Source organism: Myotis daubentonii, chromosome 16, assembly GCF_963259705.1.
Source record: "Myotis daubentonii chromosome 16, mMyoDau2.1, whole genome shotgun sequence".
NCBI classification, from domain to species: Eukaryota; Metazoa; Chordata; class Mammalia; order Chiroptera; family Vespertilionidae; genus Myotis; species Myotis daubentonii.
The window spans coordinates 41354461-41570266 of NC_081855.1; the positions used below are offsets into that span (position 1 = coordinate 41354461).

The 215806-nt window shown below is 51.6% G+C and overlaps 9 protein-coding genes, 1 non-coding gene and 1 pseudogene across 20 annotated transcripts; 4 read left to right on the top strand and 7 right to left on the bottom strand.

The window, feature by feature from the left end:
- Positions 1 to 7175: 7175 nt before the first annotated feature.
- Positions 7176 to 7286, bottom strand: LOC132219421 (U6 spliceosomal RNA). Its single transcript, XR_009449435.1, has one exon. It is a non-coding gene; the product is annotated as a U6 spliceosomal RNA (small nuclear RNA).
- A 4626-nt stretch (positions 7287 to 11912) lies between these two features.
- Positions 11913 to 63320, bottom strand: LOC132218626 (uncharacterized). The gene is made up of 6 exons (XM_059670123.1): positions 59330 to 63320; positions 32160 to 32379; positions 24687 to 24883; positions 17083 to 17213; positions 14283 to 14429; positions 11913 to 12423 (listed from the first exon to the last, which is right to left on the bottom strand). The coding sequence occupies exons 2-6, from the start codon at positions 32213 to 32215 to the stop codon at positions 12190 to 12192; spliced, it is 765 nt and encodes a 254-aa protein (XP_059526106.1). The 5' UTR covers positions 32216 to 32379; positions 59330 to 63320; the 3' UTR covers positions 11913 to 12189.
- A 2521-nt stretch (positions 63321 to 65841) lies between these two features.
- Positions 65842 to 86347, bottom strand: JUP (junction plakoglobin). 4 transcript variants are annotated; one of them, XM_059670125.1, is made up of 15 exons: positions 86190 to 86347; positions 76387 to 76602; positions 74319 to 74578; positions 73866 to 74104; positions 72980 to 73181; positions 72010 to 72154; positions 71780 to 71883; positions 70268 to 70606; positions 69288 to 69443; positions 68962 to 69081; positions 68361 to 68511; positions 68140 to 68261; positions 67313 to 67352; positions 66880 to 67044; positions 65842 to 66617 (listed from the first exon to the last, which is right to left on the bottom strand). In XM_059670125.1, the coding sequence occupies exons 2-14, from the start codon at positions 76592 to 76594 to the stop codon at positions 66893 to 66895; spliced, it is 2238 nt and encodes a 745-aa protein (XP_059526108.1). In that variant the 5' UTR covers positions 76595 to 76602; positions 86190 to 86347; the 3' UTR covers positions 65842 to 66617; positions 66880 to 66892. The 4 variants fall into 4 exon arrangements, with proteins under 4 accessions (XP_059526108.1, XP_059526111.1, XP_059526107.1 ...); XM_059670128.1 differs by having other exon boundaries at positions 76387 to 76599; positions 86190 to 86329; XM_059670124.1 differs by having other exon boundaries at positions 86171 to 86329.
- A 10451-nt stretch (positions 86348 to 96798) lies between these two features.
- Positions 96799 to 103836, bottom strand: P3H4 (prolyl 3-hydroxylase family member 4 (inactive)). Its single transcript, XM_059670130.1, has 8 exons — positions 103285 to 103836; positions 102935 to 103087; positions 102646 to 102817; positions 101831 to 101959; positions 99815 to 99960; positions 99098 to 99181; positions 97516 to 97660; positions 96799 to 97205 (listed from the first exon to the last, which is right to left on the bottom strand). The coding sequence occupies exons 1-8, from the start codon at positions 103762 to 103764 to the stop codon at positions 97183 to 97185; spliced, it is 1332 nt and encodes a 443-aa protein (XP_059526113.1). The 5' UTR covers positions 103765 to 103836; the 3' UTR covers positions 96799 to 97182.
- An 846-nt stretch (positions 103837 to 104682) lies between these two features.
- On the top strand, positions 104683 to 111978 carry FKBP10 (FKBP prolyl isomerase 10). The gene is made up of 10 exons (XM_059670129.1): positions 104683 to 105107; positions 107501 to 107646; positions 107982 to 108171; positions 108281 to 108426; positions 108783 to 108972; positions 109105 to 109250; positions 109750 to 109942; positions 110247 to 110389; positions 110571 to 110734; positions 110979 to 111978. The coding sequence occupies exons 1-10, from the start codon at positions 104860 to 104862 to the stop codon at positions 111162 to 111164; spliced, it is 1752 nt and encodes a 583-aa protein (XP_059526112.1). The 5' UTR covers positions 104683 to 104859; the 3' UTR covers positions 111165 to 111978.
- A 1828-nt stretch (positions 111979 to 113806) lies between these two features.
- Positions 113807 to 123978, bottom strand: NT5C3B (5'-nucleotidase, cytosolic IIIB). Of its 2 annotated transcripts, none has more exons than XM_059670132.1 (9): positions 123901 to 123978; positions 123623 to 123721; positions 122939 to 123008; positions 122806 to 122852; positions 118725 to 118810; positions 117678 to 117767; positions 116490 to 116652; positions 115202 to 115402; positions 113807 to 114399 (listed from the first exon to the last, which is right to left on the bottom strand). In XM_059670132.1, exons 1-9 carry the CDS (start codon positions 123910 to 123912, stop codon positions 114037 to 114039), a joined length of 1131 nt encoding a protein of 376 aa, XP_059526115.1. In that variant the 5' UTR covers positions 123913 to 123978; the 3' UTR covers positions 113807 to 114036. The 2 variants fall into 2 exon arrangements, with proteins under 2 accessions (XP_059526115.1, XP_059526116.1); XM_059670133.1 differs by having other exon boundaries at positions 114051 to 114328; positions 123901 to 123973.
- Positions 123979 to 125067: 1089 nt separating this feature from the next.
- KLHL10 (kelch like family member 10) lies at positions 125068 to 130765 on the top strand. The gene is made up of 5 exons (XM_059670134.1): positions 125068 to 125261; positions 127214 to 127703; positions 128826 to 129443; positions 130039 to 130188; positions 130391 to 130765. Exons 1-5 carry the CDS (start codon positions 125068 to 125070, stop codon positions 130763 to 130765), a joined length of 1827 nt encoding a protein of 608 aa, XP_059526117.1.
- Positions 130766 to 130977: 212 nt separating this feature from the next.
- On the bottom strand, positions 130978 to 142760 carry KLHL11 (kelch like family member 11). The gene is made up of 2 exons (XM_059670131.1): positions 142154 to 142760; positions 130978 to 136464 (listed from the first exon to the last, which is right to left on the bottom strand). The coding sequence occupies exons 1-2, from the start codon at positions 142696 to 142698 to the stop codon at positions 134883 to 134885; spliced, it is 2127 nt and encodes a 708-aa protein (XP_059526114.1). The 5' UTR covers positions 142699 to 142760; the 3' UTR covers positions 130978 to 134882.
- Positions 142761 to 144019: 1259 nt separating this feature from the next.
- ACLY (ATP citrate lyase) lies at positions 144020 to 192588 on the bottom strand. 7 transcript variants are annotated; one of them, XM_059670137.1, is made up of 29 exons: positions 192454 to 192588; positions 179236 to 179417; positions 177446 to 177568; positions 175462 to 175524; positions 174804 to 174994; positions 174298 to 174377; positions 173063 to 173193; positions 172141 to 172259; positions 171250 to 171386; positions 170494 to 170555; positions 169070 to 169187; positions 166959 to 167113; positions 166376 to 166466; positions 165278 to 165307; positions 162419 to 162563; positions 161963 to 162131; positions 159952 to 160056; positions 158473 to 158669; positions 156566 to 156647; positions 155661 to 155771; positions 152481 to 152608; positions 151822 to 151915; positions 148898 to 149052; positions 147643 to 147793; positions 147321 to 147464; positions 146402 to 146515; positions 145948 to 146030; positions 145367 to 145443; positions 144020 to 144991 (listed from the first exon to the last, which is right to left on the bottom strand). In XM_059670137.1, exons 2-29 carry the CDS (start codon positions 179392 to 179394, stop codon positions 144897 to 144899), a joined length of 3309 nt encoding a protein of 1102 aa, XP_059526120.1. In that variant the 5' UTR covers positions 179395 to 179417; positions 192454 to 192588; the 3' UTR covers positions 144020 to 144896. The 7 variants fall into 7 exon arrangements, with proteins under 7 accessions (XP_059526120.1, XP_059526122.1, XP_059526119.1 ...); XM_059670139.1 differs by lacking the exon at positions 192454 to 192588 and adding an exon at positions 183476 to 183626 and having other exon boundaries at positions 162419 to 162560; XM_059670136.1 differs by lacking the exon at positions 192454 to 192588 and adding an exon at positions 183476 to 183626.
- On the top strand, positions 187378 to 188124 carry LOC132218635 (eukaryotic translation initiation factor 4E-like; annotated as a pseudogene).
- A 292-nt stretch (positions 192589 to 192880) lies between the features above and the next one.
- ODAD4 (outer dynein arm docking complex subunit 4) lies at positions 192881 to 214281 on the top strand. The gene is made up of 12 exons (XM_059670144.1): positions 192881 to 193050; positions 194279 to 194410; positions 194911 to 195061; positions 195749 to 195810; positions 196110 to 196275; positions 197815 to 198039; positions 198210 to 198417; positions 203445 to 203531; positions 205559 to 205755; positions 208001 to 208101; positions 210949 to 211033; positions 213597 to 214281. The coding sequence occupies exons 1-12, from the start codon at positions 192937 to 192939 to the stop codon at positions 214127 to 214129; spliced, it is 2061 nt and encodes a 686-aa protein (XP_059526127.1). The 5' UTR covers positions 192881 to 192936; the 3' UTR covers positions 214130 to 214281.
- Positions 214282 to 215806: the final 1525 nt, after the last annotated feature.

The following is a 215806-nucleotide window of genomic DNA, read 5'->3' on the forward strand; positions in this document are numbered from 1 at the left end:
ATTCCGGTCAAGGGCATGTACCTTGGTTGCGGGCACATCCCCAGTAGGGGGTGTACAGGAGGCAGCTGATTGATGTTTCTCGCTCATTGATGTTTCTAACTCTCTATCCCTCTCCCTTCCTCTCTGTAAAAAATCAATAAAATATATTTTAAAACAAAACAAAAAAACTAGGCCTTTGCTCATCCTGTAAGGCTAGTCCCTGATTTCTAAGTAAGATGACAATTGGGCCACCAGAGAGCTGTGAGAACAAAACTTCAGGGCAGCAAATGATTCTGGGGCTGCTTTCTAGTGTCATAATGAGATGCTGCAAGTAACTCCTGAGTCCTCTTACTCCAAAAGCCACTTTGACATTAACTTCTATGCCTTGCTGAGAAACAAGCTGAAGGTATCCTGCTAACAAACTAACCGGCAAAGAAAAAAAAAGAAAAGAAAGGAAAAAGGAAAGAGCACCAGATTGTAAACAACTCCGTCTTGCGTTCCTTCAGAATAAATGGGGGTTGCTCATTACGCGCCCCCCTCCCCCACTTCTCTCTCTTCTAAAGGCATTTCCAGAAGAAAGACTTCAATGCGAACGTCAGTCAGTTGCCATGGAAGCTGACCCAGAATGAACCGTTGCTTCTTTTCACCATCTCATCTGGAAATTATTGAGAGATAGATGGCAGAGAGCAAAGTTAGAGAGGATGCCAGGAGTTTGTTTACGCCAATCTGGTTCCTTAGAGATGCAAGTGGGTAAAGGAATGATGAGCATGATGGATGGCATCGTACTATCTGAACCTGCCGTCTCTACCTCAAGCCTACTTGGGTCTCGGAAAAAAAAGGGGAGGGGAGGACAAATGGGTGTTCTGTTTGTCAAGAGATTTCTAGAACTTTCACTTCTTATAACTCAAGTCCAGACTGGACAAATTAGTTCATTTATAAAGGATTCGACTTCTCAATGCCAATGTATATGCATAAAGGCGCCCTGTCTCGGAACAGACAGACACCCAGATGCACTCTCGTAAGGGTGTGGCTGTTGACGTCCTGGCTGAGAGATGGCTGTTGTATTTAAAACTGCATCCCAGGCTTAGGCAGGAAGACGGTGGAAGGGCAACAGGCAGACAGTCAAGCCAGTGGAGTCTGTCCTTCAAAAGAGCCCTCAGAGTCCCTTCCTCATCCTTGCTCAGCTCCAGTGACAGGAGAGCTGGGGACAATGAACGTTGCAATTGGGCACATGCCTGCCTCCAACAAAACTAAGACTGTTGGTAACTGAAAGGGGAGAACGAAGACTGATACAGGCATGCCTCGTTTTACCACACTTTGCATTGTTGCTCTTTGCAAATATTGCTTTTATTTATTTATTTTTTTTACAAGTTGAAGGTTTGTGGCAACCCTGCGTTGAGCAAGTCTGTTGTTGCCCAAAGACATGACAACTCCCTGCAGGCTCTGATGATGGTTAGTATATTTTAGGAATAAAATATTTTTAAATTAAGGTATGTACATTGCTTTTTTTTTAAGGTGGAACACAATTGCACACTTAATAGACCACACTAGAGAGGAAACATAACTTTCCCATGCCCTGAAAACCAAAAATTTGTGTGACTCGCTTTATGGCGATGTTCGCTTTACTGCGGCGGTCTGCAACGGAACCCGCAACATCTCCGAGGTATGCAGGTAATTAGACAGCAGTGCCTGTCTTGGTGCACCTCCAGAATGTTTCCCAAAGCTACCCACCTTCCTCCATCTCCAGCCCCAGCATCCGTGGCATACCACAATCCACTCTCACCTGGCTCTCCTCCTACTGGTCTCCTTGCACAGCGAATGGGTATCTCTTTAAAAGGGTGTAGCTTTATGTTGCTCTGCCGCTTAAAACTTTTAATATTACCTATTTGAGTTAGAATACAACCCACGCATTTTCCTATGATCCACACAGTTGGATATCCCCCCGTGAATTTTGCCTTTTCTCCCTCCTGACTTGTAACAGTCCAGGCCCATTGGCCTCCCTGTAGTAACTCAAGCGAGACTATATACTTGTTTTTCCTTCTGCTTGGCCTCGCCCGCCCCCCCAACCCCGCCCTCTCTTTCTCTCACAAGTTTTTGTTTACATTGTTTGGACCATCCCACCCAGAGCACTTTGATGTGTCCAGTTAGCTGGGCTTCTGTCTCTACTTCTGGAATCAAACGCTAACCTGGGCTGTTGCTGGGAAAGTATTTCATAAACGTGATAAAAGCTTATAATCAGTTGATTGGAAGACAGGGAGATTCTCCTAAATAACCCAAAAAATAAAGCCTGACTCATCAGCGGGAAGGGCTTCGGAACGGAGCTGAGCCATGAAAAGAAACCCTGCCTGTGGGCAGCGGCCTCAGCCCTTGCCCAGCGTCCAGCCTGCCCGCCTGGCCGCTCCTAGCCGGGCCCCGCCATGGTGGAAGCCCAGTCCCTGCATTGACCTTCCTAAGGTGGATCTGCCCCTGTCCTGCTCCTCCAGGTGACTCTGGCTCATACACCACCCCCACCTGCCTGCTGCTCTTTATCACCAACCCCATGGATTTCCCCGAAAGCACCGAGTCCCATCCAAACTTTGAAAATGGGACATACACACTGGGGAATAGGGGAGGCTAGGGGACTGTCTAGGGCGGGGGGATAAAATGGACACATATGTAATACCCTTTGTAATACTTTAAGCAATAAAAAAAAAAAGAAAGAAAATGGGACATACAGAGATATTAATAAAGGCTCATTAACCACCCCATCTTTGGACTGATTCTTATTCCCCAAATTATAAACACAGTTCCTGTTTAATTAATTTGTAAGCTGATGGGCCAAATGGCTAGTAAACTGCATTTAAAAATTATTAGTAGCCCGGCTGGCGTGGCTTAGTGGTTGAGTGTCGACCTATGAACCAGGAGGTCACAGTTCGATTTCACGTCAGGGCACATGCCCAGGTTGTAGGCTCGATCCCCAGTAGGGGACATGCAGGAGGTAGCGGATCGATGATTGTCTCTCATCATTGATGTTTCTATCTCTCTCTCCCTCTCTGAAATCAACAAAAAGATATTTTAAAAAAATTATTAGTTGCCAAACCGGTTTGGCTCAGTGGATAGAGCATTGGCCTGTGGACTGAAAGGTCCCAGGTTCGATTCCGGTCAAGGGCATGTACCTTGGTTGCGGGCACATCCCCAGTAGGAGGTGTGCAGGAGGCAGCTGGTCGATATTTCTCTCTCATCATTGTTTCTAACTCTCTATCCCTCTCCCTTCCTCTCTGTAAAAAAATCAATAAAATATATTTTTAAAAAATTATTAGTAAATATTGATGCCTCTCTTATTGGTAAAACAAAATACTCACTATTCCATGTCGTATTGTTATTATTCCAAAAAATCAATCTGTCTGTTGTGGGTATTGAAAATTCTGTGAATGACCATGGCCATTATTATGCTATTATTTTAACTTTTATACTTATTAGTAATTTTAAATATTCATATGTTACGTGACAATATTATCTACATTTTTTAAAAGTCACTAGTGCTAAGCCCGATACAAAGACACATGTGCCTTAAAGATCAGTCACTTTGGAATGAAGTTAAATGTGGAGAAAAGCTCTGAAGGTTGCGATAGCCAGTGATTGGGGGTTAGGAGACTGCTCTCTGCCAAGCACTGGAGCTCACGTGGAGCAAAAAGCAACACAGCGCATAGCGCTTTGCAGTGGGTGCCCAAGCTGAGGTTCACACAAAAGTGTCTGTAACTGCGCACAAGGATGGGCGCAATGAAAAACTGGTGCCTACACAGCTGGAAGAACAAAGTTGCCCGTAGCTTTCTGTGTTTGGAGAACATATCTGCCCAACTTTCTACATGTTGCTACAGGGAAATAGTCCTACGATGTAGGAATTGAAGAAACTCTTTCCTTGCATCAACAGGGGACCACGTGTGGCTGGGAAGGGCCACCTGAGGGGGGCGGACTAGAGGCAGGAAGCTGGGCTGGTGAGACAGTGCGTGGTCTCCTGTGGAGGGAGCACAGAGGACGGGGAGCTGAGGCTGGGAGGGGATTTGGGGAGCATCCACGGAGAGTCTCCAGTTCCCAGGGGAAGCACCGATGCTTAGTGTAGGAGGCAGTCGGGGAACCACTGGGCGCTTTTTGAGCAGGGCGGTGATGCTGTCCCTGAGACGGTAGGTTCGTTGAAGCTCAGTGTTAAGTGAATGACCGATCATCCATCCTGTAGGGAGTCACCACTCCCCCTCCAGGCAGGTGGACCCAGGCCCTGAGACCCAGCGGCGGCGCACTCGTGATTTCCTCTTCTGCCAACAGAAAGTGTGTGGAACCCCAGCCCTCACACCTGCTCCCACGGAACCAGCAGTGACAGGGACTTGCTCTTGATTCCTGGAATCTCAGAATTCTGGGAAAGCAGGAAAAGCTGCTCTGAAATACATTTGGTCCATATACATGATGACTCTTTTTTTTTTTTTTCCTAATAAGGGTTTGTTGCTGGCAGAACACAGCTGTTTCCTAAATCCAAGACCGAGCTTTTAGATTAATTTTTCTGGGTGGCATAGGGATAATTGCTTCTGTAAACATCTGTTCTATAATTAGAAAACAAAGACTTCTTTGCCCCAATGGAGCGTGATTACTTTTGGGCACCAGTGGGAAAGCTTTAGGGTCATCATCAAAATCCAGTGAGGATTGTCTGCGGGGGGGATGTTTCTGTCTCTTTCTAAAGCCGCCAGGAGACCGTAAGATCTGTGTTTATTAGCATTTTATGGGCTGCAATAGAATAAAGCGAAACTCCAGAATCTGTGTGTGCTTGTTAACACAGATGACTCCAGTGAATTAAATTTCATCAGTTCAAAGGACTTTCATTTTGAAAGGAAGGGAGGGCATATCAGAGTTAGGGGACTCTCCAGGCAAGTCCATAAATAGTTATAATTCCAGAGCTACCTACCCCCTGAAGTTTAAGGTCTGCATTAGGGGAAAAGGACTATTATGGATGCCCTGGCCTGCTCTGATTTGCTCTTCACGAGCATGTACTGTGACTATAAGCTTGGTAGGATTCCATAACTCTTAATAGAATGACACCATGACATTTGTCAGCCCTGTCCTCCACGTCTGTGTGTCCTTCCATTGTACTTGCCACTGCTCACCTCCGTATCCTGATTTCGCGGGTATTTCTATAGTTCTTCCCACATCGCACCCAGACCCTGATCTTATAGTATTTGTTGATTTTCTTGAGCTTCCCCATCTCAACCCTACCCTGATTTCATCAGTTTCCTGCATCCATCCCCATCAAATTTCCCACTTCCACCTCTAACCAGGAATACTGGTCTTCTTCATCGCTCTGTCCTACACCCTCTTTTCTCACCTACAACTCTTTCCCAGGTGACCCCATCCTTCCCCTTTGGTTACCATCTATTTCTCGTTAACTGTAGTCCACGTCAGTCCAGATTGGTCTCCGGAGCTCCAGATCCCTGGAGCCAACCACTGATGTCTCCTCTTCCCTGATGCGTTAGTTCCTTGGGGCTTCCGTAATGAATTCCTGCAGGCCGGGTGGCTGAAACAGCAGCCATTGCTAGGTCACATGAGGATGTTAGAATGACTTTCATTGGTGCAGATAATCGTTTTCCATCGAGCATGGTATTCAGGTTTTGTGTTTGGCTAAAACATTTTGGAGACACCTCCTCCATTTCATGACCAGGGTATGAAAAGCTTGCGAGGTGTAGCCCGGGCTCTTCAAGCCGGCCCCTGAGGCTGGGCTGGTGACTAATCCTGTGTTCAGCCTCTAACTTGGGAACATGTGGTCGCCTGGATCCAACTGAGAGTAACTGAATCCTGCATCTGGAACGTCACTGTGTTTGTCTTGACGTAGCCTTTCCAATGAAGGTGGTGTTCAGAGCTTCTAAAAGGCAGCGAACTGGGACTTGGTTTGAATCTACAGAAGCAGTCCCTGCACTGTTTGTGTCTGCTTGCCATTAAATGTTTGTTGAATAAATGTGTGTGCAAGAGGAAGAGTTCGGTCTGAGATTTTCTTTCCTGATAACCTGCCAAGAAGGTTAGGAGAGAATAGCTGAACTTTCCCTGCTCTAAACTGTCCCAGCAGCTACCATTTACTGTCAAAAAGAACGTACATGGTGTGCACGACCCTCAGGCCAGTTCACAACGTAACTATGTAGAAATAACAGCCCCATTCATTCGTCAATTTATACATTGAACGTTAGACTTTGGATGCACAAGCACAAAGACCTTTATCTGGACAATTTCATATATATATATATATTTTTTTTTTAATTTATTTCAGAGAGGAAGGGAGAGTGAGAGAGAGAGAGAAACATCAATGATGAGAGGGAGTTATTGATTGGCTGCCTCCTGCATGCCTCCTACTGGGGATCGAGCCCAAATCCCAAACCCAGGCCAACACTCTATCCATGGAGCCAAACCAGCTAGGGCTGGACAATTTCAATTCGTTATCCTAAAGGAAAACTTCTTTTAACCCTCAGGAAATACCTAGTGGAAGGTGGAAGAAGAGAAACTCAAAGATTAGGTTCTGAGAGGGCAAGGACCCAGATGCCCCATCTGGGGAGGAATCTGGGGCAGAGCCTGGCGAGGTACAGTCCCCTTGAACCCAGTGGCCATGAGGAAGGGACTCTGGTTAGGAAAAACATGTCCCATTGCAATTATCTTTGCCCATAAGGATTTGTGTCTTATTTCCTACTCTTAAATCAAGACCAGACCAGGCCCAAATGCCAGCGAGTTCATAACAGCAGTGACCTACCAATTAGTAGGACGTGGAATTAAGGACAGACCCATCCGGCCTAAGGAAACAGTAGTTACGGTTCAAGGCCTGCCTGTCATTGTCTTCCCTTCAGCATTTCCTTTGGTTGGAGATACGAGGTCAGCATCTAGGGGGCCAAAGGGCAAGCAGCAAGGCACTCCCCAGAGGAGGTTTTGTTTGGGGGTGAACATAACCTTGAGTAACCAAATATTTATGTGTATTTTTAAAATATATTTTTATTGATTTCAGAGAGGAAGGGAGAGGGAAAGAGAGATAGAAACATCAATGATGAGAGAGAATCATTAATCGGCTGCCTCCTGCACGCCCCTATTGGGGATCGAGCCTGCAACCTGGGCATGTGCCCTTGAACCTGCAACCGACAGGCCAACTCTCTATCCACTGAGCCAAACCAGCTAGGGCCCAAATATTTTCTTTTTTTCTTCAAAATGTGGAACGCGTCACAGGATTTGCTGGACAGCCTTACGCAGGGGCCATGCAAATCTCTCTTCTCTGTATCGTTCCAATTTAGAATATGTGCTGCCAAAGCCAACACAAGGGCCCAAATATTTATGTGTATTTTAATCTCTGGACAGGAGAGTGGTAAGAATAGGAGATGGATAAATGAGAGAAGACTATGCCCTCCACTCACCCGTCCCTACTTCTGTGTTTTTAAATGTTACGAAACCATCTCACCTCGACTTCCCTTTACTCCAAGGCAAACTCCACTACTTCTTATACAACCTTTAGGACATACTGATCTGTGACACACTTCTGCTGGGACTTCCTCTCAGGCATTTCTCCAGTCTGCCTGTTAGTGTCCGATGGTGATGTGATTGTTCCGTGAAGAATAGACAGGCAGATCCAAGCAGACAGACACAGTCAGGTGCCCTGGCCACGAGAAAACGGAAAAGAACCAAGCAGAGTGCTTCCGACGGGGCGAGGGGAGCTCAGGGCAAGCGGGGACAAGGCCCAGCTGAGCTGGTGAATGCCAGACTCGTCAAATTACATCTCTTGGACTAAGATCCTCATTAAGGGCCTGCACCTCAGAGACATCTTGGCCTCCCAGGGTGCATCATCATGGAAGACTGGCCATGATAACAGTAATTTAAAGAAAGTTAAGGGAACAGTCTAAATTAGAACAGGTACTCACGCTTCCACTTCTCTCGAGGAGTCTCAGTGGAATAAAGAAAACTCGCGGGAGGACTCACGGGCAGCATAAACTTTGGAAGGTGGACGTGAGCAGCCTGTGAGCGAGGCTCAGAAACAAGGAGCGCATCCCATGGTCTTAAGGGCTCTATTGTTTTCTTCCAAGTCATTTCACTACAGAACAAGTTCCAGCAGCAGCTCGGTCCACCCGGTGACTCAGTCACGTTCTGTTAGGGCTTTCCATCACATGCTGCCTTGTCCCTACCAGCGTGGCCATTGCCACAGAGCTACATGGCTTCGAGTTAGGGAGAGTTTCAACACGACCCGCCTGAGGAATCCTGGGTGGAGGGTGGGACACTGTTTCCTGCCCCTGCCCCTCGCTGAGCCCCCGCAACCTTTCACACACTCCATACCCAGCAGGGTGACAGTTAGATAGCTCCCTGGGACGAAGCGGGGAGGGGAGCATCATTCTCTCACTGGACTTAACAACAACACCCAACAGGAAATGCACAGCACAGGTGTGGGAGTTTGGCTGACTCGTGGCAAAAAATAAACACGGTTTCCTGTTTGCCTCTTATTTTCAGTCCTAAGTGGTAAGGAGTTGCTGGGAGGGGCTTCCTGCCAGGACTAGCACTTTATGCAGGCGAAGAAGGTGTCATCTGGGGGCCAAAACATGCCGATACCTGCGACCTTCCAAAAACTCTCACCTCTCATTCATTGGTATCACGCCTTAAAGTAATAGTGAGTGTTTTAAGTTGGGCTAAATCATTGTGCTACTTGGAGTGTTGAAAGATTGGCACCTTGAAGCATTATAATTTTTTTCACGTATCTGATTAGATGAAAGCAATTACAAGTTGAGAGAATATTTAGTTTTCTGTCTGTTCATCCATCCAATTCATCTATCTATCCATCCATCCATATTCATCCACCCATCTATCATATCCATCTACCCATCCATCCATCCATCCATCCATTCCCTAGGTGCCTTTTTACTCCCAGCTAATTTTTTAATGTATTTATTGGAGAGAGAGAGAGAGAGAGAGAGAGAGAGAGAGAGAGAGAGAGAGAGACCAATTTTTTATTCCACTTATTTATGCATTCATTGGTTGATTCTTGTATGTGCCCTGACCTGGCATCAAACCCACAACCTTGGTGTATCATGACAACGGTCTAACCAACTGAGCTACCCAGCCAGGGCTCCAGCTAATTTCTTATAATGGATCTTATAATTTCTTAACATGGATCTCATATGGCCTTGTGACTTCTAACAAGTCCATGTGTATATAGCAGCTTTTCCAGTGAGACTGCAACCTCCTGAGTGGAGAGAGAACATCAAATACTTAAAATAAAATTTCATGAGCGTGTAGAGCAAAAAGCCAAGCACGCAGTAGGTGTGCACTATATTCCTGTTACGATAGAATGCGGCCTGGGAAATGATCCGCCCAGCCTGGCAGGGGACGGTCCCAAGCAAAGCCCTCCCCGGTTCATTCCCTGCTGCAACATGGCCGTTCTCACACTGTGATTTACAAGGTGGGCAGAGCTGCCTCAATTACACAACACACACGGCACTGCCTAAGGGAAGTCCTGCTGACGGCCGGGAGTCTGCGGCATTCCTTTTGGGTTCTTGGAGCTTTCAGGCATCCCACTTGCCCTGGGTCACAGGCACACTCACCTCTGAGTCACCTTGTGCTCCCTCGTTAGCATCTTTAGTAACAGCTGTCACATTAGTGCAAAACCACACTCCATCTTCCAAGGCCTGGCTGCCAAGCAGTTTTTCCCCCGCATCCACTTCTTTGCCAGACATTTAATGGGTAGCCATTAAGTGCCAGGCATTGGACTGGGCATGGGGGAATACAGTGGTGAATAATGCATATAATTACTGCTCTTCAGGGAAGCAGGGCCCTCGAGACAGACAACAGACAACCACAACTCATTGCGATGAACATTATAACAGTGGAGCCAAATAGAGGGCACTAACCCTGCCTGGGGCGTGGGGGGTTGGCTTCACAGAGAAGGTGCCTTTCCAGTTGACTCCTGGGGGTACGTAGGAGTCCCCCAGGAAGTGAGGAGAGGAAGGACAGCCACAGCAGGGGGAATACTGGATGCAGAGGTAAGAGTGTAAGAATCCGGCCGAAACCAGTTTGGCTCAGTGGATAGAGCATCGGCCTGCGGACTGAAAGGTCCCAGGTTCGATTCCGGTCAAGGGCATGTACCTGGGTTGCGGGCACATCCCCAGTGGGGAGTGTGCAGGAGGCAGCTGATAGATGTTTCTCTCTCATGGATGTTTCTAACTCTCTATCTCTCTCCCTTCCTCCCTGTAAAAAATCAATAAAAATATATTTTTTAAAAAAAGAGTGTAAGAATCCGGGACAGCCGGTGGTGAAGAGGGGAAGAGCATGGATGTGAGGCTGGGGAGTTGGAAGAGGGTGCATGGGAGGAACAGGGGATGAGGCTGCTACAGGTGAAGCAGGGCCCTGTGCGACGGCTAAGGACTTGGGCTCTTACAGGGACAACGGGGAGCCATTCAAGGTGTGGAGAGACAATCATGTTTGTGCTTCGGAAAAATCTCTCTGACCAGGAGAATGGTTCTGAGGCTATTGTAAACGTAGAGAAGAGCGAGTGAAGGCTAAGGCTAATCGCGGAGGGCGGGTGGAGAGGACGGACATAATTAATATGAAAGCTGCTTAGAAGGTAGGGGCAATGGGTGGGACACACACAGAAGGAAGGAGAGAGAGGGATGTGAAGATAGATCCCAAGATGTCCAGTTCCAGCCCAATGGGCATGGTTTGGTGGTTGAGCATTGACCTATGAACCAGGAGGTCATGGTTTGATTCCGGTCAGGGCACAGGCCCGGGTTTCAGGCTCGATCCCCAGTGTGGGGCATACAGGAGGCAACCTATCAATGATTCTCTCATCATTGGTGTTTCTATCTCTCTCTCCCTCTCCCTTCCTCTCTGAAATCAATAAAAATATATTTGAAAACACCAGACCAGCCTGGGAAATGCTGCCAAGCTGGGGGCAGGATCCACTCGGCTTACCGAGGCCCCTGTCCTCACCTTCATTACTCCTGGAGGAAGGACACCGGGGCCCAAGACTCCACGCGAGCCCTCCCTTTCCTGGCATTTCCAGAAAAAATATTGGGAAATACCCCAAAGCTTACTGTCCACACAGCAGCCCTCAGCGATTACGGCAATTGCTCAATTATATGGTTCTTCATGAGGGACAGATTACAGGGTTCCTTAGCTGAAGACTCTGTGCCCTGACCAGATAAAACTAAATTAAAAAACAACAACATGCCAACACTGGGCATTTTCGGAGCGTATGGCAACATTTAGTTCTAGTCGGCAAGAAACAGGAACAAGGCACAATAAACCGGGGGGGGGGCGGGGGGGGGGGTTCTGTTTGGTTTTGCTTCGTAAGGATATGGAAGGTCTGAGACCCAGCTGTGCTTCTAGAAAGAACAAGCCTCGTTTGAAAATACCTGATGTCAAACAGATGATAAAAGTGCAGGCTGTTTGCAAGTTCTCCATGAGCCCAGTTCCAGTAGTTTGTTGCCAGGTCTGTGTCTTGCAACTTGGAGTGGAGGTTTGCATAGAGATGGTGGTATGTACGCCTCCAGCCCAGCCCGGAAGAAGAATCCTAGTCCAGCAAACCACACGACCATCCACCCAGTGTCCCACTGTGGCAGATCTGAATTACTCTCCCACCAGCCATGGTCCTACTTTCCTTTCCTGGTGCTAGAACTTGCCTCCCTGTAAATACCCAATATTTACCTTCCCAGCTTCCTTTGGCGTTATGGCCTGGGCAAGCCTTACCATCCTGGCCAAGGAGCACTGCCAAGAAATCTGTTGAGTGGTTCTTGGAAGAGGTTCTCCATCTGTGTGTGTGTGTGTGTGTGTGTGTGTGTGTGTGTGTACGCTCACATGTGAGGATGTGGTGTTTGGCACAGTGGCAGCCATTTTGTGGCCTTGAGGAACAAATCCTGAGGTTATCATCCAACACTCTGGGGATGGTAGACCAGAAAGATGGAAAAAGTGGGATCCTTGACTTATTGAACTGTAACCATCCCCTCCCCCTACCTTTAGACTTTTGAGAAAAGTGTACTTACCGAAGACTCCATTCTAGGTGAGTATTACAGCTCCTAATTGTTCTACCCTCCTCCAAATGTCCACACAGAGGCATGCTGGTGGAACTCTTCAACTTATCCACATGTCAGGTGTGCGAATGTTTTAGCATTCCCAAACCCCTGGGATTTAAGCGTTTTAATGCAAAACCTTGCAGCAAAGGGCCGGAAAGGAGTTATGTAATTTTTATTTTTTCACGTTTTTAAATCTTGCCGCTTTAACTATTGGGGGGAAAAAAGGTGTTCTAACATGGCTCGCTGGTTTCTCTTTCTCATGGGTGTTGTCATCCATTCCCAAGCCCAGCTCTGTGGAAGACAAAGGTAAGTCTCGGAGAGTCCTTTCGTCGGTGCACGAAATGCCCATATTGTGCATGTGCAGACTCATGGGCAGGTGTTGGGGAAATACCAGCCTTCGCATCTCCTACGAGGCAGAGAATAACGGCAATGAGATAGCGCGTGGAGGTCGGGAGCACCTGTTCCAGCACAGCAGGCTCATCCTGGCTCCGCCACTGGCTGGCAAGTTACTTAACACGCCTCATCTTTTGCTTCCTCATTGATAAAATGATGTTAATGGGGTAGAGGTCCCAAGAATCAAGGCCTGGGAAGTCTTTAGCACTATACCTGGCACATAGTAAGAACTCTATACATGGGGACAATTGCTCCCAATACCTGGCCGATCTGCTCTTCCCGGGTGGCACTGTGAGTCAAGAGGGTGTCCCTATGTGCAGGCTTTGCTCTTCATCATGACCTTGGGGGTTGGATTTAGCAGAAAGCAGCTCATATTTGGAGACCCCTCGTCTCCTTCTGGGTCTATCCATTTATGGAGCTGTTCTTATTACTGTGGCATCATACTTGTGTCTGCAGCATGGGTTTGGCTCATGACTCGGTATCCCTAGTAGACTAGAAGCTCCTTGGGGGTAGGACTGAGATTTTCATTGCTGGGTCCTCCAAAGTTCTCAGCTCCGGGCTGTGTACATGCCTAAGGAATGTTGGTTAGTGAATGGATAGATGGGCAGCAACTGTGACATGAGGAATTGGGGCTAATTTCTAGAATGTTCAGAGAGCAGTCCTTTGAAACTTGGCTATGCATTAAAATCATGCCTGGATAGAGTGACTCACCGTCTGGTTTGTACAAATTCCAAGGACTTGAGACTTTCAGTTTTAAAACAAAAATTGAGGGGTTTCCTGGGACTCAGGACTTTTAGTGGCAAAAGATGGGAAATTCCGAGAAAAGTGTGAGAGTCAGTCCTGGGAAAACTGGGCGGGTTGGTCATCGAATCAAGAGTCTTTAAAACATGCTGATGCCTGGGACCTGCCCCCAGATTTTCTGATCTGATTGGCTTGGGGGTGAAGATTAACTGCCTGGGTTCCTGTGCACACTGGAGCTGTGAGTGGGTTACAGGCGGCCTGGACAATGGCCCCTTCAGACTTCGGGGTGCTGATGGCGTGAACAGGGTTGGGAAGCACCGACTGAGTCATGTTCCATAAAGGTGGTGACGAGAGACTATGTTAAAAAAGAAAATTCCAAGGCATCACCCAAGACCCTCGAAACTGGGGCCCTACATTGGGACCAAGCTTCCCCAGTGATTCATTTGCACACCCAGATTTTAGAATCCCAAGAATGTACAGCTAGAACATATGTACAGCTAGAGTACATGTATAGCTAGAACATATGCACAGCTAGAACATATGCACAGCTAGAACATATATACAGCTAGAACATATGCACAGCTAGAACATATGCACAACTGGAACATATGCACAGCTAGAACAATACTTCCAAGGAAATGCCTTTGGGAATGGTCCCACTTGAATTGACTTGGGCCCAGAAGGTAACAGATGAGATAAAGGGATGGGAATGGAACGATCTTTCATCATCACAGAATCATCTCCTTTCCCCAGACTTTTTCCTCCCCTTGAAATGGGTATTTCTGAACATCACATCTGCCTTCAGACCTCCCTCCACCTCAGGCCACCGACCTTCAGGCGGCTGGAGTTAGCCTCTTGTGGCCAATGAGGTTATTGTTCCTGATTCCCTGCTCCCTCCTGCCCTGGGAGCTCGCAGTAAACAGAAGCGGATGAGCTATTTCTCTGCAGAAGAGCGAGTGAGAAGCACAGATGCCTGGGAGGGCAAGCCGCTGAGTTTGGGGGAGGTTGGTTGTGCAGCATTTGCGTGGCCGGAACGGACTCATCCATCCCACAAAAGGGGAAAGAGTTGACATTTGTCACCGGTCTCACCAAAGGACTTCGAAACCCTTCCCAGAAGAAAAGCGAGCTTACCATGGTGGCGAGGGCCCGGAAAGGGGTGAAGACCTGCCCGAGCTGGTAGTATTTGTGCATGTTGATGTCCCCGTAGCGACTGCGACGCTCCTTCCAGCCGGCCAGTCTCTTCTCCGTCTTCATGTCCAGGAGGTCCCGGAAAGGGCCCTGCTGGGGGGGACGGGCCACGGCCACCTGCGGTGAGGAGCCCAGAGAGCGCGTCCCACCAGCTCCCACAAGTCAGGGTGTACTGCTTAAAACAGGCACTTCTTCGCGCCTCTCCTGCACTAGGCGGACCGCCATTTGCCTTTCTTAATGGTCTACAGCCTTGGGAGGTAGAGAAAAGGGCCGTCCGCTCCATGAGCTGCTGGTCTGCACAGCAGATTGGGGGTCAGGGCACCGAGTTCTATTCTGACTGTGCCACTCACTGTAGGACCTCGACTCACCACCCACCTCTATGGTGGTTCGGTGGCTGAGGCCGTTTCCAGCCTCGAAATGGCATGGTGCGTGGGACCCTGGCTGCCAAGAACGCCATCAATCGACAGCCATCCCTGCTGAAGGCCGCAGGCAGGCTCCGACGCGTGATTGTGTGATGTAGGGTCCCCTCTTGGGATTCTAATCTCACTTCTATTAGAAACTGAGGAGCAAAGGAGCCCCGTTTGCATTCCACTTGGAGAGACACTACACAGGGTGCCCAGTGGACCGCCCAAGCCAGAGAGCTTCCTTGCCCAGCACCGTCCCTGCTCTCTACCGAAGGCACCTCCTGCTGGGTGCCCACGGCTGCTCTGATGCTTGTTCTCAACTGGTTTCCCCGGTCCCCGGCCACCTCGCCCTCACCTGCCCTCTCTCCTCTGGCCTCGCCTCTCTGGACTAACAACTGAGTCCTGCAAACTGCCCATCAGCTTCTCGAGAAGAGCTGGGGCCTTCTTGCTCTGTGTGTGTGGCCAGAGGGTGAGTGAGGTCCAGCCTGATTCTTGGCCACAGGGCCCACCCCGGACATGCTCGGCTCCCCCTTGGGTGCAGAGGAGGCGCAGCAAATGCTGCCTCTCTCTACGTATTGATTCTTTTTTTTTTTTTTCAATCCTCACCCAAGGATATTTTTTCCATTGATCTTTAGAAAGTGAGTGGGACGGAGGAGGGTGAGAGAGAGAGAGAGAAACATTGATGTGTGAGACACATGGACTGGTTGCCTCCTGCACGTGCCCTGACCGACCCCGGGGACGAACTAACAAACAAGATACATGCCCTTAACTAGGACCCGGACCCTCAAACCTTCGGTCCTCGGGCCAATGCTCTAACCACTGAACGACCTCCCAGGGCTACGTATTGATTCGTTTATGCCCCACAGAGGCAGGGAAATGGTTGGCAAGGTGGTGGTGGTAGATGCAGCCTGGCCTCTGATGGCCGGGTGCACCCGCCTTTCTCGCTGAGACACCTGGGGAGTGGGGGGGTGCTGAGGAGTGGGCGGCTGGACACACCACAGGAACCTCATCCCAATTAGGGGGTTGGACCATTTCCTGCCTCCCACACAGCAGGAAACGAATGTGTTGGTTTATTTCTTCCAGCACTGCCCAGGCGGGCACTGCGATGGCAGCTCTGGAGGCAGTGGGGACAGGAGCTGACATCGGAGGCCCCTAGGGACATTAGGGGTCAACATCCCACATCCCAAACGGAAACAGTGAGACCCAGCAGGTGAGAGGACTTCCCGCGGCCTCTGTCACCTTCTCTTGCCTCCAGTTTAAATTCACATGCGTGGCTTCAGGGGGTGACTCTGTTCCAAGGAAGGTGGCCCCAGAGTCCACCTTGAGGACGGACAGACAGGTGCCAGTGGACCTTAACGGGCCAGACCAGCCCCATCACTCTGGATAGGCTTGGAGCCGACTGAGAGCAGAGCTGTATCCCGTGAAAGATGAGAGAGTCCTCCACCCCTGGACCTTCCTGCCTGCTCCTTCCCCGACCTGTCATGGCGCCTCTGTTAGGAAGGCCCTCCTCACCATCATGACCACCAGGACATTCTCCAGAGGAGCCAAAACCTGCACGCACCTCCTTTCCTGCCAGATCAGCCCCCTCTGCTCCTCTCCTGCCTCCCCTACTCCCCTTTCAGAATTCTGATGTTGGCTTCCAAGGAAGTGTCTGGCCCCAGTCTGAGCTAGCTCCTCCTCTGGGCTTCCGCACCATCTCCCCCGAGAGTCTGTGTCCCCCACCTGACTTCCTGCGAGGTCTCTCTACCCAGTTATGTCCCAACTACACCCCGGGGTCCTCAGAAACAGAGCCTGCGTTTTACCACCTTGGATGGATGACATGTCACGTGCTAAATGCTCAACAGAGGTTTGTCACGTGAGGAGCAATTGAAGGCCATTTCTGGATGGTACGACAGGAGGGAGAGAGGATTAGATTACCACCGAGCTTTCCAAAAACGCCTCTTTCACACAAAACAAAATGAGCCTGTGAACCGGAGGGTGAGGCAGGGGGTGAAGACTCGCCTCTCACTCAGTGGAAATGTAGCAGCAATTGAGGGAGAACAGAGGTACCTGTGGGGGAAGAGACCATTCGGGGCCTCAGAAAACTGTCCGATTTTGAGGACTTTTCTTCTTTCGGGGAACCCTGATGAGATCCACAACGCAGTATGACCTGTGCTCAGGGCTTCATCTCTCTCTCTCGGCACCGGCCTCATGTGGAGGCAGGAGGCGATGGGGCTGGGATGGGGTCAACGGTCAAAAGACACCATCGGCACCTCGTTTGCTCAGCTCGCCCGTGTGGGGCACAGTCTCACCTCCAGCCTGCAGGGCCGAGGGAGGAGAGGGGCCCTTGGGAGACTTACGTCGTGTATTTGGAAGCTCTTTGCCGCGGGAGGAGACAGTTGCCAGCTTCGTCCCACAGCTTTGGAGCTCGGACTCGAGAGGAACGGTGGATACACAGGTCCCAGGGGGGTCGGCAGCTTCAAGTCTGTTCCTGGAAACAGGAGAGAAACGCCGCATTGCAGACTCCCACGCCCAGTGCTTGTGTCTTCCCCGCCTGGACCGGGGTTGACGTCTCTGGGGTGGACCCCAAAGCATAACAAGCCAGAGGCTTGTGCAGAAGGGAGCAGCCCCTCAACTCAGGGCCAGGAAAGCTCTTACTGGGACACAGATGGAGGCCACAGGACGTTCTGACCTGCTCTCTCTGGAAGCTGAGGACGTGGTGGGCAGGCGGGGCCTCGCTCTCCGCAGGGGAAGGATGGGCAAGTGGCCTTGCCAAGGCCACAGGAGTGGAGTTGATTCTGACTCTGAGGGGTTAACTGAAGAGAAGATAACTAAGGGCGCCACATGGCTATTTAGGTCAACTGAAGAAGGAAGCGTGCTACCCTCTCATTTTTCTGCATTTGTGCAGAATTATTCTTTCACTTTGTGTAGAGGTCAGCAAACTCTCTCTGTCGAGGGCCAGGTAGTAAATATTTTAGGCTTTGTGGGCCATGAGGACTCTGTTGCAACTATACAACATGGCAGCTATGCAACACGGCTGTGGCAGCACAAAAGTAGCCATCGAGAACATGCAAATGAGTGGGTGCGGCTATGTTTCAATAAAGCTTTATTTATGGGCACTAAAAAGTGTCATATAGTTTTGGTTTCCTTTTCAGTCATTTAAAAATAGTAAGTCCGTTCCTACTTTGCAAGCCAAGAACAGGTCGCAGGACGCGTTTGGCCCGTGGGAGAGAGAGGAGGAGAGGGAGGGAGGACTGAAGGAAATAAAGAAAAAAAGGAACCCAAAAGTGAAGTCTCTGCTGTCCCTTCGTCATTCATTTCCGTGCTGGCCAGCGCCCAGGGGTGCGATGCAGTTCCGCCTCAGCTCAGGGCCATCTAACTTCCCGTCGCTGCCAGACAGTTCTCTCCCACACGCATGCAGTGAAGAGCTAGGTAACGGCAAGCCTGCATCTCTGTTTCCTTTGACGTCTTCCTCTCCCAGCCACGACCTTGGGTGGTGCTCATTTCCTTCCCCCGCCTTTCAGGAGCTGATGCGGAGAGCCAGGTGGGAACCTGGGTGCTCTCTCGGGAAGCTCCCAAGGCCCGAAGTGAAGCACTGCTCTTCTCGCGGAATTTAAACAGAGTGCGTGAGCCCGGCTGAGCGGTCTCCCCAGGGTGTCACAGGAGGTAAAAAACACAACTCAGAATGACTGTGTCCCCAGCCGGCGTGGCTCAGTGGCTGAGCGACAACCTACGAACAAGGAGGTCAGGTTCGATTCCCAGTCACATGCCAGGGTGGTAGGCTCCATCCCCAGAGTGAGGCATGGAGGAGGCAGCCAATCAATGATTCTCTCTCATCATTAACGTTTCTCTCTCTCTCTCCCTCTCCTTCCCTCTCTGAAATCCATAAAAATATATGTTAAAAAATGACTTTGTGGGGTCAGCCCAAACACACACTCTTTGAGGTCGTCGTGGACTGCTGACATTGTAAAAGCCTCCCCTGGTGGGAGGGGTGGCGGCGGCTAGCACAGCCTCGCACGATGTCCTGAACGTGGCAGACTCTCGGTCAATGCGTGTGACACAGAGGAGAGGGGGCGGGGGTGCTGGAGAAGATTTTGTCTGAACAGGAGCTTTGGTTTCCTTCCAGCTGAGCTGTCTCGGGTTGTGTCCTGGGGCTTTGGAGGAGCCTGTGATGATCTGGGGGCAGAGTTCCCCTTCAGCCCGGAGGGGAACCACGTCCGGTCTTCATGTGACCACAGCGGACCGCCCATGGCCTTCTGTCTCGCACAGCTGCCGCCGGCTCAGTGCTACCTTCCCCGAGGAACGCAGCTTCCGTGGCTCTGCCGGAGCCTCCCGTCCACCGCGTCTGCTTAATGCTGCACTGGCCACCGCTCCTCCAGGACCAGCCGGCCGGAGGGGCCCGCGTCCACCCAGCTCAGGAGGTGTGCCCCTGGGTACCCGAGAAGGACCTGGAGGTTACAGGGGTGGGGGAGGATGAGGCTGCCGCTTCCTGTTGCTCCTTTTCCTTGTGAAATCATGAGAGCATTTGGGCCATTTTTCAGTTCTTATCTTTGGTAGTAATTTTTCTTTGGGAGGGAAGCAGGAAGGGATGTTGGAAAGAGGCTGCGTTCTGGATGCGATTAAACCCTGAAGGGAAATCCACAGGGTCAGAAAAGACTGAGGACGTTTTGAAAATGAGCGTTCGTAACCTAACAACGAGCTCCATGCTCCCCATCCTGAGGGCGCGTCTTCGGCGTGGGATGCCGAGGTCTGGGAGGCAGAGTTTGGGTCCTACAGATCTTTGAATCCCCGCACCCAGCTGACGGAGTACGCATTGCATGAGCAAGCAGACAGCAAGCCGGCACCAGCAGCTTTCTGGGCAAGGTGGGCATTTTAAGCTTTTCCCAACGCTATCCCAGCTAGTAGGTGAGCTGTCTGCCAGAGGGGCCCTAGCGGTTTGGCTCAGTGGATAGAGCGTCGGCCTGTGGAGTGAAGGGTCCTGGGTTCGATTCTGGTCAAGGGCATATGCCCAAGTTGCAGGATTGATCCCCAGTGTGGGGCGTGCAAGAGGCAGCCAATCAATGATTCTCTCTCATCTTTGATGTTTCTCCCTCTCCCTCTCTGAAATCAGTAAAATATATTTATATTTAATAGCTGAGTGGCTTGAAAAGGTGTGATGTGTGGTAAATCTCAATATCTTTGCTGGGAGCCAATGAAAAAATGCTTTATTGCCGCTCATGTCTCTTTGGCATGTCATGTTCTCAGCAGTTTCTCTTTAAGGCAGGGATTCTCAACCTGTGGGTCGCGACCCCTTTGGGATCGAACGACCCTTTCACAGGGGTCGCCTAAGACCATCGGAAAACACATATGTAATTACATATTGTTTTTGTGATGAATCACTATGCTTTAATTCTGTTCAATTTGTAACAATGAAATTGGGGGTCACCACAACATGAGGAACTGTATTAAAGGGTCGCGGCGTTAGGAAGGTTGAGAACCACTGCTTTAAGGGGAATTTAGCTTCCAGACCATTCACGCTTCAGCCCCAGCAGCAGCTCTCATCCCCGGTGGAGTGTTGGCAACTCCTGGGGTGAGGGGCTTAAAAACAATTCCAATGCAAGGACACGCCCCAGGCCATAGGTATGCGAGCTGTGGCAGATGGGAGCTGCCAAACCCTGCGGGTGACTCAAATGTGTGCAGCCGCGGCTAAGAACCACCGGGCGAGAGTTCCAGTCCATCTGCGCAGTCAGCGGTCAAAGCCGGCGGCTCTTGAGGGTGGAAATGATAATCCCGTGGATGACAGTATTTGATTGAAGTCAGCACTTTTTCTTTCTGACCGTGGCTTTCACAGGCCGAGAAAACTCTGAGCCTTTGTAATAAGGCAATGTCGGCGTTATTATATTCCGAATCCCCAGCTCCTACGATGGGGCCTGCCATGGAGCAGATGCTCAAAAATGCTAAAATAATTATAGCAGCTGCTGCCGGCTGGTCACGTACTGTTACAGTCACTATCTCATTAGTCTTCAGAGCAACCATATGAGATGGGTCCCCTCAGTATCTCCAGGACAGGGTGTGGTAGGCAGCATTCTAAGGTGACCCCAAGATTCCTCCCCAATTATGCCTTTTCTGTATTATCTTCTCTGCTTGAGTGTGGGTAGGACCTATGAATATGGATATGACTCCTGATTATGTTACATTATGGCAAAGATGAAGGAATTCTGCAAGTGTAATTAAGGTCTCTAATCAGTTGACTTTAGATTAATAAAAAGGGAACTTATCTTGGGTGGGCCTGACTTCATTAGGTGAGCCCTTTAAAAGAGGGTTGAGAAGTTATACTCAAGTCTTGCTGGCCTGGCTTTTTTTTTTTTTTAATCCTCACCTGAGAATATATTTTTGTTAATTTTAGAGAGAGGAAGGGAGAGAGAAAGAGAGACAGAAACATCAATGTGAGAGAGAAACATCAATCGGTTGTCCTTCTCTCCCCCCGCCACCATGTACCTTACTGGGGATTGAACCCACAACCTAGGTATGTGCCCTGACCGGGAATCAAACCCACAACCTTGCAGTGTACGGGATGATGCTCCAACCCACTGGGCCACCCAGGCGGAGAAAGCCACTGTCAGCTCTACTGCTGCAAGTAAACAGATCCTGTCAATGACCCTGAGCCTCGGATAAGACCCTGAGCAGAGGACCCAGCTAAGCTGTGCCCAGACCCCTAACCTACAGAAAATGAGAGAAAAGCAGGTGTTGTTTTAAGCTGCTAAGTTTGTGATCACTGGACACATGGCAATAGCACACCCGTGAGGGCGTCCTGGTACAGAGAAGCTGAAGGACTTGGCCAGGGGTCCACAGTAGGGGTGGGGGGCAGGTTTGGACCACCAATAGGCGGTCCATCCCGGGTGATATTTACACGTGATTGAACTACCGTTTGCAGGAATGTTGCACAGGGCTGCCAGCATACATTCCCAGGCTGCTTCCTTCTCTCAATGACTTCATCATTGGTGAACTCAAAGCATTATTTAGCACCTACTATGTGTCAGACTGCAGTGGCCAGACTACAGCCTTTAAGATCTCTCCTAATGTGTGATTCTTCGATGCTCTGAGTCAGATGAGCTCCATCTTGCAAAAGGAAAACAAAACAAAACAAAAAAACCAAGGCACTAAGATCTGGGATGAGATGCACAGAGCCACACCGCATTCTTCCTGAGCCTTTGCTCTATCGACTCTCCTTCCTTTTTCAGTCATTTGTTCTTTTCAGAAGAAACAAAAACACAAAGTCATGCAGGGCTCACCCATCCAGTCGCGGCGACCATGGGTAGGCAGGATGCTCAGTTCTCATATTGGTCTCAGTGATGTGTTTTCCTGCCTCTGACAAATTGGAGCAAACGCTCCCTTTGATCTGCAATCTCCCAAGTCTCCCCAGGTACCCTGGAGCAGAAGCGGGTTATAGGCAAGGGCTGTGGTTCACATTTCGTGCAACACATGGCTTTCTGGTTGGGGAGTGGCAGGAGGTTCTTCAAATACAGTCCCCCCGCTATTCTCTGCACAGAGATTCCAAAAATTGCTGTGGTAGCCCATTTCTTTTTGAATATTTCTAAAAATATCTCTCTCTCTCTCTCTCTCTCTCTCTCTCTCTCTCTCTCTCTCACACACACACACACACACACACACACACACACACACACACACACACCACTCCACTGCCAATCTTTACATCTTATGTGCATGGATTTTTCCTGCCAGGATCTCTTGCCCAGCACAAGCTCTGTGGGTTCAGGGGTCTCCTTGGGCACTGAGGGCCAACCGCCTAGGGCAGCTGGGCATTCCACAAGCAAGCAGGCCACCCACTCAGGCCGCCTATGACGTCGTAATGTGCCAGGCCTACAAGATGTAGCGAGAGCAACTTGGCAGCTGTCTAGGACCGTCTGACGCTGGTCAAAGCATCTGTTGGAAACTTGCTTTGTAATTTCCTGAGCCTTTTGGGGTCAGAAGTGGGTAGGAACCCCCCAGCTGGAAGAAAATGCTAATCATTTTCAAGTGGGAGGAAAATAAGAACCAGATGAGCTCACGTGGGTGCAGACTGTGGATTCAGAGCTGCAGGCTCCCACAGCCCTGCCCTCTCGGGGAGCCAGCACGGACATCCCGAGGTATTTATGTAGCCCAGACTGGACCATAAGTGTGTGTGGGGGGGAGGGGGGGGCGGTGCTCCAGCTCACCCTCCCCCAGCATGGCGCTCTGAGGCTGGAGACCAGTTGGGGAATGGAGGAGCTCCAGTGGCGCAATCGGTTAGCGCGCGGTACTTATACAGTTGGGGAATGGAATGGGCCCCTGAATGCATTCCCTGTGTGAGTCTCTTTGATCTTCTTCATCAATGTCATCCACCGAGGCATTTTCAGCACCTGGAACAGTGCCTGGCACAGAGTGGGTGCTCAACAAAATCATGGAATGAACAGACGACTCCATTTCTGTGTCCTCGCACTCTCTGCAGTTCTTGTCACTTAGCTGCCTTCGTGTAAATGGTTGCTTCAGGAAACAAAGGTAACTAAGCTGGGGGGGGGGGGTTGATTTCTAAACAGAAGTGGAGAGGACTATACATTGGGAAGTCTGGGAGAGTGAGGGGGGATCCATATACCTGTGTGAGGGTGTCTGCAACAGCTGTCAGTCATGGGCAGAGCCTCAGAAAGTGTCTGAGCTGGGAGGCAGTTTCTCCCAAGTTGACGCTCATTCTGAACTCCATGTGCAACGAAGACTTTGCACTGGCTTCACTAAGATAAAGGGTCTCTCCGTACCCCCCCCCTCCTACTTTTGCTGCATCCTTTCTTACCCTGCAATTCTCCGTAATTACTGGTTTCCTGGGGAGTAAGACCAGGCTTTGCAAAAGACCCATTTTCCAACCTCGGTCTTACCTGGTTTACATCATCACAGCTTTCATTGGTCTGAACGTGACTAAAACCAAGACGACTATGAGGGAATTGAAACTGATTTTCAAAAAAGTGAGCGGCGTCGATGTAACTAGACACCCTTTCTGATTCTGTGAATGGGACTCCAAAGGTAATTAGGAGAATTGAGGTATCCCCTTTGGCAACTGCAATTCGTCACTGCGTTTAACACTTGGAGTGATAGGTCTATGCTAATGACAAGAAAGAGCTGCATCTGCCGGTTAACAAATGAGGCTTAAAGATACCTTTTCACCTAAGAAACACTTTCTGGCTTTTCCCTCCTCGATCAGCAAGGCACACTTCGCAGAAACGTAGATGTATTTGCCGAAGGTTTGATTTTTTGAGGCACAGATGGAAAGGCAAGGATGTGCTGCCTCTGCACCTCTCCCAGCTCCCTGGGCGCAAACAGTTCAGGCTACTCCCTACGTCCAACCCACGGTTGGTAAATGAGAGCTGTGGGAGCCACCGGCAAGGGTGCGATTTGTCCCTCCTACTTGAGATACCTCATTGGCTGGTGGCTGGTCCCTGCCTTCAAGGGATGTGCCCGGGGCTCAGGTGTGTGCTTTGCTGAGCTTAGAGACTGAGGCCAACATGGAAGGGCCGTCTCTACACAAATAAAGGCAATGGATGGGGTAGGGCTTTGTGGGCCCTTGGCCAGAGGCAAGCCATCCCCTTGGAGATGGAGCGCTCGCTGTTCCTTCCAAGAGTCAGATTCATGGAAAAGACGAGGCTGACCCTCCGGGACCCAGGCCCTAGTATGCGGCTATTCCGCTCATTGACAGGCACAGCCTTTGGCTTCATTGGGAGCGGTTCTCTTTGGCCCAAAACCAGATAATACTTAAATCTGGAAATGAGAGCTTTTGAGCCAGGAGTTGCCATAAACAGCAGTAGCTCTGCAGAGCTGCGGTTTACAACTTTAATTGTTTCCTCTCACATCCGCTCTGCCCCCGGCCCAGGAGGCTCCGACTCCAGGACCCCGTTTCATAAAACCGGAGGATGCCAGCAGGTGCACCAGGACTGGGTCCCTAGCCCTGGGCTGGCCCTACCTTTGGCATCTTTTCGTGCTTCTGTTTTGCTGAGAGGAGAGCCTTCCTCAGTAGACTGGTCACTTCCTGTGTCCTCTGTTTTGTCCTCAGGGATGTGGACACCCTCGCCCTTCTCCAGCAGCTGACCATGAAGCTGGGCCGGGCCTTCAGGCGGCTCTTCATGCTTCTTGTTCTCTTTCTTCCTCTCATGGGGAACTCTAGACATAAAACAATAAAATTAAAAAACCACACCATCAGGTGTGATGTGTTGAGTGATACAGCAGCCCCATGGGAGTGGCCCCACCAGTGGTCAGAAGAGGAAGGAGCTGAAGTGGGACCCCCAACTTAATGAACATGTATTTAATCTGGAAGGAAGAGAAATGGATGCTTTCAGCTTATTTTTGCTTATTTGCATACTAGAGGCCGGTGCACAGATTCGTGCACTGATGGGGTCCCTCGGCCTGGCCTGCACCCTCTTGCAATCCAGGACCCCTCGGGGGATATCAGAGAGCCAGTTTGGGCCCGATCCCTGCAGGCCAGGCCAAGGGACCCCACTAGTACACAAATCTGTGCACCAAGCCTCTGGTATGCAAATAAGATCTTTGGTTAATCTCTTCCCGCCCTCTCCCCTCCCCACTTCCCTCTGAGATTCATCAGTCTGTTCCATGTTTCCATGACTGTGCATTGAGCGTCTGCCCCCTGGTGATCATTGCACATCATAGCTACCAGACGGTCAGACAGTCGGATGGTCAGGCAGTCAGACGGTAGCTTAAGCATTTCTATATATAGATAGTCATAATGACAAAGGGTGGGAATGTCTCCCAAGCAGCAGGACACATGAAGAACAGGTGTTCTACATATAATGCTTCCAGTGATAACACCAAAGAATTAAACACGTGTGTGCATGCATGCACACACACACACGCACACACAGACATACACATATATATTAGAAAGAAGACAGTTCTCATAGGGATGAAACACTGCAGGTCAGGAAATATCTAAAAACTAGTATATCGTCTTTATGGGATAGGATTAATGTACTGCAGGTCAAATGGTGTTTTCTGTTCCTTTTTTCCCATTTCCCATCATAACAATTATGTGTTTATTATACATTTGGGGGAAGCATTAAAGAGTTCTCTGCTCTCAAAAATCCAAGTCATCCCACTTGGTGAGACCCAGAAGGTTCTTCCTGATCTGACTTGCTCACTCCTCCATTCTCTCTTCCTCACCTCCCCTAGTGCTGTTTCACCAGCAGAACCATCCCAGTGCTTGGGACATGCTGTGGGCTCTCAGGCCTCCGTGACTCGGCTTGTGTTTGTCCTTCCACCTGGAATGTACCACTTTCCTCTGCACCCCTCTCCTCCTGGCGAACTCCTATGTGATACTTTGTGGTGCTGTCCACCATACCCCTCAACTCTCACTCTTAGATGTAGACCTGCCCTCCCACCAGCCTCTATCACCTTTAACATACAGTATCTCTATCTAGTAATGAACAATTGTGCAATAAACAGTCCATCTTCATGCCTATATCCACTATCAGATTTTATGTTCCATGAGGTCATAGACATGATCTTGTTCACCAGTGTATCCCTAGTATTCAGGACTGTGTCTGGTTCAATTCATATTGAATGGATGGATGGATGACAAGGTATTAGGTGAAGGTAGAGGGAAACAAAAGACAGTAGATTCCAAATATTAACCTTGTGGAAGGGAGAGTTGGAATTGGGGGACATGTTTACTCAGCCCAGATCTACAGTGATGAGCAGACTCAGGAGCAGACACTCAAGGGGTGATTCTGTACCCATGAAGGTTGCATCTGGGGTTCATTAAAAATATTCTGCTACAGTAAGGGCTCAGAGAGCAGGAGATGATTTTGTTTTGGCATCAGTCAGCCCATCTGCAGAAACACCAAGTTGTAACATCTAGTGAGGGTTTATTTTCCCGCCCTGAAAGCCAAAGAAACTTAATCTGAAAACCAGCATCCTAAAGGTGAGAATTAGAAAAGAATAATTATTTAGAAATAACAGTGTCCCTACTTGCTCTTCTCAAAAGATCCATCTTAAGCATTCTGTGTGCTGGGTAGTTTTTTAGAAAAACAAAACTCTTCGGCTGATTGGATTAGGGTTAGGGTTGCTTGTGTATAAAGTTGTAGCTAAGAATAATCATGTACCGGACCCAGACAGATATGCAAATGAGTGTGGGCCCAAAGACTCATTTGCTCAGGTAAGCTTTGTCTTGTCAAGATGAATAGGGTCTTCAAGTGACTGCTGGGGAGCTGGGGTGACCACCACCGGAGCCCATTCTGGCCCATAAAAATTATACTCAGAAGACGTCAAAGAGACAAGAATGCTTTCAAAGGGCCCCAAGTCAAGCAACCAGTGGGGAACTGACCAGATTGCCACCTGTTTCAAATTAAATGTGTTTATTATCTTTGCATGTCGCTCCCCAGCTCAGCATAATGAGTTAGAAAATATCTTCTGTGATTTTAACGGAAAGCATGTTTTTGTAAGTTTAACTAGCTGTTTGCTTTCACAATCAGGCAGTGACATTTCCCTCGCTTGGACTCTGCTGTGTGCTTTATTGGAACTGTAGGATGGTGTCTGTGGGCTCTACTCATTCAACACTCATTTTCTGTTCTGTGATGCCTCAGGCTCTCTGTTGGGTGCTAGAGTGGGAACAACATAGTTAGTAAATATATAAGTGAAGCAATTGTAGTTTATGAAGGGAAATAAACAAGGGAGACAGAGTGAGTATCTATCAAGGATGGGGTAGTCAGAAAAGTTCTTGGCCAAAAGAATTAGGAGCTAAGACCTGAAGGATAAGAAGAAACCATTCAAATAGAATCTGGAAGATGAGTATTCCAGGCAGAGGAAACAGCAATTGTAAAGGCTTTGAGACACTCAAGGGCTTGTAATAAATAAGGAGAAAACAAGCCAGAGTGGTGAGAGGGGAGAGGAGAGAGAGAGACATGGGAGGAGGCTGGAGAGAGATCAGAGTCAGGTCAGGCACAGCCTCATAAGAAATGTTCAGGATTTCAGATTTTTATTCTCAAAGCAATGGGAAGCCAGGGGGAAACGCCAGGATTGGATTTGCATTTTCTGAGGATTAGGCTGGTTAATCTATGAAAAACAGACTGGAGAGTGAGGAGGGAGGAGCAGGGAGGGGGCGGGGGAGTGGTTGCTTTCATACAGGTGAGAGGTGATGGTCGCCTGCCCAGGGATAGCATCACTGGAGATGGAGAGAAGAGGGGGGTGGGGTGCGGGGGGGGTGGGGTAGGCTGGACAAGACTTGCTGATGTGTTGGTTAGAGGGGACAAGGGAAAGGAAGACTCAAGAGACCTGCTGGTGTTCTGACCTGAACAAGAGGGTGGAGGAGGGTGCTGCTCAGAGTGATGGCGGCTTTGGGAGAGGAACAGCTGTTGTGTGGGAAGGTGGGGGATGAGAGTCCATTTCGAACTTGTTAATTAGGGACGCCCGCTGCTTCCATGTAGAAACAAAGAAGTCCCTTGGCAATAAGCCTCTTGAAAAGGCTCACTTCTATTTATTTATTATTTTTCATTTAAATTCTTTATTGTTTAAAGTATTACATGAGTCTCCTTTTCCCCCCATTGACCTCTCCCCGGCCGCTCCCACCCCCCAACACATGCCCTCATCCCCTACTGTCTGTGTCCATTGGTTATGCTCCTATGCAGGCATACAAGTCCTTTGATCTCTGACCACCATCCCCCTCCCCTGCCTTCCCTCATCGGTTGGACAGTCTGTTCGATGCTTCTATGTCTCTGGTTCTATTTTTGTTCATCAGTTTATGTTGTTCAGAAAAGACTCACTTTGAATTTATTGTTTTAAGTGTAGAAGTCATGATAGAAACAGCTGGAAGAACATGAGATGGAGCTAGGCACAAGCTGAGAATTAGAGATGATTTAAGGGCTGGCAATAAATCTAGTGACTGACAGAGCCTATGGGAATACGTAAGCATGGGTTCTTTCCTTTGCAGCATCCTGTCCGACCGGACTTTATTCCTGCATCGGAATAAAATTGCTCGATGAGATATGGGTGCCGGGAGTCTGAGCACTGTGTGTGCTGAGAGGGATGTCGGAAACTTTTGGAAAGGAGGACGAGAATTATGATGCAAAGAGAGGAGGAAGTACATGGGCCTCACAAGACATGCCTAGGGGATGCTACCATCTGCTGATTTAATATTGTCCTGTGAGTTTCAGCAAGTGGAACCCATTTTTTAAAAAGCCGCTCTGAAAGTGACATTTCTCTATAAATCAGATATGAAAAAAAAAAAGAAATGAAAGGAGACACCTCTTAGCATTTCTTCAGCCGAGTCTCTGCCTCCCCCTTCATTCTCAGCCGATTCTGTTGAATTTCTACCAGCCTGCCTCTTCCGAGCACACGCCAGCCCTCTCTTTACTTTGCTTATCTCAGTGATGGCGAACCTTTTGAGCTCGGCGTGTCAGCATTTTGAAAAACCCTATCTTAACTCTGCTGCCGTGTAACATATAGAAATTTTTTGATATTTGTAACCATAGTAAAACAAAGATGTATATTTTTGATATTTATTTTATATATTTAAATGCCATTTAACAAAGAAAAATCAACCAAAAAATGAGTTCGCGTGTCACCCCTGACACGTGTGTCATAGGTTCGCCATCACTGGCTTATCTCCTCCTGTTTGGTGTCTACAGGTGCCTGGGGTGCTTGTAGGAAGCATAATATTTGGGAGGTGCGTGAATTTGCCTGCAACGCAGGATGCATTATCTCAAGGTTGTCACCAGTAACTGACGTGGAAGGACAGAGTGTCCGGTGGGTTTCTGGTTTGCACGCGTAGAGCCTCAGGGTTGTACAGGGGGAAGTTGCCTACTTTTGATAGAAAGAGCTGAAGTGTTGAGGTCAGAGATGCCTGAGCCGACTCCTTAGCGCTGCTGTTTTCTATTTTGTGGCTTCAGGCTCGGGACTTGCCGTCCCTGAACCAGGTAACTTCATCTGAGAGTGTGGACAATGGTCTACATGTAAATTGCAGGCTGTTGTGGAGACGAAGCGCCACCACACAGGTGAAGGTCTTTGCTTGCTGCCTCATTCACGCTGGTATCCATGCACAGTCCATCCTGTCACTCTTCCTAAACTTACAAACATTATGGTTTGTCTGTTTGACAGGAAACACATTCTGGGTCTAACTCTGTAAAGGCTCAGGATAAACTTCACAGCCAAGGGTAGATGGTGCTGGGGCGCTGGGGTGCTGGGGTGCTGGGGTGCTGGGGTGCTGGGGTGGGGTTTCTATCAAAGGTTGCAAACTGGAAGCTCCTGGTGTGCTAACTTCAACTCACGCATTGTTTAAAGTGAATGAAAATGCTCAATTGGACAATTAAATTAAAAACTGGAGACCTTCCCTCTGCAGTGTGGATTACAAGCCTGTCAGGTGGCACAGGGCTCCCACCATTCCGGGCGGCTCCCACCATTCCGGGCGGCCCCCACCAGTGGTGACTCAGATGCAGGTCCCAGTCTCAAGGTGGCATGTCGAATCCACAGCGAGGTGCAAGTCAGGCTTGGTGAAGAGAGAGGGGGCGTTCTACATTTCCAGAGGTTTCCTTGAACATATAGAGAGCCAGGCTAGATCAAGCAGGATCAAAACCCTGGTGCTGAGCAGGCAGAGGAAATGACTTGGAGAGATGTCTACCAGACCGGAAGAGGAAGTCGAAAGCGTTGCCACGGGAGATGGGAGGGCACCTCTGCCAGGGTAGAGCCAGTGTTGAGCATGTCAGCTTGGTCACTGAGAAGTGACCGCCACCCACCAGGCTTAAGCAAAACTGGGGCAGGGGGTGGATGAGGCACCAGAAACCGGCCCAGGAAGCCCAGAGGCTGGGGGAGAGTCGGCGCATCCTGGCTCATTCTCTGCTTCCACTGTGCGTCCAAGGTTTGGAGGTGGCGGAACAGCCAGAGGCGAGGGTTTCTCGTGGCCCAAGTCCCCTGTCTGCTCTGGTTAGAGGCCCCCTAGGTGTTGAAGGCGGCAGTGTCCGGCATAGGCCTGTGGCCAGGGCAACGAAGCCAAGGGCCTCAAACCTCGGGGACCCAATGATTTGGGGATCACAGGGACTTTAGGATCTGCCAGGAGACGCCAGCAGGATGCTCAAGGAGGACAGTGAGATTAGCCACACCTGCGTAAACAACAGCCCGGGACCTTTAAGCACAGGGCCAGCTTGTAGCGAAGGCCCCCTGCCCAAGGGCATTTCAGCTTCCTCCACACCCAGATGCCATGTTGGGAAGGAGGAGGGGACCAGTGACCCCTTGAGAGAGGGGAGCACAGCCTTTGAGTTGACTGGGTCTTTCCCCGAATGAGGCTGAGTTCATCTCAAAGTGAAATGTTTCCAACAAGAAGCAGAGTAAGTTACCCTGAACGGGTGATTTTTCTTTTTCTCTGAGAGGAGGGGGCCAGGGGGCTCCAGAACAAGAGAATACTGAGAAGGGAGTTTCGCTTTTCTCAGCCTCTCTGAGTGGACTATGTAAAGGTTAATGCCTCTCCTTGACTTGCTCACGAGGCTGACTTTACACTGGACTTTTCCCTTTGAACCACAGGGTCACATTTGGGGTGGTGGATGAATCTCATCTAACACAATGATTACTTTTACCCATTACATTATTTCCAATATAATGACATGGAAGGAAATTCATACGGAAAGAAAAAAATCCATACGCCCTCTCCCCTACGGCAAGGACGTGCGCCTATTTTTTTTTCTTTATGGTTTCCTTATCCACGTTATTAAAATACTGGCTGACAGATTGGCCCACGCCTCTGACTCAGAAAGACTGCGCTACCACATTCAGAGCGTGTCCCGGGTCACAGAGAGGAAAAGAGAGACGAGCTGATTACCTGACATTGTCATATCGCTTCAAGGTTTTGCTTACTTGGGAGACCTTCCAATGGGTGACATGGGACATTCTTGGATGCTGTTCCGATTCAACAGTGCTGACAGGATTTCGCTTTGTTTCCTGCTTCTTAGCCTTGACCCTTACACAAAACCCCAGGACTCGTGGGCCTGCCTCTCCATCCTTCCTCTGGTATCCGAGACCCCATCCGGGGGGCTCTAGACTTCTTTGGAACATTGACATTGTGATATTCTTGGAAGAATGTTGCAGATGGAATCCCTAGGTCTTTCTCACTGAAGTCCTCAAGAAGGGATTTTAGCTTGGCTCACCTCTGCATATTCCTCCCCCTTGCCCCCCGGGCTCTAATGCCCGTGGCATTGTGAGAAAGTGTTTTACCTGGACTGGGAAGTGAGCAGTGAAGGAAAACACAGTCCCCTGCTCAGACGTGTGTTGCTCTTGGTTGGGAAGTAGATGCTGTTCTCAGCAGGTGCTCGATCCACTTACTTGGAACTCTAAAGAGACAGGGTCACACCCACCCACATCCATGAGTAGCGAGGTGCCCTAGTGCAACAAGACCACCCGCCAGGGTTAACTTAGGTGTGATATTATGGACTGCGAGACCTACTGTGGGAAATGAAAGCAGCTGGTATTGTGAGGGGCCAGTCTGTCGTCTCCCCACATACCCCCAGGGCGGTTCCCTCAGTAGCCCCCAGTGTGCAGGTGTTTTCAGAAGAGCCTTGGATGGTGCGGGCCTTGGGGCCACATGAGAAGCACTCCACACGGGTGGTAATGCGCCTGTGGGCTTTCCAACGGTGAAGAAAGAGGGGGCACTTCTGAGATGAGCCCTGGGGAAGAAAATGGAGAGGCTACTGAATAAAATCCAGACACAAAATTTATGGGCAAATAGGTAAAATAAGACTTTATAGTTTTTTTCCCCACTGAAAACTCAGGTTTTTTTGTTTTGTTCCTGAAGTCCGCAATAGTTTGCCTGGCATTACCAGATGTTAAATTACACTGACTGAATAATATGGGGAAATCAGATCATGATAAACCAGGTTGGCATCATTTCTAATTTCTATCATGACTTATGAATGATTTAGAACCACTTTTAGTTTCCAAATATACAAAAGTATTTTGGGGGGAGGGTATTGAGTTCTCATTTTATTGTATTGAGGGTCAAAGAATATAGTCCATATGTTTTGTCACTACTTTGATATTTACTGAGATATCCTTTATGGCCTAGTATGTGTTCAAGTTTTGAAATGTTTCTTGAAAAGAATGCAGATTATTTAAGAATTGACACATTTGTAATACCTTAACTAACAATTAAAAAAAAAGAATTCAAAAAAAAAAAGAATTGAGATAAAATTCTAAATATGTGGATTTTATAAAGCGTCTTAATCATGTTGCTCAAATATTGCTCATTATTAATTATTTGGTCACTTGATCAACCAGTTTGTAACAGATGCATGTTAAAGTAACACTTTACGAAATTTAATTTTTCATAATTCTATTGACTTTCACTTTATATGAAATTACTGCTTTTGGAGGTCAGTCAAATATTGACAATTTTATATGGCTCAACCTAATATTTTAAGGCTATATTGCTGATATTTGTTGTCGTTAGTTGCTTATGCTTTTCTGATATAGTATGTGATAGCCTTCCTTGTTCCTAAATAATTTTTTCTTTTAAAGTCTATTCTATTTGATACATGATTAAAACATCTTTATTTTGATCAGTATTTTTCTAGTATAAACTATGTATGTATCTTTATTCTGACTAAGATCTACTTGTATCAATGTCTGGCATATTACTTTTTCTAATTATTATACCTTTCCTTTGCCCTCCCACCCTTACTTCTGACTTTTGCAGTGAACTATATCTTCTTTCATCTACTTACTCCCTCCATCTACACTTTTGGGAGTTATATATTCTATTTCTATAATCGTCCTACCAAGAGTCTCAACTCTGATGACTTTATTTTTCTCCCAGGTAAACTCACCTGAGCTCCAGGTGTGTTCTAGAATGTGTGTGAGAGAGACAGAGAGATTCACACTAAAATAGTACATTTTTTCTTCTACTTAAAAATATCTATTTGCATAAGATGATCAATATGTCCATTAAACATTATTACTCCCTATTCACTAAACAAGTTTCCAAATGATTACTACTTGAAAACAACTATGAGCTCACATATGTATGGAAAAGAATTGTAACAGATTTCTTGAAAAAGCAGTAATTCATAGACTTCATTAATGCTCAGATGATGTCATTCATTCAACAATATATTGAGTGCCAACCTGACCTTGACCCTGTGCCAGCCATTCCAAAGTAGGGAACTTTCCTCATGGAATGGAGCAAGTAAAAAGAGCTGTTTTTCTTGAATTTCTTTTTTTAAAGTCACTTGATGATTTTACTGATTTAAGAGAGTAGCTTAAGTGCAAACATGAGGACAGAAACAGAGGAGATGACGTTTCCAGTCACCAAAGACAAAATGTTCCTTCGCTGTTAAAGTCTAAGAGACTTGAACTAGAAATGAATCATCTATGATGATCCCAATAAACTCTATTGATAAACACGGAAGGAAAATGCAAAGCCATGGGTGTGTTAATTTGACTTGGAAAAGGCCTCCTGGGGGGCGGGGAGCAAATTTTGTGGTGTGTTCTTTTATTTAGTGATCAGAGACAAATGATTCTTTTTGTGAAAGCATATAAATCTCTAAGTGGCTTTCAAGAGGAAACAAGATTCAAATGAAATCATGGAGATTTGGCTCAGATTTTCCAAAGAGGTAAAGAATGTCGAGGAGAAACTAAGATGGCGGCATAGATAAACACCGGGAAATTGTCGCCTCACACAACAATTGAAGAATGCCGCAAGGGTCAGAGCAAACATCGTCCAGAACAACAGGAAGGCTGGCTGAGTGTAATTTCTACAACTAGAAGAAAACAGGGGCACGCTGAGAGCCAGCGGAGCTGCGGAGGTGAAGTGCAGAGGTACGGCGGCGGCTTGCGCGCGGAAAGGGGGTGGCGCCTGAGGACGCGGCTGTCTTTTTGAATCACAAGCTCCCGACTGCTCTGAACTCCGGTTCCAGTGGGTCTCTGGGGACCCAGGGCTCATACGGGGAGAGGCTGGTCTGTCAGGCGGCAGCGGGCGAACTTGAGGGCGGCTTTCCCTCAGAGGCGCTTGCAGCTGTTACCGGGACACTGAGACGCGCGGCTCCGGGCGCGGAGAATCACCATAGCTGCTTTCACCGCCCTTTGACTCCCTGAGACCCCGCCCCACCCAGGCTGCGGCAGAGGCTTTTGCATGTGAATGTACCTAACTACAGCCCAGCCAGGCAGACCCCGAACTTCCAAGAGAAGGCCCAAGGCCCCGCAGCGGCTTGCATTGCTTCACAGCTGAGCCTCTTCGTGGCTCCTGCTGTGTGGCCTCAGGCAGGGGCTGAATTAGCACCTCCTTAGATCCAGGAGCCACTGTACCCAGTGGTCAGAGGGGGACCATTCTCCCACTTCAGACACAGCTGATTCCCACAGCCAATTGGCCTGGAGGTCAATTCCTCCCAGTGATCCTACAACAACCAAGGCACCAAGAGTGCACCAAGAGTGTCTACCCCAGGTAACTGGGGAGGCTGAGCCACTGGGCCCTACAGGACACCTGGCGCGCAGGGCCACTCTATCAACACAGGGAAGCAGCCAAAATGCGGAGACAAAGAAAAAGGTCACAAATGGCAGAAACGGAGGAAAGCAAACGACTGGATATAGAGTTCAAGGCCACGTTTATAAGGTTTTTCAAGAATTTTATGGAAACCGCCGATAAATTTAATGAATCCCTCAAGGAGTATAGTGAGACCATGGAGGACATGAAAAAGGACCAACTAGAAATTAAGCATACACTGACTGAAATAAAGAATAATATACAGAGATCCAACAGCAAACAAGAGGATCCCAAGAATCAAGTCAAAGATTTGAAATACAAAGAAACAAAAAATACCCAACCGAAAAAGAAAAAAGAAAAGAGATTCAAAAAATATGAAGATAGTGTAAGGAACCTCTGGGACAACTTCAAGCGTACCAACATCAGAATTATAGGGGTACCAGAAGGAGAGAGAGGGCAAGATATTGAAAACCTTTTTGAAGAAATAATGACAGAAAACTTCCCCTACCTGGTGAAAGAAATGGACTTACAAGTCCAGGAAGCGCAGAGAACCCCAAACAAAAGGAATCCAAAGAGGACCACACCAAGACACATCATAATTAAAATGCCAAGAGCAAAAGATAAAGAGAGAATCTTAAAAGCAGCAAGAGAAAGACAGTCAGTTACCTACAAGGGAGTACCCATATGACTGTCAGCTGATTTCTCAACAGAAACCATGCAGGCCAGAAGAGAGTGGCAAGAAATATTCAAAGAGATGAATAGCAAGAACCTGCAACCAAGATTACTTTATCCAGCAAAGCTATCATTCAGAATGGAAGGTCAGATAAAGAGCTTCACGGATAAGAAAAAGCTAAAGGAGTTCATCACCACCAAACCAGCATTATATGAAATGCTGAAAGGTATTCTTTAAGAAGAGGAAGAAGAAAAAGGAACTCTTATTTGCCACAGCATGGATGGAACTGGAGAGCGGATAAATACCACAGGATCTCACTCATTTGTGGAATATAATGAACAACATAAACTGATGAACAAGGACTGATCCAGAGACGGAGAGGCATTGATTGGACTGTCGGGCCTTGGAGGGAAGGTAGGGGAGGGTGGGGGCAAGGGGGAAAGATCAACCAAAGGACTTATATGCAAGCATATAGGCCTAACCAATGGACACGGACAACGGGGGGGGGTGAGGGGATGAGCGGGGGGGGGGGGGGCATAGAGGGTACACATATGTAATATCTTAATCAATAAAAAATATTTAAAAAAAAAGAATGTCATTGATAAAACTACTGGGACATCCTCAGTGCAATGGGGCGACTGAGCCCCAAAGAAGTAAAAAATTTGGGGAAGAATGAAAGCGTACACGGACTGTGGTCAATATCTTAATGCTGAAAAGGTTTGGGGAGATTTTCTTCAGGCTGAGCTCATCTCGAAGGGAGAAAAGGAAGTGACTTTAATGAGCATGTGCAGTGGTATTGTCATGATATGGGTGATACACACACACATGCACACACTCTTACACATGCATATATGTTGATTATATGCATATATATTAGGTTACACACATTATATATTTATAATTAATATTTAACATAATATAATAATTAAAAGTATAATCATTGCAATAAACCTGTGATGTATTATTACTTGTCCATTTTAATGACGCGGAGTGGAAGACTCAGAGAGTTGTCTGTGTAAGATCGTACGTGAGAAGAGTGGCTGACACCTATCAAATTCCAGAGACCGCTACTTTTCTGCTCTATATTAATGTCCAGAGAATACGTCAATTGAAAACGTGAAAAATCAACTTGTTTTTCGATATCCTCCTCCGCTTACTAGGAATGTGACGTGGCTCAATTCCTTACGCTCTCTGGGCTTCATTGGACCCTTTTGTAAAATGGGGATCACAGCAATCTGACCGTTTGCCTAAAAAGTTCCCTGAAAAATTCAATGGAATAACGGAGTCAATGTACTGATGAAACTGTACCAAGTAACATCCAAATGTCATTGTAAAAGCACTGGACAAAAATAAGAACCCGCCGTCTTATTTTTATGATTGTGCAAGGAAACCAAAGGAAATTACCTAAATTTAGCCAGTGACTTAAGCAAGATCAAAAAGAACAACACAAATATTTTTTATTGCAACTTAAGGAAAATACAAATTAAAAACCTCTTTGTTTACAACAGTGGGATGTTGATACTTGTTTCAGCTGAGTGCTGGGTACAAGGGATTCTCACTACTTTTGTGTTTGAAAACTTCCATCATAACAAAAGTATAAAAAATACTTCCTTGTTTGGCTCTGAGAAATTGGTTGGGATGGTGGTTAAGAACAAGAATTCAGTAGCCAGATGCCTGCGTTCAAATCTTACCTCTGCCACTGATTGATTAGCTGTGTGACGCTGAGCAAGTGACTGTACTTAAACCTCTCTATGCTGAATGGCCTCATCTATAAAATGAAGATAATCATAGTACCTACATGAAAGGCTTGTTAGAATTAACTATGTTGATACCTGATAATCACTTAGTAAATTGTGTGTAAGTATTTCAGAAATAATATAAAAATCTTTTGGGTTCCGAATAGATACTATTATTTACATGGGATACGAGGCTCAGAAAGGTCAAGCAGCTTACTCGGTGTCACAGAGTTAGTAGGTGCCTGTGCCTGGGTTTGATTCTGGGTCTGTCTGATCCCAAAAGCTTGGCCCTTTGTGCTGTGCTGCCTCCCGTGGGGACCGCGTGTAGATAGGTCCTAGCTTGGTGAATGGTAGATACTATATGTACCCTAGGGTTTAAGGGTCTCTTGGAGACCAGAGGGTTACGGGGGTGGGTCTATTTGTAGGAGGCCCAAGAAACAAGTTCTTCATAGAGGCGAGCAGGAGACGCTCTCTGGGGACTCCAGACCTCTCTGGAAGGGCTCTGAAGGGAGTCAAAGTTCCAGAGTGAAATAGACTTAAAAAAAAAAGAAGTAGGCAGCTCATGTAGCCTGCCTCGGGCATACATAAGGGGGAGGATGTTATAGGTTTACTGTCATCTCCTCTGGGGTAATGTTCTCATTCTTTATGAATCAGGTGGATCTGAGGAGTTCTGCACGGAAGAAGAAGTGTTCATTTCACGTGATGTCAGGAGGAAACATGATCACGGGGGTGGCTTAACACTCACCCTATTCCTTGAGGAAGAATTAAGAAAGCTTAGCTACTTTGACGCATGTATAGATTACGCAAGAACCTTCCAGTCCTTCTCAGTTTGACTGAAGTACATTTCTGAGGTTCAAAACTAAATAGTTAAATGCCACACTATGACGTTTTGATGTAAGCAGTGGGATTTTGCTGGTGCCTAGAGTTGGATGTTAATGACCCTCTGGAATCTGGTGGCCAGTTCCCTGTGATCTCTGAGAGCAGTACTGTAATTAACATCAGTATACCTCCTTCAGAAAGGAGATTCGTGGGCATTTTCCCATGTGACCTCTCCAACAATTCTGTCGGGGAACTACAGTTACCTCCATTCTAGAAGTGGGAGAAACGGAAGTCCAGAGATTATAAGACCCACGTACCACTGCATACTGGTTAGTGTAGGTCCAGGACATGAGCCCAGGTATTTACCTAAACACTGGAGATACTTTCATGCTGTTCCATTGCTTCTGACCAAAAAGTAACCAATGTCTGATAGGAAAGGTTGATCGCCTTAGTCCTTTTGGGCTGCTATAACACAATACCCTAGACTGGATGGCTTATAAACATGATTTCTCACAGTTCTTAGAGACTTGGAAATCCAAGATCAAGGTGCAGGCAGATTCGGTGTCTGGGGAAGACCTGTTTCTCAGATCAGAGACTGCCATTTTTTTTGCTGTGTCCTCAACTGGCAGTGGGGGCAAGGGAGCTCTCAGCGGCCTCTTTCATGAGGGCACTAATCCCCTTCATGAGGGCTCCACCCTCACGGCCTAACCATCTCCCAAAGGCCCCACCGCCAAATACCATCACATTGGGTGTTAGGACTTAACACCATTCAGTCTACCGTATGGATGTTTATAAAAACAGATATAGCACATGACAGAAAATATGAGTCTACAAGTAAATGCCCAAAAGATAATTAACTCATTAATTTTTTTTGAAAAACAGCAACTCTAGATCCTTAGGGGATAATATTCAGGTCATCGTTTCCTACCAGCCTGTTAATTTTTTCCCCCAGGCAGGCAGGCAGCTTCTCAAAGTTGTTCAATGGAATGGTTTGATAGGTCAAGAACAGATTTTCCAGTTTTGGGGGGGCCACTCTGAAACTACCAAGGTGTATCACCTGACAAGTCTCAGGACAGTCAAAAACAGGAGGAGAAGCCTGCGGATTTACCCAGTCCATTAAGGTGACATTGCAGGAAGGAGGTAATAGGAATCTTTCCTATGAAATGATAGCTCGTGAAATTTATGTAAAAATAGTGAATATAAATGGTTATGAGAAGGACAGCCTATTAGCACAAAGGTTCCCTTTTCACCTAATCGCCAATTAATGTCACTTGGAGGGAAGCCAGCACAGTCTCTCCTAAGCTTCCTTTGTCACTGCACATCTCTCTCTGAGAGGGACATGCAGTGACTTTCTGAAGCAGCGACGGTCTCCACACGTTCCACACGATGATTTCTCCATCCACACTGGTGGGAGCGAGGAGGTCAAGAAGTGAACAGTCATCCAGAGCTAAGATATATCCCATGGAGCGCTGTCTTTCCTCCCAAGGAGAGTGGGTAACCGCAAAGGTATTCTGGAAAGAACCGTAGAGGAAGACACTAATCCCTGTTCCCAGAGAGGACAGGTCCCCTTGGCTAGTGGACTGCGCGGGCACCGACAGCCCCACACTCCAAATCGGGCTCCCGGGAGCCCTGAGCAGGGCCCTGCTGACCCCCCGCCAGTGGAGAACATGCACTGGGAGGCCCCCCCAGACTGCTTTCCGGGGTTTTCTTCTCTGGGTACTAATGACTGGGTCCACCAGAGACACAACAAGCAGTCTGTTCTCTCACCAGTGATCTTGTGGCTCATTTCTCCCACCTTACCCATTCATTCTTCCCCCTCAACATACCCTTGGAATTACTGTCTTCGTCTCTTTGTGTTTATGCTGATTACATATCGGTCGGTCTTGTCTCCCGTACACCCTCTTTGAAGGGTGGGGATGGGCCTGTGCACTATCCATTATCTGGAGTGTCTACTCACAGGGCCTCATGCCCCCAGGGGGTGCAGTAAATGCCTGTTTACCCACAGCCCCGATGTCTCCTCATGCCCTCTCTGCGCCTCTGCGAGCTCGTCTGACCAAACCTTCCGTCAAGTCCGGTCCAGGCAGTCCAGGTCATGGCCACGTGTAGATAATACATTCCTCCCACAACTGAAGCACAGTGCCCTGGCTGGTTTGGCTCAGTGGATAGAGTGTTGGCCTGCGGACTGAAGGGTCCCAGGTTCGATTCTGGTCAAGGGCACATGCCCAGGTTGCAGGCTCGATCCCCAGGGGGGGACATGCAGGAGGCAGCTGATCAATGATTCTCTCTCATCATTGATGATGTTTCTATCTCTCTCTACCTCTCCCTTCCTCTCTGAAATCAATTTTAAAAATTAAAAAAAATATAAGTAAGACGTCGTCTGCGCCTCTGGAGCCTCTCCAGCCCGAGGCATGAACACGGCCGCTTCCAGCCTCGCGGCTAGCACACTCTGGTGAGTCCAATTAGCTGTGAAATGTGTCATCAGCAATTTGTTACCATAATAAAGTACTGAATGGGATGACTTCTTCTTTAAAAATAAATTTGAGTGAATTCAGGGTTATTTTTATAATAACCCTTCATAATTTATGTAGTATGACTTATGAGTGTGAAACTTCGTCGTTTCCACCCTTTTTTGCCTTCTGATGCACATCGCCCCCACCCCCCCTCATGGCTGTGTATACGTGAGGCGGTTGCTTCCTTCCGGCTGGCCGCCTGCCTTTGCACTTGAACTGCAACTCTTTCCCGAGTCTCCAGCCTGCCCTCCTCCCCCATCAGATTTTGCAGTTGTCAGGCATCCCCAGTGCATGAGCCAGTTCCTTCAAATCAATCAGCCTCTCTCTCTCTCTCTCTCTCTCTCTCTTTCTGTGTGTGTGTGTGTGCGCGCGCATCCTATTGGTTCTGTTTCTCTGCAGAACCCTGTCTGATATCTCGCTGCAGTCTTTTTTGTTGTTGTTGTTAATCCTCACCCAAGGATATTTTTTCCATTGATTTTTAGAGAGAGTGGAAGGGAGGGAGGGAGGGAGAAAGGAAGAGGAAGCGAGAGAGAGAGAGAGAGAGAGAGAGAGAGAGAGAGAGAGAGAGAGAGGAACATCGATGTGAGAGAGACACATTGATTGGTTGCCTCCCACACACACTCTGACAGGGACTGGGGATCGGGGGTCAAACCTGCAACCCTTCGGTGCTCAGGCCGGCGCTCTAACCACTGAGCACACCCAGGGCTCACTCCACTCTTAAGAGCACTATTCTAGGTCACATAGCTGCTCAGAGGCCGAGACAATTCTTCAATCCAAGTCTGCCTGACTTCGAACCCCATATTCTGCTCATCAAATCACACACCTTGGGGCTCAGGTGGGGGAGCGCTTTGGAAAAACTGAACCTTGAGTCACGGACTTACTGTTGGTGTGAAGATTCTAAGGGAACCTAGTAGGGGACTGAATGGAGAGTCAAGTAGCTGGGCTCCCTGCCTCTCTGGGCTGCGCTGTGCACCACCCAGCCGGCCTGCGGCCTGCAAGACGAGGCGGAGAAAACACAGCGTCCGGCTCCTGCCAGCTCAGGTTGGCTGGAAGCAGGGTGACCCGGTCCTTCTGAGCCGTTCCGTCTCAGTGGGAGGAGTGGCGATGTTTCTTTCCACCCCAGGTGCCTGGATGCTCAGCTGGGGAGTCCATTATCACATCCACAGCCATCCAAGGAGATGCTCTGCTTTTCCATTCCTCCTCAGTCTTTCCTGGCAGCCGTTCCCCCTTTCTTCCCGCCCCTGTCTGTCTGAATGTGGGGCTGAGAAAGCATGGGAGGGAGGGAGGGAGGGAGGGAGGGAATCCGGGGTCCATGAACAGAGGACAAGGACGGACAGCACAGCTCTCCCTGCTACCCTTCCCCATTTAGGACCAAGAAGCAGGAGGCGTGAGAGAAGGAAGTCATTTCCTCACGACTCCTTTCTGCGTGTCGGCAGGGCAGCCTGCGTTGCAGGGTGCAAGAGCAGAGCAGGTGTTCCCAATGGCCTGGGCCAGAGAGGGAGCCCGTGTCACAGGCTGGGGCTCCCATTTCATCGGGGGGCCAGCCGCTGAGCAGCCCCCCGCTGAGGAATGTGGGGTGCCAGCTGGAGGGTGGGAGCATCCAAACCCTCCCCCCGAACTAACTGGCTTTGTGCTCTTTTAGACACATTGGGGGGGGGGGGAACCATTGTTTTTAATGGTTTTAGTTCAAAGGAATCTATGATGTAACTATAAATAAATGAGGACGGTCTTTAACATATTCAGAATACCAAACGTTACATATGTGTGGGAATGAGTGCTAAGCACATGAAACCCGGCCAATGTGGTCATCTTGACCACACGCCGATTTTAAGTCTCCGCTGTGTCTCTTCGGTAGCCGGTTGCTTGTCTCCAGAAGCCACGTGTAAAAGCCCAGACATGCATCACAGAGGAAGCAAATGAAGATTAATCGTATCTAGCATGTCGTGACTGTAAGTGGGCTAGATATCCTCATTTTAAAAATAATTACCAAGCGAAAGCCCAATGATAAACTGAGTCTAGAGCAGCCGTGGGCAAACTACGGCCCGCGGGCTGGATTCGGCCCGTTTGAAATGAATAAAACTAAAAAAAAAAAAGACCGTACCCTTTTATGTAATGATGTTTACTTTGAATTTATATTAGTTCACACAAACACTCCATCCATGCTTTTGTTCCGGCCCTCCGGTCCAGTTTAAGAACCCATTGTGGCCCTCGAGTCAAAAAGTTTGCCCACCCCTGGTCTAGAGACATAGTTAAAACAAAGTGACGAGTCCTGGCCAGTGTGGTTCAGGGGATTGGAGCATCGTCCCACACACCACAAGGTAAAAGGTTCAATTCCTGGTCAGGGCACATACCTAGGCTGTGGTTTTGATACCCTGTCAGGGCCTGTATGTTGGAGCACGTAGGGGAGGCAGCTGATCAATGTGTCTCTGTCACATTGATGTATGTTTCTCTCTCTCTCTCTCTCTCAACATATCCTCGGGTGAGGATTTTAAAAAGAAAAGAAAAGAAATAGCCCAGCTGGTGTGGGTCAGTGGTTGGACATCAACCTATTAACCAGGAGATCACGGTTGGATTCCTGGTCAGGGCACATGCCCAGGTTGCCGCCTTGATCCCCAGTGTGGGGTGTGCAGGAGGCAACTGATCAATGATTCTCTCTCATCATTGATGTTTCTATCTCTCTCTCCCTCTCCTTTCCTCTCTGAAGTCAATAAAAATATATTTAAAACAATAAAATTCTGTTCTTATAAAAGGCACTACAATTAAAAAAAGAAAGAAATACAACAAAGTAACTCATGGCAGGTGAACATAAGGAATGGGAAAATGTAATTAATTAAAAAGAAGTATGACCTCTCATCTTAGTGTCAAAGTTAAAGCCAAGGCCAAGAGCATCAGATGAAACAGTTGCCCAGAGAACCACCTTTAAGGGCTCACAAATATGTCCCATAGACCTTGGGGCCTGGAAGATCATTTTTCTTTTTGTTCTCATTTTTGTATCCAGTACTTTAATGAGGGGGGGGGTCGGGGTAGAACTATTGCAAGACTTAAAAACAGGTCGCTTCAAATTTTTAAAACTCCATATTTCCATATTTCCAGGTTCTCTTGTAAAATCAGAAAAGGGCCTGAAGTTTTCTGTAGCATCGATCATCTAAGCGGTTCCCATTGGCCAAATCCAGCCCTTCCCCCGGAGGAATCCACACCCACGAAATCTATGCCAAGACACATAACAATCAAACCCCAGAAAAGCAAAGACAGAGGGGAAATCTTGAAAGTGACACCTTAACTGCAATTTCTCACTGGAGGCCACAGAGGCCAAAGGCTCTCCATCCAGTGGAAATTCCATTCGGGAATGAAAGGGAAAGCATTCCAGAGGAAGGAGAAGTGAGGGAACTTGTCACCAGCCCACCTTCCCTAAAGACATGGATTTTAAAAAATCCAAAAATAGGTAAAAATACACAAAACCGGGTTCTTTGGAAAGACTGAGAAAATGGACAAATCTCTATCAAGACTGACAGAGGGGAAAAAAAAGTGATTTAAATTTAAATCACCAATTAGCTATAACAGAAATTAAACCGGGCATCACTGCAGATGGCAGACATCAAAGGGATGATAAGAGAATATCACAAACAACTTTACACGCATAAACTGGACAACTTACGTGAAACGGACCAGTTGCTCAAGAGGCGCAAGCCACCATGAAATCTAAAATATATCATTTGAATAGCCCTGTGACTATTAAGGAAATTTAATTTATACTTTTAAAACTCTGCAGAGGGAAATGCTTGATTCTAGATGATTTTGCTGGCGATGAGTACCAAATGCCTAAAGAAGAATGAAAACCAATTCTATGCAACCGCTTCCTGAAAAATATAAGAGGAAACACTTTCAGATCTTAAAAAAAAAAAAAGGCTGAGATGATTCATCAGTTTTCATTTTATGAAACCACGAAACTAAAACTTGATTAAGACATCACAAGAGAGGAAAATTATAGGCCCGTCTCACTTGCAAACAGATGTAAAAAGTTTAAAGAACAGATTAGCAGGTCCAGGCCAGTGATGCGGAAGAATAACACGTCTTGTGCATTTGCATCCAGGGCTGCAGATCTGTGGTAACATTTGGTCATCGCGGCTCAGAATTCACCGTGGTAACGGAATAAAGAGTAAAAACATATGGTCCTCTGAACTGGTGCAGCGTGAACATTTGGTAAAATTCAATGCCTACTTCATGAGAACCCCTTACAAACTGGGAAACAGGAGAAACTAACCGGAGACAGGTTACCTATAAAGAACCTACATGAAGATCCTATTTAACGGTGAATGAAAGTCCCTCCCCCGCAGATCAGGAACGAGACAAATCTCCTTACAATTACCACTTCTACCCGATACTCCACTCACGGTCAGCGCGATAAAGCACTTAAAAGACACCTAAAGAGGCCATAGCTGGTTTGGCTCAGTGGATAGAGCTCCAACTGAAAGGTCCAGGGTTCGATTCCAGTCAAGGGCATGTACCTGGGTTGCAGGCTCCATCCCCAGTAAAGGGCGTGCAGGAGACAACTGATCAATGATTCTCTCTCATCACTGATGTTTCTCTCTCTCTTTCCTTCTCCCTTCCCCTCTACAATCAATAAAAATATATTTTTTAAAAGTAAAAATAAAAAAGATTAGGGGCCCAGCTAGAAATGTGCTGAGAGGTGGAGAGCGGGAAGTTGAGGCTGAATACCCTACCCTCTGCCCCTTTCAGCATGAAAGTAATTCATGTCCAGAGACTAAATGTGAGTTTTCAACACTCAAGAAGCAATTGCATCAGAAGACATAATTGTGTGCCTAAGAGCTTCTTTTTTCCTCCTTTTCCGGAATAGACTCTTGGAGACGTTGGTTGCGCCTGGATTTCTGTGTCTCTGTTCCTATCGCACTCACTCCTGCCCTGGATAATACTTTCTCCGTAGGAATCACAATGGAAGAACGGGCCCTGGGGCTTCCAGGGTCTGCTGTGTGAGGTCTCAGAAGATAAAGCCCCTTATGCGTTTTGCAGAACAGGGAGGTCTACGGCACATCACCTGCATCCGGGCATTTCTGGACCCAGCGAGGACGGTCTTTCCTTCTCCTTCGCCTCACGCTTCCTGAGTGAGTCCACTGCTTAGGCCAGGAGCGGCCACTGTAACAGGAGAGCAGGCTAGAGACCAAACCTACCCCTTGCCATATTATCTGCATGTCACATCCGCGCGGCCCTAAAGCCCTAGGACGGTGCAGTCCCAGTGTTTAACCTGGTCCAAGACTCACACTGTGGGGTCTTGGTGTAGAGTGGCTCTTTAGGAGCCTGAGCAGACGGACACAGTACAGGGGACCAGAGGAGGAGGACAGACTGCCAGACACGTAGAAATGGGGGGTTCCCCTGCTCCTGCTCCGAGGGAGACCCAGGGAGATATGACGCCTTCAGCATCATGGCCTCCAGGCATGTGTGGGAGGGAATGTCCTAACCTTCATCACCTAAGGAAGGAGAAAGGCCGTCATTCCCACGGGGTTCTGGGCTGTGATTGTGTTGAAGCATCCCACCCCTGTCGGCCAGTGTTACTATTATGCAGGTCGCCACGCTCATCTACGACCCTGTGCTCCCGCACTCAAGTTCCTTTCGCCGAAGATCCTAACTCACTTCTACGAGGCTATGGAATCACAACCCCCTGAACATGAAATATACAGCAGTGGGTGGAGTGAGTCATTGCAATGACAGTCCTTTTAATTTGACGGCCAAGATGTACGGGCGGGATGGGGATAATGGTTTCGGAAACAGCCAGATGCTGATGTTATCTCTGCAGGAAGGAAGACAGTGGCCCGTCTCCGGCAGTGGTAGGAGGTGTGAGTCAAGAATGGGTTTTTAATTTCTTGTCTTGGTCCATATCACTTAATGAATATTTATCGAGGTCTAGGTATATTATGACTAGGTTCGGGAGAATATTAACATAAACAAAACAAGAGCCCTCCCCTCAAGAAACACTCAATGTAGCTAGGAAGACAGACATGTAAACAAATAGTTAAAATGTCCTGTGAGGCCCTGGCTGGCTTGGCTAAGTGGATAGAGCGTCGGCCTTCGGACTGAGGGGTCCCAGGTTCAATTCCGGCCAAGGGCATATGCCTGGGTTGCAGGCTCCATCCCCGGTGGGGGGTGTGCGGGAGGCAGCCGATCAATGATTCTCTCTCATCATTGATGTTTCTATCTCTCTCTCCTTCTCCCTTCCTCTCTGAAATCAATAAAGAAATATATTTTTTAAAAAAATGTCCTGTGAGAGGGTGTATGAGAGAAACGCAGGTGGGAACTGTGAATTCTGCTTGAGATCAGGGGAGTCTTCATTGTTTCTCTGAACGTGGAGATGTTTGAACTGAGTCTTGTAAGCTGAGTGGAGGGAAGAGGACGTGCAAAGGAATGGTTAGAAAGAACAAGATGTGTCGCCCTGGCCAGGTGGCTTAATTGGTTAAGCATTGTCCTGTACACCAAAAGGTTTCGGGTTCGATCCCTGGTTGGAGTGCGTATAGGAGGCAAATGATCAATGTTTCTCTCTCTGTGTCTCTCTAAAAATCAATAAAAAACATAACCTCAGGTGAAGATTTTAAAAAAAAAGAAAGACCAACATGTGTTTAGGGAACTCCAGTAAGTAGCTAAGGCCAGGCAAGAAGAATGTTTGAGAGAGAGAGTGAGAAAGAGGAGAGATGTTGCATGTGGTTCAGGGTGGCAGGAGTGAGACAGGGGGACAGATATGGAAGCTGGGAGGGTATGCATGGGTGAGTGGTATATGATGAGAATATTAATGAAGCCGGGAAATACAAAAGGAGAAGCAGGACTAGTGTGGGCCGAGGTGCAAGACAGGGAATCCATAGGTTGGACCCTGGAGGGAGATAAAATCCCTTCTCCGTAGAGACGGTGGCCTTCTTATCCAGGCTAAGGGCCGATTCTCGGACTCCTTTGTTCCACCTGCATTAGTTCTAGTCTGTTCCATTCAGAAATGACATCTTCCTATTTCTGGCTTTACCTGCCTCTATGACAGATACTCCCTGAGTTCTGATTGTTTTAATACTTAACTCTGCAAGGGAAGAAACACTTCTCTCAGCAGGTGGACAGTCAATCAACCCTATTAGAAGTCCGGGTGTTGAGAAGCGCATGGCCTCACTGCTCCATCCACCACCTAATGTCATAGATCGAAAGCGTCACTTTTCCAGAATAGTATGAAAACACACACAACGAGGCTTTAGAATCATCCATCCATCCATCCATCCATCCATCCATCCATCCATCCATCCATCCATTTCAACAAATAGTTATTGGGTACCTACAAGAACTCTTTCTGTAGGGGTTAAGAAGTACAAATTGGCAGTTACAAAATAGTCATGGGGATGTGAGTACAGCATGGGGAATATGGTCAAATAATACTGTAATAACTACGTATGGTGCCAGGTGGGCACTAGACTTCTCAGGTGGATCGCTCCATGAGTTATATCAATGCCTAACCATGATGCTATACACCAGAAACGAATGTAATACTGAATGCCAACTGTAACTGAAAAAATTTTGAATTAAAAAATATATAAATTAAAAACACACGAAACAAAGTGAGGCCGTCAACAAGGAGAGAGCTAATGGTACACCTGGCATCAAGGATATTTCATGGTATTTCATGACTATAATTAATAACTGCAATAATGAAAGTGAAATATGACCTTCATCAAGCCTGCTCCATGTACATTAATTCTTCTCTACAGCCCAGGGAGGTGAAGGTTAGGGCTGTTGAGTAACTTCTCCGTGTTACCCTCCCCGTGGGTGGCCCATCCAGACCTGGAGCCCAGGCCTGCGAATTTAAATGCTGCATTTGTAAGTGTTTTTAATGACCAAGTTTGTTAACTGCGGAGTCTCTTTCAACAGTGCATTTCTGTTTTCTGAGAGAAGGCAGATGCCTTCCTGGGACTCTTGCTTGTCTTCCATCATCAACTTAGTTTCCCATGCAATAACACACGCAAGGAGACTTAACTCTGAACCTAGCAAGCGGTGGGCAGCAAATGAACGGAGTGGAGAGGGCTTGGCATGAGTGGGGGGCGTATGTGAACGTAACATGATGAGCTGACTCTGTTTTGGTGGAATCAGCAGGACGCTGAGGGTCTTGACTGCCAGGAGGGAACTGTCTATACCTCGAATAAGAAAGCAAGGCCACACCATGAGTGGCCTAAGTCAACTAAGGAGGAATCGAAGGTTCTGAGCTTTTCTTTTTCTTAAAATCAGCATAATTCTTCATCAAAAAAATTTTATTTTAAATACAGTTGACACTCAAGATTATTTTGTTTGAGTGTTGGGGGTACAGTACAGTGGTGAGACGCTCATACACTTCATGATGGTCCTCTGCAGCTCTGAGCTTTTCTATTCTGCTTCTGTTTAGACCTCCTGTCCCTCCTCCGTTCCAGCAGAGAAGGTCCCAGCCTGAGAGGTGAGACCAGGACCCACCGTGAAACCACTCAGACCACATATTTGCTTTCAGAGTTGGTTGACGACGTCAGCCCAGGCTTCAGGAACAGTTGGTTGCGAAAGAAGAAGACTCACCCAGCCAACACCTGAAGGCACTGAGATCCCACTCATCCAGCCAGCCCCGGCACCCTTCTGTTATAAATGCAATCTAGGACATGTTGAAATTATGTTTTCTTTTTTCCTCTTCAGGGTTTTTAAAATGTGACTTTACCCAGATACAGATTTTAAAGGAATGAAGATGAGCCCAAAATTTACCATGTTGCTTAACCCCACCAAACTTCTGTGTTTTCCCGGTTTTAGTTGGGGATAATAATTGCACCCTCTTAAAAAATTTTTGAGGATTTGATGAGAAAATCTACACATGCACTTAGGATAGGGCCTGGAACACAGCAAAAACTTGGCCAACGATGAACTATTATGGAGGTCTCTTTTTAAAAATCTTCATCATCAATTAGTCGTGATTCTTTGACCTGTATCCTTCACCCTCTTTAAAACATCCTATTGGCTTGATTTCATTTTCAGACCTTTTTCTCTCTCTTTAAGGGCATTTGAGTGTAAAACATGGTTAGAAACAACTAGGATTTCCTCTGTACAAGTACCACGTTCTAATAGACTGACCGAGCTGCCCTGGTGTTAGGAGGGTGAGTCAGGATGGCGAGCAACGAGCCTGGGAGTCCTGGCATGAGGTCTGTCCCCAGGTGACTGCCCCTGGGATTCTCCAGGAGATTCTAAGGCCCCACGCCCTAAAGGAGGGAGGTGCGGTGTTTGCTCCGCTAAGGAAGGGCAGCCAGAAGAAGACACCCTACGCTGTCTCGCTGCGGGAGGAGCACCAGGCAAGCTCTACGGATAGCAGGCCCAGCGAAAGCAAAACCCATGTGCTGCATCCGCGGCAATTGCTGGAGAACCTGCCCTGGAGCTTCATGGCTGGCAGCCGAGCCCACGAATGTCTGTGCAAGGTCCTTGGAGAATGGCTGCTGGGAGATCCATGGCGTGGGGACTCCACAGCTCCCCAGGGAAGCTCAGGGATTTGCAGTACTGGAAGCATGTGAGCCCTGGGAGAGCAGATAACAGTAACACAAGGCTGAGTGGGTGCACACCATGGGCTAGAGGAGGGGAGCGCTCCCCCTGGCCTTTTAGAGGAATTTCAGGTAGATGTCAAGCTCCTCCTTGTATCACTCCTTTTGTAGTTTTTCTCTTTTGGCCAAGTTTTCCAACGTCTGTGATTCCTGCAAATGTTTGAAGGCTGGCGGAGAATGGAATGACCTGGTTCTCTGGAATGTGCTGGATTGGGAAAGGGCTCCACGTAGAGACTGGAGATGTAGAGAGATAGCTCGGAACGCGGCTGTGCTTTTTTATGTCCTGGGATGGGGAAGAAGAAGATGAATAGCAAATGCTACTTTTTATTGAGAGCTTACGATCTGTGAGGTGGTGCACCACGTGCTTTGAATGCAGGATCTCATTTAATCCTCACGACAAGTTAGAGACAGGGGCTATGATTATTTCTATTTCCTGGACGTGGAAACCAAAACTTGAAGAGGTTACATCACTTGCTCATGGGCACACAGCTGGTTCACAGAACTGAGTCCTCAACAAGACCCTCTGATGCTGGAGGCTGTACTCTGAACCACCAGGCTAAAAAAGTTGTGACTTTTAACGTGACTTAGAGAAATATTGGAGCAGGCACTTTTCTTCAAGAGCAGCACCTACATCTTTGATGAATGTCCTTGACTCTGCCTCATCTTCCGTTAGGACAGGGCTGGCATCTCATTGAATTTAGTGCCCCTGCCCCTGGGAGTTTGTCCAGCTGATAACCAATCAATGTTTGTCAGGTGACCTGACTGATGAGTTGTGTGTGACAGATTCTGAAAGCTAGTCTTACTGATGGTCCCAAAGCCCATGAAGAAGCCAGAGAGAGGCCGAGCCAGTTTGGTTCAGAAGATAGAGCACCAGCCCTTGGACTGAAGAGTCCCAGGTTCAGTTCTGGTCAAGGGCATGTACCTCGGTTGCAGGCTTGATCCCCAGCCCTGGTCTAGGTGCGTGTGGGGGGAGAAGGGGCAACCAGTCAATGTGTCTCTCTCACATCGATGTTTCTCTCTCTCTCTCTGTCTCTCCCCCTCCTTTCCACTCTCTCTAAAAAAATCAATGGAAAAATGTCCTCAGGTGAGGATTAACAAAAAAAGAAGCCAGAGAGAATCACCCATCATGGCACCATCACCATTGCCCAGCAATTGTATTCCTTACTAGAGGCCCAGTGCATGGATTTGTGCACTGGTGGGATCCCTTGGCCTGGCCTGTGGGAATCAGGTGGAAACTGGCTCTCCAACATCCCCCGAGGGGTCCCGGATTGCAAGAGGGTAGTTCTCAGGTGATGCACCCCAGAATCGGGCTCCCTCCTCTCTGGTTCCAGGTGTGCCACCCGAGAACCACAGCTGCCAAGTCACTGCAGCTTGGCAGCTCCTACGTAGAGCGTCTTCCCCCTGGTGGTCAGTGCACGTCATAGCCACCAGTCAGTCAGCTGGCCGGTCAGTCAGCGGGTCGGCCAGTCGCTCAAGCTTTTGTCTATAACAGTGGTTCCCAACCTATGGGTCGTCAACCTGTGGGTCGTGACCCCTTCGGGGGTCGAACGACCCTTTCACAGGGGTCGCCTAAGACCATCGGAAAACACATATATAATTACATATTGTTTTTGTGATTAATCACTATGCTTTAATTATGTTCAATTTGTAACAATGAAAATACATCCTGCATATCAGATGTTTACATTACGATTCATAACAGCAGCAAAATTACAGTTATGAAGTAGCAACGAAAATAATTTTATGGTTGGGGGTCACCACAACATGAGGAACTGTATTAAAGGCTCGCGGTATTAGGAAGGTTGAGAACCACTGATCTATATAGATAAGTCAATACGTTTTTCTGAGACAACTCAGGGAACTTCTAGAGTTTTAAATCTAACACACGCAGTAACATTCAACCACTTATTGCCATCACATAGGGTCATTGCTACAAGGTCATTGGCCCCCAAAAGACTTCAAACTAAGTATGTACCCCCTCCTAACTCCTATGATTATGAAACACTACCAGGGGTGGTATAGAAACTTCAGTTCTGGTGCAAAGCTGCCCCACTCTTTGAGGCCAATAGCCTCCGGGTTATGGCTTTGGTTTAGAGAGGGATGAAGAACTGAGCAGTTTTTAGGAATCAAGCTGCCTTTCAATTTGTCTTTCAAGAGACTGAAGGTGAAAAAAAAAGGGGGACTGAAGGTGGCTGAAGGTCACCCAAGGGACTGGGAATGGGAGGGTCCCCTGATGCCAGGGATGGAACAGCTGGAGAGGTCCCAGGGCGGCCCTGGGCGGAGGTGCCTGTGTGCTTTGGGAGGGATGGGACGGCCCCCCCAGAGGCAGGCGAGGGTACTACTTACTCTACTCTCTGTGCCGCCATCTCAGGCTTGGGAAACTGCCAGGAGACTTGGCTTTTGTCAACCATTAGAATGCCCTGGAGACCACAAAAAACCAACGAACTCTAACACTAACTCTGCAAACTCCCAAATGGCTCAGCACAGCAGGAGGCGGGGGTTACTGCCTACACACCCAACCCTATGCCGCGAAGAGATGAGAATTTTATTCAGCACTGCCAAATGGTATTCCGGGGATACTGTTCCAGTGACGTTCATGGGGACCCTCTCTGGGAAAAGGTCATGTATATTCAAGTAAGTTCGAAAAATATGAGGTTTGTTTTCTACAGGATTCCTCTGGGCTTCTCATCTGCTATCCCGAATTGTGTATCTCCAAGAAGAAGACTGTGTGTATATTTTAAAAGTCAGGTTCTAGCCTGGCTGGCGTGGCTCAGTGGCTGAGCATTGACCTATGAACCAGGAGGTCACAGTTCAATTCCTGGTCAGGGCACATGCCTGGGTTGCAGGCTCGATCCCCAGTGGGGGGTCATGCAGGAGGTAGCTGACCAATAATTCTCTCTCATTGATGTTTCTTTCTCTCTCTCCTTCTCTCCTTCCTCCCTCTCTCCCCCCCCCCTTCCTCTCTGAAATCAATAAAAATATATTTTTTTTAAAAAAGTCAGGTTCTAATGTAAAAGATAGGTGATGCTTCCACTTACTTTTGGGTTAGACCAGGAGCACAACATCAGTGACACACTGCTTAAAACTGCAGGAACACAGGCATGGATTTGTGTACATATGCAAATGTGCATCTTTAAAAAAAAAAAAAAAAAGTACCAGGAAAGGATGAGTGATGGTGGGGGCAGTGGGCTGGGGAGGGAGAAATTTAGGAAAGTCAGCACCCCCGATGGCAGGTCTCGGCCCATGATTCTGATTCTGAACCCCTGGGTGACCTTCCCAGGGTCAGTCACTCCACATAGCTGGTTCTGCTTCCCATAGCCAACGTAGAAATTTAAAAAGTAAAGGCATCTCGAATTTTCTTACAAAATATTACAAGGCTTCAACAAGCCCACGCCGACAAATGTTTTGAGCTTGTGGTCAAGGACACGGCCTAATGACAGGGTAGGGTCTTGACCACCAGCAGGATTAACGGAGGGGTTTGCCGAGCAGGCACAGAGTCTGTGCCGCCAGCACTGTGGGTAGCTGACATCCTGGGGTCAGGGTGAGTCATGCCCTGTGTGCATAAACACCCAGGCATGCTGTGCCCTTGGGCCATAGTGGCTCACATCCCTGGAGACTTGAAAAGAAAAGAAAACCTAGGTCCTAGAACAATGAGCCGGTGACCTCTTTTCTGTTGCAGACAGAAAACAAGACAAATTGGCAATGCAATCCTCCTTTTCTATTAACCCCGGGGTGTCCTATTCATGTGGGGGGTGGAGGGGAGTAATGAGATTGCCCAAGTGGCTATTGGCTCAGATCATGCTAGCGCCTACCAAAGAGACAGAACTTCCAAGAAAGGACACAAGGAAAAAGTGATCTTTGTGACGGCAAGCTTGTGAACTTTGTCCAAATGTTATGCTTCCCCTTTGGCATTGCTGAGTCACTGGGTTGTCTTGAAATCTGAGTTTCAAAGCCTGTGAGGTGAGGCCTGCAGCAAGGAAGCCTCTTTTGAGCAGTGCAGGGGCGCCACCTGGAGTTCTGTGTGAGTACTGCAGCCCTCACTTGGCTGATTCGCAGTTCTGAGGTGGCCTGAACGGGGCTGGTTCCCTTTTGCAACAACAAAACCTCCCAGCCAGCCCAGCAAATCAAAAAACAGTTATTTCAGTAGTTCCTACGGTACAATATCAATTAGGGTTCTCCAGAGAAACAGAACCAACAGGGTATATATGCACACCATTAAGAGATTTATTTTAAGGTATTGCCTCACGTGGTTGTAGGGTCTGACAAGTTCAAAATCTATAGGCTGCACATTCTGGCAGAAGTTGGTGCTACCATCTTGAGGCCAAATTTCTCCACCTCCAGGAAACCTCAGCGTTTGTCTGTAAGGCCTTGAACTGATTGGATGAGACACACCATCCAGTCACCTGACTGTGCCCCATCAAATTCCTATGTTGAAGTCCAAACCCCCTACATCACAACATTGACTGTATCTATACTAATAAAAGGGTAATATGCTAATTAGACCAGACGTCTTCCAGACATCCTTCCAGACAAAGCCACAGTGGTGGGGGCCGAGGCGGTTAGGGATGATCAGGCTGGCAGGGGACCGAGTTAGGGGCGAGCAGGCCAGCAGGGTACGGCAGTTAGGGGCAACCAGGCCAGCAGGGGAGGGCAGTAAGGGGCAATCAGGAAGGCAGGCAGAGTGGTTAGGGGGAATCAGGCAGGCAGGAAGGTGAGCAGTTAGGAGCCAGCGATCCCAGATTGGAGAGGGTGCACTGGGCCTCTAGTTTGGAGATAAGACCTTTCAAAAGGTGATTAAGTTAAAATGAGGTCGTTAAGGTGGGTCTTCATTTAATATGACTGGTGCCCTTCTAAAAATAGGGGCACACAGAGAGAACAGATGGTGCGAAGAGACCTGCAGGTCAAGGAAACAGGCCTCAGGATAAACTCACCCACCTGTACCTTGATCTTGGGTTTCTAGCCTTCAGAATTGTGAGCAAATAAATTTATGTGAAGCTGTTCCAGGGTTCCAGGGCAGGAGGCATAGGGAAACTGAGACAGGAAAGTTAAAACAAGGCCAAACAGTGTGGGCAACTTGCAGCCAGCTTGTAACCAGCAAGCCATTTTCTTCCCCAGCCAAGGACAGGAGAACAAGTGGTTAAAACCCTCCCTAAGGAGAGGATGCAGAAAGGGAGGGGGAAGGAGGAAAGGGGGAAAGGGCAGCTTTACTGCCTAAGCAGAGAAGCCAGCAGCAGTCTCAAGGCTTGGCAAGCTAGCGTTGCCAGGTGCTCCTCATGAATTCTGGGAGGGCCACAACAAAGTAAAAGGGGCCGTGAGAATGAGCCTGCACCAAAACATTCAGCAGAGGAATCTTGAGACCTAGCGGCAGGAGGGTATATAACGCCTTAGGCCTCCCCCCAACCTGCTCTTCAGATCAGCGGAGAGCCGTCTGTGCTTCGTAAGCCAGACGTGTAGGTGTGCTTGCTTTGCTTTTTCAATAAAGGTGCATGCTTCCATTGCTTTAATAAATTGGCTTTTCACACCACAGGCAAGGTCTCTCGTATAAATTCATTTATATGAGAAGACAAGGGACGAGGTTGGGAACAGCCCTCTCCCACTGACTGGGGTGGGGGGCCTGTCGGGGACACCTGTCTGAGGTTGGCAAGAGGTGCCTACCACAGCCTCCCAGCCAGTGGTACTGCGCCATGGCAGCCCAGCAAACCAATAAGCCAGGTATTTCAGTGTCTCTTCCACCTTAACCGTTTACTTTCACGTGTGTAGAACTGTTGCATAGTCGACGAGAATTTCAATGATTTGAGGTTTAAAATTCTCTTAGGTTGCCAAGAGGATGCCATTTAATGTAATTTACTAGGTTTGAGTTCGCCTGTGTAGCAGACAAAGGCGCATTCTCATGCAAGCCACCGCCTTCCCGGCTTTTTGCACTCCCAGGAGTAACAAATATATTGAAATTATTATAATACACCCCCACACGCAGGTGTAATGGAAATGAAAGTGTCCTGAAACAATGCTTTCTTGTGCGGAGGGCTGGCCGGGGCAGCCATGGGAAAGCGTGTGCTTCTGGTGACCAGGCCTGTAATTTGAGCAGACGGCACCGTGTCAACAGTACTTGGTTCAGGTCGGTATGGCTCCCGGGGCTTCCCTTTTGCGTCAGTTACTAAGACACGTCCATCTCAGACAGTTCAAGTTGCTCTAACAGAATACCGCCGACGGGTGGCTTATGAACAACTGGAATGTATTTCACACAGTGCTAGAGGATTCCACACACCTTTGCCCTCAAATCCCTTTACCAGTCCTATTTCTGACTTTCCTCTCTTTGTCAGATTTTGTTTAAAATTTTCCTTGGCGTCCTCTCTCCTTTTATACTTGAGCAATAAATGTGTGCAGAAGCGATTCTAATCAGCAAGCTTGTCACTGGCTGTATAAACCTCAAAGTAACAGAAGAAGGAATAATCCATTAAAAAGTGCTGTGCTTGTCACCGATCACTGAGATGGATACGCCCTGTAGAGGGCAGTATTTCTCGTTGCCTAGAAGTTTATAATATTTCAAAGACACAAAAATAAAGCCGCGTAGCCACACCCCAGGAGGGCAGAAATGAAGAAAGCCTTCTGGGCTCAGTAATGGGTCACAGACGTCCACCGGAAAGGAGACATCACTGATGATACGCTTGATTATTGTATGGATGGAAAGGGGGCCACATGCTGACCTGACAAGCTCAGGGAGGCCTGCATGGCGGTCTTGCAAACTCAAGGACCTAAAGTAGCCACAAGGATGGTCTGAAATTAAAACTTTTAACTAAAAGCAGTTATGGTGGGTAGTCACATCCTAGGCCGGTATCTTCCCTGACAAAGGTCAATCTTTACTTTAACTGAGCCTATCGCATATCATGGAAATGTCAGGGTATATTAGCATAACCAATGGACACAGACACTGGAGTGGGGGGGGCTTGCCCTCAGGGGTGGGAGTGGCAGGGGGGTTAATGGGGAGGGGAGACGTATGTAATACTTTAAACAATAATAATAAAAAAAGAAATGTCAGGGTAACTTGTAACTTCCCTTTTCCCTTTTTCTGGACCCCTCAGGGCACAACCAAAAGCCCTGGGCACCAGGATGGAGACCACAAATTCCTTCATTGTTATTGTTATCATATTAATTGCTGACTGCTAACTACCCTGTACCCACCTCAGTAAAAGAAGCATGTGTCTATCATTTTACTTTTTATCCAATCCCAGAGGTCCCCCCCCCTTTGCTTTCTCCCGCCTCCCTAATCCATCACCAATGGATTTCACGTAACCCACTTACGTCTCCTCCTTTGATTGTAATGTATAAAACAAGGTGAAACACTGCCATACTCGGGCAGCGGTCGCCAACCTTTCGGACCTCACAGACCACCAGCTCTGCTCTGGAGCATTATCCCGATCCATTGCGATTCTGCTTCCCAGCAATTGTCGACATGCCTGGGTTGTGAGCTCGATCCCCAGTAGGGGGCGGCCGATCAATGATTCTCTCTCATCATTGATGTTTCTCTCTCTCTCTCCCTCTCCCTTCCTCTCTGAAATCGATAAAAATATTTTTTTTAAGAATTTATGGTCCACACCTCTCCCTGCTCCTCCTCCCCAAACCAGGAAACACAATGTCCCATGACAGCGACCCAGAAATAAAAAGTAGTTACGTTTCAGTACAAGAAACATACAAAGAGGTTCCTTATGAATTTAACATTTTTAGAGCGGCATCAGAAAAGAGGGCGTAATGGTTTCCTTTTTTGCTGTGTGTGAGTGTTAAGACCTCTCCAGGCCTTCACAAGCCCCCCAGTCCACGCATTCTCATTTTACAGAGGAGATATAGCATCTGCTCGTTTTTGGAAGAGTGATACATAGAGCAGGAATTCCACGAGGGACAGTGCGCTAAGTGGGGACAAATCTGTCTCTTGCTTCAGCTGTGTTTGGACGGAACAGAGCCAGGGAGGCCCCTTCTTCCAGCCTCCGGCCACTCTCCTGTCTTCTCCAGTCACCACCTTCAGAACCACCTCCGGGACCAGCCAACACACTGTTGATGTTTATTTCTACCTTAACTCCTTATTGCCAGACAACCATGAGCTCCAAATGCGTCAGAAGCATTCCACCCCCGCGGTGGAGGCTGCGGTCAACCGCCTGGCCGGCCTGCCTCTGGGCCTCCCACACCTACCTCTCGGCTTCTATTTCGACCTGGACGATGGAAGTGGCTCTGGAGGGCGTGGGCCACTTTTCCCGCAAGTTGGCAGAGAAGAAGCGCCAGGGCGCTGAGCGTCTTAAAGTTGCAAACCCAGCGCAGGGGCCGCGTTCTCTTCCAGGACGTGCTGAAGCCTCCCAAGATGAGGGGGCAAAACTCAGGGCCATGGAGGCCGCCCTGGCCTTGGAGAGGAACCTGACCCAGGCCCTCTTGGAGCTGCAGGCCCTGGGTTCTACACGTGCAGATCTTCAGCTCCGTGGCTTCCTGCGGAACCACTTCCGGGGTGAGGAGGTGAAACGCATCAAGAAGATGGGCGCCACCTGACTCACCTTGCAGGCTGCCGGCCCCCAGGCTGGGCTGGGCGCGTATCTCTTCCAAAGGCTCCCCCTCAAGCACGACTAGGAGCCTGTGGAGCCCAGAGGCTTTGAGGGGCCCCTCTGCCTCCCCCTGGTGTCTGGCTTTTACTGGAGCCTCTCCACGAAGAAACTACTAGCCGTTCTTTTAACCACCCTGAAGCCCTCCCCCATGCATTGGACCAAATGAAACAATAAAGCTTTTTGCAGACAAAAATAATAATAAAATTCCACGAGGTTTAGTGGAGACAGAATATTCCAATACTCACGGTGGAAGCCAGCTGCTCGGGTAACACTTGGCTGGTTCTCTACCGCGTGGTTTATGGGGAAGGTGATCTTGTTGTTGCTGTTGTCATAACTACAAGCTGCGCTGCCGTTTCCTGGGGGTCAGGTCATTATTATGGCCAAAGCTTCCCGAGGTGAGGCCGGCAGGTCCTCGGCGACTGAAGGACCTATTGGGGCAGTCTCTCCTCTCTGTTCTCCAGCCGTAGAGCTGTTTTCACGGTCTCGTGGCAACACGCATGGTCCTCGTGTTGAGGCTGGGCTCTCCTGGTGCTGGGAGACCAACAAAAGACTCCCGTACCTGCTGGTTGATGAGCAGTTTCCCGAGACTGTTCCTGGGGCCCTGGCTCCTGGAGTCCAGTTAGACGGTCACTACATGAGCATTCCTCGGCCAGTGAAGTTTTGAAACGCTGATTGAAGCCACATTAATTTGTCACAAAAACGTTCCTTTACTTCAGTCAGATGTCTCAGACCCTTCCGAAGTTCATGTGCCTCGCGAGCCTCCTAGAAGGCAGATATGACCCAGAGCATGTCACTCGCTGTTTTGAGTAAAAACGTCTTTTTTTTTCTTTTTGGCCAAGCATCTGGAGGGGCCGGTGTCCCGAGAAACGTTCGTGGGGGCATGCTGAGTGACTTCAACCTGTGCCTTGGTCAAGCCGTGCTGGTGGCTCTCTATTCCAGAAAAAACCCTGCCAACTGGGGTTTTGAGATAAAATTTGGTGAAGCAGTTAATGGACCCCGTCCAAGGACCCACAAATCAGGGTCGGCCTGGAATGGCTCCTTTGCCTGTGCCCTTGCTCAACCTTCGGTCACAGTACATAGATTGGGGGTTTCAGATCCTGGTTCTCCCTCTTCCTCTCTCTCAACCTCTCTTTACCAGAGTCACAGAAATAGTTCTGAGCGCGTTCAGACACCAATAAACAAACAAATAAATAAATCCCCCAAACAAAAACAAATGCCTTGCCCATCGATGACGGTGGCAGCTCAGCACTTTAGGAAAGGCCCTCATCCCAGTCCCCTTTCCAAAGGGGCTACCCCATTAGAGACGCACGAGCAACCACTCCGTGGTAGAAAGATGTGCTTCCAAATAAACAAGCTCTGAACTTTGGAAACGGTCCCGTCCCGTCGTTGAATCTGAATGCATTTCAAGCTGTCCGCTCCCGGGGGGCCAGGATTAAATTCTGGGGAGCAAGACTGTTTCCTGCCCAGCTTCCCTGGTGGCGGACTGGCGCCTCACTGTAAACAAACAAGGAGCCTGGATCTGCGCGTCGGTTTCCGCCTGTGACCAGGAGATGGCGCGATCGGAAAACGTATGCCCGCATCTCGGTGGGCACACCAGGCCTTTCTGCTTTTCACACGAGGTCAAAGGTCCAGGGCAGGACTAGAAGACCCAGTATTGTCCAAGACCACAATTCAAAACCGGAAGATGCATACAGTTCTAGGGTGTGTTTCTTTGGGAGGAGTTGGGGGGATTGCGAAAAGGTCTTTTCTTTTTCTAGCCACGGCTTCATGGTTCCAGTTCCTTGACCTTTCTCGCTGCCCTGGAGGAAGAGAAACTTCCTGACTCGTACAATTGGACCGTCTGACCTTTCTTGTTCTCACAGGATTTAAGATTGGGAAGGAGTGCTGAGGACACTTGGTCCAGGCTCTCCCAGCGCAGGAATTGATCTCATTAGTAAAGACGCCATCTATTCTGAAAATCTCACTAAGGTCGATAGTTCGTTCATTCACTCAGCTGTCAGTTCCTTCTAGAGCAGTGGTTCTCAGCCTTGGCTGCACATTAGAATCACCTGGGAATCTTTTTAAGATCCTCGTTCCGGAGGATGAGGCCCAGAAATCAGGATCTTAAAAAGATTCCCAGGCGATTCTAATGTGCAGCCAAGGCTGAGAACCACTGTTCTAGACCTACAGGCGCGGTGGTTGGTCTAGGCCAGTGGTTGGCAAACTGCGGCTCGCGAGCCACATGCGGCTCTTTGACCTCTTGAGTATGACTCTTCCACAAAATACCGACTTCTGCACATGGGCCACGAAGTTTCAATTGCACTGTACATGCGCCCCCGCACGTGGTATTTTGTGGAAGAGCCACACTCAAGGGGCCAAAGAGCCGCATGTGGTTCCCGAGCCGCAGTTTGCTGACCACTGGTCTAGGTGGGTTACTGCCCTGACTGCTGCCCTCACACGGCTTACGGAGTCCTTTATTCATTCACAATTCACTCATTACACGGATGTTCAGTTATTTAATTGGCTGGCTTCAATGAATGAAACGGGTCCTGTGCCTCACCTTACTAAACCCTGTAACCAACCCCTGACACAGGTACTGCCACCCTCTGCCATGGCAGGTAAGGAAGCAGACACTCCGAAAGAGTAAGTCCCGTACCCAAGGACACAGCTCATAAGTGGTGGTGGTCGTGGCAGGGACCTGACTCCGAGGCCATGCCCTGAACTGTTCCCTTCCTTCTCGGTCTTCCCGAGGGCGCGTGGACGGCCCGTGGGGATCCCGTCTTCTCACGCTGCCACCTGAGCGCTCTCCTGTGAACCTTGATGGACACATCCGCCTCTCAGGGCACCTGGATGGGTCTTGCGCTTTTCACTCCTCTGTCTCAAAGCTGCTCCTGCCCTGGCCAGTGTGCTCAATGGTTAGAGCGTTGGCCTGCCCACCAAAGAGTCTTGGGTTTGATTCCTGGACAAGGGCATGGTACCTGGGTTGTGGGTTTGCTCCCTGCCCCCCGTCCGGGCACATGGGGGAGGAAACCAGTTGATGTATCTCTCACATCAATGTCTCTCTCTCTCTCTCTCTCTCTCTCTCTCTCTCTCTCTCTCTCCCCACCCCCCACTTTTCCCTCTTTCTGAAAAGCAGTGGAAAAAAATATCCTCAGGTGAGGAATAACCAAAAATAAAAAAATACATAAAAAAACAATAAAAATATTTAAAGCTGCTTCCTCCACATGATAACCCTTCAGTTAGTTGAACGCCAAGAGCACGCCCGGACACTGTTTTATTTTCTTAGGCTGAGACCCAGTTCCCACCTGCGCCCTAAAAGGCATGGCTTGCGACCGCACCGCCTGCGCTCCGCATCTGCCAACGTCCCTCTTTAAACATCGCGCCCAGAAAGCCGGGCGGCTAGAGAACGTGGCGGGGAGCAGGGCTGGCCGTGCTTTCTGTCCGGAGCAGAGCGTGTGGGTTCGGCTCGCTCTCCCTGAAATGAACCCGAACAGTCTTACCCAGCACGAGGCTCGGCGGACCTGGGCTCGCCCCTGGGGACTGGGCTCGGCCCTCAGGGTCAGGGTGCGCCTCTGCCGTCTTGGCTCCGCCCTTGGGGTCTGGGCTCAACTCTTCCGGGGCAGTTGGGCTCTCTGGGGCTTGGGTCATTCGTTGGGGACTAGCTTCACCTCTTCAGGCCTCAACCCCACTCCCTGGAGCGACCCTAGGCTCTTAGGTGCTGGGCTCCGCCCTCTGGACTGGACTTGGCTGTTCTGGGCCAGGGTGAGCTCTTTGGGGCGAGGCTCGGCTTTTGGGGCCCTCGACTGGGCACTTTGGCTTTGGGCTCCACTCTCAGGCAAAATTAAGAGAACTAGGAGGAGAGAAGCAAGAGATGAGAAAGTTGAGAGAACGAGGACTGATTAAGTCCTCTGATCGGACTGAGTTGATTAGATCCTCGACGGAGCACAGGGCCGTCAGCCACGGCCAGCCTGTGGGCAGGCCAGGGGGTGGCCCGGGATGATGTTCTTTGGCAGTTGGGCCTCCTGAGCTACCTCGAGGCTCAGGGAGAAGACCGAGGAGCCCCTCAGTCTCTGACTTCTGTCCCCAGGCAGCAGCTCCCTCTGATCCTTGGGCTCATGTCCAGACTCGGAGCCTTTCCCGGGGCGATTCCTGGGGCTGGAGGGCAGGGAGGGCGGGAGGAACACATATTCACGGGGCCCAGACGAAGTCCACGCTTTGTAGGTGTTATTTCATTTTATCATCCCTGGAAGGATTGTATAGAAGGATTGTATAGAAGGATTGTATAGAAGCGTACTAGGCTCAGAGAGGTCAAGTAACTTACTCAAGGACACACAACCACGGAGAAGCCGGCGATAAGACCACAGTTTGTCTGACCAAAAGCCCATGTGCTGTCCACTGTCCCACACCGCCTCCCAGATCGGGGGGGGGGGGGGGGCTCGGGCATCTGCACCCTCTCCCACCGTGGGGCTGGCTATACTCATTGGACTTCCTTCCATATAACAGTAGTTACAGGCCTGCTGTTAGAGCTTGTAATTCAATGTATTAAGAAGGACACTCATATATTACTATGTCACACATTTTAAAGTATTTCACCCAGCTCTGGCTGGTGTGGCTCAGTGGGTTGAGCACCATCCCATGCACCAGAGGGTCGCTGGTTTGATTCCCATAGGGGTACATGCCCTGTTGTGGGCTCCATCCCCAGTAGGGGGTGTGCAGGAGGCAGCTGATCGATGTTTCTCTCTCACATCAATGTTTCTCTCTCTCTACCTCTCCCTTTCTCTAACATAAAAATTTTTTAAAGGAAAAAAAACCCAAAACACTTCAATCACTATATTTCAGTTTATACTATGTATACGATAGGTTTCCTTTACAACCTTACGTGTTTTATCTTAGGCATTTAAAAACATTACCCCAAGAAGGGGCTCGTAGTCTTCCCCAGACCGCCAAAGGTGCTTGCGGCACAAAAATGGTTCATGACCCCTGGGCTAGAGAAGCGCACGGAAGCATTTATGGATGACATGGCACAATGTCAGACTTTGCTTAAACAGACTTGGCAAAATGAGAACAGCAGACAAAGCAGGAAGGGGGTTCAAAACTATTGAAGCTGGGTGACGGGCCCACAGGAATTCTTTGTTCTACTTTCATGTGTTTGCACATTTCCCAATAAAAAGTTCTTGTAGCTGTTTTCAAACATTTGCATGTGACAATAGTCCTTAAATGTCGATAAACAAGATTATAAACCACACCTGTGCTTCTGTGGCTACCCAGAGCAACCACTATTGAGTCTGCAAACATATACTTTGAGTTTTGTGTTTTTTTGCTTTGTTTGTTTTGGGTGTTGATCTTTTCATGCTGATGAGTGGATCTCTATTCTCAGCTCAATGCCTACCAGTTAGTAGGTAAATAAGGAAATAAACAGATGGTGCCTTTGCTGATCTTGACTTAGAGACCCCACAGAAGGGGCTGGGTCTCAGAGACCCCCCTCCAGTATCGCTGGATTCTTATCTGGGGGTTCACTCGTTCAATTTTCCTCCCCTCTTTTTTAAAAAAAGTATTTTTATTGATTTCAGAGAGGAAGGGAGAGGGAGAGATAGAAACATCAATGATGAGAAAGCATCATTGACGGGTCCCCTCCTGCACGCCTCACACTGGGGATTGAGCCCGCAATCCAGGCATGTGACCGGACCAGGAATTGAACCATGACCTCCTGGTTCATAGGTCAACATTCAACCACTGAGCCACGCTGGCCGGGCCACTCCCCTTTTTAGCAGCAGAGTCATCCACCTCTCAGAAAGCCAGAACCCCAAACAATTGCAGTGATATCCACTCTGTTGAGCCCTGCAACTCAGTATGGGGAAGAGGTGCTGATATGGGTGGGATCAAGTGTCCAGGCTGTGTCCACACTGACTGTGTGAGACCAGGCAGAGCCTCAGCTCTCCCAGCACACACACACACACACACACACACACACACACACACACACACTCACAGGCACACGCGCGCGCGCACACACCCGTGCCCTGGCAGCTTGGGAACCTGGGCCCAACACCCCCATCAGCCTTCTCCAAGACAGGCCCACTGAATTTGCAGGAAGGAGAATTTGGGATGTGGGTGGGGGCTGTCACATAAGCTGGCAGTTACACCAATGTGATGAGTGAAATGACAGCCACGCACGGGGCCTCCTGGAGCAGAGGAGGGGCAACAACTCAGCCTGGCTGGGAGCAGGGAGGCTCGGGGGAGGTGTTCCTGGAGTGGGCTGAGTTGGGTCCCCATGGGTGAGTAGGGCAGGCCATTCCAGGCAGAGGGAACAGCATGGACCAAGATCAGGAGGCAAGAAAGTGTGCAGGATGCTGGCTGAGGGGACAGGGGGAGGAGGGCAGGGGCTGGGTGGGCCCACCGCAGACCACAGAGGGGCCTGGACTCCACGCCGTAGGCCGCAGGGAGTGTTGCGCCCAGAAGAAACCCACCAAATGTAAGCTCAGGCCACACGGGGCAGGGTGGGGCAGGGCGGAGGCTGAGAGGCCAGCACGGAGGAGGCCCCTTCGAGAGAGGAGGAAGGCTGGTGTCCCCAGAGGCCATCTCTTAGCCCCTCTTAGGCTCCCCCGGTTCCAGGTTGGAAAGGTAGGAGTTTGTATTGCATTAAATGGACTCTGCCTCTTTAAACGTTCCTTTCTCCCTCACCATCCTTTCTCCCTGTCTTGCCCACAAATAGGATGGCCATGAGGCTGCTAAGAGAGTCCCCGTCTCCCAGCCCATGCCCCCAAAAGAGTCCATTGGATCTGTGTGTTAGTTTTATTTTCACTGCTTTGGTCTATACAAAAAAACCAATAACCAAAAACATAAAGCCATAATAATAAAACTCTCCCAGGGACCTCCCCCAGCCTCCACACCACGTGCAGGGGACGCGGGGGAGGTGAAACAGGAAGGGGAAGAGAAAGCCCCTCACCGCACACCAGAGGGGTCAGCCAAGAGCACTTCTGGGGTCAGCTAGGGCAGGCGTGTGGGTGGGGTGGAGGCGGGTGAGGAAGCTGTCCCCAGAGCTCCCCCGGGAGGGGGCCAGGGCCCAGTGAGCGTCCTGGGGAGAGGAGCAGGCAGGGGCTGGACGGGACTCACGCTCCACATCGTCCTGGACGGTCCCTGAACTTTTCAGGAGAAGCTTTGGATTCTGGGGCTCTGGGCCTTGAACCTGGGTCCTGGGGACCCCGGGGGCTCAGGACAATTGGTGGGTGGAGTGCAATGAGAAAATCGGGCCCAGAGAAGGAACCAGAGCCCAGTGGGGCCCAGGCGGCTGGAGACAGGCAGCCAGCGCAGAGGGGGGCCGCTGGGGAAACAGAGTCTAAAGCTTTAGTGCCAGGGCCACAGGGTGGGGGAGGGGGCCTGGGCCGTTGACCCACAGCCCAGAACAGAAAAGCAGGAGCAGATCACCATCCCAAGAAAGACCCTATGGAGGCACGGGGTTCGGCAGGCAGTCACGGCCCTGGTCCCCCGGGCTCAGGCACTTTTCTGTCTCGCCCCATCGTCTGCACAGAGAGCCTCTCCGATGAGGAGCCGCACCTGGGGATGGGCAGACACCGGGGTCAGGGCAGGACTGTGTCCCCTGGAAGCTCGCATCACCCACCCACCACCCCCAGAAGGGGCAGGACTCCCCACCCAGGAAAGACAGAGACGAAGGCAGGCCTCCTTGGGGGGGGGCTCAATAGCAAAAGGCCCCACACTCGTCCCCCAAAAGGAGCCAGAGTTTCAACAGAAACAGGAGCGGCCGCGAGAGGGAGGATCCAGCGGGAAAGGAAATCGTGTCTCAGCGGCGGCGCCGTACCGGGTGGAGCCAGCTAGGCCAGCATGTGGTCGGCGGTGGGGTAGGGGTGGCGGAGGCCTTCGCTGTAGGTGTCGATGGGGTAGTCCCCCTCCATGTCCATGTGCATCTCCAGGGGGTCCAGGGGCACGTCACTCGAGTACATGGGGCGGTAGGTGGCATCCATGTCTGGGAAGGAGAAGGGGACGCTGTCCAGGGTCTGCAGACCACCCTGGGGGGGGGGGTCTGGACAGCCCTCAGCCACCTCCTCGCCCCCTGCCTATCCCCGGGGACCTGACCCGCCTCCCTAAACTGCCACGTCAGAGACCTGGACAGGTGTGCGTGTGGGTGCCACACAGTAGCTGCCATGGCCCCGCAGACACAGTGCCTCTCCCTCCCTCACACCCCCCTGTCCCTCCCCGCTCTCTAGGCTCCTGAGAACTCCGCACACGCTTACCATCCGCGTAGGGTTCATTGATGGGGATCATGCTCTGGGCCTGCGGAGGGAGACAGAGAAACAGTGAGGGAGGGGGAAGGGCAGAAAACGCAGGGGTTGCGAGTGGGCAGCTGGAGATGCTTCTATAAAGGGGCCAGAGGAAAAGCGAGATCGCTTGAGGGAACCGAAGATGAAATGGGGTAACCCAGTGCCCTGACAAACTCCTCTCCTCAGGCACCTCCCCAGGGGGGGAGGTCCCACCATTCATGCTTGGGGGCACCCACAGAACCAGAACAGCCCTGCGGGGGGGAATGGAGGGGAGAGGACTTGAGAATGGGTGCTGGGAGCTGCCCCACCCAGGATCAGGGCAGCCCGATAGCCTATAGAGGACCTTTGTGCAAGTTAGAAAAGGCACTCCTGCCTCCACATTTTATATCAGCTTGGACCAAATTAAATCGCCATTTTGGTAGGTCAAAAACAGACAGGCCTGGCCGGTGTGGCTCAGGTTGGGCATGGTCCTGGGCACCAGGGGTTGCCAGTTTGATTTCCAGTCAGGGCACACGCAGGAGGCAGCTGATGATGTGCCGTTCTCACATCGGTGCTCCCCTCTCTCTCTCTCTCCCTCCCTCCCTCTCTCTAAAAATCGATTAAAAATCTTTTTAAAAATCCACAAATGGTTCACCCTACTCTTTCCATCTCCTGAGAAGCGTCATAAATGATCCAATCATAAAATAAAAATCTATGAAGTAGCCAGGACGGCATGAACGTGCTGTCCCTGTGCAGTGTGCCACTTGCGCAGCCTTCCGCGGCCACCACCACCCGCCCCCCTCCCCACCCCCGGTACTCACGGCCTCCCAGGCAGCGGGGTCGTGCTTGAAGAGGGAGTTGGTGAGCTCCACGGACACGCGCTTGCGGTAATCTGGGTTCTTGTCCTCGGAGATGCGGAACAAGACGGCCGCGGCGTAGGTGGCTGAGCAGAGAGGAGAGGCCAAGTCAGGCACCTCCTCCCCCTGGCTGGGGGGACAAGACCCAGCCCCTCCTCGCCCTCGCCCCAGACACAGCCTCTCACCGGTCCCCTCATTGCGGGAGTGGAGCAGCTCCATGAGTGGGGCCGAGGCGCCCTCAGCGTCGATGGCGTCGGCGGCCTCCTTGTCCTGGGCCAGCTCGCACAGGACGCCAGCGGCCACTCGCTGGATGTTCTCCACCGACGAGTACAGGAGCTGGGACGGGCGCAGGGTGGGGGTGAGGCAGGTGGCAGAGCCCGGCCCTCCTCCGCCTCCCTTTGGGGATTAACCCCAAGCTCATACGAGAAAGTGTGAAATTCTAAGAAAAGTATGAAGAAACGGAAGAGAAAGCCACACAATTCCCCACCCAGACAGCCAGCCTCTGTGAACACACTGGCATATTGCCACTGGGTTTTCACTATAGTCATCAATCTATCCTATTTTCTTCATCTGACATTGCATAAAGCAGTTCCTGTTTTATTAAAAGACTTTCCCTAAAAATGTCTGAGTTCACACTGAAACACAAGAAAGAAAGAAAATGCTGCAAAGCAAAACCACCACCACACCACACCGACCACCAGCCCCAGGGCGGCCGACCTTCCCAGGTCAGCAGTGGGGATAAGCAGGGGTGGGGGGACCTCTCCTGCCCACCTGCCCCAGACTCACCTGCACAAACAGGGGGATGGTGTTGAGTCGGAAGATCTCCATGCGGTTCATGGGATCCCGGGCGAGGATGTGCAGGGCTCCAGTGCAGCCCTCCACAATCTCCTCCATCCTCACGCCATCCTGCACGAGAGGAGACATTGGGGCGTGGCAACAGGTAGCCCTTGGACGTGGCCTCACATCCCCTGACACTGTCAGACCTCTCTGGTCCTGGGAGGGGCACCAGCTGCAACTTGCCTCCCCAAGCACACACTCACATGCACACACTCACAGAGGACTGCCTGCCTGACCTCAGGGAGGGCAGTCACGGGCACCCCCGGCTCACTCACCGTGTAGGGCTGCTGTGTGCCCGCAGCCACGTGGCGCTGGGCATCCTGATGGGCCTTGACCAGCAGCTGGACGAGGCGGGGAATGACTGCTGCCTCCTGCAGTGGGGCATGGTTGGCTGGGCACAGGGCCAGATTCCTGATCAGGCCAATGGTTGCCTGGAAAGAAAAGGGACAACAATCAGGGTCATTTCTTGGGCGTCTGGAGGATCCCAATTTCCCAGCATCATCTCCTCCTCCCCTAGCATCTCTCTGACCCCTGGACGAACATGGATGTGCTGGAAGGTCTCCCAAGAATGAGACCACCCCCGCGCATGTCCCTTATTCCATAGGATCTGTGGGTTCTCGTTGGTCTAACGTCTAACTCTAACAGCCCCTGCTAAAACAATACCCCAGCCTGGCCCGTGTGGCTCAGTGGTTGATTGTCAACCTATGAACCAGGAGGTCATGGTTTGATTCCTAGTCAAGGCACATGCCCGGGTTGCAGGCTTGATCCCCAGTGTGGGGTGTGCAGGAGGCAGTCAATCAATGATTCTCTCTCATTATTGATGTTTCTATTTCTCTCCCTCTCCCTTCTTCTCTGAAATCAATAAAAATATATTTTTAAAAATAAAATGATACCCCATTCCAGAACATTCCACCAACCCCCATGCCCTGACCCTCACCCTTATCCCTTCTCTTATCCCTCCCCTCAAGGCCTACAGAATCAGAACCTGCAGTGTAATGAGACAGCCCAAGGTGGTCATGTGACTGGTAAAACTTGGAGCTCTGCCTCTGGGGATGGCTGAGCAACAAGAGAGGAAGATTCTGGGTCTCGGGAGCAGAGCCACTGTGGGAGTCTAAACCATTCCATGAGGAAAGAATTTCTGTCTTACCGAGGGCCTGTCTGTTACAGCAGCTCTGCCTATACTGATACAGGACCTAGTCCTGACTGCAGAGCCCCTTCCCTGGCCTAGCCCTCACCACGGCAGTGCTGGCTGTACCTTGACCAGTGGCCACTGGTTGGGCTGGTTGAGCAGCTTGACAATGGCTGGGATGCCATAGTTGAGGCGCACGGAGTTCTGGGCCATCTCGGCCTCAGGGTGGCGGCTGGTGAGGTGGCGCAGGGCGCAGACAGCAGGCTCCGTGATGTCGTCCTTGTCGCCAGCACGCAGGATGGCGTGGATGAGCGCCTCCACGCCGCTGTTCTGCGTCACCAGTGTCTTGTTCTTGCTGTTGTTGCACGTCAGGTTGGACAGCGTGCCCGTGGCACAGGTGAGGACGTTGACGTCGTCCACACTCAGCTGGTTCACCAGGATCTTCAGCACGCTCTCCAGTCCCTCCTGGGATCGGGGGTCGGGGAGGCAGAGATGAGTGAGAGACTCCCAACTGCCCCCAGGCATGCCCCAGGGGAGCGCCGATGGCCGCATGGCTGATCTCAATGGGCCCTGCCGGTGTGCCAGGGAACCTTCACCCCTGTGCCCGTGAGAGGGCAGTGCTCTCCTGCGGGCACTGAGGCCAGGGTGGGTATGTGGCTTGCCCACGGACCCACGGCTAGTGGGCCGGATCTGAGCCCTGGCCTGTGTCTCAGCTCCACGCTCTTTCCTCCAGCCGCCCTGCTCCTCCTCCGCATCCTCAGGCCGAGGCAGAGCCCCACTCAGACTGCAGGAGGCCCCCAGGCCAGGAGGAAATGGAGGTCCCTGCCTCAGTGGCCCAGCTGACCCACTTTTACATGCTTCTACCTTTCTGGGCCTTCACGCTGCCCCCTCAGCGAACCCCAGGCCAAATCCGCTCTCAGGAAACATCCCTAACCCAGCAGCCTCACGTCTCCCAGGGGGTGCCCTGTGGCCTGTGGTGGGACAGGAAGACAGGCTCTGGGGACAGACAGCCCCGGGTTCACCTGCCAGCGCTGCCATTTCTTGGCTGGGACCAAGGGCCCTACTTGACATCCTGAGCCTCTGTTTCTTCATCTAACCAATCCCGTCTCCCACTCCACCTCAGGTGTTAAAAGGGGTGAGCAAGACAACGTCCAACAGTCCAGCACATGGCGGGTGCTCGCTAAACGGCCTGCTGACGGGGCTCTGGGGAATGAGAGTCAGGCTGGAAGGAGGGACCAGGAGACTTGTCCTGAAACTACAGTTTTTCTTAAGTTGTGTTGTTAGCCACTGGGCCCTCAAGCTGTTTCTTGGCACCTGCTGCTCCCCCTCTCGGGGCCGAGGTCAAACTGTTCCCCTGGTACCCCCGGAAACCCTGGTACCCCCGGAAACCCAGCTTAGAAAAATCAGCCCCAGCTATCGATGCCCCTTCCCGAATTCCTAATGGGGACTAGAGCCTTGAGCTAAAGGGATGAGGGTCAGGCTCCTTCCAGCCTCAGCCACAGCACGGCAAGATGTAGAGGTCCCCCCCGCCACCTTACCCCCCCCTGAGGTCAGACTCCGAGACAGGAGGCTGGACGTGGTGAGACAGGAGGACAAGGGGGCCGATGAAGCGAACCCAGGCCCGGACATTGTCCTCACCTGCTTGGTGGCCACGTCTGAGAGGTTGCGCAGGGTCCACAGGCAGTTCTGCACGAGGCGGGGGCTGTTGCTGGTCAGGTGTTTGCCCAAAGCCTGCATCCCACCTGGGGCGGGGGGACAGGGGTGACGTCAGCCACAGGGAGCACAGCTAACTGAGCCTGGCCGCTAGACAGGCCTCCACCTTGGCCCTCCTCGCCACAGGGGCCTCGTCCTCAGGCCACCGCACTCACCAGCCTCCACGATGGCAGGCTTGTTGTTGGGACACACCGACAGCACCTTGAGCACGCGGCTGGTGGTCCAGAGCAGCTTCTCGTAGCTGTAGTTGCGCATGATCTGCACCAGGGCCTGGGGTCCTCCGTTGGCCAAGATGATGAGCTGTGGGGAGAGGGGGAGGAGTGTGAGACAGACAGGGACTGTGACAACGAACAAGGACGGGAAGGGGGCTCACGGAGCTGCCATTACTGAGCTTCAATAAACCTGATCGTGTGACTATTCAATAAGCCAAAATCTTAAAAAAAGGATAATCCACGATGCTGACCAGGATGAGGTGAAACTGTGCTAACAAACATCACCGCTCGCCAAAACCGGTTTGGCTCAGTGGATAGAGCGTCGGCCTGCGGACTGAAGGGTCCCGGGTTCGATTCCGGTCAAGGGCATGTACCTGGGTTGCGGGCACATCCCCAGTAGGAGATGTGCAGGAGGCAGCTGATCGATGTTTCTCTCATCATCGATGTTTCTATCTCTCTCTCCCTCTCCCTTCCTCTCTGAGACCAATAGCAATTTTTTTTTTTTTTTTTTTTTTAAAGAGGGAAATCAGGAACAATTCAGATACCCTTCCTCAGAACCAAGTCTGGGGCCTCCACTTAATGAAATGCTATTTGCCATTGTAGAGGGTAATTTTGAGGACAACATAACATAAAAACAGATGCAGTTAGACATTTGCATGACTACAGCTACGTACAAATATGCCCACAGGATAGCACTGGAGGAAGAACATCGAGGTAGCAATGGCTGTGTGAGGCTAATGAATTTTTTTCTTTTCCTTATACTCAAAATAGATATACGATGAAACATGCATAACTGCACATACATGTATATTTCACCTACAAACGGTCAGGAGGCATCGGTCTGAGGCTGCAGCCGGACAGAAGGCGATGTAAAGGGGGCCGTGGGTCTTGGCTGGGGCGGGGAGGGGCCCACCTTGCTCTCCTGGTTGCCGTAGGCCAGCAGCTGCAGGCAGTCGGTGGTGATGGCCAGGAACTTGGGGTTGTTCTTGTTGAGTAGGGGCACCATCTTCTGCAGCCCGTCGGCCAGGCGCACCGCCATCTTGGCGCCCTCCTGGTAGAGCAGCAGGTTGTGCAGCGTGGTGATGGCGTAGAACAGGACCGACTCCACGGGCGAGCTGGGAGGGCGGGCAGGGGGTTAGGGTGAGTCGGGTCCCAGGGGCCTGGCATAAATGTAGGCCACCTCCCCCAGGAAGCCCTCTCCAGTACCCACACCCCATGGAAACAGCCCTCTGCTAAATCTCATCGTCCCCTGAGCCCAGCCCACGTTTATGCACACAGCACCTCCCCTCTCCCCACTGGGACCTTGTCACCTCCGGCTCCTGGGCACCCAACCCAGTGCTGAGCAGAGAGTAGTCCCCTGTTACCTGCCCCTACCATGTAGAGTAACTACCACATAGAAGGCCACATGCCTTCTGGAAGGGGCTCGGAAGGGAGTAGGATCAACATCTACCGTCCAGGAACTCACAGCCTGGTCCTGAGCTGAGGAAAGAGGCCCCTCAACACTGCAAGGCCCAAAGGATGCAGGGAGCACGCTGTTCCCTCCCTTGGAATACTCTTCCCTTCACTGACAGCAGCTTCGCAGAGGTCTGAGCCATCTCAGACACACCTCTGCCCTGGTCTATACGGTAGCCTCATGTCTAACCTGCTCATTATATGAGCAGCTAAGCACCAAGACTGGGCGTGGTTCTGCACCTGGCACATAGTAGGTGCTCAGTAAACGTGGTATGGACGCGCAGGGAAGGGAGGGACCAAGCCACGGGAGGGAGGCTCTGGGCCCCACAGTGAGAGGGGGTGGGTACCTGAGCATGCGAACCAGGGCGGGGATCCCGCCAGACTTAAAGATGGCCAGCAGCCCCTCCCGGTGGTGGGAGAGGTTGTGCAGAATGCTGGTGGTGCAGCGGGCCGTGTCCAGGTCGCTGGTGTTCTGCATGGTGCGCACAACAGCCGCCACCAGCTGGGGCGAGCCCATCAGCGCCCGCCTCGATGCCTCCTTCTTCGACAGCTGATTCACGATCATGGCCGCCTTAGTCACCACCACCTGGGGGGGTGGAGGGACGGATGGAGGTGAGCAGATCGGCCAGGCCCAGCGGCCACTGTGAAAGGTGGTGACCAGGAGACCCATTCACAAAGCCCAGTGGGGACCCAGGTCAGACTCTTCCTACGGATGGGGCTCTGGGTCAAAGGCCTCCCTCTATCCCAGGCCCTCCCTGCGGACACCCGGCCTCTCCCGCCCCAGCTGGGCCCCCACGGACCGGGTCCTCATCGTTGAGAAGCTTGGTGAGCTCCGGCAGGGCCCGGGTGGCCAGCTCAGCATCATCCTGGTAGTTGATGAGATGTACAATGGCCGACTTGAGCAGCTGGGACGGCTCGGCCAGCCGCTGCAGGTTGGTGGTCTGCCCCTCCACCTGGGTGGCCAGCAGCAGCGAGCTGTCCTCTCCTGTCATGCCAGGACACATGGCCTCCCGCACCCGCTTGGCTCTGGCTGTTGTGGACATCTGGTACTCCAGGTCACCTAGAGACCAACGGGCAGGGACTGAGCTGCAGAAGCAGGCAAGGGGAACCTGGGAGCAGGCAGGTTGTGCAAATAACCCAACGGCATTCTCTGGGCTGCCTCCCAACCCAGCCTAAGGCCCAGCACACCACCTACAGTTCCGCCTCTAACTAGTGACCTTGAGGAGGTCACCATCGCCTCAGTTCTATCATCTGTAAAATGGGGCACCCCCTGTTCTGTCCACCACAGGGAATTCTTATGAGAATTAAATGAGATAATAGCTGTGAATTTCTCTGAAAAGAAAGGATTCGTGTGTAAGGCACATCTCACTACAGAAATGTTAGTGATTATTATTATTATTAATAGGAACAGTTAACATTTTTTGAGTATTTATTATATACCTGGCAGTGAATTAAGCATTTTCTTGTATTTTCTCACTTAATCGTACAACCCTACAAGATAAGTACTATTTTTACAAGATATTTTTAATACAGTTAATAAGCTCTGATACTGATATATTTTTAAAATTTTTATTTATTGATTTCAGAGAGAGCGAGAAAGAGAATGGGGTCAATTTCTTATTCCGCTTATTTATGCATTCATTGGCTGATCCCTGTATGCGCCCTGACCAGGTATGGAACCCACAACCTCAGTGTATCAGGTTGATGCTCTAACCAACCAGGGCCAAGATAAATACTATAATTATTTCCACTTTACAGATGAAAAAACTGAGGCACAGAGATTATGAGACCCAAGCTGGGATCTGAACTCAGACAATCTGACTCCAGAGACCCAACCTCGACTCTGTGTCCCTCCCTTAACAATCAGGTAAAGGTCGGATGAGACAGCCTGGTTCTCCTCAACCCTGACATCTCATGATTCTAATTATACCCTCATCATCTCCATGGGAGGCAACTCTCCCATTATATAGACAGGCAAATCGAGGCTCAGAGGCCGTAGGCACCCAATACCATACAGCAGACCAGGGAGAAAGTCAGGAGAGTGGGTTTCGGAGAGCAGGAGGTGGGTTCTTAGCTCAGACTCCAGGTTCCACCTCCTGGGTGGACCTGGGAGTCCACTGTCCTGGCCAGTGTCCCGACGCCCTGGGGAGAGGGAGGCAGAGTTTCCACCCTCCAATTAATCAGGGAGGAGACGTGGACATGGCTTTCCCACCTGAATGCTGGCGGGGCATCGCCATCCCTAAGCCCCAGAACGGGCTGGTTACTTCACCACCTGACCTTGGCCCACCTCCATGTCAGCGTGTTCCACATGCCAGCCTTGACTCCTCCCCGCCCCCACCAGGAGCCCTCAGGCTGAGAACTGCACCTCCTCGAGCAGAACAAAAGGACTCTGATTTCCACAGTCCACGGGTCCCCGAGGGCAATGGTGACGCCTCTTTTTTATGCCGTAACTTCATCGAAGGCAAGGACTGTGCCTCTTCCTTCAGACTGATGGGCAGGGTCTGCCTCCCCTCCATTCTAGAGGTTCATGAAGAAGAATCTGCTCCTTCCCAGATGGGGGTCTCCTGAAGCAGCTGTGCCCCCCCCTCAGACTGGGTGGACCTCAAAGAGCAGGAGCTGTGCCTCCCCCCTCAGACTGGGTGGACCTCAAAGAGCAGGAGCTGTGCCTCCCCCCTCAGACTGGGTGGACCTCAAAGAGCAGGAGCTGTGCCTCCCCCCTCAGACTGGGTGGATCTCAAAGAGCAGGAGCTGTGCCTCCCCCCTCAGACTGGGAGGCCCCTAAAATCTGCCTCCTTTTACCCTGACCTCCCTCCGGGGCCCAGCCTAGTTTTCCGCTGGAGGATGGATTCCCATGGGATAGTCCCCAACCTTGGCTCTGAGGCGCCCCCTGGGTGTAGGTCGTGGTCTTCTTGACCGTGTACTGGCGCCCACAGGCCTCCTCGTCCTCCATGATGCCCTTGCTGCTGACCGAGGGCACGCCGGTGTTGACGCCGGAGTGGATGCCTGAGTCGTAGGTATACGTCTGCTGCCACTCCGTCACCTTGATGGGCTGTTCAATCAGGTTCATCACCTCCATGGTGGCTGCTGGGGACAGAGAGAAAGGGCAGGAAGTCAGCTGGCTCCATTGAGGCATCCCATTGGCTGGCCCAGCCCCTGGCTTCCCCAGGCCCTGCCCGTTACCCCTTACTCCTACCACAAACCCAAGGGCCCCAGGGGGCTGTGGTGGAGGGAGTGGGGCACAGAAGAGCACCAGCCCAGGGAGGGATATCCACGCCTGAGCCTGGGCTTGCTCTGACCCCAGCCAGGGTGGGGTGAGCCCCATGGTGGGTAGGGCAGTAAAAAGCTAGAGGCCTCAACCCAGCCCTGGGCTCCCACAACTAGTTGACCCTTCCCAACTCTCCCACAGCAGAAAGCACTCAGGGCCTCCAGCAGCTTCTGGGGTTCCCGCAGGGCCACCCCCATCCACTGGGGCTCCCTGGGAAGGGCCGCTGGATGTGAGGTAGCTGCACCAGAAACAGGTTGGTCAGACAGGGAAGCAGTCAGACAGGTTTCTCTGGGAAGCCAGGGAGGCTGCTGGGAAGCCAGAGGCGCCCCAGGATCCCTTGGGATCTCACTTTCCTGCAGATGCAGGAGGATCACAAGTGGCCTGAGAGGCCCAAGGACTAAGATTCCCCCATTTCTCCGACACCCCAGTTCCTGGAAGCTTCTCCCAGAGTTCTGAGTCCCACCCACAGTTTCAAATGACAGCCACATACTACCGGGGCAGTTCGCCTGTCTGCTGAGCCTCAGTGTCCCCATCTGTAAAATGGGTCATGCCACCTCCCTAGCAGGTGGTTGTGAGGACCGTATCTGGAAAGGACCCAGCACGGGGCCTGGCTCACAGTAGGCACAGATATTGGTGACAGTGGCCGTGTGTCAGCACCGTCTACTCTCCCCTATAGTGTTTGCCTCTGGGCCTCCTGGAACCCAGGCCAGGGATAAGCAGTGAGCAGGCCTCGGGCGGTCACTGCCATTTAAGAACCCCTCCCTCTCTCTGCAGGGACCTGGGGCACTTGGATTAGTGAAGAGTCGGCCCTACTGTGTGCCAGGGAGGCGCATTCCCACTTGCTGCCTGGCTCCCTGTCTTGGGAACTGACCATGGCTGTCAGCGCCTGGGAGGAGAGGCAAGGGAAGCTGTGCTCCAATGAGGGCCGACCTTGGGCCAGACCTTCCACTAATGCGCCACCCTCACAAGCGGGTTTCGAAGCACATGCTCTGTGCCCCCTTCACAGATGTGGAAACTGAGGCTCCACCAGGCAAGGTGGCACAGCAGAGAAATGGCAGAGCCGGCACCAGGCACAGGCACGCATGACATCCAAGTATGCGTGTGCGGGCTTTGCATACCCAGTGTGGCCTCAGACAGCAAGCAGAGCCCGGGCTGGTCCACCCAGGAGGCTGGGCAGCACCCAGCACCTCAAACCTGTTGTGTTGGGGGACTGGTGAGCATGAGGGTGGGGTGGCTGGTGCCGCCTGGCCCCACCCAGGAACAAAGATCACCAGGGATATGTCTTCCCAGTGAGGCCTGGCGGGTGCCACCCTCAAGGAGGAAGGGATGACAAATGGTCATCCTTCAGGTCTCACTTCCTTTTATGGTGACACCTGGCTGCTACCCTGCCCCTGAGCACACCTGGACAGGCAGAGGCAGGAGCCAGACCAGCTCCCAGCACCTCCGTCCCCTCCTCCCTCCTTCCCCTCCTCCCATCGCGTCAGCCCCAGTGACTCAGAGTTTCGTGCTGATAAACAGAAGCAGGCCCCAGTACCAGACAGGCGGCTCGGTGCCACCAGCTGTGCCAGCTGCTTCCCAGGCACTGACCAAGTGTGGCTATAACAGAAGGACCCCCCCACCCCCACCCCCAACCCATGCCCAGCACTCATGCCTTCCCTGGAGAGAGAAAAGAGAGGAGAGTCCGGAGAAGCAAGCCTGTTATGGAACTGGGAGAGAGAGGGTGAAACTGCACCAGGAAATAAGCTGCATTAACCCTCTAAATGCCACTCGGCCAGGAGGAGGGCTGAGCCGACACCTGGACGCCGAGCCTCCGTCAAATCCACTAGGGACGGGCTGGGCATCTCGAACCCTGATCAGTAAAACACCCCACTACTGGAGTTGGAAAAAGCACCCCCACCCCCAGCAGAAACAGCTGCCTACCTCTGGGGCTCACAGGCCTCACCCAGAACCGCAGGGACATCCCCTCACCTGCCCAGTGCAAAGGGACCACCAAGGTCAAGGCTGGCCACAGGAGGAGGTTTCCTCAGCAGGCCCCTCACCCCCCCCCCCATCAGCCCAGGGGGACACAGAGGTCTCAGGAGGTCAGAGGATCCCTGGCAGAGAGGGCATCTGCTTGCCTTTCCTATCAAATGAATCTCATCTCATCCTTCCCTCCAAGCAACCCTGGCAGGTATTCTATTATTCCCAAGTTCTAGGTGAGGAAATGGAGGCTCCACAGTGAGGAAAAGGGGGTGCTCCACGCAGACCAGCCTCCAGCCACCAAACAGGGGATCCAGGGAAAGAGGGACCCCTGGGGTCAAGGAGAGAGGGCCAGACACACAGCTGCAGATGGGGGGGGGGGGCTGAGCCCCTCACCAAGGGGAGAAGCAGTGGGAAAGGCTAAGGGTGCTCACAGTTGGAGGCAGAGCAGCGGCCGGGAAATCAGGAGGCCCCGGTTCCTGTCCTGGCTCCCGCACAGACTTGCAGAGTGTCCTTGGGCAATTATTTTTCCTCTGCGTGCTGCATGCCCCGAACAGGGCCCAGGTGACTTCAGAGGAATGTGATATTTAAGATTCTAGGAATAAGGAACCAGAATTCCCACGACAGACAGAAGGCTGAGGGTGGGCAGAACTGGAAGCATTTCAGAGAGGACACACATCAGGGAGGACCCTAGGGCGGGAGAGCTATTCCTGCAACAGGAAGGCCAGACAGACGTCAGTCAGACCTCAGACTGCTGTCAACCAGCCCCACCTTTCTCCCCACCTACTCCCCAGGAGAACCAGGGAAATTCTCCCACAAGAAACAAAAGTGCTGTTTCTGCAGTTCCCAGGCTGAAGGGGGCCGCACCCAGTTTGGTCTCATCCCTCCCTCTCCACCCAGGACCTGAAGCGAGACCTGCCACAATGCCCTGGACAGAGCCAGGGTGGGAGTGGGCGAGACAGACGCGGGACGGGCCCTGCCCATGCGCCCTGGACACAGACGGGCAGAGCCAGACACAGGGCGGTTTTCTGAGTTGAATGGGGGGCCTTTGTTTTTAGCAGCGCGCTCTATTCTTGGCATCACAGGAGGAAGACGGCAGCTCAGAGGCCGTAGGGTGGGGTGGGGGACGGCAAGGGGCAGGAAGAGAGGAGACAGGGCCCGGAGACGCTGTGTGAAGGCGCCTCCCCCACAGGCCCAGATGGGGGGGGACGAATCTGCGCGGAAGCAAGGAGGCTGCGTGGGCATATCTGCCCTCATTCTTGCTTCCTCCTTGGCACGGCCAACCCAGCAGGCGGGCACTGGGCACCCTAAATCCAAGACGTCCTGGCAGAGTGCGGCCCAGCCCTGACATTAAATATAACTCCCACCAGAGCCCCATCCGTCCCCTGCCCCCTGCCTCCCCCACCAGCGCTCACTGTCAGTGACGGGCACAGCTGGGCTGGGCTGCAGGATCCCAGGCATCAGGGTGGGGGCCAGAGGCTGGAACCAGGCTCAGACACACTGCGTTCGAGGACGAGGGGAGCGGGCAGGGCAGGGCCCCCGGAGGTTCCTTGGGCCAGAAGCCCAGGCCCTTCGCAGACTCAAATCCTGGACTCAGACACTGACAGAAAAGGAGCTGTGGGCAGGTAGGAGCGCATGGGAGTCAGGCGAGGGGCTTCAACGCCACGACTCACTGGCCACGTGCCCTTGGGCAGGTCACTCCGTGTCCTTAAACCTCATTGTCCTCATCTATTAAGTGGAGATGACTGTGCTACTCACTGTCCCTTCTTCAGACCGTTGTGTGAACCAAACACACCTGGGCCTGGAAGCCCGCTATGGACAGTAAAGACCCAGGCAAGCATCCTCCGTCAAGGAAGCAAAGAGATGTTAGAGGAGGCGGCCAGCAGCGAGGGGCCTGGCAAGGTGGCCGGCAGCCTGCTCTTTGGGACCCTCTGATGAGGGCTCAGAGGGGTGCTGCCTCCCAGGCCTAAGCCAGAGTCCCGGGGGTGGGGTGGGAGCGGGCACGGCTGGGAAAGAAGTGTCCTGCCAGGTCCTGGGAGGGGAGGCTGCCCTGCTCCGCAGTCACATGTGGGGCCTTATGCAGGCAGGGTGGTGAGGCCAGTCAGGCATGGACATTCCCCACATAGCAGCCCCAGGGGAGAGGCGGGCTCACAGGTCACCCGCCCCCACCTTCCCCACTGTGTCTGGCTCCAGCTGAGATCTGGCCAGCAATGCGATGGAAACAGGCTCCAGAAAAGGACAGGGACAGACGACGGCTTCCCTTGAGAGCCCTGTCTCCCCATCCGGCTGGGGCTTCCCAAGGAGGCCTCTCCCCTGACCCGCGGACACGCCCCAGCAGACTAGAAGCTCCCTGGCGGGAGGCTACAGACTCCCCCAAGAGACTGGTCACTGCAAGGGGGCAGAGCCTGAAGCGGGAGCCAGGTATGGCCAGGGCCCTGGGGACAGGAGAAGACAGAAGCCCATCTGGAGCTCCTGGAGCAAAACCCTCACTTCCTGCCTGGAGGACACCCAAGCAGTGGCCAGGGGACGGCCCAGGGTCAGGCCAACCCAGCTGCCTTCGTTTTCTTCCTCCTGGGCTCCTTCCCAAAGCAAACAAACCAGGGTGGGAAAACAAGCGGACTCGGAGGACAGGGAAATGCCAGGCCGGGGGGCTCCCCGGAAAGGGCTCCGCTGGAGCTCCATTCCCTGCTGGTGTCCCTGAGGGGGCAAAACCCCAAACTGGCAGAGGACCCCAAACCGGTTTGGGACTCCTGGGAATGGAAAAGCACTTCATGCAGCCTCAGGAAACATGTCAGTGATGCATCTCAAGGCACAAGTGCTCTGTTCTCCCCAACCCACGCCAGGGGCTCAGTGGCCGATGACCACAGCTGGCGTCAGTCCGCAGGTGTCACTGGGCTTCATGCTGCAAGGACGGCTGCCTGGCCCTCTCCTGGGACAGCAGGGAAGATCCCACAGTCCGTTCCCTATTCAGTATTTGTGGGGAAAATGAGGCTCTGGACAAAGGTTTGGCTAACATTTGGGATTGTATACAGAGCGTGAGATGATCAAGATCAAGCCTACAATACAAGAGGATGTTCAGAAAAGAGAAGGGGAACGAATATTCCCAGTTGTTGCCTCCATGGAGTAGGATTTTTTTTCTTCCTAACTTCCCCATTGTTTTTTACTCATTGCCCAGCCCCTGTCCCAACTCTACCCCTAGGCCACCACTCCTCGGAGATAAGAATCCACAAGTCTCCCTCTGTCTCCAAAGTGAGGAGAGAAAACAGACCCATGAACCCACACTTGGCAGGTCACAGAGAGCTGAGCTCCTGCCCCAGTGGCTGAGGTGCCCTGGGGCTGAGCAAAGGGGAGTGGTCGGCGAGCTTTCTCTCAGGCCCGGCCTAAGAGGCTGCTGGAAATTGGGGCAGTGCCGCTCCCCAGGCCTCCTCCAGATTCGGTCCTGCCCCAGGAGAGAGCCTCCGGTCTCACTTGCAGGGACACAAACCCGATGACCAGCCCCAGCCACACTTCCCTTTCTCTTCACGGGGCGGCGGGGCCAGCTGGCGGCTGTGGATACCTGCCCCGCTCACGGCCAGGTCTCTTTTCTCCCAAAAGACGGGAGGCTGAGAGTTTCCCCAGGGACCCCAACAGACCGGATTCACCCCAAAGGGCGACTGCTGCCTGGCCTCCCTCCTGGGGCAAGATGGTCCTCCCAGCTCCCTCGGATGGGGCTCTGCTTCATCCTCTAGAGAAGACTCGACTCTGAGCCTCCACCTCTCCCTCTTGGTAGCACAGAAAGTCCTTCCTCCTGCCTAACCTCATCCCTTCACTGAGAGCATCCGTCCCCTGCCCCCTGTTGCTCTTGTGCCCTCAGAGGTGACGAAAAACTGCAAGCCCCTCACCCTCTTGATAGCTGACAGGCGGGACTGAGTTCCTTCTCTTTCCTTCGCTGCCACATCAAGTCTCCTCAGCCTCCTCTTCTCCAGCATCAATAATCCTATGGGGTCCCCTCCCGCCCTCCAGGGATCCGGAAGGCCCGGTGCCGACAGGCTCAGGTAGAGGACCGATTCCCCAGGCCCAGGTGGGCGAGAGGACAGTGACACCAGTCCCTCCTTCAAGGACCACAGCCCCATCCCCAGAAAGACCCTCCCAGCAGCAAAAAAAAACACCTACTGCCGCCCCCCAAAGGACAGCCCTCTCCACGCCCCAAAGCAGCCTGGCAGTGCTGCCCGCTCCAGTCCAGCAGGACGTGGGCCCAGTCTAAATCTGACTCTCATTTCTCTCCACTCTCCAGGGAGCAGGCCCCCTTTATCTTGGCAGAGGCCCAGCCCCCGGCAAAGCAGGCAACTCCCACTTCCTATACAGGGACAAGCCCAGCACAGCCCATGGCTCTGCCCAGCTCAAGCCAGGAGGCAGCAGCAGCTTTGACCCCTGCCCTCCTCTCCCCGCCTCCACACACCGACCACAGACCCCAGCCTTGGGGAGAGCGTGCCCCTCCCTAGAAACTATAAATCAAGCCACAGGGGAGGTTTCAGAGGGCTGCAGGCTAGGACATGAGTCACCCCCACCTGATAAACCTGCCCCCACCTTTACCACCCACATGGACCTGCCCGGGGTCCTGCTGATGTCTCTTTTCCCCAAACCCCTGAGCAAAGGCTCCCAAACAGGAGGGGCAGGAAAACTCTTCCCAGAGCCACAGTGGCGACACAGCAGGACGGGCTCTGGGTTTGGAGCCAGAGGTCCCACATGCCAGTCTTGGCTCTGCCTGAGTTGCCCTGTGCAACCCTGGGCAAGTGACTTAACTTCCCGGAGTTTCAGTTTCCTCATCTGTGGAATGGGGCCATGAGACCTGCCTCTCAGGACAGTCATAAGGATTAAGCGAGAATCGTTAATGAAAGTGCTGGGTATCTGTAGCGCCCTCCCTTGCTGAAGTTACCATTTGTCCAGTACTTGCTGGGTAGGTAGGTTTATTCCCATTTTACCAGGGAGGTCACTGAGGCTCAGAGAGGTGAAGTGGCAAAGCTAGGATTCAAACCCTGCTCAGGCCAAGTCCAAATCCCTGTGCTCAGAACAGTCCCACCACAACACCTCTCCAAGTTAACAGCCCTCCTGATGACGAGTCTACTGTCCCTTCTTATTCTAAGGTGGCTCCTCTCCTGGCCAGGCCCAGGAGGGACGCGGGCAGCAGCCCCAGTCCTGACTCCTTCATTCTTACAGGTGCATTCTCAGAGCCTCAGCCCCAACCGAAGCTCCAAAGGGAATGGGGTGGAAGGGGGGGAGGGGGGACTCGAGGAGGGAGGGCAGGGAGGACTCCTGTCATCCAAGCTTGGGCTTGATCTAGCGAGAAATGACTAATTGGGTTCCTACCTGCCCCCTCCCTCCACTCCCATCCAGTAAGGAGCCAGTTTTCACCAGCCACCTCCTAGCAATCCTTCCTCAGTATTATCTTTTCATCACAGCCACAAACCAGATTAGCTAAACTAATCATTTAACCAATGTAATTACAACGCCTTCCCCTCCTCCACATTGGCATCCAGAAGAGGGAAAACAGGTTATTTTCCCAAATTCCATGCCCTTATGGCTCCCCACAGGTATACCACCCACTAGAGCAGAAGTGGGATGGGGAGGAAGCCTGATCCCTGGGGGTGGGGGGCACTCCATGGGGGTGTGACCCGCCCCCCCTCTTCCATCTACAAAGAGGAAGGAGGTGGTAGATCCTCCGGACTGAGTCCAGACAAGCAGCCCTGGTTCCCCCTTCTTCCCTTCACCCCAGGACTGAGGGCGAACCCAGCCCTTACATTCCCCCTGTTCCCCATGGAGGCTGGGCTCCAAGTCCCGGCAAACAGACCACACTGCAGATTTTTAAAAACCAGTGCTGGGAGCTCGGTGGAGATCCCCACTCTGGACAGGGGAGAGGCTCTCAGAAAATTGGGGATGGGGAAGGCGCTAACGCAGCTCTCCCTGAAAATCCTTTCCCCTCCTGAAGCCTTCCTTCTGTCCCACTTTCCCCATCCAATTCTCCCAGGAGAGAGGGTAGGTGGGGGAAAGGACAGCAAAGGCCTCCAGAAGGCATGCACCTTCAAAATCCAGAAGTCGAATGGAGATCAAGCCCCATTGCTCCGCGTGTTCCGGCCTCAATTACCGCCAGCTAAATAGCGTGGGGGACGGGGTAGAGGGGGGGAAATGAGGCCAGAACAGTCGCTTCCCCCACGCACGTCACTTGGCCCGGCCCTGCCCCACCCCCATTCCTGGGGAGGGGGCAGAGCTTGGGTCGGAGCCACTTGCTCAGGCCTCCAGTGAGGGGGTGTGGTGGTCCCCGGAGGCAGGAAGAGAAGGAAGAAGCTGCTTCCCCTTCGGCCCACCCCACCCCCACCTCAGGCCCCAGGGGCCCAGCAAACAGGATGGAGGTGGAGGCAGGGAGGGTCGGGTCAGCGCGCCAGCACGGCCCGGGAGCAGCCTGGCCAGCTGGGGGGTAAGGCTCTGCTCCAAGAAGGACCCTGTAAACGTGGGGCAAGCCCTTGGCAAGGAGGCAGGGGAAGCTGCCGTGGAGACTTCTCCCGTAAAGTTTGTTTTGGGTGCTTTTCCCCGACAATAAGCGAGTAGAGAGGAGGGGAGTCCTCCTGCTCCCCTAGTAACACTCGGGGAGCCGCGGCTAATGGAAACTGGGCCCGCGATTCTCTCCCCATGAACGATCCCCCCGCGCAGACCCCCAGTCCGGGCCACGGGTGCCAGACACCGGCTGGGCTCAGAGCTGGCCCTGCACAGGACCCACTGCCATCCCCCCTCCCACCTCCACCGGGGAGCCCTAGCCCGCACCCCCCGGCGGAGGGAGGCGCCGCAGGTACAGTGCCCCTGAGGCTCCGGGAGCTGGAGGACTGGGCCTCTGGACTCCGTGTGCTCACCTGCTCGGCAGGTGGGGCCCGCGTCGCTGGGAAAATGCGCGCTCGGCCCCCACCGTTGGGCAAGCAGGGCGCAGACAATAGGGCCCCACCCAGGCCTGAGGGAGTCGGGAGGCAGGGAAAGCCAGGATGACGCGCGAGGTGGGGTGTGGGTGGCCCAGTGAGACCAGCGGCAGCAAGTTTCCCAAACAGTGAATTCCTAGCCAGCGCGAGCCCAGGGCGGAGGCGGAGCAGGTCAAAGTCTCCCCAGCAAGAGGCAGGCGAGAGTCAGGGACACGGCGCCGGGAGAGTTCGCGGGTCGCGGGAAGGCACCATTCCGGAGGCACCTGCCTGACCGCTTCCCGCCCTTCTCGGATCCCTGGCTCTCGGAGCCCGAGAGCGCACTGGGCCCGGGCCTCGCGTCCCCGAAGGTCGCCGCGCCCCGGACCCCGGCGCGCCCCCTGTCGCCAGTGCAGGGTGACGCTCCCTGGCTCCCGCCCTCACCTGCCCGGAGACGGAGGATTCGGCCTCTCCCTCCGCCACCCGCCGCCCTTCCCTCGCCCAGTGGTACCTGCCGCGATTGTCCGCACCTGCGCGTGGAACCTGGCCGGGCTGGGATGGGGTCGGGCCGGGCTGGGGGCCGGCGCGGGCAGCGAACAGCGCTCTGCAAGCTCGGGCGGCGGCTGCTCCGGACTCTGGCCAAGGCAGCAACTCAGTAACTGAACAAAAGGCGAAGGGACCTGACAGCCAAGCCACGCCTCTCGCCCCCTCGAAGCTCCGCCCCCGAGGGTAACGCCCACCCGCTGGTGCGGGCTCACTGGCTGCCTGGACTGACTGTCCCGTCGAGGGGCGGAGCCTCGCCCCCAGGCCTCTTCCACCGCCCCCTCTGTTTATCCACTAGCCATTGGCCCCAGGGACTGCCAGTCGGCTCTGGGGACGGCCTCCAACTTGAGGTTCCATCCTAACTCCGCACCTATTGGCAAACACCAGGTTGCTTCCTCCTGATTGGGCGAGGAACTGTCAGTAAGCCTACGGAAAGAACCAATGGGAGGGATGGGGTGTGTCTTGCCCCACCCTACCTCCGAGCAGGTAGGACTCATTACTCTCCCCTTCCCCCTACCTGTCCAACAGGTGAGTCAGGGGGCGCCATGGGAAAGCGCAGATGCCTGCCCAGGCCAGCCAACTCAGCGTCGGCTATGATGCTTCTCTGGGCTTATTCACTCTTGCCACAAAGTCATAACAACATTTTTGTATAGCATTTCATAGGCTTTTTGCTGGGTTGGGATTTGTTTCCCCAAAGATGGAGCGTCCAGGAGATTTAGAATAAAAACACCAAAGTTTGGGTTTTGCCACTTCGTAGTTGTTTCATTTTAGACAAGTTACTTCATTTGTCACCCTGTTTCTCCTCGTCTGTGAAATGGGTACATTAGCTCTCTCGCGTGCACGGCTTGTGTGTGGGGATGAAATGAAGTAAGGTTTGTGAACTCACTGGGAAGACCGCTAAATGCTAGAATTTAAATGAATGATCTGTAGGGGTTTTTTTAAAATTCTCATGACAATGCTGAAAAGGCATTAGGACAACAAAATGATCCTCATTTCAAAGACAAGGAAACTGAGGTTCAGGGAGGTCACACGCCTAGAAAATGGCACATCCTAAATGAGAACTGGACCCCCTTCTCGTGTCAAGCCCCACTAAACCACATGTTCTCCTGGTGGAATAATATCATAGATATAAAATGTCAAAGCAGTCGGGTGGGGCTGGAAAAAAGACACACAAATATTTTTGGGTAGAGACAGAAGAGCAATGATTTGGAGAAAATCATCGGTAAAACATCAGGCAGCGGCTGTAAAGGAAATCGGCACCGGCATAAAGGAAATGAGGCAGTGGGCCTCTCGCTAGAGGGAGTGTGAATTAGTTATCAGAAAGAACTTCCCCGTAGGCCAATTACGAAGACGAGGGTCTCTCCTTTGTGTGGTGGATGGACTGAATGCCTGCTCGTGGCTGTAAAACATGCCAAGGGGCCTAGAGACCTCCGTTCACCAACAGTAAGTATTGAGCATCAGCTGTACGCTAGGCAGGACGGGCTGTGCAAAGTACCCCAGCAGCACCCCTGACCCATCTCCCCACCGGAGGAAGGAATCGTGGCTAAACCGTCTCACTTCTGACGCTTGTGCCATCCAAGTGATTTTGGGGGGGGGGGGTTGGTGGGGAGGCACCAGGGAGACAACCACATTCCCAACCAGTTACCATCCCACATGCCAGGACCACTGCCCTTTGCTTTGTTTCCCTGACTCCCCCTCCTCCAGTTTATCACAGATCTTCCTTCCTCCCTTACCCCTGCCCACCCACCTGCTTGCCACACTGCCACAGGGTGTAGTGGCCAGTCCCCTGCTTGGGAGGAAAAGAGCTCACAATCCTAGGCTGCTGCCATCACCAAGGTTTCACATCCTCCCGCTCCCACCTCCCACCTTCCCCTGCCACCTGCCCACCTTCCCCCCCCCGCCCCCCCCCCCCCACACACACACACATACAGACAGACACACTTCCCAGACCCAAGACTGGCTTAACTCCTTCCTTTCTCCCAGCTTCAGCACACAGGCAGGGTAGAGCTGGTTGACTGCAGAAGGGTGGAGGAGCCTGAGTGGGGTGGAAGGGCAGAAATAAGGCTTCAGAATAAAGCCTGTGTGTGTGTGTGTGTGTGTGTGTGTGTGTGTGTGTGTGTGTGTGTGTGTGTGTGTCTCCCTGAAATGCTCCCTGCCTGTCAGCCTGGAACGTGCTGGAACATGATGGCCTCAGAGCTAAGCGCTTGGACTGGGAATGGGTGGAGGGAGGCACCACCCCAGCATCAGGAAAGACTGAGATAAGAGCTGTATTGCTCCCCCCACATCAAGGAATGTTCTGACCATTTCTTAAGCACCTACTGTGTGTCCGCCAGGCACTGAGGGTACAGAAAAGAATCAGAAAATGATGTTTGTTATAAGCAGCTGTCCGTGGGGGGGACGTGGTCTTGGGGTGAGAGGTGCCTAAAGATAAAGGGTCAGAATGAGAGTCTCTGTGACCACAGCCTGCTCTGTGGCTTGCACTTGAAGGAAAGGCCACAAGACCATCCTACCCAGTCCCCTGCGGCCAAGCCTTTACAGGCAGGGATTTGTTTGCAGAGCTCTAGTAAAGGAGCTTCCTTCTTGTCTCCTTATTCTAAATCCGGGAAGTCCTTCTGATGTTCAGCCTCAATTCAGATTCTGCAGTTTGAACTCGTTTCTCTTGCCCGAGCCGCGGTGGGAGCAGAGCGCTCGGGCCTCCAAGAACACATCGGGTTCATTCAACCCTGCAGCGTTCTGGGGCCTCAGAGTAAAGAGGGAAAGAGCACCAAGTGGCCCGCCCCAAGCTGCCCCAGAGACAGAAGTTGCTGGCAAAGCGGGGTCAGATGAGGGGCTGGTGGGAGGGAGGGGAGTTGGTGGGGGGTGGGGAGACACTGGGGGGGGGGTGAACAACAGCCAGGGGCCTCCCCCACCGTCTGTGTCTGCTTCCCTGGTCCTCCACCACGGGCCTCGGGCCATATAAGGATGTGGAGGAGATTCCGTTCTCTGTTCAAACGTGGCCTTTTTCTGAGGGGGCCCCTTCCCCACGCGGAGGCAGGCAGGGATGTGGGTCTGCACCAGTCACACACACACAGCCTCCGTGCCCACGCCTCAGGGATATACACTCCTGGGCACAGACTCAGACACACACATGCCAGCCGGGCCAGCTGTCAGCTCTCTCCCCAGTGCGTGCGCGCGCGCGCATACACACACACACACACACACACACACACACTCTTCTCTCCTGTTGGGCCTCAGGAATGGCCACCTCTATCAAGAAAGACTGGGAGAGCCGATGGGTTGCTAAACTTCGGGCTGATGAGGGTCCTTCATCACACAGCCGCTCTCTCTCACGGTACAGCAGCAGGAAGGAGAGCAGGCAACCGGGCTGTCCCTGCAGGCGCTGGAATCCAAGGCTCTGCAAAAACCAAGAGGCGCCTGGAGCATGGCCTTTCTCTCAGCCAGGCAGGGCCATCCATAGGCGGGACGGGGCTCCTGCTCTGGCTCCTGCCCTTGGGAAGGCCCGTGGTCCTCCTGGGCTGGCACCCTCCACACAGGGCCAGGGGGACAGGCCTACACAGAGTTCATACCCCTCCCCTTTGAGACCACATCCTGGTACCACCCCCTCGGGAACCCCTCGCCCATCACTGACTCTTGCTTATAGCACCTGCAGGTCCCTTCCTCCTGAGAATGGCCAGCAGCACCGCGCGTCGTCTGTGCACACTGAGGCAAAGGCTGACAAGGGCAGTTATGGGGGAGAGATGGACACGTCACAGATATGCAAGCTGGGGTGTCTACACGCATGTACTGGAGGTCCTCTGCAGTGTGTGTGTGTGTGTGTGGTTCATGGTGCGAAGGAAAGGGGAGATGGCCCAGGGGCTGGGGCCAGGGGACAGTCACCCCCAGGCTGCCATGTTCTGAGAAGGATTCAGAATTCTCAGTTCCATCCTAGCCCTTCAGTTCATTGTGAAGATGTACTTGTCAAGGTGTATCTTACTCAACAGTTTACTAGTTTGACCTGTGTGTTATTTAGATCTATGTATGTGAGCCTCCATTTACACTCCCGCCCCTGCCCTCCGCTGGGGTGTGTGTGTGGGGGGGGGGGGGGTACTTGCTCAGAGTGACCCCTGAGCCTGGAGAGGACATTAGCTGCTGCAGAAGGGCCTCTGGACTCCCAAACTCTTCTGGCAAGAAGGACACACACATCCCCCAGAGCAGGGGCAGGGCAGGGGCATGGGCAGGGGCAGAGGCAGGGGCAGGAGCAGGAACAGGAACAGGAACAGGAGCAGGAGCAGGAGCAGGTAGGAGCGAGGTGGGATGTAGGACGGTACCAGACCCTGGGGTAGGTGTGCTCCTGCCTTTTTTGCTGCCCTTTGTCTCGGGGAGGAGCCTGGCGGCTAGAGGCTGCCCAGGCCTGGGTCTGGGCCTTTGGGTGTGTGCCCAGCCACAGTAGGGGGTGGGCTCTTAATTGTAGAGGTAACTCCAGTAACACTTCCCTGCAAGATGTGTGGGCAGGGATGGAATGTCAAAGGGAAAACAGGGAGACAGAATACAGAGATAGGAGAGGCCAGAAATAGCACAGGCCTCCGTGAGATACCAGGGGCTGGTGGTGGCAGAGGGAGCGGTAGAGGAAGGGAGGAAGGTCAAGCCCTTTCCAAAGAAGGTCTATCCTGGGTTTGCCCTCTCTTGCCCCCCCAGTCCCCTCCCCAAGTGCAATTCCAGGACTTCAGGAACCCAACAGGGTGGGCTGCACACGTCAGGATTGTATTCTGGTCCTGGGTCTCCCCAGCTCTCTGAGCACCCCCTCCCCCTCCTGAGTGAATGGGTGGGGAGCCAGGGGGTAGGTCTTGCCACCTGAGTCACCCCCCTTCCTGCTCCTGGCAACTCCACTCACAGGCTGACACAGCTAGGGCCCCACCCACCCTGCCAGCCTGCCTGCCCCTCCCTCCCCCACCAGCCAGGAGAGATGCCTGCCCTGACAGGTGCCCTTCCCACAGAGGCCCCCTCCCTTCCCAACACACACACACACACACACACACACACACACACACACACACACACACACCCTCATCTGTTGAGAGTCCTTGGGAAGAAAAAGAAGGAAGAGGCCAATCAGAGCCTCCTTCCTTGTCTATATGGGGAAACTGAGGCTGGAGTCAGGCGATGAGTGAACTTCCCTAAAAGCACACAAGCCAATTCCTGGCAGGGCTGGGACTTGAAGCTTTGTTTCCTGCCCACCAGCTCTCCTCAGAGGTCTAAGTCAGTACTTCCCTCCACTTCCTCTCAACCCTCTCAACCCCAGGGCACCACTCCCAGAGCCGCAGCCATGGGTTATGCAAAGACCCTCCCCCCAGCTCCCCGCCCTCTCACTCCCTCGGTGGAAACTGGAGTCAGGACGTGGAGGCCCCTGGCCCTGAACATCAATCCCGTCTTCCCCAGGCCCATCCCTGGGCCACAGGGGATTTGAGAGTTGAGATCCTTGAATATTTCATCAGCACTTCAGCCTCCAGTTCAAGAGGCAGCCAACGTACAGTTCATGGATGATTTATGGCCCCAGCAGAGAACCTGGGAGTCGTGTTAGGGGGAGGGGCGGGGAGTGGGGGGTCGAGGGGGGCGGCGGTGAAGGCCGGACCCAGCTGTGAGGAGGGTGCTGGAGAGAAGCCAGCTCCATCCAAAGTGTGTGTGAGGGGAGCTGGGGGGAGGCCAGGGGCACTTCCATTTTTGAGAATACCAATGTGTTTTCAAACAAACAAACAGACAAACAGAAAACCAGCCAGGGTTATCCACATAATTGTGCTAAAGGTTGAACTCATATGACAAGCATTTTTGAACCTCATTCCTGTCCCTGTGTCTTTGTAACTGGGTGCATGACCTCATTTGGAGATAACAAAAAATAGGAACGGGAATCCTCCTATGGCTGTGAGGCTCCGCACACCCACCCCAGCCAGAGAGAGAGGCCAGACTCCCCACTTAGACTGGCTGAACCTGGACCCTTCCCAGCCGCCTCCTCCTCCAGGAAGGCCATGAGGATTAGCCAAGTGGTCCAGGGAAAAGGAAGGACTCCCCAGTGGCCACCTCTGACTTTGCTCTTCTTCTAAAAGGAAAGAGGGAAAAGGTGACCCGAAATGGGAGATGTCAAATTCTCCTGACTTCTTTCCGAGTGGCTGACCTCAGCGAGTCCCTTCACAGATTCCGAGGATCAAGTATGTGTGTGTGTGTACGTGCACGTGCACGGGGTGTGTGTGGTAAACCAGCAAGTATGTCCGCCCCCTTACCTCGGTTTCCCCACCTGAGTCATGGGCATGGGAGATGCTCCCACACCAAGGGCTGCTTGGGGGACTAAAGAGATGCTATCCAGGCACCCTGGCACCAGGTGGGTCCCAGGCAGGTGGTAATTATGAGGTGATGTGTCCACAGGTTGGCCTTGGGTTTGGCCTGAGGTTGACTGGGGTGGGTGCTCCCAGTCTCCAGCACCCTCCCATCTAATCCCCAGTCATCTTGGAGCTGGATCCTGGGAAGGGAGCTGGGCAGGAGGGCACCAGCCTAGCTTAGAGTGAGCCCTGGTCCTGGGGGCCCAGTCTAGCCTCCCTGGGCCTCAGTTTTGCCATCGATGAAATTAGGGGCATCTGCCAGAGCCTTGGAGAGAAGTTGCAAGAGAAAGCCTGGATGAAGAGCCCAGAGTGGGGAAGCGGTGGGGGGCTTGGCCCTGCGGCTGCCAGGACTCCCCCAGTCAGGTTAGGCAGACACAGCCCTCTGACACAGGGGAGTGTCATTGTTTGTCCCCAGGGGACCCTGGGAGAGGGTCCAAGGGGAACAAGAGGGTAAGACTTCAAGAACTATTTCTCAAATCCAAGGGGGAATTTCTCCCATTGTAATTTACTGGAATGTGGGGGAAGGCCATGGGACTCCTCCCACCTCACTTGACCACCACTTAGGATCCAAGAAGAGGCTGGTCTAAGTGACTCCAGCAAGCCTGTCCCCAGGCCCCCTAACATCCGGCCCCATCTCAGGGAGCTGACAGCAGGGGCAGGCTGGCTCTGGGATCAGGCCCGAGAGAGGGCCCTTGACAGTACACCCCTCCCTCCCTCCCCACTCCCCCCTGCCTTCTGGAACTCCTTGTCTCCTGAAGTGAGCGGTGCCAATGCGGGCCTTTTGTCTCCACATCTGGCCCTCACCTTCCTCTATCTGGCCCCAGCGGACAGCCTGGAGCTGGGGTGGGGAACATAAGGCCCTCGGAATCATTGGGCCTGGCCCGCCAAGGCATTAGGGTGAGTTAATGAAATGTTTGACCAAACCTAGCAGGCTAATTTTTAGGTTGATAATGCTGTATGGCCAGGAATGATGCTATAAATATGCAAATAGCCCTCGGCAGAAGAAAGGTTCCCCACCCGGAAGGGGGCAAAGCTGACCCTGACTTGGGGAGAAAGGTTCAAACCCAGCTCAGCCACCACCACCCCTGGGGAGCCTTGGACAGGCTGCTTCTCATCCCACAGCCTCACCTGTGGCCGAGGGGGATCGGTATCCACCTGACAGGACTGCTCTGCGCGTTATAAAGAACCCGCCGCCCTGACCGGTGTGGCTCCGTGGATAGAGCGTCGGCCTGCGGACGGAAGGGTCCCAGGTTCGATTCCGGTCAAGGGCATGTACCTCGGTTGCGGGCACATCCCCAGAAGGGGGTGTGCGGGAGGCAGCTGATGGATGTTTCTCTCTCATCGATGTTTCAGACTCTCTATCCTTCTCCCTTCCTCTCTGTAAAAAATCAATAAAGTATATTAAAAAAAAAAAGAACCTGCCAAGTGCCTGGCACATAGTAGGTATTCAATACCTTGTAATAGTGATGTTGTTCTTAGGATGGGGCCTTTCTGGGTCCAGCACACCTCTGTGGCATCTGAGTCTGGCCCCACTGTGTGAGGTCTCCATCCCCAGTGCCCTATTGGCCGTCACTAACCTTCTACCCATTTTACTACAGATGCTGTGACTGACAAGGTGCTGGGTGTGGCGCTGGGTGTGGGGGAAGGAGACAGACATGGAGGAGGCCAGGGCGTCTGGCTGGGTGGGGCTGGGAGAACGGGCTGGAGGGCCCCAGAGGCCCACGCTGGGACTTGCTGGGAATCTGTCTCACCGGTTTGGGGAGCTGGCCCGGCACTGGGGAGAGGCTGGCATTAGGGAAAGACAGGAGGGGCTGGCGCTGCCTGGGAACGAGAGCTGAGACGGCACGCTGGCTGGGACGGCCTGGGCTGGAGGCCTGTCTGGTGCCTAGAGAGGGGCCAGGCTTCTGCTCCCAGTGGATACCCTCCACACACACACACCCACACACGCACACACATACGCACACGCACAGGCACACACACGCACGCACACACACACACACACACGAACACACACACACACACACGAACACACACACTCTGCCTCATCACCACACACTCAGAGACGCCACTCTCCGATGCACACTTGGCCACACACATCAACACACTTCTTAAACTTCAACCGCTCCATTCTCTCCATCCCCTTACCCAGCTCCATTTTTCCATCTTATTTATCTAAAGCTTTATAACACATAGTGTTTCCTGCCTATCTCCCTGCTGGAATGCAGGCCCCACCAAGGCAGGGTGCTTGGCCTGCTGTGCCCAGCACCAGTGGGTGCTCAATAAATATGTTCTGCCCTGGCCGGTTTGGCTCAGTGGATAGACTCAGAGCGTCGATCTGTGGACTCAAGGGTCCTGGGGTTTGATTCCCGTCAAGGGTACGTGCCTGGATCCCGGGCTCGATCCCCAGTAGAGGGCGTGCAGGAGGCAGCCATCCAATCAGTGGTTCTCTGTCATCATTGATGTTTCTATCTCTCTCTACCTCTCCTTTCCTCTCTGAAATCAATAAAAAATATATTTTAAAATAAATAAATAAATATGTCTGAGTGAGTGAGCGAGTGAACCCCTAGAGTCATGTTCACAAAGGCACAGGGACGCACGTGGAGAGAACCCACGACACTGCCCTGGATGGACGTTCTGACACACACACACAGGCACCCGCTCACACCCAGCCTCGCACAGCCGCACTGCACACAAGCACACGGACCTTCGCACTCCCGCACACCAGCACTTTCAGACTCACTCCCACCCTTTCGGATTCCAAGGCTCCTAATCACACTGGCAGGCTCCGGCACATCCCGGCTCCCCACCCTCTGGAGTGCCAGCCCCCGGGGGCAGCCCCTCCCAGCAACAGGGGGCAGAGCCCTGGTGGAAGCAGCTTGAAAGGGTGGGGCTGGGCTGGGCCACCTGGCACCTGGGAGTTCTCAGGAGACGCTACCACTACCACCACGGCAGACTCACCTATGGGAGGAGTGAGGTCACCTTCGCCCCTTGACCCCACCTATCTGCGCTCCAGACTCAGACTGGCCTTCCCACCCTCGTCATCAATAAAGGCCCAGGAAAGGGGTTTGGGGTGGGATATGGGGTTCTCCTGGGCACAGAGCTGGGCGGGGCCCAAGCCCAGCCACCTGGCACATCTGGGGAGGAGGGGTGTGGAAGGCGAGAACTAGGTTCCCAACCTCTGCTCCACCCTATAGTGAGAGAAGGCTCCTCCACACCCTACCCCTCAGAGGCCAGAAACGTGGGGAGTGGGCAGCACTGTCAGCCTGCAGGCCCTGGCCCATGGTCCTTCCCAGAGACCCCCCCGTGCCCCCACTTTCCTGTTGTGAAACCTGGAGGGGACACTGGTGAGTCACAGGGCTGGGTGATAGCCACCAGACACGGCTCTCACCCCCACATCTTAGGACCCTCTGCCCCCCAGAGCCAATGCAAGATGGGGCAAGACGCCACCGCCATCACCAAGTCTCACACTGCAGACCGTAACCGCGCTCCTCTGGCCACTGAGATGGGCCCCAGCTCATGGAGAGCGGGCAGAGCAGGCAGGGCATGCTCACCCTGACTCCAAGGAACCTGGGTCAATGCCTGAAAAGTGAAAACCGGAAGTAAATGTCCTTGGCCCCTTCCCATCAGTCACCACATATCCCCAGGGAAGCCATGCTGAACTAGGAAAATACTGGACATCCCATCTTAGAAATCTGAAGCCACCGTCTTCCCAGGACTTGGGGCGGGAGCTGCGTCCTCACGCCCCCTGGCGGTGGATTGCCATGACAGCAGCTGCTCTTCTCAGTCCACAGAGGCCAAACTGTGCCCCCTCACCCGCCTCCCTCGCATTTACAGATGAGGGGAGACCAGATGAGGGGAGGTGGGCGCAGAGGCCAGGAGAGAAGGACCTGCACCCTCACCACTCAGGCCTTGGGAGAATGGACCCCAGGTCTTGTAATTCTTTTTCGTGTTGCTGTTGTTAATCCTCACCCGAGGATATTTTTCCATTGATTATTTTTTTTTTGGGGGGGGGGGGCGGGCGGGCGGGAGAGAAGGAGAGAAGGAGAGGGAAAGACAGAGAAAAACATCAATGTGAGAGAGACACATCGATTGGTTGCCTCCTGCACGAGCCCGACCAGGGCCTGGGCCAGGGAGGAGCGGAGCCTGCAAGCAAGGTACCTGCCCTGATTGGACTCGAACCCAGGACCCTTTGTTCAGCAGGTTGACGCTCTATCCACTGAGCCAAACTGGCTAGGGCCAGGCCTTGAAATTCATTCAACAAGAAACATTTATTGAGCACCATGGCCAGTGCCAGGCACCGCTGGACTCCTGGTCCAGTGCTCTCCGTGATGCCAGCCGCCCCTCTGCTATCTCTGAAATTCAGGCTGAGGCCCCGACTAGGAGAAGCTGGCATCTCCTCCTCCAGGGGAGGAGCAGGGGGAGGAGCAGCTGCAGCACCGCCATCCTGTGGTCGAGACCAGCGAGGAGGCAGGGGGCCCGGAGCAATGCTCTCGGGTGGGACAGGATGGGGCCTGGCCAGCTATGTCCATTTTACATTGTTAATAAATAGTCTTGCTGCTGCCCAGGCTGGTGAGGGTGGTCCCATGGGCCCAGGCTTCCCAAGTTCTTGTGAGGTGCCGGGGCGGCCCTCTTCTCATGCTAGCTCAGGCTCCGGCTCTGCAAAGAAAAGGAGAGAGCACTGGGGTGAGCCCCCACCCCTCCCAACAGGTGTCTGGGTGCTATTCTACGGGGAGGTGGGGCAGGCAGGAGAGAGACTCCCCAGGAACAGGTCTCGGCTGACCCCTGATCCCAGGAAGGATACCACCCCCTACAGAGGTTGCCAACAGACAGGAAGCCCCCAGAGGAGGGGGTCCCAGCATCCAACACACATATTAGTCCCCCGCCTCTGTAGCCCAGTGCCTGGATCCCTGTCCCCAACCTCCACCCCAGGTGCATCCCCACCCCCGTCATGGCTCAAGTCACTGACCAGCCTCAGCCTCATCACCCTTGGCGTCCAGCTCCTGCCACCAGTCAGCGTAGATGCCCTCCTCGTAGTCGCCCTCCCCCTCAAACTCCGCATCAGATGGGTGGTCCTCGGGCTCCAACGGCGGTTCTGTCTCCTCCAGCTCCATCTAGAGACGCCCCAGGGTCCAGGGTCGGGGGACAAACCAGATGACAGAAGGCACAAACCCGGGCCAGTTCCAAGCCTGGCCCAGGGGCCCTCCCGCCCCATCCCCGTCTCAAGATCTCACACAGGAATGCCATGAGGGTTTCTCCTACCGTCCTATCCCCAGCTGCCCCCCCCGAAACTGGTGCATGGGGCTCCCCAGCAGAGATTCCGTGTCAGCAGGAGCTTCGCCCTCTGCAGCCACTTGTTAAGTATAAACACCCCGAGCGTGCTGGGAGCCCGTGCACACCGTCTGCTCATGCCAGTCCCAGCCAGGAACGCCTTTCCTCCCCTCTGCCTGCACTGCCCTTGTTCATCCCCCAACGCCAGGCATCAGCTCCAGATGCAGCCCTTGCGATGACCCTGGCTGGGTCAGGAGTCCTCCGGTGCCCCCTGCTGACCTCTCCCGCAGGGAGAGGGGTGTTGTGCCTCCCCCTGTTGCTGGGGAAAGGGAATATGTCTCTCATCAATGTAGCCCAGGCCCAAACCCGGTATCTGGCCATCGGCACACAACACACAGGAGCAATCAAAACGGCTGCCACCTGCTGAGCACCGACTACATGCATGCCAGCTCTGTACTGAGCGCTTTACACACTTGATCTCATTTCATTCTCACCACACGGGGTGAGGTGGGCATGATCCTCCCCACTCGATGGATGAAGCAATGAGAGTTTCAGGGCTCTCCAAGACTTTCCTGGAGGGGGCCCACTTGGGAAGTGTGGACCAAGTCTGACCAGTGCCAACCTGGCTACTAAGAGTGTAGACCCGGCCCCCGTGTTCCATGAGGGAGCATGGCGCTTGAACAAAGGAGGGAGTGGATACAGAAGCCCCGAGCAGGACACCTGAGAGCATTCACCCTCAAACCCTCACTCAGGATCAACCTAACACGCTGCAGTCCTTCCTTCCTGGCGTCCTGCATTCCTTCCTTCGTTCACTGGTTCATTCAAACTCAGTTTCTGGGCACCAGCTCTGCTTTCCCCGGAGAGCAGAGTAACCTGGGGGAGCTGGGAGTAACCTCGTCCCCCATCTTGGATCACAGCCCTCTAGGAGACTGGCTGGAGAGGGGGCTGGGGGTGAGCTGGACCAGGACTGCAAATAAGTCCAGGTCCAGGGAGGCCGGGAGGGTCAGAGTCGGCATTGCAAGCCTGGAAGACAGAGCCAGGGCATGCAGCCTGGCTTCCTGGAGGAGGCGCCACCTGAGCTGGGCCCAGGAGAAGCACGACTGAGACATACAGAGAAGGGGGCAGGAGGACATGGAGTGGGGGGAGAAGGGCAGATGTATTTACGGGACAGGAGAATCCTGCTTCACAACAGCCGGCTGCCGGGAGCTGGGGCTGAGCTTTGGCAAAGTGGCCAAGGGGTCTCCATCATCACCCAGCCCTGGGGGCAGGGGGCCACTTACCTCATCATCTGACTGCAGGTACATGTGCGAGAACTCCAGCAGCTCCCGCAGCTCCGCCGTCTGGTTGTGGTAGAGCATGGCCTCCTGGGAGGAGGAGAGGACAGTGAGGTGAGCTGGACCCTGCGGCCAGAAGAGGAGGAGCCAGAGCTCCGAGGATTTGGGCCCCCTGGCCCTTTTCCAGCTCAAGGAGCCTGGACAGGTGTCAGCTCACATGCTGATCAAAAAAGTGCCGCTGCTTGGAGTGCTGGGTTACGGATTCTGAGGGTTCTGGGGGAGAGCGCCTCAACTGATTCGCAGTGTCTGCCACTGACAAGGAAATGGACGCCAGCACCAGGTGCCCCATCTGTGCCAGGGTTGCCCCAGACTCCTAAGTTGGTCCAGGTTGGGAGGTCCCTGGGGAAGAAGGCCAAGGCCAGCAGTGAGGATGATGAGGGTGGGGAAGGGAGCAGGCAGGAACCAACAGGTGTTTTCATGCCTCCCACCTCGCCGGCGGTGCTGGTAAGGGAGGTCGTCCCCGCCCCATTTTGCAGGTGAAGCAATAGACTGAGAAAGGGTGAGCGGTGTTCCCAGGACCACACAGCCGATGGGGCTGAGTTTGAACCCAGGACCCCAGCTACAACCCATATTTTTTCACTTTCCATCCTGCCTTCTGAGGAAGCCGGATTTTTTTTTATCAAATCACATGGTCCCAAGAGTGGCTCGGAAGGCCATGCCCACCTCCCGGGCCTGGAAGTCCTCCTCCTCCAGGCCCCAGCGAGCCCGGTGGAAGCGGTAGTACACCAGGTTCTGCTGCATGACGCTGTCCTCGGGGTCGAAGAGCATGTAGCTGGCGGCGCTGCGGGCAGCCTGGCGTACGTCGTTCACTGCAGACAGAGGAGGGGTGAGGAGTAGCCCTGGCACTGCCCCGCCTTTAGGGGTGACCCTCCCCTCACCCACCCATCTTTAGGGATGACCCCACCTCACCCACTCCTATCTCCCTCTCCAGTCCAGCGCCTCTGCCTCCCCAGCTGTCTTCCAGAATACCTTTGGGCATCTCACCCCACCCAATGATAATGTACTGGGATGTACTGGGCACTTGATGTGTGCCAGGCCCTCATTTAAGACTCAACGCTATTGTCATTCCCATTTTACAGACAAGAAATTCAAGGCACAGAGAGGCCAAGTAAACTGATCAAGCTCACATGGTGGAGAATGATGTCAGAGGGGAATTAGAGGCCAGTGGTGGCCCTCAACCTCTTAGCCAACTGGACCCATGAAGGGCCTCCTGGCTTCTGTGTGTGTGTGTGTGTGCGTGTGTGTGTGTGTGTGTGTGTGTGTGTTAAATAGAGTTTTATTGATTTCAAAAAGGGAGGGAGAGCCCTAGCTGGTTTGGCTCTGTGGATAGAGCAGGGGTGGGCAAACTTTTTGACTCGAGGGCCACAATGGGTTCTTAAACTGGACCGGAGGGCCGGAACAAAAGCATGGATGGAGTGTTTGTGTGAACTAATATAAATTCAAAGTAAACATCATTACATAAAAGGGTACGGTCTCTTTTTTTTTTTTAGTTTTATTCATTTCAAACGGGCCGGATCCGGCCTGTGGGCCATAGTTTGCCCACGGCTGGGCTAGAGCGTCGGCCTGCGGACTGAATGGTCCAGGGTTCGATTCCGGTCAAGGGCACATGCCTCGGTTGCTGGCTCAATCCGCAGTGGGGGGCATGCAGGAGACAGCTGATCAATGATTCTCTCTTATCATTGATGTTTCTATCTCTCTCTCCCTCTCCCTGACTGTCTGAAATCAATAAAAATATATTAGGGAGAGGCAGAGATAGATAGAAACATCAATGATGAGAGAGAACCATTGAGTGGCTGCCTCCTGCAAGCCCCCTACTGGGGATTGAGCTGGCAACCTGGGCATGTGCCCCTGACTGGAATCAAACCTGGGACCGTTCCGTCCACAGGCCGAGGCTCTATCCACTGAGTCAAACCGGCTAGCGCTCTCCTGGCCCCTTGGTCCACAGACCCTCCACTCCAACTCCAGCTTCTGTCTGAATCTTGGCATCTCTGCATTACAGGAACCCTAGAGATTGTCCATCGCAGCCCCTTGGGGCCAGGATCTCCCTCAAATGAGGAAGGCCTTAAGTCCTGGGGCCACTTCTTTTTTTAAAAGATTTAAAAATTATTTTATATTACTTTTAGCGAAAGAGGAAGGAAGTGGGAGTGAGAGAGAGAGAAATATCTGTGTGAGAGCAAAACATCAATCACACACCCCATACTGGGGATCAAGCCCGAAACCCGGGCATGTGCCCTGACCTGGAATTGAACCAGCAACCTTTTGGCACATGGGATGACACCCAACCATCTGAGCCACGCTGGCCAGGGCTCTGGTGCTACTTTTTATTAGCTAAGTGACTAACGACCCCTTGCCCTCTATGTAAGCCTCAGTGTCCTCATCTGCAAAATGGGTCCAGCGATGTCATCTGCAGGGGGTTGGTGGGAGGATAAAGTGAGATAAACAGACCTGGCAGGGCTTTGTAAACTGTCAAGTGCTGTGCAGCTGTGGGCTAGCTAGTCATTTACCCTGAGGCTGCTCTCTGTTCTCTTCCTCCAGCCTTTCACCTGCCTCCCCCCACCCCCCACGCCCTCCCAATAGCCCAGGGGCCTGAATTCTGAGGAAGAGCTCCCCGGACTCTGTGGTGCTCCCAGTGCAGTGCTCTCCGCTCCCCACCCCACCCCAAGCCCACAGGAGGCTCACACTTGTAGTAGGCAAACTGCAGGTAGTGATACATGGTGGCCACGAACTTCTCCACGAAGTAGCCACCCACGTTGGGGGTCAAGTTGGCCTCACAGTCCACCTTGCACTGCAGAGATTCTGCAAAAATATCTGGGTGGTGGGGTGGGGGGGGAAGCAGGGGTGAGAAGCTGGTGGTGTGCTGAACAGCTCGGTTCCCGGAGTGGGTGATGGAGAGGACGCCCGCCCCAGCTCTGCCTGCAGAGCCTGTTGCAGCCACGTGAGAGGTGGCGGCTGGGATAAGCAATGCTGAGGCAGACGACTGTGGCCAGGGCGCCCACAGCTTGGCTCTCTGGGAGGTGGCAGGTGAGGTGTGGAAGCGGTCCTGACGCCCAGATTAAAAAGCTCAGGACAGCCCTGAGGGACCGCTGCAGTTAGAGACTTCAGACTCGGTGTGATTTCTGGCCACAAACTGCTTTTGGGACATCCGTGCGGGGCTGTTTCCCATCTCTGCGGGGGCACCTTTGCACCTGCACTGACCTCTACCTGGAAAGCCTGTGACCCCCATCCCAGACCCTCCTGGGATGTCACCGCCTCTCTCCACCGGCGCCCAGCACCTTGGGCGCTCCAGACTGCAGTCCTTCGGCACCCAGTGGCAGGGGATCCGTTACCCTGTCCGCCTCTCAGCTGGCTGCGCACTCCACACTCCCAGGGACAGGATATACCACTGACCACCTCCCCAGCACGGAGTAGGGGCTCCATGAATGTGTTCAGGGGTCTGAGTTGTTCTGGGCCCAGTGGCGGCTGGGAAGGACGCCCATGGGTCTGGGTGGGGGTACCTGCTATGGCAGGGTAGAAGTCCTTGAAGTCCACCTGCTCGTGGGCCCCCTCGCAGCCAGCCAGACACCGCGCAAAGGTAGCCAGGTACTCGGCCAGGGCCCGCTCCATGTCCTCGGTGCTGCTGCGGAAGTCCCCGCTGTTGTAGAGCTTCACCGCCCGGAGGAACACGGCCTGGAGGGGAGCGAGAGGAGGGTCAGGGGGCCCCCCCCCACACTCCCCTCCTCCCCAAGTCCTAGGGGGGGGGGGGTTGGGGAGGAGCTGCAAGGCCAGCCCTCCCCCTCCGCCCACCTCGTAGGGCTGCGCCTCCAAGTCGGTGAGGGGCTCCTCGGCCGCATCCAGCATCCCCCGGTAGTAGCTGAGATACTTGGTGGTCAGCTCGTGCTTGGGGTTCTTCTGGAGGAAGGTGTAGGCCGCCGCCAGCGCCTTCTCCAGCCGGTTCGCCTGTGGGGTGGGGTCGGGGTGGGTCAGCAGGGCCCGAGCCCGCCGCCCCGAGCGCACGAGAGGCTGCGGGATCGATGTCAGCAACTGCTCCGCCGCAACCGACGGGAAACCCGACGCCGGCTGCCGGCGACGGGACCGAGCAGCGCCCGGGGGCGGGCGGGCGGGACGCGGGGGGCTGGGGGGCGAGGGGAGCTCACCTTGAACTGCGCGTAGTGCAGGTACTGGTAGGGCAGCCGGCTCTGGAAGTCGCGCAGCAGCTGGCGCGGCGGGTAGGGCACCTGGAAGGCGGGCAGCGTCCGCTTGCAGCGCCGCAGGCAGGCGGCGCGCTCCAGGACGCGGCCGAAGAGCCGCAGCTCGCGGGCCCACTCGTCGCCGGGACCCCCGGCGGGGCCGGGCGGGGGCCCGGGGGCGGCGGCGGCGGGCGGCGCGGGCCCGCTGCAGTTGGCGTGGCAGAAGGCCTCGCTGTCCCGCAGCAGCCGGTGCAGCCGCAGCGCCGCCTCCAGGTAGCGCGCGCTCTCGCGCCAGCCCTCGCCCTCGTACTGCTCCAGCGCGTGCCCGTAGGCGGCGGCCAGAGGCATCAGGTCCTCGGGCGGGAAGCCCCGGAAGCTGTACTTCTCGTACTGCGCCCCGGAGCGGCCCAGCAGCAGCCACAGCAGCGCCCAGGCCGCCCGCCCCATCCCCGCACCGCGCCGGCCGGCCCGCGGCTCTCCGGGCGCAGCTGGTGTCCGGGCCGGGCCCGCGGGCGGGCGGGCGGGCGGGGCAGGGGCCGGGCCGGCGTGCCCGCTGGGTCTTAGCGCCGGGCCCCGCGGCTGCCGGGAGGGTAATGGCCTCGGTCAGGACCCCGGAGGGGCGAGGGCTGCGTCTCCCCTCTGTTCGGTGGGCGCAAGGGTGTCCTGAGTCCCCTACGTAGCCCGGTCCCCTGTCCTTAGTAGCTTTCCCTCGACAGATGGGGGGGCGCTTCCCTTAAGGATGGGGAGCCCAGAAAGCTCCCCTCCACGCTGCCCCCCCACCTTAAGGTCGTGAAATGGAGGGACGTGCCCACTCCCTCTGTGCTGCCCAAGCCCCAGGACCTGGTTTTTCGTGCATCACGGAGCCCCTTGGGCACCCGCCCCACCCCCAGTCCTGAAGGGGTCGCTCCCAGGGTCCCCCCAGCCCGCGGCGGGCAGGCCACACCCGGCTTTGCCCTGCACACCCTCCACTCCACCGCCGCCGGGCGGACCTCCGTCCACTCAACGCCCCGGCAGCCCGGGTTTTGCAGAGCGAAGTTGCTCCTCGTCCTGGGACAGGAGGGATGGGCGAGCGGAGACACCCTCAGATGCTTTGGCCTCCCCAGCCTCCCGAAGAGGCGTCTGATTTGGGGGTGCCAGCGAAAGCAGCAAGGGATGCCTCTGTCCGGCTTTAGGACCCCGGGGGCTCCAGGGGGAAAGACAGTGAACTTTTTCTTTTTTGGGTTTGGAGTCAGCGCCCACTTCTCATCTTTCTGGAGCCTCCCTCCCGGCTGGGCCTCTCCGCCTCGGGCGGGGGCGAGGGGGGCGCCTGGAGCTCTTTGTGGTGCAGGCCCGGTCTCGCCCGCTCTCGGCCGGGCCCCCTCCTCCGATTCCATCCCGACCCCGCCCGCCAGCTCAGCCTCCCCAGCCCCCATTCCACGTGGACCCGCCAGGGCGGGGGTGGGGAGCGAAGACAGGAAGAGGGGGAGCCAACTCGGGAGCGGAGGCTGGTGGCGGCTCCTCTCTTGTTCGGCCTCACTGCCGGCCATCCCAGCTCCAGGCACCATGTTCCGCGGCGCGGGGTCCCGCAGCCCCACCCTCCTGCGAGCCCCGCTGCTGCAGATGTTGCTGCTGCTGGTGCAGGCCGTGGGGAGGGGTCTGGGCCGCGCCAGCCCGGCCGGGGGGCCCCTGGAAGACGTGGTCATCGAGAGGTACCACATCCCCAGGGCCTGCCCCCGCGAGGTGCAGAGGGGGGATTTCGTGCGCTACCACTACAACGGCACTTTTGAGGATGGCAAGAAGTTTGACTCCAGGTAACGGGTTGGCTGGCCCCAGACTCACCACTCCTCCCCCGCCAGCGGGCCGGGCACCCTTAGCTCCTGGGTTCCTTCCCTTGGTGCCCTTGTAAGCTGTGTCTGCCTTCTGGTACTCATTCCCTGATCCCCTAACCCCAAACACAGCGCCTTGGGTGGCGGAGGGGGTGGTCTCCCAGACATCCATCTCCCCAGGGATGTATCTTCTGCTCTCAATTTCAAACCTTTGCCTCTCCAAGGACCCCGACTGCGTTCACACACGCTCCCCAAACTCCCCCTAAGTGCTTGATAATCAAGGTGAACTGCTCTATTCACCAGCCCTTTATTTAGGGACATGAGGCGGGGGCTGTTCTAGTCTACAGTGTTGGGGGGAAGAGCCTGGTCCCTGATGCATGTGAGCAGCCTGGGACCCCTACATTCCCACCCGTCCTGACTCCCTTCAGCGCTTCCATCCCGGTTTCAGTGCCTTTGTGGTTAGAGAAGAGGGCGTAGAACTTCCTTTGGAGGGGGTGGCTGTCAGCAGCCAGCATTGTAATAAGATTGGATGAATCTGGGCGTGTAGGGACCATGTCTGTCCACGTGTCAGACCTGCTGTCCTGGCTCCTGGGAGGATTGTTATACCTCCCTCTCCGGGTCTACCTGCACCCCCACCTCCTCCATCTTAGTGCCACCAGGCCAGGGCTGCCGCCCATCTTGCCAGCCTTGGAGTTTGAGAGGCCGGCTTCTGCTCTGGCAAGGAGAGAGGCAGGCCTTTGGTCTGCTCTGGCAAGTCCACGTTTCCCCTCTCACCCAAGAATATTTTTTCCATTGATTTCTAGAGAGAATGGAAGGGAGGCAGAGAGACAGAGAGAAACATGACATGAGAGAGACACACCAATTGGTTGCCTCCCAACTAGGGTAGGGCCCCAACAGCCTGCAACCGAGGTGCATGCTCTTGACCGGAATTGAATGCCCTGCCGATGCTCTATCCACTGAGCCAAACCGGCCAGGGCGCTAATCCACTTCTGTTGGTGGGGGCAGGGCAGGGCTACATGTCAGCCTTGGTTAAACCGTAGGTCTCAGTGACACACACACAATCCCCCACCACACCCCACGAAGTCAGTTCTTCTTCGACCCTTCCCCAAAACACACAGCTCATCCCCCGGGAAAGCGGTGGCCATGGCTTTGGGGGCAGGCAGTGTACTGGGTAAGAACACAAACTCCAGAGTCCAAGACCCTGGTTTCAAAGCCAGGCTGTGACCGTGGACAAGAAATGGTGCCTCTTAAAGCTTTACCTTCTGTATTTGAAAAATAGAGATCACAAACAATCCGAAAAACAAACAATCTGAGAAAACCGAGTCCCTGCTTCCTGAGACTGACGAAAGGACTCAAACAAGACGATGAATGAAAGTGGACTTGACACAGTGCCTGGGAGTCCGAGAGGGTCCAGTGCTCATTAGCCTCGACTCTGGGGGGACCAGATGCTCTGACAGTGCTGACGGGTGCTCGGGCCCTCACAACAGCCTGTGTGGGAAGCAGGCCGGTCACAAAACCAGCTCAGTAGGCAAAGTGAGGGGTAGGCAGTAGCCAGGAGTACAGCCCCTGACCGCCAGGGGCGGAGTCGAGGGGTGGAGGGGGGCTTTGGGGGACGACTTCCCTGGTGGGGACTCTGGGAACCAGGCTGAGCCTGGAAAACTTTCACAACCCGTGGCCCCCTTCGGTCAATCTCCCAGCCGCCCTTAACTTCTGAAAACATAAAATGAAAAAACAGTAACTAAAATAAATAAAAGCCACGGCAGTTTGAGAGTAGGCTCTTTCAGAACTGAAAACCAACCCCTACCCCCCACCAGCCTGCTTCCCCTTCCTTTCCTCCTTGGCGAGTCCCTGGTGCAGGGGCACAAAGGGGGGTTGGGGGGGGAGTGGCGTCGCACATACCACATATTAGCCGTGACCTTGAGTGAGTGACTTAGTCTCAGAAGAAAAATGAAAACAATAACGCCTTCCTCACGGGGAAAGAATTAAATCAGATCACGGCCAAGCATGTCGCCAGCACATCCTAACGGCTCCATAAATGTTCCTCTTCACTTCCCTGAAGTGCTGAGCACGCCTTTGCTGCCAGCAGAGAGCAGCAGACGGCTTGCACCCAGCCCTCTCCCAGGAGTATAAGAGCCCCTAGGCTCCGTGGGGACTTCCCTTTTGTAACTGCCCCGCCTCTTACATTGGGGGTCACAGCTGACCCCGGAGGGAGGTGAGGAGCATGTTGATCTACACCTGTGTGTAGAGGGGGATTGTGCATGTATGTGCGTGTGTGTGTGCACCTAGGCATGTATGTGACCGTGGGCAGAGGGAAGCATCTGGCTGTGTGCACCCTCACCTTGCACACCTGAATCCACTGTATCCCCTCCGTCCCCCAGCTATGACCGCAGCACTTTGGTGGCCATCGTGGTGGGTGTGGGACGTCTCATCACCGGCATGGACCGAGGCCTCATGGGCATGTGTGTCAACGAGCGGAGACGCCTCATCGTGCCCCCCCACCTGGGCTATGGCAGCATCGGTGTGGGTGAGAAGGGCTGGGGCGCAGGCATGGGGATGGAGGAGACCTGGAGGCAGAATCAAGGGCCGCGGGGCCCAAAACCTGAAGCTTAGAGAGGGAGAGGGCCCTGCCCACGGTCAGCTGCCTACCCAGTATGAAGAGGGGCAGGTCTGGGACTAGAGCTTGTTTGCTGCCTCTGGGGTGGGAGGAAGGGCAGTAACAGCCGGTAGGATCGTAGCTTGACTAGGAAGAAGGGGAACTAGAGGTGTGGAGGGAGGGGGCCCAGCAGGATGCTCAGACCCCCACGGCCACCCCCACCCTGGGCTGCACCAAACATGCGCCCCTGCGGCCTGCCCTCACAGCCGGGCTCATCCCCCCGGATGCCACCCTCTACTTCGACGTGGTCCTGCTGGATCTGTGGAACAAGGAGGACACCGTGCAGGTGAGCACCTTGCTGCGCCCGCCCCACTGCCCCCGCATGGTCCAGGACAGCGACTTTGTCCGCTACCACTACAACGGCACACTGCTGGACGGCACCGCCTTCGACAGCAGGTGAGGGCTGGCGGGGCCCCGGCGCTGGGGACCGTGGCTCCGGTGGGGGGAGTCCAGGGTCTATGTTCTCCCTCCTCCGGCGGCATCACCCCTACCTCAATCTCTGCAGCTACAGCAGGGGCGGCACTTACGACACCTACGTCGGCTCTGGCTGGCTGATCAAGGGCATGGACCAGGGGCTGCTGAGCATGTGCCCTGGAGAGAGAAGGAAGATCATCATCCCTCCGTTCCTGGCCTATGGCGAGAAGGGCTACGGTAAGGGCGGGCGAGGACTCGGGGGTTCTCCGGCGGCGGCGGCCACACACAGTGGCTCAGGGCGCCCAGCCAAGGAGGCGAGTGGGAATGAGATCAGGCCCCTGGTGATCATCTCGTTGAGAAGGGGAGCTGTATTCGGACTCACACAAAGGTCCTGGACGGGCTGGTGGGTGGCCCGGGGGCACACCCAGCTCTGGCCTCACAGGGGGAGCAGGAGCAGGGAGGCTGAGGGCCAGGGAAGGGCCCCGGGGAGCAGGGTGAGCACCCTTTTGCAGGGTTCACCCAGGGGCCTTCCTGGGTCAAGAAGGAGCCGGTTTGCTCCCCACCCGTATGGTTGAAGCCCATCCCGTCCCCAGGGACTGTGATCCCCCCGCAGGCCTCCCTGGTCTTCCACGTCCTACTTATCGACGTCCACAACCCGAAGGACACGGTCCAGCTGGAGACGCTGGAGCTCCCGCCGGGCTGTGTCCGGAGAGCCGCGGCCGGGGACTTCATGCGCTACCACTACAACGGCTCGCTGATGGATGGCACCCTCTTCGATTCCAGGTCAGGGGCGCGGCCTGAGGAGGGAGGCAAGAAGCTGGGGTCACCTCAGCAGCCCCGGGTGGCTCTGAGCTGTCAGCCAGGGCAGGGGCCCCTCTGACTCCCTTGCTGGCCTCCCCCCACCTTGTCCTGCAGCTACTCCCGCAACCACACGTACAATACCTACGTGGGGCAGGGCTACATCATCCCGGGGATGGACCAGGGCCTGCAGGGCGCCTGCATGGGCGAGCGCCGGAGGATCACCATCCCCCCGCACCTCGCCTACGGGGAGAACGGGACTGGTAGGCCTGTTGTAGCTCAGCTCCTCTCCTGAACCCCTCAGTGACCTCCCCCTGCTCTGCCCTCTCATCACAAAACCGGTCACCCCCACAGTTCCTGCCACATGGACTCCATCCTTCCCTCCAGGGCAGTCCCCCCACTTCTCTTCCCTCCTGGGAACGTGTTCCTGAGTTTGGGGAGGGGGTGCTTATGGAAAAACACAGACAGCCTAGCCCTGGGAAGCAGAGACCTGGATTTGAGACCCAGCTTTGCTGGAAGGCCAGCGTCCTCACCTGTAAGATGGGACTAACCCCCTTGATCAGCCAGGTGAGTCCCTCGGAGGTTTTGCGGTATAAAGGGCTTTCTAACCGGCAGGTCCCTCCCTCCCTGCCCCCTAGGAGACCTCATTATGTGGACAAACTCCCCATCCCCTTCTCATGTGAAACCCCAGGGCAGTTTCATGGAGACCCTGGGGGGCCCCTCCTGGACGCCAAGCTGACCCGCGCCCCATTCTGGTCCCAGGAGACAAGATCCCTGGCTCCGCTGTGCTGATATTTGACGTCCACGTCATCGACTTCCATAACCCCGAGGACCCAGTGGAAGTCAGGACCCTGTCCCGGCCCGCCGAGGCCTGCAACGAGACCAGCAAGTCCGGGGACTTCGTTCGCTACCACTACAACTGCTCTCTGCTGGACGGCACCAAGCTCTTCTCCTCGTGGGTCTGGGGCGGGCCGGGGGCGGGCAGGTGGGTGGGCCCAGGTGAGGGGGGACCTCCATATAGCACCCCCTTCTCCATCAGTTCCGGTCTCTGAGAGCGGAAGGGGCAGGAAGGGGAAGGGAGGGTGAAGCTTGCGGTAGGGGAGCTGAGCCCCGAGGCCACATGGTAGGGGCCGTGGCAAGACGAGAAGGGTGTCCCATCCGAGCCTGGGCCCTGCACTCAGCTGCGTGGGGTGGGCACCCGTGAGGTGTGAGCTGTGGGACGGGGAAGGGCACTGACCTGGGCATCTGCTCCTCCCCAGGCATGACTACGGGGCCCCCCAGGAGGCAACTCTGGGGGCCAACAAGGTGATCGAAGGACTGGACACAGGCCTGCGGGGCATGTGTGTGGGGGAGAGGCGGCAGCTGGTGGTCCCCCCGCACCTGGCACACGGGGAGAGTGGAGGTGAGGGGCAGGTCCGGTCTGACCCACCCGTTTGCCCCTTTCGGCTGGTTCTGTGAACACCCCCTGTCCCACTGTCCAGCCTCCAAGAGGGGTCACAGGCCTGGAGCTGGGAACACTGGGCAGGCCGCAAAGCCAGGCCCGGACCAGGCCTGACCGGTCTCCTTCATTCTCCCACCGCCAGCCCGGGGGGTCCCTGGCAGTGCTGTGCTGCTGTTTGAGGTGGAGCTGATCTCCCGGGAGGAGGGGCTGCCCGAAGGCTACCTGTTTGTGTGGCACCAGGACCCTCCCGCCAACCTGTTTGAAGACCTGGACCTCAACAAAGATGGCGAGGTCCCCCCAGAGGAGGTGGGTGAGGATGCAACCCTTACAGTACCCGTTCCCACACTCTCACCTCGCATGGCGGCCTCTAGCAAGAACGGGGCACATGTCCACCCTCCTGTCCGGGCCCGTGCTGTAGGTCCCTTGTCCCTGCCCCAGCTCCTCTCCTCCGTCCTCACTGGCTGGCCTCCCCGGGGGCCCTTGCCAAGGCCCCCCAAGGCCGCTCAGGCATGAGGCTCACCTCCCCCTCCCCGGCTCTCCTCTCCCCCAGTTCTCCACCTTCATCAAGGCTCAAGTCAGTGAGGGCAAAGGGCGCCTCATGCCGGGGCAGGACGCGGAGAAAACCATAGGGGACATGTTCCAGAACCAGGACCGCAACCAGGACGGCAAGATCACCAGCGACGAGCTCAAGCTGAAGACGGACGAGGACCAGGAGCGGGTTCACGAGGAGCTCTGAGCGCCGAGCCTGGGCCCGGGCCGCGCACCAGCGCCACTCTGGGGACAGTGGGCAGAGGGTTGACTTCCAACAGTCACCCCGCCCCCCTGCTGGGAAGAGGTCTGAGCATCTCCAAAGCGGGCAGAGGAGACCGTCTGGTCTTCCCACCAGCCTGAGCGCAAAGCCCACAGCACAGATCTCTCGGTTTCTCTCCTCCAACCCCACGCCAGTTCCTTGAGTTACAAAGCCAGTCTGGGGGCTGGTGGAGGCTGGGGCTGGATGGGGCCATTGCTGGCCCCCCACCCACACCTCCATGTCACCACGGAGCATGGCCGAGCGAATCATTCCTGTTTCCCCACACTCCGCTCTGTACCTTTCCTCACCATCCCCAGGCCCGCCCCCTCCCCCATCATGGCAGCTCCCCAGGGGCTTGGACCAGGGCCGGCAGAACCCCATCTTCCTCCCACAGCCACAGCTGGCTCCCAAGGAAGGGGGGGGCTCAGGAGAGCAGCCCTACCACACCCAGGTCCCCAGCACCTGCCCGCCCCCGCTGCTGCTGGGGTCCCCTCGGGGAGCTGCAGGTCAGGGCTGGGCTGTCACCTTTCATCTCTGAAGGAGGCTGAGGGGCTGAGGACGTCGGAATGAAAGGGCAGGGAGAGGACACCTACTTAGATGGGTCTCAGAGCGACTGAGTGACTCAGAGCGACTGGTTTGGAGCAGAGATGAACTTAGAAAGGCTCGTTGGGGACGGTGAGGGGAGCGGCAGAGCTCTGCACTCAGAGCCGAACTGGTGTCGGATCTTCCTCCTTTGTGACGAATAAAAGACCAAACCAGAGGCCTCAGGAAGTGGGCTTTCACTGGGGGAGGCTCTCAGACCCGAGGATTGAGGGGAGAGGGGGACAAAGCCGTCTCCATGCCTGTGAGCTCAAGGCTGTCGCGGCGTCTCCGTCTCCTCCCTCCAGAGCTGCCTGCCTCCCTGAGACCCAATCCTTTGGCCCTGCTCCTGGAAAGGGAGCCCGTCTGCCAGGGGGAGGGCAGGGACTGGGTGACCACAGGGAGGGGCCTGCAGGGGCGGTGCGGACAGATGATCCCTGTCTCTTAACTGTCCCAAGTGAATGGAAAGACACAACACACAAAGCTGAGATCAAATCGCAGAGGCCGGATCCCGCCCTCACACGGGTCATTTTCAAAACTGATGTTCCCACCTCTCCCTGCCCCTGGCTGCAGGCCATTGCCACCTGCCCCACCCTCCCTCTTGTCACAGGACAGTACCCGAGTTCAAATCGCCGGGGTTTTAGGGGAGGAGTTGGCGTCGGCCACCAGCCAGGCCATCTGCCCTCACCTGCCCTGCAATCGAGAGGACCCAGAGCATGCCAGGACGGGGTCGGAGGGGGTGCTCGGGAGAGAAAATGATGGACTGGTCACTGAACTGCCCCAGGAGCAGGTTTCTGGCTCAGGATCCCCTGAGACGTGACCTCTCCCCATGGCCACTCCCTGTCCCAGAGCATCCCGGAGGCACCTCAGGGTCTGCCCTGGCTACGGACTCAGCCTTAGACGAGACCCTCTCCTCCCCCAAACCTAACGGGGCCCATGTGTGGGCAGCAGGATGCAGGCCCAGCTCTGGCCAGGAACACCCTACCCTCGCTCTAGCCCCTCACTACGGGGAATGGGCAAGTCACTGGCCCTTTCTTGGCCACCTGCAAACTGGGCCTGCTGGGTCACTGAGGTTTAACGGCGCACAGGAGGTACCACAGCAGGATTCACACACAGTCCCAAGACTTTCCCCTTCAGATCGCAGGTAAACGTGTTTCCAACAGCCAGGCACCCACGGGAAGGGCGAGGGACCGAACTTCTCCGAGAGCAGGCTAAGAAAACACCAGCTAAGGTGGTTGGTCTACAATTTCTTCAAAAGGTACCCCAGAGAGAATTCAATTCGTTCCTTTTTAAAAAATATTTTTATTGACTTTAGAGAGGAAGGAAGAGGGAGAGAGAGAAACATTGATGAGAGAGACTCTGGCTGCCTCCGACTGCCCCCCTACTGGGGATCGAGCCGCAAGCCAGGCCTGACCAGACTTGAACCATGACCTCCCGGTTCATAGGTTGATGCTCAACCACTGAGCCATGCTGGCCGGGCTCAGCTAGCTCTTGATCAAGTCAACAGGGAGGGGAGAAGGGAAAAAAACCCTGGAAGAACACCCAACAAGACAAGACAACAGACCATAAACCACTTCGAGTTACTCTGCCACAGAGCGACTTCTCCCTTCGGGTCCCCGGTCCCAACCCCCCCCCCCCCGCTTACATCATCCATTTTAGTGGCCCTGGACCCCCAAGAGGAGGAAGGAAGGAATCAACGTCATCAGGGAAAATCGACACCCGAACGGATCCCTGTGGGGACTTCTAAAGGGGCTCTGCACACAGGCTTGGCCAAACCCAACTGAATCTCCAGTTTAACAGTTGCATCAGAATAAAGTCAAACCACTCCAGGTCAGAGACACACCCTGACCCCCACAGACACGTTCAGGCTGTGCTCAGAGGGTCTTCGCGGCTCATTCAGTGGTTTCCAAATCGTGTTCTGTGGATCCCTAGCGGCTTCTGGAAGGCTCCTGCACCTCCAGGACCTAAGGGTACAGGCTCTGCCCCCCCAACCCCGAAATCAGAACAGCTCTGGTTTCTCCTTTTATTTTTATCTACTTTACACATTCGATTTGTTTGAAGAACAGCATCCCATGTTAAACATTTGTGAAAAAAACACCAAAAAGCGAATCCTGGACCAAATGACGCCCGGAATGCAAACAGCCTGCAGGTCCGATTCAGGCTGGTTTTGCCCTGAAGCTGCTGGAAGTGGCTTTAGCTGCCTCCCACCTGCCAGGGCCTCCCTCCGGCCTTGGAGGACTCACAGGAATGTGCCAGGGAAAGGGGAGGGAAGGGCGAGGACCCAGCAGCTTGTGGGCGCCCTGAGCTGCCCTCTGTACACACCAGGCTCACCGCAGAGCAGCCCCCACGGAGGCCCCCTCCGTGTCTCCGCCTGCAGACAGGCCGCGCCTGCGCACTCAGGAGCCCTGCATCTCCACCCAGTCCCCCTGGTGCAGGATGTGCTGCAGCAGCCCGTTGACCACGTCCAGCGTCTCGTCCTTCTCCAGCACAATGTCATAGGAGGCCATGTAGCGCTCCCGCTGCTCCTCCACCTGCCGGGGAGGGGAGACGAGGGTCCCTGAAACGCCCCGCCTTCTGCCCACTGCCGCTGCCTCTCAGGCACCTGGAGTTGGGGGAGGCGTGCGTTCAAGCCACAGATCCCCTAGAGGAGTTCAAGGTCACAGGGCCTGCCTTTTGGAGACACAGATGGCAATGGGCACAGGCGGCCACAATAAACTCTGGGGTCAAGAGGGCAGTAACAAGGATTAAAATTTAAAAGCCAGATGTTACCTCTAATCTACGGGGATTGGATTTCCACAGGCTCCAGCATACGGGGAACTCGGGCACGTGCTGGCTGAGGGTAAGGACTAGGGGCCTTCCATCCAAAACCACGCTGTGGCCCTCGATGACCATCCTGTTTTCACCCGTCGGCCTCTGTTCTAGTATCTTTCTTCTCTACATTGGGAACCCACATCCTAAAACCCGGACATCTGCCGTCTCCATGATGCCTGACAGGTATGATTTAGGAGGACGGCAATCAGCCCTGCCACTTCCTCAACTGTCACCTGGGCCAGTTACTTACCCTCCTCGCCTGTTTCCTCACCTGCAAAATGGTCTAACAGTCACTACCCCAAAGGCTGCTGTGAGGACTGAATGGGTTCATGTCCCTGCACATGGTGAGCACTCAGCCAGTGGGGGCTCCAGTGAAATCCTGGCATTACCCTGCCTCTGAACTCGTTCATCGCTGGGCATCTCGTTTCCCTACGAGATTCGGAATCTTCTGAAGAACATGCCTGGGTCTTACCCCTGTCCCTCCAATACCGAGTGCACTGAGCAGCACACAGAGGTGCTCGGCTCGATAAGCACGTTCACGGGAACGGAAGGGGCAGCAGGCCACGCAGGAGGACGCCCTGGCCCCGACCCACCTTGTCATTCAGGAAGCCGATCTTCAGAATGTTCTCCACACCCGGGACCCCGTCGGCCATGGTGAGGTCCCCCATGGTGTCCCCCAGCAGGACGACGTTGGTTTTGCCCTGCAGCTGCTGGAAGTAACTGGAGTCCTTGCACACGGAGCTGTTCTTGTTGTATGTGTGTATGAGCTGGCCCTTGAATCCCTGTAGGAAACCCTAAAGGACCAAGAAGAGAGACCGACAGGAGGGCTACGGGGACCCGGCCAGCGCCAGTTCACCACGGCCTCTGTCACAGAGACAAGGGAATTCTGAAAGCCCCAGAAAACACCAAAACCTCACTGGAGTCTAAGCTAGGAGTCGGCAGTGTGGAGCCTGGGGGTCAAACTTGGCCTATTTTCGTAAAGGAAGTGTTACTGGCACACAGCCATGCCCATTGGTTTACATCTTTCTGTGGCTGCTCTTCCGCACAGCGGAGCGGGGTAGTTGCCACAGAGGTCGTATAGCCCATCAAGCTGCAGGTTATAACGTTTATAATCCCTGGTTTAAACTTTTAAACGATCAGGAGCCATCGAATATTGCTGGTCACCTACTCCGGTGGAAGCATGAAGCCTGTGACACAAGCACTGCTCAGGCCACGTGCGTGCCAAGCCTTCGCTGCGGGCCACGTCCTAACCACAGTTCAAAGGCATGGAGATTCCGGCCGCTGGTTTTAAGGGGAAAAAGTTAGAACAGGGTGAATCGGAGCAGCCCACCTCGGGCCCTAGAAAAACAAGCTGAAGTCCAAGCCCTGGAGTAGCCAGGAGGGCGCATGGCCGTGACAGTGACATGGGGCCTGGCTGACCCCAGGGCAGAGAGCTGTTGGCCAAACACCAAAGAGCAGGTCCTTCAAAAGAATCAGGGACATAGAAAGGGAATGGACTGACTATGCTTGGGGGGGGGTGAAGATGGGGGGGGATGCGGGAAGAGACTGGACAAAAATCGTGCACCTATGGATGAGGACAGTGGGTGGGGAGTGAGGGCGGAGGGTGGGGTGGGAACTGGGAGGAGGGGAGCTATGGGGGGAAAAAAGAGGAACAAATGTAATAATCTGAACAATAAATATTTAATTAAAAAAAATAAAAATAAATAAAAGTAAGGGTCTTTAGAGGCATAAATAAATGGATAAATGCTGCCCGAGGACACAGAAGCCAGCACGCCTTCCGCTCCCTCTCCTCCCAGGCTGGGGTTACTGTTCAGGGTGAAGTGCCCTGGCTGGTAGTTCCCACCCCATGTCCATTCCCAGCACAAAAGAGATTTGGCTCACATCTTCGTCAAAATCCATGTAGTTAGACACAATGTGGATGTTGGGGTGAAACACTTTCATCTGCCGGATAATTTCCTCCAGGATATCACCAATGCCCGCGGAAAAGATGAAGAGGGGGATGTTATTTTGGTAGAGGGTGTTGAAGAACGCCTTGTATCCCTCCCTGGAAAGAGATGAAGGGATTCTGAAAGGGCACTGCCTCTGTTGCTGCTCTATTTGGGTTATATAATTTTCTATTTGGGTTATATAATTTTAGATTAAAAAAATTTTCAATTGAGGTATAAAATACATAAAGTGGTTAACGTGCACTAAAGGGTTCAGCTCAATTAATATTGACCTATGTATACACCCATGTAATTACCAACCAGATCGATCAATGTTCCCTCCTGTTCCTCCCAGTCAACGCCATCCTTCCCTATTTTGACTTCATATCACCGATTAGCTTTGCCTGTCCCTGAACGTCATATGAACAGGCTCATATATTTTTGTTTTTGTTTCTGTACTACAATTGAACGCTGAATAACACAGGGGTAAGAGGTGCTGACCCCTGTGCAACAGAAAATCCACGTACAACTTGTGATGCCCCCAAAACATTCGGGGGATTGGTTCTAAGACCCCCATAGATACCAACATCCAAGGCTGCTCAAGTCCCTTATATAAAATGGCACGGCCCTGGTTGTGTGGCTCAGCTGATCGGGCATCGTCCCATGCTTGGAAAAGTTGCCGGTTAGATTCCCGGTCAGGACACATGCCCAGGTGTGGACTCGATTCCCAGTGTGGGGCGTGCAGGAGGCAGCCGATCAATGATTCTGTCATCATTGATGTTTCTATCTCTCTCTCCCTCTCCCTTCCTCTCTGAAATAATAAACATATATTTAAAAAGTAAATAAGTAAAAATAAAATTTAAAAAATGGGCCTGTGGCATTCAGTTAAGCATCCAGTAAGGTAAGGAAGTCTGTCATCTCATCAAAGCTCAGAACAACACATACACCACCGGCAGACTGCTTCCTAGGCAGTACCCAAGGGTAGAAAGTTCTTTAGCCAGAGCCAGAGAGGGAAAGCAAAACCTTCCCCACTTGATGGCGCCAGGTCTCTTCTAACTCTCCCAGCATCTAACTCCTCTCCCCTCTCCCAGCCTCCTTTTGTGAGCAAACCAGCTTCAAATGCTCCCCAGAGCACACAGCTTACCTAAGCATTGCGTTGGACTCTCTGACCACCTGGGCTATCTGCGACTTCTGAATCTTCTGCTGACACAGGAGGTCGTGTGCTTTGGTCCACCTAGAAACAAACACCCCACAAACCCCCAATTCAGATCAGTAAAACGACTTTTCCCTTTTCAGGGCCGAGTCCCCTCTGGAAGGACTGACAATGGAGGTGGCCTCATCCGTTTGCACAGAACCATTTCCTGGAGAACCCTGGCTGTCCTTAAAGGAGGGAGCCTGGCCCCCGTGGCTCCGTTGGCTGGAGCTTCACCCTGGATACCTAACGGCTGCAGTTTCGTTTCCCGGTCAGGGCACATACCTAGGTTGCGGGTTCGAGCCCCGGTCAGGGTATGTACAGAAAATAACCAATGGAGCCTGGCTGGCGTGGCTCAGTAGATTGAGCATCGTCCATGGACCAAGAGGTTCTGGGTTCGATTCCCAGTCAGGGCACATGCCTGGATTGTAGGCTCCATCCCCGGTAGGTGTGCAGGAGGCAGCCGACAGATGTGTCTCTCTCATTGACGTTTCTCTCTCTCTCTCCCTCTCCCTTCCTCCCTATTAAAAAATCAATAAAAACATTTAAAAAATAAAGATAACCAATCCATGTCCTCACTCTCTCCCCGGTCCCCTAGCTCTAGAAATCAATTAGCAACATAAGTGAGAGACAAGAGGCAGGTGAGTTAACTGCTGAAGTCAGAGCTCTTCTGAACCCCTTCCTCCGGGAGCCCCTTGGAGAACTGGGGCTCTGTCCAGTGGTACTGGTTTCTATAGGAAGGTTATCTCCCCAGAGCACTTACTCCCCGACACCAAGGGGCTTCTAACTCCCTCGAGGACGCTTGGCGGGCCACCACCAGCAGCAGTCACAGGCAGCTCCAGGTGTGTCTGGACAATTTGTTCTACTGGTTGGGCCTGTGGCATTCAGTTAAGCGTCCAGTAAGGTAAGGAAGTCTGTCATCTCATCAAAGCTCAGGAAAACCAGGCCCCCTCCTGGACCAGACCCCCGCAAGGGCCAGGGGCTTTCACCACCACTCACCACTCCACCATATGAGGTGACTTCTCTTGGGCGGTCCGGCGTGGGTCAATCTCAATTGGGTAATACTGGTGAAGCAGCGCTTTCAGCTGGGCACCCAAAGGAAGAGAAAAGCCATTAGTCCCCCAGGTTTTCCGCAGCCAAGTCCTACCGTTCAGCACAAGAAGATAAATCAGCCCGGTGGGCGTGGCTCAGTGGTTGATCTGTGATCTATGAACCAGGAGGTCACGGTTTGATTCCTGGTCGGGGCACATGCCCAGGTTGCCGGCTCAATCCCCAGTAGGGGGCATGTAGGAGGCAGCTGATCCATGATTCTCTCTCATTGACGTTTCTACCTCTCCCTCTCCCTTCCTCTCTGAAATCAATAATGAAAAAAAAAGTGTGTGTATGTGTGTGTATATATATATATATATATATATGTATATGTGTGTGTGTGTGTGTATGTGTGTGTGTGTATATATATATATATATATATATGTATATATGTGTGTGTATGTGTGTGTATATGTGTGTGTGTGTATATATATATATTTAAATGCAAAGATTATATATATTTTATATATCATATATATATATATATATATATATATATATATATATATATATATATATATATTTAAATGCAAAGATCGCACACTGACCAAGACAGAAAGCTCCTGCCCTGACAGATCTGGCTCAGTGGATAGAGTTTCGGCCTGCAGACTGAAGGGTCCTGGGTTCAATTCCATTCAAGGGCACGTGCCTGGGTTGCAGGTTCAATCCCCAGTATGGGGTGTGCAGGATGCAGCCAATGATTCTCCCTCATCATTGATGTTTCTATCTCTCTCCCTCTCTCTGTCTCTCTGGAATCAATAAAAATATATTTTAAAAAATAATAATTAAATAAATGCCCTAGCACAGCGGTCAACCTTTTGGACCGCACGGACCACTGGTTGGCAACCGCTGCCCTCGTTGGTTTTGCTCAGTGGTTGGAGTGTCGGCCCGTAGATTGAAGGGTCATGGGTTCAATTCTGGTCAAGAGCAGGTGCCTTGGTTGCAGGCTGGATCCCTGACCCCGGTCAGGGCATGTGCTGGTAGCAACCAATCAATTGTCTTTCTCACATCAATATTTCTCTCTCCCCCTCCCTTCCATTCTCTCTGAAAATCAATGGGAAAAAATATCCTTGGGTGAGGATTAACCAAAAAAAAGAAGAAAAAGATTTCATATATAAACTTTGCTTTATTAATTTTTTCAAGAGCCATCAACACCAAAAAATTTAGTTTTCTCCAGCTTCTTTATCCAAGAGAGGACAATCAAACCTAGTGGACGCAGCTTCCTGGAAGCTGATAAATCAGGTATTCAAGGAACCAAAAAAAGTGACTTGCTAGCCCAGCCAGAGTGGCTCAGTTGGTTGGGTACAATCCTGTGCACCGAAAGGTTGCCGGTTTGATTACCAGTCAGGGCACATACCTGGGCTGTGGGTTCGACCCCTGGTCAGTTTCTCTGTAGAATCTGTATCTCTATCAGGGCACATATGTAAGGCAACCAACAAATGTTTTTCTCTCACATCGACGTACTGTATCTTTCTCTCCTCTTCCTCTCTCTAAGCATGTCCTAAGGCAGTGATGGTGAACCTTTTGAGCTCAGCATGTCAGCATTTTGAAAAACCCTAACTTAACTCTGGTGCCGTGTCACATATAGAAATTTTTTGATATTTGCAACCATAGTAAAACAAAGACTTATATTTTTCATATTTATTTTATATATTTAAATGCCATTTAACAAAGAAAAATCAACCAAAAAAATGAGTTTGTGTGTCACCTCTGACACGCGTGTCATAGGTTCGCCATCACTGTCCTAAGGTGAAGATTAAGAAAAAAAGTGACTTGCTAAAAGCTACCAGTGGTGGAGCCAAAACCTACCTTAAACTAAAAGTGGCATCCCAAAAGACAGGTTTTAGAAATATAAGAATAAGCCCTAACCGGTTTGGCTCAGTGGATAGAACGTCGGCCTGCGGACTCAAGGGTCCCAGGTTCAATTCCGGTCAAGGGCATGTACCTTGGTTGCGGGCACATCCCCAGTAGGGGGTGTGCAGGAGGCAGCTGATCGATGTTTCTAACTCTTTATCCTTCTCCCTTCCTCTCTGTAAAAGATCAATAAAATATTTTTTTTAAAAAAAGAAATATAGCTGAAACCGGTTTGGCTCAGTGGATAGAACGTCGGCCTGCGGACTCAAGGGTCCCAGGTTCGATTCCGGTCAAGGGCATGTACCTGGGTTGCGGGCACATCCCCAGTAGGGAGTGTGCAGGAGGCAGCTGATCGATGTTTCTAACTCTCTATCTCTCTCTCCCTTCCTCTCTGTAAAAAATCAATAAAATATATTTAAAAAAAAAAAAGAAATATAAGAACAATCTATAATCCACTGCCCAGCTTTTGTTTTGTTTTTTCATGAATTTCAGATAAACAACCAATAATTGTTAATATACTTTAGAAAATATGTTCTGATTGATTTTTTTTTTTTTTTTAGAGAAAGAGAGAGGAAAACATCAATGAGAGAGAAACATTGATCAGCTGCCTCCTGCATGACCCCTCCTGGGAGCAAGCCCACAACCTGGGCATGTGCCTTAACCGGAATCAAACCAGTGACCTCTTGGTGCATGGCATGGTGCGCAACCAGCTGAGTCACACCGGCTGGCTCTACGGCCCATCTTAATCCTGACAGAGTACTGGGAGAGCTAATCGATACGACAGACCGACAGACTACTTCGTGTGCGATTTGGTGAATTCCATACAGTAGGGGAACTAAATGACGTAGCTCTTCAGCAGAAAGAGCTCAAACCTACAGAGAAACGTGCCATTAGCACGGCTCTGCTCTGGCAGAGAGGACCCTGACAGGAAGAACATGGGACGGAAGAAAATGAACCCCAAAGCTACAGAGGGATCGCTTTAGAATATCTGTATGTATCTTATGGAAAGGGGAGTGACTGTATACTGACAGTAATTCAGATGTCTTCCTCAACACCGGGTGCCTTACCAAGAAAATGATTACCAAGGAGAGAGCAAAATGTAGTGGGAAGAATCTGGGACAGAATCTGATCTACGGGAAGCCAAGCTCTGTGTCCTGCTGTGTGTCCTTGGGTACGTTGCTCTAGTCTCCAAACCTGCTTTCTCATCTGTCAGGTGGAGACAATAACGGTTCTAGTCCCCTCTTGAAGTTGTGGGGTTAAATAACAAACATCGAAGTCTCTTGTAAACTCTCTAGCTAACAGTGAGCATCACGTCCATACGCCAACTATCAACTGTCATACTGAGACAGGCCAGGAAGCCAGGACAAGTGGAATAGGGAACAGGCAGCTGAACAAACTGAAGAGCAATTGACAGCAGAAACAGAAGGTGGCCTCCCTAGAGATAACATCTAGGCCTCAGTTATATTTCAGCTCCAGACCCAGAAAAGCAGCAAAACCAGGCGGGGGGACACCAGGACCAGCTGCAATGAACAGGCGCCCTGCCTGACACTGACCCATCAGTGGAGGCCCGACCCTGAAGGAGCACACCCAGAAAAGTGATGAATATTCTGCTGACACCCTCCCTAAGATTCCTGCCTATAAGAGAGAGATAAAAGGGCCCAGTGCCAGGAGCCCTCAGGCTGCCACTCCCGCCCTCCCTCCCCCTTCTTGCAACCAGGGCAGCAATGGGCAGCAGCAGTTCATCCCGGGCAAAGCCCCAAGGCCCCCTTTTCTCTGACTTCTTTGTGAGCCAAGCAGCCCAGTCTAGGCTCATTTCCCCAGCCCCTCCTTGTTTCACTGTTCCCGCTTTAATAAACGTCCTTAAAATCCACCTGCACTCGTGTTGTGCAATTTTTCCTGCACTAAGTCAAGAACCCACACACTCTCGGCTGGCCCTGCCAGTAACAATATGTCGTGGCCAACAAGGAAAAGCTATCCCAGTGTATCAAAACTAGGTCCGCCTGAGCAAGAAAGAACAAGAAAAAATTTTCACTTAATCTTCTAGGTCTCTATTCTGGACTCTTTGGTCCTAAGCAAGAGCCATGTGAAGTAACAGGGGACAGCGATCCTGAGTGACGAAGGGGCATGCTTCGCTCACCTTCTCCCGGCACTCCTCACTGATGATCTTGCTGTTATCCAGGATATCTGCAAAAACACAAAGCTCCCTTCACTCGCCCCTTAGGAGCCACCGTCGTGTCAAGCCCAACAAAGCAAGCTAGTGCGTGACTTACTGTAGGAAGAAGGGCATGGCTTTCCATTATAGGCAAACCTGCTCAAGGTCCTGTCAAAATCAGAAATGACCTAAAATGAAAAGAGAGATGATGCCTAGATGGGCTCCTCCTGGTGCGGCCCTGCGTCAGCCGTCAGCCCAGCCGTCAGCCTGGAGGAGGAGGATGAAAGTCCCAGGGCTCAGCGTCCAGACTATGGGCAAGGCCCTGGGGGGGGGGGGGGGGGGTCAGGGCGGGCTACCAGGGGAGAGAAGGACTAATCCCAGGCGGTCCGGCGCTAACCCTGGGGAGGCCCACCCTGGGGGGGGGGGGGGCGGGGGGTGCTGAAGAATCACGATCCCTTTGGCTCTTTCAATAGCACCCATCTCAGGGTCCTAGGCCCTTCCTTTAGGACCCATCTCCACATCCGCAATGTCCCGGGGAGCCCGCTGGGCTGGGCTGGTGTGGAGAAGGAGCCCCAGGGCCTGCTGTGGGTGCCTTCTGTCTCATCAGAGGAAGCAGCACGACCTTACAGAGAATGTTCGGGCAGGTGGGCTCTTCCCCAAACAGGCGAACCAACCGGGTCGTTTCTCGGGGCTGAGGGCTTGCAGGTGCCGCAACCACGCGGGAAGGCACACGGGCAGGACGCCCCCCAGCCCCCCTCCCGCACCCCGCCCCCCGCGCCGGCCCCACCTCGCCCGGCGGTACCTGTAGGCGGTCTCGCCCGCCCCTGCGGAGGGCGCCCACGATCTCCTGCACCCGCCCGGGCTGCCGCATCAGCACCGTGGCCTTCATCAGGGGGCTCACCTGTCCCGAGACCCGAGAGAACGGCTGACCCCGGCACCGCGGGGGCCCGAGGGGAGCGGGGGCTCCGGCCGGGCTGGGGGCGCCTACTGGCCGGGGCGGACCCGGGCGCCCCGCTGGAGGCCTCGGCGCGCCCGGGGGGTCGGGGCCCGCGCCTCGCGGGCCGGTCCCTCCCGCCTCACCTCCTCCGCCATGGTGCTCGCAGCCGCAGCCGCACCGGCCCTGCGCCGGGCGCCCGCCCCGCCGCCGCACTGCGCAGGCTCGTCCCCGCCCCGGGCCCGGGGATCGCAGCGGGCGGGGCCGGGGGGCCGGCGGGCCTGGGCGCTGCGCCCCGCGCCGGGGAAGACCCTGGTGGGGGCTCTGTGTGGAGGAGGGTGACGGTCCCAAGGGGTTGGGGTGACTGGGTGCCACTCTTTCTAGAGCAAAACCCCTGCAAGCGTGGTGGCTTCGGGCTTCGTTTGCAGAGGAAAGGGCCGCAGGATGGAGGGGGCGGAAGGAGCCCCACCGCGGGTGCGTTTCTGGGCCCGCGCCCCACAGAAGACGCTGAGGGTCTATCTCGTGTCCAGAGCGCAGGAGGGGCCTGGACAGCTGGGCCAGAATGACAGGCTCATCAATGTTGCCTCTCCCTCCTGCCTCCTCTGGCCTGGTTTCCATGAACGCGGTGCCTGGGGGGGCCAGTGTGGAGCTGTGGAAGGAGGCAGATGGAGGGATGCCCCAGGGATGCCAAGTGGGCAACAGGAACCAGAACTAATAAAAACTCGTACATGGTGTTGGTGGTCATGGTCCTGCTCTGGGTACAGGTCATGGATGCTGGTGTGGGGTGATCGTCAGCTGGTAGTGTGGTGGTGGTGGGCGGGGGGGGGGGGTTAGGTGGGTGCTAACCCCCCACACCCCAGGGTGGGCCTCCCCAGGGTTAGGGTTAGGGCTAGGTAGGTGGTAGTCAAGGACAGGGACTTTAGACGTCATAGGGTTGCCCGACTAAGCCTAAGGGGGAACTGGGCGCATTTCAGACGTCTTGGCTCATTTCACGTTCCCCACCCCACCAGCTTAAGTTTGGGGACACTGCTGAAGCGCTGGGCTCCCGTAGCCTGGGTCCTTCCTCATCTGAAGAGGCACCGCTAGGGCCAGACCCTCTTCTCTGGTTTCCCATTGGAGAGAATTCCAGAACCTGAGAGCACAATCCTGAGAGTGATCTCACTCAGGCCCAGGATTCTGGAACTTGGGCTGCCTGATGGACCCTACATGAAAGATGTAGTAGGGAAAAGGAGCGACAGCTGGCTGAAGGAGCCCCCCACAACCCTCCCCGACACCCTCGGAGAACAGCCTCCCTCGGCTGGTCCCAGGGTGCCATGGAGATGGAGAACAAGGCGGCCTCCACACGTTTCCACCAACCTCACATGGAGAGGAAGATGAGTGCGATGACCTGTGAGATCTTCAACGAGCTGAGGCTGGAGGGCAAGCTCTGCGACGTGGTCATCAAGGTCAATGGCTTTGAGTTCAATGCCCACAAGAACATCCTCTGTAGCTGCAGTTCCTACTTTAGGTACAGCAGGGCTGCCGGGCTCAGCCTGAGGGGGAATTGGGTGCATTTCAGAAGTGGTTCATTTCATGGTTCCCACCCCACCGTCTTATAGGGACACTGCCCATGCACGGGGCTCCGGGAGCCTGGCTCCTCTGTCATCTGAAGAGGCACAACTAGGGCCAGATTCCCTTCCCCCTGATTTTCCATTGGATTTCAACCAACTCTTGGTGGGTCCGCTGCTTTTCCCCTTTCTCACTCTAACCAACCTTTGGGAAAGTTGAGCATCCATACGGGGTTTCCTACTTAAACCTAGATAATAATGCCACTTCAGCCACCCCTATCCCCCTGTCCCCCTATCCCGTAGAGACGAGCTTGAACAGGGTGATAAGTTATCAAGGACTGAGGGGGTGGGAAGGGGGATGGATGCAGGGGAAGAACCACATAAATATTTATCAGGAGAAAAAAGGGGTGTGTGCGTGGTTTGTGTCCAAACCATTGTAACCCAGGAAATGGAAGGGCTATTTTGTTCATGAGCTGAAAATGTCTGAGTCATCAATTCCAATCAAGATATGATACATGTGTCCCACCTGTTGCTAAAAATTCTCGTGGTGATGGACAGCAGGGTCTATAAAAAGACCAGCTGCATGTACTTTAAGCTTCGCAGGCCATATAGTCTCTGTCACATGCAACTACTCCACTCTGCCTCTATAGTGGGAAAGCAGCCATAGACGATACTAAATGAAAGGACACTGACATTTGAGTTTCATTTTTACCCCACTTAAAAATGTAAACAGCATTCTTACCTCGCGGGCAGTACAAAAAGGAGGCTGTATTTACAGACCCCCGCTCTAGAGAATTTTATCTTTAAGCCCATAGTCCCTGAGACCGCCTAGAAAAAGGAAGCACAATATATTATGGACGGGAATTCTGTCTTGTCCAGTCCCTAGCTACAGAGTGGAATAGCAGTCACTTATTTATTCAATAATTATTTATTTAGTGCCTGTTTTGCGACCAGCGCTATAGTGGGTATTGGAAATAAAACAATGAGTAAAGAGGTAAACGCTCCTTCTCATGAAGCTCACCTTCTGGTAGGGGGAAGAGGCCTTAAATAAACAAACTACATATCAGATTGTAAGTGCTAAGGGAAAAAAAGGTAGGTAGCGTGGATGGCAATTTTAAATGGGGTTATCACTTTGCTGACAAAGTTACATTTGAGCAAAGACTGCAAGGGGATGAAGGAGAGAGAGAGAGAGAGAGAGAGAGAGAGATCTGGGCAGAATTCCAGGCAGAAGGAACAGCAGGTAGAGCCCAAAGGTGGAAGCCTCTGATGTAGTCAAGGAAGGCAAGGCCAACAGGGCCGAAACAGAGGGGGAAGGCGGGAGGAAATACCGTCAGAGAGCCGTGACTGGCCCAGATCTCACGGGACTTCGGTAGATAATAATGCCCCTGAAGGACTTTGTATTTTACTCTAAGAAGGGAAGTCAATGGAAGGTTTTAAGAGGAACACTGGTGGTTTAGATAAGACTAAATTCTGGAGGTGTCAAGAGCCAATCAGTTAGGCGGTCACTCCCAATCTAGGCAAGAGACCGTGGTGGTTTGGACCAAGGAGGTAGCGATAGAATTGATTAGATTATGGCTATGTGTTGAAGATTACTTGCATTTGGTGGGCAATGGGGTTGAGACAGAAGAGACCTGGGTCTTACACCTAGCTCTAGATCCCAATTTTTCCACCCACAAAATGGGAAAAGGATATCGTTATCCTGAGGATAAGAGTGACCAAAATCAAAGCTCTTGGGAAGGTTCTCTCGCCCGCTGTGTAAGGCAGCCCGCCCTGCCCCTCTCCTTCCTCCCGCCCACTTATTTTCAATGCACTCTTTGGAAAGTGTCCAAACTCTCAACACCACATAGTGGGGAGAACATGGCAAACTGGAGAGAAATGTTTCAGTGATGGCTCGTTCCCCCCCTTTTTCCAGAGCTTTGTTTACAAGTGGCTGGAACAACACTGAAAAGAAGGTATACAACATTCCTGGCATCTCCCCCGACATGATGAAACTAATTATTGAATATGCGTATACCAGGACCGTCCCTATCACACCTGACAACGTGGAGAAGCTGCTGGCTGCTGCGGACCAATTTAACATCATGGGCATCGTGAGGGGTTGCTGTGAGTTCCTCAAGTCAGAGCTGTGTCTGGATAATTGTATCGGCATCTGCAAGTTCACAGACTACTACTACTGCCCGGAACTCAGGCAGAAGGCCTACATGTTCATACTGCACAACTTCGAGGAGATGGTGAAAGTCTCGGCCGAGTTTTTGGAGCTCTCAGTCACTGAACTGAAGGATATCATTGAGAAAGATGAGCTAAACGTCAAACAAGAAGACGCTGTATTTGAGGCCATTTTAAAATGGATTGCTCATGACTCCCAAAATAGGAAGCAGCATATTTCAGTTTTGCTCCCCAAGGTCAAGTTTAATTATTTTTTTGTAGGATGCTTAATTGACGGCTTTTGATTCATTGATCCCAGTGGGGTTGTCCTAAGAGCTATATTCAGATGTGTGACAGATTCCAGGGCTGTATTTACATATATTTGTAGAGAAGGCATCTCCTACTTGTTTCTGGAATCTTGCAATTTTCTTTACCCTTGGCATGGCTAGTTCCTTTTATCCCAGTTATATTCTTTTCTTTTTTTAAATATATTTTATTGATTTTTTACAGAGAGGAAGGGAGATAGTTAGAAACATCGATGAGAGAAACATCGATCAGCTGCCTCCTGCACACCTCCTACTGGGGATGTGCCCACAACCCAGGTACATGCCCTTGACCGGAATCGAACCTGGGCCCTTTCAGTCCGCAGGCCGACGCTCTATCCACTGAGCCAAACCGGTTTTGGCCCCAGTTATATTCTTTTATTATATTTATTTTTCTTTTTTAGAGAGAGGAAGGGAGAGAAACATCAATGTTTCGGTTGCCTCCTGCTCACACAACGACTGGGGATAGAATCTGCAATCTGGGTGTACGCCCTGACCGGGAATCGAACCAACCCCCGTTTGGTGTACGGAACGATGCTCCAACCAACAGAGCCACACCAGCCAGGGCATTTTGCCACCCCTCCACCCCCCAGTTTTAGTCTTTGACCAAAATTCTCCCTGGCTGTGGGGGAAGGAGAGGGCAAGGCCTTCAAAAGAATTCTAGAGTCTTCTTTTTACCTTTGTCCATTCTGAGTTTCCCCAAACCCAAGAGAGAAACTGGAGTTGTAGCCATTTGATGTTAATTTGTGTTATTTTACATACAGAGACAGATATTCATTCACAGAAAAATTACTTCAACTTTTTTTTTTGGTCTAGTAGCATAGTCTGGTGGTCAAGGAATGAGCTAGCTTGCTGATCATTTTCTAGCTCATTCTCAGGATCCAAATGTATACCACCTCTTAAAAACAGATATTTAAAGTATTTAAGTTGTAAATTTCAAAACAAAACAAAATACGGCCCCACTGCAATTCAAAGGCAGGCTGTAAGCCAAGGGGCTGAGGGGTTTTTCAGGCCTCCTCACCTCACTTTAAATGACTTGCTGCATTTCCTCCTTAGGTTCGCCTGGCCCTAATGCATGCCGAGTACTTCATGAACAATGTTAAGATGAATGACTATGTCAAAGACAGTGAGGAATGCAAGCCAGTCATCATTAATGCCCTAAAAGCCATGTATGACCTAAACATGAATGGACCCTCTAATTCCGACTTCACCAACCCACTCACCAGGCCCCGCCTACCCTATGCCATCCTATTTGCAATTGGTGGCTGGAGTGGTGGGAGCCCCACCAATGCCATTGAGGCATATGATGCTCGGGCAGACAGATGGGTGAATGTCACTTGTGAAGAAGAAAGTCCCCGTGCCTACCACGGGGCAGCCTATTTGAAAGGCTACGTCTATATCATTGGGGGGTTCGACAGTGTCGACTATTTCAATAGTGTTAAACGTTTTGACCCAGTCAAGAAAACTTGGCACCAGGTAGCGCCGATGCACTCCAGACGTTGCTATGTCAGCGTGACAGTCCTCAGCAATTTCATCTATGCCATGGGAGGATTTGATGGCTACGTGCGTCTCAACACTGCTGAACGTTACGAGCCAGAGACCAATCAATGGACACTCATTGCCCCCATGCACGAACAGAGGAGTGACGCGAGTGCCACAACACTCTACGGAAAGGTAAAAAATTAGGTGTGGGGGGTGGGCGGTGGGGAGGGAGGAGGGCCGGGATGTGAAAGCAAACAAGGCCAGGAATAACGCTCTTCCTTTTGGGGGGTGGATGGGAAACGGAAATGGCAGTATCTTGGCAGTTCAAACTCCACCAAATGACTAAGTGACCCTTTGAAACTATCTTTTCTTACTTATTCTGACCCATGAGTCTCTTCCCCTGGCTGAGTTTTTATTTGTATCCTTTCACTGTAATAAACTCTGAGAGTATAACCACAAAAAAAGTAAAAATAAAAAAAAAAGCAATAGATGTACATGTGGAAAAAGAAACTCAGAGTGCCCTGGCTAGGGGCTCGGCTGGCTGTAGCATTGTCCCGACGTGCCAGGGTTCTGGGCACATACAAGGGTCAAGCAACGAGTGCATGAATGGGTGGAGCAGCGGGTGGATGCTTCTCTCCCTCCCTCCATCCTCTCGCTCTAAAACCAACTTAAAAAAAGAAACTCAGAGTACACAGACTGGTATAAAAGTGCCCCCCACATACCATATACATACCTTTCCATACTCCAGAGGTAACTACTTTAATAATCTTGAACTGTCTTCACACAGGTCTACATATGTGGTGGGTTCAATGGAAATGAATGCCTGTTCACAGCAGAAGTGTACAACACTGAGAGTAATCAGTGGACAGTCATAGCACCCATGAGAAGCAGGAGGAGTGGAATAGGCGTAATTGCTTATGGAGAACACGTATATGCGGTGAGTTTATTGTGTACCACAACAAAAATGATTCCCCTCCATTTTCTATTATACAACCACCGGTAAGCTTTTGAAAAGGTTTTGTTCCATGGAAGACAGTGGAGGAGGGAGGTATGAAGTCACTAGTCCTCCCCTTAGAGGGCCACCTGGGTGAACAGAATCAGTGGCTAACAGTAAATCATGTTCCCGTTGCTGTCCACAGGTAGGCGGCTTTGATGGAGCTAATCGACTTAGGAGTGCAGAAGCCTACAGCCCAGTGGCTAACACTTGGCGCACGATCCCCACTATGTTTAATCCTCGTAGCAATTTCGGCATCGAGGTGGTAGACGACCTCTTGTTTGTGGTGGGCGGCTTTAATGGCTTTACCACCACCTTTAATGTTGAGTGCTATGATGAAAAGACCGACGAGTGGTATGATGCCCATGACATGAGTATATATCGCAGTGCTCTGAGCTGCTGTGTGGTACCAGGGCTGGCCAATGTTGGGGAATATGCAGCTAGAAGGGACAACTTCACAGGATTAGCACTGCGAGATGAAGTAAAGTACTCCGCTTCAACAAGTACCTTACCTGTATGAGCCTCTTCATTTAGCTAATAAAAAGTCTAAGCAATAAGAATTAATTCTTTTTTAAAATAAATGCAGTGTTTAAACTTGTAAGAGTACTGGAAAATGTTCAACATAAGGGAGCCAAGGGTTGGACGAATGAGGGAGTAAAAGGGTTCAAGGAAGAAAGCAATTATCTTCAACAGTACCTACTTAAAAGGAAAAACTACACAATGCAAACCAGCTCTAATGAAATACGTTTATTTAAAGCTTATATCAAGACCATTAGTAGCTTTAACACAGGACAAGATAGCTTCAGGAACATAAAACAAGCTATTATACAATGTAATGTCTCAAAGTGTCTTACGTTCCGCATCTCCTCTGACTTAAGGAGACAGTCAAAATTATACGTTCAGTTGTGTAGGGGCTTGGATACTACTGGCCCCCAAAACTCACTGTGCATTGCTTGAACTAAGTACTGATGTCACAAATAACTCAATGAGCCCTAAGCACAGGGACCCTAAGGTCTTCGAACACCCAGCCAGCGCCACTTCCCATGAGTGCGTACGGCAGGAGGAGTGAGTGAGTGGTGCTCTACTGTATGTGTTCACTGCTGCAGAATGGTCGTCTAGAGCAGACACAAGCCCCACAAAGGTAAGCAACAAATAGCAGTTATTTGGCTATCTAAATTCTTTGAAGCAAAATGACTACTATATTATGTTGTTATTGTATTACATGACTCAACTATGAGTTCTTTTTGTTTCCAATGACCAGAACATTAACAAAAACAAAAATGGACTACTCTCAAGAGATTAACAAACTGGAGTGATGAACTGTGCCAAAATGTTTGACAGTTAAAAAGGAGACTGAATTGTTTCTCAAATATTCTACAGTTAAAGAGCAACCTATAGGCACCCTAGTTTTCTAGTGTAGGCAGATGAACATGCTTCACAATTCTCTATGTTTTCAAAAGACATGAAATGTGACCAATACACCCTTTTTATTTAAGCTTAATTTGAGGAAAGTACACACAAAAAAATCCCTTTGGTTATGCTTGATTAGGCCAAGTAACTAAAATACACAATTTAGCTTACCTGTCTACCAATATATAGTATTCATATTAGAATTATGAAGCAGAGAATATTTAAATACACCACATGCTACACTAGTCAAGAAACATGAAGAAAAAACATGTGCATTGGAAACTGCCTTATCAGCAGCGTGAAGAATTTAAAATACAAAGCACACAAATCTTCCATAAACACTGTATTTCCAGTTCCAAGAGTCTGTTCTATATTTAAAAAGTTAGTATTTAAAATTTTTTGGTCCCAGAAATACTACACAAAACCAGCTGATCAAAACAAAACTGACGTCAATGAATGTTTAGATTTTTTTAGCACAATATTTTTGAATTGGCACAGCAAAAGCCAAGATACCAAGATACATAAGACTAATCATGCAAATAACTGCAAGTGAGATACTTAAACACTAAGCTCATGACTGACATTCTTAATATATGCCACTGATTTTTTTTTTAAACCATGGTAGGGTAGGTATAGTTAAGATATCCATTCTGAGATAGAAGTAGATTCACTCCAAGTTATGTATAGTTGTTACTTTTTGTATAATCAATTCCTCTTTTACTTCCACAAAATACCAAAAGCAACAAAACAAGATTTGCTTAAATACACATTAATTGCCTTTTAAAGCTGTATTTTTATCTGTTTAAATTACCAAACACAATCTTTAAGTTTTCATCAAAAAGGACATTTCCCCCCCAAAAGGCATTTTAGGTTCTTTGTACTCAGAACCTTTCCAAAAACGCTGGGAAGTTATTTCCAGTTTGGAATTTCAGAATGTCAACCTGGAACAGATTTAAGCAAATCTGGTTTCTTTCCTGATTAACAAGTTAGTTAGGCTATTTCAGAAACACAAGTTATTGATGTAAAATCACACATGTGAATTCAAATACGAAAATTAGCAATTCAGTAGTCAGGAAAACCTGCACACATCATCATGCAAGAAAGGACTTACCCCTTCTTTCCACCCGTGGCCTAGGCTGCCTGCTAAGTTAAAAAACAACAATTTCAATCAAGTTTTCAAAACCAGATTATACCTAGATCTTTGAGTTATAGGGTCTGCCATATCATGTGAAAAAGAGACACCTTCCAAATAAATTGGTGACTCTCAGAGAAGTCTGAGACAAAAACCCCCTAAAACCTGCTGGCCCCCAATCCTGCATCACGCCCTTCTAGAGAGAAGCTGGCATCTCAGCCAGGAAAAGGAAGGATAGCACAGTCTATCAGAGAAATGAGAACTTCGTGCATTGAGCTTTCCTGCCTTACTTGCATAGATCTCTCACAACTAAGTATCAGCATTTCTCAGAATCCAATGGCTTTTATTAAACTAACCACAAATACATAGAAACTGAGAAAATGGCTGGGGAGGGATAATATATCCTCATAGAGAAATATGACTTGAAGTTCCGATCCCCACCCGTCTAAATGAAATGGTTTGAAAGTAGATTTCCAACACATTTATTGAAAAACCATCGTAGGTAGTGATATCAATTTAGAAATTTCAGGAAAATTCTTAGTAGAGTCCAAGGGCTAAACATTAGTAGTCTTGCAGCTGAAAGCTAAAACTTCTGGTTGTACTTTTTTTAGTGTTTGATACAACTAATAAGGAGGTTAACTATAATGCAGTAGGGAAAAAAATCAATGCACTTAGAATTTCTACTTCTAGGACAGTGTTTGGGAATGCCTACGATAGTAGAAAACAATAAAAATATACTGGACCCACATTGCAAACAGTAAGAGTAGGAGTTACTGAGTGCTAAAATAGTCAAACCAAGTGCTAAATTGTATAAAGCTTTTGAATGTGTTAAGAGAATCAGAAGAATGAATAAAAATAAATTAAAAATAACTACAGTGGTAAATTTTGAAGAGCCAGAATTATGCCCTTAAATTTGGTATTCCAGGCTCAGGCAAAGTTCCAATTAAAGTTCATGGCAATTGGGGAGCATTTGAGGTCCTGCTCCCAGCATATGTGGTCAGTTTGGCTCAAATAAAGTCTTCTTAAAAAAAAAAAGTCCAGGGCAACTGGATATGACATTATAACAATGAAGGCTGAGAAATAAGGCTTGTTTTTAGCAACATTTCTCTAAATTGTTATTCCCTTTTCATTTCAAAAAAACATTTTAGAAAGGAATGAAGATCCTATGAAATATGCATTACAGCAAAATTGAAAATTGAAGGCATTGAGTGTCGATTGTCATAAGCATTATTTACACTCATGAACTTATCCTCATATAAGCCTGCAATTCCTGAAAAAAGTATTTAAAAATTTTTAATGCCTTTGATTTCTCAGACTACACCAATACTTCTCAGAGAAACAAATTTCACGTATATAATATCCTCTGTATTCAATCAATCAGCTAAAGATCAATACTTGTGCCAACTACCATCATTTCAGAGTGACAGCTTAAAGTCAGTAACAGTTGGCTAAAGAAATGAAAAATATTCCAAAAAAATGCATGAGCCAATTACAAATTTCTCATCAGTCCTCTCTTCTAGAAGGAAAGAAAACAGCATTTCTAGATAAACAAAATGTCAAAGCAAAAATTCTAAAATCATCTTGCTAAAATATTGTGCTTTTTCCTTCAAATTTCAGTCCTACTATTGCACATACCTCTTGCAAATGAGGGCTCAATGCATAAATTCTGACCTTGTCAAAACCAACCATTCAGGAAAAAAGTGAAAAGGAATATCAAGGTAAATGTGCAAATAAAATTGGTTCTTAAAGCATGTTCAAAACCTAAGTCCTAAGACAAAGGAGTTATACCTTCTTAGCAGAAAACCAGCCAAGTAACTACGCCTGGTTTTCCCATTTGCCTTTAATAAGATCTTATTTAGCTAGCACATACACAAACTAAAGACAAAGGCAGAAAAAGACTGCAAGCTAACAAAAATTACCACGTATTGAATTGAGTTTCCCAGTCTTCCGTTTTTAACTATATTTCCTTTATAGGGGGCAATCATCAATTCAGGTAGAAAATAAGTTATTGACACACTTTTTCAAGTAACAGTCTGGTATCTTCAGCTCCACAAAACAGGTGTGTAACTGTTTTAAGCTTCACGTATTAGAGAACCTAGCATTCGATCTGAGAGCTTGGCACTCGCCGCATGTTTAAGGCGTGCCGATGTATTTCTTGCATCTGTCTGATCCGGTCCTTCTGCCACATTAAGTTTTGAGGCATAGGATATCTCTGTGTGCCATGCAAGTACCGGTATGGGATTCTCACGTGGCAAGCAGTGGCTCTACAGCGAGGCTGCGGCATGGGAGGAAGCAGCATCCACCTCTTCCTCTCAGCGCAGTATCGGTAGGCTTCTTTCCGATACTGCTTGTCAATATCATCACTGTTTTTCCAGCCTCCAATAATGAAAACGTCATCTTTGTAATAGCAAATGGCTGCCCCTTCAATGCTTAGGACTTCTGGAGGCAAGCTTTCAAGGATCTCATCGGAAACTTGGCTGGCGATTTTTCTGACTGCCTCTTCATTTTCCAAAGAATAACTCTTGGGACAACATGAGGCCGTCTGATAAAAGTTGGAATTGACCACAGACATTTGGAAAAAGCAGTAATTGTCAATAAGTGGCAAAGATTTCACATCTTGCCACTGTCGAGTCTCTGTATCGTAGCAGGTGATTACGGCCTTTAATCCATCTTCAGTGTCCCGATCCACAGGAGTGCGGGCTGCGATATACACAAACCGGTCTTCAACGGCTAGTGCTTTGACATCTCGAAGAATCTTTGGTGCTGATTCCAAGTTGTGCCACTTATCAATCTCAGGATTATAAACAGTAACATCTTTAAAGCCAGGGCTAAAGTTGCCATGTCCTCCAATGCTATAGAGCTTCCCTTTGACTTGCGTTAGCCCAAAAGAATGCTTCCTTGTCATCAGACTACAAACATGTTCCCATATATTAAAATTTGGGTTATATCTTTCCACAGTTTTAGCAAAACCTGGTTCCATTGATCCAGCAACATACACGTGGGATTCCGTTACTGCAACTGCATGGCCATCCAGGTGATTATGAATATGGGGCAGGTTTACCCATCTGTCCTCATCAACAAAATATCCCACACATTCACTTAAATAGTCCCCTCCTTCCGACACGCCTCCGATAACCATGATCACGTCCATGTTTTGTCCATAGCGAGGTAATAATGAGACATGAGAAGCAGGATGCTGGAATGTACCAGACTGTATATTCTCAGCTCTCAGAGCATGCCTCTCCACTGCATCAGCCACTAACTTGACGCAAACTTCATTATTGGCCACCAGCCTCTCTGGTTTGACATGCCGAGTAAGATAGGTAGGTTTCATCTGTGACAATCTGAGCAATTTAAAAAGTTCTTCAAAGTATCTCTCCCTCTCTTCAGCATTTCTCTGAACCCACTTCAAAACTGTTTCAAAAAGAACCTCTTCGGAATCAACCGTAATTTCCAAGTCTGACAGCCAGTCTCGAATAAGATGGAAAGGTAATGTATAAAATTCCTCATCCTGAATTACTTTGTGGAAATTTCTCCGTATCATATCGGCAGCTTTCAGAGCAAGTTGGCTCAGGGTATACATGTGAGCTAAGCTATGAATGGCCACACAATTAGAGAGATGAAGTTTTTTCTTGAGAAATTCTCCACAAAATTCTTTTAAGCGAATTAATAGGAACCTGAAATCAAGAAAAAGAAGGATTAATTTTCAAATGTGCATGTGGCTGCATTTTGAGAGCATCTGAATTATACAAATTGAAATGGTAAGCTTCAACTGACTTAATGCACAATATCTGAAAAAAAAGCAAATCCTCCCAAATTAAAATGGATTATGCTGAAAAGTATGCTTAAAAGCTATAACAGTCCTATACTTTATTTTCACTTTTTTTGTTGTTGTTAAGCCTCACCCGAGAATATTTTTCCATTGATTTTTAGAGAGAGTGGAGAGACAGAGAGAGAGAGAGAGAGAGAGAGAGAGAGAGAGAGAGAGAGAGAGAGAGAGGAACATTGATGTGAGAGAAGCACAATGAGTGGTTGCCTCCTGCATGTGCCCCAACCAGGGCTGGAGATGGAGCCTGCAACCTAGGTGTGTGTTCTTGACTGGACTCAAACTTGGGACCCTTCAGTCCGCAGGCTGACACTCTATCCACTGAGCCAAACCGGCTAGGACAGGGGTGGGCAAACTTTTTGACTCGAGGGCCACAATGGGTTCTTAAACTGGACCAGAGGGCCGGAACAAAAGCATGGAGTGTTTGTGTGAACTAATATAAATTCAAAGTAAACACCATTACATAAAAGGGTACGGTCTTGCCGAAGCCGGTTTGGCTCGGTGGATAGAGCGTCGGCCTGCGGACTGGGGGGTCCCAGGTTCGATTCCGGTCGGGGGCATGTGCCTGGGTTGCGGGCACATCCCCGGTGGGGGGTGTGCAGGAGGCAGCTGATCGATGTTTCTAGCTTTCTATCTCTCTCCCTTCCTCTCTGTGAAAAATCAATAAAAATATATTTTAAAAAAAAAAAAGGGTACGGTCTTTTTTTTTTTTTAGTTTTATTCATTTCAAACGCGGGCCGTAGTTTGCCCACGGCTGGGCTAGGACTATTTTCACTCTAATTTGCCCTTGCAAAGGCAAATCTCAATTTAAACTTGTCTATGCCATCCTACCCCAATCCCTTGCCAGTTACCAGCCTCTCTTCAAATGAGGCAGGGTCTCAGTGAAGAGACTTTCCTAAGCACTGACTGCATGGTATAGGAACTGTGGATCCCAGGAGGTTGTTTACTCAAGCATCAGAAGTGGAGTTTTTGTGTCAGAGGTTTAAATCTCCTCTTCACCAGACCATTCTCCCAGGTCAACAAATGAAGCATGTACAGGACAGTCAGGTTAAAAAAAGAAGAGCACTGGCAGGTATGCTCAGTGGTTAGAGTGTTGGCCTGCACACTGAAGGGTCTTGGGCTGGATTCCCAGTCAAGGGCACATGACTGGGTTGCAGAATCGATCCCTGGCCCCAGTCAGGGCATGTGCAGGAGGCAACCAATCAATGAATCTGTTTCACATCCCTGTTTCTTTCTCTACTCCCCCCACCCCGCCCCCTCATCCCCCTTTCCAATGGAAAAAATATCCTTGGGTAAGGATTAACAAAATAAAAAAGAAAAGAAAATGGTTTGGAATGTAGCTGGCTAGAAATTGCCTACCTACCTAAATTTGTTTAAATTAAAAAAACAAAAACAAAAAGCACACACACAAAACCACATTTCAGACAAATTCATAAATCTGGCAGCATTCAGCCCCAAGGGTAGCCAGTTTGAGACCACAGCGTTAGAAAGATTAAGTCCCCAGAACTGAGAACCTCAACGATATACGGATGACTACATCAGTCCAGACCTATTTAATTCAGTAACCATTTATTATTATGGTTATTACAACTATCGTGAAACCTGAGAGGGAGAGAGGGCTCTTGGTAGCTAACTGGGCTCAAATTTTTAAAAAACAGAGCCTAGCAGCCATGTCTACATACTGCACTAAAGTACTTGCCTCAGAACCCAGCTATGTTTCTGCCATCTGAGCTAGCCCTTATAATAGAGGTGTTCCTGAAATTCAATTTCAACCAAAAGGACTGAAGCTTTCCCCATCCAACTGGAAGCTGTGCAGCTCCAACCAACCTGAGTGGCTCTATTCTGACCAATCAGGACAGTGCATTTTGGACCAATCAAACTGTGAGGACTTGGAGTCCTCATTTGCATGATGACAATCAGGCACTAGCGGCAAGGAATTCTATCCAAATAAGCCAGCTCCCCTCTGGCTCTGACAGTGCACTTTCCTTTCCCACCAAAAACTGGGTGACCCTGGCTGAGCTGAACCACCAAAGACGTCTCAAAGGAGCAGAGTGGAGCAGCCCAGTGAGGCCACAGCAGACTGGCACAGAACGCAGCAGCCCAGTGCAGCACAAAGCAGACCGTGGAGGAGCAGAGCCGAGGAGAGCAGAGCATCTAGCTGGAGAGGGGCCTGGCCCCAGGCTGCTTCACAGCCCTGCTGTCTCATAACTGAGCTGTTCTACAGCCCATGCTGTTTTCACAGCTGTGCTATATCACAATTGAGCTGTTTTGCACTGAATAAAGTTTCCTTCTTCACCACACCCCAAATCGGGGGTTCCTGTTGCCGTTGAATTGGTGCCAATGACAATCGGACAACACTGTCGAACAATGATATAAAGATGAGTAGCTCCCTTCACCCTCTTCAGTGAACATACATCTTAGACATAAAGACAAGGTGTAGTAGTAAGAGTTCCAGTGGCTCTCAAACATGTCTGGGTGCCTAGATTCCCAGGCTCACCACCCTACCCAGCTCCTATTTTTGGCAGGCACTCCAGGTAATTCTCACACATATTCCCTTGGACGGTGTTTAGAACATGGCTCTATGAAAACAACAGCTAGCATATACTAAGCATTTGCCATGTGATGGGCATTGCAAGCTGCACTTCCTGTTATTTATGTTATAAGTGCCCTACAAGGTAGGCAGGATCAACAGAGTATATGGGGGGTGGGGAGTGGGGGGTTAGGAGAATGATCCTCTCTCAGAGCTGGTAAGATTAGATGTGATGGTTGCAGGATACTCAGAAGAGTGCCTAACACAAGGCAGTTGCTCAGCGGCTGACAGATGGAGAAGTTAGCGCTTTAAGTAAACTGCCTGGGGTGTTCTCTCCTCCTCCTTATCCCCAACTCCCCAATAAAGCTGGGACAAATCTGAAGAACACAAGCTCACCTGACAAAAGCAAACACAGCATGAGTGAGTGCAATCACCCTTCCCCCATCTCAGATCTATAACTGCCCCACCCTGTTCCACTCCATTCTCTATTGGATGACCGCCGCCTCACACTTTAAGAATAAAGAGAAGCCATCAGGCAGAAACTTCATCCTCCCACCACCCACACTGCCTACAGCTGTACTCTATACTATGTTCTCCCAGTCCAACTTTTCCATTTAAAAAAAAAAATCTTTTTTTTTAATTGATTTCAGAGAGGCAGGGAGAGGGAGAGAGATAGAAACATCAATGATGAGAGAATCATTGATCAGCTGCCTCCTGCACAGTCCACTGAGCCCACAACCCGGGCATGTGCCCTGACTGGGAAATGGAACCTTTAACTCCTGGTTCATAGGTCGATGCTCAACCAGCCAGGCCAACTTTCCCATTTTTTAAAAAAAAATATATTTTATTGATTTTTTACAGAGAGGAAGGGAGAGAGATAGAGAGTTAGAAACATCGATGAGAGAGAAACATCGATCAGCTGCCTCCTGCACATCTCCTACTGGGGACATGCTCGCAACCCAGGTACATGCCCTTGACCGGAATCGAACCTGGGACCTTTCAGTCCGCAGGCCGATGCTCTATCCACTGAGCCAAACCGGTTTCGGCAACTTTCCCATTTTTAATATGAATTCTATCCGCTTCTTGGTTTCAAAGACTTTGCTACTGCAATTATTCCCCTGTCCTGTAACATTAATCTCTCCTATTCTACTCTGTTATTGCCAAATTCAATGATCACTTGCGGTTGACAGACCTGACATGATTGGCACCCTTCTTTCTAGTCTTCTCTGCTGGTTCCTCTTTACCATTCTCAAGAATCCCAGGACGCAGTCCTGCTCCTTCACTTTTCTATCTACACTCTCTTCCTAAGTAATTTCATCCAGTCTTATAGCTTCAATTATCATCTGTATGCTTATTTCCTCCCAATCTCTAGCTCCCAATGCTCTGATACCCACCTGCCTACTCAGACTTCTCCTGGACCCAAACCAAACTCCTGATCTTCCTCCCAACCTTGCTTTCCTGCAGTCTTCCACGTTAATAAATAACAACTCCATCTTTCCAATTGCTTGAGTCCAGAAGCTAGCACTCTCTCTCTCACACCTCACATCAAATCCATGAGCAAATTCATCTCCTCTATCTTCAAAATATACCTAGAATTGAAGCACTTATTACCTTTACTTCTCCCTCCTCGATCCAAGTCTCTACCACCATGGCAACAACCTCTGCTTCTGCCCTTGCTGCCCCCTCCTTTTCTAACACAGAATTCTTCAAATCAGAATGCGTCATTCCTCGGCCTCAAACCTTCACATCTCATTCAGAGTAAGAGTCCAGGTCCTTCCACAGGCCAACAAGGCCCTACGGGACCTGGATCCATTCCCATCACCACCCAGAGGCCTTTCCTACTCCTCTCATTCGGCATCTCTCTGATCCAGCCACAATGGCCTCCTGCTATTCTTTACCATCCAGATAAGCTACTTCAGGGCCTTTACACCAACACTGATTCATCTCACCTCCTTCAGTTCTTTGCAAAATGTCTTCTTTGTGAAGGATTCTTTATTCGATTTAAAAAATAGCTTCTCTCCATCAGCCCTTTCTGTATGTCCCCACCACGTTTTATTTTCCATCGTAACTATAACCATCACCCAACACGCTATTTCACGTATCTGCTGTCCATCTACCAATGTGAGTGCAATGACAAAGGGACTTTTGTCCGTTTTGTTCACCGCTGAATTCCCAGCACCTTTAGAACCCAGTGTCTGAACGGGCGCATAATACTAGGTACTCAATAGGTAGTTGTTAAAATAATGTATCTGTAACATAATGCTGCCCCAACAGGCTCCTCCCAGCTCTATAAATGGCTTTCGTTCACCTGCCCCCTAACCAGTCTCCGAGCATCCATTCCTGCCCTCTACAATCCCCTTTCCACCGCTGCAGAATCATCTTTTAAAATACTTAAATCGGATAATTTATTTACCCAGCTTCCTATCACCCAGTAAAATGCAAACTCCTTATTCCAACGCATTTCACACACCGTCTCCCCTTCACCCACCATACCCAGCCCCACTGGGTTTTTCTTTTTCAGTTCTTCTCTGAGCCAAACTGGATCTTGCCAGAGGGCCTCTGCGTCACCCGCCAGGAAGCCCCCATCTTTGCTGTTTCAGGGTCGGTTTAAATGTCATCTCCCGAGAAAGGTCTTTCCTCTACCCCATCACAATCCTTCCCCCCACCCCTTTTCCCTTTCATCCCTTTTTAATGTCAATACGGCACTTACAACAAGCGGGCTCTCCTTCTGATTGCCTTTGTTCCTCCACCGGGGATCTGAACTCCCTAAGGCAAGTGGCCCTGGCCGGACGGGCCGGCTGCATCCTCAGTGGCGAGCGCCGAGGCTGCCCGCACCGCCCCGCACCGCCGGCCCTCGGCAGGTACCAAACAGTGCATTTCCTCTGGGCTCACTGGCGCTCAGCCGCAGGCACTGCCCCCCGCACCCCCTCCCCTCCCGCCCCGCCAGCGGCGCCGTCGCTGGGGGCGGCCCTGGGAGGCCAGCATCTCCCCTCCCGCCGCCCCCGCCTACCTGTCGGCCAGCTCCAGCACCTCGTGCACGCTGCCCGTGCTGACACGGATGCGCCCGGTGTACATGTATTCGATAACGGCTTCCACCGTGTCGGGCTCCGGCCCGGGCTCGGAGCTCCACTTGCGCATCTCCACCCGGCCGGAGCGGGACTCGGAGAACTGGCCCGAAAGCAGGGGCGTGAAGTACTCGGTGGCGGCGGCCAGCACCGAGCGGTGCGCCCGGAACTCGCGGCCGCCCGCGCCGCCGAAGCACAGGGTAATGTCGCAGAAGAGGCCCTGGCGCCGCTGCTCGTTCTGCCTCCACGACAGCTCGGAGCAGTGAGAGCTGCACTCGAAATCCTCGGCCTCCGGGCCCGGATCGCCCCCGCCCGCCTCCATGGCGGACAAACAGGGCCCGGACCCGAACTCTACGGTGCCGCTGCCCCTGACTTCGGCGGCCAGCCCGGCCGAGCCGGCGGCGGCCGTTTCCATGCTCTCCATCTCCAGCACCTGCAGCGACGCTGCTGCGGCTGCTGCGGCCGCCGCCGCCACTGCCGCAGCCGCCATCTTGACGCCGCAGCGCCGGGCCGCCGCAGTCTCCGAACGGGCCGGCCGTTCTGGTGCGACACAGAGGGATTCTGGGAATAAATAGTGGGCGCAGACTGCGCCGCGGGCCGCGGGGTCTGCGCACGCGCCGCGCGCCGCCCACGCCGGCCACCTCGGGGCGGCTCCGCGGGACGGCGCTCGGGTCGGGCGGCTGCTGCCCGCGCGGCGGTGGGAATGGCTGGTGTCCTTTCCCTTCCTGAGCAGCGAGTTCTTCCTCGTGGGCATTTTGCAAAACAAAAGCCACACGAGACCATCACCTATTGCGTGTCTTGGGCGGCCATACAGGATTTTTTTAAAAAAATCCTCACTGGGGGATATTCTTACTGATTTTAGAGGGAGGGAGGGAGGGACAGAGAAATTGAGAAAAAACATCGATGTGAGAGAACACCGATTGGTTGCCTCCCCAAGGCACCTCCCACCGGGGATGGACCCTGCAACCTGTAGGTTCGTGCCCTGACCCCGAATCCTACCCTCCCTACCTTTTGGTATGCGGAAGATGTACCAACCGAGCCACACCGGCCAGGGCAGGATTTTTATGTAAAGATTTAAAATGGCTTGGGAGTGAATTAAAAAAACAACAAACTTGAGGCCGAGCAAGTTATTACCTGGGAACCCATTATCTTCTAGCATACGTTGAAGACTGCTGTGAGGATGAAACGAGAGGCTTGTGTTCTGCAGTGCTTGGCCTGCATAGCTATCCTGTTCCCTATGTAGTTGTTAAAAAGATGGCCAAAAGCCACTTTGGGGTTTTAAGCAAAGGAGTGTTTCAAATTCGATGTTTTAAAAAATATCACTGGTGGCTGCATGGAGAATGCACTGTTGAGGGGTCAAAAGTAGAACTAGGGGCACAAGTTAGCACACTAGATACGGATCCATCAGAGATGCTAAAGGTCAACTGAATGGTAACTAGACCTACTGCGGTGATTATTTGCAGTGCATACAAATACAAAATCATTTGTTGTATGCCTGAAGCTAAATTATTTTTAAAAAGGATAAATTGACAGCACTTGTCAACCAGATAGAGAAGGAAAGGATGGCTCCCACGTTGTTGGCTTGTGTATCTGGATGGGTAGAGCTTTGGTTCTCATTCACTAAGAGGGAGGTGCAAATAGAAGGAGGGGGGTGTTTCGTTTTTGGAAATAGTGTTTTGATTGATTCCTTTTTAAAAACAAAAAGAGGTAGATTAACATTTTTAAAAATACATGTAGTAAAATTACTAGAAAGTAAAGCTCAAAGGAATACAGATGAAATGGTATGGATGACATGAGACAGCAGGAAGGTATTCATTGTTACTATATAGTTTATTCAAACCAAACTATGATAATACGGAGAAGAGACTGAGGTGGCAGCTGCCCAGAATCTTGTGGATTACAGATGCAAACTGGCTGGAGAGGAGTCCTTGGACCCACACTTCAGTAACAGACAGACAAGTCAGTTGCATAAACATAGAGAACATAAGACACAGACATTTCACAGCTTTTTGCTTTGCGTTTCCATTTTAAACATATGTATGTTACAACTTTACATTTTAACTTACTCCTCCACATATTCTGTAACAATGGCTAAGGATGCAATGGTCTCAACACGACATAAGCAGACTTTGGTCTGCAATATGGAACGTTTCAGTGAGATACCAAACAAACCCTTAACACAGAACACACAAAAAGACTCTAAAAAGATCAGATTAATACAATGGTTTTTTTATGTTATATAAGCAGGAAAAGGGGGACAGGGCAACACAAGACATTAGGGGTGCCTTAAATGTATAGTATCTTGAGGTCTTCAAAGTTTCATTCCCTTCCTTCAAGGGGAAAAATTTTTTTTTAACTAATGGAAAAAAGAAAGCATCAGAAAGCCCTACAACGAGGAAAAACACTATCTTGACAGTGCTTAGATGCTTTTATGTAATAATTACAGCAGGTAGCAGAGCAAATGTCACAAATATTGGCTTTGTTTTTATTTCTATGCTTAAAAAAAATATTAAGCTTCTCTGTATGGACTGAACAGTGTCAGCCTGTGGGTGTTGGTCTTCCGTGCCTGTGCACCAGTGGGTTTACAGCCAGGCCCATCCTAGAGCCAGCTCCAGTGCCAGCTGTCCGCATACTGTTTCCCAAGAGAGGAGTTGTCTTCACTTCACTGCAACAGGATTCCTGGCTCAGTTACATGCTCATGTGTTCCGGAAGAACATATGAAATATCATCCCACGGGTGACGATATAGCCCCTGCTTCAGCCTCTTCTGATCAAGGTAGTGTCCTAAAATGGAGCAAATGCATTTTTTTTTTTTTGAGTTGGTGAATTTGTTAACAGTTTGGTAAAGGAGAAAGGATAAGAAAGGGAAATGCATCTAATACAAAAGGCAGATACAAAGAAATGGGGAAGTAAATCGAGACCCATTCCATAGGTGATGTCAGGCTTGGTTTGCAATCAAAGTAACTTCCAAGACAAGGGAACAAAGGTAAAGATAAGGGGGAAATGAAGGTAAGAAAGGACGGATTAGAAACAATGATTAAGTCACTGTGACATCTCTTTTTAGAGACTCACCGCATGGGTTAAGCAGTGTAGCTGGACCACAGGGAAAAAAAACCAATCCCACCTAAAACCCTCTTCAAACAATAACAACTCACTCACCAATGAAGCCCATGCTCCTTCCCAGAACAAAGATGCCATTGAGGGCTCCAATGTCAATGTATTCATCAGCTTCTTCCCTGCAACACAATCAACATGTAGTATTTTTGTTTTGTCTTTAATCCTCACATGAGGATATGTTTCCACCCATTGTAGAGAGAGAGGAAGGGAGAGAGGGAAACAGAAACACTGATGTGAGACAGAAGCATCAACGGGCTGCTTGCTGTATTCACTGCGACCAGGGATCGAACCCGCAACCTTTCAGTGTACAGGACAACACTCTAACCCACTGGGCAACATCGGCCAGGGCTCAACATGTAGTTTTAAAATGGCTCACATGACGGCCCTCCTTCCAGACAGTACAACCTCTGCTCAGGAGTGAGAAGCTAGTTCTCTTTGATTTCAAAGTGGAAAAGAGGGATGCTCTGGGTGGTGGGAGTAGAGGCGATTTTTGTTCTTTTTTACACCACTACTACACATTGTCTAAGTTCTCTATAGTGAACATGCATTATTTTCAGAGTTGGGAGGGAACAACAACAAAAATCAATAAACACTGTGAAGAAGGAAAGGGCTGCGAAGCTCACCGAGTGAAGGACCCACAGTTTCGAAGCATGTCTACAAATGCAACTCCGATGAAGCCATCTACATTCAGGATAAGATTTGGTTTCTGGGAAGGCAAAATAGTCAAAGCATTTGTCATTATTTCTCATATTTCCCTTGTAATTTTCCACTATTACTACTACTACTACTACACTACGTATTCTGATCACCATTAAAAAAAACTCCTCCCAAAGCATCCCAGTTGGTTAGAAGAGACTGTCACCGAGTTCAATCCCCACTGTCTAGCAAAGGATCTGACACCTAGTTGACACTTAGTATATGTCTGTTGAACTTACTAGTAGTTATGCAACAGAAATGAAATTTTTCAGAAAACCAGGTTTAATTTTAGCTACACAATCAAAAGATAACTTGGCTGTCTCATTTCTGCCAAGAAATTCTGCCAAGTAATTCAAGAATTAGGGGCATTTGCTTTTTTACCTTCGAGGTGGTAATCTTTTCCACTTCCAGCGCATAGTCGAGCAGGGGGGTGGCAGGGAAGTGCTGTTTGACGTAATCTTTCAGGATCTGCACTCGCATGTCTGGGTTGTTTATCTACAAAGTGATTTAAAGTTACAGAGGAACTTACTCTAACACTTCTACTAAGGAGTATGTTTGTGCTCATGTCACAAGTAGGCACACTACATTTCATATCCAGGTATGCAGGAGGCAACCGATCAATGATTCTCTCTCATCATTGTTTTGATCCTTCGCACCCTCTTGCTTCCTCTCTGAAATCAATAAAAGATATATTTTAAAAATAAATAAATAAATAAAATATTTATTCCCTGGCCTCTACCCATCAGGCTTGCCCTGATATTCTTGCTTTTCCTGTCCCAGTGAGTCAGACTTAACCATGTGACTTTCATTGGCCAAGGAAATTCTAGTGAAAGTGAGCTGTACCAAGCAGAAGCTTTAAGAACTTCTGCCATGACTTTTCCCAGATAGGGGCTGCTTCTTCAGTGTAGAGGACAGAGCACAGAGCAGCAGGCAACCCGCAGTGAGGGTGGGGTGAATCCCACAGAGGGTGTAGAGTGAATAAGAAACCCTTGCTGTTGCAAGCCACTGTGATTCTGGGAGTTGTGTTACTGCAGCATGCATAGCCTCAGGTGCTGATATGTCCCCTTACCCTGACCTGTCCTTTCTCTTATAAGGTTCATAGGATGAGTTTCCAGCTCATCATATTTTCACACCACAACTAAACACGATAAACATTGTTTAAAGGCAACCTGTATTGCAACGTTCTCACCTGTCAACACGTCCAAAGCTTTGCATGTTGGAGTCAAGAGCCTGCGTGTTCTCAACTAAATTGATGCTCTCTTGTCCCCTTTCATCCAGTCCCTTAAGGAGAACAACTTACCGACTTCACTCGGTGACCGATGCCCATGATCAGTTTTCCTTCCTTCTTCATCTTGTTCACAAACTCCATGGGGATAATGCCACTGTCAAAGGCTTTGCTGAACATCTTGGCTGCTGCATCCAGGGCACCCCCAAACCGGTCACCCTGTAGGAGAAGCAAGCCCCTGTTGCCCTGAGCTGTGATTCTCCTTCAACTTTGCAGACAATTTGGCATGCCCTGAACACCCCCCGCGCAGGCTTTCACCTTCCAGGGCTGCTATAGCCAAGCAGCACGGTGCCAAGCCCAGTGTCCCTGCTGTGCACTCCGGGGAGAGAATACTCACAATGGTGAGCAGCCCCGAGGTGAGGCTGGAGACCAGGTCCTTCCCAGCTCGAGCACAGATGATGGTGTTATGAGCCCCAGACACCGCTGGGCCGTGGTCAGCTGTCACCATCAGGCACATCTCAATGAACTGGCAGGAGTACTTGGGCAACCTAGAGTGGGTGAGTAAAGGGATGGGGGAAGAACAGAACGGTGGTGAGCTGCTGAACAAGAGATACATTGACAAGGCCATGCTCCTACTTCCTCCCACCTCTCTAAACAAGTCACTCAAACTCAAGAAGGGCAGCAACCTGCCAATCTAGGTCTGATACTATCATACCAACTCCAGGGCAAAACCTCCAGATTCTTGAGAGGCTCTGGACTCTGCTGAGAACAAATACTGGTTTTGAATAGTTAGCAACCAGGGTGTGAAATCTCTTCTTTAGTCAGTTTTCAGCATGAGTTGCTATGACAGGATTTGACCTGTATTTGTGGCTTCCCTCTATGGACCAGACAGAGAAGAGGTGAGGTCCCCGTCCCTTTCACAGTGCAGGAGCCCTAGACCCCCAGTGTTCATCCGACCAACTGTGATTAAGAATGCAGCCTGGAGACATGGGGACGCAAAAGCGGAGTGAAACCTGCTCTGGTAACTCAGGTGTGACAGGTCGTGAACATTTCCCAGGAAGGGCCCAAAGCAGGACAAGATCCACCTCTCTGCAGGTAAGGGCATGACACAAGCCTAGACTTCAACCTGGCCTTCTGCCCAGGCCCACACCACGCCAGGGCTCTGTGAATCATGGACTCCCTGGCCCCCTTGCCCAGCTGTCAGTCCCAGGGGAGGGCTAAGCTTGGGAGTTGCAGAGAAAACCATTTTTCCCTCACATTCAGGGTAATGATACAAGGTACTTTACGCGTGTTCAGCAGCTCTACCAGCCCTGTCCTCCTTTGCCACCAGATCCATCCAGGCCTCCCCTGCTAACCCTCATCTCTCTCTCAAGAGGCCTGCATTACTCTGTCCCATGTCTTCATATGTTCCCAAGGGAAAGGGGCCGAGCCAAGATTCCTGATTAAGCCATGGTTTAGACTGACCCTTCTGTTCTTGGAAGACGTAGGAGTCTGTATGTTTTTCATTTAGCCTTATCATTGATTTGTGGCCATAAAGATGGCCTGACTGGCCCTGGACTATTCCTCAAGCCTGCCCACCCCCATTCCTGTCAGGGGAAAATCATTAACTCCAGTTTGCAGGGCCCTACCAACTTCTGCCTTCCATGCCTCACCTTCTCTGGAACCAAAGCAGGCCGAGGACCCCGCCGATGCCCATCTCTTCCTTGAAGACCTCGGTGATGGGCATGCCTGCGTAGATGAGCTCCTGTCCCCGTTCATCGCAGATACTGGTCATGAATGAGGCAGGTTTCCGGATCAAGCCCAGCTCCTGAGCAGAGACGGGCAGAAGCAAGCAGCACTGTGGTAACCACAGAAATTTTTCCTGGACTGCACCACCAGGTGTGCTCTCAGAACCAGTGTCCCAGGAATATGTTAAAATTCTGGTGGCCATGTATTCGATAACAGCTTCCACCCGGTCGGGTTTGTGCCTGGGCTTGGGGCTCCACTTGCACAGCTCCACCCAGCCTGACAGACAAGCTCCTCCCAAGAAATGCAAGAGCTCTTTTACTGAATCTAAGTGTAGAAAACGTCCGGTGGGTGTGGCTCAGTGGTTGAGCATCGAACTATGAACCAGGAGTTCAGGGCTCGATTCCCAGTCCGGGCACATGCCCACGTTGAAGACCTGATCCCCAGTAGGGGGCGTGCAGGAGGCAGCTGATCAATGATTCTCTCTCGTCATTGATGTTTCTCTCTCTCTCCCTTCCTCTCTGAAACCAATAATATATATATGTAAAAAGAAAAGAAGACAGGAGTGCCACACTATGGCACCTGCTTAGCCTCAGCTCTATTCTGTTCTTTACTGAGCATTTGTGGGGCCAGGCATTGCCCTAAGCCGTTGACATCCATGGGCTCACTCTAACCTCACAAAAGAAAGTCATTCTTCATGTTTAACAGAGGAAATGAACGTTAGAGTGGCTCAATAACAGTCGCCTGGCTAAGAAATGGAAGAATGGCCCGGCTGGTGTGGGTCAGTGGTTGAGCTATGACCCAGGAACCAAGAGGTCACTGGTTTGATTCCCTGTCAGGGCACATGCCTGGGTTGCTGTTCGATCCCCAGCTGGGGACATGTAATGTAGGAGGCAGCTGATCACTGACGTTTCTCTATCATTGATGTTTCTATCTTTCTATCTCTCCCCTTCCTCTCCCTCTAAAAGTCAATAACATATACTTTTTTTAAAGTTACAATCTTTAAAAAAAAAAAAAAAAGAAAAAGAAAAGAAATGGAAGAATGAATCCAAAGGGAAAAAATTTAAACACTTCACATACAGCTGCCAACCCCAGCCAAAATGTAATGAGGCACATGGCTGTGGGTACGGGGCATCCCCTCAAGATGCCTTTTACCCAGGGGCGGGGACCGAGCTCCCGACTTGGACATCCAGGGCTATCATCAAGTCAACATTGTCCAGGCCCATTTCTTCAGTTACCCCCATGAATTTTAATTAAAAAATGCTTTTAACTTACATTCTAATTACATGAGTATCTTCTTTTTAAAAATTTAAAACAGAACAGATCAAGTTATGTGGCCTTTGACCTCTCCCCATCTCGGCTTTCTGACTTAGCGTTTGTCAGTTTAGTGGACATCTTTCTGGGCCTTTCTCTCTCCACTTTTATTTACATGCCCGCATAAACACATGGAGACTATGCAACACCGTTTTGTGTGCAGTTTTTATAATCACATTAGATATACTGTCCTGTAATGTGTTTGCTCAATGAACTTGAGCTTCAGCACACATAGATCCAGTGTGCTCCCTTACCTGCAGTATAGTGGCCCAGCATATGACCATACCACCATTTAGCAATGCCTTCACTGATTACTATCAACTAGAAAAATATCCTTGAACAGATTTGTTTGTATATGTAAACATTTCTCTGAAGTAGTTATCTAGACATGGAATCACTGGGCCATAAGGTATGAGCACTTTTAAATTTGATTTATATGACCCAACTGCCTGTCAGAAAGATTGTGTCTATTTCCATTCCTACCAACAATGAATGAATGCACCAGTTTCCTCACACCCATACAAACACAACGTATTACCAAAGAATTTTTATCTTTGCTGGGCTGATAGGGAAAAACTAGTATCGCGGTTTGGTTTGGTTTTAATCCTCACCTTAGAATATTATTTTAGTGCCCTGGCCAGCTTGGCTCAGTGGATAGAGCGTCAGCCTGTAGACTGAAGGGTCCCGGGTTCGATTCCGGCAAAGGGCACATGCCTGGGTTGCGGGCTCAATCCCCAGTAGGGGGCGTGCAGGAGGCAGCCAATCAGTGATTCTCTCTCATCATTGATGTTTCTCTCTCTCCCCTCTCCCTTCCTCTCTGAAATCAATAAAGAATATATTAAAAAAAAAAAAAAGAATATTATTTTAGTGATTTTAGAGAAGAAGGGAGAGAGAGAAACATCAATGTAAGAAACATCGATCAGGTGCCTCCTGTAAGTGCCACGATTGAGGATCAAACCTGAAACCTTTTGGTATACGGGACAAAGCTCCAACTGAGCCACTCGGTCAAGGTAGTATCCCAGTTTTTACTTTGGTTCCTTATATAATGAGTGAGTTGAGTACTTCTTATTGTTGAAAGGCCCTTTACTACCCCTTTTTTCTAATTGGGTCTTTTAAATATTGATTTCTAAATATCAAGAAGACTAGTTTTTCATCCATGTCCCTTACTTCAGCCTGAGACCTCTTAGGAAGCACGAACAACTCTAGGGGACACTGTCTGCCCCAGCCCCGTTTCCAGGTCAGGCAACCCAGCTGTGGAGATACCCACTGCCCTCCACCCTCTGCGGCCCTGCATTGTTTTACCCACAAGCTCCAGCACACAGGGAGGAGGTGGAATCCAGGAGTCTAACTGGTTTCTCCTGAGCCCTTGGAGAAGCCGCCCCTAGGGGTGTGGTTTAGAGCCCAGAGCAGTGATCACATGGTTGCTCTACTAGGTCAGGCCTGCCTTCCAAGGATTCAAGGCAAATCACGCCAAAGCCCACACCTCAGCCCCTAAATCTCCCTGGCCCTCACAGTGAGGGACATACATGGCACCTACCCTGGCCCAGGAGTAGTCCATCGGCACCGTCGGGGGAGGTACCTCCTGCGCAGGGACAATGACCCCTTTGGCCACAAGATCATCATACACAGACCTAGGAGGCAGGGAAAGGGCAGGAGAAAAGACACCCATGTGGATTTTCTTCTGGGCTTTTCTAAGCCATCCCAAAAATGCTCCTCCATCTAACCCAAACTCTTTATTTTCCTTCTCTGTACCCCCTTCCTGTCTGTGACTTAGTCTTACCAGTTAGATTCCCAAGTGAAAACAGGTTCTAGCCAAGACTCCCCTATCACCTCTAAATGGGGCATTATAAAAGTTGAATCTGGAAGCCAGGTAAGGTCAAAGGATGAATGGGAAGAGACAACAGTATATCAATAACTCTTTATCCATCCATTAGAGGTGACACTTTCTAAATGTTTCTATGCTCATCTCTCATTTATGGCCAGTCAAGTAGGAAGGTTAAGAAAGTGAACATGTTTTGTTTAATACCAGTGTGAATGGCCTGTAACTGCTGCTTCTACAAACAGAATAAAATAAAAGCCAACGAAAAAAAGGGTTTTGGACTATCCACACAGCTGCTGAGACAGACCAGGCATATCAGACACCTCAATGTTAGAGAGGCTGCTGACCCAGGAGGCTCCTAGCACAGGTTCACTTACTGGATGAGGTCTCCAAGTTCGTCGAAGCTCCGGGGCACAAACACTCCTGCCTCCTTCAAAGCCTGGTTCTTGGCCACTGCAGTTTCAGAAGCCTGGTTGGCACAAGCGCCAGCGTGGCCAAATTGTACCTAGAAGGCAAAGGAGAGTGGTGTGACTGGCTCGTTAATCCCCGAGAGGGAACAAAGGCTCCTGGGAAATGACAGCACTTATTACAGGCCAGACCCACCGAACACTCTTCAGAAATCACTTCCTTCAACCCCAAGCAGGTATGATGGAGGACTTATTTTATGGATGAGGACACTGAAACATCAACACATTTGGGAAATAACACTCAAGATCACACAGCTGGTAGGTAATGGAGCTAGGATACAAAGTCTGGCAGCCCAACTCCCCAGACCAGGGGTCCTCAAACTACAGCGCGCGGGCCACATGCAAATACAAATATTGTATTTGTTCCCGTTTTGTTTGTTTACTTCAAAATAAGTTATGTGCAGTGTGCATAGGAATTTGTTCATAGTTTTTTTTTAAACTATAGTCCGGCCCTCCAACAGTCTGAGGGACAGTGAACTGGCCCCCTGTTTAAAAAGTTTGAGGACTCCTGCCCCAGACCCTTCACCTGGCTTCCCCTGGGGCGGAGGTCCAGGGGATGGAAGATAGGGATTAGTTCTGAGCAACAGGTGAGGAGTGTTACAAATGGGCAACCTGAGGTTGAAGTGAGCTCATAGACATGATATGATTATCCCACACACACTTTTTGTAAAATAGGTACCAATGTTTAAAAAAAAAAAAAAAAGGTTTCATGTCACAATACAAATTCCCAGCTTTTTTGAAAGTCAGATTTTGTGCCGTAGGCTTATATTCCCACATAGCAACAATTACCTGAAGCCAACGAGCAATGGTTGCCTTCCACCTAAGCATGTATCGAGGTAAAATATAAACCCAATGAAACATAGGAGTGACTGACTGTGGGAAGTGAGCGAGAAGGAAGAGAAAACCAATGTCTTTGATGAAGCGATGGGGAAAACGAATTAACCCAGTGAAACCTCTGGTACAAAACCCTGACTTAGGAACAGAGTTGGGGGGTGACCGTAATCACACCTAACCTGTTTAACAACACTTATTATATATGCCAGCACTTCTCTAAAAGCTTTACTCATTAATCTTTCAGTAGCTATGACTATTCCCTATAAAAAAAAAAAAAGAAAAGGAAATGGAAGCACCGAGCGGTAAAGTAACTTGCCCAAGGTCACACAGGCAGTATGTGGTAGCATTTGAACCCAGCAATTTGGCCTCTGACTGTGCTCTTAATCCCTAAATATAATAAAAAGTGCCGTAAGTGTTGAAAAGGTTAGCAGCGGCTGCTCCAATTAGCAACACATGCCTTAAAACACGGGTTCCCAATACCTTCTTTGTAGGACTTAATTTGCATGAGTGAATGGAGTGGGAAGGAGAAGATAGTCTTCACTCAAATACACTTAGAAAATGCTGGTTGGGTTCAAGGAAGTTAAACAAGTTTCTTTAACTCAGAGATTTCTTAACACTAAAACAAAAATGTTAAAAGGGAGATAGGTTATATTGCATGTTCATAGTTTATAAAAGCTCTATGACGTGCACTGACCACCAGGGGGCAGACGCTCTGAATGGTAGGTTAGTTTGCTGCTGGAGTCCAGCCAATCGGGACTGAGCGAGATGGGCCAGACACGCCCTGGAGCCCTCCCACAGCCTCTCCCCCAATGCCAGCCCCACCCGTGCACAAACTCGTGCACCAGGCCTCTAGTTTTACATGAAGTTGTAAAAAAATCATTAAAAAACAAAACCAAAACACCTCCTGAGGACCTGCCCAACCTATGGGGTGATAAGTGCCCGGCCAGAAACAGAAGAGCAAGGTGCTTGCCCTCTGGAGGTGTCCTCAGCAGAGTGGGGTGGAGTAATGCAAGCTGGTTACGAGAAATAATGGAGGAGAAGGAAGGGGTTATTTTGGCTGTTGGGGTGTGGAGAAAGTGGTCACGACGAAAGAAAGTCAGAAACTGCTTCATGGGATAAATGAAGAAGAATGGAAAGGAATAGTTGCTAAAGACCTATACGTGCCAGACCTTCACAATTATTTTCTTATTTAAGCCATGCAACAATCCCATACCATTTCCATTTTACAGCTCAGCAAACTAGGGTACAGAGAGGCAAAATGACTTTCCCATGCCATAACATCTATCGAGATCGGATTCTAAAGCCTTTAGAAGTACAGCTCATCCCTGAAAGATCCCATCACCCAACCAATCCCATTTTATCTCCTTAAAACACACACACACACACACACACAGTTAATAAAACGGATATTATCAATATTTACTGCACTCTGCCATTTTTGATTTAACTAATCTTAAACTTTTTCTCCATCAACGTATCAAAATCCACCTCATTCTTCTCCAGCCTGCCCAGCTTTCCATTATATGATTGTGCCATGATGACCCAGTGCCCTCCTGGCCAGCATTTAGGTTGTTTCCATTTTCTGCTATGACAAGGTTACAATGAATCCGTGTGCATATACTTTGAAATATTTTTGCATGCAAATCCATAACGGAAAGTTGCAGAAATGGAACTGGTGGTTCAAATGAAAAGTGCATTTTACAATTGGACAGATATTGCCACTTTGAGGTGGGCAGGAATCTGAAGAGGAAAGGCAAGCATTCTAGGGAGAAAAAATTAGTGTGATGCAGGCTTACTGGTAGGAAGAACTGAGGGTTTAAGCACAGGGATTATCACTATTGCAGGAAGCCTCGAAGGCCAGGTTTTATGTTATATACACAACACAGGACAAGGCCTCACACTCAGAACCTGCTGTTAGGCACTGAACTTACTATATGCCGCCAGGCATGTTCACATACATTACATCATGCACACGTGCCAAACAAGCCTTTCCTTCTGTGACCTCTCCCCACACAGATCTTCTCATGGTCTTCCCTGCACCAGGAATGTGTCCCGTCTCCCCATCCTCCCTTCTGCTCAGCTGACTTCTCAATGAAGCCTTCTCACCTCCTCCAGACACAGGCTGCTCCCACTCCAAGTAGTGACTGAGGTGGACTGAAAGAGCTAACTGCCCCTAAGATGACCAGAGAGTCCACCTCAAATGCCCCATCTTCGGCTTCCTGATTCCCCACCAGGAGTGGTCTGTACCGGCCATACCTCAGAGGAGAACATGGTGGCACAGGTCCCGATGCACCAGCAGACCACAGGCTTAGTGAGGCGGCCCTCCTTGATGGCCCGGCAGATCTTATACTCCTCAGTGCCCCCTATCTGCCAAGGAACAGGGAACAAGAAAAAGCCCGTGAGTTGGAGGCACCCATTCTGAGCTGCAGCAGGAAAATCAGTCCCAAATCAGGCAGAGGCCAGAGTCTAAAAAATGAGGGGACATGGACTTGGTCCAAACAGCCTGGAAGACTGAGAGTGGTAGGGAAGAACTGTAAAGGGACAGCGGGTATGCTAGGATGTCCCCTCCTTCCTAACCTGTGGGTAAGATGATTTAGGACCAGACCTATAGGAGGCACAACAGGAAAGTGGGATGGGGTTACAGGGCTCTCCCAAACTTAAAAAAAATCACATTTACTCTACTCCAGCTATCCACTGCCCACCAGGTAGAGGCCTGGTCGGCAGTGCAAAGCTTCTCCTCTATTGGCACTAAAACATACTGTGCCACACAGAAGTGATAACAGTGACAATCCCTACGTCCCAGAGTCTAAGGGGTGAGACTACCAGGGACTGTCACCTTAAGTTATATATAACCAAAATGCATGCACTTTTAAAAAACTGATGTCATACATAACTTTAACAATAAAAAAAATTAAAAATGCCAAACCGGTTTGGCTCAGTGGATGAAGCGTCGGCCTGCGGACTGAGGGGTCCTGGGTTCGATTCCGGTCAAGGGCATGTGCCTTGGTTGCGGGCACATCCCCAGTGGGGGGCGTGCGGGAGGCAGCTGATCGATCTCTCTCATCGATGTTTCTAACTCTCTATCCCTCTCTCTTATTCTCTGTAGAAAATCAATAAAATATATTTTTAAAAAAAATTAAAAAGACTTTCCTTTAACTCACCTCTCCAAGAACCACAATCATTTTGACTCCTGGAGTGTCCTGGTAACGTAATACATGATCCATAAATGTGGAGCCAGGGTACCTGGTAAGAGCACGGAGAGCATATGGGATCAGGAGGCGGTTTGGGGAGGTGTGTGTTCAGGTATGGGAAGCATGCTTATACCAAGAACGTTGTGGGTTTTTCGTGGGTGTGGATGCCCACGGAGGGTCCAGAGATGCCATGGGGGTTGGTTGGGGGAGGGAGTAAATGGAGCACAAGGAGAAAAGGGGAGGGGAGGGGCGGAAGAGGAGGTCATAAGCCCAGAGAGGTCCCCTTGGTGGTGAGATATCTAGAAAGCATCTGTGGTGGTTTTAAAATATGCCCACAAATTCTTTTTAAAAGGTGGAAGAACCTCATGCCTCTTCTCTTGAATATGAGTTGGATTTAATGATTAGCTTCTAATGAACAAAATGTGGCAAAAGTGATCCTATGATATCGACTCCCAAGGCTGGGTTATAAAATATAGCTTTTTCTGGCACTCTCTTGAATTGCTCCCTCTTGGGAAGCCCAATGCAAAGTCCTCAGACACTAAGCAGCCGGGAGGCACAGAGAGGAGCCACCTTGCCAGCCGTGGATGAGCCCCTCCAGCCTCAGGCCTGCCTTCAGCTGACCACAACCCTGAGGATAAATGTGTACCCATCCCCGAGGAACTGGCAGGAGTGCTTCCCCACCCAGGAGTCCCACCTGAAATGACATGGGGGAGCCAGGGAGACTGGCAAGGTGACCCAGTCTCCCAACAGCTTGTGGTTCTGAGCTAAAGAGCAGCAGTAGTAATAGTAGTAGTAACAATGGTAATCAGCAATGGCTAAGGTTTATGAGGATAGTAAGTACTACTGGTTATTGTTCCCACCAACAAAAGTAATGACACTATTTGTGAAAGAAGAAGAAATATATACATTGTTCTGTCCCTAATTCCTGACACACAGCTCCTATAACCCTTGTGATGTCCTGAGTGACAGGAGCCTCTTTTGTTCTGAGCTCCTAAAAACCTTTTAATTTCCTGAGTAACGGGGGTGACAGAAGCTCCTAAATCCCTTGGAAGTCCTGGGTGACAGAAACTCTTGGGGGGCTCCCGCATAGCGCCTGGATGGGAGCTAGTCACCAGAAAGACCAGGCCATGATCAGAAGCTTGGAACTTTCAGTCCCACTCCCCATCCTCCAGAGAGGGGAGAGGGGCTGGGAACTGAATTAATAATCATCAATCATGATGAAGCCGCCACAAACATCCCTAGATAAGGGGATTGGAGCTTCTGGGTTGGTGGCCAGAAATGTGAGTGGCAGTGGTAGAGAATAAAGGAATAGTTTTCCCTTTCACTATTATTAGCTACAATGAACACATACTGAGTACTTACTAAGTGCCAGCCCATTAGCCACTTTATAAAACACGCCCTCATTTAATCCTCCCACCAACTCCATGAGGTGGGCACTATTATTTCACCCATTGATATGTAAGGATGACGGAGGTCTGGGGGTGGGGTAAGTAGCCTGTCAAGGATGCCCCCTTAGTAAACAGGAAAACTAGGATTTGAACCCATTTGGTCTGATTTCAAAATCGGTCCTGCTAATCACAGCACTCTGCTGCCTCCCCATGGCCACCTCAGACAATAAACAGAACTACCTGCAGGCCCTGATGCCTTTTAAAACACCTTTCCCTGTATTTTCTGATTCTTAAGCTCATGTTAGTTCTAAGGCAAAAATGGACTTAAGATATCATTCCCACGAGAAACTAAGAAAATATTGAATGTCAACTGTAATCGGGAAAACAAATAAGCACCCCCCCACCCCCCCAAAAAAGGGAAAGAAACACAGCTATGTGCCAGGAATTCAACAGTAGCAAGCAGTATGGGCTTGTCCCCCAGCTGATCACCTGTCCCCGCCAATGGCCACGCCCTCATAGACGCCATCTGTGGTCCGAGAGATGATATTGTTGAGCTCGTTGGACATGCCCCCAGAACGCGAGACATAGGCCACACTGCCAGGGCGGTACAGCTTGGAGGCCAGGATGTTGTCCAGCATCCCGCCAGTATTCCCAATCTTAAAGCACCCAGGCTTGATGCCTCCAACCTGCAGGGGCAGAAATAGCAGTCAGGGAGGAAGGGAAGGGTGAGCTCCTGATCGACCAGAGAGCTCAGAAGCATCACCAAGCCCAGTACTACCAGCCCATTCCAGTCTGGCCAGGCTGGGGAGGAAATGATCAAGACACCTAACACCTGCACATTGGGTTTCCTGCTTAATAAGAATCTCGAGACATTATGCAAAAAAAAAAAAAGAAAGAAAGCCTTATTTGTAAGACGTGGCTTACCACCGATAGGTATATTCAGGGTTAAGTCGTCTCCTTTGCTCTCCAAGAGCGACAATGCCCAGTAAAAAGGTGTGTAACACAGGTGTGTACCTCTGCTCAAAATCACCCACTGCCTCTGAGATAAAAGGTCCCTTTGTCTTCCCTTCACATAAATTTTAACGTAACAACCAGGTAAAAACAAAAACAAAAATATTCACAGAGCAATTTCTCCTTCAATAAAGAGCTTTGGTCAAAAATAAAGCCTCCAGGTAGATTTTTCTTTGGTTTATAGTTAAAGGAATAATCAAAGACTATGCAATGTTTGTATGAGAGTGGGCAAACACTTAAAACAAGAATCTTCTCATTAGTCCCTTGAAACTGTAACAGTGATATGGACTGGAGAGTGGGCCTTTAAAAAATTAACTGGAAATGGACAGACTAACTTTCAAGAGGTACCCCTAAATCTTTTCAACTTAAGAAAGAAACAAGCCCTGACTGGTTTGGCTCAGTGGATAGAGCGTCGGCCTGGGGACTGAGAGGTCCCAGGTTCGATTCCAGTCAAGGGCATGTACCTTGGTTGCGGGCACATCCCCAGTAGGAGGTGTGCAGGAGGCAGCTGATCCATGTTTCTCTCTCATCGATGTTTCTAACTCTCTATCCCTCTCCCTTCCTCTCTGTAAAAAAATCAATAAAATATATTTTAAAAAAAGAAGAAAGAAACAAAAAGTCAACAAGTGAGTTTCCTGAGGGCCCAAAACTTCTTAAAAGAGCTTGAACGTAAAAGGCTTTTTAGCCCTGGCCAATTTTTCTCAGTGGTTAGAGTTTTGGCCCTCAGACTGAAAGGTCATGGGTTTAATTCCTAGTCAAGGACACCATGGACCTCATACCTTGATTGCAGGGTGCATGCAGGAGGCAACCAATTGACGTGTCTCTCTCACATCAATGTTTCTGATGTTTCTCTGTCTCTTTGACCCCCTCCTCCCCCCCTCCATTCTCTCTAGAAACGAAAGGCACAAATATCCTCGGGTGAGGATAAAAAAAAGGCTTTCTGGAGAGGAAGCTCACTGTGGCAGGTCCAATGATGGTCACGCCCTTCTGGTCCGCCTTCTTGATCAGCTTCCTTGTGAGGGCCTCAGGGATGCCTTCAGCTATGATGGCAATGGTCCGGATCTAGAGGATGAGAACAGTCCTTCCTCATTAGCTTGTCACCTCAGGTGGACCAAGAGGCAGCAACCATTCAAGAACTCACCTCCCATCAGGCTCTAAGGACAAAGTAATATTAATAACAGGCACTGCTTCTTTCCACAAGTCTCTGTTCCTAACCTGATCACACCAAGCCTCCCCCCAAAAGAGAGGCGTGGACATCCCAAACTGATCTCCATTGTTAACATCACAGTGACTCAGTAACCAAGCAGAAGCAAATGTTTCCCAAAAATCTGCTAGTCAGATTTTTCTCACCCATCCAAAAATTCACAAGACTCAGACACCTGTTCTTCACTCACATACAGCAGCTATCTCTGGCTTTCTCTGCTGTGCCCTTGAGTCTCTGATTCTATGTCCCGACAGGTCAGGGCTAGAGGTGCCAGAAAGGAGCTGCTTCCACAGTTGGAGAAGAAAGCCAGAGAAAGTGGGGGGTGGGCAGAAGAGATTGAGAACCATCTCTGACTCTCATCCAGGGACTGGCAAACTGTTCTATTAAGAGCCAAATGGTATTTTAGGCTTTGCTGATCATGTGGTCCCTGTGGTAACTCAACTTTGCCTGAAAACAGCCATAGATAATATATAAATGAATGAGCATAGCTATGTTCCAATAAAACTTTATTTACAAGAACGGGCTGCCAAGGCCGGTTTGGCTCAGCGGATGGAGCGTCGGCCTGCGGACTGAGGGGTCCCGGGTTTGATTCCGGTCAGGGGCATGTGCCTGGGTTGTGGGCACTTCCCCGGTGGGGGATATGCAGGAGGCAGCTGATCGATGTTTCTCTCTCATCGATGTTTCTAACTCTCTATCTCTCTCCTTTCCTCTCTGTGAAAATCAATAAAATATATTTAAAAAAAAAAAAAAAAAGAACGGGCAGAGGGCTGGGTTTGGCCCTTGAGCTGCAGTTTGTCAACTTCTAATCTAGACTAAAAACTTAACTCATTTTTAGCAAGTATGCTTTCGTTTTTGCTTCATCTAGATATCCACACAAGTTTATCTTCTCCAGTTACACACTGAACCAAACCAGTCTAGAATCAGAAATAATTATGAGCAGATGAATCAATATTTTTTCTATCGGGGAGGGGGTCTTACAAATCAGTAAGAAAGAAGATAACACCTCAATGGGGGGGTGGGGGGGGAGAAGGGAGGCCAAGTCATAGATTAGAAATGGCCAATAAATGTTTTTTAAAGCTCATCTTAATCAAAGGGCTGCAAATTAAATAGGATGCCTATCAATTTGTCAAATATATATTTTTAAAACCCAAACATTCAGTGTTGGCAAGGGTACAGAAAAACAGGAATTCTCAAACTCCTGATGGGAGTTTATATCAGTACACCTTTTCCGGAGGGCACGTGGGCAGGATGGTCCAAGAGCCTTAAAGTCTGCTCATTCTGATGCAGCAGTTTGACGTCTAGCTATTTATTCTGGGGAAATAATTAAGGATATGTGCAAATGTTACTCCAAAATGCTCATCACCAGACTTGACAAGCAAAACTGACACTACCAATGAATATTTATGCTGTGGAGACTAATTGAAGGAAACGGATTATAAAATTAGTCTGTAAAATATTATTCCATTTGGTAAAATCCAGGAAAAGGTGTGGATAAGGGAGTACTCAAACATAGCAGCTGTGTTTCTGGGAAACGGGACTTGAAGTATTTATTTTCTCCGTACCCAGAACTTCTTGTTGGCCCAGTGAGCAGCCTGCCTGCCCTCGGTTACTACCCTCCCATCTAAAGATCAAGTGTCTTCAACCACTTTCAGCCAGAACACTGGCCAGTCCCGAGTCTAAGCCCTTTGTCCCAGGTGGCAGTGAGCATGAGCACCACTCAGGAGCTCTCCCTACAACCCCGCCTACCCCTAGGGCTGCGACTACCTGTGCATAACTCATGGTCTCAATGCTGCTGTCATAGGCAGAGCGAAGAGAGGCGAAGTTGATCAGCACGTCGACCTCTGGGTGTTTTTTCATGGCGTCAGCCATGTTCTTGAAGACAGGAATCAGGATCTCCTTGTGACCCCAGTAAAACTTCTGCTTGTGGTCCCCACTGTGAGAAAGGCAGAGGAGGGGTCAGGACAACCTGTCGGGATTGGGGAGGGGGTCCGCTGGGGGGAGCTTCATCCCCAGGTGGAAAGGCAGGGTTCTGCCCTCAGAGTTTCCATCTACTGGAAAAGACCCTCCAGGAATTGGTTCGCCCCAGTCTGGGATGGGCAGTCACCTCCCCAGCAAAGGGGATAATTGAACTGCTCCCCCAGCTCAGTCTCAGTCAGGGAGATTAGATGAGAAAATCCCACTTGGCAGCCATCTGCAGCCTTCCTGCATGGCATGACTCACGTGAAAGGGTAGACCATGGCGGCCACCGAGGGCTCGTCTCGGGAGCAGACGTAGTCAAAGTCCAGCATGCCTTGCACAGCCCTGGTCTGCATGCCCCACACAATGGCCTTGGTATGGCTGCTGAAGAGGGTGGCGCTCTTTCCTGCTGGGCAAAAACACAGCGAGTGCACCCAGAGCACACACCCCTGTGAGACCCCAGGGGCAGGGCTGCCTGCCAGGCCCCTCCACGCCAAGTCCAGGGAGGGGGGCTGATCAAAACCACAAAGGAAGGTTAAGAGGATGGAATTCTGAGAACTTGGGGAAGAGGTGCCTCAATTTCTTCTGGAAAGAGGTGGCAGAAAGTAAAGAGCTCAGGAGATCTGCCTGGCTAGTAAACAGCTCAGCAACAGAGAAAGGACTCCCAATGCAAAGAAGGGGCCCCAGAGAATTCCTACAGGGCCTGCTCAATTTCACAGGAAAGGCATGTATATAATCAGCCTCCTGGTCATATGCAAATGGGCACCTGATAAATTATTTTTAAAGTCACTGGAAAATTTTGGTGAAAGCAGCATGTTCCACAACCCTCCACAAGCCTTATCACCTCAAAATCTGGACATAAACCACCTTCGGTCAGGATTTGAATCCTCACAATTCTAGGTCAGTGTAGGTCCAATGAAGAGGTTTGCTCAGCCTTATCACTGAGGTTCCGGCCGGGCTCTGGCACGGGTGAGGCAGGAGCAATACACTGCCCTCCTCCCTGGACTAGGTGGCTCTTTCCTGCCCAGAAAACAATGCTCTTGGATGGGCTCTCCGACTAGCAGGAAAGGGGTGTGGGGCAAAAGAAAGGAACAAAAATATCTGGCAGAAGTGGATTCCTCAGCTTTGGAGAAAAAGGCCCCTTCACCACCCTACAGGCAGGTGGCCTCACCCTCCCTTCCCTGAAGTCCTAAGAAAGTAGCCCTCAGGGGAAAACAGTGCACCAAGCACAGTGGCATCTGGCATTAATTAACCTACTGTACTAATGCAGACTTGGCTAACCAAGTTCAAGGCCTGGTTAAATTAATTTAAGCCCTGGCTGGTTTGGCTCAGTGGATAGAGCGTCGGCCTGCGGACTGAAGGGCCCCAGGTTCAACTCCGGTCAAGGGCACATGCCCAGGTTGTGGGCTCGAGCCCTAGTAGGGGACGTGCAGGAGACAGCCAATCAATGATTCTCTCTCATCACTGAGGTTTCTCTCTCTCCCTCTTGCTTCCTCTCTGAAATATCTCTCTCTCTCTCTCTCTCTCTCTCTCTCTCTCTCTCTCTCTATATATATATATATATATGTTTGTTTATTTATTTATTTATTTATTTATTTATTTATTTATTTTTAATAAAAGCTCAATTTCCCAAGGCATACAGAATTCTCATCCCCACAGGCCCGCCTCTTCCATCACAGCCACAAGCTTCTCATGACACAGGCTCCTGTTGTTGCAAATACCCGGGATTTACTGTCACTGGACCCAACTGGGTTCTGACGAGACATGAGATCACAGAACAAAGGAAGCCACCTAATCCAGTACTGTCACTTCTCAATCCCAGGATATTGAAGCCCAGAGATGCCAAATGACTCAGATCCTAGGTCATCTAGCAGCAGAGCCGGGATTACAGCTCAATTGTGCAAGTGAGGAGGAACAAGAGCCCTGCCACTCCCGTCCTCGAGGGAGCCCACACCGAGTCAGCGCGCACATTCACACATCTGTCTGTCCAGGAGGGGACAGGAGTCAGAACAAAGCCTGGGCTCTCTACAAACCCCCCTGCACCTCCAGCATGAAAGGGGCAGGACAGAGTGCTCACCTCCTTGAGTACAGGAGCCAAAGCCGATGGGGGCAATCCTCAGCCCACCAGCAGCAAGGAGACCCCAGAGGGAAACCTGCTCGGGGCTCCTCCTCTAGACTGCTGAGGGGAGGGCCCTCACTGGTACAATCTGTCCTTCCTCTCCCGCTTCTCAGCACAGCTGGGACTGACGGTGAGCATCAACTCCTCCCCTGGGGTAGAAGAGCTCTTAGAACTAGAGTGGCCCCTGTTCTCTCTGCACAGGCTCAGCCTCAGCTTGTGCCTGTCAGGGAACAATGGGTCTTGCCAGATGTTGTAGGGACTGCTGGCCTTTCTGAAGGGACATAAGCAACCCTGCCTAGTTATTCCTTCCCCTCCCTTAAGCAAGAAAGGGGTCAAATATCACCAAAAGACTCCCCTTCCAGGGTAAAAGCTCCCAGGCTGTGAGAGTCAAGAAGTTACAGGAAGTCCTAATGCTGTGAACAGGTGAGCAGGTGTGTTCTGGGTGAGGACATGCAGAGAATGCCTATGCTAACCAGTGACCTCTCCTGCTCTATCCCATCCTCCACCCAAACCCCAGGGAAACCTGAGCTTGGCCCTGATATGGGGAGCCCTGGGATAGTCAGCAGTGGTGAGGCTGAGGAGAGGAAGGTAAGAAATGAAACCATCAGGAGATGTGGATGAGAATCGGGGAGGACATGGCTCCTGTCCTCACCCGCTGGGCCCTGCCACTTTCCCTTTGGTTTGAGGGCTCCCTCCTTCCCAGGAGGACTCTGTCCTCAGCACCACTCCATTCTCCAAGGCTGTGGGCATGGCTCTCCAGCCCCTCACGCCCAAGTTTTGAGCCAGAGACGGCCACATGGCCAGGAGAGCAGTGAGTGGGGGCCTGAGCTGAGCAGGAGTGGGAAGGGAGAGAGAGCAGAGACTAGGACTTGGGGGCAGACCACACCGAGGCAGGAATAAAACACACCACACACACTGCCACCCGCGGGAGGGGAGACAGCAAACGGTTAGTGAGACCCACTAACAAGCCACACGCAGACTTGGGCAGGGCAGGGGCGTCCTACCTTGCAGGGATCTTGGACTTGGGACTGAATCTGTCAAAGAAAATGACCAAGGCAACTGAGTGACCTGCTGATGGCTGGAGGCTTTGGAGGGAGAGGGTGGGAATAGGGAAGGGTCCCATGGACAAGCCTGGCAGGGTTGCCGCCCTCACCATCTCTCATCTATTCCACAACAGACAGGAGGAAAGCCAGCAAAGGAGAAGACAGCACTGATCAGCAGAGCGAAAGCAAGAAAGAGCAAAGGGCCAAGGGGGCAGAGAGGGGAGAGGAGGAACAGAAGGCTTGGAGGGTATGCTGAACACTGAATCTCGGCCCCCCACACCCCCAGGCCCTCTGAAGGGACAGCTGGCCCGGTCCCAGCCTCTTAGCCCCGGTCCCTGGTCCCTACAAAGCACCCGATGATGGGGTCGACTGGGCTGGACCTTCATTCTGTGCTGTGGGTTTGGGAACGACAGGACAGTGGCTTCCAACTCTAGTGCCTGGAGCCAGTGTCACTATTTCACAAAATGCCTTAGGCACTCTCTGCCGGTGTGTACTAGGAGAGGGTGCACAGGCCACACCAGCCCAAAAGCTAGTTACTGAACGCTAGCTGTAAGGGCTGGCTGGCCAGGGTCACATCTTTGATAAGTCAGAGGATGGAGACAAATGAGGCAAAGCATAGATGGGCTGGTAGACAGCAGAGGCCTTATGGTGGAAAGGAGGGTCTTTGTAGGAGCCCCAGGATGATGGGGTGGGCAGGAGCTACCCCTATACGGAAGCCTCCTGTGCCCTCCACTGGGGAGGAGAGTCTAGGAGACCTACCCACCTCCTGGAATTTTTGTAACCCTGTCTCCTCCACAACTGCCCTGCCCCGCTCACACCTGCCCACGGGGAGGAGGGGGTAAAAGAGAAAACAGTGGGAGTGAAGTGACCCAGGTGCAGCATGAGTCCTCAGCACCAGGGAAGACCACTGGGAAGGCTCAGCGCGTCCTCCCTTATGTTCCCATCCTTCACACCACGCTCACTCTCAAGCAAAGCCCAAACACCTTCCATCACCTCTGCTGGTCCAGTGAGGCCCGAAAGGGGAGCAGACAGAGCAGATCCGAAACTGCTGGGCGTTACCTTGTGGCACAGCGGGCTTGGCCTTCTTTGCAGGTGCCACCTCATCAGCCCTGCACTCAGAAAAAGATGCAGTCCTGCTCGGGGCCGGAGTCTGGGGTGAGACAAGGAGAGGGAGTAAGTCACAGGCAGCAGCTGGGGGGGAAAGCCATTGGTCCTTGAGGTCCCAGAGAAATCAGGGAGCAAGAACTAAGCACAGCAGTTCTTTATAAGCTGCTTCCAAAGCACTATTCTAACAACCTTCGGAGACAGGAATCAGAATTGTCTCCAGGCTTCAGATGAGCAAACCGAGGCTCTGAGCAGGTATAACTGCAGAAGTCCCACCCACAGCAGGATTTGAACTCAGGTCTGATTAAAAACAAAAACCTGGTCTTTCCATTATACTACCTTGACTGGCATAGAAAAAAACTGGCCGAAATCCAGAAACCAACTGTGTAGTACTACAGCCGCCCCTTCCCCCACATTTCCCCAATGTCCCCAAATGGCTAGGGAAGAGGAGGAGCACCATGTCCCGGATGGGATGGGGTGTGAGGGGCTGACCAAAATAGCATGGCAGGCTTTATGGTAGAGGCCAGCGGGCACCTACCGATGTGCTCCCACTGGCGTTGAGGAGGAAGTTCGCAGTGTGGGCAGCTGTGGGTGGCTGATTGGGGATAGGACGGTGGCCCAAGGCCATGCCCACAATGGCCGTCATGTGAGTCTCAGTGCCAAACACATGGATGGGGATCCCAGTGGTCTTCCCTGTGAAGGAGGGAAAAGAGTCCATCATTCAAGTCTTCAAATGAGGGCCCAAGTCCACACGACTCTGCAAAGGTCCTATAGGGTCCTGCCTGATGCCCAGCACTTCCTGTGCAAGACCAAGTATGCAGCACAAGCCAGCTGTCAGATCCTCATCAGCACACAAACCTGCGAGCACAAGCAGCACCGGAGTCAGCACTCCCGTTCACAGCCTGGACCCTGCTCTCCCACCCCAACCCACCCCGACCTCACCCTCCAGCCTCCCTGGCCTGGCCCCTGCTCCTCAACACTGGCCCTGCTCCTTCCTCCGCATGGAGCTCTCATCCCAGACCTTCACCCAGCTGTTCTCGTCATTCAGCTCAAGTGCCTCCTCCCGATGACCTTGAAAGCCGCTCTCCTCCACACCACCCTGCCTGCTTCACATGTAGAGCCCTGACAGCATCTTGTTCCAATAACTGTTTACTTGTTTAATGTCCCAACTGTGACTGAGTGACATTCACTGTGCACTCAGTTTTGGGGGGCAATGAGGATTTGGCACTGTTTCAACTGATTGAGGTAGGTTTGGTGTTTGCCATGGACACCAGATTTGGAAAAATGGGAAGATGAGAAGATTTCGTTCCTCCAATCACTCACTGAGCAAAAGCCTTCTGTCTGGCACCCCTCTGGCACTTCACATGGACCCCTGCTCCACACACCACTGCTCTTGGCAATGAGGGCTACATTTTCTCAAGTCCAAAGCTGCTGGTCCCAACGCGCCCGTGTTTCAGGTTCAATCAGGTCAACTTAGGGAGACCTGATTTTAGTCATGACTGACAAGATGTGGTCCCACGCTGAAACCGGTTTGGCTCAGTGGATAGAGCGTCGGCCTGCGGACTGAAGGGTCCCAGGTTCGATTCCGGTCAGGGGCGTGTACCTTGGTTGTGGGCACATCCCCAGTGGGGGGTGTGCAGGAGGCAGCTGATCGATGTTTCTCTCTCATCGATGTTTCTGGCTCTCTGTCTCTCTCCCTTCCTCTCTGTGAAAAATCAATAAAATATATTTAAAAAAAAAAAAAAAAAAGATGTGGTCCCAGACTTCCTGAAAACACTGCGTGGTAGGCCTTTACCCCCTCCTCCTCTAGCTCAGTGAGGGCAAAGCTCTCCTTTCCCACCAGTTACCAGAGCCCTGCCCTCTCACTCCTCACAGCCAGGCCACCACTGTCCTGGACTCTGCTGCAGCCTCCTAAGAGCTCTCCCTGCTTCTATCCTGGCTGCTGGTTACCTAAGTCAAACTGTGTCACTCCTCAGGCCAAAGTCTCCCCACAGCTGCCAACCCAGGGTCAAAGCCAAGGGTCTCCTGGGACCTGTACTAGCCTCACATGCCTACTCCTGCTGCCCTTCCGCCTCCAACACCCAGCCCCACCCCACAGCCATCCCCACTGGGCCTGCACACGTGGACACACTCCCACTTCAGGGCCTTGGAACTTGCTCTTTCCTTTGCTGATAGTCACCACTGCCCTGCTCCCTCCTCTTTTCCAGGTCACCTACCCAGTCAAGCATTCTCTGATCACCCCACATAAAACTGCCCGTCCCCGCCCGCACACACTACCCCTTCACCCTGCTTGTCTTCCTTCATGCACTTAGCGCAACCTGACATTACAGTCAACGTCCTCCAAGTGCACAAGGGCCTGGCTGTCTGCCGTGCGTCCTGCAGTGGCTGTAACCGCAGTGCTTAGCACGGAGCAGATGTTTCTCCTAAATATTTGTTAAACAAAAAGCTGAATGAAAATGCTTTACTGCCCATTCTGAAGTTTAGAACAGGTCTATGCCAGAGGGCAGAAAGTGGAAGCAGAGCGAGCTGCATATCCAGAGAGGGGAGTGGGAGAGCACAGAAGTGTTCCCAACTGACTCTTTCAGGAATCCCAAGGAAGTAGGCCACTGACACTCAGGGTGGGAGGGAAAGAAAAGGTCCCCATCTTACCAACTTCTCCCATCACGCGTAGGCCCTCCTGATAGTTGGGGCCACCTCTTCGGACAAAGATTGTGACCGCATGCTCCTTTAGGGGGCCCTGGTAATCCCGAATCGCTCTCACGATGCCCTGAAGTACAAAGGGACAAACAGACATGTGATTAAAAACAAGACAGCCATAATGCCCGACTGGTGTAGTAGCTCAGTGGTTGGGCGTCAACCCATGACTCAGGAGATCACGGTTCAATTCCTGGTCAGGGCACATGCTGGGGCTGCAGGCTCGATCCCCAGTAGGGAGTGTGCAGGAGGCAGCCAATCAATGATTCTCTCTCATCCTTGATGTTTCTCTCTCTCTCTCTCTCTCTCTTTCTCCCTTCCTCTCTCTAAACATATCCTTGGGTGAGAAATAAAAAATCATTGTCCTACAAAAGCTTCTTGAAGATATTTAGGGAAACAGCCCTTGTAATGGGTATCAACTTTGGAAATAAGAGAGAATGTACAGGTGTGTACCAATTTTGTCTCTCCAGATAGAGGGCTAGTATACTGAGTCAGGAGTCTAATTTCTGTCACCCAAGGCCTTGCAAACAATTCCTGCTCCAGGCCTAACCACAATTATCACCAGTGCTGGCTTTATTATGGGATTGCTCAGAAGTTAAAACAAAGCAGTCGAGACCGATCTGTTTCAGATTTCTCTGCTGAATCAGGGACCCGTTTTAAGCAGACTGATGAGGCCTGGTCCTCCACATCCTGAGAGCTGACTTTCAAGGTTGACATTTATTTATTCATTATTCTCAAAACCGATGGGGCACATTCTTTTGAACAGCTTCGGTGAGCACCTGACCGTGTGGAATAATAATGGCCTCCTCGGGTGGCTGCCTTGAAGGGAATGATTCTTGAGACGTGTTAGCTCTGTCATCCTTGTTGACCCCCAGTCACTTTTAAAACTGTGCCCATGGCCCTGACCTGCGGCACAGGGACTCAGGCTGCCGGGCCCTTGGCTAGATGACCAGGAGCCCCAGGTCATAAAACACTTTCCCCGTTCTGACTTTTTGGAGGAGACCGGTGACTGAGCGATGAAAGACTAGGAGTTGCAGAGAACCCAGTCTCACAATGGACTGTTGAAATGAGGGCCCATTAAGGTACTTCAAGAGCTGGTCCTGAAAGGGGAATGGCAGAATTTCGCCTTCTCCCCACACCTCAGATGGGAGAATTATGGCCCAGCGAGTGTCAGCTGCTTGCCCAGAGACACAGCTTCAGATCCAGAGCTGTTCATGTCTTCTGCATCCGCCACAAGGAACCCTGGACCAAGAGCCTCCCTCTGGACTGGGTAAGTCATGGGAACTTGCTCCTGTCTTAAATTTGCTTGTGAGAACCTCCCTTTCCTGGTTCCTCCAAACCCATGCTCCCCAGAAACTGCAGTCACTGTGGCTGATTACCTTGAATGTGGCAGCCACATTGGTGAAGTTCGCGATGCTGCCTCCAATGATGAGGATCTTGCCTGGGTTTGGAGTAAGAGAGAAGTCAAAAAGGGTTAGAAAGGTAGACCTGAGCATCTTATCAGAAAGCCAACTGACAGTTCTCTCCACTGAGCGAGGGTCTCCCAACTGTTAAGAGGTATCAGTGCAGAGGTGGGGGAAACAGGCTGGTCTCCTGAGGACTGTCAGCCTTATCAGCTCCCTCTCCATCACCTCCATCACCAAGCAGGTGGTTAACCCAAACCCACAGAATCTCTACGTTATTCCTAGACGGCCATCCAGACACCCAACTTGGTTTCTGGACACACCTGGTGGGAATCTCCCTCTCTCTGGCTTCAGGGTAGGGTAACTGGTATGTGTAGTCCCCAACACGGGACAGGTGGTAAAGGGAAGCTGGAATGGCAGTCGGGTAACAAATGTCTAAATGGGCCACTCAGCACAGCTTCTATCAGTCAGAGTGAGAGCACGCCTCACCTCCTCCCTTGCATCTGCTCATGGGGCTTTAAGTACACACCACCTCCTTATCCTCTCACAGACCCTCATCTGATAGATGTTATCACTGCCCACTGCACAGTCAGGGAAACTGAGGTCCTTAAGTTAAATGAGTAGCCCCAGGTTGCAAAGGACCAGGACCACAATCTCCGTGCCTCCTAAGCCCAAAACTGTTCCCCCTGTAGCACACTGGGCCGTCCTAAGGAAGGAGCGTGTGAGTCTCACCATTGGGGTGCTTCTCGCGGGTCATGAGGGAGAGGATCGTCTTGGCATAGTCATAGGTCTGCTGCTCACTGGGGGCGCCCGAGTACTCCCCGTAGTTTGCCAGCTCATTGACACCCCCTAGATCGCAGATGGTATCACTGCCAGGGAGATATGAAAGTCAGTGCTGGCTCCAACTCTAGCAGCAGAGGGTGGCAGCCTGGTGACTGGGAGGACACGCAGGCGCCCCCAAAGCCCTGAAGTCAGACTATGGAACTGACCTCTCAGACCTCGGACCCTCAAGCCCCACAAGTGACGCTTCAAGGCTCTCCCAGGCAGTGCAGTCTGCCAGCACTGGGCCACCGTGGGGCCCTGGACTGACTGACGATGGTAAATAAAGTGAACAAAGAACACCTCCCAACACAAAGAAAAAGTGCACATTCCACAAGTCCCTGCCAGGCTGCCCAATGAGAAGGAAAACTGCTGTAGCCAGAGGGAAGCCCAGCCAAGCAGGAAGGGGTATGGACGATCACAGGCCTAGAAAGGAGATGACTACTGGGCTTCAAGTGGAAAACCAGCAATCATCACAAAGGGTGAGGACTAGGACCCCAACATTTCTACCAAGTGTAAAGTATGTTCACCTGGTGACCTTGGGGACACAGCAACATTCACTTTCTGGTTCATTTTCTGTATTTGTTGTACCCTCATGTGGAATCCCTATCACTAATTCCAAGAACTAAAACTAATCAAAATAACTTCATTTTGCAGCAAACAGGAAGGTGCACGGACCCCTCTGGCAGGCCCGTGATTCCTGCTCTGCACCACAGTAAGGAACTAGATCCCCCCAGGTGAAGCAGCTCGATCCAGGCTGTGAACATGTGACCCAACTGGCACCTTCAGTAGCCCCTCAGTCACCTGTACACGACAGAGGCACCACCTCCAGCCACCATGGTCCAGATCCTCCCTTTGGGGTTCAGCAAGGTCAGCTTCAGGCTCGCCCCACTTTTGGCATCCAGGTCTGCAATGTAAGCTTCCTAGGGATCAGACAACAACAGGTGGGCCCTGTGGGCATCCCCTTCACCAAGGTCCCAGATCCCCGGACTCCTCCCCTATCCTTTCCCTGGAGACACATGAAGAGATCCTCATTTGCCTTAATAGAGTCAGGAAAAAGGGGTTGTGTGGGGCCCTACGTGCCTGGGACAAAACAGGATGGCATCTTCAAGTACCAAAACCACCCATCGCCACTGTCACCACTGAGGGCAAATTTCCCACTTCCTTCCTCTCCGACTTCAAGTCCTTGACCCTCTGCCCAAGTTCCAAGCCTTGCGATGTCACTGCTTCTACAATGGCCCCCACTCCCAGCATCTGCAGCCTACATCACACCACCCTCTCCCCTTCCCAGACCCCATCCTTTCTGCCAGCCCAGCCTCTTCCATTGGCCTGGGTTACATCATGCCATGCAAGCCCGATTCTGCTGTGAGGATTTCAGAGAGGAAGGGGTGGAAAGGAGCAATTGAAATTCTCAGCAAGTGGCAGAGAGAGCTACCTTCCTGACAGGATTAAGGGGAGCCACTTGGAATGATCAAGAAGTAACAAATCAAGCTAAAAGCCCAGGGAGGCTGATTGCGAGAGAAGTCTAAAAGGATTTCTGGCTGTGATTCAGAGGCTTGGCTGACTCCCACCTCCCATCCCCTTTGGAGTTTTAAAAAAATTAAATGGCTCTCGACCTTCCTTTCCCTGCCAAATATACAGCCCACTAGGGTACAAATGCTCATCTGAGATTAGTCACCCTCCCCTGCCCCCATCACTCTCCATCTCCTCCCCTAAGCAGCCTTACCTCTGGATAAGCCTCACGCCCAAAGGGGGGAGGGAACTCTATATCACCCCACTTCACTTTGCAGATGTAGTCAGCGGTGGCATCCACCTTGGCTGCCAAGTCAAGCACGTAGACGCCATCTTTGGTCACAACTGCAAGAAAAGCAGAGGCAATCAGACACCGGCCCCAGGCAGAAGTGACCACCAACCTCCAAACCCCTCCCCAGGCTCCCCACACACCAGACTCCCTGGACCCACGGGGTCCAGGTCCCACACAGGCTAATGACTTCCTCATTCGGCAAGAAACCAGAATAATTCTTATGGAGACACAGACTCCCCCCATCAAAGAAAAACAAACCCTAGTAGTCCTATAGGTAATATAATAGGAAAGTTGCTATGGCAATTTTTAATCATTTTTCATAAAATGCTACACAATGTGCCTTAACTATTCACCCATCCATGGCCTTGCTCTTTAAAAAAAACGTTAAAAGGTATAGGTTGCTGTCTGAAGACCCCCTAGGTATGTACATTTGGTTTTTGCAGTCTGGCTAGGAAGCCTCACTGTTCGGTGGGGGTGGGGGTGGGAAGGCGTGAGGGTGCACTGGGCCCCAAGCCAGCAGGGTTCATTTATTGCCACCTCACTGGGCATCTATCTTCCCTCTCCCCCAGGGCCATTTAGCTAATTAAGTTAGCACAGAGCCATCTGGTCCATTAGAGGGACTGCATCCCCAGCTGCATCTGGAATCAGGACTTTGCCCTCAGAAGCCCTGGCCAGAGCCAGATCACACCACCTGCCTCCTTCCCTGCCTGAGAGGCTTGGGCCAAGGCTTCCTGGTCTTGGGGATCAATGATTGACCAGCTCCTGGAAGGAGGGGGCGAGGGGTGCTCTGAGGGCGCAGAGAGGAAAGAACAGCCTAAAAGGTCAGACCAGTGCAGAGGTAGCCCTGGTCCTAGGCAAACAGCCTAACCTAACCTACTGGCAGAAATAGCCACAGAGCACTTAGATCAAAACCAGGACTTCTCCATTGCAGAACAAATTAAGGCCCAAGAAAGAAGCTAGAGCTGGTTAAGGAGGAATAATCATGGTCCTCTAAGAGCTCGGACACAGGAGCCTGCACTCGGTGAGCTTGGAGATCCCTCTGTGCACACACACACCTGTCTGCACTGCCTCCAAATGTAAAGGCCAGGGTTACTGTGGGCACTGGGGCCCTGCTATCACTGACCCATGTCCCATCCCACCCCCACAGAGCCAGTTACCAAGGGGGTTGATCTCGAGGTAGGTGAAGTACAGGTCCTCATAGAAATTGAAGAGGCCAGAGATGAAACTGGCCAGAATTCTAAAGGGGGAGGAAGAGAAACAATCAATCCATCAATGAGCAGGCTCAGCAGCAATGTCACCCACTGCCACTGACAGCTCCACTTCCTGTCATCCTGACACCCCGCCAACCCCCTTGCTGTCCTCTGCCAAGCCCACTCCTTGGACATCACTCTTCAGCCACTGAGGCGGAAAGGAGCTGTCAGGCAGGGAGCCAGAGGAGGAGGCACCAGACGGACAGGGGCAAGGTGAGGGACGCTGATGGCATATTTCAGTCTGAGCCAGCCAGCTATCCTCTTTGGGACCTGGGTGGGGGATGGGGACACCGGGCTGTGTACGCCTCCCACCCAGATAGGGAAGACCACTCTGCTTTCCCTGCTCCGTGCCCAGAGCCTGTCAGCCTTCCCTACTCCCCGCTGCCACGTCCCTGCAGACCCTCTCACTCAACTCTTTCTTGTCTTCAGGGGCATGGACCAACAGGTGTTCCTTGATGTCCTCAGGATTCAGCTTCTCGTCCACCCCGACAAGCAGTTTCTGGGCTTTGGTGTCCACATCGCCCACGTCCACCCCCCCTTCGTGGTGGAACAGGACGTAGTCCCCTTGTCGGGTAGCATAGATGCAGACGTAGAACTCCTCCGCCTTGCAAGGGACAAGAGCATCAGGTGGGTGGGGGCACTGAACAGAGGACAAGGAGCCCAGCCCCTGTGGTGTCATTTCTAAAAACACTCACCAAGGGAGACCTGTTTACCACCCTCCCCACCCCCGCCCAGGGGACAAGAGGAGAGAAGAGGCCGCTGCCTGGCTCGCTGACAGTCCACCCTGAGCCAGCAGGACTTGATCTGGGGAAGGGGGTTCTGCCTTCAAGTCTTTCTCATCTCAGCACTGGAAGTCACCAGCCCTGATTCCTCCTGACTGCAAACTAAGCCCTTTCCTTCATCTCTGGACTCCCTGCTCCGTAGGCCCCGCAGGCCCTCAGTGCAGCTTCCGAGACTCTGGGCCCTTTGACTTTTCTCCAGCAGCTTCATTTCCCCTTTCATCATTTTACAGTCAACAAACTCAAGGCTCCAGGAGGCAGAAGACACAGCGTGGAGCCACCTCACACATACCTGACTGTGCGGGACAAAGGGTTCGATCAGGAAGTTCTTGAGGAAGCCTCTGGCCTTGCCCACCTACAGAGATGGAGGGAGATAAAGCTTAGATGGACGGCATGTCTTCCTCCTGAGGGCAGAAGGAGGAAGCACCCTCTGCTCCCTCCACCCACCTTCCCTTCAGAGGTGGAGCCCAAGCACTACCACCACAACACTCGGCAAAGATTTTCCCAGAAACCAGGGCAATCGGGCCACAGACCCCTAACCTAGCGATTTTCAACAGCTGTGCTGCAAAAAATTTTAAGACATGGAATAACTAGCTATTTAGTCAGGGGCACTGACCTCTTTTCCCTTAGATTGTCAAACAGAAAAATGACAACAGCCAACACAATAGCCGTCCAATGGGAATTAATCAAAATTATACCTTTTTTTGTGTAGGATCGGCAAAAAATATATCTATTTTGGTGTGACGCAGAATTTTAGTAATTAGTTTGTGTCCCCTGAGATGAAAAAGGTTGAAAATCACTGCCCTAAGCTAAAGAAGTCCTCATGAGATCCCCTCTTCCATCTGCTTGCCCTGGTGCCAGCACACTTCGACGTGTACTGACCTTGCGCATTCTTTTTCTGCCTCCTCTGGAGGGTGATAAATGAGCTGCAACATTGTCTCACCCCCAAAAGCACAGAGATGGGGAGTCACCTCCCTCCCTGCCATCACACAAATTAGAGCTCAGACAAATCAAGGCTACCTCAGAGCTCAGGCAGGGACGGGGAACCACGGTGGGGGCGGGAGGGTGGGAGGAGAGGAGAGCAAGAGCTTGACGGGGAAAACTTTTCCACGCAGACTTTCATGACTGACGACAACAGGCCTGCAGAGCTAATCAGTTGAGTGGATCCCTGGTGGCAGCCAAGGCAGACATCCCTCATCCCAGAGTGACCTGAAGCCCCCGCCTGCTGTGCATCGCTGCTGAGTCAGAGACCAGACAGTGATCCATCAGGGGTAATGAGCCGCTCCTGGGCCACAGCTACTGCCAGCTCAGACGTTCTGACATGCCCTCCACAGCCAGCTGAGGAGAAGGAGCATGAAGACCTCCCTGGGGACACTGCTCAGCCCCCAATCCTCTCTCCTTTCCCTGGAAACACAAAGGTCAAGATCCTTCACCCCGGCTCATGTACAACGTCAAGGATCCCTCTTTACCTACAGGGCCAAGAACAGAATTAGGGCGAAGAGCTGATTCAAGGAAGCCCCAGAGAGGAGGACGACTCCATCACCACCTTCATTCTACTTCCGAGGAGCCACAGAAGAAAAGTCACCCCCGGTCCAGTCACCCCGAAGGGGACAAAGCCAGGTGTGGCCAGCACAATCCCCCCAGTCTAAGCCAAGCTGCAGCACATCCCTCCCCTCAATTCCCCAGCTCCCTTTGGGAGTGAGAAGAAATGCAATTTTATTTCTGAGCATCTGTTAGCCTTCCCAAATCATATTTCCCTTTAGCTATCCCATCTACAGAGATGAGATTAAACACCAAGCCAGGAGAAGCCAAGAATTTAATTTACTCATCAGTACTATTAACTGTCGTGTTCTAGATTCTTGGCCACGTCATACCTCTGCTTAAATGATTCTGCATCTCTCTTCTTCAACTTTTTTACCCACCCTCTTAGGATTTCCATGTCATGACGAGCTACCATGACCTTTCTGGAAATTGAAAAGGCATTCCCAGAATGGGCCTCAGAGTCCCATCTCAGGATGCCAATAAAAGAGAAGACCACTTCCACGTGGCTCTCGACTTGTACTGGGGTCACTTTTGCAGCACAGCTGGCCATTCCCTGATGCGGGAGCTGGGAATGAGCCCCAAGACTGGCCCTGCTGACTGAGTCAGCTCCACAGGACCCTGCCTTCCCCAGCTGCAATCTTACCCGTGTGGGGGTGGCCTATACAGTTACTAGAGTGACCATGTTCGCTTCTGCCACCACAGCACGGCCACCCCAACCCTGCACCCAGACTCACTGTGGCTTCCTGTCCCAGCCGTGGCTTCAGCCAGGACTTGACCCCATCCAGAGTGAGGTTGACCCCAACTAGGCCCAGCTTGCCACGCCGTTTGATCAGCTGGTCTGGCTTGACCACCAAGCTCTGGAATGAGAGGAGTTTGTATTTAGAGCAAGGAAAGAGAAGGTAGAGTAGAAGTGACAGCTCTAGTCAGTTTGGCTCAGTGGATAAAGCGTCAGTCTGCGGAGTGAAGAGTCCTGAGTTCAAATCCAGTCAAGGACACATGCCCGGGTTTCAGGCTCAATCCCCAGTAGGAGGCGTGCAGGAGGCAGCCAATCAATGATTCTCTCTCATCATTGATGTTTCTCTCCCTCTCTGAAATCAATAAAAATGTATTTTAAAATAAAGAAGAGGTGACAGTTTGGGGACAAGAAGTACAATCTACCCTGCTCCCCAAACCAATCACACCCCTCTTTTAGGGTCAACTCCTGGACGCTTCCCCCACCTGTCCCACAGCCTACATCTTTCTTTTGACAACCAGGAATCTAGAACCACCCCTGCCCAGGATAGGGCCTGGCATAGAGTAGGTATTCACCACGTACCTACTAAATCAATGATTCCCCCCCCCCCCAATTTGGTATCTTAGCTTCAATAAACCATAAGCTTTGGGTTTAACCTCCAGCTTTTATCTTCCCCACACTCAGAGCATGGACCAGCCAGTGTTCCAAAAGGAAGAACAGAGAGACAGGGCTTTGGGGTGACAAAGGACCTGAGAGGTCATCTGGTCAACTCCATCCCTGTCTACAAGCCGAATAAGGAGCCCCCAGACACTGCTCATACACCCCAGTGCCAGGAAATTCACTACCTCCAGAGGCAGCTCCCTTTGCAGTTGGGCTGCCTCCCAGTGGGAAGACATGTGCATTCCTGAAGCCCCCACCATTGGTCCTAGTGCTGCTCTCTGGGCCCTGCCAAAGTCTAAGCTTCCCAACACTTCCCAACAGTGCCCTACAGGGATCTAAAGAAGAGCCTCTATGCCAAGCTGACCCCCTTCCAAGGCCATTAGCCATTCTACACAAAGTACCATGTCACACTTCCTCATGGCCCTGCCATTCATGATATACTCCACTGAGTTTGTGTGTTGGGGGGGGGGGGGGGGGCCTACAGGGATCTAAAGAGCCTCTATGCCAAGTTGACCCCCCCATTCCCACCCCACACACACACACACACACCTACCTACTTCTCACTGAGCATCTACCAAGTGACAGGCAGCACACTAAAGGCTTTCCAGACCTTACTGCTAATCCTTTCAGCTCACAGGGTGAGGGTTATGCCCATGAAACTCAGAGAGTTAAAATGGCTTGCTCTAGGCCACATGGTTAATAAACAGAGGCTGGCATTTGGATTAGTTTGTCCAGTTCCAAGCCCATGCTCTGTATGCCATGCCCGGGTACCTTAACATGCAGGGAGCTGAACACAAAACCTTGCTCAGCCCTGGAAGGTGTGCTCAGCGATTAGAGCGTCGAGCTGAGTACCAAAGGGTCATGGGTTGGACTCCGGTCAAGGGCATGTACCTGAGTTGCAGGTTCGATCCCTGGCCCAGGTTGGGGTGTGCGAGGGAGGCAATCAACTGATGTGTCTCTCTCACATCAACGTCTGTCTGTTGTTTCTCTCTCCCCCCCTCCTCCCTTCCACTCTCTCAGCCCACTGCATGCTGCCCACTGATGCAGGCAGTCTGCCATCTCATCTCCAACAAACTGGCTGCTTTCTCTTGAACTCGGCCTGGATGAAGGGTCCGATGGGGACAAACTCACCTGGCTGAGCAGCCAGGGGTGGTCTTGCAGCAGGCGGGCCCAATCTGTGTCAGGGGTGACGCGGGCATACTTGAACCTGTTCTGAATAGCCGAGGTGGTGCAGATGTACTTGTAAAGGAGTTCTTTGCCCGTCTGCTCTGAAATCGCCTTGGCCGACATGGCTGCAGAGGGAGCTGCTCTACCTGTTGGTCAGAAGGGGCAGAAAATGGAAGCACTATCTTCTCCAGCAGGGCAGTCACACACCCAGCTGCCCCCAAACAATACAACCAGATCGCAGCACTTCTCCAGAGGGAGAAAAGGGCTACCCAGCAAGAGGGGTGGGCTGCCAAACAGCAGAAGAGGATCAGGAGATGGTGGGGGAGGGAAGATGGTAAGAAATGTAAGACTGACCCTTGGCCTCAATCCTATCTCTACTCCCTCGAGGCAAACCAGCTCCCCCATGCCAATATTCATCCGACAACCAAGGCAGATGGATGGGAGAACAGCATCATCAGTGGTATGACCCAAACCTCAGTGCTGGTCCCACCCAAGGTGGGCGCACAGACACTGAAACACACCCTTTGGTTCTATGACCTGAGGGGAGAGCAGCCAACTTGTGCAATGCTGGTCTGACTCCCCCTACAGGTTTTGTCTCCCCCACACCCAGTTCACACACACACATCTGCAAGCTGAAGGTCAGGTCAAGTTTACTTAGCCTTGGACAAGAATCAGCCCCCTGAGAAAAAAAGAAGAGTAATCTCAAAGCTCATTTCTCCCAGGCACTAGACTCCCACTCCTGAGTCCAGAGCAGACACAGGGCGGGGGAACTATGACCTTCAGTGCAACCCACCCTATCCACTGAGTCATCCAGCTGCTAATTTACAGCAAAACAGAGCCTCCCTGGGGACCATCCTGAACTGGTCACTTCTAACTGAGCCAGGGCTGGGGGAGGAGGCAGAAATCATCCTTAGCCACGTGTACATAGAAACTCACCTTATGTGAGCCCTGTGAGTTGCATTGAGATTCATAACCCTGTTTCTTAGATGAGGAATAGAAGCTCAGAGGAGTTACGATAACTTGTCTAAGAAGCCTAACTAATTAGTAGGGGACCCAAACCCTTTTACTCCTGGTCCCCAGAAAACCCCACACTTCAGCTCAAGAAAGAAGACCATTTCTAAAAGGAACAGGCCATGTCCCCTCTTCACCTCAAAAAAGGGTCTGTGTGACAATTTCATTTCCCGCCCCACCACTTTGCTTCGATACACCCATTCTCTCCCATGGGTAGTGACAACAGCGAGTTGAGGAGAGGGACAGGGGAGAGAAAGGAACCCAAGTCATCATGCTAAGAGCTTGCCAGATCATGAAAAGATACTCCTGTCTCGCCCACAAAGATCCAGAACTGAAGTTGCTGAATTTGCTAGAGGAGAAAAGGCAAGTGCAAATAAAGGAGGGCAGAGGTAGGGAGGCGGCTGGTTTAAACACACATTCCCAGCTCAGGGAAGGCCAGTGTTCCAGGGCCACTCTGCACCTCCCTCCCAAATGGCCAGGCTGGAGCTTCAGGTTCTAATCCTGGCTTGGCTGGTTCCCTCAGCCTCCCAGCTGGTCTAGGGCTGGGCACAATAGGCGCATTCAGGTTGGTGTCTGGCCCAAAGTGGGATCGCAGGGAAGGGGCTCAAACAAGACATTCCCTTTTCTGGCCTCCCCCTGAAATGACTTCCAGCTCCATCTCAACATGAGTTTCAGAAGGAGATGCCTCAGTCAGCCCCACTGCCCCACAGTCCTCCACCCCCACCCACTCCAGCTCCATTTCCCAACCTTCTTGACTCAGACCAGAAAAACTGGTCCTGAAATCAGATGGGTACACCGGCCCCCACTCTCCTCCCAAACAAAGTGCAGCCCAGGACAGGTCAAGCAGAGAAAGGAGAGGGCAGCTTCTACCACCCTCAGCAGTTCAGGCACAAGTGGTCAAAAATCCAGGAGGAAGCCCCTCAGCTAAGCCTCCCCAACAGAGGAGTCTGGCAGATGCTCCCCCAAACTTGGCACCTGCCAAAACAGACGGAGACCCAACTTTGGAAAGGACAGGGTGAGAAAAGGGACCTCTGTAGCTGAAAAAAAAAATCACTATTTTCTTGAGCACCAGATCAAATCTCAGATCCAAGAGCTCATCTCCACAAAGTCCTCAAAAGAAGATGCGAGAAGACACAAGAGGGGGATGATACAGGACAGAAAAGATTTGCCACCAGAGCACTCTGGCTGAGACGGGGCAAGCCCTCTCACGGACAATAAGGAGAGTAAGAGCAGGAAAAGAATCGCCTCTGCGTGTTCGCCAAGGCTCACAAACCCAGGGAGTGACTGGGTGGAGGTAAGTCGCAAGTTTAATCACTCAACGGGTCTTAAAGCCTCTCTAGGGCAGCGGCTCTTAACCTCTTTGAAGTCTCAAACTCATTTGAGCATCAGAAAGTCCAAAAGAAAAAATATGTGCACATACCCAATTATGCATATCATTCCAAGGCACTCCCTGTGACTATGCCCTGTGACTACCATCTGATGGCCCCAGACCTTCAGTTAACATTTGCTCTAGTGACAATGAGACTTAAAGGGGATACCAATCTGGGTTTGAGGAGCACCCCCACAAAATCTTAGTCTGAATGTGCTGTCAAACTGGTGATAGATGGTTTCAGGGCAGAGCTAAGACCTCAGGGGTCTACTGTGAGGTCCAGAAACTGTTACCTCGTAACAGTTAAGTGGGCAAACCATTTGGGAACCTAAAACACATTACACATACATACACACAGGCACACGCACACAAACACATGCACATATGCACACCCGCACGCACACTCCCCGGGAGGGACCTACGGAGCTGACTGGGGTTTTTTCTGCAGACGGGGGATGTGACCCAGGATTGAGTTCATCTACAGCAGCCACCAAAGGCAGAAGCAGCCCACAGGGAAGGCTGAATGAAAGGAGCCTGTTGCCCAGGAACGCAGGGCTGGGACACAGCCAGTGGAGCAGAAGCACTGGGGACGCTAGCTACTTAGTGTCTCTCTCCGGGAAAGATCAAAAGTACTCATTTTAAGGTTAGCAGCCGTGAGGTTGGGGTTTTTTTGAGGGCAGTTCTGTGAGTGCCCCCTACATGGTGTCATCAGGGGGGTGGAGACACCAGCTGCCAGGTGTCTGAGGGACCTTCCTATCCAAGTCTCCTAAGTGCGGAAGCTCTGTAAGAGGTGAAAATGACCCGTCCGGGCAGCTGGGGTTCGCCAGCTAGCTGTTCCTCACCCAACATTGCAGAAATCCAAGGAACCGACCTGGCTGCAACACCGAGCAAAGTGACTGGGCTAAGCGCTGCTCCCCACCATCCTCTCCAACACCCGCTTCCCGGGCAGACTGCGGGGGACCCCCTAACGGCATGCATCATTCCTTGGCACTGCACACAGTCCCTGCCAAGGTTGGAGCGGGCAGCAGGCGCGGGGGGCTGGCCCTTGGCCAGGCCCGACAGGAGGGCGGCGGCGGCATCCTCCGGCCCCTTGAGGACCCGGCTCCGGCCAACCTTGGCGTCAGCGCCAAGGGTGGGGAGGGAGACGGGCACCCCGGCCATCTGTCGCTGAGAGGCTTGGCCCGACGGCACCTCCGAAGCGAGGAGGGTCCTTCCTGCATCGCCACTCTCTGGCCAGGTCCTCGCGGCGCGGCGCGGCCAGGCCCGGGCAGCCCCAGCCCGCGTGGCCCGTGGCGGCGGCACGCCCAGGTGGCTCCCACCGCTTCGGCGCGGGGCTCCGTGGACTCCACGGCACTAAGAGGAAGGGCCTGAGCCCGGCTTGCGAGGGGCCCGAGTGGGACCAGAGGTCACCGTTCTCTCTACTTCCCGTTCCCCGCATCCGGCGGGGGGACCGGATGGGGGCGAGGGGTGGCCCGATAAAGCCTGAGGAAGCTCAGTAACTGGCCCCGGGAGGGGGTGAGGGGCGCCAGCATGGAGAAAATGCGATTTCACAGAGGCAAGAAGCAAGGACGGCGGAAGCCTGTGCAAACCCCCAGAAACTGGAAGGTGGGAGGGCTGGGGGTTAGTCGCACGTGGCTGCTGGCCGGGGTCTCAGGCGAAGTCAAACCTAAAGGCTAACCCCCGAAAAACTTCCAAGGAGGTGCAGGGAGGGTGCGTGAACACCAAGCCGGCCTCTGTGGAGGCGGTTCCGGGTTGAGGGAGGGAAGCAGGAAGCTCGTGGGCCAGGTCGGGGCCCTACCGGGGAAGCAGCCGCCCGCCACTCACCTCTCCGCGAAAGTCCGTGCGGGGCGCTTCCTCCACAGGCCGGGACCCAACGCCCACTCTCCGGAGCGCGCCAGCCTCCCGCAGCCGCTAGGGATCCGGCTTTTGTCCTGGCCCCGGAGGGCTTCTCCCCGCCCCTATCAGCACACGTCGTGAGCCGCCCGGCGATTGGTTACATGCGTTCCCTAGCCTGAGCGCCAGGGCTCCTCCCAATTCGCTGCCCTGTAGAGCTCCGCCCAGCGGGCGGGTCCCAGGGGCTGCTGGGAGTTGTAGTCCCGCCAGCGTATCCTTCCCATAGAACCCGCGGGCGCCGCCTCTCCGGAGCCTGCTGGGCCGGGGAGGGATCAGGGGCGGAGTCTCGGGTGGGGAGATGGGCCGAGCTACGCCGGGAGGAGAACGTACCGGGCTGGGGGCCGTGGCCTGATCGCCTAGGGGCTGGGCCGGCCGCCGCTCCGATGGGGGTGTCGAGTGGGCGGAGAGGGGGAGGGAAAAGGTGTCGCTTGTTGGCCGAACTGGCTGTAGCGCTGCTTTGAGGACCTGGAGTCTCCTTCCTGTCTCCCCATGGGAAAAACTGACGTCGGCATCCCAGCTGCCTGAAATGGGCCACACCGAACCCAGTCGTTTAACCCTGCTTTTTAACAAGCCGTGGCAAACTGCTTTCCCACATGCATTCGGACCCTCTAGGTTGAGCCCTTGGGGGCGAGGCTGAGAGCCGAGGCTAACTTACCAGACTTCGCAGTATGGCATTAGGTGGGGGACAGGGTGAGCGAGTGAGGCAGGCTAGGAGGGTGCCATGCACCGCACTCACCTGCTCAGCTCACCGCGGTTTCATGGAAGTTTCTAGTGCAGAGCTGGGGCCATCCCTGCCACTCTCCTGCTCCTCCTCCCACCCCACCCCCCAGCCCACGCAGAGACACCGGAATGAATGAACTGCTCCCTCGCTATTCTCCGAACCAAAAACCTGGGACACCCGCTCTGATAGGTACTGGTGAGATTGTGGGGGAGAATATTTGAAATCAGACACTCTTAGAACCCAGGATGTACTATTTACTGCTCCGACATTCTGGAGCAGTAAATATTGCTCCCGTCTTGTAGGTCTTTCCAGCTGCTCCCTGACCCTAACAGCTGTTTAACTTCAGGGTGGAGAATCATGGGCTGAGCAGCAGAGGTTAAGGGGTCAGGCCAATGCACAGAGAGTCAGCATGCCTGTGCCCCTGCCAAGCACCTGGGTGACACTCACACTGTAGCAATGTTGTGACATTCTGATGACAAAAACTGTGCTATGCCCTCCTCCCCCTAATCCAGTTGTAGCCAGGAGTGGGGCAGCTAAACTTGCTGCCCATGCCTGATACAAGTGACCCTTGATGACATCACTTCCTGGTTCCCTTCCTTTTGAAAGAACTCCTCACCTCCTCTCTTTCTTGGCCCCACAGCCTCTCTCACCCCTGCATGGGTTGCGTGAGCTCCACCCCTACCAAGAATCTTCCCAAACGGCACAAATCTCAGAGAAGGATCACCTCTCTGTAGGTAAAGAAAACATCTACGAAAGTGAGCTAGTGGAAAGATTGCAGTCAGGAAGGGTCGCCTGTGCAGGAGTTATCCTTCTGGTTAGAAAGATAGACTCGTTCAGAAACAGGCATCCAGGTGGAAAATAAGCTATGATACACTCTTTGTACGCCAACTTTGCAATATTGTTAACATTTTAAATGTGCACGCCCTTTGCCCCAACTCTTGCATTTCTAACAATTTACTCCTTCAGGTATACTTGCCTATGTACATGAAGATAGGGATTATTGTTTTCTTCACTGCTGTGTCTTTAGCACTTTGAATAGGGCCTGGTACCTAGTAAATGCCCAATAAATGTTGGCTGAGTGATTAAGTGCCCCCTCTAGGTGTTGCTGGGACCAAATCTGACTAGTCCCGGACAGGGGGAAGGAGAAAGTAACTGTCCAGAGAGTGAGGGGGGAGCAGCGTTGGCCAGAGCCCATGAATCAATCACTGAAGTGTTTCAGTTTTCTCAGTGGGCCCATTCTAGGCTTCTGCCCCTCACCCCCGCCCCCTAACCTCCCCAGAAAAGACTCTCTCATTACCCCACCATGTCCTCACAGAGACTCCTGTACCCCAGATTAATCAATATGGCCTCATCTTCTCAAAGGCTCTAAATTCGCCCGGCCAGTGTTGCTCAGTGGTTGAGCGTTGACCCATGTACCAAGGGGTTGCTGGTTCCCATCAAAGGACATAGCCGAGTTGTGGGCTCAATCCCCAGTAGGGGGCGTGCAGGAGGCAGCCAATCAAAGTTTCTCTCTCATGGATGTTTCTCTCCCTTCCTCTCTCTCTCAAAAAAAAATCAATAAAAATATTTTAAAAAAAATTTTTAACCACCTCTAAACTCTTTTGCTTTTTCTATCTGAATCTTCTAAAACGGGCTGGAGGACAGTTTCATGTCATTGGACACAGAATACAGGTACAACCTCTGTGCCCAAGCTGTGGGCATTCTATCTCAGTTTCAGAAGCCTTCACCTGCCTAATGCTTCTCTCTTAGGTTTTAATCCATTTTAGCTGATATTCATTGAGCACCTACTATGTGAAAGGCAGGGATGCTAGGACATACTCCCCACAACAACCTCATTTTGCCGCCAGGTCTCTTGCCCGGTCCACTAAAACTGCTGCAGGTGAGGAGGGAGAGAAAATCATATCCGACAGGTCTCTCCCCTGGCCTGGGAACTCCTTAAGAGCCAGGAACGCATGCCTTGTTCCTTTTGGCATCCCCAGTGCATATCATGGGATTTGGCACATGTTAGGCACTCACTGTATGAGTGACTGAATAAACACTGAAATGAACATGCAAATGAAAGAAATAATATATAGGGGAAGGGGGGGGGGAGCAGGGCCTACCTGAGTGTACAGTTCTAAACCCACCTCTCTCCCTGTGACAACTAGAGAGAGGGGCTTACATCAGAGGCTCACCAGGATCCACCCTGTGAAAAGCCACCGGGTTCCCACTCACTTTTGGCCAAACACTGACTGACCAAGCTTCCTTTGGAGCCAAGGGCGCAGGTGACCTGGGGCCGTTCCCCAGGAGGTTCAGCCAGAGCCAGCATCTGTGAGCAGGAAATGTTTTCCAGCCAGACCAGCCAGCTCCCGGCCAGCCTCTTCCCACAGTCATCCCAACTCTGCGCTCACCCTGCCTTAACAATGGCCGCTGCCTCCTCCCCACCAGGTGTATTCCTGAGACATCCCCCCTCTTTTAGGAAGTCTTGTCCTATGAAGGCCACTTACCACTTCCCATTGTGAGAGAGAACTTGCACAACTCCTCTCACAACAGGATCATTTACCCTGAACTGTACTAGGCAGGTTTAACCTCATCTCTGAGTGAGTGTGTTATTTTTGCCTCTTGTCTCTGTTAGCCATGTCCCATGTTTGGGAAGTCTCTCACGGTCAGGCGGAAGCAGAGGGCATGGTGTACAGAACAGCAGTGCCAGCCTCCATCAGGACCAACGTCTCTACCCCAACACCAACCGTAAGGTTTTAGGACTGTGCCTCACCTCCGATGTTTGGAGGCCTCATCCCAAGCATGGGTTGTGCTCACCTCTCTCCCTTATAATTTAGGTGCTGCCTCAAGAATGCACAGCCCTGCCTGCGGACTGAAGGGTCCCACGTTCGATTCCGGTCAAGAGCATGTACCTTGGTTGCGGGCACATCCCCAGTCGGGGGTGTGCAGGAGGCAGCGGATCGATGTTTCTCTCTCATTGATGTTTCTGGCTCTCTGTCCCTCTTCCTTCCTCTCTGTACAGAATCAATGAAATATATTAAAAAAAAAAAAAAGAAAAAGAAAAAAGAATGCACAGCCCCAAGTGCTGCTTATTCAGCCCCATGATCGCAGATTTATAGAATGTCAGACCCAAAAGAGACTGCAGAGGATCTAAGATGGCGACTGTGGAACCGGAAACCACCCCTACTCCTAATCCCCCGCCTACAGAAGAGAAAACAGAATCTAACCAGGAGGTTGCTAACCCAGAACACTATAGTAAACATCCTTTACAGAACAGATGGGCACTCTGGTTTTTCAAAAATGATAAAAGCAAAACTTGGCAAGCAAACCTTCGGCTGATCTCTGAGTTTGATACTGTTGAAGACTTTTGGGCTCTGTACAACCGTATCCAGTTATCTAGTAATTTAATGCCTGGCTGTGGCTACTCACTCTTTAAGGATGGTATGAAACCTATGTGGGAAGATGAGAAAAACAAACGAGGAGGACGATGGCTAATTACACTGAACAAACAGCAGAGACGAAGTGACCTCGATCGCTGACCTCGATCGCTTTTGGCTAGAGACACTGCTGTGCCTGATTGGAGAATCTTTTGATGACTACAGTGATGATGTATGTGGAGCCGTTGTTAATGTTCGAGCTAAGGGTGATAAGATAGCAATATGGACTACTGGATGTGAAAACAGAGATGCTGCTACACATATAAGGAGGGTATACAAGGAAAGGTGAGAACTTCCTCCAAAAATAGTGATTGGTTATCAGTCCCATGCAGACACAGCTACTAAGAGGGGCTCCACCAGTAAAAATGGGTTTGTTGTTTAAGAAGATACCTTCTGAGTATTCTCATAGGAGACTGCGTCAAGCAATCGAGATTTGAGAGCTGAACCAGGTTCTTCAAAAGCAGAGTGGACTACATTTAAATTTGATTTCCATCTAAATGTTGCAAAGATATAAGAGAAGTCTCATTCGCTTTTGTCTTGTACTTCTGTGTTCATCTTTGTTTTTTGTGTTTTTTTTTGGCTAGAATGTCCACTTACTCAATCAAAGAATTACAGTACACATCATCCCCAGAATCCATTAATGTGTTTCTGGCCCACTCTGTAATAGCTTAGAAGAATTATTATTGCAAACATATTTTACCCACCCACAATGTTAAAAAAAGAACTTGCAATTCTATACCTTACAGGAAAAGAATTCTGTTTATGTTCCATTGTATGCAGGAGCATATTTTGCTGGTTTGAAGGAGTATGATGCATACAGTTTTCTAGCAATTTTTTTCTAGCAATTTTCTTTGTTTCCTTTTACAGCATTGTCTTTGCTGTACTCTTGCTGGTGGCTGCTAGATTTTAATTTATTTGTTTCCCTACTTGATGACATTAGGGATTCTGATTTCACTTTTTCATTTGTTTTGCTTTTGATTTTTTTCCTCATGTAATATTGGTGAAGGATCCAGGAATATGACACAAAGGTGGAATAAACATTAATTTGGGGCATTCTTTGGTAATTTTTTGTTTTTTTGTAACTACAAAGCTTTGCTACAAATGTATGCATTTCATTCAACTCAGTGACCTATGTTTGTGTGATTTCCTAAACATAATTGTGGATTATAAAAAAATGTAACATCACCCTGGCTGGTTTGGCTCACTGGATAGAGCGTCGGCCTGGGGACTGAAGGGTCCCAGGTTCGATTCCGGTCAAGGGCATGTACCTTGGTTGCGGGCACATCCCCAGTAGGGGGTGTGCAGGAGGCAGCTGATCGATGTTTCTAACTCTCTATCCCTCTCCCTTCCTCTCTGTAAAAAATTAATAAAATATATTTTTAAAAAAAGAAAATTACAACTTAAAAAAAATGTAACATCATAATTACATTCCTAATTAGAATTAGTATGTCTGTTTTTGTATCTTTATGCTGTATTTTAACACTTTGTATTAGGTTATTTTGCTTTGGTTAAAAAATGGCTCAAGTAGAAAAGCGATCCCATTCATATTAAGACAGTGTACAAAACTGTAAATAAAATGTGTACAGTGAATTGTCTTTAGAGAGAGAGAGAGAGAGAGAGAGAGAGAGAGAGAGAGAGAGAGAGACTGCAGAAATCCCCTGGTCCAATTCTCTTACCAAAAAAAAAAAAAAGTAGGGGAAATCGAGGCCCAAACAGATGACCTTAATGTAGATGGGAGGGCAAATTGATACAGCTTCTTTGGAAACCAATGGGAATTACCTAGTAAAATTGAAGAGTCACAGACACTAAGACCCTGCACCTCCACTCTTAGGTATGTACCCTGGAGCATCTCATACACACATGTGCCCGGAGACACGTGTGCAACTACCCAAAACCTGGATGGAGCCCAGATGTCCTTCAACAGTTGAATAGATGGGTTGTGGTAAACTGACCAAATGAAAAATGTGACAGACGTAGGAAAATGAATGACTTGCAGCTACACACAAAACATAAATTCATCTCAAAAACATGATGTTGAACAAAAGAAAGTGGGCCATGCCCTAACCGGTTTGGCTCAGTGGATAGAGCATCAGCCTTCGGACTGAAAGGTCCCAGGTTCGATTCCGGTCAAGGGCATGTACCTTGGTTGCGGGCACATCCCCAGTAGGGAGTGTGCAGGAGGCAGCTGATCGATGTTTCTCTCTCATCAATGTTTCTAATTCTCTATCCGTCTCCCTTCCTGTCTGTAAAAAAATCAATAAAATATATTTTAAAAAAAAAGAAAGTGGGCCATAAAAGAACGAATATAGTACGATTCCCTTTACCTCATTAAAACAAGCAAACCTAAATCGTTTTTTAAAACTACAAGAAAAGCAAGGAAATGATTATCTCAAAGAACTGGACAGTGGTTCGCTCGTTCAAATGCATACTTACTGAGTTCCTGCAACGTGCCAGGTACTATTCTGGGCACTGGGGCAACAGTGGGGAACGAAGGAAGCAAAAGTGCTTGCCCTTGTATAGCTTACATGTTATCATGGGAAACAGTAACAAACAATCCATAAAATACGTAAAGAAGTTATTTAGGATATTAAGGAGTGGTGTTATGGAAAAAGGAAAACAAGAGTAGGGCATCAGGAATTCCCAAATCGAGGTGGAGGGCAAGTGGGTTGCAGTATTACAGAGAGTGGTCGGGGTAAGCCTCATTGCAAAGGAGAGATTTGAGCAAATCAAGAAGGAAGGGAAAGAGTCAGGTAAGTGGTGGGGAGGGAGCATTCCAGGCCCATTACGGGCCTTTTGGGCTAAGAGAACACCCAGAGCAAAGGCCCTAGAAAAGGGGCAGCCTGCTGTTTTTCTCTTCAAGGAACAATAGGAGGCCAGGTGGCTGGAGCACCCATGATGGAGAGAGCAGCTTTTATTCTGAGCGAAATGGACCACTGCAAGGTTCTGAACAGATCTGACCGGCATTTCAAAAGGAATATTCTGACTGCTCTGTTGGGAAGGAAGGGGGTGAGGGTGGAACGAAGAGACACAGTTAGAAGGATATCGTAGTAATTCAAGAGAGAGATGATAGGGGCTCAGACCAGGGTGGTAATCCAGAGGGTGGTGGTTACCTGGGGTGGCCTCGGCGGTGCAGGGATGGGGCTGTGATTTGGGAGGGGCAAGGGAGAGGGAGCGAGAGACAGAAACATCAATGATGAGAGAGAATCATTGATCAGCTGCCTCCTGCACGCCCCACACTGGGGATTGAGCCCACAACCCAGGCATGTGCCCTGACAGGGAATCAAACCATGACCTCCATGGTTCATAGGTCAACACTCAACCACTGAGCTTCACAGGCCAGACTAGAATAAATCTTGAAAACAGAGAGTGTAAGCTCTCTTGTTCCTTTTCAAAATTGCTTTGGCTATTCTAGGTCCTTTGCCTTCCCACATAAATTTTAGAATCAGCTTGTCAATTACTAAAAAAAAAATGTCTGCTGGGATTTTGATTGGGATTGTGTTGAATCTATAGATTCCTCTTTGCAGGAAGTTTTTTCCCCCCAAATAGCTGCTGATTACTTCAGCAGTGTGTTTAACTCATATATGCGCACATCTTAACAACCTAGGACAGGACGATTTTTTTAAATTTTTTTTTTTTTTTTTTTTAAGAGTGGAGCGAGGGGTAGAGACAGAGAGAGAAACATCTACGTGAGAGTGAGAGAGACACATCAATTGGTTGCCTCCCACATGAGCCCGAATAGGGCCAGGGGTTGGATTGAGCCTGCAACCAAGAAACGTGCCCATGATTGGAATTGAACCCAGGACCCTTCAGTCCACAGGCTAACACTCTATCCACTGAGCCAAACCGGTTAGGGCACTATTTACACTTTAACAATTATTTATTTAGGTTCTACTATGTGCCAGACAGTTGAATTCTGGAAATACAAGTTTGACACAAGATCCCTGCCTTTGTACAATCTGTAGTTAGCACCTCAGAACTGGAGTCAGTGCCTGGGGTTGTTGAATCCTTCCTCTGACACTTGCTAGTTCAATTATCTTGGACATGTTATCAACTTTATCAGCCCTGGCTGGTTTGGCTCAGTGGATAGAGGGTTGGCCTGTGGACTGAAAGGTCCCAGGGTTCAATTCCGGTCAAGGGCACATGCCCAGGTTGTGGGCTCAACCCCCAGTAGGGGCCATGCAGGAGGCAGCTGACCAATGGGTCTTTCTCATCATTGATGTTTCTATCTCTCTTTCCCTCTCCCTTCCAAACTGCTTTATCAGTTTCCTCATCTTAAATAGTAACAGTACTTCCCCCATAGGCTTATACTGGGCTTAGCAGGATGTCTGGTGTCCCCCCAAAAACACTCAATCCCCTTAGGGTGGGAGGAGCAATCTATACTCAGGTGATGAACGATATTGTAATCTACTGATCACCTTCCACAAGCAACTGTATGCCAGAGACTTCACTTCTGCACGCGGCCTTAGGATAGATGATAGGCCACAAACTCCTTGGCATTGGGAGTTGACCTTTCAAAATAATCTAGTCAAGACCAGGTGTCTGTTGGAACCTAGTCCACTTTGGGGGGAGGGGGGAGGAGGGAGCGAAGGGAGAATATCAGGAAAGGCATTGATCCAAGCCTGCCCCTAGCAGGGGTTCAGTACATGTGTTAAATCGAAGGTTGAACCCAACGTTATTTTCCACCCTGTCTCGCGCAGACCCTCTCATCTGGAAGGCTGTACTATCTTCCCGTTCATTAGGCAGCAGGAAGGGGAAAGGTGCAGACCCCTTACCTGCAGCCGCAGGTTACGCAGTTAGGGAATGGAGCCTGCCTGCCCGAGGACGGCCGCGACTCCGAGCTCCTCCCCGACGGCGCCCTCCCGGGGCACACAGCCTCGCCCCGAGTCCGATCCCTATTTAGAATTCTGCCGCAATCCTCTCCCTAGTTTTCTGGCTACAAATTCTGGACACGATTCAACCGCGGAGAGAACCGGCGGAGCGTGCCACAGAGATCACGCGAGCGGGGCCGCCGTGCACGCACCGGACACGCGGGGGCCACACCTCCAGCCTGTGCGCAGCGGCCCGGGCGCGGCGCTCGCTCTCCGGCCGGGGCGGTCCCCGGGCCGGAGGCCCCCAGGAGCAGGGGGAGGGGCCGGAAGTAGGTCTCTGTGTCCCGGTTGCTAAGAGACGGGGTTTCCACAAGCCAAACAGAGGTTCTATGCCTTCTTTTCTCCCTTTCTCGGGTTCAGCTTTCCCGAATTCAGAATTCCGTCATCATGTCGGACCAAGAAATTGACATCTTGCGAAGCACCTTTCCCTCCTACATGGCTGAGGGCGAGCGGCTCTACCTCTGCGGGGAGTTCTCTAAAGCTGCCCTTAGCTTCAGCAACGTGAGTCGCCCCTGAACCTACCCATCGCCCATCCCCGCTCTGGGTTCCCGATGATGCCTGGATAACACTGTCGTTTCTAGTCACTTGTTCCTGATGGGTGCACCAGTGACAGATAAGCCCCTGCTAAGCCATTTTCCACCAATTCCCACCTGCGTTCTACCTGATTCTCAATAACTATTCTGACCTCTTCTACTTAAAAAAAAAAAATAATATTTGTATTGATTTCAGAGGGGAAGGAGAGAGAGGGGGGAGAGAGAGAGAGAGAGAGAGAGATCAATGATGAGAGAGAATCATTGATTGGCTACCTCCAGTACATCCCCTATTGAGGATCGAGCCCATAACCCCAGGCATGTGCCCTGACCAGGAATCAAACCGTGACCTCCTGATTCATAGGTCGATGCTCAACCACTGAGCCACGCCAGCCTGGCTTCTACGTTTTTATTTTTATTTTAATATATTTTATTGATTTTTTACAGAGAGGAAGGGAGAGAGATAGAGAGTTAGAAACATCGATGAGAGAGAAACATTGATCAGCTGCCTCCTGCACATCTCCTACTGGGGATGTGCCCGCAACCCAGGTACATGCCCTTGACCGGAATCGAACCTGGGACCTTTCAGTACGCAGGCCGACGCTCTATCCACTGAGCCAAACCGGTTTCGGCGCTTCTACGTGTTTTTTTTTATTTTATTTTAATTTTTTTATATATATTTTATTGATTTTTTACAGAGAGGAAGGGAGAGAGAGATAGAGAGTTAGAAACATCGATGAGAGAGAAACATTGATCAGCTGCCTCCTGCACATCTCCTACTGGGGATGTGCCCGCAACCCAGGTACATGCCCTTGACCGGAATCGAACCTGGGACCTTTCAGTCCGCAGGCCGACGCTCTATCCACTGAGCCAAACCGGTTTCGGCGCTTCTACGTTTTTAATCAAATGTTTTGTGATTGATTGGCCTCCTTCTACAGAGCAGGCCCAATTCCCCATCACTAGCAGAGTGATTGGCTGGGAGACTTCTCGCAGAAGTGAAGTCTCAGTTGCTTGTGGAAGGTGGTCAGTAAATAACTAACAGTATCATACATAACCTTAGCACAGATTGCTCCACCTCACCCTTAGGGGATCGAGTGCTGTTTTAGGCTAGCAGGCATCCTGATTTGGGCTGCCATCACCAATCCGGCTTCTACCTTGCCCTGCCTGGTACCTGTCAGCCTGTGTGGTTCCTTTCTCAGGCTCTTCACCTTCAGGATGGAGACAAGAACTGCCTGGTGGCCCGCTCCAGGTGCTACCTGAAGATGGGAGAGTTAGAGAAATCCCTGAAGGATGCTGAGGCCTCACTTCAGGGTGACCCGACTTTCTGCAAGGTGACTGAGGGGTGGAGAACTCCAACTTGCTTTCACCACTGCCATTGTCTGCAGCGCCCTCTGGTTGGAAGTGGTAGGAGAACCAGTCAGACTGCCTAGAGCAGTGATGGTGAACCTTTTGAGCTCAGCGTGTCAGCATTTTGAAAAACCCTAACTTAACTCTGCTGCCGTGTCACATGTAGAAATTTTTTTGATATTTGCAACCATAGTAAAACAAAGACTTATATTTTTGATATTTATTTTATATATTCAAATGCCATTTAACAAAGAAAAATCACCCAAAAAAATGAGTTCGCGAGTCACCTCTGACACGCGTGTCATAGGTTCGCCATCACTGGCCTAGAGTCTGATGCCATTTTCTCTTTCTTGATAGGTCACTTGTCCAGCCCCCTGCCTCGGTATCCCAGCCTTGACCCCAACCCAAGCCCCTCCTGTTCCACCACACCCGAATTCTGTGATGCCTTGTCTGTCCGCCTTGATTTGACTTCCTCTCATTTCAGGGCATTTTACAAAAGGCGGAGACCCTGTACACCATGGGAGACTTTGAGTTTGCCTTGGTGTTCTATCACCGAGGCTATAAGCTACGGCCTGATCGGGAATTCAAAGTTGGAATTCAGAAAGCCCAAGAAGCCATCAATAACTCAGTGGGAAGTGAGTGGCTGTGGGACCTGTGCCCTTCTCCAGGAAGTCTCTTAGGGCTCTTAGGTTTGGAGGAAGGCCTGAGGGCCTGAGGGGGTGACCACCAGGGGGCCTACAGGGAGTCCCATGCTTGGATTTGGCTGCTGCTGATTTTGTTGAAGATTAGGAACCGTTCCATGAACCGTTCACTGGGAGGACCAATCCCCGACCCACTATACTGAGCACTGCAATGTCTGGTTATCCTCAATGCCAGATAAGAAGGGCTCTTTCCCTCAAGTCAGATGAATGTGCCTGTTTTTGGCCTGGTATCGTAGGGTTGCATGGAGTCCCGAGTCTAGTCTTCCCTAGTCTCTGGCTTCTTCCCTTACCACCTGGGCACCAAGAGCTGGCCTTGTGTTGGAGAGGGAAGGAGAGTGAGAGCTTGCCAGTGTAGATGGCAGGGTGTGGACATGGATGGCATGGGAATCCATTTGTTTGGGAATCTGGCTGCCATGGCACTGGGCTAGCAGGGGCTGCCTAGCCTCCTACAAGAGTATTGCACGAAACACCATGCACCATTTGCCTGCCAGGCTGGCTCAGAGCTAGCTTTGCAACAACATCCCCCACCCCCCTGCCCGAGGCAGCCATTTCCACATGAAAATATGGGACAGGTCATGCTGGGGGTCTGGTCGACCTGAGCCCCAACTTCTGTCCTTGCAGCTCCTTCTTCAATTAAGCTGGAGAACAAAGGAGACCTCTCCTTCTTAAGCAAGCAGGCTGAGGTAAGGCCCCGGTTCTGATGCTACAACCCTTCCAGGGAAGAGGCCACGCGTACCTGAGGCACACAAGTCTTAGTGGCCCTGTTGCCGGGGAACTAGCTCCTACCCGTCACAGCAGCCATGGGAGTCTGCCCCAGCTCCTCAGGGTCCTGATGGTCCAGCTATCCCCGGGGCAGAAACACTCCATGGGTTTCGGTCCCCTGGGAGGTCCCGGAGGAAGAGTTTGGGATCCCAGATTCTGGGCCCCTGGATTCTCTGTGCGCCTTGCTGAGGCTCTGTCGGGTGCTGCTCTGTCTTCCCAGAGTATGAAAGCCCTGCAGAAGCCGCATCCCGTGAGGCAGGTCTCATACTACCCCAAGGCAGAGTCCAAGCGGAGGGGCTCGGTCAAGAGCGAGAAGACTGTCCGCCAGCTGCTAGGCGAGCTCTATGTGGATAAGGAGTATCTGGAGAAGCTCCTCCTGGATGAAGGTCTCAGGCGCCTTGTTTGCAACAGGGAACGGGGCAAAGGGAATCTGGAGCGGATGCTGAATGCGCGAGGCAGAGGCAGAGTCTATCATATCAGCCAGCTTGTTCCTATGGACAGGTTGTACGCTCATTTTACAGATGAGGAAACTGAGGCACAGAAAGGTCAAGTCACCTAAGGTCATGCCTAGGTCAGCAGTTGCAGAGCTTTCAGATTTGAATCCAGGAAGTTCAGTTTCAGAACCAGTGCTCTCGAGCCCTGTGCTACCCTGGGAGGGAACTCCGAAGATTTGGGTTCCTCTACCACCGTGTCCCTGAAGGGGGTGTCCCCTTGGCCTTCAGTAAGGACAAAGGCCAAAGAATTCCAGCGGGGAGGTGCTAGAAGGGGAATCTGAGGACACTAATACTAGAATGTCCCACACCTCATCTGGTACAGCCCTTCCTTTTATTTTTAAATGTATTTTTATTGACTTCAGAGAGGAAGGGAGAGGGAGAGAGAGAGAGAGATAGAAACATCAATGATGAGAAAGAATTATTGACCGGCTGCCTCCTGCACACCTCCCACTGGGGATCAAGCCCACCACCCGGGCATGTGCCCTGGCTGGGAATCGAGCCATGACCTCCTGGTTCATGGGTCGCCACTCAACCACTGAGCCACGCCCTTCCTTTTAGAGATAAGGAAAGAGAGACCCTGAGTGGGGAGTAACTTGTTCAGGTTGACAAGCAAGTTAATGGTGGAGTTTCTGCCAGAGCCCAGCCTCCTCACCTCTGGTCCACCGATCTTCCAAACACGCTGTGCTGGCAGCGACAGGACAGGGATGGAGCCTTGAAATGAATGCCTCACTTACACATGCGGGGTGGCAGTCTGGCCAGTGGCTGATGAGCCTGCGCAGGGATCAGCCTGGAATCAATGGCTTTTCTCCAGAGCTGACTCCCAGGCCGCCGCAGGATCCTTGCGGGCCTGTCACAGGGCGGCGTCACCCGTCACCGCTGGCTCATCTCCAATGCTCCCCTCCCCAGAGGAGCTTCTGTGGAGGGGGGGGGGGGCCTGACTACTCCAATTGGCCTTGCAGCTTTGCCACCAGCTCTAACCTCTGCTCAGGCAGGTGGAGGCGGGCAGGACCTGGTCACACCCCTCCAGCTCCCAGCTGGCGCTGGCCCACTTCACACGTGGGGAGTCACGTGGCACTGGCCACCTGGGCCAGGCTGTGCATTTAGACGGCCTCTGCTTGGAATGGGGGAGCCTGGAAGGCCGGGGGCTACCCATCGGCCGCCCCTTCTGTTAGTTCCTCATGGAAGTATATCTTGCCATAAGGGGCCTATGCACTCAGCGCTATAGCGTGGGAAAGCCGGCAAGGGAAGGGCTCTGGCCTCATCTGGGCCCAGGTGGACCCCCTCTGCCCCCTGTGCTCTGGCTTTGCTCACTGTTTCTGCAACTCCAGGCAGAGCCCCCCACAGGGCCCTGAAGCAGGGACCCAGAGCCAAGGGGAGGCGACTCCCTTAGATGCCTGTTCTGGTTGGTTCCCCTCACACCCTCCCCCTCAGACCTGATCAAAGGCACCACCAAGCACGGCCAGACCGTGGAGGACCTCATCATGACGGGCATCAACTACCTGGACTCCCGCAGTAACTTCTGGAGGCAACAAAAGCCCATCTACGCCAGGGAGCGCGACCGGAAGCTGATGCAAGAGAAATGGCTGCGGAACCGCAAACGCCGGCCCTCGCAGACAGCCCGATACATCCTCAAGAGCCTGGAGGACATTGACATGCGTGGGTGATGTTCTCAGAGGGGCGGGGACTGTGTCCGGGGGGAAGGGAGCAACAGAGCAGCCTGCGCCCCTGGCCTCCGTGGGCTGTGGGCGGCCTGGGGGGTGGGGGGAGGTGGGTTCTCCCCTCAGCCACCCAGACGTCCGCCTCCACATCCCTCTGTCGCTTCCCAGTGCTGACCAGCGGCAGTGCAGAAGGGAGCCTCCAGAAAGCGGAGAAAGTGCTGAAGAAGGTGCTGGAATGGAACAAAGAAGAGGTGCCCAACAAGGACGAGCTGGTTGGGAACTTGTACAGCTGCATAGGGAATGCCCAGATCGAGCTGGGGCAGATGGTAGCAGCCCTGCAGAGCCACAGAAGAGACCTGGAGATCGCCAAGGAATAGTGAGTGCCTGGGGAGGCCGGAGACCAGGGGCCAAGGCCAGGGGCCCGTAGCGGAGCTGGGCCGGGCCTGTGTAGCTGGGCCTCTTGCTAGGGCTGCCGGTGGCTGAACTCCCATCCCCTGCCCTGCTTGCCTTGGGGGTGGGGGGAGCCCGCGGAGGGAGGAGCCCCCTGCCCAGCACTGAGGGTCAGGGGCTGAAGGAGACTTGGCTTTTCGGCACAAAGGGGAGGGCACTGGCCCACAACTTGAAAAAGCTCCCAGTGGTCTGTCTGGCTCTTAGGGGTGTTTTCATTCTGACACCATGTCAGCACGCATTCCTCCACCCCAGGCATGCAGAGGCTGCTAGCACTGGGAACACAGCAAAGCCCAGACACAGGGGAGTGAAAGGGGGTGTGTGAAAGGGGAGGACATCGCTAACCAACCACCATGCTGATAAGTGTGAGGAATGAAAGCCCAGGACCCCGTGCTAGGAGCCGTATATTTCAGGAGCACTTCACGGGGCCTGCGGGGAGGCACTGAGGCAGGTGGGCGGACGCTTGAGGCCGGAGAGCACAGGGTATTGCCAGGGGAAGAGTGGGCCAGAGGAGGCTGGACCAAGGGGGCAGGATTCAGAGCCAACCAGGGCCTCCCAGACCATGGTACTGACCAAGTTTCCCGGCTCTGGAGTCCGGCCGACCCGAGCTTCAGAATTGTGTCCCCAGCTGTGGGACCTTGGACAAGGCGCCTAACCTCTCAGCCTCAGGGGGACGTAGCAATAGCCCCACCTGAGAGGGTGGAAGGGAGGGCCGGGTGCGGAGCACACACGGAGACCTCAGGACATGGCTGTGGAGCCACAGGGAAAGTAACCAGCTCTTCAGCTCTTCACACCTGATGGCCCGTCAGGGGTACCATGGCTTTCGGGGCACCTGGTTTGAACCTTTGGCGTCATTGGTGACTTTCTCCTCCCACAATTCCGAGTCCCTTTCTGCCTCCCGTCATCCTGTTTCTATGCACAGGTTGGCCCTGGGCTCTCCCTGCCTCCAGCTGCTCCCACACATCACCCCCAGCGACTCTGCTTCTCATCTCTCAACCCTCCTTCCCTTGCTGACAAACAGGCCTTGGTCCGTCGTTGGCCTCAGATAGAAACCAAACACCTTCGCTTGGTACTCAAGGCCCTCTGATGTCAGTCCTCCACGTGGGTCAAACTGGACTTCCTGAACATTCATTCCGCCTCCTGCCCTCCCCTCCTCACTGGCTGGAGCCTGCATGCCGCCCATTCCCAATTCATTCTCACCTGCCTGCGCGTGCTGAGCAGGAGTATCACAGAGGTGTGTGTGTGTGTGGGGGGGGGGGGGGTCAGCTTTGGAGACATACCTGACCCTGACTCCTGGCTCTGGCACTCAGAGGCTGTGTGGGTTTGATTACATTGCTCACCTCAGTTTCCTCATCTCTATGAAGGCCTAATAACACCAACTCACAGGGATTGTGAGAATGAAATGATATGTACTGACAATAAGCCGTTTGGACCCAACCCTATCCCAGGCCCTAAAGACATACACAATCTCTGCTTCTGGCCAGACTCCCTCCCAAGCCCCAGACCTGCACAGCCATCGGATTCCAAGGCATTTCCACAGGAACCCCAAATAACATGCCCCAACCGGAACCCCTTCTGATCCCCCAAGCCCCGTGCTCCAGGGCTCCCTATCCGTGACGATGTCACCTTTGGCCACTCAGTTTCCAAGACGGAGCCCAGGCTGCTCTCCGGACACCTCCCTGCTCACGCTCAGTGGCCCAGGCCCTGTCCACGCTGCCTCTTTCCTTCCGTTTCCCTCCACAGCTCAGTCCAGATCCTCCTTGCTTCTTGCCTGTTTCCTCTGACCTGGATTTCCTGCTGCCCAGCTGGTCCTTCCTTCTGTGCAAAACAAACCCAATAATCAGATCAAGTTCAAGTGCCCGGTTCTGCTGCCCTTCCTTACCTGGCTCGTCCTGGTCTCTCCTGACCCAGCTCTCCCCAGCCAACACCTTGAGCCTTCCTCCTGCCAGCCCTTTCTTCATCAACCCCTCCTACCCACTCTTCACCATGTAAACAAGAGTCTTCCTCCTGGAAAGCCTTCTGCGCCCCAGCGGTGACTTAGAAACCTCTCCTCTGCGCTCTCCACACTCCCTGCCCCTGTCTCACGATGCCACTCTGGGCTGGGACTGTCTTCCATGCCCTGTCTCTTCCCAGCACCTGCCACAAATGGGCGGGCAGGAAGTGTATGCTAAATGGCTGCACAAACAGGGTGTTCCTTAAACAAAGTTAGTTCAGTCTTAAGTGCCCCAGGTGCTCCCTCACTCTAATCAGCCATGCCCCTCCCTCTCTGCCCCCCAAGTCCATCATTCTTCCGGGTGCAGCTCAAATCCCAACTTGCCTATGTAGCTTCTTAGTGACCCCAGCCCTCATTTCTTTCTTCCAATACCTGTAGATGATTTGATTGCATGCTTTCTCATTACTATTATTGTTAGTGTATTATAGATTACTAAAGGCCCCGTGCATGAAAATCGTGCACTGGGCGGGGGAGGGGGAGGCAGGCGGGGTTCTCTCAGCTCAGCCTGCGCCCTCCCACAGTCCGGGAGCCCTTGGGGGATGATGTCTGACTGCCGTGGAGGCAGGAGAGGCTCCTGCCGCCGCCACTGCACTCGCCAGCCATGAGCCCGGCTTCTGGCTGAGCGGCGTCCCCTGGTGGTAAGTACATGTCATAGCGACCGGTCGTTCTGCTGTTAGGTCGATTTGCATATTAGCCTTTTATTATATAGGATTGTTATGAATACATTGACTTATTACAACTCATCCCTTCATTCATCACACAACAGAACACCCACTTTAGAAGGGGAGGCTGACCTCAGAGGTGCTGTGAGAGCAGCGGGTGCAAAGTGTGGCCAAGGTCCCAAGGAGAGAGGCAGGTGGCAGCCCTGCTGGGAGCCAAGGAGGCCTCAGAGAGGACAGGGGTGTCAAAAAGAGGAGACAAGAAGGAGGGAGAAGGGCACCCCAGACAGAGGGACCTGGCAGGGTTGGAGGATTTGGGGAACTGCAGGCAGTGTGCAGGGCTGGGGCCAGGACCTGTGGGGAGTGGGAGGTCCGGATGCCACAGTGAGGAGGAAGGACCCTAGCCTGAAGGTACGGAGGGACCATGAGTTTGATTTTACGCAAGACTGCAGTGTTGCTCTTGATGCACAACCGTGTGGTGCTGAGAGCAGACCCTGACCGCCTTCTCCCTCACTCCCCTCCCCTCCCCCAACACCACACATTCCTCATTTCACTGGGAACAAATTGAGATGTGTCCTTCTGGCGTCTTTTTAATGTATTTACCTACATATTTATGTACGTCTATGCATTACACAGGATTTTTTTAACAAAGCAACTCACTTCTGTATTTTTTTTTTTTTTTTTAAATAATGTGTCTTGAGAAGGGTGCGGCAGTGGAACTCCTCAGATATGTGTGAGTACCTCTGAGGGTAAAGGAATGTCTTTATTTATTGATTTTAGACAGTGAGGAAGTGAGAGAGAGAGAAACATTGTTTTGTTGTTCTACTCATTTATGCATTCATGGGTTGATTCTTGCATGTGCCCTGACCCGGGATTGAACCCGCAACCTTAGCGTATCAGGAGGGTGCTTGAACCAACTGACCAGGACCCAGGTTTGCATTTGAGAAAGGCAGGCTGGCCATGGTGGGGAGACTGGGTCTGAGGAGGAGAGCTTCATGGAAGGCATGGAAGCCAAGCGGGTTGCAGGGGCTTGAGGAGGAAGTGGGGAGGGAGAGAGAGAGGGATCTGGGACCCGGGAGGGTTTTCCTGTTTTACTTGTTAGGAAGGGGGCAGTTTTGAACAGAGATGGGAATGTTTCTATGGTAACGGTAAACAATCGACGTAGGTGGTGCAGTTGTCTTTTTCTTTATGGAACTGTCTTACTCTTTCCTGATGACACATGAATACTGTAAAAATTTAAATACTACGGATACATTCAAAGTTTCCCTCCTGCTCTCATTTCCCTCCTGCTCTCATTTCCCTTGGGTAATCATTGCTAATAGACTTATATTCTCTCTACTTTTTAAAGAAAGGCCCACTTTTTGTTTAGTTAGTTGTTTTTTGGTGGTTTAAAACAACAGCTTTCTCTGACAGTGCTGGGGGTTGTAAGTCAGTGTGGGCAAAGGTCAAGGTGTTGGTGGGGCCTCCCTCCCTCCAGAGGCTGGGGGGCGAACCCGGCCCCTTAGTCTTCCAGGGTCGAGAGCTGCATTCACAGCACTCCTTGGCTCATGGCCCCTTCCTCCAGTGCCAAAGCCAGGAGCACAGCATCACACTTCAGCTCTGCATATTTACTTTTAACCAGGAGGGGACGGTAGACATAGCATATACTCCCACAATCTGACCTTTTAACCTGCTATATCAGGGATGACTTTTCATACACAGAAATTGCCAGTGCGAAGCCACTGATAACATTCAGACTGTTTCCCATGTTTATTGTTATTATTTTTAAATATATTTTTATTGATTTCAGAGAGGAAGGGAGAGAGAGAGAGAAACATCAGTGATGAGAGAGAATCACTGATTGTCTGCCTCTGCACGCCCCCTATTGGAGATGGAGCCCGCAACCCAGGCATGTGCCCTTGACCGGAATCGAACCTGGGACCTTTCCGTCCATAGGCCGACACTCTATCCACTGAGCCAAACCAGCTAGGGCTCCAGTGTTTATTACTGTAAACAGTGCCTTAATGAGCGTTCTTGCCACATTACCTTCTTGAGCTAAGTTCCGAAAGAGGAATTGCTAGATCAAAGGGACATCTTTGCTAGCTGTTGACTGGTGGCCGCCCAGAAAGGTCCCGATAATGTTCATTCTCAGCTACGGGGTATGGGAGGCCCCGTACGTGCCAGCCCTGCCAGCCTGGGTGTGTCCCTCAAACTGGACGCTGTGTCCCTGAGGCCAGGGCCCCTGCCTCCGACTTCCTTTCTGTTTCCATCGTGCCTCGAATGCCCGATTGCTAGTGAACAACTTCTCATGATTCTTCCCCGCAGTGACCTTCCTGATGCCAAGTCGAGAGCCCTTGATAACATTGGCAGGGTTTTTGCCAGAGTTGGGAAATTCCAGCAAGCCATCGACACGTGAGTGACCAAGGACTGCCCCCTCCCCACCTCGGGGCCAGGACTCCCACCCTCACACCAGACTCCCAGCCTGGGGCCAGGATGCCAGGAAAGGAGGCATCAGAAGACCTGAGCTTGGCCCCTGGCTCTGCTAGGCGGCCTCAGGAAAGCCACTTTGTAAACGCAGGGGCTCATCCATTAAATTAATTGATAGACTAGAATCAGCATTTTCTCAGAACGTCCCAGTGACAAGAATCACCTCGAGCATTTGTTAAGGGTGTGAATTACAGGTTCAGTTTTGGAGCTCAGGGATCTGTTTGTTTTTAAAAACATTTTTTTTAATTAAAACTTTAAAATTATATATATTGATTTCAGAGAGAAAGGGAGAGGGAGAGAAACATCAATGATGAGAGAGAATCATTGATTGGCTGCCTCCTGTACGCCACCTACTGGGGATCAAGCTGACAACCCAGACACCAGCATCTAACCCAGGATCCTTCGGTCCGCAGGCTGACACTCTTATCTACTGAGCAACACCAGCGAGGGCAGGGATCTGTTTTTAATGAGCATTCCATGTGATCCTTATCACGGGCCAGTTGAGTCCAGCACCTCTTCTGACACTATTCTGTGACTCACGGGAACAGAGTCTGAACTCTCCAGGTGGTCCAACTGCTGGACTTCTGATGTCCACCTTGGGGGCTAGTGACTTACTCCAGTGGGGTGACTCAGCCCCAGGGAAACTTAGGGGGAGGGCCTGACCTGGAGACCAGCCTGGGCTGGGTGAGCCCACTCACTTAGCGCAGGGAGAAATGTCCTTCGGGCCCTAGTCGCTTGATTGAAATAGACATGTTCACCTCTGCTACACGTCATTTGGCTTCCTGAATAGCCCCGATGTCTATGTGCCAAAAGACAGAGGAGGATAAGAGTTCACTTACATATTTTTATAATAAAAAGTGTTGCCCTGACTGGTTTGGCTCAGTGGATAGAGCGTCGGCCTGCGGACTCAAGGGTCCCGGGTTCGATTCCAGTCAAGGGCATGTACCTTGGTTGCAGGCGCATCCCCAGTGGGGAGTGTGCAGGAGGCAACTGATTGATGTTTCTAACTCTCTATCCCTCTCCCTTCCTCTCTGTAAAAAATCAATAAAATATATTTTTTAAAAAATTAAAAAGTGTTATAGAAAGCATATGGTTATTATTAAAATATTAATTTTGAAAATACAGAAAAGTAGAAGAAAAATTATTCAGTCCCACCACCCAAAGACAAGTACTAATTCTAATCCTACTCTTTATTTTATTTTATTGATTTGAGAGAGAAATGAAGAGAGAGAGAGAGAGAGAGAGAGAGAGAGAGAGAGAGAGAGAAACATCGATTTTTTGTTCCACTTATTTATCCAGTCATTGGTTGATTCTTATATGTGCCCTGAACAGGGATCGAATCCACAAACTTGGCATATTGTAACAATTCGCTAACCAACTGAGCTACCCGGCTAGGGCTGCTAATCCTCCTAAACTTTTTTATTTATTTTGTTTGTTTTTTCATTCCATTCTTTTTTTTCTGTGTTGAATTTTTTCTTATATGTACTTAAGAATATTATTTAAAAAAAGATATCTGTTATTGATCTCAGAGGAAGGAAGAGAGAGAGAGAGAGAGAGAGAGAGAGAGAGAGAGAGAGAGAATCATTGATCGGCTGCCTCCTGCACACCTCACACTGGGGATTGAGCCCACAACCCTGGCATGTGCCCTGACTAGGAATTGAACCGTGACCTCTTGATTCATAGGTCCACACTCAACCACGCCAGCCGACAAGAATATTCTTAAACATTATTTTTATGTTATTTCAAATGATATTTTGTAAGCATTATTTGCAACTGTTGGATCAAATTTGATCCCATAGATGTTCCAGAATAGTGTTGGAAGCTTTAAAAAATGCTACTGCTTATGAGCACCACTCCTTACGGAAATGAACGGGCGGTGGGAGGGCACTGCTCACCCTGTGGCAAAGGGCGGGGCTGGAGTGGACGGAGCTGACCTGGTTCTTCCTCCCCAGGTGGGAGGAGAAGATCCCTCTGGCGAAAACCACTCTGGAGAAGACCTGGTTGTTCCATGAGATTGGCCGCTGCTACTTGGAGCTGGACCAGGCCGCGCAGGCCCAGAGTTACGGCGAGAAGTCCCAGCAGTGCGCCGAGGAAGAGGGGGACATCGAGTGGCAGCTGAACGCTAGTGTCCTGGTGGCACAGGCACAAGGTATGGCCTCCGAGAGGACACCCTACCTTCGAGCTGCACGCCTGGGCTGGGAGTCCTGGGGCCCATACTTCACATCCCAGCGTGCCCCTGCCCAGATGAATTCTGATTCTGAGAGTGGGGACCACCCCCTCCCTTTTGACCAGGGTTAGTGCCTACTGTGGGCTAAGTTCAGTTAGGGCTTAGGCGTCCTGATAGCTGCCCTGCCCTGGAGCTCAGCTGCAGACCAGCCCAGCGCTGTGTCCTCATCAAAACAGCGCCACCTGGTGTTGCTTGGCGCTCTTTACATCTGCATTCTTGGATGTAATCACCGTGCAAGCCAGTGATGGAGGCATCATTGTCCTCATTTTATAGATGGGGAAACTGAGGCACGGTTTCAGCAGATTGCGCCAGGTCACGTGAGGGAACTTTTTGGAGTAATGGAAATGTTTTAAAACTGGGTTGTGGTGATCATTGCACAACTCTATAAATTTACTACAAATCATTGAACTGTATATTTAGACATGGGTGCATTTTATGATACGTGAATTACATCTCAGTGAAATTGTTTTTAAAAAACCAGCAAGGGGAAGGGGCATGGAGGAACAGATGAAACAAGACTGGCAATATTTTGATAATTGTTGACGCTGAGTGATGCGCGATGGGGGTTCATTATACTACTCTTTTTACCGTGGTGTACATTTGAAATCCTATATAATAAAAGGCTAATATGCAAATCAACTGAACAGTAGAACGACCGGTCGCTATGACACGCACTGACCACCAGGGGGCAGACGCTCAATGCAGGAGCTGCCCCCTGGCGGTCAGTGTGCTCCCCCAGGGGGAGCACCACTTGGTGCCTTCTCGGTGCACAGTAGGGAGCAAAACCGTTAACAATTCCCTGCCCTCCTGTCTGAGGAGGTTAACTTTTAAGCAGCCACTTGAAGGATGAGAGGCACCAGCTGCCGTAAGAGCTGGGACAGAGCAGTTCACCAAAGGAGCAGCGTGTAGGAAGTGGGCAGGGGCTGCGCTGGTCCTATACGCCGGAGGAGACCCATGTACGTGGGAGCTCCCGGGGCCAGGGAGGCTTGGAGGAAGGAGGCTGGTGAGCGGCCAGATCCACAGGGCCTCATGGGCCTTGTTACAAATCATAGATTCTTTCCTAAAAGCATAGAGAAAAGCACTGAAAGCTTTAAATCTAAATCGCAGACACGATTGTTGTGGCTCTTCCTAGAGCCATTTCCTGTTCTTAGGAGGGCATTGTGTAAGCTGAAGGGGCGGCGGGACGTACCCCTCAGGTTGGACGTCATCCTGAGTCCGCTCTTGAGGATTTGTTGGGCCCGAGGGTCTCTGCAGAACCAGGCCACTCACTGCTGGTCTCAGTTTCCCCAAACGCAGCACAGCCTGGGGGGCAGGGCGCGGCAGGTGCCACTCGGTGCCTCCATTCCGTCCTTTGTCAATAGGGGTACTTGTGATATCACCTGTAGGGCTGGCGTAAAGGATAAAGTAATACGTAAGCATGCAGGCACCGAGAACGCTCAGTAAATACTGATCTCTCCCTCCTGCCGCTCACTAACTTCTCGTAAGTGTCTCTAACAGTGATGAGAAAGTGGCAGGCCTTGGAAAAACCTATTTATGGCTCAACACAAATGTAGGTATAGGTCTCCATCCTTTTTTAAAAATTTTTTAAAAATTGTAGAGAGCAAGGGAGAGGGAGAAAGAGATAGAAACATCAGTGATGAGAGAGAATCATTGATCGGCTGCCTCCTGCACGTCCCCTACTAGAGATCAAGCCCACAACCCGGGCATGTGCCCTGACCGGGATTGAACTATGACCTCTTGGTGCATAGGTCGAGGCTCAACCACTGAGCCACACTGGCCGGGATCTGCAAAGTTCTTGACAAAATGGAGTGACTATTTTAAAATATAGATTTCCTTTTTGGAACCATCTGACGATGGGACAGGATGGAGTTGTTGGTCCCTGTACTGGAGACACGTGGTGTGGGCACAGGCCCCCTTCCCTCACTGACCCCTTCGAACGGCCTGGGACCCATGGCTCAGGGTCCCAGGTCCTGTCCTTAGAGGGGAGATGGCCCCAGAAAGCCAGGGGAGGGGTGGCCCCGGGCAGCTCTGGGGCTGCCTCCGGCTCACACAAGCTTCCAGCTCCCCCGGGAGGGGCCCGCCAGGCCGGGGCCCCGCCCTGCAGGGCAGCCGCATCCTGCCGCACCGAGGTCACCACCCACCTGTGCTGTGCCCCCCTGTGCTCCAGTGAAGCTGAGGAACTTCGAGTCGGCCGTGAACAACTTCGAGAAGGCCCTGGAGAGAGCGAAGCTGGTCCACAACAACGAGGCGCAGCACGCCATCATCAGCGTGAGCCTCCCCCCACCGGGCGGGCGCCTGGGCAGGGGTGGGCGGGCCTCAGCCCCACAGCCCTCCCCCGGCCAGCCCGCAAGGACTGGTGACCACCAACTGCAGGGCACAGTCTGGGTGGGGCGCTGCCTTCAAACATCTGCCACCACCATCAGTTTCTATAGCAACCCATACACATAGTTTTTTTGAAATAAACAAAAAACGGAAAGGCAGGTTTTACAAAACATATTTACCTTTACTCTGGATGCTAAGATTTCTTATCCTATTTTATTTTTCATTTTCTTTTTGTTGTTGTTGATCCTCACCTGAGGATATTTTCCCAATGATTTTTTGAGAGAGTGGAAGGGAGGGGGAGAGACAGAGAGAGAAACATCAATGTGAGAGACACATTGATCAGCTGCCTCCCACATGGGCTCTGACCAGGGCTGAGCATGGAGCCCACAACTGAGGGACGTGCCTTTGACCAGAATCGAACCTGGGACCCTTCAGTCCGAGGGCCCACGCTCTATCCACTGAGCCAAACAGGCCAGGGCTCATTTTCCATTTTCTTTTCTTTAATGCTAGTGGGGACCTAAATTGGTTTTAGAACAAAACCCCTTCCTCCTCCAGGAGACCACAAGAAATAGTGTGATTGCCTCCCTCGCTTGCCTCCACCTGCGCTGCTCAACGAGGCCGCCGCAGGCCACGTGCGGCCACTCACGTGAACAGGACTGGAAAGTTACATTTCAAATTCCGTTTCTCAGTCACACTAGCCACATTTCAATGCTGCACAGCCGCCCGTGGCTGTAGGGCCACAGAGTGCAGGCCTCGAGCAGTCCCATCCTCGCAGCCACGTCTGCTGGGCGGTGCTGGCCTGGCCCGTCAGCTTCAGGAGGCAGACACACAGCTGAGGCCACCCCAGGCAGGTGGACCACCTTAGGAGGGTCAGCAGCTAACCTCACCGATGCACAGGCAGCTTAGCGTGAGCCCGCTGGCCACCTCCCTCCCGCTGCCGAGCAGACCGCTGCCCCTCAGCGGTCCCAGGGCGAAATTCCAGAGCCACCACCAGCACATAGCTCAGCGGTTCTCAGCCTGTGGGTCGCGACCGCTTTGGTGGTCGAACGACCCTTTCACAGGGGTCGCCTAAGACCATCCTGCATATCAGGTATTTACATGACGATTCATAACAGTAGCAACATTACAGTTATGAAGTAGCAACGAAAATAATTTTATGGTTGGGTCACAATATGAGGAACTGTATTTAAAGGGCCAGAAGGTTGAGAACCACTGACATACTTGGACCCCAGGAGGCGTCGGCTGGAGTGAATTAAACAGCCCCTGGTCTGGGGAGCTTGCCCAGTGGTTGAAAGAGGCCGTCTGCATAACTCGGGGCAGCAGGAACCACATGGGAGGTGCAGCAAGGATTCAGGAAAGGGAGCGGGGCCCTGGGAAGTGACACCCTAAAATGCTGCAGCTGGAGGTGGGCCTCCTGGGGGCTTTGAAGGACCAGGATGGCAGGGTGTGGCCAGGCTGCAGGCACGGGAGGCTGTGGGTGCTGAGCCATCTGTGGGAGGCAGAAAAGGAGACCTGGCCTGGATCCAGGAGTTGGGCCACGATAGCAGAAGGATTTGGGGCAAAGAACCAGCCTGGACTCGAAGGTCTAAGAACCACAAGGGAGCCACTGACCCACTCGGATTTTTAGGGGGTGAGGCCATAACTTGTGAGGACCATGGTGAAACCACATTTTCCGTGTCACGGTGGAGAAGTCGCTCCCAAACAGACCCCACCATGTGGCAGTCTGGCCCTGCTTCCTGGCCCAGGGCAACTTCGGCGCGTCACTGAGCGTGCACCTCGCCTTCGAACCTGGCCCCAGAGGTGGAGCGCTGCCCGTCCCTGAGGCCCAGCCATATGCTCCTGAGCTCACACGCGTGGCCTCCCCTGTGAATCCTCTTCCACGCGATCACCCTGCAGGTTGTGGGAGACAGGTGGCATGGCAAGTAAATCCAGGAAATGCTGGCTGACCACGAGTCGGCCTGGGGTGTTCAGCCCAAAGGTGACAGCCACGGCCCTGGCCCTCAGGAAGCTTGGCGTCAGCAGGGAAGTTAAAACACAGCCCTCTTGTTTGTGACAGTGCCGCAGGGACCGGGAGATTCAGAGCGAGAGAGCCCAGCAGGGAGGCGGGGCTGGGGCTTTCCCATCAAGGAGGGCTCGAGGTCACCTTGAGGACTGAGCAGGGTTTTGAAAGGTTGAGAGGCAGAGAGAAGTGTCTGTGGGGCCAAACAGCCCCATGGCCCTAAGTGGCATAGGACCAGGCCCCTGACCTTTGACCCCCCCTGGGTTGGCATCTCAAGGCAGGAAGGCGCACCAGGGTGCAGACGAGTGTCTAGGCCTGGTGGCCGGTCAGTAGATGTTCGGAGTGCCTGCTGGTGCTGCCCCTCCCCCCCGTGCACGTCACAGGGAAGAAGGCAGAGTCTGCCCTCACGATGTGCACAGGCCCACGCTGCAGTGTGTCGGAGTTCCCTCCATGGCTTGCTGACCTGCTGCAGGCTTAGGGACTTGCACTGTGTCTTTGCATTGGCTGAAGCCAAAGGAATCCTTGTAAAAAGGTGGAAACCGGTAGATACACACGCTTCCCAAATACATGCCTAAGCCCTGGAGTCACGTCTCTCGTACCACGTAGCCTGGGTATTTCCAAGTCCCTGTGTATCCACTAACCTCCAGGCAGGAGCTGGCAGAGGAGCCGGGAGCACAGGAGGGGGCAGGGTTAGTGCAGAGCCCTGCTTCCCGGGGTTGGGACTTGGGTGAAAGGGGAAGTGTAGGTGCCAAGTAGGGGTTATGAGAGTTCACTGGCTCCTCTACCACCCACAGGCTTTGGACGATGCCAACAAGGGCATCATCGATGAGCTGAAGAAAACGAACTACAGGGATATATTCAAAGAAAAGAAAGAGAAAGGTGAGTTCCTGGAGCCCCGAGGCAGCAGCTTCAGAATTCCACCCCCTGCATTCTCTCCTGTCAGCCCCAGTGCACGCTCAGTAGCTGGTCCCCGGCTGAGCGCTGTCTACGGGCATTCTGACGTCAGTGCCACCAGCACCCCAGCCTTTTGCTGGGGCAGGAGAGGGAGGCGATTCAGCCCACTGTGGATGGAGGTCTGAGCCCGCTGTCTGCCCAGAGAGCCCACTTCTGTGTTTCTTCAATAATTCATCAAGTATCTGCTGAGCACTGGTCACACGCCAGTTAGGTGTGAGATTTGGGGAGACAGGGGCTCAGCCCGGCCCTGGAGGAGCCCGGGGCCCAGTGGGAAAGCCAATTAGAGTTGTCCCTGAATGGGCTCCCGCAGGCCAGTGATGATCTGGAGGAACGGCTGTGCCCTGGGCACAGGCCAAGGGCTCTGACTTCCCTGGGGAGACAGGGATGTCTCCACGGGGGAAGAATTGTCTGTTCCAGGCGCCAAACCAGCAGTTCTCAACCTGTGGGTCGCGACCCCTTTGGCGGTCGAACGACCCTTTCACAGGGGTCGCCTAAGACCATCCTGCATATCAGATATGTACATGACGATGCATAACAGTAGCAACATTACAGTTATGAAGTAGCAACGAAAATAATTTTATGGTTGGGTCACAACGTGAGGAACTGTATTTAAAGGGCCAGAAGGTTGAGAACCACTGCTCCAAATGATGCCCGAGGCTTTTCCACGTGCGTGCGTGGTGGGAGAGGGAGGGCATTTCTGGCGGGAACAGCAGGAGCAAAGACAGAGGCAGAATGACAGCTACTTACACTTTTGGGGCTCTTCCTGTGTGCCAGGCACTGGGTGACGCCTCGCATTCAGTCCTCACCACCCTAGGAGGTAGGTAACTGTTTGGGGGGCAATGGAGGTGGAATGAAGTTGAGTGACCCGCCTGGGTCGCACAGCAGTCTGACTCAGAGCCACACGGTCCCCTGCGTCGAGGAGCTGCTTTTGGGACCAACATGGGGAGGGAAGGGGATGGAGAGGAGACGGGGGAGAAGGGGGCATAGAGCGTAGGGTCAGAGGTTAGGATGAGGTGCAGAGGCTCAGACAGACCCGCTTTATCACATTCTTTCTCCCAAGGCCTCGGGGAGTGAAGAGGCCTTTACTGGCTCTAAGAGGCTCTGGGATGGAAGTGAGGGAAGAGGAGGTGGCTGGGACTCCAGGTCCCCAGGCCCACTTGAGTCATTAGGAATGGACCCCAGAGGGGATGGGGGACAGAAATTGATCTCCATTCAGTGCTTCCGATGTGACTCACTGATCCTGCAGGAACACTATAAAATAAGCATTACTATTTGCTTGATTTGATGGGTGACACGGAGGCAGAGGGGTTGCGGTTCACAGTGGTCTTGGGAAGCCTGGCTCTAGAACCTAGGCTTTTACCACGGTTCTGGTGCCAGGACAGCCCGTCTGCCCTTCTGTGGTGCCCTCGCCTTATCACAGTTGCTCTGTGCAGCCAAGAAGACAGAGCCGCCTCCAGGCACCAAGGCGGAAGCCCTCTCTGACCCAGGCGTGGTGATGGGAATCTGGGTGTGGTTTTCGGGCACCTGAGCAGCCCTTTATCATTCAGCCCTTTATCTGCCATGTGGTAGCTGGATCCCCACAGAGAGGCTCTGCCTCCCTACATGACCTTGGAGCTGCTCTCAGGAGCCACAGGAGCAATAGGTGGGAAGGGACACAACTGGGAAAGGGCAGATGCTCCACGCAGCCTCCCTCACGCTGCCCTTGCCAACCTTGGCAGGCCATGTGCTGGGGAGGGGGTCCTCCGGAACCCACCGGGAAGGCCCTGAGGCCAGTGGCCACGGCCGGGCAGGGCATTTCCCTCCCAAAACAGCAGGTGGCAGCATTGCATATGTCTTCATCCCCAAATGGCAGCTTTTCCCAGCTGTGACCTGAGAGCCACTAGGCACCTATGAGGGGCTCCCAGGAAGAGAATGTGGGGGCGACTCAGGAGGAAACTGGTGACTTTTCTCTGTAGCTGGTTAAAAACGGAGCTAGGATCCCTCTGGTTGTAAACTAGCTCTCCAGCTGAACTTGCTGCTAGCAGTCTGCGCCTCTTTTTACAGGGAGCCTCCCAACAAATGATGAAATATGCTTCCGGGGACAGGGAAATGCGGAATGGGAGTGCTGGAGAAAAGACCCCTTCCGTCCTTTCCCAGCGCCTCCGCCGTTTCTTGTAGGGAAAGAGTGTGCTGTGGGGGCAGGCTGTCCCGAGTTCACATTCTGGCCCTCGTTCATTTGCAGGGTGACCATGGTGTGTGATTCCTCTTTATCGATCCCAGGCCCCTTGGCTGCAAACTCGAATCAGTGGCACATTATGCACTGTCATGACACTATGCACTTACAAGTGAAGGTATGCTCTGTGCGGCTCACACCATGCCTGGAACAGAGCTGGTCCTCAGCAGTGGACGAGTTCCTCTCTCTCCCTTTGGAAAGGAGTGCTTCTCTTAAAAGCACAGGCCAGGACAGGCCCAGCAGGACACACACTTACCTTTCTCTCTTCCTTTCCAGAAGAGGCTGCTGCACTGGATAAAGCAAAGGTAGCAGCAAAGGGGAAGGAAAGAGTGAGAAGAGTGAGAGACGAATCCGACAAGATAATGAAGCATTGGGAAAGAGAGCAGGATGACATGGAGAAGGGCGCAGACGATGAGCTGTCTAATGGAGGAAGTCCAACCCTCACCGCGAGCGGACAGGAGGACAATAGGAAGACAGGAGTAGAAAAAAACATCTCCTTGAGAAGAGAACTGGGAGCCATGAGGAGAGATTCGAGAGATGTTATGAAGAGACGGTCCGGAGACTCAGGCAAAAGTTCAGGAAGAGCAGGCGGGGAACTGAGCAAAAGTGAATCCAGAGAAATTTACAGGAGGCCTTCAGATCTGGACCAGAAACCCTCAGAATTAATAAAAAGCAGGTCCGAAGACAAAGAGGAGAGCCTTTCAGAAGCCGAAAGGAGAGAGTCGGAAGACCTGGAGGAAATAGAACTGGGAGAAACGGAAACAGAAAGTGCTGAGAAAATGGAAAAAGATGAAAAGGAAGATGAATGAAGCCCCTGTTAGTAGGCATTAGGATCAGGAGGCTGGGATTCACAGGGTCATGGGGACCTTATTAAACTAGACTTTGGAGTGGAGATTTGTAAAGAGGTCCCCTCTGCCTTTTTCTGATACTGTTGTCCCTTTAAATAGATATCTTTCGTTCTTACAAACCCTGAGTCTTTCATTGCCTCCATACCCCCACCCATTCTCAGAACAGACTTAGAGAATGAATGACCGGACGTGGGGTGCTACTTCCCAAGCAGAACTCTGACCTTACCTTGACTGGGTGAGAAACACAGAGGCCCCCAAACAAGGCCTGACCCGGAGTGTGATCAAGGTGTGAAGTGTGGTCCTCTCCCCCAGACCCTGTCCAAAGACCATACGGGAGAAAGAGAAAGGTGCGAAGAAGAGGGTGTCGGCGGGGTGAAGAAACAGGTGAGCTCTGTGAATCAGGACGGCTTAAAGGGGGGAGGAAGCAGAAAGGCCTGGGAGTAGAAGCATGTCTGCCCAGTGGCTGTCCATTGGCTCATTTTGCTGAGCACCTACTTTGTGCAGCACACAGTGGGAGGCTCTCTGGAAGAAATAATGATGGGACAGCCTCAACCATCACTCAGTGAGGGAGACCTCCTTGTAAACCCCTAAGCCCTGAAAGCAGAATGAAATGAATGCTGGTACTGTGCTCTGGGAGCCTAGAGGAAGAAAAACAGTTCCTACCCAAGAACAGGAAGTAACCTGGGCGTAGGAGCAAGGGCTGGTCCCTCTGTGCTACCTCCGCTGGCAGTCAAGTAAGTCAGGCTCCCAAAAAAGGCCTGAGCCAGAGTGTGATCCAGGTGTGAAGCCTGGTCCTCTCCCCCAGGCCCTGTCCAAAGACCTTAGGGGGGGGGGGGGGAGAAAGGTGCTAAGTACCTTTGCTTCCTCCTCTGTGGAATGGGTGCCTGCCTCAGGGCTTGCTGTGGGATTATATGAGTGGGTCCCACAGCACCTGGTACACAGGACGCTCTCCAAAATCTACCCAAGCTTTCAGTCTCTTCACAGAGGAAGTGGGGGCTGAACAGCTGCCTCAGAGGATGAGTTAAATCTCATGACAGTTATCCATCTGTCCCTTTGGCTACTGCCATCCTGGTTCTGCCTCCAACAATTCCCCACAGGGTTGGGTGAATTTAGACTGGGACAGGGCCTGGCCTAGGGTGAAGCAAGGCAGGCATTTCAGCTGCAACATTTCACGGGATGCAAAAACTCAGTAAGCAAGATAAACAGTATTTTAATGCAATATTGTAAAAAAAATAATGCAACAACCCATGATGAGTAAAATATCAACCTTTTCTATAAAGACAGGATCCCACCTGGCACTTGCGAGACACTGCTTCCCTCCCCTCATCCTTATCTTGGCGCGGGACTGGGAAAGGGTGACTGCTTTCCTCTTTAAAGACTTCATTATTAACACCTACCAGAAAAAAGAGGCCATAAAAAAATGAATGAATGAATGAAAAAAAAGGCTGGACAAACCTCTGCCCAACACTTCTTTTTTTTTTTAAATACAAATTTCTTTATTGATTTCAGAGAGGAAGGTAGGAGAGAGAGAAACATCAATGATGAGAGAGAAACATTCATCGGCTGCCTCCCGCACACCCGCTACTGGGGATCGAGCCCGCAACCCAGGCATGTGCCCTTGGCCCGAATCGAACCTGA

Bases quoted from the DNA above. Each gene is read 5' to 3' on its own strand.
- KLHL10 (XM_059670134.1), top strand. From the start codon at position 125,068: ATGGAGATGGAGAACAAGGCGGCCTCCACACGTTTCCACCAACCTCAC. The intron at 125,262-127,213 runs GTACAGCAGGGC...CCCTTTTTCCAG, and splicing joins AGCTGCAGTTCCTACTTTAG to AGCTTTGTTTACAAGTGGCT. The intron at 129,444-130,038 runs GTAAAAAATTAG...GTCTTCACACAG, and splicing joins CCACAACACTCTACGGAAAG to GTCTACATATGTGGTGGGTT.
- P3H4 (XM_059670130.1), bottom strand. From the start codon at position 103,764: ATGGGGCGGGCGGCCTGGGCGCTGCTGTGGCTGCTGCTGGGCCGCTCC. The intron at 103,088-103,284 runs GTGAGCTCCCCT...CCCACCCCACAG, and splicing joins TGCACTACGCGCAGTTCAAG to GCGAACCGGCTGGAGAAGGC. The intron at 97,661-99,097 runs GTAAGTGGCCCC...GGGCGTCTCTAG, and splicing joins ACCTGCAGTCAGATGATGAG to ATGGAGCTGGAGGAGACAGA.
- FKBP10 (XM_059670129.1), top strand. From the start codon at position 104,860: ATGTTCCGCGGCGCGGGGTCCCGCAGCCCCACCCTCCTGCGAGCCCCG. The intron at 107,647-107,981 runs GTGAGAAGGGCT...CTGCCCTCACAG, and splicing joins CTATGGCAGCATCGGTGTGG to CCGGGCTCATCCCCCCGGAT. The intron at 108,973-109,104 runs GTCAGGGGCGCG...CTTGTCCTGCAG, and splicing joins GGCACCCTCTTCGATTCCAG to CTACTCCCGCAACCACACGT.
- NT5C3B (XM_059670132.1), bottom strand. The intron at 117,768-118,724 runs GTGAGTGGTGGT...GTTTGTTTCTAG, and splicing joins TCACCTCATATGGTGGAGTG to GTGGACCAAAGCACACGACC. The intron at 116,653-117,677 runs GTAAGCTGTGTG...ATCTCTTTCCAG, and splicing joins GAGTCCAACGCAATGCTTAG to GGAGGGATACAAGGCGTTCT.
- ACLY (XM_059670137.1), bottom strand. From the start codon at position 179,394: ATGTCGGCCAAGGCGATTTCAGAGCAGACGGGCAAAGAACTCCTTTAC. The intron at 175,525-177,445 runs GTGAGTCTGGGT...CCATCTCTGTAG, and splicing joins GGCTGGGACAGGAAGCCACA to GTGGGCAAGGCCAGAGGCTT. The intron at 146,516-147,320 runs GTAAGTTGTTCT...ATCACTTTGTAG, and splicing joins TCGGTCACCGAGTGAAGTCG to ATAAACAACCCAGACATGCG.
- LOC132218626 (XM_059670123.1), bottom strand. From the start codon at position 32,215: ATGTGGGGAGACGACAGACTGGCCCCTCACAATACCAGCTGCTTTCAT. The intron at 17,214-24,686 runs GTAGGGCCAGCC...TCCTGTTTCCAG, and splicing joins AGCACGAAAAGATGCCAAAG to GAACAGACTTGAAGCTGCCG. The intron at 14,430-17,082 runs GTAAGTCTCCCA...CCCCCCCAGCAG, and splicing joins AGAGCTTCCAAATACACGAC to GGCCCTTTCCGGGACCTCCT.
- JUP (XM_059670125.1), bottom strand. From the start codon at position 76,594: ATGGAGGTGATGAACCTGATTGAACAGCCCATCAAGGTGACGGAGTGG. The intron at 73,182-73,865 runs GTACCCACCCCC...CCGCCCTCCCAG, and splicing joins GCCCTGGTTCGCATGCTCAG to CTCGCCCGTGGAGTCGGTCC. The intron at 70,607-71,779 runs GTGAGGACAATG...CCCCGATCCCAG, and splicing joins CAGACGTGGCCACCAAGCAG to GAGGGACTGGAGAGCGTGCT.
- ODAD4 (XM_059670144.1), top strand. From the start codon at position 192,937: ATGTCGGACCAAGAAATTGACATCTTGCGAAGCACCTTTCCCTCCTAC. The intron at 195,811-196,109 runs GTAAGGCCCCGG...CTGTCTTCCCAG, and splicing joins TCTTAAGCAAGCAGGCTGAG to AGTATGAAAGCCCTGCAGAA. The intron at 198,040-198,209 runs GTGGGTGATGTT...GTCGCTTCCCAG, and splicing joins CCTGGAGGACATTGACATGC to TGCTGACCAGCGGCAGTGCA.
- KLHL11 (XM_059670131.1), bottom strand. From the start codon at position 142,698: ATGGCGGCTGCGGCAGTGGCGGCGGCGGCCGCAGCAGCCGCAGCAGCG. The intron at 136,465-142,153 runs GTAGGCGGGGGC...TCTTGATTTCAG, and splicing joins GTGCTGGAGCTGGCCGACAG to GTTCCTATTAATTCGCTTAA.